The 264424-nt window shown below is 36.4% G+C and overlaps 4 protein-coding genes across 4 annotated transcripts; all 4 read left to right on the forward strand.

Moving 5' to 3' along the window:
* Positions 1-202: 202 nt before the first annotated feature.
* On the forward strand, positions 203-1339 carry LOC140166788 (thyrotropin-releasing hormone receptor-like). Its single transcript, XM_072190278.1, has one exon. It carries the CDS (start codon positions 203-205, stop codon positions 1337-1339), a length of 1137 nt encoding a protein of 378 aa, XP_072046379.1.
* Positions 1340-5068: 3729 nt separating this feature from the next.
* LOC140166789 (thyrotropin-releasing hormone receptor-like) lies at positions 5069-6205 on the forward strand. The gene has a single exon (XM_072190279.1). The coding sequence runs from the start codon at positions 5069-5071 to the stop codon at positions 6203-6205; it is 1137 nt and encodes a 378-aa protein (XP_072046380.1).
* A 15141-nt stretch (positions 6206-21346) lies between these two features.
* LOC140166147 (serine-threonine kinase receptor-associated protein-like) lies at positions 21347-94314 on the forward strand. The gene is made up of 7 exons (XM_072189536.1): positions 21347-21491; positions 40238-40373; positions 42372-42453; positions 43391-43563; positions 45904-46041; positions 82926-83062; positions 88789-94314. Exons 1-7 carry the CDS (start codon positions 21377-21379, stop codon positions 89007-89009), a joined length of 1002 nt encoding a protein of 333 aa, XP_072045637.1. The 5' UTR covers positions 21347-21376; the 3' UTR covers positions 89010-94314.
* A 2331-nt stretch (positions 94315-96645) lies between these two features.
* Positions 96646-171819, forward strand: LOC140166790 (uncharacterized). The gene is given in 22 exon segments (XM_072190281.1): positions 96646-96999; positions 104292-104567; positions 107767-107838; positions 108806-108887; positions 108890-108996; positions 110755-110950; positions 111088-111393; positions 112358-112423; positions 113812-113862; positions 114841-114963; positions 116337-116381; positions 119112-119144; positions 121233-121445; positions 122737-122931; positions 124450-124665; positions 133857-133970; positions 135869-136108; positions 137172-137242; positions 147471-147581; positions 161823-161917; positions 167954-168023; positions 170118-171819. Coding segments are annotated over 22 exon segments (3126 nt in total). The 5' UTR covers positions 96646-96786; the 3' UTR covers positions 170349-171819.
* The last annotated feature ends 92605 nt before the right edge of the window (positions 171820-264424 follow it).

Consider the following 264424-nt stretch of genomic DNA (forward strand, 5'->3'; position numbering starts at 1 on the left):
TTTCACGAATTTAATTGTAAGCAGGTGGGATGGGAACGCCTGATTAAATCTCCCATACGTTATAGGCTAAAGTATAATAGTTGAGTAATGTAGTCAGTATGCGATTGTTCGTGAGGAGGCAAACGTTCAAACTCTTTGAAGGATTCCGTAGGACTTCTGCAACGTACCACAATTTGACAACCTGTTTTCTTATTCTGTGAAGATGGCTGCAATAGGTGGAGAGTGGTCGGAATGCAATCCTTACATAACATTAAACCTATCTCATCCTTTAGCAGCGGCAACGTTTCTGTATTCGACGACTGAAAATTATTTCTTCATTATTGGGGTACCCATACTAATTGCAGTCGGAGTCCTCACCAACTCTGCTTTTATTTTTACTGTATATCGTGTCAGATCCATGCGCACCATTACAAATGCCTATCTGGTGAACGTCGCTGCTGTAGATCTTATGTTTGTTGCTTTCGGAGCGGGGCTTTATCTTTCGAACTACTACTCCTCCCCTGTACGATTTGATTCCCCTTATAAAACATGGATTGGATGTGCTGGATCTTTTGGATTCGTGTATGTCACCTATAGTACGTCTCTGGTTTTAATAACATTAGTAGCCATAGAGAGATACTGTGCCATTTGCAGACCGCTTCAACTTCGAGCTATCAGCGGCAAAGGCCGCACCACAAAACTCATCATCGCATCTTGGTTGTTAGGAGTGCTTCTCGCGGCCTGTGTCGTTCCACGCTACAGTGGAAATGATATCTACTGCGCTATTTGGCCAAACAATCCAACATTTGCGTCTTTTCCACGCGTAATCAAGTTTTGTGTCGCAGCTCATCCTGATATTTACATCTTTTCTGAAGCGTTGAATGTGATTCCGTTTGCTTTATCAATGATTGGGAATCTCTTCATGTATACCCACATCATAATCACGCTTGGAAGACGTCCTTCATTGAAACAGAGCGATGGCAAATTTGACGCATCTGCTCAACAGATGAACCGCGTACGAAACCAGGTGGCACGTCTTCTAATCATCAACGGTCTGATGTTCTTCGCGACACAAGCTCCTTTTCGTGTCACCTCAATCCACAATATGCTGGCACATAACACAGGGACAGGTCTTTTTACGAAAGAAGAATACGGGATATTGCTCTTGATTACTCGTTGTTTAGTAATCATTAACTCATGTGTCAATCCAATTGTATTTTTCCTGACCAGTTCCTTATATCGTCATGCCTTCTATAAAGCATTTGGGTTTGCTTCGAGGGATACTATTAAAGGGGGTGAAGATACCAAGATGAGCACAATATCCGGACGCACCTATTCCGTCCACGAGACAATAACCTGAGTGTTCCTGACTGAGCGAGCAGACTGAGTGCCTTGACGAGCAAAATCAGTTACATACATATTTTATGACATATTCGTGTTCATTCTATGGGCTATATAGAACAACGACAATTCTACAAACGGACGAATAGTTCATACGATAACGTTCTGAAAACATTAGCATATTATGAACAATTTATGCTATTTTATTCTTGGGCCATAATACGTTTTTAGCGCCAATTTGATACCTTTGTTTGTTGCATAAAGATAACTTTACTATGCAGTCAAGTTAGCTCAATCGATAAGGCGTTCGACTATGGTGCGAGAGGTTGCGGGTTCGAACCCTGGCGGTGCCTAGTTCGCTCTCGTGTAAAAATTGAGTTAGCTTGAAATTCCCTGGACAAGGAACTTACTGCTTATTTGTCTCGTTGTAACCCGTACGAAACTCGGGGAGCTGATCCTGGTTGCGAAGGTTATTTGTGGAATGTCTAGGGTGTGCGCTCTTGAAGCAGCAAAGTCCCTGAATTGTTGTATAATGGTTTATGGAATGATGTGGGGCCGTAGTGGTCAGCGACAACCTGTAAAGTGTGCTGAGGCTTGTGGATCAACGTCTAGGCGTTGTGCCTGTGCGTAGCGCACTATAAATCACTGCGCTTTTTTAATTTTTTTTTAAGCATAAGGTGCATATAGCCGAATATTCAATGAAGTGCGTCTGTACTTGACTATGATAACGTATTGTATAATAATTTATATTCTTAAACAATTCACAATGTATCAAAGGTGATGATAATATTATGTAATTGCATTCAGGTAATTTAACAAGGCGAACAGAAATAAATATAAAGATACCAGGAGAAAGAGGGCGTCAAAATAAGTGGTTAATTTAATGTTACCTATTGGAAGATTAGATTATTCAATTTAGGGAAAGTATTGTAATTTGCTGTTAGTATATCTAAAAGACCTTCCCTGTGCAACATATCAAAAAAGGAGAAAAAAGGAAGTTTGGAAACATTGCTAATGTGTGCATAAATCAAAAATGGGTCGCTATGCAGGATCTAATTGTCAAAGTTGAATCTGGGTAAAAAACCATACCAATGCGTTCCTCTCATTATACGGATTCAGAAAAAGTATAGTTCTACCTGTCTCCAATGAACAGTTCTTGAGTTGTAGGCAAAAAAGGTCAAATGTCAAATACATCTGATTTTAATAATAAATGAAGAAGAAGAAGAAACTAAAAGAAAAGGGGTGAAAGATAAGTGGGTGAGGAAAATCTACATAGGAAATGTACACCATCTTGCACACATTTATGCGGCTGAATACGCCACTGTAGTTGGGTAATTATAGGAAACGCCGATCTCAAAAGTTATATTCAGCATATTTAAGGGGTAGGGTATGAACGTTTGGACAGTATTTATTGTGGGACATTAGAGCACATCAGACATATCGAATTGCATTCTGAATACGAAGAATGTCCTTCTGATTTTGTGAAATTCGCAATGTAATACACATTTAACGGCAAATGATTAAAAATTGATATTTTAAAGTAAACTTTATAAATCTGATAATTTATACTTAAAGTGTATGTAGGTCGGATGAAAAGCCGACGATCAATTGAAATTTTGACCTTTCGTATTAAAGATATGGATTTTTTTCCCAAAACACAATCTTCAATATGAAAGGTCAAAATTTTCAATTGATCGTCGGCTTTTCCTCCCAGCTACATACACTTTCTGGATTCCTTGCCCCTATAACTATAAATTGTGCTGTGAACTTGCTCGTTGATTAAGAACTTGTATAAATAGTGTATAACTAAACAAAAACCTGCAAATTTTACCTCATCAGTTTGCAGTTCATCATTTCTAGTCGTGTGCCTGGACTTCTTGTCCAGTGAGCATTATTCTGGCCAGATTAGGCTGGCATATATGCGCGCGCAGCGCGAGAAAATTTGAAAGATGATACACATTGGATTCATTTCGGGTCGGAATCGCGCAAAATGTGCAATTTGACACTATTTCATACCCAAATTAAGGTGTTAACCGAATGTGTTCGTATTTAAACAGAACTAAGAACAAGGAATTGTTTTCTTTGAATGGGGGGGGGGGGGAATCAAAGAAAGAACTTCGAAGGGCATACCAGGGGTAAGACATCAGCAGGGTAGGAAAAGCTTTTTACCAGTCAAGTTTACGGGGACAACTGCGCGTATTTGGAGTTTGGAATTAAATCAAAATACTGGACTTACTATTTTTTCGCAAAGCTACGTTGCGTGTGATACCATCACACTTCATCAGGCAACTGACCCGCTGGACTGGTCATGTAACAGACGGCTAGGGATCGGCTTGATGGCTCTGTCCCATGCGTGAGAAAGGTTGTATCGCAGGCCTCCCCTTTTATTGAGTGGTGGTGATTCTACTCTCTCCCAAATAGCTTCTTTAATGCCTCGGCGATGCCATTGTTCATCCCTGTCTAAAATGGTTGCATCCTCGTTGTTTATGGAATTAGGAATGACCACTTTCTTTGAGATGTAAATAAACAGCGGAGTTTTGCGCTTCTTTGGTGCTCGGCCGCCTATGTTGATTTACTCTGGATTTTAGGGCTTGTTTGGTTTCACCCACATAGGATTCAATGCAGTCTTTGCCAGCACACACAAGTCCATACACAAGATTAGAGGATTTCTCTTTGAGTTGTTTGTCCTTGACATGAACAAGTTTACCACGGAGGGTATTTCCTGGTTTAAACGAGGCTGCAATCCCGTACGCTTTCAGATGTTTCGTGACGCGTTCCGAGGTTCCCGAGATGAACGGTAGCGCAGCCCGCGCTTTAGTAGGTCTACCACCTCGTGCCGTTGGTTTGTTGGTTATCCTGGCTTTTCTTCTTGTTGGCTTTCAAGAATGCCCAGTTCGGGTAGCCACAGTTTTTAGCCACGATCCCTAGCCGTTTGTCACATGACCAGTCCAGCGGGTCAGTTGCCTGATGAAGTGTGATGGTACCACACGCAACGTAGCTTTGCTAAAAAATAGTCCAGTATTTTGATTTAATTCCAAACTTCATATACTACAACTGGATGACTGAAAACATTCATCAACTGCGCGTATTGTTCACGCAATCTTTAGTCCCCAATCAAGATGAATTTAAATGTATAGAGGATGAAGTGCTATTTTAGCCAAAAATCAAGGTATAATACCGAATATTACCTGTATTTTTTTTATAGTAAGCCTACTAAGACCAGGTACGTATTTGCCGAAACGTGGGGAGGAGGGGGGGCATTTGATCTTGTGTCGCACATCCCAAAATGTGGAAGGACATGTCCCCCTGTCCCCGGATTGACGCTCATGCTTGCCATTAATAATACCACAAATAAATCGGTTTAAACTTCACGATCAAGGACGTTCATCACTTGGCCAGCAATTTCATACTAACAATAAACTTCCAACAGCAACCGTCCTAGTTCAATTATTTCAATCAAAATTTCACTCCCATCCTAATGATGACAAATATCATAACTACACCTTTATCTTGAGAGTTCCTCATTTGCTCGTCCTATTCCTTTTACAGGAATTTTTATTATACACATTGTGTTCGAAGCAACATCGATCAAATCTCCCCCATTAGCCCGGTACGTTATATATATTAGCTGTCATGCCAATTTTATATTCAATATTCAATTGCTCGCTAGGAGGCAAACATTCAAACTCTTGTAAGGGACTTCTCTCACTTTACAGGAATTTGACAATCTCTTTCATATTCTGCGAAGATGGCTGCAATAGGTGGAGAGTGGCCGGAATGTAATCCTTACATAACATTAAACCTATCTCATCCGCAAGCAGCGGCAACTTTTCTGTATTCGACGACTGAAAATTATTTCTTCATTATTGGGGTACCCATACTCATTGCAGTCGGAGTCCTCACCAACTCTGCTTTTATTTTTACTGTATATCGTGTCAGATCCATGCGCACCATTACAAATGCCTATCTGGTGAACGTCGCTGCTGTAGATCTTATGTTTGTTGCTTTCGGAGCGGGGCTTTATCTTTCGAACTACTACTCTTCCCCTGTACGATTTGATATCATTTATAAAACATGGATTGGCTGTGTTGGATCTTTTGGATTCGTGTACGTAACCTATAGCACATCTCTTGTTTTAATAACATTAGTAGCCGTAGAGAGATACTGTGCCATTTGCAGACCGCTGCAACTTCGAGCTGTCAGCGGTAAAGGCCGTACCACAAAACTCATCATCGCATCTTGGTTGTTAGGAGTGCTTCTCGCGGCCTGTGTCGTTCCACGCTACAGTGGAAATGATATCTACTGCGCTATTTGGCCGAACAATCCAACATTTGCGTCTTTTCCACGCGTTATCAAGTTCTGTGTCGCAGGTCATCCTGATATTTACATCTTTTCTGAAGCGTTGAATGTGATTCCGTTTGCTTTATCAATGATTGGGAATCTCTTCATGTATACCCATATCATAATCACGCTTGGAAGGCGTCCTTCATTGAAACAGAGCGATGGCAAATTCGACGCATCAGCTCAACAGATGAACCGCGTACGAAACCAGGTGGCACGTCTCCTAATCATCAACGGTCTGATGTTCTTCACGACACAAGCTCCTTTTCGTGTTACCTCAATCCACAATATGCTGGCACATAACACAGGGACAGGTCTTTTTACGAAAGAAGCATACGGGATATTGCTCTTGATTACTCGTTGTTTAGTAATCATTAACTCGTGTGTCAATCCAATTGTATATTTCCTGACCAGTTCCTTATATCGTCATGCCTTCTATAAAGCATTTGGGTTTGCCTCGAGGGATACTATTAAAGGGGTGGAAGATACCAAGATACGCACAGTATCAAGACGCACCTATTCCGTCAACGAGACAATAACCTGAGTGTTTCTGACTGAGCGAGCAGACTGAGTGCCTTGACGAGCAAAATCAGTTTTATTTGCCATATTTTCTTGTTCATTCTATGGGCTAGAACAATGGTAATTTTACAAATTGACAAACAGTGGATGCGATAAGTTCACGAATACAAGTCGTTTGATCATAACACGTTTTTAGCGGATACTTTTGTTTGTTTGAACATGTCATAAAGATAACTTAACTTGAAGCATAAAGTACGTTAGTTAAAGTGTGCAGTCAAGTTAGCTCAATCGTTAAGGCGTTCGACTCTGGTGCGAGAGGTTGCGGATTCGAACCCCGGCGGTGCCAATATGCTCTCGTGGAAAAATTGAGTTAGCTTGAAATTCCCCTGGACAAGGAACTTGCTGCTAAGTGTCTCGTTGTAACCCGTACGAAACTCGGGGAGCTGATCCTGGTTGCGATGGTTAATTGTGGAATGTCTAGGGTGTGCGCTCTTGTAGCAGCAAAGTCCCTGATTTGTTGTTAAAATGGTTTATGGAATGATGTGGGCCGTAGTGGTCAGCGACAACCTGTAACGTGTCCTGAGGCTTGTGGATCAACGACTAGGCGTTGTGCCTGTGCGTAGCGCAATATAAATCACTGCGCGTTTGTTTTCGGGTATTCTATGAAGTGTGTCTGGACTTGACTATAATAAAGTATTGTTATATAATAAATACTATTCTTAAACAACTCTAGATGCGTATTTCTAAAATTGGTTATGGCAGACCATTGTTGACAAAATTAGTATTGAAGTTGGTGGTTGACATGTGAGAAAAATATAACATGTTAATTTGATAAATGACGCAGCTATTGTTGAAACATTATACTTGTGTTATAAACTGTCAAATTGAGTATTGGATGAAACTACACTGGCTTTATGTATCAACTCAAAAATGATTTCCATTTATAAAGGCAATGTTGACTACTCGTGGACTTTGAAGTCAATAGTGGCCCCTATGTGTTTCCTAATACAAAAAGATTGTCTTTCAAGTGAAATCTGCGCAGTGGTGCAGAATTGTTAATGTGGTTCCCATCATCAACTCCCGAAGGTTTAGGAGTTGCAGATTAGGTGAGTTGTGAGGGAGCTTTAGTGGAAACAAGTTTAGGGAAGAGAGAACAGTAGTACTGTATACAAATTGAGTTCAAGAGTAAGGCAAAAAGCAATTGTTTTGAGGTTGGACATTCTAACCAGTTCAGATAGGTGCATAAAGTGGAGAGTGCAGTGACCTTTGTTATGGTGTATACATAAAAATGTGCTTTGATGAATCTAAAAAAGCACCATGTATTGTAACTTGTCATTGTGTAAGATACTTTGATGAACCTTATAAAAGGTATTCTTTGCAATTTGTGTAAGGTAATCTGTAAAACTTTATGTAAAATTATGCATGTGTTGAGATATGTGTTAAAACCAAACGAAGTATGGCAAACCATTTGTGTCATAACATAGCATATAAAACCACACTGTTGGTAATTGTTTAATTAAATAGCTAGCTGTGCATTGCGAAATTCAATAATTTATTGGGCCAGATATGGTGTAAGCCCTTCGTGACATAAATTATGTTGTTCATGTAGTAGGTCAAGACGCATTTTGTAGAGTAAGAACTTTCAATAAAACTTTTTGTCAAATAACAATAAATTGTTTATAATGTTTGTAAGCCTGACCGGGATTTCCCTTAAGAATACCGCGGTGTGTCCTGCCACACCAACTTACCCTGATGGTGGCAGTATTGCTAGCTATTGTTGTTCGAAAAATCTGGGCTTTTTAGAGATCTGCCTTCGCTACATTTACCATTGACTTATGGGTGGCGCTAGCTCCAAATATCCGCTCGGCCATAGCGCTATCCCGCTCCTTTCACATGTTTATTTCAATAAAATCGGTAGTCTACAAGCGAAGATATAGTCAGTTGTGTAAAGTAGTCCTAAACCAGCTTGGGCCACTTTCGTGTATTTGTGTAGCAAAAGTGACTGAATTGCGTTAAATCATGAATCATCTGGTCGGTGCTTTAAATTAAGTAAAATCGGGCATAGCGCTTGAACCTGAACTAAGAAAGAAACCAAGTAAAGTTTTTCTAATATGGAATATTCTTTTGCAAAATTCCAAGACTGGTCTGGAAGGGGTCTGCATAAACCGTACGGGCTAAATAGTAATTGGGGTGTGTCGGGAGATGTATAAAATAGTTGTTCAACAGAAAATGTGCTTTCCATTTGTTTAAATTATGGCGATCTTTCTTTTTTCTGATGTTATCAAATTCATTGAGGTTTGAGGCGATATTTACCGAACCTAAATACCAATAACTGTTCGTCAGAACTGAAATGCACTTGCAATCTACCAGTTTTGAAAGTGGGAGGTGCTTTAAAAATATGGCTCTTAAAAGTAGTATGCACTCGGAAAGTTTGAATGGTTCCCTGGGGCCAAATTGTATAAACGTGTACAAAAAGAAACAGAGTGAGATCATTGAATAACCAGGAATCCGCGCAGTTATATTTTTACCGTATTTAAGTTTATAACATTTGACCCTAGTTGGCCATTCAAACCTTCTGAGTACGTACAACTTTTAAGAGCCCTATTTTTAAGCTCCTCCCTTGAAAAAAAAATTGTTACATTACAAGTGTATTTCAGTTATGATGAATGCCAAGTTTCAGAAATATCACCTCAAACCCCTATGAATTTGATAATAGCAGCACAATGTTGCATAAGGTCCGAAATTGTGTCCCCCACAAAGCTAAAATGCAGCCTCCCTAAATCCGCCATTTTAGGCAAATTCGCTACATTAAGAGCACCTTAATTTTAAACTTATGGAAAGCACATTTTCTATCAAACCACTATTTTACACCATCTCCGACACATCCAATTAATATGTAGCCCGTGCGGTTTATGCAGACTCCGTTCAGACTAGTCTTGGAATTTTGCGAAAAATTATTCCATATTAACTGTCAAGTTTGTATTTACGCTATGGTCCCTTTTATTTTTTTTCTGAAAAGTAAAAATGCAATTGCTAGTGACGAAAGTCAATTTTACGCGACGCAAGCTTGATATGCGCGAAAATGTCCAAAGCGACCCAATTCGTTTTCTGGACGATTTGGTTAATTGAGCATAGCATTTGAGCCCGAAAGAAACAAAGTAAAGTTTTTATGTTAGCCAAGATGTTACTGATTCCACTGTATATAATATTGTTACCATAATCTCTCTCTCTCTTTTTTTGTATAAAAGCGAAATAGCAATCACTTTTATTGTTACAGTCTGTATATTGGTGGGAAACGGTCTCATTCTTCCTTTTCTTTTCCTTTGCCTTCTCGATTTTCTCTTTCATTTTTTTGTCGGGGTCTCTTTTCTCTTTTATTTTTTGTCAGATTTTGTCTATAGCTCTTCCCCCGTCCAACTGACTACGCTACTGGATTGCCGGGTCTATGTCCTATTAATGTTCGTAAAGAATTGTAAATATGAAATGTATGAAAATGTGTACGTGAAGTTTCTTCTTTAAAACCGATTTGATTTGTATAAATATTAAATACGTAAGCTTGATTTCCAAAGATGGATGAATTTCTTGTAATAATGTCACGTTAATGTCATGTTAACAAGGGTCCTAATAATTCACATTAAGGTCCAACCTGTAAATTTCTTCAATCAGTCAACAATGTATTACGCACAAAATGTTTGTTTTCACCATTTCAGCATAGCAACATTTATTATATTCATGTTTTTGCATCTGTTATTGGATTGTTATGTAATCGAAATTGACCATTAGTAAAAATAATAATGCTTTCGTCAGTTAAACAGTCATGAAAACACAAGATGAAAGATCCTTTTTTCTTCACTGTTAGTACAGGTCAGGTCACCATAAAATCACCTGCAAAATGTACCTCACACCTTGAATGGAAACAGGGATTTTCCCCCAGACCCCACCAAGCGCACTCAAGCAGATCCCTGCTGGGGACTAATAAAGGGGTCATGTTTGATGACGCATGATGCAATCATGTCTACAGTAGAATTCACCACGACCTTTGCAGGCAGGACTTAAACCCCATTAAAAGCTATTAAACCAAGATAACACTCATTGAAAACAGCTCAACTGATTAAATCAGATCTTCTCTTGTTAAATCCACACTACACATGTTTCTGTTTTACCTGTGCAATGAGCAATGAGCTGGTATTATAGTTTCAGTTGGGTGAACGATTATAAAGCGAACGCAAGGTAACAATACTGGATGGGCTTTTGTTTACGAAATGAGACAATAGTGTGCATATTGTTAACCAGCGTTCTTGAAAATGAGAAGCTTGATGGTTTGCAGACTTAACACGGTTTGGAAATAATTTCTTCATATTTTTGGTGTTATCTGTCGTTTACATATCCTTCCTAAAACACAAAAGTGCGAATATTTCCAAACATCTACATTAACTAAAAATTTTGGACATGTTACAAAACTATATTTTCTAGAATTTCAGAGAATACTTTAAATATTGGCCGGTTATTTTTCACACAGTGACGTTAACTAGGCAATGTCCTATTGCCTATAACATACACTAAAACACCAAAGTGCAAATATTTCCAAACACCTAAATTAGCTCAAAATTTAGGACATGTTACAAAACTATATTTTCTAGAATTTCAGAGAATACTTTAAATATTGGCCGGTTATTTTTCACACAGTAACGTTAACTAGGCAATTGCCTGTACTTCTAACATACACTACTTGTAGAGGTCACGCGTCAATTGTGAGAGCTCTGTGTATTGTGTATAGGAAAACGGACAGTAACTGCAGTATGGGCAAAAAGGAACCTTTGGTTTAAGATATACGTTATAATTGCGAGGTTAGATGGATAAGAAATTGACCATTAGCAAAAATAATAATGTTATAGTCAATTAAAACATGACAACATAAGATGAAAGATACCGCCTTCCCCTTACTCATTACCTATGTTTTGATATATCTAAAAGAGCACTCAGATGAAAACATCGTACTTCTTGATCTTTCTACTAAATAACTAACTGAGCTCTCCACTAAAGGTGACCATATAAATTCGCCCAGTAATTTCCTCCCATTTTATTAAAAATGTCTATTTACTGAACAAACGGTACCTCGACTCTTATATTTTTATAGTGATTCCAACTTGTTTTCGGTTTGATAAGCAACATCGATCAAATCTCCCCCATTAGCCCGGTACGTTATATATACAAACTGCAATGCCAGTTTTATATTCAATTATTGTTCGCGAGGAGGCAAACGTTCAACTCTTGTTATAAGGGACTTCTCTCACTTCACAGGAATTTAACAATCTCTTTCTTATTCTGTGAATGAAGATGGCTGCAATAGGTGGAGAGTGGCCGGAATGTAATCCTTACATAACATTAAACCTATCTCATCCGCAAGCAGCGGCAACTTTTCTGTATTCGACGACTGAAAATTATTTCTTCATTATTGGGGTACCCATACTAATTGCAGTCGGAGTGCTAACGAATTTTGCTTTTATTTTTACTGTATATCGTGTCAGATCAATGCGCACCATTACAAATGCCTATCTAGTGAACGTCGCCGCTGTGGATCTCATGTTTGTTGTTTTCGGGGCGGGACTCTATCTTGCGACCTACCATGCGTCACCTGTTCGATTTGATATCTTTTATAAAACATGGATTGGCTGTGTTGGATCTTTTGGATTCATGTACGTCACCTATAGCACATCTCTTGTTTTAATAACATTAGTAGCAATAGAGAGATACTGTGCCATTTGCAGACCGCTTCAACTTCGAGCTATCAGCGGCAAAGGCCGTACCACAAAACTCATCATCGCATCTTGGTTGTTCGGAGTGCTTCTTGCAGCATGTGTTGTTCCACGCTACAGTGGTCATGATATTTACTGCGCTATTTGGCCAAAAAATCCAACATTTGCGTCTTTTCCGCGCGTGATCAAGTTCTGTGTCGCAGCTCATCCTGATATTTACATCTTTTCTGAAGCGTGGAATGTGATTCCGTTTGCTTTATCAATGATTGGGAATCTCTTTATGTACACCCATATCATAATCACGCTTGGAAGACGTCCTTCATTGAAACAGAGCGATGGCAAATTCGACGCATCAGCTCAACAGATGAACCGCGTACGAAACCAGGTGGCACGTCTCCTAATCATCAACGGTCTGATGTTCTTCGCGACACAAGCTCCTTTTCGTGTTACTTCCATCCACAATATGCTGGCACATAACACAGGGACAGGTCTTTTTACGAAAGAAGAATACGGATATTGCTCTTGATTACTCGTTGTTTAGTTTTCGTTAACTCATGTGTCAATCCAATTATATTTTTCCTGACCAGTTCCTTATATCGTCAGGCCTTCTATAAAGCATTTGGGTTTGCCTCGAGAGATACTATTAAAGGGGTGGAAGATACCAAGATAAGCACAGTATCAAGACGCACCTATTCCGTCAACGAGACAATAACCTGAGTGATTGATCGAGCAGGCCGAGTGCCTTGACGAGCAAAATCAGTTAAATACATATTTTACTTGACATAATTGTTCATTATAAGTTAGAACAATGACAATTCTACAAAATGAACAAACAGTTCATGCGATAAGTTTCTGAAAACATTTGGTCATAACACATTTATTTTGTTTTATCTGTTCAGTAATAAAGATAAATTTAGGTATTTGAAACATAAGGTGCGTAAATTGGATACTGCGTCGGGAATTGTCTATAATAACGTATTGTTAATTATATTCTTAACAACTCTAGAAGTATCGTGAAGTGATAATAATCATAATACACACAGAAAAGAGAGGCGTTGAAGTGATCTTTTAATAGAGTCTACGTTTGTCCTAGTGAGACGACTCACAATTTGAATCAACCTGACACTAATGAAAGAGTCACCCACTTCACTCATTCATGAGTCCAATATAGGGAACTCTCTTTTGGAGTTATCTCAAGGACAAACTCCTGACACCTAAGAAAGCATTTACATGACTCCGTATTAGATTCCACTTAAGCCCAATGAGATAAAAAGCAAAAATAGTAATTAGTACTGTATTATAGACCTACTGTGCTTACATTAAGTCTTCTATTACCCTGGCAATTACACTTTTTTTTTGTAGATTTGTATGGCGCTTTCAACTACTATGGTTATTTGCGCCAGTACTCACTCCTTTGTCAAATTGCACCTGTATATCTTCATTCAGTCACAAAACGTAATTATCTGCTTCACTGCATCTTAGTTATTTTCTATCTTCTTCATGCCTCGTTGTATATATCTTGCTGTATGTGCTCGTACGATGAATCCAAATTTATTTCTTTGTAGACGTGGTAAAAAAACAAACGGTATCTCTTCAGAGCCAACCCAGGCTGAGTCAGCCAAGGAAGGGCTAGAACGTGGTCAAAACTTTACATGAACCTCCGCTAGCTTGACTTCCTCGCATCCAAGCCTGGTCCCCATTGCCCAAGTTTGCGTTACCCATCCGACACCACGTGGAGGTTTGGGTTGAGTTGCCCGCGAGCAAATACTATGCCAGCTCTGCGGGCCTTGCCGGACTGGCAATTACACGGTGTTCAGTTAGCAACATTGATCAAATCTCACCCATTAGCCTGGTACGTTGTAAAGATGCACACTGTATAATACAAACTGTAACAATAAAAACCATACAAATGAAATTTCGATTCTAAGAAAAAAAAAATTATGGCAACAATGTTATATGCAATGGAAGCAATAACGTCTTGGCTATTAAACAGAAACAAGAGACAACAATTTGAGCCGCTTTTAACATTTTCGCGAATATCAAGCTTTATACATTGCGTAAAATCGCCTTATATGATTAACAAATTGCATTTTTGCTTTTCAGAAAAAAATTAAAGGGGTCATGGCGTAAATGTGATATGCAGTAGAATTAATAATAATAATATCTTGGCGACCTGAAAAACTTGACTTGATGTCTTCCCTAGTTTAGGTTCTAACGCTTTGCCCGATTTTACTTAATCGCCCGAGTTGGGCCACCTTTTGCCAATTTCGCACATGAAGTTTGTACCGCGTAAAATGAACTCTCATGCTTATCGTGAAAGATTTTAGAACAAAAACAAAGGTTTTTCATGTGTTTCATTCACTTAATTGACATTAGTAAAGGAGCAGTACAGACCCTTTTAACCAGGGCGGGATTTACCATATTTGTCATGTTTGGTTCTCTACATTGATGTTGATTGATGGTACAATATTGTTGGGAAGGGCTAAATGGGGGAAAATGAAAGCTTTGATTGCTAGGAATATTAACTTTTAAGTGTCTTTTGGCATTTTTATAGGAAAAAAACATCATTTTCTTTATTTTTTTTTATATCATTGTAAATAAATAAATAAAAAAGTTTTTGATGTTTTTTCGTCGTGTCTGGGCAAACAAACACTTTTTTGGCCTTATGTGGACTATATCACGCATTGATAGTTAACAGGTGGTGCCAATTGTGTCCCACCACGGTTTTCGTTGCCGTTTGGAATGATGTTATTTAGTACACATTTATCTAAAAAAAAATGATAATAAATAAAAAAAAATAGAACAGAATCCCAATATTCATTCCAAAACATGGGGACAAAAGCATTATTTATTGACACTCCTTCATGATAAAAGAGGTTCTGTAATCAAGATTCGAACCACTGCCCTTTATCATTCATAGCGCACGCTCTGACGACTGAGCTAACGGGTAAGAAAGAACAACAGTGTGATATCGAACAGAAGAATATTCACAAAATATGAAAAAAATAATAATGGCAGAAATAATTATAGTGGTATTACGTCGAGGCTGCACACTTTTGACTAGACGTATCCTTAATGCTATTAGGATTTTACAACATGAATTTGGGCTATTTGAATGCGAGCGATGTCCAAAAAACATGCTGTTATTGGGGTTAAAAGAAAGGTGCATAGGCCCGGATGCATAGGGCAATTTTGGGGGCCCTGGACCCGGGCCTATTTGGCCAAAAAAATGGTAATGATCCGGCCCTGCTTTTACATATCCATTATTAACCCTTATTTAATTTTCGTCCTTCCTGTTCTCCCGCTTGCTAAGCCCCTGCATCATACGCACTCCCGATGGGAAAGGAACAGTTCTTAATATCCGTATTGGTCAATCGATCACAATTAGTTTTTCATTGCAGTTGTAGTTCAACTTTCCATTTAATATCTAAGAATACTGCAGGTTGACCTTGATTCGCGCCATAAGCATTACTTTTATAATAGGAATTCGATAATTTTATATGGAAAGCTATTTAATTCCCAGTGTTCTTTATTTTTCACGAACGTAATTGTAAGCACGCGGGAAAGCGTATTACTTACACATTATAGTGGTCGGTTAAATAAGCAACTTTGATCAAAACCCCGTACGTTTATATAGGCTAAAGTACATTTGTTATTTAGTATGCTTATTATCTTTCATTTAAAAACAAATAATTTGGTTTCTATCATGTTACGTTATGTACCTGGACTCTTTTGAAATCCGACACCAACAAATCGGTAAATGTCCAAATTTGGGAATTTTTTCATTTTCGCTTCTTTTTTTTTCAACCCAAATGTCTTGATGCCATATGTGAAGTGTCTAGCATGTTTAATAAATAAAAAGTGTTTTTGGTTGAAACCTTTCCTTAAGGATACGATACATGATTTACCGACAAGTGACTCATTTCGGAATGCGATCATGAATTTTGAAGAAAAAAAAGTTTCCACAGGCTTCGTTGGGACTCGAACCAGCGATTCTAAACTTCCTTCGATTATGCGTCTAGCGCTTTACCGCTCGACCACCGTGACAGTTGAGCGGATGAGTGTAATGATAAAAGATAAATCTCATAATGCCATCTTTAGCCTTTTGTTTACTAAAAAAAGACGCGTTTTGTAAAGATAGATTAGCCGTTTTATGCATAAATAGCACGAACGTTTGGGAAAGGTTTCAAACAAATAATAAAGACACTGATGTGATGATGAAATTGCGTAAGTCGGGAATTATCTGCGTCGCAATGTTTTGTTTTGGTTTTAGGAATTTGACCTTAAAATTTACGACTTCATGACATTATCATTCGAAATCAACAAAAGATATTTCAACACTAGGCCTATATGTCCTCATTCTTTCTCTAGAATGTTTTGTACATGTATGTGAAATAGCTTCAACAATGGTTCGCTGCATAATGGTAAAAATAGCCTTGACCTAAAAAAAGGGCGAGAGGTACCATATTTACGGATTCAGGCTAAATTTAAAATTGATATAAAACGTTTGTTTTTGATCGATTACAAAAATTAATTTTTGTCGTATAAAGAAATTGTATCTGGCGTGAATTACACTACAGTTTTTATTCCTAGGGCTCTTTGACTTCTTCAAATAATTTTTTTAATAAATAGAGTGAATCCCCTGGCCCTCTATAATTACGCACAAAAGATCGAGTCCCCTTAATGAACTATTTTCAACTTTTGCGATCATAGCATCCAGCGAATGGTCTTTGGCAAAAATTACATTGAACCGTAGCGATCGTGTAGACAGATTGAAACATCACAGATATATATATTCATACGTAGCGGTAAATGAAAATTAAAATAGAAAGCAAAATCTCTCTCAAATTACTCACCTGAGCGTTTTCACCGGGTCGACCGGTGCCCCCCCCCCCCCACACACACATTTCAAGCCGGATTGGCGCTAGAAGTTTCACTGAATGGCCCTACAATGAGAGTCAGTATAAAGGGTGTCCCAGAAAAAAATTACCGGGCGAATGAATTTGGATATAGTACCAGTAGGCCTAATTCGATTCGAAAATATGTATCTCGCACAGGGGACAATGAAAACACAGGCCTGCATTTTATTTCAGCTATATTTCAACAGACAAACACGACAACCAACGAGCATTTAAATTTGAGCTATCTGCAGTTGATAGCAAAATCACACGAATCCGACAAACACCAAAATGACATAAAACAGATAGGGAAATGTAAAAGCTTTATTTCAAAGTTTGTTTCAGCGTCATACGGTATTCGGTTCTTGAGATAATATTTCAATTTTAATATTACCACGGTAAATCAATGCAGGAGCTCTATAGACACCGGCACCAGAATCGAGCAAATTACGACATGTCTCGCCACATTTTCTTTTAGTATAAAAATCGGCACTAGGCCGAATGCAAAGCTAGTAAAGAAATGTTAAAATGACGAAGCTGACCAAAATTGCTATCTTCAGAAGATAGCAAGCAAAACAATAGTAATAAAAAAAAAAAGCGTTGCCTAGCACGCGTTGTAGATGATGATTCAGTACGGCACGAAACGGCAAAACTGCATTGAACGGGGTTGATCGCTCAGAGAAAAATTGGCATTAGACCGACTGCAGAGCTATAAAGAAATGTAAAAATGACGAAGCTGACCAAAATTTAAAACGGCACTTATAAAGAAGAGATTATCATATGCCTGTTTCTCTATTTTTACCTCCTCCCCCCCCCCCTTTTTTTTTTTTTTTTTAATAGCGCGGCATATAGGCCGAATGCCGATTTTCTTTAATTCGGGCAGAGTAACCGCGCGCGCATTTTTGGATTTTTTCGCTATATCTACTGAAGATAGCATTTAGAATCTCATCCCGATTCATTGCATCTTTCTACTCTAGAAGTAATGTTTTACATTATTTTCTCTAAAATTTTACTTCATCATTATGCGGCGAGTTTTTTCTTTATAATACATCAGTCCCGATCAGAAAGTGTAAAGCGATATTACAGACTCATCACTTTCCGCATCTGCCTGTTTCTCTATTTTTACCTCTCCCCCCCCCCTTTTTTTTGTTTTTTGTTTTTTAAATAGGGCGGCATATAGGCCGAATGCCGATTTTTTTATTTGTGCAGAGTAACCGTGCGCGTTTTATTTTTTTTTTTCGCTATATCTACTGAAGATAGGCCTAGCATTTAGAATCTCATATAGTCCCAAATTAACGCCTATAGTCCCAAATTAAACCAAAACAAAATGTCGCAACATTTGAAATTTTAATTTGATTCTCAGTAGATATAGTACCAGTAGGCCTAATTCGATTCGAAAATATATATCTCGCGCAGGGGACAATGAAAACATAGGCCTGCATTTAATTTCAGCTATATACTAGTATTCAGTAGAACAAAAAACCACATGCAGTTAAAATTATAAACCAAAGCAAAATGTACCAACATTTGAAATTTTAATTTGATCTTCAGAAGATAGCACACCAGTAACATGATTCTATAAAATATCGCTTTCGGGTGCATATACCACTATAAATCCGCCTGTGAAGCGGTTTCCGGTAAAAGTTTATCACGCCTATAGTCCCAAACTTTGCATAAAAATTCTAGATAATCGGTACAATGATTAACAATTTTAGTGTTGAAAATCGTGTTTTACTAGAACTTGTGAATGTGATCTCTACAAGTTTGAAAAGAAAATGCGAAAAATTGAGTGATTATGTGCGAATGAACAAACGAGGTCTGAACGCGGTTAGCAGTCGGATGTAAACACGGGAAACTGTGGCCTTTCTGTATGGAACTAATTTAGCACTAATTTTCTCAAAAATTAGTCGGACCTAAATGTGTAGTCATTTTCAGAAATGTTATGCAGAATCTTGTTCTAGTTATAGATATTATCAAATATATATTCAAAGTTGGACGTGACTCAACTTATGGCCAAAACGCGACCCCTATTTAGCACGTAAAGTCTATGGAAAGCTTTTTTGTGGTATGTACCCTTTATCTAGTTCAGCAGACAAAAACGACAACCAACGGGCATTTAAATTTGAGCTAGCTATCTGCAGTTGATAGCAAAATCACACGAATCCGACAAACAACAAAATGACATAAAACAGATAGGGAAATGTAAAAGCTTCATTTCAAAGTTTGTTTCAGCGTCATACGGTATTCGGTTCTATTTCAATAATATTACCCATGTAAATCAATGCAGGAGCTCTATAGACACCGGCACCAGAATCGAGCAAATTACGGCATGTCTCGCCACATTTTCTTTTCGTATAAAAATCGGCACTAGGCCGAATGCAAAGCTATATAAAGAAATGTTAAAATGACGAACCTGACCACAATTGCTATCTTCAGAAGATAGCAAGCAAAAAAAAAAAAAAAAAATTTAAAAAAAACAGAAAAAAAAACACCATTGCCTAGCACGCGTTGTAGATGATGATTCAGTACGGCGCGAAACGGCAAAACTGCATTGAACGGGGTTGCGCGCTCAGAGAAAAATCGGCATTAGACCGACTGCAGAGCTATAAAGAAATATAAAAATGACGAAGCTGAACAAAATTTAAAACGGCACTTATAAAGCAGAGATTATCATATGCCTGTTTCTCTATTTTTACCTCCTCCCGCCCCCCCTTTTTTTTTAATAGCGCGGCATATAGGCCGAATGCCGATTTTTTGAACAAACGAACGCGGTTAGCATGCAGTCGGGCCTTTTATCATGTTTATATGGTACTAAGTTTCTCAAAAATTAGTCGGACCTAAATGTGTATAGTCATTTTCAGAAATGTTATGCAGAATTTTGTTCTAGTTAACATGGTTAAGAACTGAAAACTGAAACTGAAAGTCTATGGAAAGCCTTTTTGTAGTATGTAGGCCTACCCTTTATCTCGTTCAGCAGACAAAAACGACAACCAACGGGCATCTAAATTTGAGCTATCTGCAGTTGATAGCAAAATCACACGAATCCGACAAACACTGTGACCAAAATGACATAAAACAGATAGAGAAATGTAAAAGCTGTATTTCAAAGTTTTTTTCAGCGTCATACGGTATTCGGTTCTTGAGATAATTCAATTTTAATGTAAATCAATGCAGGAGCTATATAGACACCGGCACCAGAATAGAGCAAATTATGGCATGTCACGCCACATTTATGTCACACCACATTTTCTTTTTGAAATCGGCACTAGGCCGCCGATGCAAAGCTATAAAGAAATGTTAAAATGACGAAGTTGACCAAAATTGCTATCTTCAGAAGATAGCAAGCAAAAAAAAAAAAAAAAAAAAAAAAAAAAAATAATAATAATAATAATAATAATAATAATAATAATAATAATAATAATAATAATAATAATAATAATAATAATAATAATAATAATAATAATAATAATAATAATAATAATAATAATAAATAAAAAAATACTGGAAAAAAACCATAGCCTATCACTTGGGAAGCTAACAAACAGAGGGAGTACAGTGACTGAAAATATCAGATGTGAAAATCTATCAATTGCACACACATTAATACAAATCAGCGTTATATGCTTAAATGTAATAGCCTGAGTAGACCTATGCAAAATGGGCAAGTGGACTACGGAGAAGTCTAATAAATGGTCGGAATGGCCCTGAATGCTACGATTGAGGTGACTTAAAAAAAACCCCAACATTTTGTTTCTTCAATAGTTTTAGACCTAATTTGTGTTCATGTCATAGTCTCATACAGATCATCCAACAATGTATTTTTGAATCATTAATAATTCAAATAATAATATAAGGCCATAATAATATTATAGACTAGGCCTATGACATGAACACCAATAATAGCTTAAGGCCGAGCAAAATAAAAACATGTTTCTCGTCCGGGTTTAAAAAAAAAGAGCAAGAAGGTTTTTTTATTTTCTATTTTTTATTGAAAAATAAGTGTAAATACCCATATAAACACCCGTATTAGCGTATAGAAATAAAATAATGCCTGAAAAAGGAGAAGGCCCTTTTTATTTTATTGTTCTGGTACTACACCCCCTCTATTGATCACAGAATCAAAAAATGTTTCTTGCATATTAGCAACTATAGAAAACATTTCAACTTCCAAGACATCTTTCTTCAAAAGTTGTAACTGAATTTAAAAAAAATTTGAAGCGGCTTCAAAAAAGGAAGCGGGATGGGATGAGAAACATGTTTTATTTTGTATTCGGCCTAACTTTGCATATTGAAGACATAAATGTTTTTTTGAGGTTTTTTTAAATTATTATTTTCAACAATGAATGATCCTAACATTTAGCTCTAGCTAGGTCCAGAGATATTCCAAATCCGGCATTTTTTCCCAAAAAAAAAAAAAAAATATGGCCAGGCCTAAGACAAACAACTTTTTTTTTGGTCTGTAAACTTTGATTACCATGATTACGGAGGTGCTCCTACACAAGAGGAGGAAATTGCTAAAGAAAGAAAGAAAGAAAGAAAGAAATGGCGACTTTACGGCAGACTCCGCTGAGTTGCAGTGGCCATACAAGACCTGTTGTTCATCTGGACTTCAGCGGCATTACTCCACACGGGTACTTCTTGATCAGTGCATGTAAAGGTAAGGTACATTTTAAACCCCAGTGTTTTCAGATTCCATCAGTCCATCCAGTTTTAGAGGCCTTTATTGGTTGTGAAAGTGATGTAAAGTATTCCGAATTCTGCTCCTTTGCATGTTTTCGTACATTCTCTATTGGGTGTCAGGACGTTTCGCCCCACACCAGTACATACCACTACCAGTTCGCCCCAATACACGTACATACCACTACCAGTTCGCCCCAATACACGTACATACCGCGACAAGTTCGCCCCAATACACGTACATACCACGACAAGTTCGCCCCAATTGACTCACTGTGTAAACTGTAAAGTGCCGTGAATGCAGTGCATGCGGTCATATGGCCAATCAATACAACTTCCAATTGTTTGCATTTATATTCATGTATTATGGAATAATCAATACGACCTATTCATATCATAATAATTAATACGGTATTATAGTAAAAATTATAGTATTATTATTATTATTTTCTTATGATAACAATAAAAAATAACTATCATTTAATATTATTAATAGTACTAGTATATATTAATCATATCTTAATTATTATTATATTATTGAATCACTTTACATTGTGTTGTTTAATTTGTTTATTTACTGTAGGCCTATGTCTTTGTAAACAAATTTGACGGTGTTCTATGAATTTTATGCCATTAAAATGTATTTTTGTATTTTATGAATTTGTCATGTTTTTACAATCCATTGTTCGTAACTAATACAATTTTTATTTTCAGTAGACAGTATGCAGTGCTGTTTTTAAATAAATGTTGAGTATTTGTAACAATTTGGCTGGTGATATATATAAACGTGTAATGCTATGAATTTGTTTAGAAACCCGTGTGATTCAGCCCCGACATTCAGTTGAGCTGACTATGTTTATGTTATGAAAACATTTTATTTTTGATCATGTACTTTTCCATCCATATGGGTTTTTGTTACTTATCTATATATTTTATCGAGTATGTTTTTACGACCCCGAGAATTACGGGCCGTGTTTTGAAATTGTGACGTAGGCCTATATTTGGAGGCACCCGAAGAAGAAAAAGTTGGGATTTTGTTTGCAAAACTGATTAAAGCCCAGTAGGCCTATTAATACGATTTCGGTCAAATTTTAATTTGGTTATCCTTTGGCAAAATATTATTAGTAACGAGCTCCTTTACCCACATCCAAAGACCCGTCCTTCTTTTTTTCACGCAAAAGGCAAATGTTTGCTCCCAAAACCATTTTGTGGGAAAAGTCCTATATGTTCAGATCTGCAGGCAGCCAAAAGATTTAATGGTGTCTTGCAGTGCATGCAGCATGCGCGTTTGAACGATACATACATTATTATATATCATCATGCATGGTACTGTATACTTTTAATGTAGGAGTGGGATTTTTGACGCTCTAGGCATATAACGTTTAACAATAACACCCCTCCACACCCTGCCCCGCCACATACTGAAGCTCACCTTCATTCAGCAGTATAAACACACTGAAATACTAGAAGAATTGAGCTTGAAATGGAAAATGTCACTTTTAGCACATAAATCTGAATTTGAGTTTTCTTTCTCCAATAATTCAAAATGGAAAATCTTTCCCAAATAATTTTGTTTCTTTGCTTGGTTAGCTATTCTCTATACATTTTTTGTACAACCACACCCGGTATACCCCCCCCCCCCCCCACACACACACACAACACACATCGTCATGATCGGTCACCCATATACTCAAACTTGAAATTTGGCGCAGAAATGGAAAATCACTTTGACACTTTGACAAATGTTATTGAAATCTAAAACCAAAGAAAACAACAAGATATTTATTTTAATTTAAGACCAGAGGAAAAAGCTGAACTTCTGGTATGGAAGAATGGAGTTTCCAACATTAGGCCTACTCATGATATTAAATGGTGTCTTTCATGCATGCAGCATGTATTATAGACATTATTATATCTTCATGCATGGTAATGTATTCGGTAATGTATAGGCTACTTTTCATGCAAGAATGGGATTTCTGACGTTGTAGGCATACTAAACCTTTTAAAAACAACTATTTTTATACACCCCTCCACCCCAAGTTACACAACGCACACCTTCATGAACAGTATTGAACAGAATAAAAGAATTGAGCTGAATTGGAAAATGTTACTTTTGCGCGCATAAACCGAATGTGTTTTCTTTCGCTATAATTGAAATGGAAAATATTTCCCATTTCATTCTTTTACAACATAATATAGGCTAAAGCAACGATTTCTCCGTGTTAAGAAATTAAAATTCCGTGTTACAAATTGGACGATTTCCGTGATTTTCCGTTTTCCAATAATTATAAAGCACTGAAAATTGAAAACAAACATGTTTTATAAGTGTATTTTGTATTACCTTATGACTGTAGTAGGCCTAGAATTAATGCTAAAATGGGTTGTTTAATGGTTGATTACTGCCAAATAATCACTTTTCTTTGTTTTATTTTGCAAATCAACACAACAGTTAGACATTTTACACAGTTTTTTACAATTTTGTGGCATTTTCAAATGTCCGTGGGCAAACCCCGATTTCCGTGAATTTTTCCGTTTTTCCGTATCACGGAGAAATCGTGGCTTTAATATAGGCCTAATACAATATTTCACACAAGAGATATTCAATTTATTTATTCTCTGAGAACAAACTTTTTCTTCTTCAATTTTGTTTTTACTTTAAAAATGTAAAAAAAAAGGGCGATAGCCTATTTAATGTTTAAAAATGTCAAAGCTTACATTGAACTCTGCCAAATTAATTATGTTTTTTAAGATATTGGAGCTACCATGGGTAAAAATCCAATTAATGGAACAATTTTGTGTAACGTGTTTAGGGCTGTGCAATAATTATGAGCCCCGGGTAAAATTTCCAAACGGCTCACCAAAATTCGCTTGCCCCCCCCCTCTCGCCCGCCAAAAATCGCTTGCCCCCCCCTCTCGGCTCGCCAAAAATTCTTTACCCCCCTTGAACATGTCTAGATGTATGTTGCAGCCCAGCGATCAGGAAAATTTGCATTTTTAAGCGTTTCGTACTGTTTTCCTAAGCCTTTTAGAGCGTTTTTATTAAAAGGCGCCCCAAGAATTCGTGCCAAAAATTGCTTGCCCCCTCTCAGCTTGCCAAAATTGCTTGCCCCCTCTCAGCTTGCCAAAATTGCTTCCCCCTTTCGCTCGGCAAAATTTCTTGCCCCCCCATTTTACCCTCCCCCAGGGCTCATAATTATTGCACAGCCCCTTATTGATAGGGGCTTTGATAAAATTAATTTGAAACATTATTTTCCCTGTTCACGCGCACGTGCAAGTATAGGTCTTCCCTATATCAAACACCCAGATTTGGAAGATACAGGTTATTCGGGTTTATGCATGATATCATTTTAAACTTCATATAACTCATTATTTTTCCTGTTCACACGCGCACCGTCTACATGGTCTACTATAGTCTATATATCTACCTCGTCGAGTCACCGGCACTAGCTTCGAAGTTTAGCATGTTTTGCATTATAATTCCAACAGTTTCTCCCCTCTACTGTTGATCTTACCAATACCATACTTGACCATTGCGGGGGTCCAAGCTTTACTGTCAGAGCCTATTGGCGTTGAAATCCCCCATCAAGATAAGTTTCTCCTTCTTATTGACTTTCTGAAGGTGATGTTGTAGCCCATCATAAAATTCATCACTCTCTGATTTGCATATAATTGACAGTTAATATTTCATCATGCCGATAGATTATGCTACTGTGCAGCAGTGCGCTGCAATGCGCCGGTGCTCCTTTGTTAAAAGGGAAATCCCTGATTGGACACAGTCAAAGAGCAATCCAATTTTATCATTATTATGTTTTGGATCCAATATTTTCACACATCAAGCACCCAGATTTGGAAGTTATACCTGAGACCATAATTAGGTATTATGGTCTCAGGTTATACGAAGTGGTCCTTTGTTACCAAAAATAAATAGATGTTTGAATTGGTGAATTGGCGCAATGGTACCTTCGTTGCATATTTTAGTATGAATTCAATAAAATAAATACCGTAACCACTTTCGATGAACAATTAAGACAGGTATACTCGACTGACAAATTACATTGATTAACATTTTGAGCAAGTTTGAATGGGGTGAAACTGAGTTCGTCTTACTTTCAGAAAATCTAGAAAATTAAATTAGAGGAATTAATTATTTGCGGTCATGGGTATTTGGGGCAAAATTGTGATATAAAATTGGATCGATTGAGCCCATTGGTCGAGCATGGTACCAAGATTTTCAAACGCCATGGCGTTTACTCAGAACAACAATTTTTGCGTATTCGCACTCTGTCGTGTTCATAACGATATAATCATGATATTCGGGAATAATTATGCCAGCTTATGTATTAGCGTATGATATAAATCAATAAAATAAGGCCGACATTTGTATTAACATCATCGAGTTAAAACATCCCGCCTTAAAATTGTTGGCATATTGAGAGGATTAGGACACATCGTACAATGTAAGATGTCCCGTGGTGTTTAAATCAATCATAATTAGTCTGTGATTGACAGGCAAGTTGCAGAAATTAAGAACAAAATGAATCATGATAACTGTCAATTACAATGTACAATATATCTGAAACATTATAAAATTATGATTATATAATTAAAATAATAGCATTTCAATTAAAGATATATATAATAATAAGTTATTGTAAAGAGTTGTAACGCGCATATCAAGCTATATGAGGATGAATATATAATTATCTGAGACTAATATTTAAAAATTGTTATATCTTTGATTATTTTAGAACATCACAGTTTAGAATGACCAGAAAACTTTCCTGACAGTTGTTACTATAATAATATTTGGCAAAGAATACTACCAAATTAAAATTTGACAGAAATCGTATTAATACTGGACTTTAACCAGTTTTGCAAACAAAATCATTGCATTTTTCTTCTTTGTGGCACTACCTCCGGGTCTTAATCAAATTGAGAGCATACTAGGCCTACATGTCAAGCAATCGATCGTAGTGTGTAAGGCACACGGCCGCGGGCCCGGGGACTTGTCAAGCAAGGTACGCCGTCGGTGTGTTCTGGCACTTTTGCGTGCTTTGGTCACGGTACCATTGATTGAACCAGGATTGAACACATATCACACCGGGCGTTTTCGGCGGAAGTGGCAGCAAATATCCGCCGCTTACACGCGGTGCAAAAAGCGGGCAAAAGTCAGTGCACCGCCCGGGTGCACCGCACGGAACCCACAAAAGATCGCAAAGCTGCTGCTGGCGTTTGTTTTGCTAGTTGTACATAAAATTGCCAAATATATTTTTTTCAGTCCTTTTAATAGTTTCATTATGTCAAAGAAGATCTTCTCTGATTTAATATGTTTATAGGACTGCAAGTTTTGAAAGTTTTGAACATCTCAAACTTATTTTAACTGAGTTTGAGTCGGTAAAATAAAAATACACAAAACTCGCAAGAGTAAGAGTTTTTTGTTGTTTTTATTTTCTTTTATATAATGTTTTGTTTTGCCATAGATTATATAAATTATTACACTGGCGATTTATAAGTAATTTACATCATGTTTAACACTACTAGTACTATGCACGCTACGGCAACGTTATACACGGTGAGTCAATTGGGGCGAACTGGTGGTGGTATGTACGGGTATTGGGGCGAACTGGTCGTGGTATGTAATGTGTATTGGGTGAACTTTTTGGGGCGAATAGGTTTCGGGGTGAGACGTCTCGCATTCCTCTATTGACATTATATCCAGGCTGGACACATCACACTACCGTGTGATGTGTCTTGTCTTGTCTTGTCTTGTAGGTGTACTGTCCCACGCCCCAAAGTCGGAGCTAAGTGGACAGGATCGGTGGTAGCGCGATGTAATTTCTGTGTTTACTTGAGGTAGTGCTTGGTGATTGTTGCCTTGAATAACTTGTTGCTGGTAATATTTGTTGTTTCTTCCGGTAGTTGGTTCCAGTTTCTAATAGTGAGTGGGATAAATGAGTTCTTGTAGCAGTCTTTGCTGGTTTGAATGGGGATATAGCAGTTCTTATGAGAATGACGAGATATACGCTTGACCGGGTGCAGCAGGTTTTGTATCGGGATTGCTAGGAGACCCTCCCGTGCCTTATGGAAGTTTGTGAGTCTGATGATTTTCCTACGAGTAGCGAGGGGTTCGATACCCAGTTCAGACATCATGTCTGTCACGCTACTGTAACGACCGTGAAGTCGCTCATGATGAATCTAACAGATCTTCTTTGAACAGCTTCCAATTTGTCAATGAGAATTTGTGTATAAGGATCCCATACGGCTGCACTGTACTCTAATGGGTCTTATAAGAGTTATGTACGCAAGCATTTTGATGCGCCTACTACATGATTTTAGATTTCGACGAACAAAGCCAAGTGTACGGTTTGCCTTAGCAGTAACTCTTGAAATATGCTGGTTCCATTTCAGGTCGTTGGAGATTTCAACGCCTAAGTAACTGTGGCAAGATGTTTCCTGAAGTTGGGATCCATTCAATGAATAATTGTACTGAAGTGGAGATCTGCCATGGGTAATTCTCATCACAAAGCATTTTTTCTCATTAAACCTCATTTGCCATTTATTCTGCCATTCAGTGAGCTTGTTGAGATCCTGTTGTAATTGATCTGCATCAGAAGAATCTGTGATTGTGCGATATAGAATGCAATCATCAGCGAATAGGCGGATGTTAGATCTGATGTCATGTGGTAAATCGTTGATGAAAATAAGAAACCATAGGGGCCTGTCACTGTGCCTTGTGGAACACTTGAGGTAACACTGGCCACTCAGAACATTCACCATTCACAAGTACTCGCTGCTGTCTCTCAGTGAGGAAAGTTTTGATCCATTCATACAGCTTTCCTCTGATTCCATAATCGTAGATTTTGGCGAGAGAGACGTTTATGTGGAACCTTATCAAAAGCTTTCATAAAATCCATGATTATCATGTCAGTCTGTTTGTTGGTGTTCGCTGTTGATGTAAGATCCTGAATGGTGGAGATCAACTGAGATTCGCAGGAGTGACCTTTTCTGAACCCGTGTTGTTCTTTACATAGAATGTTGTTAAGGTCAAGATGATTCATGACGTTTGAATGCACGATGTGTTCCATTATTTTGCTGCAAACTGAAGTCAAACTGACCGGCCGGTAGTTCAGAGGTAGAGTGCGGTCACCTTTTTTGTGAATCGGGCTGATGTTTGCTTGCAGCCAATCTCTGGGTAGTCTACCTGTGTCCAGTGAAGATTTGAAGATAGTGGTTAAGGCTGGGGCTATTTCCTCGGCGGTTGTCTTCAGGACCCAAGGAGTAATTCCATCCGGACCCGCCGCTTTGTTCGGATTAGTCTCTTCCAGCAGTTTCGGACGCCTTCTTCTTTGATGTCAAAGTCTGGAATACTAGTGATGTGACGACCAAGAGATGTTGGTATGGGAATGTTGTCTGTGTCCTCCTGCGTAAAGACGGACTTGAATTGAGAATTAAGGAGGTGAGCTTTCTGCTTGTTGTCTGAAATCATCTGGTCACCATCCTTCAGGACTTGGATGCCACTGTTGTCTGCTTTCATGGACTTAATATAGCTGTAGAATTGTTTGGTGGATTCCAGGGTTGTGTCGTGAATATAGCGTCTCTTTACGCCGAGAATTATATTTAATTTCCTTCCTAGTTCTTTGTATCTTTGCTCTGATTCCGGAGTAGGATTGCGTTTCATGCTGTTGAAGGCACGTTGTTTCTGTTTGTATTTCCTTTTCAATTCCTGATTAATCCATGGTGGAGGTTTGTTGCCCGAGACCATCTTGGTAGGAATGTTAGTATTCACTGCTGATTGGACTCGTTCGGAAAACTCCGTCCACAGGCATTCAGTAGAGTCAACACTGATGTCTTTGGTTTTGAAATCCTCACTTATTTGTTGGATCTCATTTTTTAAACCATCTACATTTGCCTTGCTATAGAGGAAGATTTTATGGGGTTTTCTTTTACATTTCTTGGGTTTGGTGTTGATAGAGATAACTGGGATAGTATCATGATCACTCATGCCTGGTATGTACTTGACATTATCAACGAGAGATGGGTTTGTGGTCATAAACAGGTCCAAGATATTTTCAGCTCTAGTTGGTCTATCGACCATCTGTTCAAATCCGAAATCACTAACAAAGTCAAGCAACGATTGACATATGCTGGGGAATCTGCCGCCCGCATTGACGCTTAGGTCAGTCCAGTTAACATCGGACAGGTTGAAGTCTCCCCCAACCAGCGTTGCTGTGACTAGGGATGTTGAGTTTATTGAAAGAGACTCTAAGCTGTTCAAAGTATGCAGCATTGTTATCTGGTGGTCTATAAAAGGCCCCAATAACAAGCGATTTGCAGCCTATCATGTCTATTTGTAACCACACTATTTCACACTCGCTATCTAGATCACATCTGTGTGTGGCAATTAAATCATCTTTAAAACAATCATGACACCACCATAACTAGTGCCTCTCCTGGTATCAATTGGCCTATCCTTCCTCACAACATGATAACCTTTAGGGAGGATTTCACAATCATTAACCGAGTCATCAAGCCAGGTTTCAGTGGCTATGATTATGTCAGGTTGGTCGACTTCGATGCTCACAGCAAGCTCAGAGGTTTTATTTTTCACACTCTGAAAATTAATTATCATTATTTTCATCTGAGGCTTGATAATTGGTGTGGCATCATTTTTGTTGTTAATTTTGTTTGGAGAGGAAGAGGCTAGTGGAGATTCGAATGAATCATCAGAATCTACTGAGCCAGTTCTGGTGGTGTTAGTGCTAGAGTTGATTCCACTATAGCTAAAATAATAATTTCTCGATCATGAGAGTATGAATGTACTGCGTGCACTGCGTAATGTCGCAAGTTTAGTGGAATGACACGATAAGCGCGACTCGATTGTGCACGACAGGAAATGCAGCGCAACCCAAAAGCGTGTGTGGTAGGCGCTGTACGCTGACGCAATTGTCATTGCGTGCCTATTGAGCTCTCATGATCGAGAAACTATTATTTTAGCTATAGTGCTTGAATCTGAGAATCTAATGGCTGTGTCGAATAAAGAGGAAGCGAAGTTCCCCACGCCGCACTGGCAGCAGTACCATGATTCTCTGCTGTTTAAGGCATCATAGATAAATGATCCCATATCAATACAATTTGTGTGGTACCATTCATTGCATTGGTCATAAGCAACAGCCTTCTGACCCCATCTGCAGGCTTTGTTACAAATGTAACAAGGGAATTTAGGTGGTCCCGGATTAGGGTGGCAATCTCCTGCTTGCAAAATATTGATCATGCATAAGTAAGTGAGACATAAGTAAGCTTTCCTACCCGTTTGAGGAACAATATACCTCCTTCTATCCAGAAGAGCAAGGTAGTACTTGTGCTCAGGTTTAGAGAACATGCTCACTTTAGACATAATGGTCAAGGCATACCTGGTATCACAAAAATTATCAGAAGTATCAAGAGTATAGGTCATGTCACACTCTTTATACAACGAGAATACTTGATATGTGAGAGCGTTATCCAATGGTGATGAAATGTCCAAAGGGGACGCGTGGTACATAGAAATGCCTACAATGGCGTCAAAAACACAATCCATGCTATCTAATGGGGATATACTGTTATCCAATGGGGATACAACATGTGTGTACGTAAATATGATGGTGTCAATATCACAAGTCACATTTTCCGATGGGGGTACTAAGTGAACAGGAATGGTAGTATAGAAAACACAAATCATGTTGTTCAATGGGGAAACATGCTTATACCTGGAAGTACTATCCATTCGGGGTATGCTGGTCTCCAATGAGGAAACAAAGTGCATAGAAATGATGGTATTAAAAGCGCAAGTCTTGTTGTCCAAAGGGGAACATGGTTGTACCGGAAAATGCTACCCAATGGGGATATACTGGTATCCAATGAGGGTGCTATGTACACAGGAATGGTGGTGTCAAGAATATAAGTCATGTTGTCCATTGGGGAAACATGGTTATACCTGGGAGTACTATCCAATCGGAATATGCTGTTCTCCAATGGGGAAGCGAGGTGCGCTGAAATGATGGTATTAAAAGCGTAGGTCATGTTGTCCAATGGGTAAACATTGTTGTACCTGAAAATACTATCTGAAGGGGATATAATGTTATCCAATGGGGGTACCTGGTACCCAGAAATGGTGGTATCAAGAACACAAGTCATTGTGTCCAGTGGGGAAACATTTTTATTCCCGTCAAAACTATCAGATGGGGTTTTACTATTTTCCAATGGGGGTACTAGGTATGTAGAAATGGTGGTATCAAAAATACAAGTCATGTTGTCCAATGGGGATACATGTTGACTAGAAGTACTATCCAATGGTGGTGTACTGATATCCACTGGGGATACATGGTACATAGAAAAAGTACCAGTATCAGAAACACAAGACATGTTATCCAATGGGGAAACATGGTAATTGGAAGCACTATCCAATGGGGATGTACTGGTATCCAATGGGGATACATGGTACATAGAAATAGTAATGTCATAATCAAAATCACAAGTCATGTTATCCAATGGGGATACATGGTAATTAGAAGTACAGTCCAATGGGGATGTACTGATATCCAATGGGGATACACGGTACATAGAAATAGTAATGTCATAATCAAAATCACAAGTCATGTTATCCAATGGGGATACATGGTAATTAGAAGTACTATCCAATGGGGATGTACTGATATCCACTAGGGATACTTGGTACATAGAAATAGTGATATCAAATTCAAGAACACAAGTCATGTTATCCAATGGGGATACATGGTTAGAAGTACTATCCAATGGGGATGTACTGTTATATCTGGATTCACTGTTCATTGTAATAACATCAAAAACACAAGTCATGTTATCCGATGGGGATACATGGGGATTTGTGGTACTATCCAATGGGAATACATCATACATGGTGTCAAAAGCACGAGCTGTATCCAATGAGGATACATGGTGATTAGAAGTATTGTCCAGTGGGGATGTACTGTTATCCAATGAGGATTCATGGTTCAAAGCAATGGTATCAAAAACATAAGTCATGTTGTACAGTGACATGGTATCAATATCACAAGTACTATACAATGGCGGTACATTGTACCTGATATCAAAAACACAAGACATGTTATCCAATGAGGAAACATGGTGATTTGACGTATTGTCCACTAGGGATATACTGCCGTCAAATGGGAATATATGGTGCATAGTTATCATGGTATCAAAAATACAAGTTACATTATCCACTAGGGATACATGGTTCATATGACTATGGGTAATAGTATCAAAAACATAGGTCATGTCATCCCATAGGGATACATGGTGGTACATTGAATTGTGGGTACTACTATCCGCAGGGGATATCATGTTATCCAGTAGGCCTAAGGATACATGGTACATATTATCATCAAAAGTAACACAAGTCGTGTTTTCCAAGTGATATACTTGAAATATATATTTCTGGTGAGATACTTGAAATATGTGAGTAGCAATATGGGGCTTACAAGTAGATAAGCCTTGATACTCATGGTCATAAAGATGATAATCCTGATCATGAGGATAATATTGATACTCCTGATCATGAAGATGATCAAGGTATCTATTCAAGTATTTGTCATATTCATTATTTACAATTACATTTGTATGCATTAGAAAAGAACAAAATATCATCAATGAAATATGGCTCACAATAATTTTGGACTCCATAATTGTAAATGGAGATCACTTCCATAGGGCAAAAGGAACTTTGGGCAGGTCCCTTCGCTCCCCCGATACTATTCCCCACTACAACCCGGCCGCTCGCGTTTTACTCAGACATTGTTGCTATTCCCGCCGCCATTTTTAAAAATCAATAATACAGGTGCACACAAAATGGCGACTATCACTGCTTAGATCATGCGATAAAAATTGAACATCAAAATACAACTCAAATCACGAAGAAAACTGAAAAGTCACCGGTTACAGTTTGTCACTGGTGTTTTACAAACCACTAGATTCCATTTGTAGCCGACAAAGTTCCTTCAAAAGGTGAAAAACTCAGGCGAAATTGCAGACGATGTTGAGCTGCGAGCACTACCTCACACAGGGTGTCCAGTTCTTCGCCGAACTTGCATATAAGATGGAGAGTTTAGCATAACGGCCTGCCTATTTACGCTTCCTGAAAACACTCTTGCACATAACATACAAAACCACAAATTCACTAGACTGCCTAACTGGCCTGTATCTCGTTTCGGCCAAAGAACGTCTGTAATACATACCTGTTTTTAATGACTTTGCAACAATGTTTCTATTGCTCAATAACAGCTTGCATTCACACTTTTGAGTTTATATGGTGAATTTTCGTACACATCATAAATAAGTGAAATCAGAATATCCTGAAAGGAATTTAGGTAACAAATTCAACGACACTGACCTCGCAACAGCTAATGTTTTCATGTAAACATGGCGTCATTAGACATTTTTAGCCTACGTTTCGTATCCTACTATCGGATCGTTGAAACAACGAAACCTCATCCCCGGCCTCATTCACGAATTCACTCACCTTCCTACACCACCAGTTGAAATAAAACTTGAAACATCCCGTGTTATTCCTCAAAACTACATGCACCTTCATTAATAAAAAATTGAAATCCTAGTAGAAATCCGTTATCGAAAATTGTTTGATATAAAACGTCACCAAAAGTAATTTTTCTGAAGAGTAGATACCAGCGTGTCAAAATGGCGGCCGCAGTCGCATCCCCGCAGCTTTATCGTGTACCCAGGTCACGGTATGTCTCACGTGACTAACAGTCAAGGTCAGAGAACAGCGCAACCTGTCTGCTGTAATATAATGGCTCCGCCCAATGAGCGGCGCTGTCAATCATCCTTATTGCCTTTGTCGAACAGACTTTTACGCAGGTAAGAGCTCACGCTGTCCTCACTTTTAGGATCGACGAGCGTCAGGCCGACACAATCTGGTTGTGTAGGAGACTATCATAGTGATGCCCACGTTGGAACCATTGGATTACGGAAGAAATATTCATACCAGGACTGAAGCAAATGTGGCCATTTCTATGTTTGTACCGGGCAAGTACCGGACATTTTTCTTCATTTATCTAGTGGAAAATACTGCAAATTCGTCCAAGGTAAGCAAAGGGTTGGGGATCGATTTTTAACTTTGACTAAACTGTTTCGGAGTTAAGGCACGCTAAAAGTAGACCATTTCGGGGCTGTATTTGGTGTACATGTGACGTTTTGAAAAGAGTAAAAAACGACCACTTATTAGCTATTGCTGAAGTATACCGCCGAATCATGTACCAATACACAAGGTATTGGTACATGAGATCAGGTATACAAATTCACTAACTTCAACTTGCACTACCGACACCATGAAAAATATTTTAATTATTACCGATCCTTCAGAATACTTGCAAATATTGGCAGTTTCATAAAATCCTGCTGCTGAAAATCGTAAATTCCACAATCTTCTGTCAGATCCAGGTCAGTAATCACAGATGGGCGAATCTACCACTCCAGCGTGACAAGACCAGAGATAATAAAGGATGAGAGGCCACGCCGTACAAATAGCTAGCCTGATTGGCAAGCGTCGTCGCTGGCCAGATCTTCTACGGTCGTGTATGATGAGTAGAGACCATAGAGCCCTATATAGGGCTCTGTGGAAGAAACGGTTCCTAATTTTGAAGCCATGGAATGATGGATAATATATTCATTTATACGAGAACCATATTTTTGTACCAATCACAGAACAGAATTTCACCTACTCACAGCTGTCAATCATTCTTGTGAAACGTAAGCTCCGCCTAGTATCAAGGTCTTCTTCTGCGCATTGGTTGTGCGCATTAACTAGCCTCCAGCACAAATCCTGTGCACACGATCAGGTTGGATGGGCGGTTTACGCCTGGTTTACACAATAGGAACTGCGATGCATCCTAAACTGGATCGTTTCCGTGTATTCGCATTGCATGGTGGGTAATCGCCTGCCAGTTTGAGTAGCTCCACGTTCACAACAGTTTAAAATCAACACAGGTAAATCCATATAAAAATTAACATGGACACAAAATTGACATAGCTTATGTAATTCAAATAATGAAATAATAAAATGTAATATTATCATGATAGATGCACGTTTTATTAAAACTTGAAAAGATTATTAAGTCCAATAATTTGTTTGTGTTAGCTTGCACGAGTCACAAAATGGCGACCCATCACGCATTTTCTGCATGTGCCGACATTAGTAACTCATAGTGACTGTCCTCAAACTAGCGCCAGTGTGTCTCAGGCCTGATAACGACCCCAGGTAATTTTATGCAGAAAGTTTTCTTGCGAACAGCTGCAGGTGACGATTAAACAATGAACACGGCTTGTTTATGTACATGCGTGGGGAGGCTTGTACGTCAGCTGGCGTGTTTTGGACATGTTCGGCGTAAAAAGTGTCGTTTTTTCATGAAAAATACCAGCGATGACCAGTTTTTTGTGGGCTATTTGATTTACAGGTATGTCGGTTCGTCATAGGGTAGAAATGATAGCTGTACAATTTGTATAACATACAGTTTAACATAGGCCTTTAACATTAAATGGGCACAACTCGACCTTCCGTATTATGCACAAGTATGTGGAAGTGGCAGGCATATATTGACATCTCAATGTGGTTTCGTCGGTAACGGTGAGCTGCTGCAACACATCTAAACCAACGTTGACCTTTCACGCGATCGCATGGAGGACGCAAATTAATTTTGACTCCTATTTCCTAATTCCTGTGATATGGTATGCTCCATAAACATTACTACTCTTGAAAATTCCTAAACTGGCTGAGTTGACAGATGCGGGCAAACTATTCCACATCTTGGTAGTGGCTGGATATACGTCTTTATGTCTAATCTGCATGTGATTCAACATGTCATGATTGTATTGGGTACTCTGCCATGTTTGGCTTAGTAACGGTACATGAACACCAGCGCTCGAAATAAGGCATGTCCTTGCGTCAAATACCCGTGAAAGTAGGCGCGGACCCGCAAATTTCTTACGGTACGGGTCCGTGTGACCCGTAAAAATTGAACCATGCAAAGAGCAGGAAATCCTAGTTTTAATGTTTCACTGGAAAATCTGGTTCACATAATAGGTCCAGCTCCCTGAGTACACTTTCATTTTAGTTTCCCATCAAGTTTTCAACCCGGGTTTTCAATTTTCTACAAGCTACATACCGTGATTCCCGTAGTTAATTCTCTCTTGAAATTTCAAAGGCATGGGTCCGGGGTCGGACCCTTGAAAATTGACGAGGACCCTTGAAATTTCAACGGCAAGGGTCCAGAGGACCCTTGGATTTTTCAACTTATTTCGAGGCCTGATGAACACAGCCTTTTGTGCCTAAAATAAATTAGTCAATAAGCTGAGTTTATATTCATGGGTTACTCGGCTAGACTAGACTCGCTTGCCAGTCTCATACATGTATGTATGCCGTTCCTGTGTACATCAGACTGGCTTTAATACGTGCCATTTTGTGTGAATGTTATTTACACGCTTACAATGTAGTTGCGGTGCTTCGGCATTTCAGCAAATTTGTATATAAAACTGGTACTCACATCTCACATCATGTACAATCTTAGTTACGGTACCTAATTTTTGAAATGCAGAAAAATGCAAAGTTTCTGGGAATAAAGGTGATTTGAGAGCCAGCCACTCTCCCCATGTCAGACAAAAATGATCACAACTGAAACACAACAAATGTTACTGCGAAAGTGCGAATACAAGTTCTCTAAAATTCAAGACCGAATTAAAAAGACTAGTTTGCATATGACATCCTGTCAACTAGACCGAAAATGCAGTACTGCGCAGGTCGACAACCAATCACATTGCGCCTTTGCCCTGACGTTAGATGCAAATTAGTCTTTTTAATTTGTGTGATTTTGAGTTTTGAAGCAAGTGGCGATTGGCAGAGTAGTGCCCAGAGCATTGAGGCTTTTAAGTTTAAAAAATTTAATGAACAATGATACAGAACCATGAAGACAAACTATAAAAAAAAATGCAAAATCTATATTCACTGAATGGGAGTGAATGCATTCACTAATGAAAATACCTTGGAAAATGCCATAATGTTTTAAATTTGTAAATTAAAATAAGTTTCTACAAAAACTTCGAATGGATACAAAGAATATTTGACCAGCCATTCTAGCGCCAATTGTTATTGTGTACAAATGTGGTTCATTATCAGGCAACTGAGATTCTGTAGTTTGGATAGGAACAAGGTCATGTTTAAAATACACACCTTCTTGAGCTTCAATGCTCACTGTAAACTTTGATATAAGGACCCGATGTTGTCACTTTTACATTCCAAGGCATAACGCATGATCGTTCCCATTTCCCATAATGACCCCCTATTTTGCATGCTTTCAAGGACATTTTGTACCCTATTTCGCACGAAAACAGAAAAATTAGTCGTAACAAATATCCTGTATTGGGAATTTCAAGGACACTTTTACTGAAGCACCCCTTTTTAACATTTTGTAGGACACAATTGTAAACAAAATTTCACATTTCTAGAGCTCTGATGTCCTTTTAATAGACATAGATGAGTAAATAAAAGAACAGTATGTGGTATGTACCAGTATACGCCCCTATTTTTTTCAAACATTTATGCCCACTGACATACAGTACTTTTAAATAACCTTTTTTGATGAATTTGGGAGTGATCATGCATACGCAATATGTATTACACATCTAGTCCATGGTTAGTGACAACACCGGGTTTTAAAAAAACAAAAAAATTCCTGAAATGTCAACTTTGATTGTTGTTGACACTTATATTTTGTTGTTGTTGTTGTTGTTGTTGTTGTTGTTGTTGTTGTTGTTGTTGTTGTTGTTGTTGTTGTTGTTGTGTTGTTGTTGTTGTTGTTGTTTTTGCCATTCGTTTCTTGTCTTCAGAGTAAATAGTTAATTTTTCTTTTCAGTAGAAGTTTACCAAGTTTTTTTCCTACCATGTTTTTTTGTTACAGTCTGGTAATGCTACCAGTCATAAAATATTAAATTGCAAAAATGTGCATGTCTAGTCTAATAATATTGTAAATCTCTAAAACAATGAACATTGGAGCATTAATTAACATTATTATTTGTCAGCCAGGTCACAAGAAAAAGTGCTTGAACTGAACCAGTTTGGACATAAGAGTGACCATGATATTGAAGTCATATTTTACTGTTTATCGCAAATTACATGTTTGAACAACACATCTGTGCTTGGTTTTATTTGGCAAGTGATGGCTTGAGCAAGCCTTATAGCACACGACACGCCAAGACCAGGAGCCAAAAAGCGACTCCTGGTCCTCAGGATTTTTGGGGTGTCTATTCTTCCAGAAAATCTAAATTATTCCCTCACCCTACCGGAGTGTGTCACATCCTTCCCCAGATTCTTCCTCAACTGGAATCCCACAAAAATGGAACCAAAATAGAACATTTCATGCTGGTTGCTATCTACATGTAGGCCTACTTTTCTTTATTTTTCTTGTTCCCTCCCTTCCCTGACTGAATTCATAGACCATTTAAAAAGCCGAGTATTAGTCAGACCCAGTAACTTTTTTTATACAAATGTTTGGCTAATTGTGTGATCAAGTTCTTCTACGGTACAATCTGGAAACTGGAAGAATTTTTCTTCTTTTTTTTCCCCTATGCTATTTTTTTCTTTTTCTAAACACAAAATTCTTCCCCAAATGAGTAAAATTATTCCCTCCCCCTTTGGGGGCGAATAACGGAAGAATAGATGCCCCTGGCCAGGAGCCATTTTTGCAAACCCAGGAGCAATTTCAAGAAATGAAGAAATTAATTAGTTTACAGGTTTTATCCATTCCCAGAGCCTTATTTAATACAATGTGTCTACCAAAGTAAACAAAATTAAACCAACCAATTTTTAAAAATTTTTGTTAAAATTTTTCAAAAAATTTTACATAGTAGACCAAGCTTAAATCATTCCATTTTGAAAAGGCTAGTATTGGCAAATGCTTTCATTTTTCGGTAAGACATTGTGCGTTTATGTGGACTTGAAATGGAAACACTTCTTGATTTTAATCAAAATACGCATTTAGTGAATAACAAATATTGAAAATGTATAGTAAAATCTGAATTGAGACCAGATCTGCCTAATCTGTTAACTTTGCCAATCTTGGACATAATTGACCATGACTACTCTACATTTACCAACTTCATGTGCTAATTAGAGAATAAATGATAGATTTTGTCTTTTGCCTATCAATATCGTGTCATAATGGATGGGCTGGCCAATATTTTGAGTAGTGGATGCGGCGCAGCGTATCCACTACGATAAAAATATTGGCCAGCCCATCCATTATGACACGATATTGATAGGCAAAAGACAAAATCCTATCTTTTATTCTCATTCTTATTCAGTTTTAATGTAATTTTTGCGAGAAAAACTGCCTTTTTCAGAAAAAAATAAAGTTACTTTTGTGAGGACAGTCCCGTTGTTTTAAATGAAGCGAAACCATCACGAACATCTAAGCCGCCGAATCGCGTTCTTGGTTCTCAGACGTGTATTACGCTTGAACGCATTATCGCTGCGATCATTGAGGAGCAACAAGCGTGCCGCGCCGTTGCGTGGCGGCCGCCCTGACAAATATCACTATCAACTATTGTGAGATATTATACACCGAAAACCAATCAAATTACGTGAATTCTTTACAAGCGCACCCATTGAATAAGAATTTTTGTTATTGTTTCTTTGCTACATAGATGGCAAACCCATGTTACGTCAGGGTGAGACAGGGGACTGGGTAGGAACATTTGAAGGACATAAAGGAGCTGTGTGGGGAGCAGCACTTAACTGTGACGCTACAAGAGCCGCAACAGGAGCCGCCGACTTCACAGCGTAAGGACAATTTGTTTTGTTAATAATGAGCTTATTTTCAGCATATTATTTAGCACTCTGTTACCTCAAAGATGGGTGCCCTGATTGACAGCCTCATTGCCTTACTTTACTCATAAAAATATAGATTTTAGTATCAGAAGAAAGCTTGAAACAAAACCCATTAGACACTAAATGTAAATAGCAAAATAAAGTAGTCGATAATTGGAGCATTTTATGCCGTGTACTTTTATAGCTTATTCAGCACAATGCAATTTTATTCCACGTAATTATATTTAGGGCTGCTGGGAATACATAATTTTGAAGACAAAAACAACGCTCCTAAACACAAAGCGATTTACTGCTTTGGGCAATGTGGTGGAGTGGCCCCTGGTTCATCCAAAGTGGCCCCTGGCTCACTCCAAATCTTGGTGAACTAGGGGCAGTTTTTTGGCAAAGTGGCCCCTGGTGCAAGCTCTCTTATTTTTACCCTTGGGTGGAGTGATTGGTATTATCAGCTTGTCGCTGGTGTCAGCCCTCGAATTAACCCACAGCACCCATGGCAATTTGCCGTGGGTGCCCAATAGGCCTGGCATTTTCGGGTAATTTTGTACCCGGGTACCCGCCATAATTTTGGGCGGGTAACGGAATACCAAATGGAAAAAAAAATAAGTTTTTATTTTTTCGGTTTGTAGTGTCTCTGGACCTAGACCTAAATGCCAGGATCATTCATGGTTGACCTAAAAAAAAAAAAAAATTTCAAGATATTTTGTTATTTTTTATATGAAAATTGATAATTTGTATTCATGTCATAGTCTATTAATGATTTCAAAATGTATTGAATTTGAATGCATTTTGAAATCATTAATAGACTATGACATGAATACAAATTATCAATTTTCATATTAAAATACAAAACATCTTGAATTTTTTTAATATTTTTTTTAGGTCAACCATGAATGATCCTAGCATTTAGGTCTAGGTCCAGGGACACTACAAACCGAAAAAAATAATTTTTTTTTTTTTTTTTTTTTGAATTTGGTACCCGGGAGGTATTTCCTACCGGGTAATGTAATCTCGGCGGGTACCCGTTTACCCGACCGAAAATGCCAGCCTTAGTGCCCAACCCCACCCCTTGCTGTGCCCTCTAATGAAGTTGCCGTTGGTACCCCAGCCCTGACCCTTCATTATAAAATCATCTATCTATGTTTGTGTGTGTTTTTTTCACTTTTGAGAATTTGCCTTGGTGCCCTTCTCAAATTTTCAACAGTTGCCATGATGCCCTCTTGAAATATTACAAACTGCTGTGCTGCCTTGCCTTTTCAGTGAAAATCCAAGGCAATTATCCATTTGCCCTAAAAAAGTTAGCTGTGCCCCTTCAGATCCTTAATGACATGTATGAAACCACAGGGTTTTCACGGTCCTTGAGAGTCCTTGAATTTGAAAACACCTTTTCAAGGCCTGGAAATTTGCACATGGTCCTTGAAAGTCCTTGAAAATTGGAATTTTACTAAACTTAATTTTGACAAAATTTGGGGAGTAGAGAGGAGTTGTCACTTTCGTTAATATGTGCCGCATAAAGAGCCGCATCATGATTTTTGTGTTGTGGTAATTCCTTGAAAATCATGCTTTTGGACCTTGAAAGTCCTTGAAAAGTCCTTGAATTTTAAAGGCTTCAAGGTGCGGGAACCCTGATTACTAGAAAACGCATTAAAGTTCACCACTGCACCTGCTTAAGGGTGCTTGATTACCTTGCGCATGCATATAGAGGCCGCTAGCGTGACGTCATATGCCGCCATCTTGTGGGTACATGCTGCGATGGTCGTTCGATCTCCATGCGTAATGATGCGTGACAACAACTGCGTGGCAAGCTGCGCCCTGCGCGTAGTGTCAGACGCATGAACATGCGTATCATTTGTACCCACAAGTTGGCGAAAGGCTGACAGCCTCTATAGATCACATGCATGTATGATTTTATGCAGGATATAAATAACCTTTCTCTTAATTCTGTTCTATTTGCAGGAAAGTGTGGGATTCGGTAAAAGGAGAAGAGCTGCATAGCTTCACACATAAGCACATTGTTAAGACAGTAGACTTTTCACAGGTATGGCAATTTGAACAGAAGCACATCAGGGGTTGAGAACCAGAAAGCCTTAACTCACAAAATGAGGATAAAGTAGCCAGGACACTATTGAAGATACAGTCCATTAAACATGACAAAGTTCAATAGAACACATTGAAATTCTGGAGGAAATATTGATTTTTGAAGACCAAAGCAAGGAGCCATCCTATTGGGTATGATTTGAAAGGGCATCAAATAAGGATTTCAAATCGGGAATATCTCAGTTTATGAGAGCTGGTCATTGTGAGTTACGGCTTTCTGGTTCTCAACCCTTGTTATGAGTGATCAACATTGCTGGCAAGTTGCTACCTTATAGCAAAATTGTAGTTGGAGACAACTTGACTTCTCAACATTATGCAGCAAATTGTTGACTTGCCATGATATCGCAACATTTTGCAGCAGCATGACAACTTTGAGTGTTTCAGGCAACTTTACTTAAATATTAAGTTGTTTAATCGAAAACCTGCAAACCTCTCATTTTGCTGCACTATGTTTATGTTGAGTTGTCTAGAAAATCTTCATCATCACTTTATTGTAAAATAGAGAGCTGACCAGTTATTTTCAACTCAAGTTCAAGTCCAAAAGCAGGACTGGAATTCATTGAATTAAAAATTTCCTGTGATAAGTGTTTATTTTTTTTCACAATACTGTTACTACAAAAATTAAAGAAAAAAAATAGCAAAGTGCTTTTTTTTTAATGCTGGATTAAGTTGTCTGTTTTAATTACATTTGTTTCTATTGAACAGCCAGGGACACATTGAATTAGTATGCATTGTTAGCTGTTCAATAGAAGCAAAAGAAATTAAAACATTTGAGCAAAACGCAATGCATTGAAAGTCTTTGTGAAGTGACCCTAGAAGTCTGAACAACATCTTCCAAAACTTAAACATTTATTGTGGTATGTATTTCCTATATACAGGACAGTAAACACCTACTGACAGGAAGCAATGAAAAAGTGATACGGATATACGACTTGGAGAAGGTAGACGCAGAACCAGTTACCTTCACCGGCCACACGGGGGCGCTGCGTTATGTCAGGTGGTGTGTAGGAGAAAAGCAAATTATTAGTGCAGCCGACGATAAGACTATCAGGTAAAGGACCAGTACTAAAAAGAGGGCAGTTCTCCATGTCATATTTATAATTTGGTTTACATCAAGTTTGACTTTGGTAGTGACGTCAATGCTTTTTTGCGGTTGCGCTGCAAGTGTGCCGACAAACCGCCCCTGTATGTGTGTGTGTTTAACTTTACGTGCGCGATTTGATACTGCGGTGATCTAAATACATACATACGGCACTACCGAACTTGAGGTGAACCACAATATATGCAGAGTGTCTACATTGATTGAATGACCTTAACCTATTATTATTTGGTTTACCTCAAGTGCGGTAGTGACATTAATGCTTTTTCACGCTCGCATTGCAAGCGTGACATCAAAGCGTCCTTATATGCGTACATGTACACTCTGTGCGATTAACATTATGCACACAAATAGATATGCTGTGGTCAGCAAAATACACACTTACGTCACTACCGATCTTGAGGCGAACCAATGTTTAACTTTTCACCAGTGGGATATCTTGCAGTTTTGACATTAACATTATATGCATTGAGAATGATGGATAAAAGTATAATAATGTTAGTTATGGGCTGAGCACATAGTAACAAAACACATTTCAGGTTTCCAATTGGAGCATTTAGTCCTTAATATTCAAAAGCATAAAGATTTGAGCCAGGTATACCAACTTGATGTGGGGAACAAGACAAAGACAAAAACTAATGCAATATGTAAACCATAGAGGTGTACACTAGCAATGCATTAGTAAAAATCCAATACCACATGGAGAATAGACAACATTTTGTCAATGTCTTTCTGTTTTTATATATTCTAGTTATCTTCTTGTATCATTCTTTGATCGTTGGTGTGTTTTGTACATGGTCCGTTACTTTATCCAAAAGCATGTTATAACTAAAACTAGCAACTCTTTTTAAGTAGCAGTTCTTGATGCAAAGCATTACCCGCAGTAGCTCCACCTCGATCAAAGAAATTAAAGCCTTAATGTATTTTTTTTCAGAATATACCTTTATTTTTTTCAAAACCGATTTTTTGGCATATTTGTAATACTTACACATGTTCTAACTTAAATCTGTGAGCAAACTGTCAAATTCGCCCTATTTGTAGTAAAAGGGGATTATTTTCTGTTGGTCCGACATATTATCATAATTTTTAGATTATGATATAATGTCGGAATGCCTCGCAAATCGTAGTCTCCTACGAAACCAGTTTGGTTACGCTCCCTACGCGCTGTCCTAATCCAAATAGTGCGAGATATTTCGAGTGATAGAGGTGAAGCTTATGATGTTGTTTCTTTACAAATTCCCAATGTTTTTGTGTCCAAATGTATTGGGAACTTTCATAATGATTGCATATTATCATTTTTGGAAGAAAAAAAAGAAAAATCTAAAAATTTAAAAAGATCGTACATTAAGGCTTTAAAAATTAAACAAAGAAAAAGAAAGAAAATTAGGTGTGATTATTAAAGGAAGTGTCCAGTAATCACAACATTAAGCCTTATATGTTAGAAAAATAATTATCAAGCACAAATCACATGGTTTTATTTGAATCAAACTCATATTAACCATAAAAACGAATAAAAACAGCCGTCTCTCAACACGCGATTTTCAAAATTCCCGCGCCGAAATGTTCTAGAGCAGTGACGTCATGGTTATTTGTGCTCATTTGTCGACAGGCTTCATTGAACTATTGGGACGTCACTGCTCTAGACAATTTCGGCGGCGGGAATTTTGAATATCGCGTGTTGAGAGATGGCTGTTTTTATTCGTTTTTATGGTTAATATGAGTTTGTTTGAAATAAAACCATGTGATTCGTGCTTGATAATTATTTTTCTATCATATAAGACCTAATGTTGTGATTGCCGGACACTTCCTTTAAAGAGAGAGTCACAATAGAGTTGTGTTGTATGGTGAGTAAGAGAGTGGTGTTACCTTCAAAAATTTCATCAGTTGATGATTTTACTAATGTTTACTATATTACTGTTCGCCTATGGCGCTATGGACTCCCTTGACGTAAGTGAAATTTTAGGCACAACCTAAAAGTGCCCTCTCGTGAAATTCCCACCAGCAAATACGGGCACAAAACCTTAACTCTTGTTGGGATTTCAGAGGAGGAAGCCGTCTATTTGCACATTAAATTTTCCCCAGCCAAATGAGCCCAAATGCGCCATTAGGCGATTCGTTACAGTATTATATTTTTATTTGGACTGCATTGAACAAATAGCAGGTTGATTATATTTAGGCCATTTGCGGATGCAGTCTGGAGGGTTTCTTAAGCTATATTTGAAGTTCTCACTTTATCTTGTTTGGACGAATCAGTGATCATAACTTTGAATTTATATTGGATTTATTTCCCAGGGTTTGGGATGTAAGGTCACAGCTTGAAGTAAAGAAGATAGAATCTGATAGTTCTTCACTCAGTATGGACCTATCTCAAGATGGATCCGTTCTAGTTGTCACACATAATAAAGCAACAAGTTTCTATGACACAAGCAGGTAAGAAGAATTGACATGAATGTCTTGCATGGTTCTGCCCAGGGGTAGCTCTAGGCTGCATTTTGGGGTCCCGGACCCACCAAAATAGAGTTCGGACCTACTGTTTTTAAATTTTCTGCAAGTTCAGGGTCCCTGCAGACCCCCAGTTTTTCAATCTAGCGCTAACGCAGACATACTATTTATGCTGCATTTGTGCAACTCAGGACTCGCCAAACTCTACTTCGGACCCCCTACTTTTTTATTTTCTGCAAGTTCACTGTGGACACTGGAGTGTTTAGTTCTAGCGCTACCCCTGGTTCTGCCATTTGCTGGAAGGAGATTCTTGATTTCATGCCACCTTGAAAGCAAGGCTTTAGCTAGAGAGATGTCCGGCCGTCATTTGGACACCCTGTCACGAGAATGGACGCCCTACAAAATGCTAAAATTGTCCGCGAGGCCGTCCAAAAACAAAGTCTTTTATACAATCAGGTTGAATGTTACAATCCACTGTAATAGGAGCCTCTAAATGTCTATAAAAAGGTTACAAACCACTGTTGGGAGCCTCTAACAGTCTATAAAAAAAGCACTTTATGATGCGTTTTCACCAATTGCAAACTTCAATGGGCGCCATTTTGTTTAAGTTGCTTTACTTCCGGGTTTGGTAATAGCGCCATCTCTTGAAAACTTGTGTTTGCATGTATTCATTTTGGCTGATGGTGGCGCTCTTCCAGAATCCCAGACTGGGATGGACACTCTACTATCAAATCCTGGCTAATGCCCTGCTTGAAAGAAAGTATAGACCTTTTCCAATCAAAGTTTTCCAAAGAGGCGAAGACAACTGTTTGTGTATAATGATGACCACATGTGTATTGGGTGCAGCACTTCCGCTAGTTGCGCTTTGCATCTCTGATCACTAGGGTGGGAAGACAAACACTTTTTTTCTTGCATTGTCTTGGAACTCCTGGAAATATCAGTAAGACCCGTGCATGTTTCACCCTGGCAATAGATTTTCATAGAATCCCTGCTTATTTGCTATTTCTTATTGTATAGAGAAATCAGTAGTAGGGACAACCTGGGAAAAGTAGTCACTCAAATGACATCATAGCCAATGTAAACACATTTTGTTTGGACCCTCTAGAATATCGCAAGGGAAGAAAAAGACTCAAATTGTTATTTTTTCCAAAGAAACAGCGAAACATTAATGGTATATATTAAGTAGTAGGGACCTGCAACTAAGAAGCACTCACCCTAGGCATACCACAATAAACTCTCACAGCCAGGATCAAGTAAAGTAATTCCAGGACAATCAGCAGTATGTTCTTTGTCCAAGAGAAATTAATTTAAAGCAGGGGTTCAAATTCGCAATTGATTACGGGAACCTGTTTAGGTTCTTGCAAAGGGCTTTTGCGAGAACCTTCGGTAACTTTGAAACTCCCAATTAAATCATATTTCCGTTGTAGAAAGGTAAAACAAAAATAACACAACATGCGATCTGAGACTGGAAGCTTAGGAGAACCAATTTTGGTTCTCCTATTGGTTCTCCTAGTTGTAATCCAGTCGATTCTCCTCAAATTTGAATCCCTGTAAAGTAGCTCAGTTTGTTTTCAACTGGTAAAACAGAGTTTTCAAAGTTTCTGTTGAGTCTACTCCATTTTACAGGTAAAACTAGTTGCCATCAAATAGCGGCGAAAGATGGATAAATGTCAGTTTCTGTTAGCGGCGTCAATCGACATGAAATGCCGCATAAGTTAAAAGTCATTTGCTGTTGGGTTGGTGTCAACAGGGACATAGTTAGGGTATCCTCAGTGGCGGTGCTACAGGGGGGGGGTTCTTGCCCATCCAGTTTGCCCCACCACTTTTGAGGCAAAAACCCCAAAATTACGTAAATATCCACTTTTTGTGGCAATTTTGGGCCAAATTTGTTGAATTTGCCCCCCGGAAAAAAATTCCTGGTGCCGCCACTGGGTATCATGTGAGCCGTGTTGGAGGGGACTCAGAATTGACTGATTTATGTATGGCTATTAATTCTCGCTATTGCATAATAAGGCGCCGCCATATTTTGCGATGTAATAATCGTGATGTATCATGGGAAAAGTGTTACATCCAAGTCCATACTCAATACGAATATTACCATGCTATTACATAGGAACACGTGACAATATTTTTTAGTTTGTCAAAATAAAAGGTGTTGTCACGCGAATCGATACTCAATAATGGTAATAATGTGATTTGCGTGTAATGACGTTATATTGACAAACTAAAAATGATACATCACATTTCCCATGATACATCACGATAACATCGCAAACCGCTGGCGGCGCCCTTATTGCGAATAGCGAGAATTGGTGTACTCAACACCACCATCAATCAGTTTGAAGCCCGCTAGTATTAGTAAGACTTCTTCAGTTATTCACTTACATTTCAACAACAACATAAATAGTTATGAGACTGTTTAAGGCAAAAAGTAACCTTGGTTACGACCAAATTAGTAATATTTGTGCAAATTTTCGTACACTCCATGCTCAATTTGTTCCCAAAGAGTCATTATAGGAACAGCTGGCTGTTTTCCCCCTTCAAAAAGGGGTGTCATTCCATATTATACCCTTGCCCCGAGCACCACAAACCACAATGCAAATACAGGGAGTAAGTTTTCAGGCTTTTTTGTAGACAAAATTTACACAATTTCTTTTATTTTCTGCCCGATTTAGGGCCATTCTGGTCATTTTCACACTGTTGCAGGCTTTTTGTCAATAGTGGACTTTCAACCCTGTAAATACCAACTGTCACGGCATAGTTTGTTTTCCTATTTAGAGCACAAATGCAGAATTTATGCCAGTGGCGTAAATAGCGGGGTGCCAAATTGACCAATGAAGCATCGATTCTGCGCCCCTCCAAGCGATCAATTGAAAGAACATTTTAAGACCGATATTCAACTTCTAGTAACCAAAATTAATTAGTGGTAGGCCTTATTTGTCCAAAATTTTGCGCGCTTCAATTGTTTCAAGAATGGTGGGGGCATTATGTATCCTTAGCCCTGGGTGCCACAACCCCTAGCTACGCCACTGCCCGCATCTAAGATATTCTCGGGTGGGGGGGTAGGGAGCCAATTTTGTTTCTTGCCCGGGCGCTACCAACCCTAGTTATGCCAGGTGATATCATTTCAGTATCTCATTGGGAGAACAAGCAAGGTTTGCATTCATTTGATATCCATCTTGTCCAGGTGGTATGCGGCACAAATTTACTAAATTCAGGAATTTTCTTTTGTCAGCTGTGTAACACACCGACATCGCCTGGCTAATAATTACTTGGTACACCAGAGATACTAAAATCAATACCCGGGATCGATACACGTGAATGTGCTATGCACGATTTTGATATTCAGATGAAAATCTTTGGATACCGGGGTAGAAAATGGTGAATATCTCCCGTAAATGATTTCGTCTAAAGAAACCAGATGTGGTTCCTTGCACTTGAATATATGTGTTGAACAGATATGATAGTCGTTAGCTTGCGTCTTGAGAAAGAAGCTTGCGTCTTGAACTCAAAACTGACAATAATTCTGATTCTATATGTGCCGAATTATATAGCGCAGTGTATAGGCCAATCGTGGGTAGTCTAAAAGCATATGACCTATGGCGTACCATGCTCGACTCACACACAGCGAGGTCAGTCACCGGGCAATTGTCAGTAGCCTTAGTCAGATGTCCTTCGGCCCATTATGCGTGTCAAAACTATTAAACAGGTCGGAACAAAATGGCCATGCGTGGTGGTGGATTCAACCTACCATGGCGATTTCTGCCATGAAGATATCGGGGTGATGACATGGGATTATTTTGAAATTTTACAATGCTTACAATATCACAAACCAAACAAGTATGTTAATAAATGATATTAATACAAGCTAAAACTGTTTGAGTTTGATAATGAGCCTTCAAACTAACCTTCAAGTTAATTAAATACAGTACAAATTTGATCATTCAGTGTGCATAATGAATGGCGCATACCAGTGATCACGGCAGCTGTGAAATTTGCTTCCGTGTTCCGAGTGTATGGAAAGTGCCATACAGCTGAGTGGTTTTGCTGTCTCTGTCTATCATGCCGCTCACCCCCTGATCTTGTCTGTGAAAGAATACACTGCCCTCTAGATTGCAGATGCACCAAATGCTCAATCAATGTTCAAATGCAACAGAAACTTGACAAGTTGTCTCCACAAAGTAAATGTTTTGCTAGGAATTTTAATGTTACTGAATTGTCCTTTGTCCATATTTATGGTGATATTATCAGTCAATCATCTGGCTTATCAGCAGTTAACATCAGCTGCACATGCATTGTCACTTATTAACAGCATTGTTACTTCAACAACAGCATTGCCACTCCAGTTGTAGTGTGCTATGCACCGGCATTAAACCCACAAGCCTCAGTCAGCAAACTTTACAGGAATTTGCTGATCACTGTAGCCCAAGACTCACCATATAAACCATTTAGCAACAATCAGAGAGTTGCAGCTAAGAAGTACACACCATGTGTTCCAGAGCTGCAACATTGGGATTTTAGAATCAGGGAGATTTATTTCAGGGCTGTGATAGGCGAAGCGTAGGGAGTGCAGCGAGCGAAGCTCTCACCCCTAACGGCTGGGGGTCCATTAAGCAGGCCCCTGGTGGGGGTCGAGGGGGCGAAGCCCCCCTGAAGCCAGAGGGTTTCTACACATTTTACACTACAGGAGAGACCATTTCTGAGGGGAAAATTACATTCAAATGGATTAAAAAATAAGGTTATTTTGAGAAAACAAGCCTAGATAACAGTCAAGTGGCTTATTTTCTCAAAATTATACCGTAAAATATGCAAATTAGGTACCTAAGCCCAGGTGATTTTAGCAGATTTAACACCCCTAGAGACTTTTTTGAAAAAATGCTTCCTTCATCCTAAATAAAAATTCCTTTAAAAAGGAATGTGGCGCCTAATGTGAACTTGGGACGTGATATGGTGAATTGCATGGTGTGTAGATTTGGTATTATAATGATTTTTCTAGGGAAGAGTAGAAGATGATCAAATGCAAGAGAAATGTGTTTGATTGGGAAGGTGTTCTGACAATCCAAATATAAACTTAGTCCACCTCAAATGACCTGTAACAATTTGTGATTGACATTACTTAATTCACCTCAGATGACTTTGATCTGACATTCAACATTTTCGCGCTTACACCAATCATATCCATAACAATTTAACTCTTACAACTTCCTGTCAACTCTCTAATTTAAAACTCTAAATTTCTGTCTGTTTGCCTTTTCTGTCTTGTACCATTTAGTACACTACAGTTTGTTACAATTATTAAGATAAGCAAACATTGCTGGGTAGATAACAGGATTTAGTTATTTACTTAATCCAATTATGGAGGTAGTAGTACTACCTCCATGATCCAATCATGGCATTAACGTCAATTTTGGTCTTCAGTGTTTTAAAATACAACAATGTAGAACATGTATAATTAATATGCCGTGTTGTTTGCATACAGTTTGCCGCCCAATTGTGCCACCATATTGCAACTTTGGCAATAACCGCTATATAGATTCTATGGTAATTAGCAAACAAAAGCCATCAGTTTAAGAGGCCTTGTTAATTGATCTTATCACTATGGACTACAAGAGTCTCATCCCAATGGCATAGTCTAATAACCTCAATTACATAATCATAGTGCAAAATTTGACTTCAAGTTGCAGAGTATGAGTTTGTGTACCCAAATTTTCAAAGGATGAATGTACAAATGTATTAGGGTTTAAGGTGGTATTGGATGCATTTTCTAGAAATAAGGAAATGCTTTGAGCATGTTTTAACCAGATTAATTGAGTAGGGTAAAGTACACTGATCAATATGCCTTTTGTTTGAAGCAAATCGGACATACGGTTTCTATAATTCTATACTACATCAAATTATATTTTCTTTGTATCTAATTGTTTTTATCAATAATCAATATAGTTAATGAGCTAAAAGGACTGTAAAGGCTCATTAATATGTAATTTTTTTTAATTTTTTGCTAAAAATCAATGCATAAATGTTCATGGTACTTTTATTTTGCATACTTTTGCCCTGAAACTTGGTCAAAGTGTTTCTAATATGTTCTAATGTATTATATAGTGAAGCCGCCCCCTCATTTGCATATTTGCATAATTAATGAGCTAATTTGCATAAATGCTAATTAATTATGCAAATTAGGGCGGCTAGCTCATTAATTATGCATAAATTATCTGGAAGTCATTAGGAACACTTTGACCAAGTTTGAAACCAATATTCTGATAAATAAAAATGTTACGAACATTTATGCATTGGATTTGAAAAAATATTGGCAAAATTACATATTAATGAGCACTTTCAAGTCATATTAGCTCATTAACTGTATTGATTATTGATAAAAACAATACAATACAAAGACATTTAAAATGTATGTATTATGAAAACCGTATGTCCGATTAGCTTCAAACAAAAGGCATATGGATCAGTGTTCTCTGCCCTACTCAATTAATATGTTTAAAACATAAATAGAGCACTTCCAAAATGGGTCCAGAACCACCTTAAGAACTGTTCCCATGATAGATGAGCATGTTGTGGATCCTAGTGTATGGTCAAATGTCACCGTCTATCGGGTTCTAAGGCACACGGTAAACCGGTTGAACGCATACAAAGGTCAGGATTTATTTGGTGTTTTTATAAATCCTAATTTTGTATTTTAAACAAAGAATACACGCTCACCATTTTATCCCGTGCATATCAGAAAACAATAATAAAATAAAATCCAAGCAAATTGTGGTTTTATTTCTGAGCTGGGCATAATTTTAGCAAAACAATTGCGAAGTCAATCTAGCAAGAGTGAAATTAGAAGCTTTTCACAAAGTCATGCCTATATTGTGGCGCCTCCGTAGAAGGCGCCACAAAAAGGGGTTTTAAATATTCAGTTTCCTATACTTTTGTACATGATAGACATCAAAGTTTTATTTTGGCCTAATAACATGGCCTACAAGACTGAAACTGATATATGTAATGCGCAATATAAAAACAATGATTCATCAAATTTTTGCACCCCCCCTTCAGGTATGTGGGAGGGGGCCCACATGGGGGGGGGGGGTACTAATGTGCCTAAAGAATACATTGTAATATGATAAGAGTAATTTATAAAATTTGGTATGTTAAACATACAGAGTGATGTCACTACAAATTAATAATAGGCCTATCACAAGGGAAATACATATACATAACCCCCACCCAACCTCCCCACTCAACCCCCCCCAAGGCCACCCCGACTGACGGCCACACAAAGCCAAAGGATACAGCTAAAAGGTTCATATCAAACCTTTGACCCAAGTTTGCTTCCATTTAGACTTAAACATGACTTCATATTATTAGAGTATATAGGTCTATACGGCAACAGTTCAGCATCATCTCAAACGTCATCGTTCATTAATACACATTACATACTTCTTACTAAGGTAATATTCATTGAGGAAAAAGAGATGAGTTTTTGAACGCAAAACCCGACACAATCAGTAATTCCAACACTGAACATGCTGGTCTGTTATTGGACCAAAATTCATAAATTTTGGCATGAAAAGGTGTTCTTTAATAATACGAAAGATCTAGCCGAGTCATCCAGTCAGGCTTCTAAGAAATTTTCATTTTAAAATTGGAAATATAGTTCCAGAAAGAATCATCATCTTTTGATTAAGTTCCGACTTTTTTTTTTTTTTCTGTAGTAAAATCGGGAAAATCAGAACGTTCCGCTTTTTGTTTGTTTGTTTACCCAGGTTGGTCCGTGAGGAACACATGCTAATCCATGGAAAACCATGGACCGTTCCAAGCTCATACAAATGCACAAGCCTGGATAGCCAGTGTAGGCTAATATATGCATGCTGGCCTAGATAGCTTTGATAAACAAAGCAAGAAATGGAAGAAAATAGCTAGGAAAAAGAGAAAGAGAGAAGGCCACTCCCAAACACAATTGTACAATTTTACTCTTAGCCCTTACTTCGTGAGAAAGGAAACTGGAATTCCAATCTCAGGCCCCGATGCAAAGGCTTTAACCAACTTTGAGGTTTAAAAATAGGTACAGTTCTGCCCAAATCGGAATGGTTGGCAGATATGATAGGCTAATTTGTTTGTATTTTATTGAACATTACGCTTGGTAATTATTGCAGTAAGTTCAGACACACAGACATGTTGGAGGATACAGGACTTGGGCTTTTATTTATTTTTCATCAGAGGGCTGGGGATACGGGAGATTTTGACCAGCATGCGGGATAGCGGGAGATTGTGTTCAAATCCGGGAGTCTCCCGCAGAATCCGGGAGAGTTGGCAGCTCTGGTGTTCCACAATATACCATCGCATCCAGGATCAGCTCCCTGATGGACCCTGCGCCACTTGTAGGCTGCAAACGTGGTTCCGACATATTCTAATGACGGCGGAATAAATGTAAAGCGCTTTGAGGCTGTTTACGGCATAAAGCGCTATATAAATATCTACATTTATTTAAGCTACAGGAGCATTTTCATTAAATTCTGACAACTTTTTATATCAGATTTTTGCATTTACATGTATTTTCGACACATTTCTGGAGTCCCACTTCATATTTTGAATGTCTTATGAATGATTTCTTAGGAATATAAATAAGCCTCCTTTGTAGCTATTGCTTTGGTAACAAAGTATGAAGCATACACAATGCAATGCAAGTTATTTGGCATAAATTGGTCCAGTATTGCGAAAATTATGACCATTTTGTAATTATGTAGATTCTCGTTAAACAAAAAAAAGCGATGTCCTCTCCAAAACAAGTACTATCAAAATTGAAACTAAATTGGAAGTTCCTGCCAAAACTTGCATCTGTAGAATCTTCAGGGTGTTCCGCAATCATAAAACAGGACAATTAGTTCTGAGGATATTTGTATAAAATATCACAACCTGCCAGTTTTGGTGTCTTGATTCCGCGTTAAAAGTGTGTCCTCTCCAGAACAGGGGTAAATCGGCAATTGACACAAAATCAAGGGTAAATGTTTCACTTTATTTTAACAAAATTAACCTTTTCCTTCCCTCTAACAAGACAAGGCATTAGTTTTTAATCACAATACTCAAAGTAGCCAATATCTGATGATATCACGTTGTTAAACAGAATGTCCTCTCCAGAACAACCAAAAACTGTGGTCCGTAACAGCTCACAAAAAGCATGTACTTTTATTTCAAGTGAATGTTTCATCTAGATATTGACAACACATCTAAAGTGAACATTTGTAGTCAGAAACATCTATTTTCAAGATATGTTTTGATGGTGAAAGTGTGGATTTCATGCCTCACCAAATAGCTGTGACCTGTGTCTGGATTTACAGGAGCCATCATTAAAAGTAAAATACAAGAGATGGTATGCTTTTCTAGCAGTATTTGTGTGTAATAACATCTGATGAAAACTTTTAGACTGATAAAGATAAGTATGCTGCTTGAATATCAGTGAAAAAAAGTGCAAAACTGATTGTTAAACAAAATGTCCTCTCCAGACACCCATACGTTGGAAAGCTCAGAAAACACAAGTTCTACTGAAAAATATGGGAACTTGACAATATTTAATTAAAACACATCAGAACTAACATTTATGATAAGAAAAATGATACACAAGAGGATATATCTACTATACTAAAATAATAAGCGGTCTCTGTCTGTCCGGCTATGCGTTCCGCCGTGCTGCGACGCATCGATCCGATATTTGGGACATGGGTAGGTGCCGGGAAAAGCATGTTGACCGTGTGGTTTTGAAGGTCATCGGAGGTCAAGGTCAAAGGTCAAATTTTCAAACTTTGTCCGATCGAGCCCAAATTTGGTGGGTGGGACCCTTGATACGAGGGGAATATAGGGGCGAAATAAAATCGAGGTCAACCGAGGTCAAAGGTCATTACGGAGGAGTCAAATTTCAAACTTTGTCCGATCGGGCTCAAACTTGGTAGGTGGAATCCTTTGTATGAGGGGAGCATGAAAAACATTATATGGAGGTCATCCGAGGTCAAAGGTCAAAGGTCATGGATTTCAAACTTTGTCCTATCGGGCTCAAACTTGGTGGGTGGCATCCTCGTCTGAGGGAATATATATGCATAAACAAAATTGAGGTCAGCCAGTGCTCTCACAGCATCAGGGCTCTCACAGCTGCAGGTGCACTAGTCTATACTAATAAAATAATAAGCGGTCTCTGTCTATCTGTCTGTCCGGCTATGCGTTTCGCCGCGCTTCGACGCATCGCGCTGAAATTTCGGATATAGATAGGTATCGGGAAAAGCATGTTGGCCATGTGGTTTTCAAGGTCATCATAGGTCAAGGTCAAAGGTCAAATGGGGAAAATACCCCACGTGAATACAAAGCAGCAAGTGGATAAAAAGAATCCAGTAGACAATCTACAACAAGTTTCAAGCTGCCCAAGTGGGTTTCATTCAGCTTTTGGCTATCTGCCCAATTTGAAATGCACTGTAATGTCTACCCAGAATGCATTGCTGCAAATGATTTGTACATTTCAAACTTTGTCCGATCGGGCCTAAACTTGCTGGCAATGAATTCTATAAGCGCCCATACGCCAATAAGTGCCCACACCCCAATAAGTGCCCATACCCCAATAAGCGCCCATACCCCAATAAGTGCTCTCACAGCATCAGGGCTCTCACATCCGCAGGTGCACTAGTCTATACTATAATAATCATAAGCGTTATCTGTCCGTCTGTCTGTCTGTCTGTCCGGCTATGCGTTCCGCCGTGCTTTGACGCATCGTTCCGATATTTCACACATAGATGGGTATCGGGCGTGCGCTGTTTACCGGGTAGTTTGAAGGTCATCGGAGGTCAAGGTCAAAGGTCAAAATTTCAAACTTTGTCGATCGGGCCCAAACTTGGTGGGTGGAATCCTTGATAGGAAGGGAATATAATGCGCTAAATAAAATTGAGGTCAACCGAGGTCAAAGGTCATTACGGAGGGGTCAAATTTCAAACTTTGTCCGATCGGGCTCAAACTTGGTGGGTGAAACCTTCGTATGAGGGGAGCATGAAAAACATTATATGGAGGTCATCCGAGGTCAAAGGTCAAAGGTCATGGATTTCAAACTTTGTCCTATCGGGCTCAAACTTGGTGGGTGGAATCCTTGATACGAGGGAATATATGCGCATAAAACAAAATTGAGGTCAACCGAGGTCAAAGGTCATGTAGGGGCCAAATTTAAACTTTGCCCTATTGGGCTTAATCTTGATAGGTGGAATCCTTCGTATGAGGGGAGCATGAAAAAAATTACACCAAGGTCATCCGAGGTCAAAGGTCATCTGGGGTCAAACAGTATCGCTATCATGCCAGTGCTCTCACAGCATCAGGGCTCTCACAGCTGCAGGTGCACTAGTTGTTATAATAAAGTAAGAGTTTCATGTTTTTTCAACAATCGTTTAACTTGCTTCTGGATTTGCAGAAGCCCGCACTTTAATTTTTAAACAAAAAATGTCATGTAGAATGATTAAAAATGTGTATTATCATCTGATGAACAATGTAAACAAATGCAAATAATTTTGACCCATACATTATTTGAACTACACATAGCACTGAAGTGGTTAATGTTGTTTTGTTAAACAAAATGTCCTCTCCAGGCGCCATGCATTTTCCCATTGAAACTTTAGTGATGAATTTAACAATGTTATTGATGATCCCACGCTCTGATATTTTGGAATTGAATTTGGTACATCATGAAGTTCTAAAAATCATAGAATTTTTATGAATTTAAGGACTTCTAATTTTGACCCTCTGTGGGACTGTAAGTGCACGCTTAACGTGAAATAGCCCTTATGAGAATGTCAGGTTAGCTCAATTATTTCACAAGAGCAAATAGGGACTGCACTGGGGCTTGACCTTGCATCAGTAATAAAAAAAAAGTGCAGTGATTTATAGTTCGCTATGCACCACAGGCACAATGCCTAGTCGATGTTGATCCACAAGCCTCGGCACACTTTACAGGTTGTCGCTGACCACTACTCAACCATAATAATGTACACACGCATGACCAATTGTTTCCAAAATATCCCGTAAACAAATTTTTACCCCTAAGCAAGGATTTGTGCACCAAATTTGACCCCCTAAACAAGTTTGAACCAAAATATGACTCTCTAAAATGGGTTTACGCATTTAACTAGCTTGGGAGGAAAAAAACCACCTGTTTCTTGAAAATCGATGTCCTCTAAAAGTGGAATGTGCATTGTGTTATATTTGTGTATTCTTTCACAAAAAAGAAAACATGACTTTTCATACATGTTTTAGTCTACACCAATATAGCTGAATGGCCCGTGGGATAGAGACCTAATAAAGTGCCAGTATCCTCCATTAATAATCATCCCCTGTGTATGGTTCTTTATGTTAATAACTGATTGTGATTCTTAGTCAGTGGGAGTGGTCTAGTTCATAGACACATTTTCTGATTGGACAATCGCATGATTTCGGGTGTCGTCTATCAGGCCGTAGACGACCCCACGTCATCATGCGTGTTGATAACTCGTAACACGCTTGTAGAGATGCGCGTATGCATCGCGTTGTATGCGTAGACTAGTGCGGAACACACGCACGCGCTAGCAGTACGCGTAACAAGGGATGTGAAGTTGTAAACAAGTTTCGTTCATTTTAGAAAAAGGGGAGTTTTTATGACGGTAACTGAATTTTTGCTTTAAAAAGTAGTTTACAGTTATCAAAATAATAGTTAACTGACTAAGAATGAGAATAAACGATAGGAATTTTTATTTTGACTATCCTCTACCTATGATAGACGACAGGCAGGTCCAATATTTTTATCGTAGTTACTCAAAATATTGGACCTGCCTGTCGTCTATCACACGGTAGAGGATAGTCAAAATAAAAATTCCTATCATTTATTCTCTAATTGAAAGTAGTTTGAATTGTGGTTTGGTGATGAAATAGAAGAGGCATAATCATCACAAAAATTATTCAAATGGGTGTGCGTAGGAACATAGTACCTTGGCTTTGTGACTTTCTTCAGCATCGACAGCAATGTGTACAATACAACAACATGCTTTCAGACTTTGTGCAACTCACAGCTGGTGTACCGCAGGGCACCAAGCTTGGCCCAATTGGTTTTCAAATCCTCATCAATGATGCCGCCGATGATGCACATGCAGAAGTCTGGAAGTATGTTGATGATCTCACATTTGCTGAAAATTCTACTAGTGATAGCAATAGTCATATCCAGGAAGATCTGAATAAGTTCTCAGACTGGGCAGCAACTAATGGCCTTAATCTTAATGCCAAGAAATGCCAGGCACTTGAGGTTAATTTCAGTAAAACCAAACCACATCATGCAGACTTGAGCATTGGATCTGACAAGCTTGATTATGTTGACAAAGCCAAAATCCTGGGTATCTGTATTCAAAGTGACCTGAAATGGCAATCTCAGGTTGATATTATGATCAAGAAAGCAAACACTCGTCTTTTCATGCTTAGATCCCTGAAAAGATTTGGCTTTGACCAGGATGAACCTACGGTCGTTTACAAAAGCTATGTCAGACCAGTGCTCGAGTATGCTGATGTGGTTTGGCATTCGGGGCTCACATGTAAACAAGCTAGTGATCTTGAGCCCATACAAAGAAGGGCAATTAGAACCATACTTGGTTATAAATACATCTCATATTCAAAGTCAATACAACAATGCAATATTAAAAAGCTAGAAGACAGAAGGGTTGAGCATTGCCGAACTTTTGCCAATGGACTGAGAGACAGTCTAAGAACCAGTCATTTATTACCCCCAACCAGAATCTCGGTCCATGGCAGAAGTTTGCGCAATGCTCAAGATCATACACAACTCAGGGCCAACACGAAACGTTTCAAACAGAGCCCCATCCCCTTTTATGTCACACTTTTAAACATGCATTAAATGCCCCACTTGCTTTTATCTAAATTCAATTTGTGTGCATCCATGTCAGAGGGATGCGCTTGTCGGCTGCTACATGTGTCTCATTTCGCATGGTAGCTGGGAGTAGATACCGGACTTGTCTCGGGTGGATGTCGCTTTGGGTCATCCCTGGGTCACATGGTTTGGGAGTACAGAGAACATTCCTTGGCCATGTGACTTGCGGATGATTTGGAGTGGCCTCCGCTTGGGATGGGTCTGGTGTTTGTTCCTTGCTGTTGTGCGGGGTGGGGCGCATGTGGCGTCCGACGGGTGCATCATTTTGTTATGGATGTACACATTTTTTCATAAAGATTTTATCCTGCTGGCAGGTTAAATTTTGATTTTAGTGCTTTTTAATCAAATCTTTTGGTGATATTTTACATTGTAATTGGCCTATTTTATTTGTGCAAATTTCATATCTTTATGTCCTTGTAATAATATATTTTCCATGTGTCATGCTTATTTATACTACCATGTGCAATACTTGTGTATTTATAAATGTTTTAAATTTGTGTGTTCTAAGTATCTTTAATTATAATTATTTGTAATATTTCTCTGTAATTTGGCCCATGGCCACGATTGTGAAATAAATATATATGGTCATTTTCACGGTAAAGGGTGTAACTTTGGATTTTTAACATTTTAATCCGTAGTGTTCTAATAAAGCCACAGAATTCCATGATTTTTGGCCACATAAGTCATCTAGTTAGCAGCTACCTTGGGTAGCATAATCAGCTTTGGGAGTTACTGCGTTCAGTTTTAGCAGGCTTACAAAATGTAAATGTAATTAATATTGCCATTTTGAAAAACTATAAAAAACAGTAACATTTTTGTAAAACCCTGTGTTTTCTTCAGTTAGTTCATGGATAATTTTTCTTATCCTGAAAGTACAATCATATGTTCAGTAAACACTGCCACATTAGATTTAATTGTGAACAGCCATGTATTTTTGAGAACCGGACTTCGATAATTGTCGTTTCGGAGGCTTCATTTTCCGTTAACAATTGTTAACAAACTTTGTGGGTGTAGCTTTGGTTCATAATTCTTGGTTATTTCTTCACTTCTTCTTGATTCATAACAGTTGTTATCTTAACTTGAAATGGGTAACAAAAATTAGTCGATTTGCAAGCTTTTAAATTTTTTATAAAATCTTGACTTCAAAGAGCCGTTTTTCCGTTAACTTTTTTGAAGCCTCCGAAACAAACTGTTCAGCAAGCTTGTGCAAATATAAATAAAAGAGCTCATCAAATCTATTTATCAAAATGTAGCAAAGTAGATCCTCAAGTCACATGTTTTTAAATCGTGGAGATATATATCACCGTTTGAAAATGGGACCCAATACAAACTTTCTGTTAACAATTGAAGCCTCCGAAACAAATGAAGCCTCCGAAACAACAATAAGATTAATTATCATCTATGTATATCTAAATTGGTGTGTTTCATACTGATATCTGCATTGCAATTATTACTTGATATGTGCAGAATGTCATAAATTTAAAAAAAATTTGACATTATGGTTAATGTTTGAAAAATATACTGATATCCAAACAAGCCTGTTTCGGAGGCTTCACATGCAAAAAACACCATACTTAACAAATGGGTGAAAAAATTAACATGTGATAAATCTACAATATCTGCCGCATAGAATCATTGATTCAATATACACAAGAAAATAACAGCTTAGATGATCCCAACACTGTTGTTTTCAAAAAACTACTTCTGCAATGTTTAACAATTGTTAACATGAATCCTCCGAAACAAAAAAATTACTTGCTGTGATAATTTAATTTTTGTCACAACTGAAATTCAATACTTAGAAGCAAAGCATGAAAATTTGTAATTGTGATATTTTTTACCTATTTTTTTATGTCAACTTGTAGTGGTTAGCCAAATATTTTACTTTTATGATCACCTGTGTTGTTAACTGAAGCCTCCGAAACACAAATCGCTTGAATTGCCAATTCTAAAAAATAACTCCAATTTCTGTGAAACTTGGCTGGGAGGTTCCTTTCATCAAGTAGTATTTGTACATGAAGTTAGACATTCAAATTATTTTAGGAACCCAATTAAAACTTAAAAATATGTTTAAGGTTTGGAAATTTCCATTGTAAATGACACTTGATGTTAAAAAATTTCAAAACTGCAATTACAAACATAGCAAAACATGGTATAAAATTTAACTTATATCTGTTGACTTACTTTGGAATGGGATTTCACATGTATTCCAGCTTTCATGTCATAATTTTCTGAGGTTATGTAAAATAAATTTTTTCTTAGATTTTAACCAAAATGTTCTGGAAATGTCAAATTTTTATTAGAAATCAAAAGGTTTAAGCCTTGAAACATTATTTTACTGGAATTTAAGTTGCTTCTATGCATGATTTCAGTAAACAGAAACATATTTAAGTGGTTTGAAATTTTGACCCAAAAAATCAAAAGTTACACCCTTTACTGTGAAAATGACCATATGAAATAATGTACCTACATTTATGTCAGTGTTTTACATTATAAAAGCAATAAACCATAGAGAGGAGAGTACACAGTGACTTAATTAACGGTTATACTTTGATCATCTTGTTATCAGCGGGAATTGATATTATCAGGCCCGCCAATTACGAACTGATCAAACTGTAGGGCATCAATCATAAAGTTTTGGGTTCAAGACCTTCAGAGCCAATATGTTATGCTGTGGGGCAAGAAATGTTATCTTACTTGTCCTACTCCACCCATGTGTACAATAGGGAGCTGTTAACTGTAGTCATTGGTGCTATTGTTGTTGGCAGCCATGGGGTGATGTATCTGTGTACATTGAACAAATTCAAAAGAGGCTATACAAATTCCAACCATCATTTCAGTATGTCAGTATCTTCAAACTGATTCCTGTTCTTGATTTTGTGATTAATTAAATTTGACACTGTCATCACAGTCTGTGATCCCTGCTAAAACCAGGTGGTGGTCGCATTGCATTCTCTAAATTCAGTAAATTTTCATCGTCAACCGTGTAATTGAATGGGATTATTTTGAAATTTTAAAACGCTTGAAATATCAAAAACAAATAGGCCTATGTTAATAATATAAATACATGCTAAAACCGTTGGGGTTCGATAATGAACCCCACAAAACTAACCAAGTATATGGAAAATGCCATACGGCCGGGCGGTTTCACAAGTTGCCGGCTCTATCATGCCATTCGCCGCCTGGCTAAAACATAAAAATATATGAAAATTGGAGGACTTATGTAAACGGTAAAGGACAAGTCTATAACATTTTGAAGTATTTTTGGTATGAAGAATTGACAAAAGGATGTCAGTGTGGACAGAAACCTGACATTGATGGAAATGTCAATCCTATTCTTTTCAAAAGCCATAATGTGCGATTTGCTCACAGTGATGACCTCCACTTTTCTTGAATTTCTGCTCTTTGCACAATTGTAACACCCAATGATTGATGTACTTTTAAGTACATGGTATTTAAAAATACCATGTGAAAGATAGATATCCTAAAATGCTTCAATTACAGTAGAATTTAGAGCTTTTGTAATAAAACTGGAATCCTAGTTCATCAACGAATTGATACACAGAGAGGATGATACCGGGGGATGATATAGGCGCTGGAATGAAATAGTAATTTTCTCTGTTTTACCTCATTTGTTCAGCCTGAAATTAAAAGAGGACATATTGCAAACCAACAATATAATCTATTTTGAATGCAAATTGCATAGTATTGCTTTTAGGTGAGTACACGTACACCTATATTGTTTACACAAAATAATGCAAAAATCATAGTCTGATTTATGATGATTTTTTTATAGATTTTCTAATAGGAATTCTTATTCAGCGAGTGTGGCTTGTAAAGAATTCATGTAATTTGATTAGTTTTCGGGTGTATAATATCACACAATAGTGGATAGTCATATAAGATAGTCCGCGCGCCACCGCGCAACAGTGGCACGCTTGTTGATCTGCAATGATTGTGCGATAATGCGTTGGTGTATGCAACTTAGATGTTCATAACGGTTTGTTCATTTTAAACAATGGGGATGTCCTCACAAAAATAACTTTGTTTTTTTCTGTAAAAAAGCAGTGTTTCTTACAAATATTATACTTAAACTGAATAAGAATGAGAGTAAATGCACTGGCATCCACTACTCAAAATATTGGCCAGCCCATCCATTATGACACGATATTGGATAGGTAAAAGAAAAAAATCCTATCTTTTATTCTCTAAATTCTCTGTTAGTTTCTATAATGAATAAAATTGGAACTTATTTCATGATATAAATCAATAATGCATTTTTGCAAATATGGAGACTATAAATATCTTGGTGTAGATTAGTCATCCAGTAAATAACATATGTGACCCCTCGGCACAACTGAGCCCGGATGTCGCCAGTGCCACTATTGAGATATGCTCCATCGAACTTAACAATAAACAATAGGAAACAAAGGATTTATTGACTGTTTTATTGATTTTTCACTACTTAAATGTCAAGTACTATAGACATGATATACATCATTTTAAAGCTAATTTCAAGCAAAATATTTTGGTTGAAGATCTCAAAAATGATGATTGGCGACTTCAGGGCTCAGTTGTGCCGAGGGGTCACATATAAGGTAAAGGTTAAATCAAATTCTGGAAATAAAATTAGACTGTAAGAAAAAATAAAAAAAAAGATTTGTCTCAAAACTCTCAAACTTTTTTTTTTACCAAAAGATTTTTTTCAAATGTGAAAAAACCTCAAAGTCCTATTCTACTCATGAAGTGTTGTATTCAAGAGCAGGGGTCTAAAATTGTAAAAACCACATTTCGATCATATATTTTACACTCTTTCTGAAAAAATAAAATAAAAAGAAGAAAAAACATTTTTTTTATACTAATGCGGGCAAATAAAGCACTGCGCTCCAGAGCTTTGAGACAAACCTTTTTTTAATTTGGCCTAAATGTTATACCAATTTTATTTTGACAGTATGTGAACTCTGAAAAAATATGTGAACAGTGTGTAATGTTATGTACTGGCATTTATTGAATTCGGATTTAGTTTTGCCGTTGGCTCTGGTGATTTCTTAATTACTAATCAGGGAAAATTAACAGGTCGGTTGAACTTCATTAAAAAATCAATGCAGAATGCAAAAGGTCACTTGCTCTAGATTCATTAATTTGAGGTTCTCTGCCCTTAAGGTGGTGCTACCCCCCTTGATAAATATTTTTGCATTTTTCTCAAAAAATATTAACACACTGGTAACAAAATTTATGTATATTATAGGGACAAGAAATCCAGTTACTACACTGGAATTTCAGTGACGCAGGGCAAGCGGTATGTTATTTATGATAAGAAAAGAGGTACCGCTAGATGTGCCTCATTTCTTTAAACATAATGAACCACTTGTCTTAAATCACTGAAATTTCAGTGAAGTAATTGGATTCGTTTCCCCTATAATAATGTACATAACTTTTGTTACCAGTGTGTAGGTATTTTTTGAGAAAAATGCGTACCACCTTAAATTATTATCTTTGCTTTTAAAAGATGTGTCTAGCAAAAGTCAAAAGTATAGTACTCAGAAAGTATTGGGAAATAAATAAATACAAAATAAATAGGTAATTGGCATTGAACTTTTTTGAGTGCTGAAGAGCTGGTTTGTAGAGTATATGATTTGATTAAAAGAAGCACTTGGAGCTAAAATCAATTGTTGAGGTGAGGTCGGTAAATTTGTGTGGACTTTGCTGGTTGTGAGGTAGGACGTCCAAAATACACATAGTGGGGGAATGGCAAACAATGGGGAATGGCAAACACCATGATTTCTGAAGATAAGAGGCAGTGGCGTGCGCCAAAGGGGGGGGGCAGGGGCACATGCCCCCTACTTTTATTGGTCATTCCCCACTGCAGCACGGCCAAAGGGGGCAATTTTTGGCAGACCATTTTAAGAATTCACCACCCTGTGAGCACACATAGTTATTACACAACCCCTAGAAAGTGACATCACATTGCAAAGAATTTAACACTGGTTAATATTGTGTGTTTTCTTTGGCCTTTTTTAAATATATAAATGATATCACTAAAACCCTTTTAGCTACATTGTTAATATTATTAACTCTTGTGAGATGAAATGCTTTTTTCGCACTAATTTGTGGGAAATAAGACAGTCAACTGGCAACACGTGACAATTGTACATAGAGAGTGAGCGTACTGAGTGAGAAGTGAATAAATGAAGTGTAGTTGAGATAGACACCTAGGATAGTTTTCAGTTTTTGTTTACACACCAGAGACGGCAGCAACATGCATAAGTATCAGTTGTTTGAAATAGGCTATGCTGCTAACAGGCCGGGTGATGTGACCTATATCAAGCAGAAGAGAATTGGAGCAGTACGATTAATAGATTTGTGGCACTAGAGAGAGGGTGGGAGGAGAGAGGGTGGGAGGAGAGAGGGTGGGAGGAGGGAGGAGAGGGTAAGCGGCACTAGTATGCGTAAGTATCAGTTGTTTGAAATATGCTATGCTGCTAACAGGCCAGGGTGATGTGATGACCTATATCAAGCAGAAGAGAATTAGAGCAGTACGATTAATAGATTTGTGTCGCTGGAGAGAGGGTGGGAGGAGGGAGGGAGAGGGTAGGTGGCACTTGTATGCATATGTATCAGTAGTGTGAAATAGGCTAGGGTGATGTGATGACCTATATCAAGTATAAGAGAATTGGATCACTAGGATTGACCCCACTCTCGAAAAAAATTCCTGGCGCTGCCACTGGGGTGGAGGTAGGGAGAGAGGGTATGTAATAGGCAGCACTATAATAGTCTGTATATCTACCTCAAGTCACCGGCACTAGCTTTGAAGTTCAGGGTGTTCTGCGTTAGCTTAGCGTTACTGCATATGTATACGCAAGAAACTACGCTAAGCTAACACAGCACATGCTGAACTTCAAAGCTAGTGCCGGTGACTCGAAGTAGATATAGGCTATAATATGCATGTTAAAGTATCATTTGTTTGAAATAGGCTATGTTGCTGACAGGCCAATGTGATGAGGTGACCTATATCAAGCAGAAGAGAATTGGATCATTATGATTAACATTTGTTTGGAAAGAGAGAGGGAGTGATTACGTAAGAGGCGGACCAACATGTATATGTATTAGTTGTTTGAAATAGGCTATGTTGCTATTAGACTGGCCAGGTGATAAGGTGACCTAGTACTATAAAGCTATTTAATTTCGCTAGTACTTTATTTTGCTAATTGCTACCATTTTCATCTTATTTAATTTCGCTAATCAAGCAATTAATATTTACAATTCAATGTAAAGCTGTCAAATTTGTGTTATTTAATTTTGCGAATTATAAAGCTTCTAGTGAAATTAAATCCCTAGCGAAATTAGTAATTAAAGTATTTCAAGCAAAAAAGAGTGGGATGATAGTGATTAACAGATTTGTGGCATTGCCTTGCTGCAAATTTAAACACGCTGAATCTGTTAATTGGGATGGATGGAGGAAAGAAAGGGATTGGAGGAAGGGAGAGGAGAGATGAAAGAGAGGGTGCAAAAGATGTCATACTCAGTTAAGATGGAGTTGCTTGTGTATATCAAACATAAAAGAATTAAATTCCTGAATTCCCCATTTTTTCCAGGCCTGTAACTCGTATTGACAAGTGATATATAATTTTTCTAAAAAGTTCCTAAAAATTTTTCATTATCTGACCTGCTTTGAAACTGATAAAATAAAATGTAACATTTTCATTTTGCATCTTGGTTTTTTGGCACAAATACAGAAAACAAACATGATATGTAGCCTAAGGTGACAGACCCAGAAATGTTCAAACTGTGTGCAAAAATTTCAATATTTTCTCACATTTTCAAGCTTTCTGTGTTATAGGGTCATTTAGCCTGTTCCAAAATTTTTTTTTTTAAATCGTCTCCTAAATTTATATTTTTTTTACCAACATGTCTAACTCCACTTTGTTATTGTATAGTATCGTTTTTTAAATGTTCCGATTAATTTGATACCCGGTGAAATCTGTTGTGAACTAGTTCATTTGTGATCAATTTACAGCCGAAGAATAACCGATTACTGATACAAGTATATCGAGATACCCGACTAGCCATTCAATTCCTCTTACGTGTTCAAACACCACTTGGACAAAATACTAATTAAATTATGTAACATTACCCTTGTAAACGTCCATGCAATTGAATGGAAGTCCACCGTAGCGCTTCTAAGCTTACAATTATCGCACTGATAGCGGTGCCTTGGCCTGTCCTCGAAGATTTTTGAACTGTATTTAGAGGTGACTATGTGACCTACTTTAGCCATAGAGCAAATAAGGAATAAGAATAAGGTAGAAAACAAGGTTTTTTTTGACTCCGTGTCCTAGATATGCCAGATGAAAGATGGGTTTTTATGTAGAGTGAGGTGCTTGATGGATGGTAGCAAGGGAATTGTTGCAGTTCATTTATCAAGACAAGTCCATTTTTGGAGGTTTGTAGGGTTTTTGATGAGCATCAAATTGCTTGTCTTATTGACTACCTGATGCTGGGAGGGTCATGTGAGGTGTTGTGTTAGATATAGCGATTACTGTTTTGTATTTCTTTAAGCTGGTTATTTTTCAATAAGCCAGTAATAGTATCAAGCCTGTAGCCAGGAATTATTTCCCGTATATTTTTTTACAGAGTGGACCTTCTTTGTGCAAGTTTTAGAACAAGTTCGACTTTTTTGGGGTGCCACAAAAAATTGGGTAGATTCTGGTCTGGGGAATTTTGGAGAACTTTAGGGGATCTTGGGCTTATTTAGGGCAGAATTTATGGGATCTTGGGCTTATTTTAGTTGTTTAGGGCAGAATTTGAGGGATTTGGGCTGGGTTTGATGGACATTTTGGAACTTGGTGGATTGGGAGAGTGCAGCCACTCATTCACCCCTCCTCTGTTTGGTATATTTTGTTTGGCCATATGTGACACGATCAAGGGAAATGAGTAGGATGACGCTAATATTGATTATGAGATAATGGCAATGAAAGTGTTAAAATTCTTTTGTTTTATAAATTTATATTGTTTTCAGAAATTGATAAATTGATGTAACTTTGCGAAGAAAAGTCATATCTACATGTTATATTGTTTTCAGCAATTGATAAATTGATGTAACTTTGCAAAGAAAAGTCATATCTACATGGGGTTTTCAGTTCCTGAAAGCTCTAAATGTCCTCTTTAGAAACATAATATGTAAAACTCATTTTCGACCAGGGTCGACATGTGACACATTCCCCTTGATCATGTCACAAATCTTGAGAATTGTTGGACATTAACCCTAACCCAACCCAGGGTATTTTTTTGCTATCGGAAGGGACAGAGGAAACAAAAGAGGAGAGAAGATGAACAAAGAAGTCACTTGGTACCCCCTGGGATTCCAACCTTGGACCCCTCACATGCCACACAGAAGATCAATGAACTGTAGCCACAGGGATTCCGCTGGCCCAGCGATTCCTTGGGTATATATGACTTGGACTGCTTGCATCATCACATCACATGGAATGCATGCACACGCAGTGGTTTTCATAGTGAGCTTTAGTAAGTTTCAGTCGGGTTAGGGTTAAAGTGAGTCGATTTGGCATATGTTTATGACACCAACAGTGGATGTAAAATGCTTACTAGCCGAATTGCAAGTTCTTGCGCTGTATAGTGCCCATTGATTGACTTACTGTATGGAGAATCCCAACCAGCACCGATTTTCTGACCCAAATTACATGCTGTATTATCATCAAAGTGATGCATAGGTATCGGGTGCATGCCCAGAGGGGGAGGTAGCTTGGGGTCACAGTAGTTGGTTTTTATGCCAAATATCTACAAAATCAGCCTATTTTGGGCTTATTTTAACCACTCAGCTACCAGCCCCCCCCCCCACTCCAGCCTGAGGGTGAAGGATTCTTGGTACACTCCTGTAGTGAAATATGTGCCTTTTTATTATCCAATCGAGACCATACTTTACAACCGCAAACAAGACATATGACATCGTTCAAGCTTTGACTTACGTTTGGCGGACAGAATGGTGGGAACTTAAAGTGAAAGATATCCTACTTAAAGGAACATTTTCCGGGGTGAAATTTTGTGTAGAAACTGAATCTGACATAAAAAATGCATAATTGTCAACTTGAAAATTTTCCCCATAGCACTGTACAGGCATATTTCTGCCCGAAGTCCTCAAATTTGAGCAAAAATTGGCGCAAAAAAAAAAGTCCTTCAAAACTGGGACTCTCAGGGCTAAACAAATATAAACTTGCTCTAGAGGGAGGTCTTGGCTATAGCAAGTTTATATTTGTTTAGCCTTAAACCTCACAGTATTGAAGGACTTATTTTTTTTTTGCGAAGGCCTTTATTTTTTTCACACCCGCCAAAATGTTAGGGATAGGGGTAACATATTACCAATTTAATTTTTGTCAGTACATTTAACCGAGTCAAGTTTTCTACCACTATTTAGCTAGTGAAATACTGAACAAAAAGACACAAAAAGCATCTCAATAGCTCATACCATTGAGGAGTTATGGCTTTTTCAAGCTCAAAATTAGGCGAAAAGTGCATTTTTTCCCAAATCAATTGTCACCCTGACCCCCAACTTTCTAACCCTGTTACAAAAATAAAGAAACAGATTTATCCCATTTAATGATTTGAATATCACAAATGTACCTTTGTCACATAATTAGCATAAAAAATTAGGCACTACTCAGTAGTTTTCATGTTCATACACTCACAGGAAATTAGCAAGTCAAAATTTTTGTCACGTCACCCCAAAACGGCCATTTCCGCCAAAATTGGACCAAAAATGAATTTTCTCAAAATCAGTGAAAAATAAAGGGTTTTAAGTGCCAAAATCTGAAAATATGTGACATTTTACCCTAGAAACATTCAAACAATCAAGAATTTTGACTGTTTTCACCCCTAAATATTTTTTTCACACGCGTGTCCGCCAAATGTAAGTCAAAGCTTGAATGCTGTCATATGCATTTGTTGTAATATGCTGGTAGTAGAGGGAAATGTTGACATCCATTCTGCATATGATTTAATACTATCTAACTGAGGACACACACACCCGATGTCAATCGACCCACCATGGACCTACCCCACACACCAGACCACTTCCTATCCAACCGTGGCCTGAACCCCCTAAATATGGACCTGTTTTAAATGCATTTTTACATTATTTGTGATGTCCTGGTTAAAAACATGCAACCGAGGACATTCACTGTTGGAGGTGTATCCTCTTTTCTGATGTGTGTATCCATATATGTAGGTCTTGTTTGCAAGTAATTCAAAATGCCCAGTTGCCCACCCACACACCCCCACCCACCACACACAAAACATTTGTGAAGGTATCTCCTAAAATAGCTAACAAAGGTTTCAGCTTGAATCATAGTTAGCAGAAAACAACCAATCCTCAAGAAAACCAAAATGACAAATCAGTTCACCAAACCATTCTAATGCTTTTTATTTACAGGAAAAATTGTAATTACTCAACAATTGTATTCCTGGGTATCTGTAACAAGTGGTTCAATCCCATTATCCAGTCAGGGGTGTTTTCATCATGATATTCACCTATTTATATTGGCTTTCATCTTAGAAACCCCCTGCGTGCTATTTACCTCATAGGCTGAAAGTAAACACAACTGCCAGGCATATTTGTATTTGATGGACTCAACCATTTAGGTTCAATTAAGAGGTTAAAATCCCCTAATATAAGAATGAATGATGCCAAAGTATTGTGGTTCCCAATTGTTGTACTGGACTAGCCCATTTTGTTAATAGGAGTCAGCAAAGTGACCTTATTTGCTAACTTGGAGCTATTTTCAGACACAGAGCACTCGAGCAAATTTAAATATCCTTCAATGAGCTTGGAAGAGCTACATTTCTATTCTCACAGATGGATATTGTGATTGTAAACTGACGCCACGACAAGTCGGTCAGTGTGCGGCTACGAAAATAGATAACTAGTACTGCAGAATGGAAGCTTAAAGTTAACTTGTGGTAAACGGTCTGGAGTCGTTAGAGTGGATTGTGCAGTGATATTTGTCCATACAGCGTGGTTAGCATTGGTTAATGAGCGGTACTGATAGATTTGCTGCATTTTGACTGAGATAAAATGGTCTGATGATAGGCATTTTCATTATGGATTAATTAAATTGAATTACCTGGTCGAGATGTGGTACTGGGATTTTAAAGAAATGTTGTTGTAATGATGTGGATTCACAGCAAGTTAGGTGTCGTTTTTTTGTGCAACAAACCTACCAAACTAATGGTAAAATGGCTTATACAATGAAGACGTTTCTGTCAGGCTTTAATTGTGGTCAGAGATTAGGTGAAAATGCTCTGTTAGAGAAGTGTGTCGGTGTGCTGTCTCCAAAATAGAACAAGCTTAGTTGTGAAGGAAGGATGCCATTCACTATTAGAGAGAACTACTTGGTTGGTTATTGATTATGTCTTAGAAACGAGTCTGGAATTAAAAAAGAAAAGAAAAGAGGAACTGTAAACCAGGTTTTCGTCTACAGTAGATAGCAGGTCTGTAGCCAGGAATTTGGGAGTTTTGGGAGGAGAAATTCCCTTAATTTGAAAATATGCATTTCTTTTGAACATTTGCATACAATATAGCCCTTTGAGATCCTGCCTCTATAATATGGACCTTTTGTGGCACATCTTAACATTTATAATAAAGAAAAAAAAGAGTTGCTTTAAGGGTAATTTGTTTTATGCCCAAATTTGTGTCTTAAAAATTAGTATCACATATTTTAAATGTTGCCCCATCTTTACATGTGCACCCCCACCCCTACACACACACCCCCACCCCCACAAGCAAAATTCATACTTTGTTTCATTTAATATCTTACTTGCATTAATTAGCCGGAACTATATTCACAATTATTTGCTCTGCAGAATAGAGGATTATTTTTCGGTTCACAGAAATATCATGCTGCAAAAATACTGCATAAACAACATCAATAATTTATAAGCATTAACCCTTAGTAGATGTATCCCAACACTTGCCCTTTAACGATCTTATTGTTATTATTTTCATTAATTTCTTCAGTTATCCACCATACTCACTCTGCTCTAATTCTTAAGGTCACTAGTATTAATGACATTTTCTCAGTCATCTGAGCAAGTGACTGACCTTATTTTTGTTAAAAGCTAGTGTAAATAGTGCCAGTACAATTTCCCCAGTGTAAGTCCTACTTGTGTAATCTAATTGGGTTGCTATGGACCTCATCTTAATGAGATGATGTTCATTTTATGATTAATTTACTTCCATTTTATTGGGGGAAAAGTATGCTAATATAATAATTTATTATCATCCAAAGATGATGTATCATCCAGTGATGATGATAATGATGATGTTGATGACGACCGACATTTGCAACTTAATAACAATAAGCAGTGCAGTGCATTGATTCTAGCAAAGGTTCTCTGAAAATATGGAAGAAAGAGAACATTAGAAAGAAACATAAAGAAGAAAAAGGAGCTAGGAAGGAATGAATGAAAGAAGAAAGAGAAGGAAGAAAGTGGGGAAAGAAAAGGAAGACGAAAGAAGAATACAATAAACATGATAAATAAGTAAAGCAAGGAGACATCGCTTTGCTTTTTGAATTTAGGGTCACACTGATTTGCTTATAATGCAAATTTGTGTAATAAAAAGAATAACACTGGCCAACAAAATTTAACTTTTTTTCTGGTGACTTGGATTTAAGAGTTGTTTTTAACTAATTTGGGGTCGCTGATTTCAAATATGGCATCAGTTTTTCCCTATCAGGTCAAGTTTTTTTCTATGACAAATGGTGAAATTTCATGAATTACTATTTAGAACACATATGTTTAATAAGCAAGGACAGGATGAGTTATACTTTTTGCCTTTGTCATGTTTGTCTTAAAATATTGTACATGATACATGATGACTGATAAATACAGCTTTTAAACTTTTAAAATAGCAGACAATCATACCTTCCCATGATGCTTTGCACCACATAATGGAGCTCTGAAACACATGGAATCTTGTATATTTCTACATGATTTATAGTCATAGAGTGAAAATTTGACGTGATATGCAAAAACTAATGCTATATTTGAAATCGGCGACCCAAAATTACCTAAAAACAACTCTCAAACCAAAGTCACCAAAAACTGTGTTGGGCAGTGTAATCAGTGTTATTTTGTATTTAGATTGGTCATGGTAAATACTGATTTGAATTTGATTTGAATATAGTAACATATGCCATGGGGGTTGTTTGGGTAATCAAACAGCCTCATGACTTTATTTATCAATTCTATAAGAATGAATTATGCTACTTATCTCTAGTGTGTGACCTAATTCCAAGATTAATAAGCACCATAATATATTAAAAATCACACAGAAAAGTATTACAAGTAGTTGCAGAATAACAATAATGCTATACCCCTGTTTGAAAGTAGAACAGTCCAGCTCAAGGCATCTACAGTTAAGCATAAGTTAATCTAGTGGAGTGTTCCAAATCTTAAAGCAGGGGTGAAAGGAATGAAATGATCAATATTGGAAACTGCCCCAGACTTGGTTGGGTTTTATCTAGGGCAAGCGATTCAAAAGGTCGGTACTGATTATTCTCTCTTGAGGCTACGGCAATCAGAAGTGAGAACCGTGACCAGCTTGTAAGCGTGACACAATTGCGTGAAATGTCGCTCCTCAGTGAAATTAACCCTACAATGGCAAGCAATATATTGGGCACCACTTGTTTGCTATATGCGGTAACACTGGCCTACCTTTACACTGCCACTTTGTTTTAAAAAAAAGAGAGAAAAAACATCGGTGCCCCAAATATCACATTCCTTGCTCCAGTCAGCATATAAGTCCGATCTTATGTTGTCAGTAACAGAACACGGCACTCGGCCTCCTTTTTTTTTTTTTTCATTTACAGCTCCTGGAAGTACTTGCACTATCATTGCACAGCAAATGTAGGTCATATGCAGCGTTTGTGGGCCATTTGCCTTGTCTGCCTGTGGTAATGAGGTCAATATAGTAAAGACGAGGTCAGAAACCGGGTCAGTATGCCATAATAGGTCAACATGGCCTAAACTAGATCACCTGGCGGGCTTAAACCTGATTCAGTATACACAACAGGCCGTGCCGCCGCAGACTTAATGAATATTCATAGGACAAGTCTGGTTTAGATGGGGATAGTGGCACTGTTAAGTGTTTTAAGAGATTTTTTTTATTTTCGAGGAAGGAAGTGGCTTTTTGGTTGAATGAAATTGCTAGATGCATAGATCATTGCTGGCTGGGGATTGTTGGAGTGTAGCTGTGCCTGTTGATATATACTTGGCGCTTGCACCTTATGCATTTGTACGCTATTGCATATCTTCTGTAATTCTGAAATATTGCAACGCTTGCCTGGAACTGAGTGTTAAAAGGAGAAGGTTAAAAATCGAAAGGTGCAGTGGCGCTGCCAGGATTGTTCATGGGGGAAGCGAATTTCAGGGGGGAAGTCAACATATTTTGCGCAAAATTACCGCAAAAAATTGGAAAATTTTGCAATTTTGCATTTTTATTGGGGGACATTTGCCCCATGTGGTGCCACCATTGGAGAGGTGGATTTCAAAAATAATAGTACATATGTCTTGCATACAGAACATGCATCTGATATGTTGCGGCATTCTTGTTGATTTTTGGCATTCTAGTTATATACTTAGGCATTTAATATTGAGGACCAACAGTCTCTATAGGTCAGGGATAACACCAGCCTTAATATAAAGCACTATATTATAAAATAAAATGTAAGGAAATCAAAGTGCAAAAGTGTGAATGATATCAATGATACTTTTTTATGTCTTTGCACACCCACCGCATCAAAATTTAGAGCCAATCAAAATGTTTAGAGTCATGGATGATGGAATGAACAAGAAATTGGTATGGCTTAGGGGTGTCAGTGTTTAAGCGTTTCATGTTTAACCAACCCGCAAATACACTATCCGTTTAGAAATAACACTAAATAAATTGTGTAAACTTAAAATTGTTTTTAATTTTTTTTACCAGCATTTGTTATCAACCATTGTTGACTTGTTTTGGAACTACAATAGTTTGGGGTTTTTTTTGACCAAAAAAATATAAAAAAATATGTTTACACGGCTAACTGAACGGATTGTGGTCCACTTAAACGGATAGACAAATAACCGTTAATTTACACCCCTAGACTAGGGTTACATAAATAACTAATTGAATCTTCAAGAGGTGGAATATAAGTTTGAATTTTTTGATAGACGATTAGCAATACCAGGAAACAATACTTGGTCCATTTTTTTTTCAAATGTGAAATTGAGATTCACCATTTGAAGTAGACTTGTCGGCTTTGAAGGGCATTTCTTTTTCTTTGTTTTAAGAAATTCACCGTGTCTGATGCATTTGATTGTTGTTGTTGTTTTCTGATGGTTTTAGCTTGCGACGCAAATTGTGTTATTTTGAACCATTTTCATGTGACAATTATTTTGGAAGGTGTAAAAGAATTTATTGGGTCCCTGGATCATTTCTTTGCAGTTACACCTTTTGCCATTATAATGAAAATCAGTAAATGGGTAGATGATATAGGTTGCCAGGCGGGGACATCTTCGCTGGCACAAAGCTCACTTGACATAGATATACCATGTCTTTAATACATACCTAATGGATAAACATGATAAGGATAGAAAGTGGGTCACTAGAATACAAACAGTCCTAGATTTTAAGGAGGCAATTGAAGTCTGGTAGATAGTCTATGCCAGAGGGCATGATCAGTATGTAGAAGGAAGGCTCCATCTGGTAGTCTTTGTTTAAGTCTTGATTGTCACCTGAAGTCCGTAAGAGGGAGGATTTCACAATGATCAAAGAAAGAAACCTAAAATGGGACAAGCCTGTAGTGTTAGCGGAACCATCAGCCGCAAAAAAATGGGAAACTCTTACAGGATTAGTTCTTACCTAAACCACGCTTTGGAAGTTTAAAAGTAAGATGAGTAAACGTGAAGGAAAAGCTTATGTGCACTAGAATTGTGCCAATAGGCCTACATAATTTAATGACAAGTGATTCATTTTGAATTACAATAAGGCTCTCACCAATTCCCGGGTACCCGAGTTCCCACCAGTCCTTGGCCTACCCGGTTCAAAATTCACGGGTCAAAGTACCCGGAAAAAAATCTTTACAAAGTTTTAGGCCCTAAATTACTTGTTATTCAAGGTTGGAAACCAGAGAAATACTGCTACTTAAATTTCTTTTAAAAATTTGTGAATATTTTTGCATTTTTCTCAAAAAATAATAACTCACTGGTAACAAAAGTTATGTGTATTATAGGGGCAAGGAATCCAGTTACTACACTGGAATTTCAGTGACTCAAGGCAAGCGTTATGTTATTTATGGTAAGAAAATAGGTACATTCTAGTGGTACCTCTTTTCTTATCATAAATAACGTACCGTGTGTTATTATTTTTGAGAAAAATGCAAAAATAGTCACAAATTTATCAAGGGGTGTAGTACCCCCTTAAACATGTTAAAAGGAGCTGGTTGTCTTTGGTGGAATGCACACTCATTTAGAAAATCATGGCCTCACCTTTCAAATTGACCTGATTCCTTGTATTCAACAACACTTGCCGAGCTTATACATGTTGTAAGTTATTAAGGACTTGGTTGCATTCATGTATATCTTCCAGGTACTTTTTATACATGATTCATGTTTGAGAGAGCTGGCTTATTTTCAGAGGTTCTTCTTTTTTGCTTTTATTTTGCTCGACGAAATCACTAACAGGCGGCGCGTGCGGCATTCTGACCTACTTATTCAGCAGTTTTAAAAATATGGGCTGCAGGGGAAAGTGATCTCAATATGTTCTTCTTGCGATGTGTACGAAGAGGTTTGTTGTTACGGTTCGCTTTAATAACAGGGTTATTGATAAAAGGTGGTTCCTGATGGGAATCTATAAGAAATTCCATAAGATCAAAGTGATATTCTTGAAAGGGAAACAAAAAAGCCAAAAGGGTGACTGATTTGTCAGGAACGGTTGGACGTAAATACACTTGCATTTGAGTTGACAAAAATGGAGTATGAACTCATTTATATCAATCTGTGGTGCAGTAACAAAGTTGCAAACTAGCAATTTGGCATGATCTAAATAACTTCCATGATGTGTGATTTGATTGTATGAACAGTAGTTGATTAAGAGCAGGGGTCTGGTGGTTATTATCTTTGTACCAGAGATGTAAGTTTTTGGGAAATCTCCTGGGTTTGTTTTGGCTTGGTTCTATCTCGGGCATATTCATGCTTTTCACAGGAGTTTTTTCGTGGCTTATATCTTTGTAATGTGTAAAAAAAAATAAAAAAGTTTTACTTGAGGACTATTAAATGTCAAAATATCAATTTTTAATAATTTTTCATAAAATTTGTATTATATGGCAAATTTCCAAAAATCAAAAATACTTGAGGACATTCCTCATGTTCAGAATGCAATTTGGTGTGTCAGATGTGTCTCAGGTCCCACAAACAATTACTATGCAAACGTCTCTATCCGATCCGTTAACCCTAACCGCATCCGTATACTACAAAATACTACTTGATATATGCGCTGTTCGTGCATGCATCCCACGTGGTGTGATGACTAATCGCCCTAAGTGATATATAGGCGGTTTCAGCTGGCCAGCGAAGCCCAAGACCCGTGGCAAGGTGTCACCGACCGTGTGCTTGGCATGCGAGGGGTCTCGGGTTCGAATCCCACCCAGAGCAAACAACTTCTTTCCTTCTTTTCTCTCTTTATTCCTTCCTTCTTTCCCTTCCCGTCGCCGAAAAGCCCCTAGGCGGTTAGGGTTAAGGTATGTAAGATTTCCATGCAGTAGGAATAAAATGAGGTTGTATTTAATCCTCTTTTGATTTTGCATGATTTTGCCATAGAAATCTATTAAATGTATCAGGTGAAATGAACATTGATGAATAGTTTGTGTTTGTATTTAGTTTCCCATGATATCTCTTAAAAAACTATGGATTTCAGGCAAATCTTCAATAAAGACTCTTGACCTGATTTAGATGTATTTTGCTCATCAAAATGACTCATTTTCTTGTTGGCACCATTATAGTCAGAGATAGCTCTGAGGGTACGTGCATCATCATTAAAAGCATTCAGGTGACTGGCTTAGATACTTGGTTACCTAATCCAACACCTTCAGGATGAAGATTGTGCCCCATGGCTTGACATGGCTCCAGTCGCTGGGAGCAAGGACCCACCCAATTGCTCGTTGGGATTCATTCCATTTCTACAAGTGTTCTAGTAGTACCGCTATCAGGTAACCTGAAATGGTAAGAAATACCTGGAAGGTGTTAGTTGGACTGTGTTGCCAGAATATTGGCAGCATCTAAGGATGCTAAGTAGCCCAAAATTACCTTAGATGTATAAGTTGCCATCTTATTCTTGATATCTTAAGATACTTAAGGAGTGCTGATGGCGATGATACATGTGCTAATATCCATCATGTCCGTTAGTACATGTACGTACATATTGCCCAAATGTAAGGTATCATATGTACAAAAATGAGCCCAATTGGGCTCCTTAATCGTAGCATTGGCAATACCATACTGAATTTGTAAGAAATACCTGGAAGGTGTTGGCTAAGCAGGTCATGTGTCTTTGATTGTATGCGTACCAGGGCTACCAGTCAAATCCATAATACCAGCCAGGGGTGTTCTAGTTATTCACACGCTAGGTAGCCAATGATTAGTACCATGTGAAAATAGATAGATTTCCCCCCTCTTAGATAATTGGAATGGCTGTTTACCTTATTTAACCTGGATAAATAGCGAAGTGGTGTTTTTGGGAGGATCATGTTGTAAGGTCTGTCCTTAGGTTTCCGTGGTCAATTTAGATTTGGAGCCGGAAGCCTAGTTGCATCGCCCACTGCTAAACAAGAGGTTTTTTGTTTCGTACCATTAGCATTTGGTAATTTCAAACCTCATTAAACTGGTTCCATAAATCACTGCTGATTGCCTTTTAGCATGGAGTTGGCCCAAATACATATTTATTTTATTATTTTTATTTTTATTATCTTTACCCAGGGTATACCCGAATCAGCTTAAAGCTGTTCTAACCGGGGCCCTGCAATATACAATTAAGTTACAACAATATTAAAAGACACTCTTATAAAATATAGTAATTATACATAAAAACACATGATTTAGATATATATACAAACAATTATGGCACGTAATTTCATATAATCATAGGTATATACAACTTTAAAAACACATCAAATCAGCGAATATGCAATCTACTTCAGATGGCTACTTTTATACATTGTCTTAAACGACTGAACATTGACGGCATTTCTAGTAGGCGGGTCAATATTATTCCACAACTTAACGCCACTATAGCTGAACGAAAATTTAAAAGACTCGATGTCAGTACCATGAACAATGGGTGGAAGAGCTAGCAAATCAGCTGCAGCTTGCCTCAGAATACGATCGTGATTGTCACGCACATAATTAAACATATTATTTAAATACTGTGGAGCGAGACCATTAAGACATTTATAAATCATTAGAGCTTTGAAATAATCATTACGATCTGATAGCCGTGACCACCTTAGCTCTTGAAACATATAATTAGATGGAGTGTAGTAATTAACACCTAAGATCACTTTCGCAAGCACATCGCTTTTGTATTACATCAAGTCTATGACAATCTTCTTTAAAACGACCATACCATGCTAAGCTACAATAATCAAAGTGAGGTTGAACCATACTTTTATAAAGAACATTTAAAGTATCAACATTAAGATATGGTTTAACACGACGTAACAAAGCAAGTTTACAAAAAACATTTCGAACAACATTATTAACTTGCTTATGCCATTTTAATTGATTATCAATTACAACACCCAAGCATTTAAAATTATCAACACATTCAAGATCATTACCATCAATTCTAACAGAAAAATCATTTTCATGCACATTATTAAGTCTAGCACTAGTACCAACTAGCATGATTTTTGTCTTATCAGAGTTAAGGAACATCTTATTAAATGACGATCCAAATCATAAGCTTTTCAAGATCACACCTTAATTTACTTGCAATATCACGAGCATCATCTCCACTAACAGACAGTGTGGTATCATCAGCATACATTGAAATATAACCATGCTCAATTACTTTACACATGCTATTAATAAAATGATGAATAATAGTGGCCCAAGTATGCTACCTTGAGGAACACCTGAATTTACAGGAAGTTCATTTGATAAAGCTCCCTTAAAAGACACTCGTTGTGTTCTATCATGTAAATAAGAACGAAACCATTTAACTGTGTGGTCAGTTGCGCCCATTTCATGTAATTTATTCAACAACATATCATGATTGACTGTATCAAACGCCCACGCAAATCAACAAAGGCTACGCCAGTCATTTTACCTGAATTCATATTGCTCAACCAGTAATCTGTCATTTCAGTTAGCGCCGTCTCTGTTGAATGAAATGGACGAAAACCTGACTGATGTTGGTTAATCAAATTGTGGTTACTGAGAAATGTATAAACATGTTTATGAACAGCCTTTTCGATGATCTTACTTACACAGGAAAGAATGGAAATTGGCCTATAATTATTAGTGCTGTTTAAATCGCCACCTTTGTGAAGGGGAACAACTCTAGCTACTTTCCATCCGTTTGGAAAAACACCTGTATACAAAGACATATTCATAATATATGTTAAACTATCAACAATGACAGGTCTAGCAATTTTGAGGAGCTTACAACTTATATCATCAAGACCAGTAGCTTTCATAATTAAATTGATGTTTACGGTTTGTATGCGTCTCATTGTTTCAAACTAGAAATTGCGCAGTTCCTGTAAAGTCGCAATGCCTTTACCATGATGCGAGTTATCTTATAGGGGAAAAAATGGGAAATTAAACAAACAAAAAATAAAAATCATTAAAAATTTTTTAAATTAAATATCAACAAAGGTAAACCAAAAAATTGGATAGTGACTCGATACTACCTTCAAAAATTTCATCATGGAAAAATTATTTGTAAAGAAAAAACAAAAGAGATATATATTGTTTTTTCTGTGTGTGAATTGGTGAGAACCATGGCACCCATAATGACATTGATGTTAGCATGAGATGAATAATGACATGGAATTGTTGAGATTTAATAGCCTAGTCACTTCATATCACACTCAATTATAAATGACTTGCCCTATTTATTCATATATGCAGCAATCAACATTATACAGTTTTAATAGATTTGTGACATAATCTGGTCCACGGGGCCAAAGGAGGCATTTTTGAAAATTGAGCTACTATAATTATTACCTTCCACAAACATTAAGCTATCATACACTGAAAACACCAAAGGTCTAGCATACTTGGTTCTTAAGTTATAAAGTTTTGTGATGCCTATTTTCTTATGTATTTTATTGTTTTTAACCCAATATTTTTGCCTTTATCTGAATTTCAAATTTGCCGCCTTTGGCCCCCATGGACCAGGTCGTGTCACATTTATGGTGCCATGCCTCTTAGATGGAGGGCCTGAGTGAGTGAGTTATTGAGTGAATAAGTGAGGGATATTAAGGGGAGTTATTGAGGGGAGGAGTGTGTGAGTGAGTGACTGAATGTATGAGTTATTGAGGGGTGAATGAGTGGTGTATGAGCGAGTGAGTGGGGAAGGGAGAGAAGGAGGCCATGGAAGAGTAAAGGCAGGGAAGGAGGGAGGTTGAGTTATTTCAGTACAATGTATCTGTTCAACGATGTTCCCATAAACACATTTCAATACAATTTGAGACTGAAAAATCTTAACAAAGTGGCAGTAAGTAGGAAAATATATGCAGTTACCTAGAAATGCTTCAGGTAGCCCAATTTAGACTTGGTGTGATGCAGTATTCTGAGTGGTCAGCGGTGTTAAAATTAAATTATATATGACATTCTGTTAAATTTATGACATTCTGTAATCGTTTGAATTTGTTTCCTATATTTTCTTTTTCAGTTTTGAGAAGATCAAGACGTTCACATCGCCAAATCAGTTTTTCTCAGCATCTCTACATCCATCCAAGAATTGCTTTGTGGCCGGGGGTGAAGATCTGAAGCTATATAAATATGATTATGAAGATGGAAAAGAAATAGGTAAATAGTCAAGAAATTAAGACTCATTTCACTTATGAAATGCAATCGTAGAAAATGTGTGTTCAAACACTAGTCTAATTCCCATTTATTTCTCACCATAGTGTACATACCGGCACATAATAGTCAGAGTTTCTTCAAAATTTCTTAGGAAATACATCAAGTTGAAATGTCAAATTTCAGGATGGTAATGACAAAAATATGATTGATTATATGATACTTAAAAACTCAGCAACAATGAGAAAAATCAGGGGGGGGGGGGAAATAAGGCTGTAGATCGGATTACGGACCTTTAACTACAAGAAAGAAACCTCTTTACAACAGATTTAGAAAACAAATTTTTAGTAGTGGATGCATGCTTTAAAAATATTCTATCCTACTGATTTATATGTAACGGGGAAGATTTTTAGGGTGATTTTCTTTTTGTTCAACTTTGGATCCAGGGGCTTACTCGGGCGATATCAAATGGAGAATCCCGTTACACAAAATAAATAGACACGTGGATGGAAGACTTGTAGATATACGCTGTTGTTATACTCCGGCTTTAATATAATATAATATGATGATACGCAGAAACAATATTCTTGAAGAAGATGGATGCAATTAATAATAGTAATAATATGATATGAAGATTAAGTTGTTGATGTTGACCAGTTGGAAGCTAAGATGGAAGATTTGATGTTGATCAGTTGAATGCTCGGATGGAAGTGAAGTAAAATGATCTAAGAAACAAGTTCATATGGGAAAACACTTGAAAACCAACTTAAGTACCATCTCTGCAACAGCATAAATAATAACCCTAACTAAGCATTTACTTAATACAAATCTTAACAATACATAACCTGATAAAGAGATAAAACTTTCTCATGAATTATTCATAAGTCGATCACCTACAATCTTGAGCCAAAAGATAAGTGGCAATAATTTACACCACACTTAAGTTTTTAGGATAACAATACACACTCATATAAAAGGAATCACTTGCTAAAGTGCTCTTAAAACTTCTATGAATGGAGGACAATAAACAATGAAGACATAAACATTTTAAATACTCATAAACTTGAGAATCAAAGGATGCCTACATTTTCATGATCAATGCATGAGGTAAATGACCTTTTCAAATTAAAGATAAACCATGATCTATTAAAATGATTTCAAAGACAATAATGATTACGATGGAAAATAAGTTTACTTGATGATGATAATGATCGATTAATTACAGTCATACAACAGATAGAAATATAATTTGATATGAAACCAAAAACCTACATTAATTAAGAATGACACAATCAAAATAAACAAAATAATAAACATGGTAAAGAATAATAAACCTTAAGTCCTAACATTTCAACCCCTACCCTTATTATTAAAACCAACCATTCTAGTGCCGGTTACATTCACCCCTGCTGCAAAGAAAATGACGTCCGCGGCATTTTACATGAAATTTGGAATATGATACTTTGAATGTTACAAATTTCAACAAAAATATAATAATGAAATACATGTACATACTTAAGTGATGTAACTATCTCTTTACAATTTAAAGTGCATTATGACCTGCTAATTTGGTATGAAATCCAAAAGGTACACTTTGTTGTAATACAAAACAATACAAAAGAATCAATAACCACACTTCACTTCTATGACTTTCATGACCACATCCAAATCTGACTTACAAATCAAAAGAAACTTTTCATGAAGAAATAAAACTTCACAATGTTATGAATGCAGCGACTCGTTTTAAATTAAGCATGATAAACAGATAAACAAGACTATTTTTGGAAGAAAATAAAGGCCTACATCGATGTAGAATACATTTTGATATTCTACTTTTAATTTAGTCATGTGAAAATGACACAGATCAAAAATAAACAAGTGAATAACTTTGCATGAATACAATGGAAAACAAACAAGTCATAAGATGACAAGATAATTATAAACTTAATGAACTTAAGATGGAGGATACATAATTAACTAATCATTAATATTCCTGACAATTAAATCAAGAACAACATAGAAAACAATGATTGGTGCTTCTACAAATAACTCTTTCATGTAGATGGCATATCAATAAAATCAATATCATGATGATGAATGAGACATGATATCATAAAAATAATAAAACATTGGTGAGTAGCTATTTGGAAAAATGTGATGACATGTTGCATTTGCAAATTAAGATCATCTTTTCCTGTGATCTTCATCATGCCAAAAACATAATAAAATATAGGTTCAGTTTATAAAACCTACACTACTCAAACAAAATAGTGAACCAAACAAACAATCTTAGCAAACCATAATCTTTATGATATGATTCTGAACAAAATAATAGAACACAATGTTAAGGTTCATAACTTAGGTCATATCAAATGACATGTTTAAAGAAAAATAAATTATGAGACAAAGTGGTTGGCAAATTACTCAAGATGGTATCATGCTGGAAATAAAAATGCTTTTTTTTAAATAACTGATGCCAAACAAATATTCAGATGATTTGATGATAATTTTGGATTGACAATTGCATGCAAATTGGATCACTTTTGGTAATGATCTAAAATATGCCAAAACACAAAATACCACAACAATAGGTTTAATTTGGAAACCTGTTCAAATCAATTAATAAAACATCAGTTTGCATAATGAAAATCAATACACATGTAAAACAACAGGAGAATATCAAAAACTCTGTTTTAAAGAGAAATTGGATGCGAGCAATTATGATGCTCAACTTTTAAACTCCTTTGGCCTACATAAAACATGGAGTGAAATAAAATAGTGAAGTAAACAATGGCTTTAAACTCAAAGCAATAACATGATTAATAAAATGCCATGACATACTCAGATTTTTATGAGCAAAACATAATAGAATCGCAAAAGAGGACCGCAACTCTTAATTTGAAAGAGGAACTAAGTTTGAATAAGTGCACGTCTTCAAACTTACTCTGCATGAAACTATATAAACATGATACACACCTCTAAAATAATGATTTAAGAATTTAAGTTGTACACAAAGAAGACAACAAGCTTAATCATGATCATAAAATGAAGCATTATAACATTATTTGACAAACATAATATGAAGTTACTCAGATGGGGTGACATGACAGCTACTTTCAACTCTACTGCGAGGAAATGGCGTCCTCGACATTTAGACGTGTATAATTATGACACTTTAAAATATGATGAAAATATTGTTTGATTTGGATTTTAGCAACATACACTTCATATGATATTTTGATAGAGTCAGTATTTGAGAGATATTGTCCAGATGACAAAAATATGTTGATTGCACAATAATTTGAAATTTAAATGTTGTATGATAATTTCATTTGAAGTATTTTTCAAAAGTCAGTTTACTTTTGTTGTTCTGCTGCTCGCTGGTAATATATCTTCCATCTTCGATAACAGTTGTATAACGTAGTGGCGATGAGTTCCTGTTCCTTACTAATGTAAAATAGGTGACATAATTTATCCAGCAAATGTCCGTATTGTTCCAAATTAGTATGTTGATGATTGCAGAAGATTTTACTTGCGTTGGCACTTGTTGCCTGAGCGATTTCAGAGTTTGTGAGAGTTGGTTCAGATGGGTTATATAAAGTGCGATGCGAGAGGTGGGTGTTTATAACATTATATCCAGATGGGCTTAAAAGAATAATATTTCCTAAGTACAGTCACAAATGGTGGTATAATATCAGTAAGATGTCCATGGTGGTCAATGTCTAGAAGGTGTTGGCATAAACATAATAATACTTTCAAGATATCTTGGGATGGAACACGACGTGAAATGTCCTCAAGTTGACACAAGATCAGAAAATTAAACTTTCTGTCCAGTAACTGGTCACAACAATTATCAGTTTGTAAATTACTCAATTTCTCCCAAGCTTGAGACATACAATGTTTTTCATGTTCGCTAACCAGGTGATTATCAAGAGTTTGTGCATGGTTGATAGCTGTTGGTGTGGAAATTAGTTCAGACTCAGAGTCACAACATGTATCAGATTCAGATGGTTCAGATGATGGATCTTCAGGAGGAATGTCATCATGGATAGAGTGTTCAGATGTTTGATCACTAGTGTCACATGGGAAATCGTCAGAATTGTATTCAAACATATCATCATGACTATCAGCAAGATCAGGTTCAGAGTCAGAGTTACTATCTTCACATTCAGGCTCAATTGCATGACTTTCATCAGTTGGATCAGTTTGCATAATACATGTAGATTGATGCTGGGCACTATGGTTGAAGCATGGTCTATCCATGGCATAACTACTTCCAAGAACACATACGCCTCCAGGGCCGGTGACGTGAATGGCTTCAGGAGTGCGTCCTGGAACAAGCACAAGGTCGAATACAACTGCTTCACCGTCGCCTACACTCGCTTGAACTTTTGCTGGATTGTTCCTGGTGATTCCACGCCAATGCACGAACACATCTTCTCTGGTGTCATCGCGGGTGATGAAGCCATATCCATTTTTAACATTGAACCACTTAACATGTCCGGATATTTGATGTGCAAGATATGATGGAGTTGAACGCTGTCTAATGTGATGGAGATGACGAAGATGATTCACTTCAGCTTCCAGGGCTTCCAGCCGCGAGATAATATCAGTTATCATGATGTAGTCCAAGGGTCGTGGGTGCCCTGATCCAATTTGTTGAAAGTTATCGCCAATTTTAGCCCCACGTTGAAGACGCCAATGTAACAGTGAAGATCACTTTGGATCCAGGGGCTTACTCGGGCGATATCAAATGGAGAATCCCGTTACACAAAATAAATAGACACGTGGATGGAAGACTTGTAGATATACGCTGTTGTTATACTCCGGCTTTAATATAATATAATATGATGATACGCAGAAACAATATTCTTGAAGAAGATGGATGCAATTAATAATAGTAATAATATGATATGAAGATTAAGTTGTTGATGTTGACCAGTTGGAAGCTAAGATGGAAGATTTGATGTTGATCAGTTGAATGCTCGGATGGAAGTGAAGTAAAAATGATCTAAGAAACAAGTTCATATGGGAAAACACTTGAAAACCAACTTAAGTACCATCTCTGCAACAGCATAAATAATAACCCTAACTAAGCATTTACTTAATACAAATCTTAACAATACATAACCTGATAAAGAGATAAAACTTTCTCATGAATTATTCATAAGTCGATCACCTACAATCTTGAGCCAAAAGATAAGTGGCAATAATTTACACCACACTTAAGTTTTTAGGATAACAATACACACTCATATAAAAGGAATCACTTGCTAAAGTGCTCTTAAAACTTCTATGAATGGAGGACAATAAACAATGAAGACATAAACATTTTAAATACTCATAAACTTGAGAATCAAAGGATGCCTACATTTTCATGATCAATGCATGAGGTAAATGACCTTTTCAAATTAAAGATAAACCATGATCTATTAAAATGATTTCAAAGACAATAATGATTACGATGGAAAATAAGTTTACTTGATGATGATAATGATCGATTAATTACAGTCATACAACAGATAGAAATATAATTTGATATGAAACCAAAAACCTACATTAATTAAGAATGACACAATCAAAATAAACAAAATAATAAACATGGTAAAGAATAATAAACCTTAAGTCCTAACATTTCAACCCCTACCCTTATTATTAAAACCAACCATTCTAGTGCCGGTTACATATATAATTTGTTTGTTTTCTTGTTCGTAAATCATTTCACTCTACAGAATCTTACAAAGGACACTTTGGACCTGTGCACTGTGTACGTTTCTCACCCGATGGAGAGCTGTATGCCAGCGGTTCTGAAGACGGGACACTCAGACTATGGCAGACCACAATAGGCAAGACATACGGCTTATGGAAATGTATAGAGCCAGGAGATCCAATAGCGCAAGAAGACGGTGAATCTATTCCTAACAGTGCAACGGCTGTCAAGCCAGAAGTATAATATTAATTTTGTTATTTAATGTGTTGTGTAGTGTACTACTGTGTTCAAAGTTTCAGGGTCAGACAAGGAAATTGTAAGGGTCCATGCCTAAATACCAGCGTAGCTTTCCTCAGCTTGACTGGGGAATCTCTCATCAATGGGAGCTTAATCATTGTGGCTGCATCAAGCTGCAGCTTGGCTGGGGAAGGCTTCGAATTGGTAAATAGCAGACCTGCCAACCTACCAAAGTCAGAATGAGGGACATTGAGACCAAAACCTTGTACATGTACACAAACCAGGTACCGACAAATTCAAAGACTTGAGGTGTGCAATACTTTCAGAATTCAGAAGGTTTTGCAGGTCTGAATTCATCACAATAGACTAGAAGAGAATGCTATAGCAAATTTTTAAGTGACATTTTCATCATTTTCTGCTGTTCTTACATTTAAATTTGCCATCACTGAAATTTCATTTGCCATCACTGAAATTGTCCCTCATTTTCACTTTGGTAAACCCCAAATGAGGGACAGTCCCTCAAAATGAGGGACAGTTGGCAGGTCTGAAATAGGTATGGGGCCCAAAGTAAGAAAAGAGGGCTTCATTTAACCCCTTGCATTGTGGAATTAGAAAGCTGCCATATTGGACTGTGCTGTATGTGGTACTTTAAAAAGAATGCAAATCAGACATTTTTGTGCATTTAGTATGATTTAGTATCTGATGCAGTAAAAATCACAGACAGCAACATAATTTCAAGCAACAACCAGGTTTCAACGCCACTGATCAGATTAAAAAGATGATAACTTTGACAGCAATTTGACAGCACACGCATTGAAACCTTGTTGCTTGTATCATACTTTTTAACATAATTTCACTTTGGTAAAGGAAAATACACAAAGAATACCAAAGAACACAATGCACCACTTCAGTTTTTTTTTTATTCCCTGTATTTGGGACTGGTTGGGGGAAAAAGACACACTACAGAAATGCAAGCCACAAAAAACTCCTGTGAAAAGCATGAAAATGCCCAAGAAAGAACCAAGCCAAAACAAACCCAGGAGATTTCCTGAAAACTTGCATTTCTGGTACAAAGATAATAACCACCAGCCCCCTGCTCTTAATCAACGTCTGTCTGTACACACAATCGAATCACACATCATGGAAGTTATTTAAAATTAAAATACATGGAGATGATCTGTGTCCAGTAGAACGAGAATGCACAAGGCAAGCTTTAATCCTTGGTTTGTGATTTGTGAAGCAATCTGGTGCAATATTTTCACCTTGGTTTATAACATGAAAAACATGTCAAAGTGAAAACTTGTAGGCATGATTAAGATATCAAGATGAATGCTCTACACTTGCGGGCAGAGAAGAACGGCACCTGTTTACATTTATAGAGCGTAAAAACACGGGAGGTGGGGTTCTGATTGGCTAATGTAATTGTCTGAGAATCGTAACAACAGACCGGTAATCTGATGGCAGATTATGAGTCAAAGAAGCGATCGGTGCAGAGTGGCACGCATCAAAGCCTGGCGTATGTTGCTCATTAACAGGGGCATGCAGGTCAATCAGAGCAAGAGAATGCTGTACTTCTCTGGAAGCGAGTGTAAATCTAATAATATTCTGAATGTCCTCTTCTGCTCCTAGGAGTATTAGTGTTTATAGTACAGGGGCTATAATTCTGCAGCATGATATTGAAATCAGAGATGCCAACCCTCCCTGATTCTCAGGGAGGCACCATGAAATTAATGAATTTTTTGTACATTCCTACAAACAAATTTGATAACATCACTGATTCAGGTAGGTTTTGTACCCATTACATTAGGTTGCATGTAATTCTGAAAACATCCCTGATTTCTGTGTGAAACGACCCTGATTACTGAATGTAAATGTCGGCATCTCTGTGAAATTCAAAGTTGCATTCTCATACATGGTTTAAAGGGCCTAATTGGGAGCCCTAACCACACTTCCCTTATCGAAATGGAGAAATTGGTGCCAGTGGACACCTGTAATTTCCTCAGTAGTGATAATACTACATTTTGTTTGGATTTAGAATACAAAATGGGCTCAAATTTGGCAGAGTGGATTCATCCAGTGTATTGTTACATAATTGAACTTTTCAGTAAATCCAATAACTCTTTACAGTTAGACCTGCCTGAGATGTTGTCACGCCGATGCGCATATCATTAATGCGCACAACGCGGCTTTCAAATGCGCAGTAACAATGTTAGCTAAATGATGTGCACATGTGCACATTGGTGTGACATCAAATGACAACACCAATTATGGGATTTACCAAAATGTTCAATTGTAAAATTTTGTCTCTCAAATTGAAATGCTATCATGAAACTGCACAGTTGAGGAGTAAGGGTTATGGGCTCATGGCTATTTAACAACAATTACAATGAAGTTGGATCATCCTCACCTTAATCAAAGAAAAAGAATAATGTTGATGTTAATCACACAATATGGGACCTTTCACTTTTTACAAAATGCTCAAGGCATCCCATCTTTCCATACATGACTTTTTTAGGTTTACATAATGTTGTACTATTTTTGAGCACAGTAGTATAATGCAGAAACTTGCCATAAACCAGGGCCACAATATACAATCATCCCTTGTCAGTTGAGAGGTTTAACTGCATGGGACAGATTGTAAACAATAGTTACTTGGCCAGATATTTAAGAAGGATTTTGAGAATGCATATAAATAGTATATCAGGGTCCATTAATATTTCTGCTGGTGTCAAAAGGTGCAAGTTTTTATCTGTGTTATCTTTGTTCATTTGATTACTTATATTTTTTACATTTTAAGTTGTAATGTAAAAAAAACTTTGAACTGGATAGGCTAAATAAAAGGCTAAAATTTGAAACACTTCAATGAAAAACAAACAAACCACAAATTAGATGAAATAGTGTGTGTCTAACACAAATCGTCGGTCGCAACACATAGTGGCGTACGTGAAGGACAAAATATGTTTCCAATCAAAACATTTTTGAAGGATATGCTACTAGCAACGGAGTTGATACTCCTCCACTGTTATCTCTCAGTGGCCCGATTCCATTTGTAATTTAAGTTTAAGGTTCAAACTATTAAACTGTATCTTTAAAAGTTAACAAGGAATAATTATTATAGGATAATAGCTAGCTCTAAACCTATATGCCACTATGTGAAACGGAAAATTTTGAAAATCACTCACGCCACTATGTGTTGCGACCGACGAAATGTTACCCAACGCTATGGACCACAATGGCCTCACCCCAATGGCACAGTTCAATAACCTCAATGAAACAATCATAGTGCAAAATTTGACCTTAAGTTGCATGGTATGAGTTTTTGTACCCAAATTTTCAGAGGTCATTCAATAAATGTACAAATGTACTGGTATTAAAGAACTGTGCCCCTAATAGATGAGCATATTGTGGATCCTAGTGAACACATCCAAAGGTCAATCTTTGAGTGTAGCAACATAGAACCTGTGTCCAAGAGATTGTCATGTTTGAGATCATAGTGTGAAGAGTAAGGGACATTCTTAGTCAATGGGAGTGGTCTAGTTCGTAGACACATAATCTGATTGGACAATCGCATGATTTCGGGTGTCATCTATCAGGCCGTAGATGACCCCATGTCCTCATGAGTGTTGATAACACGTAACACACTTGTAGAGGTGTGGATTGTGGATTGCGGATGGACGGGAGAATGTAACTTTCTGTATCTGTCACCACTGGGGGACACTTTTTTTTAAAAGTAATGTAACTTTTGGTGGCTACTTTCAAGCATTTTGGTGCTAAAAAGTAAAAACCCATATTCGCCATTTATTTTGAGCACCAAGCCTCAAAATATATATTAGATGCTTTGTATTAAAAATTTCCCATGTTCTGTAATTTAATTTTTGAGGGCTTTTTGGAATATTACTAAAGTCAAAGTAGCAAGCAAATAACAAGTGTAAACTGAGTATTTGAAATTAATGAGATGTGCTGAAAACATTTTATTTTATGATGTCAACAGGTGTTATAGCTAGCATATTGTTATCCAAAAATTACCTTTTGTTTTATTTTATATCATTATAAGATCAAAAACATTTCAGTTTTGTTTGTAAGAATTATTTTGTATGTTTTACTATGTAAATGCAGTACTGTGTAAACAAAGACAACATTGCTACAATAGGCCTGTGTAAAGATATATTTTAATTACTGCAAGATTCCTATTGTGGCCACCTGCACAGGTACATCGTCAACGGGGTACTGGGCTGGTACACACAGATATCTACACAGACCAATGCTGCTACTGCACAGGACCAGTGTTGAAATATGCCTCAAAAGTTACAGGCCAGCCGGGCTTGACCTTAAAAAGTTACCGGCCAGCCAGGCCGGCAGCTAGATGCCAGTCAGAAAAGTTACCGGCCAGACCAAAAAGTTACAGGCCAATGGCCTGCTGACCGGCCCTATTTCGAACGCTGCACAGGACCCACCAGCAGTGGTACTGCACTGGTATTACACTGTTACTCTCCTGGTACTCTCCTGGTACTGCACAGTGTGAGAAGTGTACCTGTGCAGGCAGCCCCAATCGGAATCTGGCAGTGTACATCGTCTTTGCAGTATAGACGAATCCAACGAGCCAAGTGATGGTCAGAATTTATTCGGACATTACTGGGTGTTGTGACTGCCCAATTGGGCGGATTAAAGCCGCTTAAAAATCAATGTTGTATTGTGTTGTAGACTTTTATCATTCTTTTGTCTACGTGTAACACGGTGATGGAATGCAGTTTAAATTTCCCACCAAGGACGCATAATTTCACATTTCTGGTGGAATAGATTCAGCGGGGACCCAGTTATGGCTGCCATTGAGGTGTAGGAATGCGTGAAATTGGATTCGTCTATAATGTTAGCCTAGTTCATCTAGTGTATTGTTTATGAAATGCATTAAAATAAGGCAAGTAGTAAGCAGGAGATGAAAGGGAGATTTATAGCTGAGAAGATATCAGATTCAGAGTTAACTGCTTTTACACACAGCATTGGAATTAGTGGCTTGGTGTAGCAAAATGCTACTCAATTTTATAAATTTGCTACATAATTTTGGAATTGAATAGTATTTTTGTGTCATAGACTAACACACTAAAATGTGTGAAATATACCAAGAGATATTTTGACAGCAGATTATGCTATTAAAAAAATTCTTAACCAAACGCTGTTTACACATGGCAAGTTGTGTATTATGTAACCATATCTGGTTTTATTAATGTTGTATATTGTTATGTCTTGTCTCAGCAGCATCAGATGATCAGCAATGAAATAATAAACTGGGCATTGCATTTATGCAGCACTAATATTCTTTCTCTAAATGTTTGCTTTATTTCTGGCTGCCTAGTACTCTACAATATGAACATCAGTATGGAATCCTATCTGATCTTGAATTTCTGATTTCCACCCAGTTATTCTTAAACACCTCTCCAATATTTGTATTATATCAGTGAACATCAGCGAAGTATAGCATGAATGCAGTGGCTTGCGCAAAGGTTGTTGGTCATTCGGGAAATCAGTCATTCTGCTTACAGTGCGGGCTACGTTCGCACCTTGCACTCCTAATCAGACTCCATTCGGGGGAACTGAATAACCTGGACCCACTTTCAATGTGCTGCACACGCCACTGCATGAATGGATCTCAAAGCCATAGTCTGCAATTTGGTCACAGTGACCGTGAGTGATGCCCTCATTTTTCTGAAATTTCTACTTTTTGCAACATTGTAAGTGTGATACCCAAGAGTGTATTTAAATGCCCCATTAAAGGCTAAACATGTCCTCTATTTACTGTAACATGAGTTTTAGATCCCCAAGGTTTATTTGCTAACTATTGGAATACAATATTTGTAAATAAACGTGTTGAACTCAGTCAAACAAATTATATAATACCCAATTTATTTAGTTGCATTAAACAATACATTGATACTGGTGGCATCCATTACTGCTTGTAGACAGGAAGTCTGGAAAGGTGATCTCCATGTTGTGGGTGGGCTTCCTGTACATTTGAATGGGACAGCAGTAAGTGTGACCAATTTTTAGACAAAAAATTGTGATTTTTTTCAAAGTTTGTGAGAACATAAGACTTTCCCATTGATGGATTTTTATTTCTGTCTATAAATATTTGTTTAATTAAGTTTTTCATAATGTATTTAAAGTTCTGATAAATAATTCTGTATAATAAAATAGCTAGGGAATGAGATAAAAACTGGACCGGCGGTTGACCACTGCCAGCCGTTCCGCCCGGTTCTGCCCGGTTGCCATTGTTTAGAACAATAGCAATATAACTACCATAGCAATTGATGAATACAATTTTTGAATAGATTGCCCTGCACTACAAGCAGGTTGCACTCATCACCTGTGTATGTCTGCAATCATAGATTGAATACAGTACCGCTCTTTTCAAAGGTACTAATCTTACATGTGCGAGTGATTAACATTTCTTTGACATCAATGCATAGGTACTGCGTAAACATTGTAGTGCAGGGCGATCTATTCAAAAATTGTATTCATCTATTGCTATGGCAGCCTTACGCCACTTCTACAGCGAATAATGGGCCATTTACACTCGGACTAGTCTTGTAACATATCTAAATTGCGAACACTATTGAAATAGTATAAAATCCATCAAAAAATGCAGTTGGGGTTTACAGATCTGTACATACATTTCAAGAAGCTCAATTCCTTGAAAGATCTATAATACACAGCCAAAAGGACATCTGATTGTGAAAACTAACATTTTGAGGGCAAAAAATAAAAATCCATTTTGAATGCCAATCCCATATTATTGCTTAGTATTAATTGGGAATAAAACAAAATTAAAAATGAGTAGACTGCTTTAATGCACAATTTCCATCAAATTTTAATTTTGGTATTCTTGGCTCAAAATGCTGAAATAACATGTTCAGGAATAGGGTTAGGGTTATGCTTGTGTGCAGGATATAACAGAATTATTCCAATTTGCCAAAAAGGGACTCAAAGATATATTTTTCAGTTCTGGACTTTGAAATTATTCCTATTCGAAATGGAGGCAAGTTGTCAAATTCTGCAAAATATTAAATTTTGCTAAAAAAATTTAGGAAGAAGTTTTGAAAAAGCATCCTATTCTCTAAACTAGTTTGTGACCCAAATAAAATAAAATAATACAATGTCGCACATTTCTGCCTAGTACTTTTTTCACAACCCCCCAGGTCCGCCAAGTTCATCCTGAAACATAATTAGGTCCAGAGTGCTCCCTTTTAAAGGAATTTTTAATATGACCCGTCTGACACCTGTTTGCATAACTTGCAACAAAGTATTGACTGGACTCCTCCACTTTATAATTGAAATAGGAATTAGTGTACACTTCATGCTACATTACACAACACAATTACCGGTATTTTGCTATCATTTTGCAATTTACTTGTTGAAAAGCATTATCTAAAATGTAATTATTAGAAATACATTTGAGATTAATGTTTTGTCATCAAAATACTTCATTAATAACCTAAAAATATTTATCCATCTTGGAAAATTATTGATTCACCCCTCAAAAATAATGGAAGAGTTCCTTGGATCCCATTTTTGTGTACATTGATGTCAATGATGTGTACCTGTCACGAAATCGAAGCGATCGATATGTGCGAAAGGAGCTGCTAGGAGCATGATCTTTCGAACTGAAACTAAAATAATTTGTGATAAAACCTGCTTTATTCATCGTTTACTATCATTTAAAAGAAACGATGTAAATAAGAGGTAGTCCGGGCTTATAGTGGCCAGGACGTTTGTCATCAATCGTCCAAAAATGAGCCAATATCCATCACTCTGTATGGTTAATTATGATCATGAACCTCAGACACGGGAAGTACCGATACCGAAGCGGTCGTCTAGGTCGCCGAGGCGGGTAGGTTCTGCGGGACCAACTTCAAGACGTGACCGCTCAGACACGACATTGAATTATGGTTATTTGTCGGTAAGAGAGGACATCAAGGTCGTAACTGAAGATTATACAACTCCGGTAAGCATACTAACGACCTGTTTATTTATTCAATCATGCAATATCCCTGGGAAATATCTGTTAAATATTTGAATATTGTACATTTTTTGTCATGATCTCAAATATATAAACAGATGTAACAAAATTTGGGCCGAGTAATTAAGACAAAATAGGGTATTTTTTTCGCACGGAATTTTGACGGTTAATTTAGATAACGAATTAAAGGAACTGTATGAGTGTGACTGCAGTATGATTTTTAAAGAGGACTAGCCTGTGTTTAGGGAGAAGTATGCTCCGCCAATCATTAAACTTGGTCATTTTCTGTGTGGTCTGCCTGAAAAATCTTTATGATCTCTTCCCGCAAAATTAATAGGGCTGCTAAAGGACATGTCTTGAGCTTGCCAAATTTTCTTGTTTATTTATCTTTTCGCATGGTGTCAAATCCATCATTTCTGCAATCGTGTAAAACCCTGCATTGTTAACGATCAGCTGTTTCTTGATCTGTATTATTTTTATGTTATTATAGTGTTATGTGCCCTGAAAAGTTTTTGGTAGTATGCGCCCTTACTGTAAATTCGTAAGGTCATCAACTTTGGTCACTAATTAATATTATTTTGTTTGGCTGAAAGGTTTATGATTGTTTTTGGTTGAGGATCATTAAAATATTGATCTAATTGTGTACACAACCAATTTATTTAATTAATAGCAATCAGCAGAATTTGATTATGCATTGTTTTGTTTTGATATTTTGAAAGTTTAGTAGTTTTGTTGTTTGGATATGTAATTTTGAAAGACATGATTATGGTAGGACTTAAAAATGTTCTACAAAGTGACAACATTTCTAAATTTAGAAACTTTTATTAAGGTCATCACCTGATCTTAGTTTATCTATTATTTTGTGTTTTTACTTCCTCATAAATGTGTTGGAAGTGACAAATGTTGTTTTCATTTTGGAAGTTTACTTGTATTGCAAATTATTTGTGTTTCTTTCCTCAAAAATGCATGAGTTGTTCCAAGTTCAGTCAAGGTTTGTTTACATCAATTTGACCCCAGTCATGCTTTAGGACATGTGCCATCCTATAATATTTTTCTGCACGGTAACTGATTATGTAATGTGAGTTGACCTTTCCACTTTCCAGTTTCATGTTGCTTTTATTTGCATAGGTCACCCATCTCTTTAACAAGGTCAATGCCACTCAGTGCCTATGGTTATTATATGTTTTGGTGATTATAAAATTTGTAGTAGAGATTTAATAATTAGCATAATGCTCCCTTTGTTTTTGACCTGGGATGTTAGTCAGTCTAGCTCTGGTCTCCAACATGCCAGTTCCTTGCTAGACCACCTCCACCATTTTGCTGTAGGACTTTTCATATGAAATAAATATATTGTTGTCAACAAATAGCTCTGTGTCATCTGTATTATTCTTCATTTTATCACCAAGTGTATCGTTTTATAGCACCATCAGTTTTTACAATGGAGACTTTATTAAAGAGATTGCAGCAACTGGAAAGCAAAGTTAAAGAACTGGAAAATAAACTTGTGCATCAGCAGCCTTGCAAATGCAAGAATCCAAAGACAGTGAATGTTTCTTCGACTTCAAATGTTTCTACCTCACCTGATAATACCCCGGGATAATACACCTGTACCAATAATTGCAACAAATGTTGAGGGAACTGTGAAATGGTTTAACGTGACTAAAGGGTATGGATTTGTTACCAGAACAGACAATGCAGAAGACATTTTTATTCATAAATCAGGAATTGCTAAAGCGAACCCTAGACACAAGCGTGCCAGTGTTGGACAAGGTGAAATTATTGTCTTTGACATTATCAGTGTTTCAGGAAGGACTTCAGAAGCAATAAATATAACTGGACGTGATGGCAATTGTGTCACTGGTAGTAAATTACCCACTAAACATGCCAAAACAATTCCTCCAAATGGATCATCAGTGTGCAAAAATATACAACTCTCAATATCAAGTTCACCAGTTGAAGTTCTACACATGTAAGCACTTCACCCACCCCCGCTGTAGACAAGAGTACAGGTAGGCCTATGGATTCATCACAACAACTGAATTTGGACATATCAACTCCGCCATCTGGGATGCCCATCTGCTCTCGTACTCCGTGCAATTATATTTCTTCTAAGGCAAATGACTATCATCGTGAACCTGAACCACAACGTGTATCATCAGAATCTAAAAACTCTATTCCGGTCTGGAGGACATTTGTTTCACGATTTTCATCTTCGCCACTATAAATATATGCCAGAGAACAATTAATAACATGCTAACTAAATACTGAACTATATTTTTATACTGACTTTGACTGAGAAATCGGACTATAAATTGCTTTTATTTGTGATATGAACTTGGGATATATACTTTCGTTTTGTTTGTGGGAAGAAAAGGTTTGTTTTGTTTGTTTATCTTAATGTCTGTTCAAAAATAGGTTTGCAGCTTTGAAGTGATCCAAAATTTTACTTCAGATATGACACTGTTTGCATTTTTGGATTTATCTTTGTTTATTTGTCTATGTGCACGAAAATGTTTTGGTGTAAAACCACGCTAAAACTAGCCAATTTATAGAGTGCGAATATTTGCACTGTTGATTTATTTTTATTAATATCCAGAGGGACTTAAAAATCCCGGCCCACGCCTCCTCCTTTTTCGGAACGCTGATTCTTTTACAAAATGGTGTCAGAAGTGGGATGAGGTTTTTTGGATAGTATTGTTTTGTTGTGTGGGATGGGTTGGCAAAATGTGTAAAGTGACATTGTTTTCATCGTTTTTATACCTTTGGTTATATGTAGAAATTTATATGCTCATTTATTATTGTGTACTGGTTGGTGCTGTTATCATTATTATTATGTCATTACACTGATCGTTAACTCTTGTTTTGTTTAACCCATTTTTTTAAAGTTACGTGATGTGTAGCAGCCCAAATTTTGTCTCTTTTTGTAGGTGTCAGCGTTTTATGCCGGGGCGGCATCGTCTTCGGTGGGGGCTCTGTAACAAAATTTGGGCCGAGTAATTAAGACAAAATAGGGTATTTTTTTCGCACGGAATTTTGACGGTTAATTTAGATAACGAATTAAAGGAACTGTATGAGTGTGACTGCAGTATGATTTTTAAAGAGGACTAGCCTGTGTTTAGGGAGAAGTATGCTCCGCCAATCATTAAACTTGGTCATTTTCTGTGTGGTCTGCCTGAAAATCTTTATGATCTCTTCCATAAAATTAATAGGGCTGCTAAAGGACATGTCTTGAGCTTGCCAAATTTTCTTGTTTATTTATCTTTTCGCATGGTGTCAAATCCATCATTTCTGCAATCGTGTAAAACCCTGCATTGTTAACGATCAGCTGTTTCTTGATCTGTATTATTTTTATGTTATTATAGTGTTATGTGCCCTGAAAAGTTTTTTGGTAGTATGCGCCCTTACTGTAAATTCGTAAGGTCATCAACTTTGGTCACTAATTAATATTATTTTGTTTGGCTGAAAGGTTTATGATTGTTTTTGGTTGAGGATCATTAAAAATATTGATCTAATTGTGTACACAACCAATTTATTTAATTAATAGCAATCAGCAGAATTTGATTATGCATTGTTTTGTTTTGATATTTTGAAAGTTTAGTAGTTTTGTTGTTTGGATATGTCATTTTGAAAGACATGATTATGGTAGGACTTAAAAATGTTCTACAAAGTGACAACATTTCTAAATTTAGAAACTTTTATTAAGGTCATCACCTGATCTTAGTTTATCTATTATTTTGTGTTTTTTTCTTCCTCATAAATGTGTTGGAAGTGACAAATGTTGTTTTCATTTTGGAAGTTTACTTGTATTGCAAATTATTTGTGTTTCTTTCCTCAAAAATGCATGAGTTGTTCCAAGTTCAGTCAAGGTTTGTTTACATCAATTTGACCCCAGTCATGCTTTAGGACATGTGCCATCCTATAATATTTTTCTGCACGGTAACTGATTATGTAATGTGAGTTGACCTTTCCACTTTCCAGTTTCATGTTGCTTTTATTTGCATAGGTCACCCATCTCTTTAACAAGGTCAATGCCACTCAGTGCCTATGGTTATTATATGTTTTGGTGATTATAAAATTTGTAGTAGAGATTTAATAATTAGCATAATGCTCCCTTTGTTTTTGACCTGGGATGTTAGTCAGTCTAGCTCTGGTCTCCAACATGCCAGTTCCTTGCTAGACCACCTCCACCATTTTGCTGTAGGACTTTTCATATGAAATAAATATATTGTTGTCAACAAATAGCTCTGTGTCATCTGTATTATTCTTCATTTTATCACCAAGTGTATCGTTTTATAGCACCATCAGTTTTTACAATGGAGACTTTATTAAAGAGATTGCAGCAACTGGAAAGCAAAGTTAAAGAACTGGAAAATAAACTTGTGCATCAGCAGCCTTGCAAATGCAAGAATCCAAAGACAGTGAATGTTTCTTCGACTTCAAATGTTTCTACCTCACCTGATAATACCCCGGATAATACACCTGTACCAATAATTGCAACAAATGTTGAGGGAACTGTGAAATGGTTTAACGTGACTAAAGGGTATGGATTTGTTACCAGAACAGACAATGCAGAAGACATTTTTATTCATAAATCAGGAATTGCTAAAGCGAACCCTAGACACAAGCGTGCCAGTGTTGGACAAGGTGAAATTATTGTCTTTGACATTATCAGTGTTTCAGGAAGGACTTCAGAAGCAATAAATATAACTGGACGTGATGGCAATTGTGTCACTGGTAGTAAATTACCCACTAAACATGCCAAAACAATTCCTCCAAATGGATCATCAGTGTGCAAAAATATACAACTCTCAATATCAAGTTCACCAGTTGAAGTTCTACACATGTAAGCACTTCACCCACCCCCGCTGTAGACAAGAGTACAGTAGGCCTATGGATTCATCACAACAACTGAATTTGGACATATCAACTCCGCCATCTGGGATGCCCATCTCCTCTCGTACTCCGTGCAATTATATTTCTTCTAAGGCAAATGACTATCATCGTGAACCTGAACCACAACGTGTATCATCAGAATCTAAAAACTCTATTCCGGTCTGGAGGACATTTGTTTCACGATTTTCATCTTCGCCACTATAAATATATGCCAGAGAACAATTAATAACATGCTAACTAAATACTGAACTATATTTTTATACTGACTTTGACTGAGAAATCGGACTATAAATTGCTTTTATTTGTGATATGAACTTGGGATATATACTTTCGTTTTGTTTGTGGGAAGAAAAGGTTTGTTTTGTTTGTTTATCTTAATGTCTGTTCAAAAATAGGTTTGCAGCTTTGAAGTGATCCAAAATTTTACTTCAGATATGACACTGTTTGCATTTTTGGATTTATCTTTGTTTATTTGTCTATGTGCACGAAAATGTTTTGGTGTAAAACCACGCTAAAACTAGCCAATTTATAGAGTGCTAATATTTGCACTGTTGATTTATTTTTATTAATATCCAGAGGGACTTAAAAATCCCGGCCCACGCCTCCTCCTTTTTCGGAACGCTGATTCTTTTACACAGAGAAAGAGGCTTACGCATCATACACTGGAACATGGAAACATTCAAACATTACAAACTAGTACACAAGATCAATTTAATGATGCTTAATTGTTATTCTTAATATATCAATATACAGGGGAAAGAAGAATTACGCATTGCACACTAGCACATTTAATATATGAATTTACAAATTGGAAACATAACATGCATGTCCAGAGTGAAATCTTCAGTACCTGAAGTCTACACTTTTAAGAAGAAGAAGAAGAAGAGTTTTTACTCTGGTATATCTGCCTATGCATGTTGTTTCCATTTGTAAATTCATATTTAAATGTGCTAGTGTGCGATGCGTAATTCTTCTTTCCTCAAATATATACATGATATATGCAGATTTTTCCTCTCTTATTTAGGGTCTGTTCAATAAGTATGAGCCCCCCTGGGGTAAAATTTCCAAATGGCATGCCAAAAAATGCTTACCCCCTCTTTCCTCGGCCTGCCAAAAATTGCTTTCCCCCCACAGTCTGCCAAAAAAACCTTGCCCCCCCCCTTTTGACAGGTATGCCAAATTTTTTTGATCCATATTTGCAAACCTTAAATGGTCTGGATCACAGCAGCTGAAGGGAGTATCCCATCATGCATTGCAGTATATCTGCATGCCCCATAGCAAATGTATGCAAAATATAAACAAGAGCCGCTTAGATATTAAGAGCCATGGATAGTTTCACAATACTTTAGGGGTCATATTTTTGCAAACAAAAGTCTAAGCTTCCTTGATTTAAGCAAGTTATTTAAAGTTGAAGTGAGGGATTTTGTGTACATTTTCTATGGCACATTCAGTTCTATTATGGTACCACAAAGCCTAATGGGATACTCCCTTCAGCTGCTGTGGGTCTGGATATTAAATAGATATGTTGCATCAAAGCTCATTAAGCAAGTCTAAATTGTTTTCCTATTACTTTAATATATTTTTAGAGCATTTTATTTAAAAGGCGCCCCAAGGCATGAAAGTGTGTCAAAAATTGCTTGCTCCCTCTCTTCTCGATCTCGGATGGCCAACAATTGCTTGCCCCCCAGCTGGCCAAAAAATTCTTGCCCCCCTAATTTTCCCGCCCCCAGGGCTCATAATTATTGCACAGTTCCCAATAATATTATTTGTATGTAAATCTTGAAATAGATTTAGGGACTGTGATATAATTTGGCATTGGGGAACTTGGGGAATTGGGGCAAGACATTTGACAAGTAAATTTTGACCAGCTGTAAGGGGCATGTGACCGGGTCATGTATTTTTGGCACACATTTATGGGGCACCTTCTAAATCTAAAAAAGGCATGCTTAGACCAGGGGGTAGGCCTACTTTTTTGGTCTGGGTGATCCACTTGATGCTAACTTTGCTCGAATTTTCATACGAAAAAAATTGCTCTATAATATGGTAATATGGGGGCAAAACGATCTGCTCACAGGGAAAATTGGAGATGGCAAAAAGATCTGCTCTCAGTTAGCACAGGCTCTGTGCAGTGTACCCTGTGCTGTACTCTGATACCTATGATGATCCAAGATATTGCCAGTGGTGGCACCAGGTTTTTTTTGGGGGGGGGCATTGGGGAGCAAAGTGAATGTCAGGGGGAAAATCAACAAATTTTGGGCAATTTGCTACAAAAAGTGTAAATTTTCGTAATTTTGAGATTTTACTGGAGGGTAAGGGGGGGGGGACAAAATTTTTAGCCAGTCTTTTCAAGATAATGTATTCTTGAATTTGTTTCTTTTTTCAAGCATCGGGTAAGCTTTAGTCCTAAAACAAACCAAGCTGATCCAGCAAGACGTCACACCTCACAACTCACGCAGAGTCTGACATCTCCACGCTATGACTTACCATACCGAGCACAGTTTGAGGGCGCTGCACACCACAAGCGATCACACAGTGATGACTTCAGGTTACCAGTCTTAAGATGTGGTGGGGCAGGGGAAACCAGTTTAACTGTCAATGCTGAAATGCTGCAGGATCCAAAGTGGAATGAGTACCTCAGTGCATGGGTGTCTGGCAAAAAGGTAAACTGGAAGGGTGTGTGTATGGGGGTGGGGGGCTTTATTTAGCATTACGTTTCACTACCTGGAGAGAATTGATCAAAAATTGAATTCCCTCCTGAGGTTGGTACATGTCAATGAGTTGACCAGATCACAAGGATATCATATAGCTATTGGCAGTATATATAACACAAATGGTCAATGAGTTACATACAAATGACCTTGTGTGGTATTTAGTTCCCAGGAAGTGAGTTTTACCTGAGGCAATTTGTGGTTAAATCTTGATCCCTCACTACAAGAGTTATTACCGTCGATTTGGTTAAAAAAGGAGGTGAGAAATGATCAAACCTCTCCAGGTAACAAAACATAATGGAAAATTGATTTAGAAAATAAAATATATGTGCACAACTTTTTCCTCAAAATGGGCTGATATAACACACAATTTTGCATGCACAAGCAAAATTCTACATTCAAAGTGCCAAAGTTGTACAAATGATGACTGTACGGGTATGCTGCCCCGGAAAGACCCCTGTTTTTGGACTGCGTAACACTGACGCCAGAATTTGACCAAAACAGAGTACTGAAAGACCTTTTGTTGGCAGAATGCAACACTATCGTAAGTGCAGTAGAATGCAATAGCTGCCTTTTGTAAAACCCCTATTGTTTTCAGCACTCCCCTCATCATGCTCATTATATAAAGTGTTGAATCTGTTGATGTTCTGTATACTTTCCTGATGGCCACTAAGCTAAACCCAAGATATCACCTTTACATGTAGTTGGGTGTTTTTTCTAGTGTTAAACTGTTATTGGTTAAAAGTAAGTACATTTATTGAAATGTTGCAAATGGCAGCTATTGCATTCTACTGTACTTACGATAGTGTTGCACTCTGCTGACGCTTTGATTTTGATCATTTCAGCTCTAAATGACTCCTAAATTGCCCATTCCTCACATATCTTGGGTTTTAGGCGATTTTCAACCTGCAAATCAAAAAAGACCCTTGATTTTAACTGTTGGCAGCTCCAAAAACTTCACCCTTTTTACCTATTGGCAACTCCAAAAGATCCCTTTTACCAGTACACCGTCAGTTCCCAAAGACCCACCACCTCAAAATTCCGGGGGAGCAATTGCAATTCTAATATGCACATATTTAATGTTTACCCAAGTTACTCTAACAAGTATGGAAAGCTCTTTAATGTGTTAGAGCCTGGTTAATTTTTATTCCACAATGCTCGCAAATATTGACATGGTATATTTACCCATGCAGCAGTATACTCACAGTGCTATTCTAAACATTAGTGTTCACTCTGAGGCTGTATTTCATAGTTTGGTTGCTTTTCTATTCGCCGGGGAAGTGACATAATAATCAGATTAACTACCATAGCAATAGATGAAAACAATTTTTGAATAGATCGCCCTGCACTACAACGTTCATGTGGTACCTAGATGCATTGAATCATAGATGTCACAGAAATGCTGATTACTCGCATCATAAAGATTAATATCTTTGTATTCAATCTGCGCTTGCAGAGATACACAGGTGATGAGTGCAACCTACTTGTAGTGCAGGGCGATTTGTTCAAAAATTGTATTAATCTATTGCTTTGGTAGTTAATCCGATTATTATGTCACTTCGACAGGGAATTAAACAGCCAGGAACACATTGAATGAGCTTGCTGTTCAATAGATTTTTTTTTTTTGTTGCAATTTCCACAATGATTAAATTCAACAACTTTATATAGTTAGGTCCTACTCCCTATTCCAGAAATATACACTCACTACTTTTTGTGGATTAAAAAATATTATCCTGTATTGCCAAATGAAACATAGCTAATTCCCAATAATCCTTTATTTAGTTCTTACTGGCAATATTTTAATAGTCAAATGTTTAAATTTGGTTAATTTTGGGAAATAAAGGCTAAAACTCAAAGGTCGCAGATAGGGTAAACTATTATACCTTTTTGGATTCCTTATGACCAGGCGAGTAATTTGGTATACTTTTTAAAAGAATTGGGATAATTAATCATTTTGACCCCCTGTTTGACCTTGACCCCTACCAAAAATTCCTGACACTTTGAAGAGGGCAGTCCAAGCCAAATTTGTTCAGCTCCTTCAGGCATGCCAAAAACACTTTCAAACCTTTGTTACAAAGATTTGGTCACCAGACATTAGGTCTTTTCCTCTACTACCATCCATATACTAAAATTGGCCTAGTAGCAAAAGGGGTATTTGATACAATATATACCAAGAGGCTGAAAATGCTACCCATGTTTGTGGCACATTCTTGTGTGGTAATTTGTACCCAGTACCCCCTCCAGGATCTCATCTCTCCATCTCTTGTAATTGTCTTCCGCAGTTCCTGCTGCCTACCATAAGGCTCAAATACAGTAATTGCTGTTGTCCATCATTTAGTAAGCTCATACAAATGGGAAAAGATGTGTTACTTTTACAAGTAATTCTTCAAAATGAACTTGAAAGCGATATAAACCTGTTCATGCTGCATTAGGTGCAATCACTGAATATTTACACAAATACCATTCATACTCATTTAAATAAATACAAAAGGTCCCTATGAGTTGATTAAATATTCATTGTATACAATTGGATGTCTAGATGTGGGTTAGTGGCACATTCAGTATGGTGTCTAAATTGATACAATCAATACTGAAATATATTGATGAATATGACAATGTTTGCATCAACATGGGACGAAATGAATGTTAAGTCGGACATTACCAGTGCATTGATTATGGCAACTTAATAAAAGAATCAATGACGCCTGTGGCATCCGGAAGACCACTGTGATCAATATTTGATCAAAAAGACAAATAACTCAATAAATAGTGCAGGTTTCGATAATCTTTATTGCTTTTTCCATGGTTATGTATTGAATGTTTTGTATCAATTCAAAAGATTACTTTTGTCATTATAATTTTGTGGTTATTTTGCGATATTTGTAATTTCCTATACCGGTATACTATATTTTTAAACGCCCTGGGGTGTGACATTTTTGAAATAGGGGTGTTTATTAGGATGGAAATTTCAGCAATGTACAATATGGCCGACATTGATCTATTTTGACAGGAAAATTGATGAGGGTTCGGTAGATACTGAGACGATAATGTCCATGATTTATGGAAGGTTAAAGTCCCCCCCATTGGTTACACCACTGATTCAATTGTTTAACAGTATATCCTGGTATTTTTTGTTTCATTCAATTTTCAGGATGGTTGTCGAGCATATCTCAATATCGCCAGGACGATGTCACTCATCGACAGAGGACTCATGCATTACCTGGTATGTATAAAGGGACAAGAAAAAACATCTTTGCTATATTTTCTTGCATTTTCAGTTGGATTGAAAATTAAATTTTTAAATTTTCATACAATTTTTAAGGGGATCTATATTGTTAAAACAAGGGGCAGGGCAGGTAAGCCACATCCTGGCCAAAACATTGACTGCAATACTGAGCTAATAAGCTGTGTGTTGGTTCCTAAATCTACACATTAAAATGAAATAAGTGTTATACAGGTGTACATTTCCCCCATGGAGAGAAGTAGTTACACTTGATTCAGGTATTGTGACCAAGTGATCTTGTTTTGGTATTTAATGTCTACGATTACAGTATATATTACTGTAAATTACTGTATAAGCAACAATGCTACATTGTTTAGGTCATGGACTAAAGAGATACAGACAAACTTCAAACAGTCAAAGTTTCAGCATCACCCGATAATAATGAGGGCTGATTCATTGTTCCATGAAATGCGATAGGCAAAACTGCTATGCACATACCACATAATTTTATGGTCCATCTTGTAAATGCAAAAACATGCAAAGCTCTACACAACACTGGCATGATTGTTAGACATGGCACGATTGAATGTTCGGCCCTCATGAATATGCGAGAATTCACAGCATTGGTATTTTGTCTGGGTTGGAAAATTAGCCTTGTGAAATGGGCTATTCTAGTTGAAATCAATGGAAGACATGACCTTGATCTCACACATAAGGGTTGTGGATTTCAAATAAACACACCCATCCAGGGAACTCCATTTATACTTAATATGTGGAAGATTAAGGTTGTGTCTTCCGTAGGGGTGTATAGATGTCAACTGGATGTGCAAAAAGTTGAATACACTTTTTGATACAGACCATTGAGTGCCATGCACTTTTTAGATTATAATCAAATATATATAAAGTATAATATAATTCATATATTATAGTCTTCATCTCTAACACAATTTTTTGTTGCCAAATTTAGCCTGATTTTGAGGGTCTTCCCCACATTCCGTGCCCTCGATTCTGGCAACACATGCACAAAGAGAAGCTACCGGAACCACAGGTAGAGAAACCAGCAAAGAAAAAGTCATCAAGAAACCAGAATTCTGGTCTTGGAAAGAACGGACGGCTCGAAAATACCAAGCTTGGCACCACCAGAAGAAAAAAAGCCAGGTATGAGAATGATGTGAGATATTTGAAAGATTTAATCTATCTGGCAAGATCATGATATACCATAGAATTCCTCTACAAGCATATGCCTCTAATATTATGTTAAAGGTATTTTGATGAAAGAGACGAAGGGCAGACACCCTCCACAAAACATTACAATATATTGGTAATACAATAATGCATGTTTGTACAGACACCTGTATCAGGTATTTAGTTCCTCAAACTCCAAATAATGTTTTTTTGGAAAGTTTCTTGCAAGGTCTTGAGGGTTGCCCGTCATTTGAATTAAATTGCCTGACCTAATTTGACCTCTAAAACATTTACCACACATGTATAGCCCATTGGGGGTTCAAAGAGTTCAAATATGTGCTGATATGGCCTTGTTCTACAAATTGGATCTACTAAAAAGGTCACTTAGCTTATCAAAACATACAATTTATAATATAGCATCTATCAAAGGCATTAATTTTGCCCGTCCCAGGAGCAAACTGGCCATCTAAAATGACGGCCAGACGTGTGGCTAGCTAAGACCCTGTTGTAGATGGAGTTCTGCTGTAATTGAATTCACTCGAAGATATACATAGCCCCCGAACACATTCCCACAATACAATTCTTGGTCAGCTTGCAGATAGTTTGGTTAAAAAAGAAATATTTTCTCATGAAAGACTAAGTTTGTTGTAGACCTGGTAGAGAAAAATGCCACAAAGTGAGTGGATATTCATACATTGCATATTATGTTAAACAGTTCAATCCTGAGGTTCTTTGATACATGTAGATGCCTTAGGGGCCTTTTCTTCGGAAGGTGTGGGGTCATTTTTGGAAAGAAAAATAGGGGGTAATAAAATTTTTGATGACCACAGATAGTGTGTTTATTTTATTCAAAAAGATTGATTTCAATACAATTTTAGCCTGTTTAGGGGATAAGGTGTATCTGTGGTGGGGGAGGGGAGAAGTCAAACTTTTTGTTGCCGAAATAGGGGGTCGCAATTTTATTGATGCAGACTTTTGTAAATTTGGGACCCCCTTGTGAAGAAAATGCTAGCCCCCTTAAGTGTGATATGTAGATTAGTCCTCTACCTGATACATGTGTATAGCCATATCAAAAGGGTGAATTTGTTGGCAGAATATCTTTTTCCAAGACAAATGCCAGCCAATCAGAAAAGGTGATGGTGTCAAGAAATCCTTTTGATATATGATGGCTATTATAGTTGTCACCCATTCTAGCTTAGGGATTAATCACCTTTCATGATTAGTGATATGTGAACTCACTTGTAAGTTAATGTAATACACAACCAGATTCCTATTGCTGCTGCCCCATGTACATACTGCCCAGCTACTTCATCGGCACTCTAGATTACCTGTGTAGGTACTCCAGAGTACACACATTGGAATCGTGCTTACATTATACACACTGGTACTGCACTGGTACTTAAGTAGCCACTAAGTACCTCGGCAGCTGTGTACTATTGGGGTTGGCAACAATTGGTATAGGCAAAATATTAAATTCTCGATCATGCGAGCCAACTTGGGTACGCACAGAATATTGCTTCAAGCGTACTACGCAAAGCCACATGCTTACAGCGCAAGCATATCTTTCGAGAATTGACCAATCATGGTCTGTGGTTGCGCGATTGTGTTGTTCCAACAGTATGTGGAATGTACATCCTCTCATGATCGAGAATTAGATATTTTGCCTATAGTGTATGTAGTATATGCTGTGTTTCTCAATCTCTTCTACATCTCTATCTATATACACTGTAGCTCACTGTTGTCGTTACTGCAATGCACTGTGGCGTGACGTTAGCACCTTTCAATCTATCAGAGATGATGTTCTTTCCACTATCGAAGAAGAAACTCTTTCAGCTCTTGCAAGAGAAGATCTGTCTAGTAGAGGAAGCATCATTAGTGAGGAATTGGCTCTTACTAATCAACAATCAAGTCTTTCCAATCCAGGATTGATTATTATCAATGGAAAACCATATCTTTCTAACGATAGGCCGTTTCTTTCGGACAAAAAGTTGCATCTTTCTAATAATAAACCAAAACTTTTGGTGCATCTTTTGAATAACAAACCAAAACTTTCATCTTTAAAAGTACCTTTAAATGATCCTAATCTGCTGCCCTCTAGTGATTATACATTGCAAGGCTTGCCAGTTTTGCATACATCGGCTGTGAATGATGCTGGCAAAGTTTTATCGTCTGATGATGAAAATGATGAAACATTGCAAAGACTGTCGATCTCGCATACATCCACTGTGTATGATGCTCGCAGAGTGTTATCGTCTGATGATGATAATGATGCTGGCAAAGTGTCATCGTCTGATGTTGATAATGATGATGGCAGCAGACGGTTCCTCACTAGCCTTCCTCATATATATTTACCTACTTATGAGTCTGATGGTAAGTTGCTGACAAATAATAGTTCATCACTGCATGTTTTAACCCCATGAGAACTACCTGCCGATTGGCCAAAATGAATATTGTGTCCAATTTTAACCAATCAAGGAGGGTATTAATAAGATCATCTGCAAATGCAAGTTTGACCATAAATAGTTTAAAGCCTAGTCATAATTGGCAATTGAAATGAATATTTCAAGTTATCAACCAATCAGAAATGCTGTAAGATGACCAGTAGTGTCCAGGGGGTTAATCTTTAAATAGACTGAAATACTTTTAATTTTTGACCACATCAAGAATACAAGGACAAAACAAAGGGAATTCAATTTTGAAAATGTGGCACTACATTTTATGTGCAGCAGTTTGATATGACTCGAGATGGCCAAGTAGAACTACAAAATGATGGTATAAAAATAATAAAAAGAAGGACTTGAAAGTTAAATTAGTTCATTATAATTCATTGTCCTCATTTTATGATATTTTAGAAGGAGTATCAAACAGCAGACAGCCTTCTACTTATATAGATGATGCAGAAAATAGGAAAGTTTGGAATTAAATCTCCTACTGGAACTTACTTTTTGCAAACTTCAGCAGGTTAGTTGCCAGCTGATGCAGTCTGTAGGCTCCAGGCACAACATTGCGAGTTTGCAATAAGTAAATTCCAGTAAGAGATTCAATTCCAGTTCTTTCTGTTTACAACTACTGTATGACTGAGAACATTCACTCATGATGTTGCAAAGTTTTTAAACAAAAATGTCAGTAAAAAATGTTCATGTGTCAGCTAGTGGACAGTGCATTCTATTAACAAATCACCTCATTGATCAGTTTCACACTATCTATATATCAATCATTTTCATCTGCATTTTTCTCTTCCTGTTTATCTTTTGCACAGTGCACACTTAATTCATTTTCAACCATTTATCATCTAGTGACAGTATCATCATCATATTGTTGTTCTATGTAACAGTGAATCAACCTCCAGTGGAAACAGTAAAACAAGAACCTGAAAAGGGTGAGATAGCTATGTTAAAGAGTGAGATGTGTGGAGTGAATGGATTTTCTAATTTATTTAAAACAAATAGCTTTTTGCCTAACCATTTAATTGATAATTAATAGCATCTCATAGGCTTTTACGTAGCTATGTTTTTCGTTTAATATGTTTAATTTTTTCCTTATTGAAAAAGTTTGTGTCCAATTTCGCTTAACCATACTGTAATGCTGTAAATCCTTTAATGATGTTAATTCTATTGGAATAGCAGACTATATTGGACATTGATTTCATCTTTTTTTTTACATTGATTTAAACTTTTTTTTATTTATCTTTTTTAATTTTGTCTGAAGTTCTCTCTTGTGTGCTTAATTCTAACTACTGATAATTTAATCTGAACTGTTTGATTGAAGTACCAATTAATACAGTAATAGTTTAAAGCAGCTCATAGCTATTAAAACACAGAAGTTTTCAGAAGAAAGAAATAGTAAAATAAGAACCTGAAAAGGGTGAGATATTAAGATCAAAACAAGCAAACTTTTTGACCATTAACCACCATCATGCACTTTCACCAGATGCTCTAGTATACCTCATTATCATTAGCCCAGGGGATAGGAACTTTTCTTGGATCTTACATGTTTTGAATTCTCATGCTCCAAAAGTAAATGTAAATATGAGACTGATACTCTCCAGTACACCTCATTATTATCATCAGCCCAGTGGTGGGGAGGGACGTTATTTTGGTGTTAAAATTTGTTTGAGTTCACATACATGTACTCCAACAAAAGTGAAGGTAATATTATGGGAAAATGATACCTATGCAGGATGTTAGGATGGCAAAAAAGGGACCTAATTGGCTAATCCAGTTTAAAATCCATAAACATTACTTTAATCTCCCATACAGGGAGTGTAGATTTCAAATGAAGTTGCCTATTCTGGCAACCCCATTTGAAATTCACACTCCCTGTGTGGGAGATTAAGGTAATGTCTTCCATAGGAGGTGTATGGATTTCAACAAGAATAGCCCAAGTTTTGATTTGGATACTTTTCCAGGTCTTTTACATGATTTTGTGTATTTCTTTACAATTTACAGGAAATTTGATACCTTAAACCTGCAAATTATTGGCAAATTACCTGCTGATTGGTTACATAAAGACTGTCATGATTTATTGAGCCAATCAGCAGCATGGTATCAATGGTGGTAGGGGTGAAGAGGCTTAACCCCATGAGTGCTACCTGCTGATTGGTTACATAAAGACTATCATGATTTATTGAGCCAATCAGCAGCATGGTATCAATGGTGGTAGGGCTGAAGAGGATTGAGCAAATATTTCGAGCTTAATTATGAATTATAAGCCAAAATTCAATTGGTGTAGAAATTTCATTTCTTATCATTACTTATTTTGTTCCAATTCAATTTTTTTTCCTGACAGCCCTTCCTGAAATTGATGAAGAACCAAGTGACTATGGCTCTATACAATCAGGTGAGTCAAAGGGTGTGTCAAAACTAAAGATATTATACCCAAAGAGAACCAACTCCGCCAAGTTTGCGTGCCGCTCATATAGGGCAAAATAGCGTACTTCTGGATTATTTTACTATGCGTCCATATAAGTTCAATTTAAAGTGTGTTCTTATTTGCGTTCTGCATAACACGCACTAATTCAGCGCTCCATGTGAAACCTTTGTATATTTCCAATAGCTTTACAGACAGGGCAATTCCAAGTCGATACTCTTTGGGTGTAATCTCTTTGGAAGGTGAATACTGAATAAGTTTTTGTTTACATCATTTAAAACGAAACATATCTTGGGCGTTTAATTTCACTGGGGAAATGAGAAAAATATGAGCTTTCTTCTGATACCAAAATCTCAGTTTTGATCAATAAATGTGGGGGGAATGAGGCTGTTGATTGGGTCACGGACCTTTAAAGCCATCATGTACGATCTTTTATTAAAATGAAAGTCAAGTTTTTGTCAAACCTGATGTTTTGGCATATTTTGTATTGTTTATTCACATCAGTGCCAGAAATGGGTAAGTGCAATAGCTACCTTGTGAACATTTGGCAATTTACACACACTCATCTACATATGGCAGCTATTGCTCTTGCCCACTTCTGGCACTGAGCAGTCTACATATCCTTCATTTATTTATCACTGTGTTGAAGACAATTCTGTAAACATTTTACTTTATTCAAAATTAAGTGTATACATGGGTTATTCCAGTTGAAATCATACATCCCAATGGAAGACATGACCATTATCTTCCACATCGGGAGGGTGAATTTCAATGGGGTTACCTGTAATCCTATGGCTGACTTAATTTGAAATTCACACTCCCTAATGTGGGAGGGAGTGTACAGATTTCAACTGGAAGAAGCCCATGTAGTATAGAAATCATTCAAAGGTTTTTTTTAATAGTCCATCAATATTGTAACCATTGCACTTTTCATTCATATTCTTGTAGACTCTTCCACATACACTAAGCAATCATTTTCACCCCATTTATCACATGCTTCATGGGAATTAGACTTCACTGCGACAGAGATACACAAGTCATTTGTGTCGGCATCATCCACAACCCTCAGTGGTAAGCTTACCTCACTCTCTGTGTTACGTATGGTTCTATTTTTGTTCAAACTGTCAACTGTGGTTACCGTATTTCATCAAATAAATTACATTTTCCCAAGGGGGGGGGGCGTTTATTCAAGGTCAATTTTAGAACGATAATTCTCATTAAAATCATTAGGTAAACTTAAAACTCACGCTAAAATGGCTAACTATGAACTAGAAACACTGACTTCTGGTCTAGTTCATTTTCGGGTTTCAAATCCAGATTTTCGCCAATTATTGACGCTATTAGCGACCATGTGGGCAAATTGGTAAGCTCACTACACAAGATAGCATGGAAATATCAGCGTTTTTTAAACATCTTGGTTGAAAAAGTGGTGGGGGGCATTTATTTGAGGGGGGGGGCGACTATTTGACGAAATACGGTAAGTCTTTTCTGTTTGCATTCAGGGAAATGTCCTGAATTTTATATCAAGTTTGAAGTGTAAATTTGAGGAAAATTTGCGAGTTATAATTTGTTACAGGCAAATTAGCATTTTGATGTACATACTGATGCACCATCTTTGCAAAGATTTCACTTTCATGCTCAGTGATTTTTTTTCACATTGGCACATCTCCAAGTTCAATATTGGATATCATTATTCACCACAAAATCCATTTCCCCATCTTTTGATTATATCTGGAGTAGGGTATCATTTTCACTTTTGCACAAATTGGGATACATGTATTCCAGTTTAAATCCATACACCCCCTGTGGAAGACACGATCTTATTCTCCCATGCAGGGAGTGTGAATTTCAAATGGGTTAACCTGAATGGGTGATTCCATTTGAAATTCACACTCCCTGTGTGGGAGAGGTCATGTCTTCCACTAGGGGTGTATGGATTTAAACTGGAATAGCCCATTTACTTCACAGCCACAATATATGTAACATGATCTGGTCCATGGGGGCCAAAGGAGGCATTTTTGAAAATTGAGTTACATTATACTTACAATAGGCTATCATATACTGAAAACACCAAAGGTCTAGCATACTCGGTTCTAAAGTTATGAACTTTTTTGATCCCTATTTTCTTATATATTTTATTGTTTTTTACTCTATATTTTACCTTTATCTCAATTTCAAATTTGCTGCCTTTGGCCCCCGATCGGACCAGATCGTGTCACATATGCTATGGGTTTACACTCTCCAGTCACATACAGTATTTTTTCAGCAGTTCATTATGTTTATTAGAACACAGTGGACATTAGGGCAGACAAGTATCAATCTTTTTTCACTGTGTGATCTGTAGCAAAGTGTGCCAAAGCCTTTTGATATTTGCATATGTATTACATTCTATCTCATCACCATCATTCACTGTGTTTTCATCGCACTCATTTATCACTTCCTAGGTTTGAGCACTCCCATTGATGATGACAGCACATTTGATTTAAGTGGTAAGAATGTCAATTGCAGTACTGTGCAACTGTAAACTGTTTCTAAAGACAGTGATCACTCTTTTTTTTGTTTTGTTTTGTTGTAATTTGTGCACTATTTGAGTACTTCCACCCCTACAGTCTGACCACTTTGAAGTACAAAGTAACAACGCGCATGTATACAGCGCGTAGACCAGGGGTTCTCAATTAGAAATGTTCAAGGGCCATTGACGGGCAAAACATACTTCAAAGTTGCTTGCTTGAGGGCCAAATGCACTTGAATTTCTTATGTTTTCCTTTATATTTTAGACCAATTCAAGGGCCAAACACAATTGTCTGGTGGGCCGGATTTGGCCCGTGGGCCGCCTATTGAGAACCCCTGGCGTAGACAGTGCGCAGTGCTGCGTCTCTGCTGCAGGTATGCGTGCCTTTAAAGTCGGCACAATGTGTGCGTCCCGAGTAGACAGACTGTATCTGGGGAAATGTGAGGCACTGGGGGATTGTAAGCTGGGATTATAGGGATTAACCAGTTGGTGTGCTCTTGGGGTAGGGGCATGCATCATTTTGACACATTATGTAATCTCCCAACCCTTCAACCGGTGGGAATTGGATGTAGAAACAACAGCATAGGGGTCGGAGAATGTACTTAAATGTGATAAGTTACCATCATTGCCCCACATTTCCTGGGGAAGGAGGGGGTGTTCGAAGTGCTTAAATACAGTAGTGCATCACAATGATAAGAATAATGTACAATGGCCTTAAATGTGATACCATGAAATTTTTCATCATTCATGAATGATTTAGGTTCATTCATATATTTTCATGACTAAACGGTTGTTTATGCCCGAGGGCCGCTATGCCTGAGGGCATAAACAACCGCTTAGTCATGAAAATATATGAATGAACCCCGTTCATACATACCAGAACATTTTGTGATTCATATTTCATCAAAATATTAACAAAAAATAACAAGAAACATCATTAAAAACCATGAATTTCGTTCGTTCTCCCTACCACTGCAATCGCACATCTGGGCCACCGGGCATAAACGCTGTTTATGCCCGGCTCTCGACCAATCACGCGCGCCATTATATAGCGCGTATGTATGAAGATAGGTTCATGTTACACATATCACATTTTACTTATGTCATACTATTGTAACATGATTGAAATCGATGGAGAAAAAATTGTGACCTGCTCCCAGAAAATGAGCATAAAGTCGCAAAATGTCCAAGATGGCTGCCATCGCCCATGTGCAACTGGCAATACTGTGATTGAGACTTGTCATAGCGGGAGAGTGATTTCACACAACTGGCAACATTGCGAGTTTCACATGGTTAAGACCTGCTTGATAACCATGTCTATACCATTTTTCAACCTGATGTGGCAGTGACGTCAACATGTTTTAGCAGCTGTTTGGCTTGTGCATCTATGCAGGGTCTTTAAGCATGTGCATGTGTACACCACGCTTGAGCGAATGCTAGCGATTTAAAATGTGCACTGTCACATCAGGGTGAAAGGTAGAGTTGCAAATCAGGGTGGCTCAAAAATCCCTTGCACGTATATGTCATTATATGTTTCAGTTGTATGCCAATATCCCTTGTATGTTACATGATCAATGTTGATATGTGGTGTAAGCAAGCAAAATCAGTCTGAAGTCGAGCATATTCAATTTTCAGTTTTTTACATGATTGTATAAGCATTTGCAAAGCTACATTTTGAGGAAACCCCATTGAAATTAAACATTTAGTTCCAAAGATATGAACATATAAAAGTATTTCCAAAACATTATGCAACAAAAGAAATTATTGTCTTTGTTTGGCTATATCTGAAAATCAATACATCCTACTTTCAACTGATTTTGCTTGATCATATCATATATATCTTGTCAGAGTATGAGTTCACTGGTATATATGACACAGTAGGATCACTCAACTTTGTCAGCATGCAGAAGAATCTCCCTTCATTTATCTGTTACAAATGTATCACCATAGCATTAAGTCAGATGTCAGGCATGAGAATTTTCAGTTTAAAAACTGAATTCAGTTTTTTTTTATAGTCAAAATTTCCATAACTTTATTTAATTTCAGCCTGTTTTTGGTACTTTTGCCCAATTTCACGCAAGCATTTTCAGTTTTTTCAGTTTTTTAGGAAAGTGCAGTCTCATGCCTGAGATGTATAATCTACTTCGCGAGGGCGATATTGCAGGCCGCGAGAAAAATTGAGCTGTAATTTTACGACTTCCGCGAAGGAATTTAATTTCCTTCGCGGAGCAGGTTTCTTCGCTTTGCGGAGAATTGGATTTGGTTCAACTTTGGGGAGTAGGCCAGCGAAGTTTCTATAAGAAAGCACAGGGTGGGCAACAATTCTTTGTGATACTTGCCGATATTTGATGAAGTATGCATGAATGCCTTCGTGCGAAGCTGCAAATTGATTTTTTCATCACAGCTTCTCGCGAAGTGGAGTATACATCGAACTTGAGTAAGATAAGTCTATTCAATTCATGCAAAGTGCCATATCCTTTTCTTGACCAAGTAATTAATTTCCGGACTTTTCATCAGAGTCGCACCTGTTTAATCAAGAGCCTGGTTCAGGATATCCATGTACTTTCCTTATATACAGTATGCCTCTGGGAAGTAATGAATTGCCATTCAGTGTAGCAATTGTATAGTTTCATACATGCATAGGGTAATAATTTGACAGTAACTCACTTGTTTGTGTTTCTGTTTGTTGGTGCTGACATCTGTAAAGGACAAACACCTAACTGCGTTTGGAATGAGCCTTGTAAGTTTTATAATTGTTTTGTTTGCAGAATTGATCTAACATAATAATTGCTTGAATGATTGTTAGATTAATATTTGTTCTCCCAACAGATCATGTATCTATGCAGCTTACAGAATAATAAACAGACCAACCACCAACAGGTCCCAGCATCAGGGGTGTCTATTCTTAAAAATTATTCCCTCACCCTACCGCGCCGTGGTCACATGCTTCCCCAGATTCAACCTGAAGCCCACAGAAATGGATCCAAAAGGGAAAATTGTATGCTGGTTGCCATCTACATGTAGTTGATCTTTGTGTGCATTACCTAGTATGATCATTGCCCAGGCAGGGAAGAATTATGGACCCCGGCTCTTCCCTGTATTATGCTGAAGCATTCACTGGTTTCCCTCAAAATCATTATTTTTGGATGGAAAGAGTAAAAGCCAAGGGACTGCTACAGATATGCTAATGATATTTAACCATCATAATTCTTCCCTAAATGATACTGACACTTGATAAATAATTTCACCCACCCTGTAGAGCAGTCACTGCCTGCCATCTATTTCATTCCATAAATAGCCCCATTTCCACATTAAAATAATAATACATGTACATGCTCCAGTTATAGATTTGTTGTTTCCTAAATTAGTTTTTTTTCCAAAATACAAAAGTCTTCCCCAAAGGGGTAAAATTATTCCCTCCCCTTTGGGGGCGAATAACGGAAAAATAGATACCCCTGCCCAGCATCACCCTACATTGAGGGCCAAGAGAGGGCGAAAGGCAAAGCTGCTACGTATACAAACTGCATATTTTTATGGTCTTATGCATAAAGGCGAAGGGACACAATGCTCTATCACATAAATGCGAAGGCATGATTTGTTACACACAGCCAGTCGAATGATCAGCCCTCATAAATATGCGAGAATTCATAGCATACAAAGCATGAGGACTTTGCCTGTTGGTGGATAGTCTGTATATTTTCTTGTCTGTGGTCAGAAGGCTTGCAACTTTGGGCTTCAAATATATCACATACTAATTATTGGATTGATAGTGATAAGACCGACCAGTAGTCCTGAGTAGAAAACTTTGTGTTCCATGCAGCTTAACTCTTCGCAGGCCTCCACATTGTGTGGCTAGAGAGTAATTAACATTTAACAGATTAATAGTGTGATGTGCTGCATTGCTTTATCAAAAAAATGCTTTTGTTTGTTTGCCATGTATGTCATATGGTCATACTAATATATACAAGTGTATTTGTTTTGTGGAGACAAAAATAAATAAAATAAGTAATGATGTGTTGTGTGCAGCTGTGATTAGATCATTTTGCATTGGGGGCATTAAACGTCAGTGGTGGCACTAGGGGGGGGGGGTGCATGGGAACTCTTGCATGCCCCTCCCCAGTAAAATTGCAAAATTTGTTGATTATGCCCCCCTTTAAAAAAACAGTTTTCCTCCCTCAATGCTTGGGAGTGGGGACATGGGTAGAAATTCCCCCAGTCCAGTCAGAACTCTTTCCCCATGCTCCCATTGTAAACCTAAAATTATGAAAATGACCACTTTTTTGCAGCAAAATTTGTTGATTTTTGCCTCCCCTGCCTGCCACTGTTAAACATATTCTGTTGTTAGGTTGTAAATGGCCATAAGATACTTTGATTGATATTCCCAGCATTTATTTTGTGTACATCATAAAATGTGTACATCCATATCCATTGTCGGCTGCTACATGTGTCTCATTTTACATAATAGCTAGGAATAAATACCAGACTTATCTCAAGTGGAGGTCACCTCAAATCATACCAAAATCACTTGATTTAGGACTAGAGAAAGCTAAAGAACATATACCTAAACGTACTAATGACTTGGGGCAGCCGACAGGTGCATCGTTTTGATATGGGTGTACACAAATAATATACATGCTATGCATTCCTTTTATTGGTATAATTGTTACAAGGAAAAAACATAGCTTTCATTTTATGCATTTCTTGGTTTTCATATTTTGAGTAAGACAGCAACATTTCATGTGATGGTACACATACATGTATGGGTATAGTTACATACATCATAACCAATTTCACCTCACAATCATATTATCATGTTATCCTCTTCCAGTACCAATCAAGACTCCACCCACCTTATTCCGTTTAACCACGCCTCCCAAGACCGCATCTTCAATGACATGGGAGGAGCATAGCTTTTTGAGTGATAGTGCAATAGACAGCTGGGCTGACAGGGAGCCAATGAGCCCACTGGATCCATTAGATGTCGATATGAATCTGTTTCTTACTAGTGAATATATAGAAGTCTTGGAACCTGTAGAATGGGGTAAGGTGTAATCATCTAATCAATCAATCAATCAATCAATCAATCAATCAATCAATCAATCAATCAATCAATCAATCAATTCAATCAATTCATTAATCACAATCATTTATTAAGTCTCTAGTGAATATAGGTCTTGGATGTCGATATGAATCTGTTTCTTACTAGTGCATATATAGAAGTCTTGGAACCTCTAGAATGGGGTAAGGTTTAATCATGTAATGAATCAAGCAACTAATCGGTCATAATCATTCAGTAAGTCTAGTGAATATATTTAACCTGCACAATGGGGTATGGTGTAATCATCCATCCAATCGATCAATCAATCATAATAATTCAGTAAGTTCCAATCATTAGCTAAATCAGTAAATCGATTGATTAATCAGGCACAAATATTGTGACCAGGGGACGATTTCCCTAATAGTTGCGATGAGTTGTAAGTGTTTTACCTATTTGTAAGTCGTAAGTCTAACATACAAATCCTATGGAATAGCTACTGTGGATTTTGGACTTATGATGGGTTTCCAGTGGTTGTATGTGTCTTAAAGCCATAATGTGTGATTTGCTTCACAGCGACGCCCTCAATTTTACTCGAATTTTTACTTTTTGCATACTTATAATGCCCAGTGGTATACTAAAATACCACGTAAAACACTAAGCCTGAAGTGCTTTAATAACAGTAAAATTTAACTTTTTGTATTAAAACCGGGTCGACCCGGTTTTATTCAGAGTTCAGCGATCGAGTACTTGCTAACATATACCGTGGATGTCAGCTTATTTATGTGTACACACGTCGAGCGCGATGCTCCTTGCAGTTACAAGTAATACGATCGGTGAGAGTAGTACACACATTGTAGGTGTTGGAATGAATGACAATTTTCTTCGTTATACTTCATTTGTTTGGATTGAAATTAAAAGGGGATAATGTAATCAGTGAAAACAAACATTTAAATAACAATCTTTATGCAAATCACACATTATTGCTTTAACTGTTAGTGAAATTGACCACTGATTATTCAATCAATCATATTATTTACTAAAAATGTGTGAGATCAATCAATCAATCTCACACAGTGAGTAAGTTTGTCATCTTTTCATCCAATTTGTCACCCAAACATTGTGTTGAACATGCTAGTTTATCAACTTATAATTATGTCAATGTTTTTTAAAGGGCATATTTAATTAGAATTCATTAAGTATCTGTTACCAAATGAGTTGTTATTGTCTAAACATTATCTTTGTCACAGTTTAATTGTTAAAACATGATCTAACATATCTACTATTGTTATATCAGGTTGTGCAGAAATTAGAGATCCAGAACATGACATCAAACTGAAAGAAATGATCACCAATCCTGGTCTAGAGATCACCGTAGTACCACCATTACCATTGGAAGATGAGCCATTCAAACCAGATCTCATAGAAGATGTAGATAGAGTTACCATACTAGATACAATACCAGAAATACCTAAACCACCACCACCAAAAGGTTTGTTACTAGGGATGGAAATCTTCAGGAAATTTCCTGAATTCAGGAAATTTTGCTTGGATCTTCCCTGTACAAAGTATAGGGAAATACACAGTTTCAGGAAATGTTAAAGCAGCTTCAGGAAATTATGTCAGTGCTTGTTTTCATCCCTGTGTTACACACTGGGGAAGGTAGGCATGTTGCCTATGGGGGTTGATGATAAGTGAGGGGTGTGTTAGCGAACTCAATGATAGCGCAAATGGCGCGAGCGTACACAAAAGAGAGTTTGCACGTAAGCGCTGACAAGTTGAGCGTTCCGTACACATAAAGTAACGGAAAATGAAATAGAATATTGACAAGTTTATTCTTGTATTCTATTACCCCCACGACCCATTATTCAAAATCGCGCACTGTGATTTGTTGAAACGCGTCACGTGAAAGACCATTAATTAGCAATAAAGTGACCAGGGCAACAAACTTTATGTTCTTCTCGCATCACAGCGCACAGCAAAGCGCGATGCTGTATATTAGCGTTGTTACGCATTCTACGCAAAGCATTACGCTTGGTTACGCATTCTGCAATACTCGCTATCACTTACGCTTTGGCTACGCGTAGGCGCTCCACCTTGAGGTAAACAACTTGAAATATTTGGGCAAAAAATGTGATATTTTCTCTTTAAATCGCACTATTTTGTGGTAATAGAATAGAAATAAAGGGTGCAGCATTATCCTTTACACGAAAATAATGTGTCCGAGGCAGTAAAAACGTTTAAATAACTGCGCCTCACCCATTATTTACGTTTTTACTGCCTCGGACACATTATTTTCGTGTAAAGGATAATGCATTTATTTACCCTTTATTTCTTAAATATACATCTTTGAACATGATTACATAATATGTGCAAAATCAGAGACTTGAACTTTGAGTTGAACCCAAAGACTTTTGATTAATATGTTTTAGAATTGAATTATTGGGCTGCCCTGACATGAAATGTACATAAATCAGAATTGGAATTGCATTTATTATTTATTTTTCATTTTAACAAACTCAACAAAAGCAAAAAAATCCAGATATAAAGAAACTAGTGTGCATCTGACGATCCTGTCAGTCAAACTCTTGATGACCCATGATTGGTTACCTTTGTACTGCACTAGATACGTGTTAACTGATCACATGTTGCGCTTGAGTTAAATTGACAGAATCATCAGGCGCAAACTAGTTTTTTCAGTTCCGACTTTTATCCCCAGTTGAAAAAAAACCAGATAAAAATAGTTCAACTGTGCCAGTAAATACCAGTAAAATACTAGATGAAATACTAGTGATTAACTGGTTGCAACTGTTTCTTTTCAACCAAGTTGGACAACCAGTTGTTGTAGTTGAACTACATGGAAAACCAGTTATAACATAGTAAAATTCTTGTTGAAATACTGGTAATTCAACTGGTTTCAACTATTTTTTCCACTGGGGATTAAAGATGTGGTTTAATTTATTTCAACCCCTATTGCATATTTATTTTGTCACAATTATCCCTTTTACAGAACCCACACCACCACCAAAGTTACCCACACCACCTACCACACCAATTAGAAAACGAAAACCCATCGTCAAGAAGACCAGGAAACAGCCAATAAAAAAGCCACTCACCCCAGTACTTGAGCCAGAAGTACCAGAACCAGAACCCCACCGCCTCCCAAAGCTAAGGCGACCTCTACCTCCTACACCAGTGAAAGTACCAACACCTAAACCTACACCTGGTAAGTGCATGTGTAAATATAAGACAAGATATTATACCATTTTTCACCCCGATGTGGCAGTAACTTCAACTCGTTGAGGTAGCGGTTTCCCCGCGCGTATCTATGTGGCATCTTTAAGGATGTCCCAGCGGGCACAGGTTGATGTGTCAACGTTGATTCAACGTTGACATACCAACCTGTGCCCGCTGGGGTGTATGTTTATGCCAGCGCTTTGAGTGAACGCTAGCCATTTGAAGCTGCGCCACTGACGTCACTGCCACATTAGGGTGGATCATGGTATAGACAGCACTTAGGTGATCGAGCATGAACATGTGATGCCAATTTGGTGCCGTTCAAGAGTACGGATTGGTTATAACGTCATCATGTGACATCGCACATTACATTATGTACCGCGTTCATGTTCATTCACCTAGCACTGTCTACTGTCTAAAAATATAAACTAACATGGAGGTCCTGGTATTGATGAAGATCTGTATATCAATTTTGATCTTGTTCTCATGGCATACAAATTCCATTTCATGTGGAAAAAGGGAAAGAGTTGTGACAATTCACAAAGTTGGTAACAGACAATTAGGCCTAATTTACCTCCTGGACAGCATAGAAATGACTAGTTTGCATCTGAAATCCCTGACAATGAAACTCCCCACTGCCCATGATTGGTTAGCATATAGCATAGGTAAATTAAGTAATTCTTGACCAAGCTTGAACATACACAATTTAAGGTGAGTGCATGCTTTCTTCTCTACTGCGCTATGTGCATTGTGTTTATCACGGAGTCACTAGCATTCCTAGCGTTCCAACTTGGCCAAGAATTGCCTAATTTAGCTGTAGAGAAGGCACCAGCCACCCTGGTCAAATAATGCTCTAATCATTGGTCATGGGGAGTGTGATTGACAGGGATGTCTACACTAATTAGTTTAAAAAAATTTCTGTCCAGGAGTATAGCTTGTATCATGGTAAACTTGCAAGATATGATGTACTTATACACATCACCTGCTTTCTTGGGCTTGGTTTTAAAATGTGTTTGAAATTTATGTGATATCCAGGGATGTGTATCTTCTGGAAATTATCGGAATTCCAGAAATTTTGCCAATTTTTTTTTGTATTGGATGATGATAATTATAATTGGTCATAAAAAGAGCAGAATAAACTTTTTTAGGAGGGAGATGATACACTGAAGCCTATTCCCTGGACAAACACCCTAAACAGTCAAATCTGCCTCTGTGGCTGTCTTCTGAGCCCAGGCATGTGGCTGTTTGCATGTATATATGTATTAATATTTCTTTTATACATTTTTGCATCAGTTCCATTAAAAACAAACATTTACTATAGAGGTGAGATAACAACTTTTTGTATATTTGAGTTTTCTGTATTCGATATCAGCATAGCTTTGGTTTTGCAGTTTAGTACCATTTTAGAAATTCAGTAAGTCATACCAGCAGTTTTTCATTAGATTATTCTGCCATGTTCATTGTGTAGCCTTTAGTTTGACAAATGAGCCAAGTTTGTTTGGTGAGGCAAGCTAGACTAATGTAGTAATTTGTAATAAATGTAGTTAAATCAATGATGATTGGTGAGCTAGATGATAGATAATATTAGAGAGTTATTTCATCTTGTAGTCTGTAGAGTACCACTCAAAATTGTTCCCAGTCCATGGATACATATATTATAGATGATAAAGCAGCCATGGAGCTGCTGCAAAGACCATGAACCAATGCCTGGATTACTGTCTTTATGGTTGTCAGTATCGTGGGTGGGTTGGTTCCCCTATCCTGCATCATAGGATAAAGGAATTGAAGTGTTGTTAAGTTTGAACCACAAATATAACATGTACTGATATACTGTGTAACTGAATAATGTTTTCTCATGGTTGAACACAACAACAGAGCACTTATAATTGAAGACCGAATTAAAGACTAGTTTGCATCTGATGTCAGGGCAAAGGCATGATGTGATTGGTTGCTGACCTGCGCAGTACAGCATTTTTGGTCTGGTTGACAGGACGTCACAGGTGGTGGCCGCATTGCATTTTCTAAATTCAGTAAATTTTCATCGTCAACCGTGTAATTGAATGGGATTATTTTGAAATTTTAAAACGCTTGAAATATCACAAACAAATAGGCCTATGTTGATAAATAATATAAATACAAGCTAAAACCGTTGGGGTTCGATAATGAACCCCACAAAACTAACCGACTATATTGGAAAATACCATACGGCCGGGCGGTTTCACAAGTTGCCGGCTCGATCATGTCATCCGCCGCCTGGGACGTCATATGCAAACTAGTCTTTTTAATTCTGTCTACAATTATAATAACGCTACCAGATTCTTATTCCTGCTGCCCCAGATGTGCACTGCTGCACAGCTTCATCATTGGTACTCTAGAGTAACTGTGTGGGTACTCTAGAGTACATGTACACGCATCGGAATCACATGTACAGTACACATAGTGGTACTGGATTAGAACTGCACTGGTACTCTGGAGTATATCCACAAAGTAGCTGGGCAGTGGTGTAGGCCTATCTCTGGGGTCGGCAACAATATGAATTCTTAGATGTGTGGATTGTGTGATATGACATGATATAATATGGTTCAACGTGTGCGATTTGATGCAATACTCGTACACGCTATTCGAACCAATCGGAGGTGCACAACGGGACTGACCGATTCCAAGCCCTAAGTAATTTGTTGTAAAATGTAGGATTTAATTGATTAAAATTTGGTATACTTATTATTAATAATTCTATAAATAAGTGTTTAAGAATGAGAATAAAGGTATTGTTTTTAGACGCAGTCTTGCATCTATCGTCTCATATAACACCGGCGATATCATTTGTTTTGGCGTTTTTTCGCCTCATTGTTTTACTTAAAATAATGATGTTGCTCATGTTATATGAGATGATAGATGCACGACAGCGGCTAAAAATAATAACCTTATTCTCTAATAATTATACATGTGCAAAACTTGATTATGCTTAAAGATGTCAAAGACATTTGGTTTAGGGCCTCTGCAGATAAATGCTGAAATGCACTATTTTGTTCCCCATACCTGACAATCTGATATGGTGAATTACTAATAGCATTAAACACAGGGCTCTACAGCATTTCAACTCAATGGTACTATCTAGATTTACATTGACATGCTGGTACTTATATTATATTTGGTCAAATAGCATGGAAAAGGTAAATAGATTATTTGGCTACCAGTAATGGCCATGTATCAGTTACAAATTGTTATATAACATTGTATTTGTTCATATTTTCCAATCCATATTTTCATAAGTCTCCTTAAAAAGTAAGTGAATCACTGTTTTATACCTAATTTTACTCTTACCGTATTTACTCAATTAAAACACCCCAGGGGCGTTACATTTTCAAAAAGGTTAGCATTTATTAGAAATGAATTTTCAACGGAAAAACAACATGCCAGCACCCATACAGGGACCACATATTATCCAAAAATACTATGAAGTTTGATCATATGTAGCACTTGTCACAATTAAGGCAAGGTATTTCATACAACAGCGCCAGTTTTAAGCATATATACTTACGACGCTTGCAATGGCATGGTAATGTCTGGATTTAGATCACCTTTTCTGTGAGAAAAAAAAGGGTGATGCATTTAATAGAGTAAATACGGTTTATAGGCAGAACTGGTTACCTTGTGAAATGTGAATTGATATAGAATCAAAGAGATTACATGGGAGAATGTGGATTCTGCCATGTGTGTGTTCCTCTCTTGAAAGGGGTAGGACATTTTTGGCTATAGGCCTACATGTAGCAAACGTCTGATTCCTATAATGCGTGCATGTGCAGATATAAAAATCTCACAAAAGTAACTCGGCCATTATAAATACACATTAGCTTCAGAGCCACTGGGCAGAGCCATCAATTGTATTCACAATATTTTAACATACAGAGAAACATTGTTTATTTATGCCCAGTTTGATACCCCATTTTTACAGATTTTTAAACAAATGAAAAAGTTGCATTGTGGTATGTAAAAGTGGCATGTAAAACCTGTCATTCAAATCAATACTATTTACTGCACAAATGAAAGGAGGTGTCAAAATTACAGTATTTTTTTTTCTCCCGGTATTTTCAAACACACAATTAATAAGTTGTAGTCATGACTGCTGAGTTACTTTTTGTCAGATCTTTATGTACATGTATAATATAGTGTTATTTCCCATGTACGACGATGCAATGTACCTGGTTTCCTGTAGAACACATGGCAACATGGAGTCTCAATTCTCCCTGTTTAACCTCTCTCTAGCAGTGGCGTAGCCAGGATTTTGGAACCGGGGGGTTGGGGTGGCGTGGGCACAACTTGTAAATGTACCGACAGAAATATATTTGCTGATGGAAGTTGTGAATGGTTGCCCCAATTTGTTTTGTATGGTTTGAAAAAGTGGAGAGAAAAAAAAGGATGTCAGGCGCTAATCAACCGAAAAACAACTAATTTTATGTATAATTAAATTGGTTTCTCAATTTTTAAACATTTTTATACAATTTTCCATTTATTCTTTCACCAACGTGCATAAGCAAAGTAAAATATTAGACCGTTGATCAAAAAAATTTTTTTCCATCAACACCTTCCGTCTACCGATGGCCTCACATAAACCGACGGCCATCATGAGCAGGAAGGGGTGGGTCGGGGCTACGCCATGGGGGGTCGGGGCTATGCCACTGCTCTCTAGTAATTTAGTATCTACCAAAAAAGCGTTGACAACGTAAAGAAATCAGCAAGTTTAAAAAACCCACCTCGCTCACTTTTTGAAACTTGGTCCCATTTGTAAAAGGTACTGATTTAAACTTTATCATATTTATATAAATTTAAAACATTTCCAGAAGTGTTATGTATCTTTAATGTGCAGATGCGATATTAATTTGTAAGCTTTCTGGAGCGACCTGAAAGGTTATTATCTTGTTCTTGCACGGTAAACCAATATCCTATTGTGTTTTGTTTTATAATAATCATGATTAATGATTAACAAATAACACGTAGGCTTGTAATCTTGTTGGAAACGCTGTGTTCTGTTGAAATAAAATAAAAACACTGACTTGCTGTAGGTGTTTAAAATGGGACCAAGTTTCAAAAAGTGAGCCGAGGTGGGTTTTTTAAACTTGCTGATTTCTTTACGTTGTCAACGTTTTTTTGGTAGATTTCTTTTCTTTTTATGAATGTAGCCAAGCAGCTCCAAGCTTGGAAAGTCATCAGGTTAGGATGTGCTCCATAAAACAAATAAAACGAAAAATAGATGTTTGAAGTTGCAATTCTGGATTCATGACAATAAATAATAAAACAAAAGCGTTAAGAGGCGTACACAATGATCAATATACATTTTAATATACTTTAATTATTCAAGGCAACGTAAATATGTAAAGAAAATTTAAATATGAACAACACACACCCAATGTTGACAATGCCAGAGAGACACAGAGAGTAAGTCCGATTTAGGCCTACTTCAAGTCGGAACTGGTAAATGCGCATTATATTTAAGCCTATACTACGGAAGCGTCAAAATGCCCCGAGTAGGCAATATAATCGTGTTTTAATGTATGTGGTTCTTTGTAGCCCTTGGGCAACCTAGTTCGATATTCCTATTAAGCGGCGGTTGTCGGCGATCTTTCGTGGTCTGTGGTTTTCATCAAGCCCTGCCCTCTATCGGGAGCTAATTTATAGTTTAAGCTTGTTGGATATCCATATTTCGTGGTTTCTGGTTCTTTGTAGCCATGTGGGGCAATCTAGTTGCATATCCAAATTTCGCTGTTTTTGGTTCTTTATAGCCCTGCGGGGCAATCTAGTTGGATATCAATATTGAGCTGCAGTTGTTGTTGATCATTCGCGGTTTGTGGTCTTAATTTGTTGGATATCCATATTTCGCGGTTTGTGGTTCTTTATAATCTGGCTTGTTGGATATCCATATTTCGTGGCTTGTGGTTCTTTGAAGCCCGGTGGGGCAATAGTTGCATATCGAAATTCGCGGTTTGTGGTTCTTTATAGCCCTGCGGAATCAATCTAGTTGGATATCAATATTGAGCGGCAGTTGTTGTTGATCTTTCGCGGTTTGTGGTCTTAATTTGTTGGATATCCATATTTCATGGATTGTGGTTCTTTATAATCGATAGGCCTGTGGGAAATCTGGTTGGATATCCAAATTGCGCGGCAGTTTGTGGTTCTTTTGTAGCCCTGCGGGTAATCTAGTTGGATATCCTATTAGCGGCGGTTTGTCGGCGATCTTTCATGGTTTGTGATTTTAATTTCCTTATCAAGCCCTGCCCTCTATCGGGAGCTAATTTATAGTTTAAGCTTGTTGGATATCCATATTTCGTGGTGTGTGATTCTTTATAGCCCTGCAGGGCAATCTAGTATATATCCAAATTTTCGCGGTTTGTGGTTCTTTATAGCCCTGTGGGGAAATCTAGTTGGATAACAATATTCAGCGGCAGTTGTTGGCGATCTTTCGCTGTTTGTGATTTTAATTTGTGACAATTTATAATATTTATTCCAAATATAATTTCAGTCTGAGCTGTGAACAGAGCCACTGATAAATGTGATTTAAATGACGAAGATATCATGATAGTCAGGCATGGTGAAAGCATCTGGATTGTGAAAGTAGGCCTAGGCCTAGGCCTAAATGTGAATAAAAAATCAAACACGTTTGTTTGATGAAAAAAATATAATATCACAATAGCAATGGATGTTCGAAATGGTGTTATTCTTGATTTATGACACAATAAATTGGTTAATAAAACATTAAATAAAAGGCGGCGGGAAGTTTCGAACTTGGGCAAAACTTCATAAGTGGATTAGAAGTCCATGGCCTTAACCACTTCGCCACGGGGCGCCCCGATATAACGCCGTGTGAAAGTGGAGTATTTATTAATATGAATGTATGCTGTGGTCCGGAAAGAATAAAAGAATTGTGAAAAACTTGATTTTTTGGCGAATGGGATCCAGAATTTGTATGTATGGTATCCAGGAAAATGCTAGAGTATATTTTGAAAGTGAATCTCAAAAAGTAGTGCGACAGTGACAGCCATGTATGGCTGTAGCAGTGACGAAAGATTCTGGATATCAGTATGATTAGCTATGATTTTACACTAATTTTGGCTATGAAATACCGCGTGAAATATTACAAGAATGTTTGTTTGTTATCAAACAATTGGATTGACTGTAAGATTGGTGTAACTTTTTGAATTAATGAGTTATTAAAATATTACACTTTGGACAGTAAATAAGATTTAGCATGGTTTTAGATATATTTTTTACCCAGCGAAAAATATCACAGAACAATAGCGTTTTGTTTCGTGTAAATATAGTCCGCGGTGCATCTGTTTATTCTTCTTTATCAGTCGTTTTTTTTAAAACTTGCTGGTCATGCTACCGCTTGACTCTAATTCTCAGATATTTCATTTGATTTCAGTTTACTTATGTAGCAGAGTGCAGTTGGTTGATTTTAGTGTAGCATAGTATAGTTGTTTTCAACAGTACTTCAGTACGATACAAGAAGTGAAAGTCAATTTAGCAAGATGCTGCGTAAATTATAAGTAATTAAACCAACTTACAAATGTTTAATTAATTAATATTGAAGTGTAAATAGTTCAAAATTCTTCTAAACAGATCCAAAATGTGATGTTACATACCTTGATCAATGACAATTTCGTGCTAACACATTAGCACTTTCTCAAATTGAATGACCAATCCCTGCACCTTGACAGCGGCTTCCTGTTGAAGCTGACGCTGATGGTGCTGTTTGATTTAGGACTTGGTCACAAATAAGTGGAAGATAGTTAGTTCCCCTAGTCTCTTTTGAGTGTTTTGGTCCCTTCTTATCTCTTCTATCTGTTCTGTTCTCTGTCTTTGATTTCTGATTTCTCCCATCCAATAACATGGTTTTCCTCAGAAACATGATCAGTTATTGTCGATTTGGTATCCTCCCCTGTAATGGAGGCCTGCCTGTGATTGGATGAAGGCTTTCTTTGGAGCCTTTTCGGTTTTGGTTTGATATTCTTTCAGTCTGGTGCTGAAAAGTCTAGATGTATTGCATATGTAGGGCTTGTCACAATTAAGACAAGGTATTTCATACAACAGCGCCATCAACATCAGCTCCGTCAGGAAGCAGCTGTCGAGGTGCAGGAATTGGTCATTTAATTTGAGAAAGTGTTAGCACAAAACTGACATTAAACGAGGTATGTAACATCAAATTTTTGGATTTGTTTAGAAGAATTTGTTTCATTGATAGGTCGTTAGGACTGTTTGCAGATATAGAAGTTTAACTCTAGAAAATGTGAATATGATGTGTATACTTTGATCAGCTCAAAATCGGCGAGAATTGTTAGGCTTTTACCACTACGCCGAAAAGTTGACCCATGTTAAGAGTGATATAGTTGAACTGTTTGGTCTATATTGTGTGTGTTAAATAAAGAAGATGAAGTGTAGGACCTGAATTGGTCATTTGTAGTGACGTGTGTCAAGACAATTCTCAAAATAAAATATATTGATATTAACACACACAATTGGGCTACTTGGCAATCACTTGCCGCTACTCAAAATACTGTGCCACTACTTGCCTAAAATTGAGCAGGTTGCTTCAGTAGTTTGATGTATTATCCTTTCAATTTAGCCGATTTACAAAGTTTTTGAGTCTCTGAAGCTCCAAATTTCAATTACAAAGGGTTTTGTGACCATTTATTGATCAGTCCGTAACTTCACATTAACTATCGGAAGTTTTTAAGTCAAGTATTTTTGGGTGATTTGTGTTCTTAATTCGGGTAAATCCACCCAAATATCCAGTATTGGGTGCTTTTTTAAGCATAAAACTTGGGCTACCTGAGACTCTTTTATCGCGGCCTGGTGAGCCAAAGTTTTGGCAACACAGACTATAACAAATCACACTAGCAGTAACATGTTCAATGAACATGTGGCATTTGCTTACTTGATGCAGAGTATTGAATGCTGTGTTCATACACTGCATGGTCGAATATGGGTTCAAATTGGTAGTTTGAATATGTTTTCATGGTCACACATGGTCAGTGTTTTTTGTGAAATTCCTGAAAAGGGAAACATCCAGTTCGCTTTGCAATGTACAGCTAAGGTTCAGAGTTCAATTCCTGCATGAATAGAGACTCAGCAGCAGCTGATAAATAACTGAATAATATTTGTGTCTGAATGCTTTTTCATCAGATCCTCGACCACCTAAAACAGCACCACCACCAACACCACCAAAGCAACCTACCCCAAAGCCTCCCAGAGAACCCACACCTGAACCAGCGGCTATTGAGCCATCACCACAGCCTGGTAAGTAAACACATAATTTTAAGCATTGTTCTGAAATAATGCCTACATTTCTGCACACACTTTGATAACAGAGAGAAATCAAGGGAGTAAAGCAAAAACAGGGTACAGATTACACTGTGCCTTGGTGTATTATAGGTTTTTGAGGACTGATATATTGGTCTTTGGTAGCTGAGCCATGTTTGTGGCTTGAACAGTTTGTGACTCTTTGTGTTAATACCTGCCAAATGTCCAGATTTAAAAGGGACATCTCTGTGTTTGCTTTCTCTAAGCGAAATTCAGTGATTGCCCAGATTTTGGGAAATTTGAACAACATTGAAATGTCTTCAGCATACAATCAAAATTTGGCAAATCATTAAGTCGATTTATTGTAATTCTTAACATCATATGTCTTTAAAAATAATCATTGCTGAGGTGATGTCTTTTGAATGTACTTGGTATGGTGTCCAGACCTGGCCACCCCCAACTAAATACAAAAGTTGTGTAACCATTAGAGTTTCCAAATAGTGCGGAAAAGAGGTAACTTTTTTTACCAGTAGCGATTACCGTGAAATTTGGCAAAATAGGGGGTATTTCATTTGCACTGTCCTCGAAATTTGGATAAAATGGGTACTTGGGAAAATTCAGTAAGTTTATGTCAATATTTAGTGTCACTGAAAATGGGTGTTTGAAATTCTAGTCATTGAAGTCATTGAAAACCACAAAAAAGAGGTTGTTTTTGGCCACATTTTGTCCTCGATATTGCATGAAAAAAAGGGGGGGGGGAGTAAATTTGATGAAAAATCATTGCAAAGGAGGTCTTTGAGAAAGATTTGGTAACTCTCATGGTTGCCAAACCTTTTTTGTTGAGTTGGGGGTCGGGTGTCCAGATTATTGCCCTACAGGGCATCCTGAAAATTTGAAATACCCTGGCCAGAATTGAACCGATCCCGACTGACAGCGGATCGGATTTTTAAAAATTCAAAATTTACCGTTCGTGGAATAGGTCTATGGGTTGGACCAGATCATTGCAAGTTCAATCCAAGTTGAAACTGGATCGGGGTTCTTTCTTCTGGTCCGGGTCGAGATCAGCAAAAAAAGCAATATATTAGTATCATATATACCATATTAAAATGATGAAATATGAACTAGAAACACTGACTTCTGGCTCACTTCCGGGTTTCCAATCAAGATTTTCGCCAATTATTGACGCTATTATCGACCATGTGGGGAACTTGGTAAACTTACCACACAAGATGGCATGGAAATATCGGCATTTTTTAAACATCTTGGTTGAAAAAAAGTGGTGGGGGGGGCGTTTATTTGAGGGGGGCGACTTTTTGACGAAATACGGTAATCTAAACAATACAAAAGTACAGATGTTTCCATCCACAATGTGAGCACTGAATGAGAATACTATGATTATTAAGTAATTAAAACACTATACACACAAAGTACATTGATGGCGCACTGTACAAGTGTGCGTTATGCATGCATGGTTGTCATTCTTCAGTGGCGTACCGTGGCCGCCCCAACCCCGGGGGGCTGAAGAAGAAAAAATTTTGCCGCCCCTTCCTTAACAGCCCGAAAAGGTTGACCCAATTTTTTTCACGGTCGTTTGAAAAAGTGAAGAGCAAAAAAAAAGGATGAGGCTAGCAGAAGTTTGAATCGGCTGGTCCGGTGTGCAAAAAAGAATAGGTAGTCCCGGTCCAAGTCAGGCCAAATCATACCAAATTGTTCGGGTCGGGTTGGTATCATTCGGTGGAATGCCAGGATTGGGGTGCACAAAATGTTGCCCCGCAGGGCACTAGATTTCTGACTTTACAATCTTAGCAGGTATGTTGGACTATGGCAAGGTTATAAGATTTCATGACACATACTTAGTTATTTTCATTGTATCTTATCATTATTATTTTAAACAGAAAAGTCACCAACTCCAGAACCAGCTGAACCAGACCCTGAAGAGGATCCATCACTGACAGCTACCACAGAAAAGGCTCCCCTACCACCGCCTCAGAAAGATCTGGACTTCTTGGCTGAGTTAGAAAGAGAAAAATTGGCAGACGAAAGACAACACAAAGCTAGAAATATATTTAATAAAATCAGGAGGAGAGTTTCGTTTCCAAAAATAAAGATGGATGAAGTTGTTCCCATACAGGAATGTGAGTTGCTATTATCACATTGTTTGCATCCTGTTTCTTATTCCGGGGGCATGGTGGCGCAGTGGTCTAAAACTTTATGACTCTTATAATCATGAGGTAGCTTTAGGTCATGGTTCAAATTCTTGCATTTTCAACGTATTGTTCACTCAGGCAATGCTCTTCATCTATATTCATCTGTAAAGGAGCAAGTTGTATCATACAGATTGATTTCTATGTTTCTTTTCCTTTACTACATTGTTAATTTCAGATCAAATTCAATTTGGACACTGGCAAAATGTATGTTTGGGTGATAAGTGCAGAGATTTTGAATCATGTAACTCATTAAAATCCCTGCTTATTCTTTCTGGCAAATTTAGAAAGGTGGGGGTCGGCATGAAAGTATATGTGATGTGATCAAGCAAAATAAGTCTGATGATGGGAATATTGATTTTGAAATATAGCGAATAATAGTATTCAATGTAACTTCCTTTGTATTTTATTGTTCTGAGCAACACTAAAATGGCCATATCTTAGGAATCACTTGTTAAGTCTAATGATGACAGGGTTTTCAGCGAAATGATTTTGATAAATATCAGACTCATTTAGCTTTATCACATCACATATATAAGTTTTCAAAGTTCTGACATGAACTCATTTCCTTTTTTTTTTTTTTCACTCTGGCTCCCAATATGGTAGAGCACCCTCTATCATCTTCCACACAATGCATTTGAAATAGAGACATGTTAACAGTAGCTTTTGATTCTAGAACTTCACAGTTACAAAGTTGCTAGTTGAGGGGGGCGGGGGCTTCAGTGATCATTTTATGTTCTGCATTTATCATATGATAAGAATGTTTTAATGTGATGAGCAAAATATAACAAACTCATAATCATATGCTCCAAAACGGGAAATTTTCCCTAGGTTTTTATTTTCATGCTTTTTGCAGTCAACTCAAAACCGCAAATTTAAATGCCTGCAAAAATAATTGTGACCCATGACTGATGTGTGTCCTTTTGAACCCATGAATACAAGAAATCACAAAATTACGAAAAATTAATACCGCTTTTTATTTTCCTTGATACAGTTGGCTGGCTACCTCAGTTTTGTATAGTTAAAGAAGAATACAAGCGCATGTACAAAGTGATATTTGATACAGTAAGTATATATCTACTACTACTACATACTACTACAAAGCTTTTATGATGCACTGTATACAAAATGAACACAGCCAGTGGCAGCACCAGGAATTTTTTCCGGGTGGGGGGGTGGGAAGAGAATTTGGAGGGGCAAAAATCAGGGAAATTTTCATAAAAATTGTTAATTTTTGGCCAAAACGGGTTATTACTACTACATACTATTAGTACTACTACTACAAAGCTTTTATGATGCACTGTATACAAATGAACACAGCCAGTGGCGGCACGAGGAATTTTTTGGGGGTGGGAAAAGTGAAAAATCAGGGACATTTTCATAAAAATTGTTAATTTTCGGCCAAAACAGGTTATTTTTGCCCAAAATAGGGTGATTTTTGCCACAAAAGACCAAAATATATGGCTATTTTTGTCCAAAATATGTCCATTTTCTGTGATTCCTTTAATGGGGAGGGGAGGGGGCAAGAATAAATATGGGGGGAAATGACCCTCTGTGGCACAAAAGCAAATATAATTGAAACCCCTGTTTACATGGAAAATGTCCACATTGACTTCGAGCTGAATTTATACTCACTCGACAAGCAATTGTGATGCACCGCTTTTGAAAAGCAATGGGTTATCGCCGGATCTTGATAGATATAATACGGTATATTTTTTTCCCACAAGATTTTGATTTCAAGGTCTATTACAGTTGTGTCATAGTGGAACTAATTATTGGTAAACAAATGCAGGAGATATTCAGACTGGCAACAACCTTTGGATACTTGAACCTCCTAGTGTACTCCCTATTCCAGAAAAGTACAGCGCTAATTTTTTAGGATAAAAAAAATAATATCAAGTTTTGCCAAATGAAACGTAGCTTAATCCTAATCATTCATTTGGTCCTGACTGGAGATAAAAGAAAAAGTTCACTATTTTACTAATTTCTTGAAATAAGAGCCAAAAACATGAATTTTCGGCATGTTTTCTGACAATGGAGCCACAAAAATCATAGACTTGGAACAAGTCTAAGCATTGAAAATCTTGAGTATATGCCGAAAGTTTGCTCTAATTTTCACTTTTTTGTGTTACTTATGGTTGGTTATAAGAATAAAACATGTCTTTTCCAAAATTTCACAAGATGCTTTCAACAGCTGAAACCCCAATCAAATTTCATACTGAAATTGAAAATTGACCAGTTTTAGCAAATACAACTATTTTGAAATCAACTTGCATGTAAAAGGTGGACTTCAAAACCCCTCAAGTGGTCTTTTGGGTTTTTGTGAATTTTTCTTCCCAATAGAGGCTGCCAGCCTTTTTGGATTATACCAAAGTGTTTTAGGGGGGGGCTTACTTTTTTGGAACCGTTTAGTATGTTAAATATCCTTATTCTATATAGCTCAGTGATCTTTTGTGGATTCAAAGAAATGTAGAAACACTTCTTACTCAAATACAAAGGAAAACTGTTTTGAAATACTATCAATAAAAACTGTATTGAGTACAGGTATGTCCATACTAAATGTTGAAAAGAGGTTTCTAAACCTGGAAGGTATTAGTCAGAGGTGCAGGCACAGCAAGCTTTACACTCCCAAGTGCACTTTGAAGTTCAGTACATCTCATCTGCCTTAATCCCATTTATCATTCAGAGTACACTCAAATAATAATGTGCAAATGCATTATGATATTGGCGCATATAAAGATTTCAAGTTCAAGGGATCTGATAACAACATTTTTTGCGCAGTATTTTTTGTGGGACATGAGAACGCATCAGACATATGGAATTGCATTCTGATATCAAGTAATTTTTAATTATTAAAAATTGATATTTTCTTAAAAAAATAGGTCTTTTTTCGGAAAAAATGTGTATCTTCAATACATAAAGTCAAATTTTTCAAATGATCATTGGCTTTTCCTCCCAGCTACATACACTTTTAAGTACATATCAGTAGATTTATAAATTTTACTTCGAGGACTGTTAAATAAGAATTCAAAAAATTATTTAAAAAAATCTAATAATTTGCCATAAAATTTGTATTATATCATGAATTAAAAAAAAATGATTTGATATCAGAAGGACATTCTTCGTATTCAGAATGCAATTCGATATGTCTGATGTGCTCTCATGTCCCACAAAGAATACTGTGCAAAGGTGGGTAACAGCCCTTATTTAAGGCATATTTTCCAGAAAAGCTGGATTTCATTGCTATGTCAAAACTCTTGAAACATCGCCCTCTCTCTGCTTTGTCAAATGGTGTTTTTGCAAGTTATTTCTTTACCATATCAGATCAGTATATCCCCAGAGTCTGATCATGAAAACTGAGATTTTGGTATCAGAAGAAACATAATATTTTCTTCATATTCCCAGTAAAATTTGGGTTATTCCTTCATGTAATTTGACACGAAATTAGGGTTAGTTTAGGATTAGGTTTAGGGTTAGGATTAGGGTTAGGGCTAGGATTAGCTTACACGAAATAATTACATGAAGGATTGACCAAAATTTGAACGCCCAAGATATGTTTTGTTTAGATGTTGTGAACAAAAACATGGGAATTGTGCCGGTAACAACAACTGAAAGTATGTACTATCCCATCTGGTATTGTTATACACATTTTTGCTTCTCATATCAAAACCGTTGGAGCAGTACAACTCAAAATTTGGAAACATTGTTTTAAGGATAGGCCTCAATGTAAGATATAAAACAGAACATGAACAATTGGACCATACCCCTTTCAAAATAAAAAACAATTATAAATAAATAAATAATTCCATTTTGTTTGTTGGTTTCCAGCTAGGCCACCTACAGAAAACAAACTTGGTATTTTTAGATATAGTCAGGTGGTTCAGGGCAAGAAGGTCCTATCTGCGATAGCTGCCAAATGTCATATTGTGAAATTTTGCACAGTATAGAATGCAGAAAGTGTCAAATGTCTATAGGGCAGCTATTGCTGGCACAAATCCCTTATAGGAATTGTTGTTGGTTCCGCTGTCTTGCCTTGGTATATGTGTTACAGTGACACCTATGGTTATTCATCTGTAAATGCTCTGTGCCATGATATGGTCCAAAGAATTAAATGACATGATGACAAGTTTAGATGCAAAACAGTATATACCCAAAAGCTGCCTCTTGTATTTTTTTTGTATAAATATTGATATTTTAAAATTGCAGTGGATCGTTAGGAAGGTACAATACATCCCAGCAAACACACAAATTTTTGTTTTATTCAAAATGTTTTAATAACATTTAACATTTAAACATTGTATCATATAAAGATCATGAATACGTTTTTAAAAAGTTATTGTTAAATATTTTCGGCCAAAATTTTTGAAAAATGTTTTGTCAACAGTTAATAACATTGTTTTGCATCAAATTTTTAAAGATATTTTATGAATGTTATTAAAACATTTGTATACCCTTTACATAACACAACGTTTAAACCTTTTTTGTAAAATGTGTGTTTGCTGGGATGTTATCAATAGCTGTTGTCCCATTCAAAAAAGAAATATTTCTTGATTTTGAATTGGATAGGGATGTGAGTTAGGGATTCAGGAAACAAATCACAAATTAAATTTGACAAAAAAGTGACCTAAAAATAAACTAATTTTCTATTTTTTCTGTTCAAAATTGTGGCAACTTGATTTGCCCAAACATGGAAAATGTTCACAAATTTTGCTAACAAACAATGAAAATGATTTTTGAGAAAATACCCCACTTTTAACCAGTTTTCTGAATATTTGTGACCCAAGATGTACCAAAAGGCCTGAAAATGTACCCCAACAATTCTGTACTTGCCTCCCCCTGGCAATATATCCACCTTTTTCAGAATTGACCACTTCGCTGCTGTTGGTGATTGGCTGTGCTAACTCCAATTATGCGGAGTTAGCTAAGCGGAAAAACTGAAAGAGAGGCCAAAGATGTAAATTACATCCTCCCAATTATGCAAAGTTAATTTGCCAAGTAACTATAAGGACTATCTAGCTGAGACTTGGTACATATGTAGTACAATAGAAGTATATTTCATATAGCATTTTGCTAATTTTAATCTGCATAAAAAATAGAGGCTATTAGAGTTCATTTTAATTTGTCAAGAAATTAACCCTTATTAATTATGCAGATTAAAATTAGCAAAATGCTAAACACTATATACTTTTATTGGTCAATTACAAAAAAAGGTGGATATATTCAAATAAATAAAACTATCTTGAATATCAATATTCAATTTATTCATATAATTAATACAAGGCAGCGCATAGCGTGTATCATATTTTGCATGGCACTCTTCACATTAACAGTGTCATGTAAGTATGCAAAACAATTAACCCCCGTGGGAATTTCATGAACTGCCAATGACCACCTTTATCGTAAGAACTTGATATCAAGATCTAGAAATTTAATGTTACTTCAAAACTTTTCATTAGTATTGTCACATATTTGCAGAGTATTCTTGAATATGTCAATTATACTTCCATTTTACCACAATCAAAATATGGATTTATTGTCACTATTTATACAGAGCTGTAACTGTTTTGGATTTATGTGGAGATTTAGATCTTGAGCCATAAATGAAAGCAAATTTGGATATGTTTTTGGAAATAAAAAATATTTTCCAACATTTTAGCATAAAAGAAAAAAAAAGCTCCATGGATGTTCAATGCTGCATACAAGCGTTCAACAATTGTCAGGATTTGGACAAGTACCTGTGTTAGCTTTGATTATAGACCTTTATTTTACATGTAACCAATCAATCGATATTGAGTCCAGCATTCCAGTCATGTGCACTCAAACGCAAATACTTTTGCGTGGCGCTCAACACCCTGTGCGATTTTCCCAGCTCACAGCATGCATCTTGTTTGGCAGGCCAAAAGACCTGGGAAAAAGAGTAAACAGATCATAAAAACAAAACAAAGATTGATTTTCAAAAAGCATTGCATTGTTTTGTGTTTCTTTTGTATTTTGTAGTATCAAAGCAAGCTGACGTTATGTAAGCTATGTAATTCCCTGACCCATTTCCTTTCCCAATATGTATAGTTTTATATACTTTGGACATAAACTTCAGAAATAATGATGTTAGAAAAGACCGGACCCAGGCCCTCTCCCATTACGCTGTCCTTAAGTTTTGTCTCATTATTGTTGAAGCTTTTGCAGAAAATCTTAATGATTTTTGCCTCTTCTGGGGATATTTCTGACTATCACTTTACAGGTAGGTGACCTAATTGCTATTGACAGCTTCATCGTTCCACTTAACCTAATATTTTCACATTATAGCACCTATAGAAATACATAAACATACAATTGATATCAATGTCGAATATACAGAATGATATAAAAAATTGCAAAAATGACCTATTAAATTTACACATAATACAATCCAATATTAATCCAATATTACAACAATGCAAAAGTGTTTTGAAATAACATTCAAAGAAAGTTACTCTTTGGTGAAAAGGTGAGATTTGAACACTTAAGCTAGTAGCCTGATGGATCTTAAAATAAAGCTTATTCCAAAGCTTGGGTAGATATATCATATAGAAGTCCCAAATATTTAAATGAGGTTTAATAAAAGCAACCACATGAATAGAGTGCCCTCTCAAGGATGTCTACTCTCTGTATAACCCACAGAATTAGAGAAGGAGAACCGGGACTCCCTATACCGCCACGTACAATCGCGCCGTCAGCTATGGGAAGAAAATTGGGGGTATTCGGGTCCTTGCTGACTGTGCGCGGAGACGAACGAAAACAATTCTGCGTCTCATCTGAAGCATCTTGGTACTCGCGTGCAGGTCGCATCAAGTGCGTCTCTCAAATGCACCCATCATCAATGTCGCGCTTGCATGGCTACGAATGCCTCGAGCGCATTCCGAGGGAAACCGAATATCCCCAATTTTTGCTCCATGCCTGTATCAAGATGGCGGTCGAGTCCTGGTTCTCTGGTTTTAATTCTGTGGTATAACCTCATACATCTACCAATACCTGAGGCCAAGAACACAGAAAGCACCATCACTTATGATGTGTTTAATAGATGGGACTTCAAGGCGCAAGGTTTTCCAGAGATGTACACATGCAGTAGGAGCTTCTCTTGAGTCTTGAGTTGATTCACTCCTTCAGTAAGCTAGGCTTGTCCTCTGCTGGACTGGCAACCAATGAAGCTTGTACAGTAATGGTGAAGTGCTCTTGCTTGTGCGCTTATCAACACAGAAATTCAAGCATGCAACACAATTTTTAAGCTATTGGAACGTAAAAATGAGTTACCATAATCCAGTCAAGAGAACTAGAGATAATACTCAGTGGTGTGTACAGCACATTGAATGTGGGGGGCCAGGTTGTTCAGTTCCCCCGAATGGATTATGAGCAAATTTTGTTGTTTTTAACGTTTTTCCCCCGAATGACCAACCCCTCTTTGCGCACGCCACTGATAATACTGCATCAGTTAAGGGATGGGGTTTTGGACAGTATTTATTATGGGATATAGAGCACATCAGACATATCGAATTGCATTTTGAATACTAAGAATGTCCTTCTGATATCAAATAATTTTGATTTTTTGAAATTCACAATGTAATACACATTTTATGGCCAATGATTAAAAATTGATATTTTTGTTATTTAACAGTACTCGAGGTAAACTTTATAAATCTGATGATTTATACTTAGAGTGTATGTATAGGTGGGATGTAAAGCCGGCGATCAATTGAAAATTTTGACCTTTCGTATTGAAGATATGTATTTGTTTTCCCAAAACACACAAAAAAATTAGGTCTTTTGGGGAAAAAAATCCATATCTTCAATATGAAAGGTCAAAATTTTCAATTGATCGTCAGCTTTTCCTCCCAGCTACATACACTTTAAGAATATGTCATTAGATTTATAAAATTTACCGAGGACTGTTATATATCAAAAATGTGAAAAATATCAAATTTTAATAATTTGTCATAAAATTTGTATTATATCGTGAATTTCAAAAAATGAAAATTATTTGATATCAGAAAGACATTCTTCGTATTCAGAATGCAATTCGATATGTCTGATGTGTTCTCATGTCCCACAAAAATACTGTCGAAATGCTCAAATCCCTCATTCCAGATCTAGTATCTAAATTAGCTACATGTCTTTGATTGGGGCTTCAACATCGTCAGTACTGCTGTTTTTTTCGTTTTGTGCCAAATTTGTCATTTCAAAAATACCAAATGACAATTTGAATGACTTACCCTTCATTTCTTAAGCAGTTTATAAACAATTTTAATTTTTTTACACTTGCGCTGGGATCACTGAATGGGTCTTTAAAAGCCCATTCAATGATCCCAGTGTAAGTGTAACAAAATTTAAATTGTTTATAAATTGCCTAAAAGTGAAGGATATGCCATTAACATAATTGTATTTTTGAAATGACAAATTAACAAAGAAAGCAGTAGTAATGGCAAAGTTGAATCCACATGCACTCGATCAATGGGAATGCCGGAATAGAATGCAATTAACCCATTATTATGTATTGGCTTGCTAAATTGTGCTAATTATTCACATTTATGCTGAAAATGTTTCCTCGCATAGAAGCATAGGCCTAAAGGGGATGATATTTGAAACTAAGTTTGAAGACAATCCATACCCTAAACCAATAGGGTTAACCCCCTTTAATATGCGGCTTTCAGCTTAACCACTAGCATGTTACATTAGCACATCTTGTCGGCAGAGTGCAACACTATTGTAAGTGCAGTAGAATGCAATAGCTGCCATTTGCAACATTTCAATAGATGTACTTAATTACTTTTAACCAATAACACTAGAAAAACACCCAACTACATGTAAAGGTGATATCTTTGGGTTAGCTTAGTGGCCATCAGGAAAGTATACAGAACATCAACACAACAGTGACCATAATGAGTGGATTGTGCTGCAGTTAACAGTAGGTGTTTTACAAAAGGCAGCTATTACATTCTACTGCACTTACGATAGTGTTGCACTCTGTCAGTGATCTGTGATAGTAACAGATGTACCAGAACCTGGATTTTGATGATTTTTACAATCCTTCCTATGAGCAAATCACTGAATGGGCCTTTAAGTCCCAGTAAAAGTTTGCAATAAATTAGATAGTATGAACAAGAGAGAGCAGGCTTGGCACAGCATTAAGGCATCAACTCATAATCGCAGGGTAGCTCAAGGCATGGGTTCGAATCCATGAAGTGACAATGTGTTGTGAATTGGTGCTTTACCTTATTTTATTTGCCTCACTCCAACCAAGTGTAATAGGGAAATTATCACCAAATATGGTTGAAAATGCTAAATTTTACTGATTTTTGGTGAAGTTGATCAAAATTAAAAAAATTCCTGGATATATACCTTGTTTTTGCTGTTGGAACACAAAATGTTTTAGAGATGGACCTCCATTCAAAGTAGAAAACATCAATTAAGACCACACACCTTCAAGAGTCATGCAGGGTCACTCTAATTGGGAAAATTGTAGACATTGTTAATGTATTGTATCTTTAAGGTTACGAAGAAACATATAAAAAGCGTATAAAAGGCGTATAAAGTTGTTCTCTAAAACCGCGTTTTCTCAGCAATCAAATATCGCAGTGAGTCAAATGTTGGTGCATGGATGTATCTTAACATTATTTTTGTGTGTTTATACAAATTTTTAGAATCCGTTTGAAAATCCTTCGTTTAAATCATTTTTACGCACCATGTTCACAAGATCAAAAACACGTTCCATGCAGTTTTTTTCAAATATTCGCTCCGTATAAAACCACGCCGAGTGATTGTTTTCTCCTTTTTTGTATTGTACTACAAATCGACCAACGAAATAATGTTGCCATGGGGAAGAACCAAATACAGTACCGATTAAATTTTATTAGCCCGTTTTTGGGAACAATTTTCGAGAATCTTGTACCACAAAACACTGTTATGTTACATTATCGATATCTGGATTGTGGAGCGTTAATTTTGATTTCTAACTGCCTACATTATTTCTCAAAAGTATGTCGATTCCTTTACCATTTGAATTTCATTCCAAATTTAAGCTACTTTTGCAAAAATCGAGGTTTTTCGCCATCGATACCTCCGACATTTACAGCGGTGATGAGATTGTTTACCATAAGAGCCTGGTATGCACTATTCCATAATAGTCAGTTTGAGATCAATCGATTTAACGGATCACTCAGTAGCTGAATGGGTTAGCGCGCTGGGGTCGCGTTCGACTATATAATACTATAGTTTTGAGCTGGAAAACTTTGAGTGCGTGTTCGAGTCCCTATGTGGTCCATTCCATCTATTTTATTTTATTTTTCTCTCACTTTTTTCTTTTTTTTCTTGTTCGTTTCTTTCTTTCTGACTGCAGCGATTGATTGTTTTTGCTTTTTTTTTTTTTCCATTATATAATTCAGGAATTTTTAGGCTATACTAGTCTAATAGGCGCGGCCTATTAATATATTTTTACAAATTAGATTAACAAAATATTGGTTGTTGGTTTTGTTACTGTTGTTGTAGTTATTGTTGTAGGCCTATATATTGCATAATCAGGGTATAAATAGGCATACTGGGCCTATTATAGCCTATATATAGAAGCATTGATTTATTTCACGACAGATATCATCCAGGATAATTTAAAAAAAGTAAAATTGCCGAAAACGGCTGCCCACAATCCCCACCCCCATCAGCCCATATGGTCCATCATGGTCGCCCCTTCCCCTCGCCCTTCCCTATCCCTGCAACATATAGGATGACTCACGAGCCGCGGTTTGTCCGTGGCCCAAGTTCAGATTGATACACTATTATGCAGCGTGAGTTCATTCTTTTCTGCATGGCTGTTTCCATTATTAACTTACGCCCCTCTGGAATCAAGCCTTGAAAATCAGTTGTATTTAACCTTAAAAGTAATAATGATAAGTAAAAGTATGCATTTTGAGAAAGGAAATGATGCGTGGAATCCAACTAGCATTGCAGATTTCTGAAAAAAATTGTGCAATTTTTAAAACCACCAGATTTGATTTTCCATTCCAATTTTTTTGTTCGTCCACCATAACAACTTCCTTAAATCACAAAATCAATGAAAACTGCATATTTATGTTCTTAAGACACAAAACTAGAAACAATTTTCTCAAATTTTATAATTTTTTATTCATTTAAAAATATGGACTGTCAAAAGGATCAGAAGTTAAATTTTTTCTTTTTTTTTTCAATTTTGACCCAACTTTTGGTTATTGTATTGTATAAAAATAGTGTAAGGTTGTAGTTTAAAAATGTTCAATATTATATTTTTACTAAGGTTGATGATGACAAAGATGGCTATCTCAACTGCTTTGAGACTCTGCTTGCACTAAAAGGTATCATTGGCTTACAAAATATGTCGGAGAAGGAAGAGGAGTATGTATACCGGGTAAGTGTTTTAACCCCCTGAGTACTTCCTGCCGATCTAACATTGCCTCTGATTGGTCAATTACATGATATCTTCACTTTAATCACCAATCAGTTTGGAGTTTTGCAAATAATTCACCCCAATTTTTTTGTGTGGTGATATTATTCTAACAATGTTGCTGATTGGTCCAATTGATAATGATACTTCTTTACAGCCAATCGGCAGGTAGTTCTCATGGGTTTAACAAAGTTTGATTTGTAACCCAACTACAATATAAAGACTTCACAAAAAGTAACACAACCATTACAAATATGCATATAGCTTCAGAACTATTTCTTATTCACAATATTTTAACATTTAAAGAAAGGTTATGTATTTAGGCGCATGTTGATACCCTGTCACCATTGGTCACCCAATTCCGCCCAGGGGGGTCACTCCCATTATGGCCTGTACACCATCCGCGATAATCAACTTTTGAAAAGCACCCTAAACAAGGATTTTTAAAACCCTTGGCTAAAACAATACCCTAAACAGGTAACACGTGCCTGTTGCCCGTTTTCACACCCTAAACAGGGATTTTATTCCTTGCATCAAATTCCATACCCTAAATTTCATTTCTGCATTTTAGCAATTGCAATTTTGCTACCCTTTTTTCCAATTTGTCATGTTTTGACACCCTAAACATGATACGCTGTATTGTGCCTACCCACGAAAAACTACCCTTTTTACACATTTTTATTATTGCGGATGGTGTACAGGCCTCAATGGAAATGACCCCAGGGAATTTCGTTTATTATTAACAACACAGCAGGATTTTCAAATAAAAAACCTAAATTTAAAAGTTCCAGTAAATTGTATTTTTTTTTAAATTCAGGGCAAGGAGGATTTTACATGCCACATTGCTTGCGTTTAATTACCATCTATCACTGTAAGTGCAAATTAATAGTTCTGAAGCTATAGGTGTATCTGTAATAGCCGTATTTTCAAAGAAAAAAACACACATTTAAAAAGTTACAGTAAATTTATTTGAATTCGGGGCAAAGAAAATTGCGTTCAATTACCATTGATTGCTTTACCGTACTGTAAGTGCAAATGAATTGTTCCGAAGCTATAGGTGTATGTATTGGCTATATTTTCAAAGAAAAAAAGTTACATTGAATCGGTTTGAATTCAGGGCAAGGATAATGGTAGTCACTATAAATGCAATTTAATAGTTCTGAAGCTATAAGATCCAGTGTCATATACTGGGGCACCCAAAAAGGTGGCTTTGTTACATTTTGATGTGCAGCTTGGATTTCAAAACACTGTCTCTTGAGTATTCCGTCACTTCAATTAGATTCAATTAGGTCTTAAATTGAGGCTAATTTATTCTAGATTACTCATGTTTTTATCCTGTTTTATGACGTTTGGCATGAAATGTGCCAAGGGTGGCTGAGGATTAGGGGAGGAGTATTAGGGGAGGGATTCAGTATCGTAAATTTGATTTAAAAACCCCATTAAAAATTTGAATCTAGTAAAAAAATGTCTAAATGGACTCCCAGACATCTAAACCAAGTAAATAAATACATAAGTTCATTTAAAAGACCAATACTTGCTCAGAATGATTATAAATGTGGAAAAAAGAGGTGGGGTCACATCCTCCCTGTTTTTGCCCGCACTCTCTTATTTTTTAACCGATTTCCATAAAAAAGGTGTCAAAATGCACAGGAGGATGAACCACTTCAAATGAGATGTGTAGGTAAAATGTTTGAACCATTTCATTTTTTTACTAAGTAACGCAAAGGTACCCCAGGTTGTGACACAGGACCATAAGTGTATTTGTAATGCCTGTTTTACCTGTTGCGAAGTCTTTATTAGCTGGAGTTAAAAGTTGCCATGTAGGAGAATGGATGGTCATCATTGTCGGTGGTGCTATGGTCAACAAACCCGTTTTTGCCTGGTTTAAAAGGGCATTTAGTGATCCACAGCCTCATACCCCCACTTTTCTCAAAACAAAGTTGAGATTTTTATACCACTGGAAACCTCTGGCTACATAATGTTTATATACCAGAATTTTCTTGCAGATTAATTTGTTTAACAAAAATATCGTCAAATTTGAATATCGTTCTGGTATACCAGAACGAAATTACAACAGTGGCCTATGGAGTATGGAGCAGTGTAATACACATAATCATGCATAACTCGCAAATGCAAAATCGGAATCAACTGAAATTTTGGGAGTAAGCTTTTTCATGGATATCTACTGAAATATGTCATAAAAAGAGTATGCTAGGATCACAAAATCCTCCTTTAAAATGGCAAAAACTCATATAAAGTCAGTCAAATATTAAAATGTAACACAGAAAGCTCATAAATAGTAACACATGACTTTTAATGAATCATTCAACATGCTTCACTTCACTTAATTCGAGTGGTGTCCTTGAACTGTGATGGCTTTCCAGAACTTTCTGTCCTCTATTGCTGTCCTGAAGTTTACTGCCTCCAGTCCAGTGTCATCTTTCAGAATGTCTATGTAGGTCAGAGCAGGTCTTCCAGGTTTCCGCCTCCCATGCTTGGGTATCCAATGAACTATTTTTGATGGGGGCTCCTCACTTCTGGAACAGTGGCCAGCAAACCGGATTCTTCTTTCCCTGATCTTTTGGCTTTAGGTTTCCGTTTGTCGTATCTCCAATGTACATTCAGAACAGTTATAAGCATGCGGGTATAACAGCCGTCCATTCAACATATCTTTGTCTCATCAAGTCCTTAAAAAAAAACGTTTTGAATATGATAGACATTTTTCAGTTAAGTGCACCAGTGGGCAATGAAAACCCATGCCTTTAATTTCTTTAATATGTTACTTGTAATTATAAAATTTGGCCTTATTACACTCAGAAAATTATTATTGTTACTTAATAATTTGTTTTGAGATGGAATAAGTGAAATATGGATCACTTTTTTAGTTTTTGCAATTTTTGTTGGCAAAAACTGTTTTTGCCAAGTGCCACCTTTTTTTTTGTGCCTATTGTATGTTGCTCCATCAACACATAAAGAAAACATACTTTCAAACAATATCCAAAATTTGGCAATGCACGAAAAATTAATTGTGTGAACATTTCCACTTTTACAGAACATTAACACATGAATGGTATTTTTGATAGGCCTACAGACATGGCCATACCATGGTATTATGGATGCACACCAGTAAATAGCCCCCATGGCCCCATTGACTTTCTGTACAAACAGGGTCTGGGAAAACATCATTTTCTTGACTCCAGAGCGACTCAGTTCTTCAAAATTACACTTTCTGCAAGTTGAAGGTCAGATAACGACATTCAGTGTAGAGGAAAATATACAGAGTCTGGTGATTTTTCCAGAAAAATGCCGCCTAGATCACCCTATAGCCCTCACAAATAGCTTGGTGTTTCTGAAATGTAACACATTTTGTAAGTTTAGCCAAATCGTCACAAAAAATCGGATCCTGCTCATTTTTCACAGACAATCTATTTCCCAGGCCTAAATGAGGATTAGGCCTAAATATGAAACGGGCCTAATAGTTGGGTTTTAAGCCTTTTCTAATGGCACTTTGTCACTTTTCGTCCCAGGGTGTAAGAGACTTGTATTTACTGGTGTGCACTCTTTATTAAGATGTTCTGAATACTTGTAGCGAAGCATCTATTGTCCGTCCAACCAATCCAAGGATCATTTGCTTGAATGGATAGGTGGTTTTGATATTGAGGGGGATGTGTAAAATGTGACCAGCTCCAACAAAAACCGGAACAAGTCGCCAAGCATGTTTTTGAGCCTTTAAGGATACGATACATGATTTACCGACAAGTAACTCATTTCGGAATGCGATCATGAATTTTGAAAAAAAAAAAGTTTCCACAGGCTTCGTTGGGACTCGAACCAGCGATTCTAAACTTCCTTCGATTATGCGTCTAGCGCTTTACCGCTCGTCCACCGTGGCAGTTGAGCGAATGAGTGTAATGATAAAAGATAAATCTCATAATGCCATCTTTAGCCTTTTGTTTACTAAAAAAAGACGCGTTTTGTAAAGATAGATTAGCCGTTTTATGCATAAATAGCACATACGTTTGGGAAAGGTTTCAAACAAATAATAACGACACTGATGTGATTATGAAATTGCGTAAGTCGGGAATTATCTGCGTCGCAATGTTTTGTTTTGGTTTTAGGAATTTGACCTTAAAATTTACGACTTCATGACATTATCATTCGAAATCAACAAAAGATATTTCAACACTATATGTCTTCATTCTTTCTCTATAATGTTTTGTACATGTATGTGAAATAGCTTCAACAATGGTTCGCTGCATAATGATAAAAATAGCCTTGACCTAAAAAAGGGCGAGAGGTACCATATTTACGGATTCAGGCTAAATTTAAAATTGATATAAAACGTTTGCTTTTTGATCGATTTCAAAAATTAATTTTTGTCGTATAAAGAAATTGTATCTGGAGTGAATTACACCACAGTGTTTATTCCTAGGGCTCTTTGACGACTTCAAATAATTTTTTTAATGATAGAGTGAATCCCCTGGCCCTCTATAATTACGCACAAAAGATCGAGTCCCCTTAAAGATGACATTCCCATAAAAAGATTCAAATTTTGGAATTCTTAATTTCATAGTATACTTTTCAAATCCTTGAAAGTACTTATTTTAAAGAAGTTTATTAAATCAATAATTGACAGTTGAACTGTGATAATCCCTATTCAATCCTGTGTAAAGCAGGAAACTAATTAGCCCATAACTAGAATATCAATTTGACAAAAATATCAAGGCATCTGTTACAAAAGTATCCATATCTTGCAAAGTATTGATGCTATGTGTATAATTTTGGTATCATTTTAAAGCTTATTGTCCTGTGCTTACATTTGTATTCAAATCACGAAATGTCAAAAATGGGACTTATTCCTGGTTCTGTCAGAACGGGTCACAAATGAAGTTTTGCCTATTATCGAGACCTACGGGTTATCTGTTACTCTTCCATACTACGGTTATTGTAGCTATATTAACATATTATAATGGGTCAAAAGTCCAAAATATCCGCTGACAAGTACAAATTGATTTCTTTTTGAAGCATCACCTGTGATTTCGGCATCTGTAAAGATACGCAAAGGCTATTTAAAATTGATCTGGTTGAATTTGATATCTCTATTAAAGACAGAAGAAAGTACAACTATCTTATGAAAGGAATTTTGATTCACTGGTTTTATAACCCCCCTATTAATGTTCAAGAAAGTATTTTTGATAAGACTGTTGAAAGCTTATTTAAAAATGGCAAAATTATTCATACACTATTTTGAAACACAGGATGGACCTGCCAAAACTGAGAGCTTTTGGATTGATGCGTTAAATATGGATCAGGATACGGATTGGAATGAAGTGCATGATAATAACTTTTCTTGCAGTATTGAAACTCAACTTAGGGCTTTTTACGTTAAAGTGTTTCACAGAGCAATGTGCACAAACAAGTTCCTTCATAAAATTGGTAGAATTGATTCCCCACTTTGTGGTTTTTGTAATAATTCTGATGAATCCTTGGTGCATTTATTTTGTGATTGTGATAAAATTAAATGCTTGTGGAACAGTCTGACCCGATTTATTGAAAACAAAACTGGTGATAATATTACAATTTCTAACTACCACAAGCCTAAAAATGTGATATATGTATATTTAGATGATTAAAAAAAGTATCAATAAACTAAACATTAGCAACTTTAGTTGAATATCTAATGTGTAAAAGGGGTAATGATGACAAGAAAAAGTTGACAAACTGAATTTGATTTACCAGCGATGAGCCATTGAAGTTTTTGTCAATGAACTGAAATGATAGTACTTATACGTTCTTAAACACTTGAGAAGGTTCCTGCAATCTTATTGGTTCTTACCCAGCTTTACCTGTGTGATATGACACGATATCACACGGGACAGCGTAGTGTGTCAACGCGACACGCTACTATTTCGCTATTTGGGCCAATCGGGAGGCGCACGGCAACAACAGGACTGATCGATTTTAAGCCCTAGGTAATTCCTTGCAAAATGTAGGATTTAATTTGATTAAAATTTGTATGATATTTTTATTTGAATTGAAGTGTTTAAGGTTATTAATTATTTTAAACTGTTGTGATTTGGTAGTTCACAGCATCTTACGAATGGTAATGAGCTTTGGCAAAAACTGCATTGCTCAATTCATAGCGAGCGTGTAGAAGAATTAAAATATCACAGATATACTTTTATAGGTGCTGTGGTTCTTGAGTTATGTTGTAAAGAGGGCTGAAACAACAACACTTTTGTAAAACGTACATAACTCATTAAACAACAATAAATTAAGCAAGTTTGCAAAGTATATGATTTGTAGAATGAACTTTTGCAAAACATCAAGGTGTTAATTTTCAATAATATATTGATCTAGATAATGAAAATCGATTTTTAGGTTGCTTCGACCAACAATACCTCATCTACCCTTAAGAATGAGAATAAAGGTATTGTTTTTAGCCGCTGTCGTGCATCTATCGTTTCATATAACACGACATCATTATTTTTGTTTTACTGAAAATAAGATGCACTCCAGCGGCTAAAAACAATACCTTTATTCTATAAATAAAAAACGATTAATTTATTAGTCAAATTGCAAGTGGTCATCGTTAGCGACTTGATTATGAAGAAGTTTTACAGTAAACCCTCTCCGAGATAGTGGAATCGTCGAGTGATGTAATTGGATGTCTTGCTCTGGCACGGATACAGTATAACTTAGTATATTATGTGTTCCAAGTAAAACAGCATTGTCTGAAGGAAACCGCGTGATTCTCCTAGAAATAGTGCACTCATTGCAAACTACTAATTTTGATCAAGACAAAAAGAACAATAGTAAGATATCTGAGTTCTAGTAGTGATCAATCGTATATTTTAATAAAATGTGTATTCCAAGTAAAACGGCATTGTCTGAAAGTATTTTGTTACCTGGGTGACATCGCAAAATAGATTAAGATTAACATAATTCAATGGGCTTTGAATTTGTCTCCCTGTTACCCAGGTAACAAAACACCCCAGATTGCAAATTATCCTTTAGTTGATAAGAATTCTGCAATCTCATTGGTCAACCACCACTTAGATAAAAAATCTGTATTCCGTAACCACTCGGGTATAAGCCCACCCCCTAGATGGCAGATTTCACTTCAAAAATGGGGGTGGGCTTATATCCAGGGAGGGGCTAGTACTTGAATTTAGAAATAAGAAAAATCATCCCCATTTGTATATGCCAAATGTACCAGGTTAGATTTAAACTGTCATTCAACACAACATATATTGAGATAGTTACCTCAATATTTCGATGTATGTACCAGTAATTTCTATCATCTTTGTCAATTTCTTAAAATTCTAAGTGTGGAATGTTAATTATCAACTGATATTTTTTTTATTTGTTCTTAAATGTGAGAGAAAAACATTGATTTGAATTAAGGGGACTAAATCTTTTGTGCATAATTATAGAGGGCCAGAGGATTCAGCCTATCATTAAAAAAAATATTTGAAGAAGTCAAAGAGCCCTAGGAATAAAAACTGTAGTGTAATTCACGCCAGATACAATTCCTTTATACAACAAAATTACTTTTTGTAATCGATCAAAAAACAAACGTTTTATATCAATTTTAAATTTAGCCTGAATCCGTAAATATGGTACCTCTCGCCCTTTTTTAGGTCAAGGCTATTTTTATCATTATGCAGCGAACCATTGTTGAAGCTATTTCACATACATGTACAAAACATTCTAGAGAAAGAATGGGGACATATAGTAGGGTGCATCAAACGCCCCTTATGTCATGCAGATTTTTTCTACCTAGTCTTAAAATGTTCCATTGGGCTAGAAAACACCCTGTTTAAAATTTTTAAAAAAATGAAGGTGGTCTAGGGTGGCCTCGGTGGCGTTGAAGTTGCGAGGGATTGAAATTGCCTTCTAACATACGGCAGCTATTTAGAAACACCTTTGTTACCACAGGATAAAATAGCTGCCATTTGTTTTAATGCCTACAGTGATACTGAGTGATCACAATGGATATCAAAAAGTTCCAAAATAAAAACAATAATCATGCATTAGCTTTAGAATCCTCACTTATCAACTTACAAAGGAATAGCTGCCATGTGTGCTATTTTCCAATAATGACTGTACATGTTGTTTATCCTCCTAGTTCCGTAATATATGTTGGTTTCTTGACAATGCTACAGGTTTTAATGATATTTGTTTCTACAAAAACACAAAAATAAAGTATTCCTATTGCTAAGAACCATTCATTTCTAACATAATAACACCAATGCCTATCATTCATAGAAGTTGGGAATGATGCAGATTTCAACATCTGAGAAATTTTGAGCTGTAATTACGTTCAAACGACCTGGGGCACTGCATAAGTCTAGATGGATGGCAAAAGTCTTGTATAATCTGTCTCCTAGAAGAATCCATTAAGCAACTTCCTGCACGATCGATCACCAAGAAGCAGCAGTTATCAAAGTTGCAAGACTTTGTGACTTTCGTAACACTAATCTCTAGCCTTGCCCCTTGGTGGAGTACTTGATGTTGATGCTCTTTGGAATGATCTGCAGCTCTTTCACAGTCTAACTGTATTTCTATGCTATGAACCCAGATGTCTCCAACGGCGCTGTCAAAGCCTTTAAGCAATACCTCTGCTGGTACTTAACACCTGAAATGGTACCACTCTCCTCTTTAGCAGCAAGATACCTGAGGATCAGAAACAACGGATGGCTGATAGACTCCTTAAGCTTCAACCAAGTGAAGAAATATATAAGCACCAAGAGACAAATTAGGCACAGGGTTTGGGAAACCAAAGTTCCCAGAAGATATCAATGAGTCCACTACAGTAAGTTATTATTTAGTGTCACAAGACTTCTGGTTTACAATTCAGCATCTCCACATCTACTCCACTTGGGCCACTTGTTAACAGTTTTTGTGAAAAATTATTCCAGGTTGTTAACTGCCGCTTCTTGGTGGTTGTTCCTGCAGAAAGTTGCTTTAAATGGATTCTTCTAGGAGACAGATCCTTATAATACAAGAAATTTGTCATCCATCCAGACTTATGCAGTGCCCCAAGTCGTTTGAACTTAATTATCTAGTTCAAAATTTCCCAGATGTTAAAATCTGCAGCATTCACAACTTCTATGATTGATAGGCATTGGTGTTGTACTATGTTATTATCTATTCCAAATTTGATGACATCTCTGTCACTTTCAAAGAGGTATTAGCATGATTAGAGGAATTTGACGAGACAGGTGCCCTGTTCAATTCTAAGCAAACTAATGCTGTTATGTATTGATTTCAGATTTATTTGCTCTATTACATCACAGATATACTTAAATTTAAGTATCTGTAATTGCATTCACGAACATCCTCTTACAGTGAATGGAATTTATCCAGCGTGACGTCACCAGGTGTCACCATTATGTGACCATAGCTGGAACGTATAATATAAAATGAATGGTTCTTAGCAATAGGAATAACCTTATTTATGTATTTTTGTAGAAACAAATATCATTTAAACCTGTAGCATTGTCAAGAAACCAACAAATATTACGAAACTAGGAGGATAAACAACATGTATAGTCATTATTAGAAAATAGCACATATGGCAGCTATTCCTTTGTAAGTTGATAAGTGAGGATTCTACATGTAAAGCTTATGCATGATTATTGTTTTCATTTTGGAACTTTTTGATCCATTATGATCTCTCAGTATCACTGTAAGCAATAAAACAAATAGCAGCTTTTTTATCCTGTGGTAACAAAGGCGTTTCTAAATAGCTGCCATATGTAAGAAGGCAATTTCAATACCTCGCAACTTCAACGCCACCGAGGCCACCCTAGACCACCTTCAATTTTTTCCAAATTTTACACAGGGTGTTTTCTAGCCCAATGGAACATTTTAAGACTAGGTAGAAAAAATTTGCATGACATGAGGGGCGTTTGATGCACCCTAACATATAGTGTTGAAATATCTTTTGTTGATTTCGAATGATAATGTCATGAAGTCGTAAATTTTAAGGTCAGATTCCTAAAACCAAAACAAAACATTGCGACACAGATAATTCCCGACTTACGCAATTTCATCATCACATCAGTGTCTTTAATATTTGTTTGAAACCTTTCCCAAACGTTGGTGCTATTTATGCATAAAACGGCTAATCTATCTTTACAAAACACATCTTTTTTTAGTAAACAAAAGGCTAAAGACGGTATTATGAGATTTATCTTTTATCATTACACTCATCCACTCAACTGCCACGGTGGCCGAGCGTTAAAGCGCTAGATGCGTAATCGAAGGAAGTTTAGAATCGCTGGTTCGAGTCCCAACAAAGCCTGTGGAATTTTTTTTTCAAAATTCATGATCGCATTCCGAAATGAGTCACTTGTCGGTAAATCATGTATCGTATCCTTGAGAACTTGGCCAAAATTTAGTACTGGGCTTATAGCCGAGTGCACCCTTGTTCCCATAATGTTTTGAAAAATGTGGGCTTATACCTGAAGGTGGGCTTATACCCGGGTGGTTACGGTACCTGCGTACTCCTCATACAGGCAGGTAATATTTCCACTGTCATCATTTTTCCCCCTGTGCCCTTTTTTTCCCTTCTTGGAAATGTTGTTCAGGAGGGTGTTTAGAGTCACTAGCAAGCAAAAACATTGGTGTTCCACTTTTGTCTAGGTGCGCCCATATTGGTATTGACTCATCTATATGAACAATCATATAAATTAGAAAAATTGTTGAGAAACTTGCTACCTTGGATGTGGCCGCATTTTAAAGTTATGGCCAAATTGGAGGAGCAAAATTGTTCAAAAATAGGGATTTTTCAACTGCACAATAAAGGAATCAAATCAATGTACCAGCAACACATGGCATGTGAAGTTGAATAGTGTCTATTTAAAGGGCATAATTATACTATTGCAAAAACAAGTTTAACTCCATTCAAAGAAAATAATTATTACATTACAATTTGACAATTGTTGCAAATTTTTTATTCATATTTCTCAGAAGAGTTATACTAGGTCTAAAGTTAGACCTGCTGTAACTGGAATTTAGTTCCATCAGGAATGGTCCTTTACTCTTATTTCCATCCTAGAGTAGCTAGCAAATTCTAAAGATTTTAATTCAATGTTCATAAATAATACAAAATAACTTCAGCAAATGTAAAGGAAAATGTCCTTTCACCTGGGACTAAATTCCACTTAGACCAGGTCTAACTCTTTTGTGCATACGGACCTTTGTGTTTTCAGTATATGATAACCTAATGTTTGTATATGGTAATAACAGTGGCATAGATTTCTTTTTGATATTGAGGGGATGGGGTTGGAAAAAATGTCTTGAAATATAGTGAATCCAGCACCTTTTGGCAACACAATAAGTTTTTGGTACAAATGTGTGCCAAGTGTGGGAAAAACTTTGCCATTTTGAAGCTAAACTGATGAAATATTGTGCAAAAGTGGAATAAATTCGCACGTAGCGTAACAAAAAATGGGCTTTGGGGGCTAAAATGGCCAAATATGAGGTTAATTTGGTCACAAACCCACATACAGGCGTCAACCATTTGCAAAAATGGCTCCATTGACCAGATCGTGTCACATACTCGTATAGTACATTTACTTGTTTGGTGAGTACGGTACAATGTCAGGTTGGTCCATATTTTGTGACACATGTTCAGATATGACATATCATTATTATCAACTAGGCGGTTACCTGTATTTCGCGGTTCTCGGCTGTCATAGTTATTGGCTTTTGCAGATCTCAAACCAGGGCTTCCTTGGCCACAGTTACACCCACCGACCAAGTTTGAGCTCCATGAGCAATTTGAAATCTTTGTTTTTTGACCTATGACCTCTCAACCGTGGGTCTGACAAAAAGGTCACAATGGAACTTTTGTTTGTTAGTCCAATTTCCACCTACCCACCAAGTATGAGCTCCAAAGGCAATGTGAAATTTTTACCTTTTTGACCTTTGACCTCTTAACCATAGGTCTGAAGAAAAGATCACTGTGGAAACTTTTCGGGAAACTTTTGTTTGTTAGTCCAAGGTCAACCCACCCACCAAGTTTGAGCGCCATAGGAGCAATTTGAAATTGTTACCTTTCTTGACCTATGACCTCCTAAACGTAGGTAAGATGAAAAGGGCACCGTGGACACTTTTGTTTGTTAGTCCAAGGTCCACCCACCCACCAAGTTTGAGCGCCAAAGGAGCAATTTGAAATTGTTACCTTTCTTGACCTATGACCTCTTAACCGTGGGTATGTGAAAAAGGTCACCGTGGAAACTTTTTGTTTGTTAGTCCAAGGTCCACCCACCCACCAAGTTTGAGTTCCAGAGGGGCAATTTGAAATTTTGACCTTTCTTGACCTATGACCTCTTAACCGTAGGTCTGACGAAAAGGTCACCGTGGAAACTTTTGTTTGTTAGTCCAAGGTCCACCCACCCACCAAGTTTGAGCTCCATAGGAGCAATTTGAAATTGTTACCTTTCTTGACCTATGACCTCTTAACCGTAGGTATGATGAAAAGGTCACCGTGGAAACTTTTGTTTGTTAGTCCAAGGTCCACCCACCCACCAAGTTTGAGCTCCATAGGGGCAAGTTGAAATGTCTACTTTTTTACCTATGACCTCTTAACCGTAGGTCTGACAAAAAAAAGGTCACCGTGGAAACTTTTATTTGTTATTCCAAGTTCCATCCACCCACCAAGTTTGAGCTTCATAGGGGCAGTTTGAAATTTTTACCTTTCTTGACCTTTGACCTCTTAACCGTTGGTCTGACAAAAAGGTCACCGTGGAAACTTTTGTTTGATAGTCCAAGGTCAACACAATGGCATGGCTGGATTTGCCATTTAAAGTATTTGAAATTAGACTTCAATTGAACTTGACCCCATCCTTGACCTTTGACCTTAAAAAAATATAAACTCGTTCTTCCTCATACCAAGCTGCACCCACCCACCAAGTTTGAGCCCGCATCGACCCACGGTGGCCTCACATTAGCAGTCACAGACAGACAAACAGATCTACAGACAGATCCACAGACAGAGAATAGCGTATTATTATATAGATATGCAATAAGGTATAAGTGGAAAGTTTTGCGATTTGCCAATTTTGAATTGTTGTTCCAATTGCTTTTAAATTCATGTTTCTAAGCATCCTTACGTAGAGAATAAAATTGTACATTGCTATTTTTCGTGGTAGCTGCTTAACAAGTGCATGGAGGATATTGTTAAAAATTTGAAATTATTAAAATTCATTAACATAATTTGAAATCAAAATGAAAAATGCTTCATGGATCAATATACATGGTAAAAAAGATCCACATATCACACACTTGCCCAATGCCCCAAATAGATGTAAATTGGGATATTTCTCTACTGTATCACTTCATTCATGGTTTTAAACAGTTATGAAGAAACTTGTTTGAAAAACTCACAAAAATAGCACATTTTACATGAAACTGCTAGTATATCTACTAAGTAGAGAAATTAGCTACATGTATTTGAATGGGGCTTCAACTTCCTCAATACTGCTTTTTTCCTTTCCCTGTTGTTTTCGTATAAATTGCCAAATTTTCATTTCAAAAATACCCAATGACATTAACAACCTAATAAAATAAACCCTATTATTCACTTTTAAGCAATTTATACGCAATTTTATTTCTTTTTACACTTTTGCTGGGATCACTGCATGGCCTTTAACTGAATGACTGTGCACATTTGTGTTCATTGTTAATTCAATGAGTAACACACCACTCACCGTGATCACTCTGGGTTATTCCATGTAAAATCCACACTACCCCTGTGGAAGATTTCTGAAATTTCTTCCACAGGGGGAGTATGAATTTTAAAAGGTATTAACACATTAGCTGCTCCATTTGAAACTCGCTCTCCCTCTGTGGAAGATTCGGGTTGAATCTTTCTCAGAGGGTGTATGAATTTCAAATGGAGCTGCTAATGTGTTCATTCCATTTGAAATTGATACTTCCTCTATGGAAGATATTTCCAAAATCTTCCACAGGGGTAGTGTGGATTTTAAATGGAATAGCCCAGTAAGTTAATTGTGTCATGTTTGTCTACGTTCTGCGAAGGAATGTCATTGACAGTGTCAACATCAAACCTGCCTGTTTATCCGTCTCGATACGATTTTATGTTTCCTCGACCCAAGACTTTATATGATGTTACATGTTACATAAACACATGATTGATAAAAGTGATGTATTTCTTCCTTTTCTTGCCAGGTTTTGGAAATTGCTGATTACAATATCGCATTTGGTACTGATTTCCAGTTGTTTGCTGTTGTTGCCGCTCTTGCTCAGAAAATAGCTTCTATTGAGTAAGTCTGTTCAAAATAGGTTCAAGTGCACAGGTTTGAGTGTTTTACGGGTAGAGTATTATAATGGAAGAGAAGGACATGGACCTTTTCCAGTTTTATTATTTCTTAAGTTTACATCTAAAGTATATAAGACTAGGTTTTGAAATTTCACAAACTACACTTTTTTACCCTAAAGTTTTTGTGGCAACATACTCAAAAATCAGTTTGGAGTAGAATTTTTTGAGTTTAGCTTCATAAAGTAGAGACATGAAATTTTTTTTTTTTGGAATTCATCACATTGTTCAAAATATTGAAAACAAATTGTTTAAAAAAATTTTTTTTTTAAAATGTCATCATATTCAGCAAACAAATGCACAAAATGGTGTATATTTTTGTTTTAAAAACAGATTTTGAAAAAATGAGAAAATCTTCCCTAGACTTTGATGTGCTCTAAATGATAGTGCAAACAGTTAAACCTGTTGCTTGCATATTTTTTAGTTCTCTTGTCACGAGGCAATATGTTTGGGCGAAGTTTTCATGATTTCATCAGGTTTGATTTGATTTTAATTATTCTCCTCTCTCTCTCTCTCTCTCCTCTCCTCTCCTCTCCTCTCCTCTCCTCTCCTCTTTTCTCCCCTCCCCTTCCTTCCCCTTTCCATCCCTTTTTCATATAGAGGCCGTCAGCGTGACATCATATGCTGCCATCTTGTGGGTACACACTGCAATGGTAGTTCGATCTCCATGCGTGAACAGCAAAATCACTGCGTCGATGCGTGAAAACAGCTGTGTGGCAAGCTGCGCCCTGCGTGTAGTGTTTGGCGCATGAACACACATATCATTTGTACCCACAAGATGGCGAAAGGCTGACGGCCTCTATTCTTCTTATTTGCAAACAATCGGGGCGCCTGGTTGCCCCATTTTCGATGCGCCTGTGAGGTCATGCATTTGACCTTTAGAATTATATACGAGATTTTCCCCGCAACAATATGCTGAAAACACCATTATAATGGGCATTAAGATACTAGGTTTATGAGAAATAAGATTATATTCATAATACTGAAAAGAATGAAAATATTAATTTTAGCCATTTCTCAGTATTTTTAGTGGGGAAATTCCCTCATTTTGCTTGTACCTAGTATTACTTTCTCACAAATCAATTTTGGCAGACAAGTTACTATATATTTCATTACTTTTGATAAGCCCACCAGATCCACATTGATTTTAGTGGGGAATGTCCCTCATTTTGCTTGTACCTGGAGCACAAAAAAACCAAGTTACTAGTCCTGTCCACATGGAGGGCTATTTGCTCTAGCACCGTGTTGCTCGAGCACAGACTCGGGTGAAATCTGCCATCTGAACGCTTTCGAGGATTACAGTCCTCAAGTTTTCCCCAAATTTATCTCTTTAGAACAATGTAGAAATTTAGGGATTTCACAGGTTCCCCGAGTGGTGCTCGAGCTTTACTGCCGTGTGAACGCTACATTTTGCGATTCTCAAGCACTGAGCTTGACCTCAGGCTTGACCTGTGCATGGTGGTGGAGTTCCATTGCTCTATGGTACATTAAATATTGCAGTTGTCGCTCATTCTGCTTCTTCTTTCTCAACAACTCTCTTCTCCCAATCATATGTCGAAAATTCAACGGTATCGATGCCAAATCTGGAACATCATCACCACTTTCCATCATGAATTTAAGTACAAACATCGTGACATCGCAATTGCGGAAATTGGTGCCTTTTGATTTGGTGGTATGGTTTGTTTACGTTCTGCCGAGTTCAATTTCGCGCGATACTGCAGATGTTACATCCAGCTTTCGGTTGTAATTCTCGAACTGACGTCATCAGGCATTGCGAAACTCAAGGATTACAGGCCACGACGGAGTCGTGTGGACACGCACTCGGGGATTGACATGGGGATCGTAATCCTCAAGCATGCCGATCCTCAAGGATCCTATGACCGTATGAACACGGCTAAGATCTATTTCATTATTTTTGACCAGATCCCCTGTAGTGAGACAGACATTTTTATATCAAATTCCATATATCAAGTGACAAAGTATGATTAACAGCAGTATCGCCATTATATCACTATAAGCTCAACAAGCCCATCAACAGGTAGGTAAAGGCTACCTCTTGTCACAAATGAAAAAACAAGATTGTGTTAACTGTTAAGTGAAGGATAGCGCACTCAATATTTGAAGATTTCAGAAAAGCGTTATATCCATTATTCTAGATTTGTGTTATAGGCAGGGCCGCTGACAAGAGGGGTTAAGGGAGTGTGTTACCCCCGGATCCTGAGTCCTAGGGGGCCGGTAAAACTAAAGAAAACATATCTTAATGGGCCCATTAAAGCAAAGGAAGAGACCTCAGTGTGCCCGTAAAAAGGGGCCCTGTGGGCGTCTATTTTACCCTTGGACCCGTAATGGCTCTTGGCGGCACTGGTTATAGGCAATTCTAATTCACTTGGTGTGTCTTGTCAAGAATACACACCATTTATTGGTTTTCACCTGTACATTATTACATGATAGTGGATATAGTCATATAGCTAAGAATGAGAATAAAAGATAGGATTTTTGTCTTTTGTCTATCCAATATCGTGTCATAATGGATGGGTTGGCCAATATTTTTATTGTAGTGGATACCGACTGTAAGGATTACATGTACATGGGAATACAAAAAAAAAATCATTAAGAATTTTACTGCTTTAGGCATAACAAAGCTGGATCCTTGGATTTGATCCGGACTTTGCAGTTCGTAAAAGCGTTAAAACAAATTAAGACAAAAATCCAAAAGTAAAAAAAATATTATCAAATGCCCCTGTAAGAACAAAGCCGGAGTCGGTGATGGAGTAAGTAACTGGAATTCCCCTTTTAATTAAAAAGGTTGGTGAATGCCCCTTTAAGACCAACACATGAACTAGTGATGCAGTAAGTAACCATAAAATGTCCTTTCAATTAAACAAATATCAGGGAATGCCCTTTTAAAAAAAAAAAAAAAATTAGGATGTGTAGCCTACATATTTGTTAGCAAAAAAATCGGAGAATGCCCCTTTAAGACCAACGGAGTAAGTATCCCTAGTACAATCAAAGGTTACCTTTTGTAACAAAATTACCCCACTATAACAAAATATACTGCACCAATAAAGTATCCTTACAGTTAGAAAAATAATCACAATTCCCATACTGAACAATATTTGGGGTAAATTTGTTTTTTCTGCACTAGCTAATCCTGCACATTATGACACCACATTGAATCCAATGTGACTTCAAGAAGCAAAGTTACAAGCATTTGATTAGACAAAGTTCCAGTTTTGAAAGTGACAAACTGGCCTATTCAAAACTCCACAGACTAGACATCTGGTTTGAGAGTGGTGAATGACTAATTTATGCGTTTGGCTTTAATTTAAAACAAAAGGAACAAAAGAAAACTGAAACAAAAGAAACAAAAGAACTGACAAATAAAATGAAAGTTATGAAAAGTACAGAGAAGTAAAAACAGAAATAAAAACTGCTTCAAATAACGCTTCATTGAAGAAACGGTGTTGTCTCTTTGTTTCGCTTGTTGGAATCTTTTTGCGCCTTGTATAGGCCAGTTTGTCACTTTTAAAACTGGACCTTCATCTATTCAATTGCTTGTAACTTTACTTCTTGAGGTCAAATTGGATTCAATGTGGTGTCATAATGTGCAGGATTAGATAGTGCATCTATTGAAAAAACAAATTTAACCCAATATTGTCCAGTCTTGAAATTGTGATTATTTTTCCAAGTGTAAGGATACTTCATTGGCGCAGTATATATGAGATATGTCATTGCACAGAGTGAATGATTCTTTATAATCCTGTGATTTTCAACACCTGTCTATTAGCCCAATTGTGTGTCATTTTTTGTGGGGGAGGGGTAAATTGCATATTTATAGATAAATCATCATATGACCTAGTTTGGTCTATATCATCATCATCAGTGGGTAGCACTTGACCTTTTTAGCAGAATAGACTGATCACAGAGAAGATATTTTACCCATCCCAGAATCCTTTGCAACATGATACATCACCTTGTTTCATCAAATGACGCTTCCATTAATTACTTTGTACAGGTTCCTTTTGTTTTCATTTTAAGAATAGACTGGTTAAACATGGGATAGCAGAAATAAACATATTATGACAGGTATGGATGGGATCTGTTCCTTGAGGTACATTTTACATATACATACATACATACATACAACGGCATTTATATAGCGCAATTTCAAAGACATGATCATTGCACTTTACAGAAAAACTTACCCTACTACTAAAGACTACAAGTAAACAAAAATATGCAAAAGAAACAACATAAAATTAGCAATGGATAAAAAGATGGGTTTTCAAGCTACGTTTGAAAGTAGTAACTGTGGGAGATGACCTAATGGATGAAGGAAGATTGTTCCAGATTCTGGGTCCAAAGACACTGAACGATCCATCGCCTATCAGTCTGTTTGTCTTAGGAATTATAAGGCGCGTAAGATCTTGATTTGAACGAAGACCTTCCCTAGTTGGAACACGGATGGTCAGACAATCAGAGAGGTAGGGTGGTGCCAGATCGACCCACTATAGCAAATCAGTATACACAAAATTGAAATGGGAGAAATGCATTATGGGAAGTGTAAGTTATCTTCTCTGGACAAATCATATTATGGGTCAATGGGCTATTCCAGAAAATAGATGCACACCCCCTATAGAGGAGTTTGGATTTCCGATCTTTTTGTCCATTCGTGTCTGTTGGAAAAACTTTTAAAGTGCCCTCATTTTGGATATTTCCGTGTTTTTTCCTTCATTTAAAGGAGTATTTTGTGATCCTAGCATCCTCTTTTTATGACATTTTCAGTAGATATCCACGAAAAAAGCTTATTCCCAAAATTTCAGTTGATTCCGATTTTGCATTTTGCGAGTTATGCATGATTATGTGTATTACACTGCTCCATAGACAACGTGTTGTAATTTTGTTCTGGTATACCAGAACGAAATTCAAATTTCACGATATCATGCTATTAAAACGAATTAATCTGCAAGAAATTTTTTGTACATAAACATTATGTAGCCAGAGGTTTCCAGTGATATAAAATCTCAACTTTTTTTGAGAAAAGTGGGGGGGGGGTGATGCTGTGGATCACGAAATGCCCTTTTAATTGAATATCCAAGCTTTTTCAAGTAACATTGGCAACTGGAATTCCAGTCGTTTTCAGAAAGCAGACTTGGAAATCCGGACATTTCTTTGATTGAAAAGTTACTCCCTATAGGGGAATGCACTTATTTTCTGGAATAGCCCTATATGTTAGATGTACAGCAATAGAAACATTTATAGTGATGTGGTGACAGGTATGAGAGGCTTGGATTTGGCTAAGTGTCTTTGAGAAAAGCACCCACACACATAGGATATCAAAATCAAAATCATAATGTTTTTTCACTAAAAGTCATGAATAGAATATCAATTTTACTTTGAATTTGAATAATCTCATAAATAATTAAAGGGGGTTAAGTGTAACCCTATTGGTTTAGGATATGGAGTGTCTTCAAATTTACTTACAATTTCAAATATCGTCCCCTTTATGCATCTAATTAGCACAATTAGCAAGCCAGTACGTTGGTACGCATGAATATAGCATTCCGGAAGTACATTTCACATTTTTCTGTTCTGATTTTTTTTATGAAAAAAAATTATTTTCTTTATTTAATTTTTAATTAATTCTTTAGTGGAGGAGGCTCTCTTATATTTTTTTCATGATGTTCCTCATATCACACTCGACAAGATAAAGTCATGAGTTTTATTTATTTCACCCCTTATGTATTTTTATATTTTTGTTTAAATTTGTTTTATATTGTCATTTGTAGAGCTGCCAGCAGCAAAAAACAATGTATTGGTGTACTTAGCATGTAAACCAGGTTTGATGTGGTTGTGGTTTTAACCAAAGTTTACTTTCTATCTGGTCAAGTACTGTGACTTTGACAAGTGCATTAAATTTCTATCACTTAAATCAATTTCTAATACTTAACACTATATGTTGTTGTTTTTTCTTTCTTCCCAGTGATTGGGTGAAAAATCTCATCAAAAAATTTGATTTAGAAATGCTTGACTGGAAGATGTATAGAGCCAAGGTAGGTATAATAAAAAAAAAATTATGATTTTAAAGAAAAAAAAACAGGCCACAGGCGTAATGTATAATTGGCAAGATCAGATGCAAAATGCAATACCATATTGTTTGTAATAAAAGCCCCAGGGACGTTGCATGTTTCCAAAAGGAGGGCGTTTATTAGAAGTAGATTGTCAGTCACTCTACCATAATTAGGCAATGAACTGGATGGAAGTTTGAGTCATAATAGGTTTTGTCCATGCAATTTAGTGATCGTCACTGACATGACTGATGCATGTTTTAAGCTTACTGGCACGATATTGCATGGACATTTTTGAATTTTTTTCCATTTTTCAATGAAAAAATGGCAGGGGCGTTTATTAGAGAGGGGGCTTTTAATGCAAACAATACGGTATATGTGATTGCAGCATTGTCTTACCTTTGTATACATCCATATCAAAGAGTAAGGTATTTGCCTTTGGTGCAAGAGGTTCCGGGTTCAAATCTCTGCATGAACAAAAAAAATCAAATCCGCTCTCCCAGTGGCATAGATTTCTTTTTGACATTGGGGGGGATGGGGTTGGAAAAAATTTCTTGAAATATAGTGAATCCTGCACCTTTTGGGGAAAGAATAAATTTATGGTAACTACAAATGCACGCATAGCATGCGAAAAATGTTGCCATTTTGAAGCTAAACTGATGAAATATGGTGCAAAAGTGGAATAAATTCGCGCGTAGCATGAAAAAATGTGGGCTTTGGGGGCTAAAGTTGCCAAATATGAGGTTAATTTGGTCAGGCATACAGGCGTCAACATTCATTTTTTGGGGGATGATTTTATGGACCATCCCCCTGGCAAAATATTTGGGGGGATTTATCCCCCTGGGATCCACGCCTATGTATAGCCCTCATTGGGCTATTCCAGAAAATAGATGCACACCCCTATAGAGGAGTTCGGATATCCGGACTTTTGTTCAGTCGTGACTGTTGGAAATCCAGACTTTTAAAGTGCTCAAAGGTACAAAAATCCGGCAGAAAAATAGTTTAAAATCAGAAATCCTCAATTTGAGAGCTCATTTTCAACATTTGATTGGATTTCCAAGCTTTTTCCAGTAACATTGGCAACTGGAAATCCAGTCGTTTTCAGAAAGCAGACCTGAAAATCCGGACATTTCTTTGATTGAAAATTTACTCCTCTATAGGGGGTGTGCACCTATTTTCTGGAATAGCCCATTGTAACCAATCAAAATAGTTTTTAGTGTTTGATATATTTTTTTGCATTGTTGTTTCAATGCACCATGGGTATTATGCTTTGATGGAAGCTGCACCAGCACCACAAATGTTTCAGATGGACATTTTATTGTTGAAAAGAATGTTTATTTATATAATCCTGGCGATCATGCCACTGTTTTCCAGACCATAAAATACCAATGACATACCATACATAGAGAATATTTTTTGTATAGACCCCTCCAGAAACTAATACATTGCATATGTACTTAGCATTTTGTGCACATTTTATTACATACTTCAATGGGGTTCTTTTATAATGGACCTTTTCATTTTGCATGTAAAATCTATGGAGGTGAAGATTAGAGAAGGCTGGAAAGGGTAAAATAGCCTTAGTTTAAGTCAGTTTAGGCACTTTAAAAGCTCCTAAAACAGAACCCCATATAATTGTGTAACAAAATTTGCATCAAATGCTACTTGAGCATGTAAGAATATAATTAAATACTTCTGAAGTACCGTAAAATTCCGTCTACAAGCATATATGCCTCTAAACGAGACTTTTTTGACACAAGAGACAAGAGGCAGACACTCTCAACAAAAACGTTATTTGGAGTTTGAACAACTATATTACTGATAAAGGCAGCTGTACAAACATGTATATTTGTAAGACCAATCTATTGTTTTTGAGAAGGGTATTGGCCTTCATATCTTTCGTTAAAAAAACCCTTGTTTAGAGGCATATATGCTTCTAGACGGAATTCTACGGTATATATATATAGGGGATATAGCCAAAACAAAGCATGCCCTAATACCTAAGTGGTGTGTGCCACTGCATAAAAATATCCATCTTCATGATCATCATTGTAATATCTGTATTTGTTAATTTTGCAGGAGTTATTTAAGTGGTGCTTAGATGAGGATACTAATCAACTCTCAGTAAGGAAACTAATGATAGAACTCAAAGCAGGAGGAGTGAGTCAAGAGCATCAGGATGAAGTCATGGACAAGTTTGGCGGACAGGGCACCATCGATTTATTAACATTCCTCACTTATCTACCTCTGTTTATTATGACGCATGCTTCTGTGGTGGACAATCCTTTAGATATGTCAAGAGATAAGTGATGATGAGTAATGTCATCCCTATGGCTTCATCACATTGAGCGGAAAACATTGAAGCTTTCATAACATAATAGAGGAATTCCTATGATACTACCTGTTCACATTAAAGACGTATAGAGTGATTTGCTGAACTTACAAAATTGATAAGGAGAACCGGGATTCCCTATACTGCCATGTACAGCTATGGGGAAAAAATGAGGTATTCGGGTCTTTGTATGCAGAAACGAACGAAAACAATTCTATGTGATATATACACATTGTATCGCACCTTTGACGCAATCCGTTGCATCGCGTCATGATGAATCTGTCTTATATCAATGAGATTTCCAATAATTATTGTGCTTCCAAGTTCTAAATCAGTAAGGACCCTTGGTATATCATATCATTTGAATGTGAATAAAACTAAAGAAATTTTGAGGCAGTAACCTGGAAGTGGGTATTCAGATCCCGAGGGGGTACTCAGTACAAATGACCATACGGGGACGTGTCGCAAACATGGGTAGCATTTTTGACCTTGTGGTATATCAATGACCCCTTTTTCTAAGCCAATTTTGGTATATGGATGGGTCCTTTTTCGGAATGTTCTCAATTTTTCGGAAAACCTACCAATTTTGCCACAATCTAGCCAAAATTTTTGAAATTTCGCCAACATTTGGGGGGAAATTTGCAAAAACTAAGACAATTTGGGTTAGATTCAATTGAAAATTTGGACTTTTAGTATAACGATGGGTCCAAATTTCTTGAAAAATTGGTATATTGATGGGTCCACATTCAAATTCTCAGCAGCACACCCCTACCAAAACCAAACTTGAGTACCCCCCACCCGATCCAGATTTTTATTTTGACAGAAATGTGTGAACTGATTTTGAAAACAAGGGTCCTTTTTAGAACAAACTGCAGTGTTCAGAAATTTAATGACGAGGGTGGTCTCAGTGGCGTAGGGATTGTGACCCCCAGGGGAAAGGATACAGAATGGTACACCCCCAGTAAAACGCTGAATAATTCTTGATATGGGATAAAGTGAAAATTTTCAAAATGAGTTATGATATTTAGGAACTTTCCTGTTATAGATCATTCTGGGATGCCCTGTATTATGCTGCAGTGAAGAGCTCAATGACTGTTACCTATTTAATGGTTAAAAGGCCGCTTTACCTAAGTACCAAATTTATTTGGAACTTAATCCTACTAGTTGTGTGGGAGGGTATATTAGTGTATGGAAAAGTGCAAGAATTTATCTTATGTAAATACATGTTAAAGAGATATATATTTTTAATCAGTAAATATTTGTCCATATTTGCACAACAGATTTCTCCACATAGTGTACTGATTTGAATTGAACTTAAATTAGGGTTTTAAAACCCCACGCTTATTATGTATAAGTCACAGAAATAGCACTGATCCACACTGCATTTTGGCATCTACTCCCAATTCCAGAAAAATACAGCACCAAGTTTCTTGGGATTAGAAAAAAATATTTTGAGAACTGGCAATAAAAGTCTAATTTTAATTTTTTTTTAAACACATGTTTTAATGGGTATTTTTATGAACATGTATGCTGTAACAATCCCAAGGACTTGTACAAAGCTAATTTCGGCTTATGCATTCTAATTTTTGGACAACATATGTTCAAATCTCTATTGTAATCCATTACCAAAATTAATATAAGATATTAAAATTACCAGCAAACTCTTATACCCTGTTTACATTGGGCGAAAGTCGTAATCGAATTCACTAAAGTCGTAATCGACTTAATTCGTATACGTGTAAACACACTGGTAAACAGGTACAGTCGTAATTAATCGTAATTCAAAAGTCGTAATTCCAATGATGACTTGTATCATCATTTATTTCAAGGGAATTTGAATAAGTCATCATTAATTACGACTTTTCGTTTGTTGAATTCGTATTTACCTGTCGTAACCATTGGTAACAAATGAATTGGATATTCGTGAATGCGAATTGGGAATCGAATTCAGCCGATGTAGTGTAAACACCCACCAAACGAATTAATCTGCTGTCGTAATTCAAAATACAGCTTAAGTTGATTACAACTTTTGCCCAATGTAAACGGGGTATAGGCCTATTGTCATGATTTTGAGTGCTTAGACTTGTTCCAAGTCTTTGAATTTTGTAACTGCAATATTGTAAGAAAACATGCAAAATTGCATGTTTTGGCCCATTTTCCCTCAAATTGTAAACATATTAAAATTTGACTTTTATTGCAAGTTAGTACTAACTGAAGGATTAGGATTTATCTTGTTTTTTCTAGAATCAGGAGTAGACCTAACACCAGTACAAATATTTTGATTCAAACTTGGATAGTTTAGGCCAAAAAAGTAACAAGTTTGTTTCCTGTAAGCTAGCAGATACGTTTTTGACGGCTTTTTTTAGCATTTAGATTTTTTTTTTTTTTTTTTAAAAAAAAAAAAAAAAAACCGGAAAAAAATCAAAAAAATAATATAAAACACTACTACTAAACATTTACACATCACACAACAAACGAGCTTAGTGAAAAACTGAGAAAACATCACACATTTTTTAATACTTTTTTAATCTGCAGGTTGAAAGGGGATCATAAATATTCTTGAATATGAAGAAATGTGATTTTTTTTTTTTTGATTTCCGATCCCAATTTGCAGCAAAAAGGTGTTTTTTTTTTCCATTTGAAGACATGGATTATAAAAAAAATAAAAATAAAAAAACGCATTTCGCATTTGACTTTTTTGACCTGCTACAGGAAACAAACATGGTTTTTTTTTTGGCCTTACTTGCCTTCTTTTGCAAATGCACTAATGGCACAAGCTGAAATGGGATATTCCAGTTAAAATCCACACATCCCCTGTGGAAGATGATACTGCTATAATTCAACTCATATTTGGGAAATATGGTTTGGAATTTCAAAATCTTCCATGCTCTTTCCTCTGTTTTTTGGAAGAAAGAGTTGGATCTGAAAAGTGTTGGAACTGAAAAGTGTTGGATCTGAAAAGTGTTGGATCTGGAAAGTGTTGGATCTGGAAAGTGTTGGATCTGGAAAGAGATCAAACTGTTGATTTTGTTTGCAATGCCAAATTCTTTCTCAAAGGGTGTTGTTTTCAAATGGAATAGCCCAATGGCAATATACTTATACTTTGATGAGCTCGTAATCGGCGGGCCTTATAACATCGTGGATTAATATCAAAATATTTTATTTTGAGAATTGTCTTGTGACATCTCATCAGAAGCATCACAAATTATTAATTCAAGTCCTATACTTTGCTTACTTTCTTCTTCTTCTTCAAAAAAAGACTAAACTAATAGCACTTTTAACGTGGGTCTACTTTTCCGCGTAGTAGTAAAAGCCTAACATTTCCCGCCTATTACGAGCTGATCGAATTTCCAAATTGGAGTACCATCGGCGAAACTAACACCTCGCAATTTATATACTGCGCCAATAAAGTATCCTTACAGTTGGAAAATTAATCACAATTTCGAACTGAACAATATTAGGGTAAATTTGTTTTTAAATAGATGCACTAGCTAATCCTGCACATTATGACACCACATTGAATCCAATGTGACTTCAAGAAGCAAAGTTACAAGCATTTGATTTGACGAAGATCCAGTTTTAAAAGTGACAAACTATAGCCTATTCAAAACTCCACAGACTAGACATCTGCTTTGAGAGTGGTGAATGGCTAATTTATGCGTTTGGCTTTAATTTAAAACAAAAGGAACAAAAGAAAATTGAAACAAAAGAACTGACAAATAAAATGAAAGCTTTGAAAAGTACAGAGAAGTAAAAACTGAAATAAAATCTGCTTTAAATAACGCTTCATTGGAGAAAGTGTGTTGTCTCTTTGTTTCGCTTGTTGGAATCTTTTTGCGCCTTGTATAGGCCAGTTTGTCACTTTTAAAACTGGACTTTCGTCTATTCAAATGCTTGTAACTTTACTTCTTGAGGTCACATTGGATTCAATGTGGTGTCATAATGTGCATCTATTAAAAAAACAAATTTACCCCGATATTGTTCAGTTTTAAAATTGTGATTATTTTTCCAACTGTAAGGATACTTTATTGGCGCAGTATATAATGTATTGCAAGTATAGGGCAAGACTAGGCAATCGTGAAAATATTAAACAATCGCAAAAATGTCTCTTGCACTCCAATTGTACAGTACGCAAAAATGACCACTTATACAGGATTCACCAACAGTCAATGCCGGCCAATCGACCTTTTCGGTAAATCCCATAAGCCTTTGCGAGTACACCTGAGAACTCGCCATTTGACATCATGCCGATCTGCGCTGATGCACACATCGTGTATCAAACATCATTACTGTGCATTGAAAGTCGGCATGAAGTCAAATGACGAGCTCTCAGGTGTAATCGCGAAAGCTTATGGGATTTACCAAAAAGGTCAATCATTTGATCGTACATGTCTAACAATTACGCCAGCTTTGCGTGCCTTAGCGTATACTCGATAGAACATTGCCAAAGACCGTAAAAATATGTGGTATGTGCATAGCAGTTTTGTGGAACGGTCGGTTTGGCACTCATTATCAAGTGCTGCTGGGACTTTGGCTGTTTGTTGTTAGTCTGTCTCTCTGTAGTCCATGAGCAATACGCACAAAATATGCATATTTTGTAGTTCATTCACTACAAGTCATCTTATAGGCTTGGTTTGAAGATTCAATGATTACAGGTAGAATATAAGTAGAATAATCATTTAAAAAGATCTTGTAGAATTATTAATAGAATTGAATAGATTTGCTACAATTTTATATTATGTATATTTAAGTTAAATAGAACATTTAGTACCATTGTAAAATAATAGTGATAAAAAGATTTGGTAGCAGTATGAATAAGCTGAAGTAATAATGTGTGATTTCCCACAAAATGTCAGATATGTCCCCTAATAATTTCGAGCCGAACAAATTCGTCGATCACATCACATACGGTTCTATATGAAAATGGACAAAAGTGTTTTACATACAGAGCTATACAATACTGGTTTTAGATTTAGCCTCAAACTTGCTTATTGCTAAATTAATTTTTATGAAGGAGACACTTGAAAGTTTTAATTTTGGTGAATTATACATGCTGATTTTTTTTAATAACATTGTAAAACATGGTATGAAAGTTATAGCTCTGTATGAGAAATGATTTGGCTTAAAATGGTATTAAACTTATAGGACTGTATGTGATGTAACCGAGGTTAATGAGGTAAAACAAAGAAAAACATTTTCATTCCAGCGCCTATTGTTAGTGAGCAGAGATTCAATCATACAGTAATTAGAAATTCTAAGAACAAATGAGGGCGTCGCTGTGAGCAAATCATGCATTATTGCTTTTAAAAGATGATGTAGCAATACAATATGACAATATGAGAGAGGTGACCAAACCGGGAGAACTTAGATGGACTTTTACATGTTTGTGTGGCCATCAGGGGGCACCACCCAATATCTGTGGGGGAACGATGGCACAGCAGTATGGGCTGTGACTCGTAATTGGATAGTTGTAGGTTCGAAACTCAGTGGTGGTGCTCAGGGTTGTAGCTAGCCTGATTTTAGTGGTGGCTCTAAATCGCTAAATTCCATGATTGGCTTGGGACACAATCTTTTAAGTGAATGTCAGTGATCGGGGAATAAGCTCTGGGGTACCATCCTCCTAAAAAAATTGTTTTTGCTCCTTTTATGGTGAAAAAATTATTTAAAATAAAAATAAATAATTTTTTTTTGCTGGGCGGCCAGTGTCAGTGATGATGCCCACCGTAGCTACAACCCTGGTGGTGCTATTGTGCTGTGCACATAAAGGCAAACCTCTATTGTCTCTCTCTCCACCCTGGTATGATATATACGGGCATAATATAGTACTGGGAAGGTGCTTGTTATGTAATAAAGTGCGCAAATGCCTAAAAAAATAGTTTGATTGGCGTAACCCGACCTACCCTAAACTTACTACCAACCATGAATATTTTTTAGTTATTTTCATGGAGGAAAATTAAAAAAGGTCTTTTTATTTTGATTATGGATAATAACTACTCTGAAATATTCTGATACATTCTCGTGTGTATCACTGTCTTTTAGTATTTGAAAACTGGTAAGATTTAGTAATAAATTAATGTTAAAAAATCACTACCTTCCCAACCCGAATTTTATTGTATGTTACGTCAATCAAGCAATTTTTTAGGCTAGAGCATATACTGTTTGGTTTCTGTTGCTTCCAGCCCTTTGGGCTGTCCTCTCCCAAAGTATAAGTCTGTGAGAGCCAGGGACTGCATTTGAGATGCATATTATATGTGACCCGTTCTGACAAAACCAGGCACAAGTCGCATTTTTGATATTTCATGATTTGAATAACAATGTAAGCACGGGCGGGACATTAAGCTTCAAAATGTTACCAAAATTATATATATAGCATCAATACTTTTCAAGATATAGATAATTTTGTAAATGATACCTTGATATTTTTCTGTGTAAATAGGCTCATTAGTTTCCTGCTTTACACAGGATTAAATAGGGATTATCATAGTTCAACTGTCAATTATTGATTAAATAAACCTCTTTTTAATAAGTACTTTCAAGGATTTAAAAGTCCACTCAGTCCCAAGGTCAAATACCATGAAATTAAGAATTCCAAAACTTGATTTTTTTTTATGGGAATGTCATCTTTAAAGGCCTATAACTCAAAAACATGCCTGGCGACTTGTTCCGGGTTTTGTTGGAGCTGGTCACATATGTACCTTTGCTGACAGATGCTGGAGTAAAACTGTTTTGGGTACCATGAATACCAATCCAATATGGCGTTATGAATGGGGCTATAGTTCTCTGGGTTTATTTTGTTCAAAACATACAACGTATATACTGGTCTATTCCTGTGATGCTCATTTTGAAGTCTTCCAAAGTTACCATTTGACTACTCCTAATTTCAAAATAAAATGGTGCTCTATTTTCCTTTTCTGTAATTTTGAGTAGGGGTGGGTTGACAAACAAATACCATACATGTAGTAAAGTGGAAGTTCAAGTGAGAGGGTGTTTCCAGGATAAAGTACTTGATGGGTTAAAAAATTCATTTTTATATGTATGGTTGTTACTTTGCAGACATGTTTAAAATTTTTGTTATTATTATTTGAAAAAGTGTGTGATATAATTGTCCTATACTGCAGGTTGTATTTATAGAGCATGTTTCTGGTCGGGGTGTGTATGGGGTGTGGGGTTGGTAAGTGAGTAGTGTGGGACCAATTCGCTACTTGCACGGTTCCGCCATTATGCATTATTATGTTTTGATGGATCCAAGTTGTGATAATATTGGATCCAAAACATAATAATGATAAAATTGGATGCGTTACGCCCAATATTTATTGGTCTCGCTATGAGTTGTAAAATATTGGACTCGACTACGTCTCGTCAATATTTTAAAACTCATAGCTCGACTCAATAAATATGGGCTCAACGATCAATTTTATATCACTATGTCTTGAGGAGAGCCTCGAACTGGCAGCATACATGAATGGGAATTGAACTAGTCATAACGTTCTGTGTAAGGTTACATAATTCTTCCTTTCATGTATGCTGCCAGTTCGAGGCTCTCCCGCACATAGTGCATAATGGCGGAACCGTGCAAGTAGCGAATACTCTGCGAGGATTACGTAATTAATCGGATTAACTACCATAGCAATAGGTCAAAACAATTTTGAACATATCGCGCTGCACTACAAGCAGGTTGAACTAATCGCCTGTGTATGTCTGCAATCATAGATTGAATACAATACTGGTCTTTTCAAATATACTAATCTTACAGGTGCAAGTGATCAGCGTGATATGGTTCAATGTAGAGGTACCTCGTGAACGTACCAGTGCAGCGCGGTATATTCAAAAATTGTTTTGACCTATTGCTATGGTAGTTAATCCGATTATTACGTAACTTCGCCAGCGTATATTTCAACAGTTTTTCATTCCAAATGTGTGTATTTTTCCCTGACATGCTGTTAAAATTATAATGTTCACTGTGAAGAATAAAATTGCAACTTAAACTACAATAGAAAACACTTTACTTGTTTATTTGTTTCAATTTATTTAATTTGGATTCATACACTCCTAGATAGTTAGAACCAATCAGAGCAAACATTAGTAAAATACAAGCTGTGCATAAATATTTTATAAGTGCACAGGTGCGCACTCTGTGTAGTATGTGCACTAAATTACGCAGTGCTTTCGGATGGGTTCATTTTTAGAAAATCACAATGCTGTTTTGGTTAGAAAATCACAATGCCATTTTACATATACTTGTATATTATACTCAATGAGATCAATTGCTACTAGTATTCAGGATATCTTAATATAGTACCTTTTGTTTTGATTAAAATTAATAGTTTGCAATGCTGTATGGGAGACCAAATGGTTCAAAAAGGTCTCAAAAACATGCATGGTTAGAAAATCAAAAGGTTTCCTTCAAGGAAAAGGGCTTTACATGTAGTACTTTTATTCACCAAGTTTTTCATTTACATTTAAAGCCTTAATGTACGATTTCTATCAAATTTTAATTTTTGTATTCTTCATTCAACATGTTGAAATATTATTAGTAATAACTGCCGGGAAGGGTTGCTGTCCATTTTAAGTTGAAATAACAAGGTAAAGTGAAAGAAACCCCACTGGTTATTTTGGCCATTTGGCATGCAATTCTATGGGAGGACATATTATCATAATTTTTAAATTATGATAATATGTCGAACTTTGCTCTGTTGACCTACAAAGACAACAAATTTGGCCGATTCCATTTAGGTGCAAGTTGGGACATGTGTAAACATTACAAATATGCAAAAGAAAATCAGGTTTGAAAAAAATTAACCAATTTCATATTATAAGATTGTACATTATGGCTTTAAGACTGCGGTTACATAAAACACAGGTCTCACCAAAAAAGTATTACTAAAAAACCTCAGACGTTAAAAATGATGCAACAAATTGGGCAAGTTTTGAGTTGTGCAAAAATAATATAACATTTGGTACTCTATGCATTTACATACAATGTACATGTAGCTGTTAAATTTGGCAACAATCAATCAGAACATAAGATATTGTAACAAATGAAAGATTTGGTCGATCCTTCATGTAATTATTTTGTGTAAGCTAATCCTAACTCTAACCCTAATCCTAACCCTAAACTAACCCTAACCTTAACCCTAACCTTAACCCTAACCCTAATTTCGTGTAAAATTACATGAAGGAATAACCGGAAGTTTGAATCTTGTACAAATTATGAAATTTGAGAATTGAAGTCTACAAACACTTATTTTACCTATTTTTGATAAGTAAAATAAAATTTGGTAAATCACCAGGTTACCAATGTAAAATACCGGTAATTTATTAATTTAGAACACGGTAAAATACACTGTACACCAGGCACAAAAAGAAACTTGTCAGTTATTATAGTCATCCTTGCTGTTCAACAACCTGATAATTTTGGATTATTCTGAAATATACATTTTGTTAATTGGACTTTGCTTTCTCATTTGACACCCTGTTCGTAAAAATGGAGCAAGAAGTGACCAAGATATGCGCCTCCAAACCCTCAAACCCCAAAATGAAAAGTTGCAATTTTAACTATTCAATTGTGCCTGTTACATTGTGTGCTTTATTGATTTGCCCATGGTGCTTGTGTGCAATACAACGGTGCGTTCTCATTGAAAATCGTTGAAATTGCAACTTTTGATTTTAGGATTTGAGGCTTTGAAGGCGTATATCTTGGTCAATTCTTATTTGATTTTCACAAACAGGGTGTCAAATGAGAAAGCAAAGTCTAATTAACAAAATGTATATTTCAGAGTAAACCAAATATAAGGTTGTTGAACAGCAAGGATGACTATAACTGACGAGTTTCTTTTTGTGCCTGGTGTATATTGAGGTTTAAACGGATTGACTAATAAGTGTTTCAGTTTGCCAATCTACAATAGTCCGTATACCTTCCTCGAGTCAGTAACGTAAATTAGATTTTGAGATTTTCTCAAAAACTGTCAATTTTTGCAGGAATCTGTTATTAGTGGATTCCTTGCATCATTTCCTTTCTAAAATGTATACATTTATATACTTCTCATTATTTCATTTAGAGATACAATAAAAAAAACTATATCTAGATTACTGACTTATTTAAGGAAGGTATACATACTATATACAAGAAAAGTGTTTAAATTGTAGACACTGTTTATGCAGTGTGAATAACAAATGGAGGCAGGAATTGGTCAATTGAATGAAACATTCTTAAATGCAGGATCACTCTAAATGGTAAATTTTAGACATTGTTTTGTATTGTATCTTTGAAAGAAATAATGATAAGTACATAAAAGTATAGGCTACATTTTCATAAAGGAAATGATACAAGGAATCCAATTAGCGCGGCAGATTTATGAAAAAATGCCAAATTTGATTCCCAATGCCATTGGTTTTTTTGCCCACCATAACATGATAACAACTTACCGTAAAATTCCATATCAATGAAAACTGTATGTTTATATTATACAGACTCTACAAAACTAATAACAATTTTCTCAAATTTTATAATGTTTTCTTAGTGTTAAAATATGGGTCTGTCCAATTTTGACCATTATAATATTATGTTTTGTGTGAAAATAATGGATCCAAAACATAATATGTCCCGTCCAATATTTAAAAACTCATAGCTCGACCAATAAATATGGGCTCAACCGATCCAATTTTATATCAAAATTTGGGATATTTTAAGGTATAAAAGCAGTAGAAGGTCCTAATTTTAGAAAACTATTTCTAATATGCAATTTTCATCAATTTGGAAAATTGGCATGGAAAATCAAATTTGGTGCTCTTCTCAATTAGTGCATATTTTTACATAAATCTGCTGTGCTAGTTCGATTCTTGTATCATTTTCTTTCTGAAAACTTATCATCATTACTTTACACTAGGCGGTTACCTGTATTTGGCGGTTCTCGGCTGTCGCGATTACCTGGCTGATGGTGACTGTACCCACCAAGTTTCATGCCCATACGACAGTTTTTACTAATTTGACCTCAGATGACTCCTGGTGACCCCGAAATGACATTCACAAAATTTGGCTGTAAATGGTGACTATACCCACCAAGTTTCATACCCATACAACAGTTTTTACTAATTTGACCTCAGATGAACCTCGGTGACCCAAAATGACCTTCCAAAAATTTGGCTCTAAATGTTGACTGTACCCACCAAGTTTCATGCCCATACAACAGTTTTTACTAATTTGACCTCAGATGAACCCCAGTGACCCAAAATGACCTTCCAAAAATTTGGCTCTAAATGTTGACTGTACCCACCAAGTTGCATGCACATATTATAGTTTTTACTAATTTGACCTCAAATGACCCCTAGATGACCTCTGGTGATCTTGACCCACTAACCAACACAGACTTGTTCTGTCTCGGGTCAAGACGCACCCACCCGTCAAGTTTGAGGAACGTGCGACCCCCAGTCTCCGAGAAAAACAGTTTTTACTAATTTGACCTCAGATGACCCCTGGGTGACCATGACCCGCTAACCAATACAAACTTGTTGCGTCTTAGGTCAAGATGCACCCACCCACCAAGTTGCATGCCCATATGACAGTTTTTATTAATTTGACCTCAAATGACCCCTAGATGTTCTCTGGTGACCTTGACCCGCTAACCAATACAAACTTGTTCTGGCTAGAGTCAACATGCACCCACCCACCAAGTTTGAGGAACGTGCGAACCCCAGTCTCCAAGAAAAACAGTTTTTGCTAATTTGACCTCCAATGACCCCTAGATGACCTTGGGTGACCTTGACCCGCTAACCAATACAAACTTGTTCTGGCTAGAGTCAACATGCACCCACCCACCAAGTTTGAGGAACGTGCACGAACCCTAGTCTCCGAGAAAAACAGTTTTTGCTAATTTGACCTCGAATGACCCCTAGATAACCTTGGGTGACCTTGACCCACTAACCAATACAAACTGGTTCTGGCTAGAGTCAAGATGCACCCACCCACCAAGTTTGAGGAACGTGCGACCCCTAGTCTCCGAGAAAATAGGCGGACAGACAGACACACAGATAGACGATGCGTATTATTATATACCGTAAACGTTCGCCTAATGGCGCTTTTGGATTCTTAGAAATGTGAGAGCGCCATCCTTGTAAAATCTCAACAGCATTAAGGATACGTGTATGTTAAATTGAGCAACCTGGACATAATGCCTCAGAAAAAAATATCGTGACATGACCCAATACTTTAGGTCACTAGGTTAGTTGTTAGAGCAGCAGATGTTTTGGGGTTTCTTCAGGTATTCTTTCTCAAAGTGCCATTTGACTTAATTTGTAAATCGATTCATACGTTATACCTAACTCATTTTGGTAAATCTTTTTTATATCATTGTAATTTCTTCATATTTTTTAAATATTTTTCAGTTGAAAATTACACCCTGCTATTGTCTGACCCGTTAGCTCAGTCGGTAGAGGGTGCGCCTTGAATGGTGAATGGTACGTGTTCGAATCTTGATTTCTGCTTCCACTTTTATGTGAAGAAGGGTTTTGTCCCCATTTTACGAATGAATATTGTGAATTTTTTTTAATTTAATTTTAATTTTCTTATTTTTTTAGATAAATAGGCACTGCGAACAAACGGCAACAAAAACCGCTGACAAAATTTGCTCCACCTACTACCTATCAATGCGTGATATATTCCACTACATTTAACAGTTAAATGACCTTTGAAAAATAGAACGTCCTCAATGTTTCAAATTGTGTAACTACATTACTTTATTCATTTATGCATTATAAATGATCAGCTATTTTTCTTTTATTAAAAGGATCGAACCCAAGTAGATCAGACCATTGATCATATAACTATCAGACCACGAAGTAGTTACGTAACTCCGTGATGGTATCGGAACCAAGCACTGTTTGTATGGCGATCATTACCAACGCTCTGCAGGGTCTATTGTTCTATTGTTTCCGATTAGAACGCTGACATATTGGAAAATGTTGCCAATCAATATTCATGAGAGTATACATTCAACGTCCAGTTTTCGAAATTGGGTGACTTGTGTTTGGCAGGTGTGAAATACATCTGACTGTGCGTTTTAATTACGTAATGAATAAAGGCATTGACATCATCGCATGGCTGCCCAGTGCTGTTATGTGTTTAGTTATTATATAGGCCTAATAATTATTATTAAAGTTATTCATCATTCCTTTCTTTTCCCTTCTCTGTACTTATTCTTTCCTGGGCCTACACTTTATCACTCCCTCGCTCTCCTTGTCCCCTCTCACCCTCCCTCTCTCATTCCCATCATTTTCCTTATATTTCTATTTATCTACTTGTCTTTATTGTATCTTTTCATTTCTCCCTTCCTCCAGCCCTCTCTCATTTTCCATATCCCCTCCTCCTCTCTTCCTCCCTCCTCCCCTCCTAAGACTTCTCACAGGGGTGAATCTGCTCCTCTCCAACCCCCTCCCCTCATTGGGTACGCCACTATTTCTATACCAATCTCCTTCTTAAAATAAAATTAAATGGAACATTTCTTAAAAACAACCTTTATAGGCCTATACTTATACTTACATGTATACGTATAGCGATTACCATTATAGTGTAATATAAATATGTGACACGGCAGCCTTCATACATTCTAATGTGTAATCGATCAGCAAAAGCATTCAATTTATTTAAATGAGAGCGCCTAAATTCAGGTAGGTGGTAAAGATGATTGAATCGACAGCTAAAGCCTCCTCCATAGACCTCAGACCCACACAAGCACCCATTTGGGACACGTCAGGACAATGGTACCACTTTACACATGACTACCCTTACACATGACTGTATTGTGGTCACTTACTGATACTCGCCTGTCGTGTAGAGCGTTAATATGATGCCGGCTCAGTGACCAATTTAATGGCGGAACCCCTTTATTCGAAACAATGGTACCACTTTTATGAATAGCCTGTCGCAACTTCTAATCGGCATCAAACGAACAAAAGATTATATAATCTATTGCGACTCTATTTCTATTAAAAGCTCTTTGATCATTACGATCACGCTATTTTGGTATGCCTTTTTGTGTACTGATTGACATAGTAACATTACGTAACTTCGATACCGGGCTTCGATACTGAATAGTTGTTGAGTGCACATAATATGGAAAGCCATTGGGGTATTGTGTGCCTTCCAAAGCGCCTTATAACATGTTCTCATTGTGTTGTGGAATCCAGTGGAAAGCCAGTATTCAATGATAGCTAATAGAGGCCTTGCGTTTATCGATTGGCTCCAAACAAAGGATTTTAACCGGTTTCTTCCCCGTAATCATGGCGCAGTGCAGTCCATTCAAATGTTGTCATCAACCTATTTGATCGTAGTGCATTTTGTTATGTGTGTGAGACCAGAGAAGATGTAATAAAGAGGAGGGTCAACGGAATTATATCCTTGAGATAATCCCGTAGGTAATCCTGTCGCATCTATTCATAGTCCTTTATTCTCAAGTAGTTAGACATCCACTTGAAATATCCTATGATGTTATGTATGTGACCGCCCATGGTTGACCAATTTTCACGTCAGAATTGAAAATATTTCCAATGTTTCTATAGAGAATTTGTTAAAAAGTATGAAACGCGTGTGTTAAGGACCTGCTGCTTGGATGGGATACCACATTATGTGGATAATACAAGAAAGAAATCGAGTGCTGTAAAATTTCCCCCCAAATCTACCGTTTTTTGTAAATATATAAATTTCTAAAGAAGAAATTTTAGGATTTTTAAGAAAGGTGATGATTGTTGATCATTTCTATTTTATTATTTTATGTATTTTCCTGTCATTTCCTGCCAACCTAATAAAGATATTCTGATAATTGATAACATTCTTTATCATAAATAATAGAGTCTGAAAGTGGCAACAAGTAGCAAAAATTATAATTTGCCATGGAACTTCAGTCATATTTTATCTGAAATCTGACAAGATGGCAGGGTCTGCATGCATGGTGTGTATGGCATGATGACATGCACACACTGACCTATCCCTAAAAGCAGTTAGCTGCAACTTGTGTATCACACCCATCCCGGGTTCAAACCCTATTGTGGTATTCTATTGTAAAGCAGCTAAATAGGGTGATTCATCATTTACTTTGAGTGAGCGGTCTCACACATATTTTGTTTGAGGATAGCTTGATCAACCTCCTCTTTATTACATCTTCTCTGGTGAGACAAACTGTCGCGGTAGATGCAATCATGCTTTTGTTGAATGCATTTGAGTAGTCCGCCATATTTACGGGATGATACGTCATATGCACAGCCTCTATTCAGTTGGTCGTTGTATGATTTTGTTCGTTCACTCATTCAAATTTTATTTATATCATTTGAAGACTGAGCCTATTATGATACATCCTCCGTGGAACAGTTTCAAACAATAGCTAGGGATTATTGGGGCAGAGGTTATCTTTTGAATCCTCTTAGAGGGCTATCATTTTTTTTTCGGAAGGGGGTCCCAAATTTACAAAAAATCTGCGTCAATAAAATTGCGCACCCCCTATTTCGGCAACAAAAATTTTATGATCCCAAACCCCAAAATTGTCTTTTTGAATAAAATAACACACTTTCTGTCATAAAACATTTTATGACCCCCTCCTATTATTCTTTCCAAGACTTTATGACCCCCGTATATTTGGGACCCCCCCCCCCTTCGAATAAAATGATATACCTCTTATGACCACTGATGTATAGGCAAGGACACTCGCGCGAATTGAAAGACTTGTCGCACACGACAGTTCGTCTCACACACATAACAAATGCTTATACAATCAAATAGGTTCATTACAACATTTGATTAAAATGAAACGATAAAAACAAAGCATGAAAAAAGACACATACAAGATAAAATAATAAAATTATATAAACAATGTTAAAGATATAATAGAGAATAAAATTTCCTCAAATCAGAAAAAAAACATTGACAGACATCATAATCTGTCAGAAATTACTGCATGAGATTCGAACCATCAATCGTCTCTTTATCCTCGCACTATAGTCTAATGCTCTGCTCACTGGGCCACAACGCATCAGTTGAATGATTACCGCATTATCATGAACAAGTTTGTTCGATCTTGTTCATAATTGTATGTGTCGATAGGTTTCACCCTTTAACTACACGTACCCTTAATGATCAGTGATAATAGTCGGCTTTTACAGGGATGGCGCTCTCTCGTTTCCATGCACTCCATAGCGCCATTAGGCGAACGTTTACGGTAGACTAGGCGGTTACCCGTATTTGGCGGTTCTCGGCTGTCGCGATTACCTGGCTGATGGTGACTGTACTCACCAAGTTTTATGCCCATAGGACAGTTTTTACTAATTTGACCTCAGATGACCCCTTGTGACCTCGAAATGACCTTCCAAAATTTGGCTCTAAATGTTGACTGTACCCACCACGTTTCATGCCCATATGACAGTTGTTTAGTAATTTGACCTTGGATGACCCCAAAATGACCTTCCAAAAATTTGACTATAAAAGTTGACTGTACCCACCAAGTTTCATGCCCATACGATAGTTTTTACTAATTTGACCTCAAATGACCCCTGGATGACCTCGGGTGACCTTGACCCACTAATCAATACAAACTTGTTCTGTCTTAGGTCAAGATGCACCTACCCACCAAGTTTCATGCCCATATGACAGTTTTTACTAATTTGACCCCTAGATGACCTCTGGTGACATTGACCCACTAACCAATACAAACTTGTTCTGTCCCGGGTCAAGACGCACCAACCTGTCAAGTTTGAGGAACGTGCGACCCCCAGTCTCAGAGAAAAACAGTTTTACTAATTTGACCCCTGGATGACCTTGGGTGACCTTGACCCACTAACCAATATAAACTCGTTCTTCCTCATACCAAGCTGCACCCACCCACCAAGTTTGAGGAACGCGCGACCCCCAGTCGCCGAGAAAAGAGGCGGACAGACAAACAGACACACAAACACACAGATTCTGGTGAATTATAGTAAGATGCTACAATACAAAACAATGTCTAAAATTTCCCACTTTGATTGAGTGATCTGCGTCCCCCTTAAATCAGGGGTTGAGTTTAGAAATTCTACAGGCATTCTACAAATCGCACTTCTGGAAATGATAAGGCTGTCAGGTGTGCTATTAAATTGCACACTGTAAGAAGTTTAGGAATTAAGGTGGGCTATAAATCACACTCAGACAGGCAACGTTAATTAAGGTGTGCGATCGCACTCGCACACCTTAAAACTCAATCCTGAAATAAAACAATGTGAACAAAATTCATTCAATAGGTACATACGTATATGTTGCTGCACGTTTGAATAAATAAAATGTTTCGTATTCTTACAGTAATTACGATGTGTTATAATTTGGGGTTTTTTTTAACAGCATTTATGTATTATAATTGTGTTTAAAACTAGTTTAAAAGCACATTAACATGTAACGGCACATTTTACTAAGACCTATAATTATACTATCTATTCCATCCATGACATCCATCCATAAATCATAAGTCAAGAATATTGCGGCAAATATTCATTTTTTTCATATTCAAGTTTTTTTTCAACGTTCATATGCGCTGGCTGCTGTGGGGAAAGATTAAAATGTGTTCAATTTTAATTTTTGTTTGTTTTTATAGGGGGAGGGGAAATATCACTGACTGGAGCCCCCCACGTGCCAAGGTCAAACATTAAAAAACTATTTTCTCATAAAGTTTGTTCAGTCGGTACAGCTCTTTTACCCGGGGGGAGCACTTCAACTTTGGAGGTGACGCGTATGTAGGGCTGTTAAGACCCCCCCCTTTTCAGCGTCGCTGTCACCCAAAGACCCCATATTTTTTACGACCACATGCTCTGTCACCCGAAGACCCCCTATTTTTCCATTTGATTGGTCACGCAAAGACCCTTACAAGTTCAATTTGAACAGCAACTTTCATTTATCACTGGTCTTGTTACTTATTTTGAAAAAACAAAGAAATTTGAACCCATTAGAACTAGAAATTCGATTTTCAAGGTTTCTGTGGCGCTGTTTCGGCTCTCACCCAAAGATTCCATTTAAAAAAATTGGTCATATTCTCACCCAATGACCCCATATTTTTTACATTTTGCTCTCACCGAATGCCAAAAATCATGCTCTCACCCAATGACTCCATTTTTTTATATTTTGCTCTCACCGAATGCCCCTTAGTGCGAAAGTGCCAGCCCAGCACCTATATCCATTTCATATTGAAGTGCTCCCCCTGGATAGTAGAATGAAGAATATGCAACATGCACTCCTGAGTGAGCTGATTGGTCGAGACAAGAAAATCTGCTTGTCATCTGAATCAATGTAGGTCTATACCCAGAAAAATTGAGCAAACATAACACCCTAAAAATTCAATAGAATTTTGGGTACCAGTCTGTTTGTGGTCCGACAAGACTTGGCAACGTCTAAACAAAAGTACAAAACACCCTAAACCTGAGAGTGGAACCTTCATTTATCACTCGACTGCGGAGCAGGTAACTACAAAGTTTCTCCTTTGTGGCTGCTATGATATCTTTTATTCTTTCATTTCTACTTTCACCTTTGCCACAACCCAGCAAACACAAAACGTTTTCGACATCATTCGCAAAAGATAATAAAAGGTTGTCAGAATACGTTTAAATGTCGGGTTATATAAAGGGTACATTAATGGTATAAAACGTTTTCATAACATTAAATAACATTTGTTGGTAATTTACTGCACAGCAAACACAAATGTTTTACAGAAAACATTAAATATGTCGGGTTATTTATTATAAAGGGTATAAAAACGTTTTTATGGCATTCCAAAAACATTTTTGAAAATTTAGTACAAATCATTCTAAACAGAATGTTATTTTGGGGTTGAAAAATATTTTGCAAAAAATGTTTGCCCAAAATATTTACAATAACGTTTTTAAAATGTTTTCACGACCTTTATATAACCCGACATTTAAATATTATTAAAACGTTGTGTAAAAGGCATGTTAAGAATATTTCTGTGTTTGCTGGGTGCAAATAACATCATGTTATTTAAGAGTTGACAAAATATTTGGCCAAAAATGTTTGCAAAAATAGTTTACAATGACATTTCGAAAACATCTTCAAAATATTGTTGTTGTGTGTTTTTAAAACGATTTCATGACCTTTATATAACCCGACATTTTAGTGTTATAAAAATGTTTTTACCTAAACCAAAACCCAAAATATAACTTATTTAAAACGTTTTAAAAACGTTTTTGTGTTTGCTGGGAAGTCACCTTTGAAAACCTGTGTCAAATTGCAGTATCTGCGAGAAAAAGTCTCCCCCTTTTTGTTATCGTGAAAAGGAAAACATGGCTTATGCTAACGCCAGTGGCGTAACTAGACATTTTCATGGTGGGGGGGGGGGCAAGCGGGGACAAACAGAATAAATGGGGGGGCAGGCATTGTTCATGATGTTTGTGTTTTCCAGCACCTTTTGGCGACAAAAGAAGTTTATGGTACAAATGCGCGCGAAAAGATTTGGCATAAATTGAAGCTAAACTGGTGACATATATAAATGCGAGCGAAGCGCGCAAAAATTGGGTTTTTTTAGATTAAAATGACCAAATATGGGGATAACTCTAAGAAGTAGACATACTTTACCTTTTTCATGGGGGAGGGCAAGGGTTCAAATGGGGAGCTCCGCCCCCCCGCTAACACTCTCAGAAAAATTGAAACCCAATGGGGTTCTTTGTAGAACCAAAAAAAGTTCTGTAGCCAACAAACAGATTCTTTGTAGAACCTTAAGCTTGAAGAACCTTTAAGGAATCTTAAAGAAAGAACCCTCAAAAGGTTCTAAGTAGAACAGAAAAAAATGTTCTTTATCCAAGAAATGATTTTTTAGTACCAAAAAGGGTTAACACTATACGTTTTACTTTTCTTAACTTTTGATGAGTCCCAGAATGAATGGATTAGAATGTCCACACTCAGGCCTATTTAAATCTTTAAGGCTCTTTATAGAACTTTTTAAGGTTCTTTTCAGAACCTTATTACTGCTTAGGGTTCTGCATACAGGACAAAAAAAGGTTCTAAGTTGAACCTTTTTTTTCTGGGACGCCACTGGCTGACCCAATAACCAGTAAACCCAGCTGAGTTTGAGCTTCAAGGTAGCTATAATAAGCAACTTTTGTATAGCCCTACAAAAAACGAACCTGAAAACTTTTCAATCAACTTTCCCGGCGCAATTGATTTTTGAATTGATTGTTGGACCTATTAAGTCAGCTTTCAAAGTCATTGGAGAACCCTTGGCGGCATTTTTATCAAGTCAGGAATCAATACAGATCAGACTATATTTATATGGTTTGTTTGCTTGTTTATATTTTCGTGACATCATGCATGGAAATATATTGTTATTGAGGACATGAGGTCTTGCGTCTATAAAGTAATTGCCTAATTTCGTAATTTAGGGTACGCCCGTTCATGTAAGTGACATAGACACAGCATATACCAGGCGCGGGGAGAGGGAGGGAGGTGGGGAGAAATATGTGGCTAAAACAATTACTACCGTAGTAATCAAGATCGAACAAATTTATACTTGCAGACGCCTTCAATCCCGGGGTGCACTCGACTTTGGAAGTGACGGGGATCTGCGGACAGCAGTTCGAAACTAGGGGACTTTCGGTGAGAGCCGCGAGCCGAGACACCAAAAAATGGGGTCTTTCCATGAGAAGGCTCTCAAAAAGGGGTCTTTCAGTGAGAATGGGGACAATCTTACCCCAAAAAGGGGTCTTTCTTTGAGACTGTAAAATTTTTGGTCAGAAACAATTTTCAAAACGTCATCATATTTTAAATTTTTATGAAAATAGAAGAGAAATAATGAAAACACGGGGTCATTCGGTGAGAGATTATCAGACATTTGTCCAAAATTCTTGAATAAAAGTTGAGAAATGGGGGTCAATTTGGCCGCACATCCCTGTCAGCCATAGTGAGTGTCCTCCCCGGGCCTTGGTTTCATTATTGGTTAAGGTGTGATCAGAGGTGTGATAGAACTCGTAAAAATGAACCCTCTACATTGCTCGCATTTATCCACTGGCTTCTTCAACGAAACGACCCGCACCCCTCGTGGTAGAAATATGCAGGGCCCCTACTTCGGGAAGCATTCTCAGTGAAATTTGTCAACAACAACATCAAAAAATGTTAAAATATGTGATTTGCTTTGTGTTTTGACTTTGCTGTTTTATTTTGCTTTGTGTATTTTTCGGTATCACTTTGTATCTGTACCGGGATCACTTCTGGAAGCAGCGCGTTATGCGCTTAATGTAATAATGACACAAACACTATGAATGGAGATTTACTATCCAGTATAATACTATACATCTACAAGGAGCTTAGAAAATGAAAAAGTCAAGCCTTGTCTGGACTTAAAAAGTTCAAATCCGTGTATGAATCAGCTGATACACGTCTCAGACTTCCAAACCACACTATAATCTCTTCCAATAACCGCTAATATTATTAGATAATTTGACAAATTAAGTTTGCGGCCCGACCGAGTTCAATTTTGTCGGAAACTCACGTGGAATTTGCACTGTAAGGGTGTGTATTCTGCCTGTCAGAATGAGGAGCAAAAATGTTTCTGCAGATAGTGCGTTCGCATACATGACATATAAGATTATACTAACATCTTTCCTTTTTTATCACATTGCTAGTTATAGCTTCCGTGCTGTAGCGTTTCATCATCATCAGTCACCCTACTTAACTTGATGCTGCATGAAGATTCGCCACTATGATGTTAAGTTTCATTTTAAGGCGAGTCGGAGCCTTCAGGCTGTATTTTCCCAGTTTGGGTATAATTTGGCTTACATATTTCTGCATTATAATTGATCTTATAGGACATGACTCATCTTAATACAAAAATAAAGCAAACGAACAAACCTTATACAAATTGTTCATAATTATACACCTGTTAAGCGATTGAACTGGAAACCGATTTAGTTCGATGATAAAACTTGTAAACTTCGAACCACTTCGGTGGATTCGGAAGAGATTTGTTTAGTGAACTTGTTGTCATAAATGCTCTTTTTGAAACTTCTAAAATTAGCTCCCGTTATAAAGTTATTTGCACGTTAGGTGACGTTTTATGTTGTTGCAAACTTTAAAAAACATGCTCAAAATCTGTCGGCATGGTCTTAAAAACTTGGCAACCTTTCCCAAGTGTCTGTTCCAGCAGCATACTTTGATCACGTGGTACCAGTACCAGAAATTGAAATCATCCTGCACGCGATACTACTTTGTACTTTTTCCTCTCCACAAACAACTCCCCAGACTTACTCCCATTTAATTTCCTTTTCTTCCCTTTTTCAATAATGTTCCTTTCCTGTCCTTCCCTCCTGTCCTTCCTTTTTACATTGCTTTTATAAGCGTGTACAAATGATGTTCATTTCTGTGGCTGTCAAAAACGCCCATCACCTTGCTCGCACTCCCGTCCTTTTCCATGTTTTCATAAACACAATTTTACATGCATGCGTTGTATTTCCTGGTTACGATAGGCATATATGTGGTGGTAGTACACTGTCCATGACGACTCTACCAGGCTGATCCTGTCACCAAAATGCCACAAACAAACAAATTTTGGAAGTGTCTTTTCTACAAGTCATGCAAAATTACGTATTTTGAAATAATGGGGTAAGAAAAACACCCTCCCCCCGTTTTAACATTGTGATCGGTTTTTCACAAGCTGGATCCACCTGTATACGGGACGCGGTATTTTTTTCCGTAGTTAACATTTGCATCGCATGCATCATGTATACATGAGGTTTGATTCCACGGTGTTCAGTTGCAGAAGTAAAATGAAAAGTTTATTGCCATTATTATTTCCTCTAAACAAAAAGAAAAGAAATTTATTAGAAATAAATTCTACCAGGGCTCGAACCAACAACCTATGGATCCATAGTCCTGCAGCTATACCACTGTGCTACAAGTCATTATGCCAGAAAGGCGTTAATCATATTTACTGATTAATATTACTATACATATTAGCAATGAATACGTATAAGGCCAAAAAAATAAATAAATGTTTGTCTCAAGGCTCACGAGTGGTTTGAAAACAAATGCGTTTTGTTTTGTTGTTTGTTTTTTATTCCTGACTTTTTTATGGTATTTTGAGAAAAAAATCTGATTTTCACCACATTTTTCCGGAAAAACGTAAAACAAAATTCCGCGTTTTTTTTTTTTTTTCTTCAAATCTCGCGATTTTACAAATGCGGGCGCGAGCTTTGAGACAAACCTTTTTTTGGGCCTAAGTATCGTAACCCTAAAACCTAACCCTAATGGGCGGGACACCACGTATACAGTTGCTTAAGGGTAGACAGGTAGACGAGCCAAAAAATCGCTTTTCATTGTCTAAATCAATATATTATTTAAAAATAACGCTTTGATGTTTTGCAAAAGTTCATTCTACATTGTTGTTATTGTTGTTAATGAGTTGTGTACGTTTTATAAAAGTGTTGTTGTTTCAGTCCTCTTTACAACATAACTCAAGAACCACAGGACCTACAAAAGTATATCTGTGATATTTGAATTCTTCTACACACTCGCTAAGAAATGATTACTCCAATTTTTGCCAAAGATCACTACCATTCGCAAGATGCTGTTAACTACCAAATCGCAACAGTTTAAAATACTAGTAGTAGTAGTTGCTAACCTTAAGGGGGTACTACACCCATTGCATTTTTTTTTTTTGCATTTTGTAAAGAAATGAGGAAAAAGTTGGAAAAGTGGTATGTAAAACGAAGGGGCAAATCCCTGGGGCAATTTTTTTTTCGTTCTATTGGTGGCATCGGTATTAATGTAGGGGCTAGCTTGCATGCTTTTAAAGGTAGAAGCCAAAAAGTGGTACATCACTGATGCTCCATACGCTCCGTCCTCATATTCTATAGTGGGGGTGGCCCAATACCGATAAAAGCATGTTTTTCAGGTCAACCTGACTTGGTAGAAAAGTATATATATCGCATAATTAGGCAGATGGGAGGTTAAAATTAAGCGTGGGGGCGAGTTGTCTTGTCAAAAACACTATCAATTAAACTGTTTCTATATATGACAACGGTGTAAAACTACTTATTACTTTATTGTTTAAAGTAGGGCAGGTGGTCGTGATCTTAATAAAATGAAGAAAAATATTTGTTTGAATTGTTTCCTTAAGGGGTCGGTCACCCACCTTTGCTCTATTTTTTGTGGGGCCTGAGAGCACATCAGAAACACCAAATTGGATTCTGAATACGAGGAATGTCTTTCTGATATCAATTAATTTGATTTTTCTTTTTTAATTTGCGATATAATACAAATTTTATGTCAAATTATTTAAAATTGATATGTTTTATATTTTTGATATTTAACAGTCCTCGAGGTAAACTTTATAAATCTAATGATATGTACTTAAAGTCTATCTATGTAGCTGGGAGGAAAACCCGTCCATCATTTGAAAATGTTGACCTTTTGTATTGTTTGTATTTTTTTTCCAAAAAGACCTAAAAAAGTGTTTTGGGAAAAATTGTATATCTTCAATGGTCAAAATTTATGATATATCCCAGCAAACATAAAAACGTTTTAAAAACGTTTTAAGGTTGGTCTGAACCCTGGAATTATGGAAACTTTCGGGCCTCATAACTTCTAAATTGTTGGTCTAAAGTTATATAAAAGTATACATATTTAGAATGGCAAAGACTTGATAAGTTCATCTGTGAGGTCAAATTTGGGCCAAAATGGCACTTTTTTAAAATCCCAAAAATAATGGTTTTGGCCCACTTCTTTTTGTGCACCGTAACAAAAAAATTCTTGGGCCAGAATTTTTTTGAAACTAATTTTTAAAAACTAGATCAAAATATCTGGGACCCGTTTTTTCCTTTTTTTGAATTTCGACTAACTTTGAGAAATTTGCGCCAAAAATGGTCAAAAAATGCTGATTTTTCAAAAAAATCATAAACAAGTCCGATTTTGGCACAAATTTCAAATATTTTTGGTGAAATTGGTCAAAATTCAAAAAAATGAAAAAACGGGTCCTAGATATTTTGATCTAGTTTTTAAAAATTAGTTTCAAAAAAAAATTTTGGCTCAAGAATTTTTTGTTACGGTGCACAAAAGAAGTGGGCCAAAACTGTTATTTTTAGATTTGGGGCCAAAAGTGCCATTTTGGCCCAAATTTGACCTCACAGATGAACTTATCAAGTCTTTGCCATTCTAAATATGTATACTTTTATATACTTTAGACCAACAATTTAGAAGTTATGAGGCCCGAAAGTTTCCATAATTCCAGGGTTCAGACCAACCTTAAATAAGTTATATATTGGCTTTTGGTTTAGGTAAAAATGTTTTAATAACATTAAAATGTCGGGTTATATAAAGGTCATAAAAACGTTTTAAACCGTTTTGTATGAAAACACACTACATCAATATTTTTTAAATGTTTTAAAAATGCTATTGTAAACTATTTTTGCAAACATATTTTGCCTAATATTTTGTCAACACTTAAATAACATAATGTTAAAATATTTGCACCCAGCACACACAGAAATGTTCTTAAGATGTTATTTACAAAACGTTTTAATAACATTTAAATGTCGGGTTATATAACGGTCATGGAAACATTTGTAAAACGTTATTGCAAATATTTTGGTCAAACATTTTTCACAAAACATTTTTTCAACCCAAAATAACATTCTGTTTAGAATGTTTTGTATCAAGTTTTCAAAAATGTTTTTAGAATGTTATCAAAACGTTTTTATACCATTTATATAAGCCGACATTTAAACGTTTTCTGTAAAATATTTTGTGTTTGCTGGGCAGTAGATTATCATAAAATGTTTTTAATGTTTTGAAAACGTTCTATACTCTAAATATACCCTTTATATAACCCGACATTTAAACATTTTATGACAACCTTTTATAACCTTTTGCGAATGATGTCGAAAACGTTTTGTGTTTGCTGGGATATATATGATGGGCGGACATCCTCTCAGTACATATCATAATACAATTTTAATCCGAGGACCGTTAAATGTCAAAAATATCAATATTTAATACTTTGCCATAAAATGTGTATTATATTGATATCAGAAGGAGGCCACGCGTTTTGAACTCGCCACCCAAAAATGGTGGTTTTGTTACGCTTTTCCAAATCGAGACTCGTTCAAATTGTTATATCTCTGCTTAAACAAAAGGTATTGAAGTGTGTTTGGTGTCATTTTGTAGCTAAATGAGTGCCCTAACAGACCTCCAAAAGAGAATTGTTTATCAGCTAAGATAGTGGAGTTAGAGTTCAGAATGACCGAGGTGGTTGATGAGGCGGTGGCGGATGAGGCGGTAGCGGATGAGGCGGTGGCGGTATGTGCAAAGTCTATGGGAAATAAAGATTTTGTGTGTGCGCGTTGAATCAACTGATCAAATCTTTGCATCCATATATGGGCTACAGACATGGTTAAGAGCTCTTTTGAAAGATTATTAATTCTGCTAATTGTTTTAATCATTTTGAACTCTTTATGATTGGTTTAGTCTATAAAATGCAAACTTTTATGTACAAAACTACCCGTTTTCATATTAAACACTGTAGTAAGCAATGCGGATGTCTTCAAAATCTAAAAGTTGCTGTAAATTTTAATTACTTATCCTATCATAGTCACAGTTTACATTTTCTGAGAGGAAATTTGATGAGGAATCTAAATATGGACTTACTTTTTTTTTTTGTATGGGTTAGGGGTAAAATGTTTCAGTTCAAAATATGTTGAATTTTTAAAAAAATGGAACATATTTTGGGACACCCTGTATTCGAGATTACCAAACAGCTGTGATTTTTTTTCTTCCAAAGTCAGTAGGCTCCCCCTAACCGTGAAACCAAATCAATGTTGTTTACTTTCAGTTTATAACTGCAAGTTAGTAATAAGCAATGCATTAAATGACCTATTTTTTATTTGGATTTTTTTTATTCCACCCTGTGTAACTTCAAGGTCACCCTGTACAATGAGTTGAAATGTGTATATTTAAATTGCTTTTGCCTTTAGCTTTAGCCAAAAATTTATACTTTTGCTAGTTTAGGGTTGATAGTTGTGGAGATATTCTAATTTGAAACTTGATTGGTGTAAAAATTCATAATATTTGTGATGTAACGCTAAGGGTGGCGAGTTCAAAACACATGGCCAGGACATTCCTCGTATTCAAAATGCAATTTGGTGTGTCTGAAGTGCTCTCAATTGCAAATACACGTGAAAACGTCGCTATCCGAGCCCTTAACATATCTTTGGATCACCATGGGTCATATCAACGACATCCCAGTCCAGAAACAAATTATAACAATTAGCTTAACAATTTGCATGGCTTCAAATGCAGTCATTTTAATTCTACTAATCTATCATATAGATGACACTTGTTTTCCTATAATGGCCAATGAACAAGTTAAAAGGTTAGATTCTTTCATTTGGAAGGGCATGTTAATAATAAAGGTCTCGGTTGAACTTTTCCTTATCGTACCGGCTATGTAAGCAAGGTTGCCCTGAAAAGTTGAGAGTTACCGAAAAGTTGAGTGTTACCGTAGTTAGGGCGGTTTTCGGACTTGTTTTTTTTTTCTTTCTAAACATCCTCGTACGTATCATTCTTCCTTAATTTTTCTCGGTTTGTAACAAGGCGGTTCTCGAAAGCAATGGGGCAGCGCTATTTTGGGAGTATTGAAATTAGTGGAGCTCCGAAAAGTTGAGTGTTACCGTAGTTAGGGCGGTTTTCGGACGTCTTTCTAAACATCCTCGTACGTATATCATTCTTCCTTAAATTTTCTCGGTTTGTAACAAGGCGGTTCTCGAAAGCAATGGGGCAGCGCTATTTTGGGAGTATTGAAATTAGGGGAGCCCCGAAAAGTTGAGTGTTACCGTAGTTAGGGCGGTTTTCGGACTTGTTTTTTCTTTCTAAACATCCTCGTACGTATCATTCTTCCTTAAATTTTCTCGGTTTGTAACAAGTCAGTTCTCGAAAGCAATGGGGCAGCGCTATCGGTTTATATGAAAGTGGTTCTCGAAAGAAATGGCGCAGCGCGAGCCCCGAAAAGTTGAGTGTAACCGTAGTTAGGGCGGTTGTCGGAATTTTGTTGTTGTTATAAACATCCTCGTACGTATCATTCTTACTTAAATTTTCTTTCCACCAATTGCACAAATAGCGCTTACTGGAAGCAACTCAGATTATTGTCATCATTGCTTTTAAATTGCAATTACACCTTTGGCTATTTCTACAATTTGTAAAAATTTGTGGCTATTTATGCTATTTGTACAAATTGCACACTTTCTTGCAACTGTAGGCTATTCGTGCTATTGACTGACATAAATCACACAAATTGCAACACCTGTAGCTATTTATGCAATTTGTAAAAATTGCTTACATACGTGGCTATTTGTGCTATTTACAAATTGCACACTTTCTTGCAACTGTAGGCTACCGTATTTGTGCAATTGACTGGCATAAATCACACAAATTGCAACACCTGTGGCTATTTATACAATTTGTCCGACATAGATTACATCAATTGCAACTATCTGGGGCTTTTTATGCAATTTGTAAAAGTTGCTTAGGCACCTGGCTATATTTGAGCTATTTGTACAAATTGCACACTTTCTTGCAATTGTAGGCTATTGTGCAATGACCAATCCTGCGCCTTTATGGAGTTACGGCAACAACATCAAGTCCCGCCAGCGAGTTAGAGCGACACCATCAAGTCCCAGCGAGTTACAACAAAGCCATTTTAAGTTCCAATGGCGAGTTATGTATCTGTTTTATTTTGTTTAAACAAAATTAATTCGCTATAGTAGAATATAACCATTTGTATACGTGTTTGCTGTGTACAATAATTTGTATCGATGCCTATATTTTAATTATTTCCCTAATGTTGTATTGGCATAATTTATTAGCAGCAACAGCGGGCAGCATTGTCGATTATTATTATTTATTGAAAAACCAATCTTTCAATACGGCATATTTTATTAATGATTGTGTATAATCATTTTCTTTTCCACGACTTCACGTGCGTGACTTTTACATACGTTTTTGTATACACTATACTAAACACGTCACTTAATATTAATTCTATCATAATTATCACTAAAATCCAAAGCAGTATTTTTAATATGACAATTATGACCTATTTATCCTGCAAATTTGGTATTGTATAATAATAGGTGGGTGTTCGGCTACGAAAGACCGAACAAAGCCCTCAAAGTTGTTCTTTTTGATTGTTTTTGATTTTATGAAAGAGTTATGAACATGATAAACTGCTTTTCGGTATATCGTAGGAAGATTAAAAAAATCGGCACTTTCTTTAAAGTTTCAAATCATATAGAAGCCAATAATCTTTTGATTGTTGAAGTCATTTTCATATTTTGTTACTTGTATCAATATGGTTATTAATGTCCCGCATCCCTCATAATGGGTATACTTATAGCCTATAATGTATGAAAAAAACCAACATCGACTGCCCAGTGCCAGAAGTTGGTAAGTGCAATAGCTGCCATGTAGCTGCCATAGATGGGTAACATATACTGTGTGTAAATTTCCAAATGTTCACAGGGCAGCTATTGCACTTACCCACTTCTGGCACTGAGCAGTCGACATGTAATAAAGCAGGTTACTCAATTTTATTTATCTTCAATAAATCCCTGGAAATATAGGCAAACCTACACCATTCCATCCCTTGTACATCCACGTGTGGAGTATGAGTATCTGTTGTCCAGCATGAGGAAGTAAACCATCATGGACATCATCCAAAAGCTCTTTGAATTTCTTTGTATGTACATAATTTAGCTTAATTTATTGGAAGAATCAATGGTTTTAAAAGTAAACAGGATGGGCGTGCCCACCTTGTCGTCCTTTTTTTTTAAAACCAAACACTTTACGCTATACCAAGATGACCACACAGCCGCATCAATGTTGTCTTGCCTAACTGTCAAGTGCTTTGTTAGGGCTAACTTACATCAACATAAATGTTTACTCGATTTTATTTTTGGTTTCAAAGAACGTTTGAATTTCATTAATATTCCGAGGGAGTTGATGTAACCATAATTACTTGACATGATTACTTTACATAATGCACTGGTGGTTTAAAGAAAAAGCCAAAATATGCCTTGAAAATATTATTCCCGCTACAATAGAAACTAAATCGAACATCTACTTAAGGGTAGACGAGGTATTGTTGGTCGAAGCAACCTAAAAATTGATTTTCATTATCTAGATCAATATATTATCAAAAAACAACACCTTGATGTTTTGCAAAAGTTCATTCTACAAATCGTATACTTACAAACTTGCTTAATTTATTGTTGTAAATGAGTTATGTACGTTTTACAAAAGTGTTGTTGTTTCAGCCCTCTTTACAACGTAACTAAAGAACCGCAGCACCTATAAAAGTATATCTGTGATATTTTCATTCTTCTACACACTCGCTATGAATTGAGCAATGCACTTTTTGCCAAAGCTCACTACCATTCGTAAGATGCTGTGAACTACCAAATCACAACAGTTTAAAATAATTAATAACCTTAATCATGTTAATTAAAAAAACCAGAATATGTTTCTCAAAAATATTAAAACGAACAACTTTGCATTGCAATTTAAACCATTTACAAATTGAAATGGAACCCATGCTTACGTGCTAAGACCTTCTCTGAGGCAGAGCCAGAACAAAGCGCTGTAAGCCTGGCCGAACAGGCTTGAGTTGCGTAGACGGCTACAGAAGGCTGATTTCATTTCAAGAAATGCATTTTTTAGCGAGCCTGGTGCTAATCCTACAAGCCTGCCTCACACGGCTAACTAAGACTCGAGGATATGGTAGCCGTGCTTCGGGAAACATGTTTGCAGTTAAGCCTGGTCTTACGACCTAGTTAGCCTTGAGGTTAGGCTAACCAACTGCTAAGCCACCAGTCGAGAAACTCGCCCTTAAAACTCTTGAAAATAACCTATATAACAAGTTCTGCGTAGGAAGTTGTTAATTAATTCAGGAATTTTTATACAGAGAGTATGGAGAATTATTCTTATGCCAAGGAAAATGGAAGCTTTGGAAGAAAATGGAAACTTGATCCTCTATTCTATTCTATTCTATTCTATTCTATTCTATTCTATTCATTTATTCTTTTTTATCTAAACATGTTCTGACATAAATATTTTGACATGTAATTATACTATTAGGGTCACTCCATATGAAATCAAGGAGGTCCCCCACCTGACCCCCTCAGATTTGCTTTATATTTTAGTCATATGTTGTACCTGTAAAAATATTAAAAACCTGCAAATTTGAGGCCCGTACCTCTTACGGATTTTCTGTGGCAGCCATTTAAAGTTGGAGTAGGGGGCCTAAATTTAGACCCAAAAGTTGCCCTTTAAATAAATTTCATCTTTGGGAGTCTGTGCCTTCTTTATAAAAGGAGAGAAAGGTCTGAATTCTTGTATACACACTAACTGCATGCCCAATTTGTCAAAAAGTAAAAAAAAATAGTTTCTGTAATTGCGCATTGTGTCACGGGGTCATTAAATATGCAAGAAAAAATGTAATCTTTTGTAAACTGGCAAGTTTAGCCCCCCTAAATTCACATTATTTGTCAGTTTAATTATTTGTTGTTGTCACTGATGTTATATATAGGATAAATACAATGCATATCCAAAACATTGAGGTCACAACTCATTTACATTTCGAACAGCGCCCTCACAAAGATGAAATTTATTGCAAATTCAACATTTTCAGGGGGCCCAAAGTCGATGTGGTCCACCTTCAAAATTTATAAAACATCATTTTTATATGACTACTAGTCTTAAATTACAACTTTGCTAAGTCCCAGTAATTGTCTAGGTTGACTTCATATAAAACGACAAGCCCAAAGTTGACCATTTTCTTATGATTGCATGTACTGCAAATGTGCCGAATTCGGAAGGCTTAAAAGTCAAACTGGCCACAATATTGAAAATAAATGACTAGATGCGTAGTTATTGGCCCTATTTACTTTTATTTCCATTTTATTTTTAATATACAGATTTTCTATGGCAGCTATTTAAGGTTGCTTTTATCTGACTACTAGTCTTAAATTACAACTTTGCTCAATCCCAGTAATTTTATAGGTTGACTTCATATTAAACGACAAGCCCAAAGTTGACCATTTTCTTATGATTGCATGTACTGCAAATGTGCCGAATTCGGAAGGCTTAAAAGTCAAAATGGCCACAATATTGAAAATAAATGGATAGATGCGTAGTTATTGGCCCTATTTACTTTTATTGGATATGCATTGTATTTATCCTATATATAACATCAGTGACAACAAAAAATAATTAAACTGACAAATAATGTGAATTTAGGGGGGCTAAACTTGCCAGTTTACAAAGCATTACATTTTTTCTTGCATATTTAATGACCCCGTGACACAACACGCAATTACAGAAATTTTTTTTTTTTACTTTTTGACAAATTGGGCATGCAGTTAGTGTGTATACAAGAATTCAGACCTTTCTCTCTTTTTATAAAGAAAGCACAGACTCCCAAAGATGAAATTTATTTAAAGGGCAACTTTTGGGTATAAATTTAGGCCCCCCCCTACTCCAACTTTGTCATGTCAACAACCTCGCTTGATCCGCTATTTTATTCATTTATTCTTTTTTATTTTGACATGTTCTGACATAATTATTTTGAGAGAGTTTTATATATTTGTTTTTTATTTATTTAATATTTATAATATTCGGCAAATAACAGGCATAAGTGACAAACCCAATATTGTCTTAATAACAAAGTATTATTAAAAATGAAGTTCCGCTTTGTTCCTGTAATTTATTAATATTTGACATGGTTTAGAGAAGAAATATGAATGTTTCATAATTAATTTTTCATTTATTTATTTATAATATACGGCATATGCCAGATACAGTGTTAAACCAAACAAAGGGGACAGGAAGAGTCACCCAAAGTGGGACATTTTAAATATTGTTTTGCATTAATATCTGTAAAAAGTAATGATAAATGCATACAATATTAGGCCAGTCAAATTAAGAAAAATAAGGGGTTACGCCACCACTAAGGCGAAAAAATAATTGTTTGGTTGACCGACCAACCGAACTTCTTGTGCCGACCCAAAAATATTTTATTAATAATCGAAAATTCAGAGCCAATCACGAAAATTTCCTTCCGTGTTGATAAGTTTTGCAAATGAAATAACATCATCCCAAACGACGAAATCCCACATTAGATGCTGCCTAGAAGTCTCTTTGCTGCACATATCGTAACAGTTTGTTCTGTCAATGAGACGGTTAAATCTCTTTTCATATAACATACGAATTACGTTCAAGAATTGTAGTACTAGTACTACGTAAAAAATCTTAAACTAAAAATATGTTGTCATTTTGGTGACATCCCGCTATCTTTAAGGTTCGCTATCTCTAAGGTTCGCTATCACTAACGTGTAAAGTCTATGGAGATCAGAATCCCGCTATCTCTAATTGAGAAAAGAGTTCGCTATACCTAAAAATAGGTCCGCTACTTCTAAGGTTCGATATCACTAATTTAGAATAAAGTTCGCTAGTTCTATGGTTCGATATCACTAATTATAAATAAGGTTCGCTATCACTAATTTAAAATAAGGTTCGCTATCACTAATTTTGAATAAGGTCCGCTATCACTAATTTATTGAAGGTTCGCTATCTCTAAGGTTCGTTATCACTAATTCCAATAAAGATCCGCTATACCTAAGGTTCGCTATCACTAATTTTGTTTCAGGTTCGCTATCCCTAATTAATTAAGGTTCGCTATCTCTAAGGTTCGTTATCACTAATTTCGATTAAGGTTCGCTATACCTAAGGTTCGTTATCACTAACCTTAAATAAGGTCCACTATCACTAATTTTAAATAAGGTCCGCTATCTCTAATTTCAAATAAGGTCCGCTATCTCTAATTTTAAATAAGGACCGCTATAGCGAACCTTATTTGAAATTAGAGATAGCGAACCTTATTTAAAATTAGAGATAGCGAACCTTATTTAAAATTAGAGATAGCGAACCTTATTTAAAATTAGAGATAGCGAACCTTATTTGAAATTAGTGATAGCGAACCTTAGAGATAGCGAACCTTAGAGATAGCGAACCTTATAGATAGCGGACCTTATTTAAAATTAGAGATAGGGAACCTTAGGGATACCGGGATTGTTAAAATTAGAGATAGTGGACCTTATTTTAAATTAGTGATAGCGAACCTTAGAGATAGCGAACCTTCAATAAATTAGTGATAGCGGACCTTATTTAAAATTAGAGATAGCGAACCTTATTTAAAGTTAGTGATAGCGAACCTTAGAAATACCGAACCTTTTTCAAAATTAGTGATATCGAACCTTAGGTATAGCGAACCTTTTTCGTAATTAGTGATAACGAACCTTAGAGATAGCGAACCTTAGAGATGGCGAACCTTAGAGATAGCGAACCGTAACCGTGATTTTTTTTCAAGCAATAGAAACTCCTCAAAAAAGTTTGGAAACTTTCAAAAACAGCTGTATATCAGAAATTATTTTTGAAATCTATCTCATTATTGTTTCATATCAGTGAAAACATTCGGTCATTTCAAATATTGAGTTTTGCTTTTGGTCACGTTCCTGATTATCCTGCCTAAGCTCTTGAGTGACCTCATTATCGATAACAATAGAAACTCCTCAAAAAAGTTTGGAAACTTTCAAAACAGCTGTATATCAGAAATTATTTTTGAAATCTATCTCATTATTGTTTCATATCAGTGAAAACATTCGGTCATTTCAAATATTGAGTTTTGCTTTTGGTCACGTTCCTGATTATCCTGCCTAAGCTCTTGAGTGACCTCATTATCGATAGCTATCGATATCTTTGTCTGTGCCCTTTGTTAGAAACTTAAAATTTGTAGCAAGCCGTTTCGGTTTTTAATTCAGTTTATGTAGTCGGAAATCAGGTTTGAAGTTACCTTGATCAAATTTTACAAAAGAATTGTGGGATAGGCTTTTACGACGGGAATTCATAACAATTAGTAGGTTTTTAGCGGGTTCGCCGTCGGACAAGTTTAGAACTGTCAAGCTTTCGTCAGGAGTAGCTCTGACTTCTTCAGGACAAAGTACCTAAGAATGAGACATGTAGACCGCCCCTTGTCTACTGATGACTCTGAAAAGAGCCGTTTGCTGAAGACTGCCCCTTGTCAACAGAAACTAGCAGATCTCGCCTATCTGCTGATTTTGTAAGTTTTGGTGGCTCCGAAAAGAGCCGTTCAATGAAGACTGCCCCTTGTCTACATAGAACTAGCAGATCTCGCCTATCTGCTAATATAAAGGTTTTGGTGGCTCTGAAAAGAGCCGTTTGCTGAAGACTGCCCCTTGTCTACAGAAACAAGCAGATCTCGCCTATCTGCTGAATTTGTAAGTTTTGAACTAAAACACATTGAAAAAGCGTTGAACAAGAATGGCTATCCCTCAAACCTCATTCACAAGGCAATCAAGAAACAGACAGGAGAACGATCAGAAGAATTGGTGGACGATGAACACAAAGGCGTTACCTTCATGCCATATATCAAAGGTGTATCAGATAAAATCTGTCGGTTTCTAAACCGATCAGGGGTCAAAACATTCTACTCTAGGTCGGCCAAATTAAGAGACATCCTAAGCCACCTGAAAGATCCTCTGCCCAAGGATCGTGCACCATGTGTGTACTCTATACCTTGCAGTTGTGGTGAGCAATACATAGGCCAAACCAAACGACCACTAAAGGTCAGGATATCTGAACACCGAAGAGCCACAAGACAAAAGAAAGAAGAAGGCTCGGCATTAGCTGAACATGCTTGCAAAGAAGGCCATGAACCTCTGTGGGACGAAACAACAAAACTGGCACAAGTTTCTCACTTGGGGATGAGGTTGACCCGTGAAGCGTTGGAAATCAGAGTTAATGAAACTTCTACTATCAATAGAAATGACGGCAAAGACATCAGTCGTATGTGGCGCTCTCTATTTTCAAACAACCAATCACAGAGCCGCTAATCTTATCACATCGTATGTGGCGCTCTCTATTTTCAAACAACCAATCACAGAGCCGCTAATCTGTACCACGTCCGCAATTAAGTGATATAAACGCTCATCGTGCATACAATCAATCAATTGGTCCATGAGTGGCCAAACGGTTCCTGGTAAGCCGTATACTTCTATTACAGTATATGCAGTCTTCATGTTCTCTGTTGACAAGGGGCAGTCTTCATTGAACAGCTCTTCCTCAGAGCGAACAAACCTTTAATTTAGCAGATAGGCGAGGTCTGCTTGTTTTCTGTTGACAAGGGGCAGTCTTCAGTGAACGGCTCTTTCCAGAGCCACCAAAACTTACAAAATCAGCAGATAGGCGAGATCTGCTTGTTTCTGTTGACAAGGGGCAGTCTTCAGCAAACGGCTCTTTTCAGAGCCACCAAAACCTTTATATTAGCAGATAGGCGAGATCTTCTAGTTCTCTGTAGACGAGGGGCAGTCTTCATTGAACGGCTCTTTTCAGAGCCACCAAAACTTACAAAATCAGCAGATAGGCGAGATCTGCTAGTTTCTGTTGACAAGGGGCAGTCTTCAGCAAACGGCTCTTTTCAGAGTCATCAGTAGACAAGGGGCGGTCTACATGTCTCATTCTTAGGTACTTTGTCCTGAAGAAGTCAGAGCTACTCCTGACGAAAGCTTGACAGTTCTAAACTTGTCCGACGGCGAACCCGCTAAAACCTACTAATTGTTTACAAAAGAAGTTTTTAAATTTCGCAGTACAACAATCACGAGCAAAGAAGTCGCACAAGTCAATCTACAATTTAAAGCATGGTATTTAGTTTTGGAAATAGCTATGGCTTATTTTACTGTGAAAAAATATAGACCATCGAAATATCTCGGGAAATATCTCCACCGATATAACAAAATAATACCCTGAGAATAGATACTTGGGTGATATATACACTTCTCTATATTATATAGAAAGCATTATGACGTCCAATATCTAGGCTGATTTAAATTGACTTTAATTTATTACTCGAGATATTATAAAATGAGAAGAGGGAGAGAGAGATGGGGAAGAGGGTGTGCGGGGTTGTAAGGGGAGGGAGAAAGTCAGAAAGAGAAACAGATTTCAAAGATCATCAACTACCGCCCGCAGTGATAATAATTAGGCCACTATATACTTATGGTTATATACCCTATACTGTGTCCTCCATACTGTGTCCTCCCAGCACAATAGTGTTATGATTGCAGACCAGATCTGCTCTACTTTTTAATCCCTTGATTTTTGGTTTCTGAACAAAAGAGAAACCAAAACGTATAATTTGAAATGAGGGATTGTTGTTACCTGCCAACGATCACTCATTTCAAATCATCGCCCCTTTTGTAATGCCGAATGCAAATATATCGATGGTCTATCCTTTTTCACAGCTAAAATAGCCATAGCTTATTGGATTTTCTAAAGCACGTTTTTCAATGTAGACTGACATGCTCCATTTCTCTCCTCGTGAATATTGCACTGCGAAATTTAAACATTTCTTTTGTATACTTAGATCAGGTAACTTCAAACAAAGTGATTTTCTTCTTCACACCATTATATAAGAAACTGAAATGAAACCCGAATCTCCTTGATACACATTTTAACAAAAGTTAGAAACAAAGATATCAATAATCGTGTACGTCAAGAGGTTACCCAGCAAACACAAAAACGTTTTTAAAACGTTTTAAAGAAGTTATATTTTGGCTTTTGGTTTAGGTAAAAACGTTTTAATAACATTAAAATGTCGGATTATATAAAGGTCATGAAAACGTTTTAAAACGTTTTGTATGAAAACATACTACAACAATATTTATAAAATGTTTTCGAAATATCATTGTAAACTATTTTGGCAAATATTTTGTCAACACTTAAATAACATTTGCCCCCAGCAAACACAGAAATGTTCTTAAAATGTTTTCTTCAAAACGTTTTAATAACATTTAAATGTCGGGTTATATAAAGGTCATAAAAACGTATCTAAAACGTTATTGCAAATATTTTGGGCAAACATGTTTCGCAGAATATTTTTTCAACCCAAAAATAACATTCTGTTTAGAATGTTTTGTATCAGTTTTTCAAAAATGTTTTTGGAATGTTATTAAAACGTTTTTATACCCTTTATATAACCCGACATTTAAACGTTTTCTGTAAAACATTGTTTGTTTGCTGGGCAGTAGATTATCAAAAAATGTTTTTTAACTGTTTAATGTTATGAAAACCTTTTATACCCTTAATATACCCTTTATATAACCCGACATTTAAACGTTTTCTGACATCATATTATAACCTTTTGCGAATGATGTCGAAAACGTTTTGTGTTTGCTGGGTAGGCAGGATAATAGAAAACCACATGACCAAAACCAAAACTAAAGCTCAATATTTGAAGTGAGGCAATGACACCTCATTTGTGACGATAACTTATTCCACAGCTAAGTAACTTTCTTTGAAAGACAGAGATGTCTCAAAAATGTGCCAAACTGACCATTGCCTGCGCTCATCTCATTGATTTGAATGAATGAACGAATGAGTGGGTTAATGTATGAATAAAAGAATGAATGAAACGTTGTTTGCAGTATATCATTTTGAATGAAAAGTGCTAGGATGGGATTAACAGTTCTACAGGGGGATCGAAATGGATCAACGCAAATCAATCTCTCTTGCTGGTCACTTCTTCATAGTGGTCATTTGCAAGAAAGTTCTAATCAATCATGGTTCGATTATCAGATCTGGATAAGGCTCGAGCTATTGGTCAGCTCAAGGCTGGCATACGTCAGAATCAAGTTGCGGTAGTTTTTGGAGTTTCCCGCAATTTGATCTCCAAGCTAAAAGCCAAATTTCGGTAGACCGGAGATGTCAATGACAGATCCGGGGCCCAAGAAAAACAACGGCTGCAGATGACCGGTACATCAGGCTGGCAGCACTTCGAAACCGCAGACTAAGTGCCAAAACTTTGCAAGCAATGCACGCAAGACATTGCAAGACTTTGTGGCAATCGAGTATATGACTTCGCAATAGGCTTCATGAATCTGATCTTCGAGCTCGCAGATGGCAGATTTAGCACATTTTGTTTGAGACCTCCCTGTCTTTCAAAGACAGTTACTCAACCATGGAATAAGTTATGGTCACAAATTTGGTATCATTTTTGACAGGAAAGAACAACGTTTGTATTGATATGAAACAATATGGAAATAGATTTCAAATATTTCTGATATATAGCCGTTTTGGAAAGTTTCTAAACTTTGATATGCATCATTTTACATAATGCGAATTCCTCTCAAAGAGGACATCATTATTTTCATCTAAACGTGTGAGCATTAGAACACTATGTCCCTATACATAATGAATGCCACAGCTTTTACCTTCCACCAATGCAATTTTTGCCCTCTCGTATTCTCTTGTTCGAAAGGCCCTGTTTTCGATTATGTTGAGTTCTTCCAAGACTGCTGGAAAATCTTCAACTTCATCATCAATGTCAGGGGGGGGGGGGCTTCCTAAAAAAGGTTCTTGAAATGGCTGTACCAGTTAGTAACACTTTCCTTCTGGGCGTTGCCTTCCAGTTGTCCTTTCCTCTTGCTAATCTGCCTGTGATGTCATTTATGGGTCTCCAAACTCTGGCCATATTTACTTTTGGTACGGGCCGTTTCCACTTCTATTAACTTGGTGCTAAGATCTCCTTCTTGCACCTGGTTGCATGCATCTGCGAACTGCTTCTTTGCCTGTTTATATACAGACGTATTTTCCTGAAACACCTCGTACGCCTTCTTGGTTTTGTCTCTTGCTTCAGTCACTCTTGGATAACTTGAGAAGCGTACCCTATGTACTTTCTTTTTCACTGGAACAGTTTTGTCTGTAACTTCCGTGTGGGTTGATATTAACCTTTCATCTCTGTGGCTGTTTCACTTGTATTTTCCAATGGCTGAAATCGGTACGTACTTCTATGGTGTATCGCTTTTGAAGGTTGCTATATCAATACTTAGATGCTTCCAGTCATACTGCCTCCTCCTAGCAGCAGTCTGGCTTTTTCTAAGACCCCTGCGACTGTTCCACCATTTCTTTTGGACTGTTGGACAAAGATGTAGTCAAGTTGATATTTGTTTCCACCAGGAATACAAACGTCTATAGTTTGCCCGTCTTCTTTTGAAACATTGTGTTCGTGATGATGAAATTCTGGTGATGATGAAAAAAAGGTCCAAAAGAAATTTGCCATTCCTGTTTGTTGTTTTGTAAACCTAGCATCCTCTTCTCCAATTCTAACGTTGTAGTCTCATCATGGCCATCAAGAGATTGCGAGCAGGGACGGAGTCAATGGCTCGTCTTAAGTTGTCATAATGCCCCTCCGTGATGTCTTCATATGTTAAATTGGTAGGACAGTAAGTGATTATGATCGTTGTTGCTGGATTCCCTTGGAAGTTGACAATTAGTATTCGGTCAGTGTGTGAGCTAACTCTGGCTAGAGAGTTTTGAGTAGGTGTGTTGAGTAGCACTCCAACTCCGTCTATTGTTGTTCCAGCTCTGTTCCTTGTAGCTGATGATGTAATAAGTGTTTTGCTAAGAACTTTTCCATATCTAATTGACTCATCGTGTGTGATGCGGTGCTCTTGAATTGCCAAAATTTCTATGTCACATTTGATCAGATTGGATGCATCTTCTCTGCATCGCTGCTCACTGATGGTTCTTATATTCATAGTTGATAAATTTACTATTTTCCTGCACTCAACAAAAGCAGGCATCTCCATCAGACTTGTCCCTTCCATGAGGATTTTGAGGCAAGACTTCATTTGATTTTGGTAAATCGATGTCTGCACCAGGAGAACCAAAATCAGAATTAGGGACTCTAACCCTAGTGTTATTAAGTTGTGCCATGATATTTTTTCTATTGCTATTATAATATATAATACTGTGGTCGCAGCTCCTACAGTATGGTTTGGTATTGGAGTTTGCCTTCTCCCGTTTGTCCAGTGGCCGTTGAAAGATGAGCAGACTTTCTCTCATTCACGTCCGCCCTTTGCTATTGAGATTGAGATCTGTGACTCCAACCAAAGATGGCAATCTGCACAGGTCCCATGACTCCCTGTTTGTTTTCATTGGCCGTATATCAATGATGTACTCATCACGCCCTCTTTCAGATCCCAGTTCAACTATTTGATCCATAGCTGAGGCAAAGCTTGGTGTGTAACTAGGGCGTGTCCACGCGCCGTTGGGCCTGCGTATCACGCCATTGGGACCCTTTGCTGCTCCCAGATCCCCGATCCCAGATCCCCTGCATGTCTGCCTGGTATTGCAAGATACCAGATACCGGTAGTGACCAACGAGGAGGTCGTGCAGCAGTGGTGCACCGTGCAGGAGTCTTGACCCCGGGGTCTTGACTAAGGAGAGGCTATGTACTGGCAGGATAGGAGAAGACTTACTTTGCTCATTTCGCCTTCTGCAGCATAGGAGTGTTTCAAAGCAAGCAAGCAAGCAAGAAGCGAAGTTATGAGAAGTAGAAAAAAGGTAGAAAGTGTAGGAATGAAGGATAGGGAAACAACAGCTACAACTACATCTACAACTACATGCACTAGACGCATCACTTTATTAAAACCTGTGACATAATTATTTGTCACCCACCACCAAGCTGCAACCTTCACCTGTATGATATTATAACAACTGGGATTTCCAAGATCTAAAAATAGATATGATTGAATTTATTTTGCTGATCAAAACAGGATTTCTCTAAAATTCCATACACAAAGTTTTGCATGATTACTTGAAAAGGGGTTTCCATTTCTCATATCTGTCATGAAATAGTTTTAAATAATTGTAAACAAAGTTAGTTAATCAAATTAAATTACTCAGGATGTTCAGGGCACATCACACTAGATAGAGGAGACCCAAGATATATCATTGGTATCTATAAGAACAGCGTAGGGAATTCCAGAACATAAAGTGCGTAACCAGAAAAGGCAATTTGACAAATTAAAGAATGCTAACCAACATCATGCCATTCTACATCAAATCAGAGATATTAGTCTATTAGGACCTATTGCAATTCGACTTTTGATAAATGTATTATCAAATTCAAATGTGGCTTGATTCTTCTGGTTTCCCGTTGAATACACATGAACTTTCTAAAGAGGCTCATTAAGAGTATTTATTTGTCAGGCTTGGTCTGTTTAATCACAATTGTGGCTTTGAGTTCTACGCTGCGGTTTGTATAAAATTGAGCACCACATGGCTGTCGTGTGTATAAAAATTCCTCTTATTAGGTTCAAAAGGTGAAACTTTTTCTCTCGTCAATTTTGGTATACATATACAGGAAGTCCGAAAAAGTCTTATAAAGCAGTAAAAAAAGAAACAAAACAACAGCTTCAAAAGTATTTATTCGATTTCAATTAGAGCCAATCACGTGCAATCACCTTGTTTTGTCAAGGTCGTTATCATGGTTATGACACGTGATTGCACGATTGTTGTGTGTGTAAAAGGGGGCTGGCATTTTTACAATAAGTCAGCGTCAATAATACCACCACCGATACACCTTACCCCTTAAACAGGCTAAAATTGTATTGAAATCAGTCTTTTTGAAGAAAATAAACACACTATCTGTGGTCATCTTGTGACTTTCTACATTTTGGTCATCAAAAATGTTTCTTTCCAAAAATATATGACCACCCAGTATATTTGGGACCCCTTCCGAAGAAAATGCCAGCTCCCTAAGTTCAAAAGGTGAAACTTCTTCCCTCGAAAATTTGGTACCAGGGTCTTATATATAATAAAAATTCCTTTAAAAAAGGAATGTGGCGCCCAATGTGAGCTGGACGGGATATGGTGAATTCCATGGTGATTAGATTTGGTATTATAATGATTTTTTTAGGAAAGAGTAGAAGATGATCAAATACGAGAGAAATGCTTCATGGAATGAAGCTTTCGTGTCAATTTGCGATTATGTGGGGTGGAAGTTCTCTTTTGGGGGCCTATTGTAGTGAGGATATTGCTTTGGATATTGAATATTGTGGAATTTCGTTATGCAGGGCCGGGGTATATGATGGATAACTAGAAGACACAAATAAGTAAGCTTCCCCCTAGTCATCTATACGCTCATTCTTGTCACACGACGAATTTCGACAAAGTCATGTAAATGTAATTTCGTTTTTCAACCGACCTCCGTCCAGAAACAATCCTGAAATGTTGAAAACTTGGGGTCGGCGCACTCATGCCAGTTTATCCTAAGGTATACTCTGTGTCTTTTGTAGCCAACCATGTGGCTAAGAGAGGCCAGGAAATACTTAAACTAATACAAAACAATCATACCCTCCTTTCATATCAAACAATACCAAGAAATTGACAGGCCTGTTAAATCAAGGGTAAGATCGATCGTTATTCTTCATGAAACGGGCACAGCCCATTTTTATATTATTAATTCTGCTAAAAATTAATTAATAAATAACAAAATTACGTCATAATTATGACTTTAAGTCGGCCATAGAACTCTATTTTAAACAGACAAAATAGCCATTGGGGTTTCTTTCACTTTACCTTGCTATTGCACGAGTATCGCAAGCCATTGGTGTTATTACTGCTTTCATGAAACATTGAAAGCAACGCGTTGTTGCAATACGTAATCATGGTAATGACGCCAATGGTTTGCTATACAATCCTTGATTCGTTTGGCAAACATACATTATGGTACACAGTGTCATCGCCCCGATATCTTCATGGCAGAAATCGCCATGGTAGGTTGCATCCACAGCCACGCATGGCCATTTTGTTCCGACCTGTTTAATAGTTTTGAGATGCATAATGGGCTGAGGGACTTCCGACTAAGGCTATTGACAATAGCCTGGTGACTGACTCTCTGTGTGTGAGTGAGCATGATATGCGCCATTAGGTCATCCGCTTTTAGACTGTCTCCACGAGTGTCCTACACTACGCTATAGTTCGGCACATATAAAATCAAAATTGTTATCAGTTTTTGAGTTCAAGACGCACGATTGTTTATCATGACGCAAACTAACGACTATCATATCCGTTCAACACATATATTCAAGTGCAAGGGAATAAATATGGCTTCTTTAGAATAAAAAATTACGGGAGATATTCATCATTTTCTACTCCGGTATCCAAAGATTTATCGTCTGAATATCAAGTCGTGCATAGCACATTCACGTGTATTAATCCCGGGTATTGATTTTAGTATATCTGCTGTACCAAGTAATTTTTTAGCCAGGCGATATCGGTGTGTGGTATCAACGACACTTCAACGGTAGTCGGTCAATTTTGAAGTAGGTCTATATTTTGTTAGGCAAAATATGTACCGCATCGAGTACTAAGTACGTATAAATTAATAAAACATAGACTATTTCCGCTCTGTAATCGTTGACGAAATAAATTACAATTTGTCATTTACAAGTTGTGGTGTGTACTACTTACATCCATAATGTGAGCATTATATAATACATCACTATCACATACGTCCTCTTCATGTAAAAATAATTGTGACCTGTCATGTCAAAAGCAGACACTTTTGGGCAGGATCATAAATGGAGAAATAGCCCAAAATCTGCCAGGGGGTGATTTTTTCACAATTTGGGTTTTGTGCTAATTTGTGATGTTATTAATGTTAAAAATATCGTCTGATAGATTAAGACCGGGATATAACTGGCATATTGTCTTTTTGAGACATTTTTCAAGGTAATTCCTACTCCCAGCCAACATTGTCAAAAATATTTTAAAGACCAATATCTCAATTTCCAATTTTATAATACCATAACTTACGAACTCATTATCTTCGCTTAGGAATGTCCGATTTCATTGGGGAAAACGGCGTTGTGGAGCAAAATATCTCAATATTTAAGATATGTAAAAACCTCAAAATTGATAACCTGCCCAAAAGTGTCTGGTTTTGACATGACACGTCACAATTTATTGTTACATGTCAATTTCTTGCCTGGACCTGAAAAAGGTTGCGAGTTCGAACCCGCAGTGCAATGTTATAAATGGCTACCGGTAATCATGGCATAGCAAATATTCTAGGGATTTTAATTAGTTGACATTACAATACGTTCTCGTCATCTAAGGGTATACGATGTATTGTTGGTCGAAGCAGCAAAAAAATTTTTGTCAGTTTTAAATTACGGGAGATATTCATCATTTTCTACCCCGGTATCCAAAGATTTATCGTCTGAATATCAAATCGTACATAGCACATTCACGTGTATCGATGCCGGGTATCGATTTTAGTATCTCTGCTGTACCAAGTAATTATTGGCCAGGCGATGTCGGTGTGTGGTATCAACGACACTTCAACGATAGTCGGTCAATTGTGAAGTAGGTCTATAGGCCTATTTGTTAATGGGCTATTCCAGATATTATCCACCCTCCCCCCAAAGATGACATGGTTAAAAACAATTTTTAATGTGGGATTTCCCAGGGGTGAATTCACAAAACCATGTGGGATTTCCCAAGGCTCTCATATATAATAGTGGGATTTCCAAAGACCAAAGATGACAAAATCAAGATCAGTTTCCTTTTTCCATGGGAATTTACCACACTTGCTGCGATTACTCTGGGAAATCCCAAATACCCAAAGATGGCATCCGTCCATGAAAATCACTTTTTACATAGGAAATCCCGAAAACCCAAAGATATGTAACATTTTAAAACATTTGTTTACAAATATGTTTCACTTTCAAGATGGGAATTAGTAACTTCATTTGTTTTATTTTAATTTTAATATTGTATTGCCCAAGAAACAAATAAACAAACAAAATCAAAAAAGATGTATGTGTTTGTTGTGCAATTGATGGAACGCTAATGAAAAAGCATCAAGGCCCACAGTTACAGACCTTTACTCAGGGAAGTATATCGACCTGCGATTTATATTTTAGGCCTATTTATAAATATTATCATGCAAGACATGCACATTTGCAAATAAGAAACTCATCATTTTATGCATTATGTTCAACTTCAAATTGACATAACATTTCATTAAAAATTGTATTGTAAGCTATTTTATTTTATAAACATAGGCCTAATATGTCATTAGTGCTAGTATACTGAGTTATACCTAAAATAAAAGTAATAAAACTAAATAATAGATGAAGAACACAACCTTGACACAGATCTTCATGGCTAGAAAGCGAATGTGATTGATTTTGCCACTAAATTGTTGCATTTTTAGATGTATACTAGTCTTTTTTCATGTAAATAATTTGTAATACATTGAACACAGAGAAGGCATTATGTTTTAAACACCTGATTCACTCCTATTTATGTGGTTTTCAAAACAATAGAATGTGTTTAATAATTATTGATACTCTAAATATACCAGTGCACCTTTATTAGCAGTGCAAGAATTCTGCCAATGCCATTAACCTCTGCCCCTAGCTCGCCCTATTTGACCTTAGTAACTAAAAGTGGTAAGTTTGAACTCTCTTTAGCTCTAGTACTAGCTACTAGGCATAACTTGCTATTACTGTGACACAGTACATATTTACTATTTAGGAAATTTAAAATAAACTTAAACAAGAATACTATAGTGTCATAACAATTACACATATTTTATAAATTAAATAATTATCTGATGAAGTACTAGTAAATAAGTACATGTATCATGTGTACAAATCTACAAAGAACATAGTGATATTTGCTATGAATATATCCTAACCCCGGATCCTATCTGTAAACATAGAAATACATGTATATGTCTAAAAATCCCGAGAGTCAAAGTCATCATTAAAAAACAGTTGTGTACATTATTCAACATTTTAAAATTAATGTTTAGCAAATTACCACATGAAAGTATGAGTAATTGAGTATGATTTTGATGAAAATTGTTAATTTTAATTAAGTATTGTTGTTGTTGTTGCCGACTTCCTTCAAAGTGTCGTTGGCGTGTTTTCATGTTTTTGGCCGGGGTTTTTGGTATTTAAATCTTGGTATATGAGTAGGCCTACAGTGGCCTATAAACTTATTTGCAGGCATATATTCAAATTAGGTTTTAAATGCCTTTCAGACTCAATTTCATACAGCTGCAAACAGCATGTTTATTTTGGGCAGTTTTTAAATCAATATTTATCATCATCTCTTCAAAAGTATTAACAAAGAAACTATTGAAATTTAAATATGGAAGACAGAGATATATGCAATCAGATATTAAAAAGGAAAAATCATGTGTGTAGTGAATGTTATGAATAATTTTTCAAACCTAAAAAGGCCTGAATAGTCCTTGAAAATTTGGTTCATTTTCAAAAAAACCAAACAAAAATAACCATAATATTCTGAAGTTGAGTTTGGGCTTGTAAAAGTTGGTGAAGGCCAGGCAAATATGCAGGATTTTTTTTGGGGGGAGGGGGGGGGGGTCAGTATGTCCAAAAAGGCCAAAAAGTGGACCTTTTTAAATAAAACTATACTTGGGCAGATATGTGATTCCAAAACCATCTACAAATTGCCCTATTTGGACCTTTTGAATGTCTATCACCAAAAACCTGAGTGGCCTGATGTTTTTCTCCTACTTTTGGCCCTTTTTATTGGTAAAAGCAACAATAAGCAGACCTTGATCTGTGTGGATTTTTTTTTGGGGGAGGGGGGGTTAAGGGAGCGCTGCCCCAGATACATTGATTTAACAAACATTGTTTTCTGTTACCTGTAACCCATTCATAAAAGTTTTTGTTTCAAAATATACTGTTGATATACGTACGTCTGCAACAAGCAAAATGAAATTAATAACAAAAAAATGTATAGATTTATAATATTATTTTTAGCCTTTTTTTTTCAAAATTGCAATATCAATCAAAATTAACCCTCACACAAACACAAAATATTTTTAAATACTTATTTTGTAAACAAAATCTAACTTTGGTTCAGGCCACCAGCAAAAAAACAAATTAACTTGTTTGAATAAGTAGGCTATACTTTGAATGAAAACATATTTTAATGTAAGTCATGGCACATCCCATACCCCTATATCTTTGCACACACATAAACAAACAAACAAATAAATAAACAAACACCACCACTAACAAACCAACACGGACACCAAGAAACAAACAAGCTAAACAAACAATAAATAAATATTATATATAAATATATAGATAAATAAACTAAATAAATATTAAGAATAACAGACCAAGAATTATAAACAAATAAAATAAATTTGAAATAGGCAAAGGATGTTCTGTACATGTATTTCTAAGCTAGGTTTTTACTGTTCTGAACAACAATGTTTCAACACAATTTCCTCACAAATATTGCTAATTATTGTGCCCATTGCATTAAATGGATAGATTGATCTAAAATTCAACAAACAAATTTATGGTACCCGACAATCTGCAGCTTTTTTAAATTGATGGAAACAAACAAATTTGACGGTGTTTCTCTTCAGGTTATTTAAGTGGAAACAATAACCTGATGAAAAACATAGCCATAGCCAAAGTTGACGATGTCCTGTGATCAATGTTAAAAAGCTGTAGATTATCAGGTACCATGATTTTTTTTCTTTAATTTTAGATTAGAAGTATTTAATTCCCGATTTTTCAGATTAAGGCTATTATATTGTCACATTGTTAAATATTGAATAAAAGTAAACTTAATACATCATAATACTTTAGTTGGACTTAAAGTGGCAATAAAAGTCCAATTTTAATATTTGGCCAATATTTTTTTAATATTAGGGCCAAAAACTGTCCCTTCTGAAAAATTAAAAAAACAGCATATGCATTGTATTTTACAAGCAAAGGTTTATTTTAAAGTTTTTGCGTAAAGTGTAGAGGACTGGGGGATTCACTTTAAAATAATTTTTAAAAAAGTATTTAAAGAAAGATGTTTTGGAGTAAAAATTTAGTTTAAAACTGTAATTAATGACCGACATAACTTTAAACAATGAAAAAAAATTGTGATCCATCAAAAAACAAACCTTTTATATCAATTGTATACATTTAAACATGGTTCAAAAACTTGTACTATGGTCTTTTTTTCAAATGTGTGCCCTCAAAAAAAAACATGCTGAGTGATTGCTTTCTCCCTTATCCATATTACACTTAGTAATATGTTCATGATATTTACACTGTTACACATTAATCATATTTACCTTTAAAAGAAAACATAATATTTTATTTAACATATATATTTTGTGGCTAAACAAAAGAATAAGAACAATATATTTGTTTTCAAGTTTTTTTTTTTAATAATCATGGTAAAATAGTGCACTTTCTCTTGCTATATGGTCATTTTCACGGTAAAGGGTGTAACTTTGGATTTTTAACATTTTGATCCGTAGTGTTCTAATAAAGCCACAGAATACCATGATTTTTGGCCACATAAGTCATCTACTTAGCAGCTACCTTGGGTAGCATAATCATAATTATTTGGGAGTTACTGCATTCAGTTTTAGCAGGCCTAAATGTACTTAATATTGCCATTTTGAAAAACTATAAAAAACAGTAACATTTTTTGTAAAACCCTGTGTTTTCTTCAGTTAGTTCATGGATAATTTTTCTTATCCTGAAAGTATGGTCATATGTTCAGTAAACACTGCCACATTAGATTTAATTTTGAACAGCCCTGTATTTTTGAGAACCGGACTTCGATATTTGTCGTTTCGGAGGCTTAATTTTCCGTTAACAATTGTTAACAAACTTTGTGGGTATAGCTTTGGTTCATAATTCTTGGTTATTTCTTCACTTCTTCTTGATTCATAACTGTTGATATCTTAACTTGAAATGGGTAACAAGAATTAGTCGATTTGCAAGCTTTTAAAATTTTTATAAAATCTTGACTTCAAAGAGCCGTTTTTCCGTTAACTTTTTTGAAGCCTCCGAAACAAACTGTTCAGCAAGCTTGGGCAAATATAAATAAAAGAGCTCATCCAATCTATTTATCAAAATGTAGCAAAGTAGATCCTCAAGTCACTTGTTTTTAAATCGTGGAGATATATATCACCGTTTGAAAATGGGACCCAATACAAACTTTCCGTTAACAATTGAAGCCTCCGAAACAAATGAAGCCTCCGAAACAACAATAAGGTTAATTATCATCTATGCATATTTAAATTGGTGTGTTTCATACTGATATCTGCATTGTAATTGTTACTTGATATGTGCAGAATGTCATAAATAAAACAAGATATTCCTGAAAAAAAATTGGTGTCAGTTCCAATTTACAATGTAATTATTATTTGAATGTAATGTTAAAGATGGAATTGCATGAGAAGTTTTGCACTGCAGGACCGACAGGAACATTTAGTGGTAGTTCATTTATCATTAAATAATTATACACTTACATACATGTTTTGGCGCAGCGTCAGCCTTCTATTCTAGCTAAAGACGTTTTTTTAAATAAAAAATATGCAAATGAGGTAGCTAATTTGCATATTTTGCGACAAAAATCACATGGGATCTTAAGACTGCCCTTTACCATCACCCTACCAAGTTATCTCTATATACCCCCTACCAGTTCCGAAAAATGGGAAAAAGCGTTTTTAAAAATAGAAAAAAAAGGAAATGAGGTGGCTGATTTGCATATTTTGTGACAAAAATAGCATCTGATCTTAAGACTGCTCTTAACCATCACCCCACCAAATTACATTTCTATATGCCTCACCAGTTCCGAAAAATGGCCAAAAGCATTTCGACAAATAAAAAAATAGGCAAATGTGGAGACTAATTTGCATATCTTGCGACAAAAATTGCATCGGATCTTACGACTGCCGCTTACCACAACCTCATCAAGTTACATCCCTATACGCCTCACCAGTTCTTCGAAATGGCAAAAAAAGTGTAAGTTAAATATGCAAATTAGCTCCCTAATTTGCATATTTTGCGCCAAAAATTGCATCAAGTCTCAGGGCAGCCACTTACCACCACCCTTCCAAGTTACACCCCAATACACCTCACCAGCTCCGAGAAACTAACCTTGAAGCCAAAGGCATTTAAAAACAAAGTTCACACAATACAAATGTATAAGTCCCCATTATAGCATAAGGCAATTTATAAGTCATTTTAAATGATTTTAAAAGTGACGTATAAAATTTGTCTATAACACAGGGAGATATAAAATGTAGGGATTTGGGTACTTTTTGTTCAATTTTCACAGAAATTGAAGGATTTTGACCCATGTTTTTGTTTGTCTGTTTACCCCAGGGTTGCTGAAACAAAGAATTATATTAATTAAATCACCTAATTTATAATTAATAAAGGACAAAGAAAGATCATGAAGCAAAAGTATGCTTCATTTAGTTAAACAATAGTAACATCCCTGTTGTGTACAAAAAATAACTCTATACTCTAATGTTATGGAAATGTCAAATTTTTTATTAGAAATCAAAAGGTTTAAGCCTTGAAACATCATTTTACTGGAATTTAAGTTGCTTTTATGCATGGTTTCAGTAAACAGAAACATATTTGAGTGGTTTGAAATTTTGACCCAAAAAATCAAAAGTTACACCCTTTACTGTGAAAATGACCATATAACAAATATTGATTGTTTTCAGGTAAAAAAGGTTAATGGGACCTAATCTACCTTGAATTTATATTTATAATTTATTATTTAAACCAATTAACAACTTAAAAATATTATCATGTTATATATATTATTTAAAGTCAGTCAACTTTGTTCAATTCACCCCAAGTGGATCTGATATGCATATGGGGTAAATAAAACACCAAACTGATTAATTAGCTAATAAAATAATAATATGCATAATTTCATCATTAAAATCTACTATACCAATATTCATCAATACCCTTAAATTAGTATTGTTCACTCAATCCTAGCACTACTTTGTGGTTAGTGACAACCTTTAGCTTTTCTTCCGCTCGAATATCAAGTAAACCCATGAAACAAAACGCAAGGCATGGAAAGGGGGGGGGGGTAAATAGAACACTCGGTATAATGTTGCCCGATTTTGTTGATTGAGGAAATTCTTAGTATCCATATAATTCCATATACCCCACATCATGTTTTGCACTCTCTGTGTCCAAAAGCATCCCTGTCCCCATACATACTTAAGCTTTAAGGGCAAAAACTGTCAACAAAAGACATTATTAAAACATCACTTTATTGAACACCATTGCTACCCAGTAAACAAAAAACATTTTACAGAAAATGTGTAAACATTTTTGACAACTTAATGCAAAACATTCTAACATAATTTTATAAAGTGTTGACAGAATATTTTGCAAACATGTTGGCCAAATTTACAATAACATTTTGACAACACTGCATGTTATTGTGGTGTTTTTTTTTCATATAAAATGTTTTTCAAACACCGAAAACAAAATGCGTTTATAACATGTTTAAGGGTATACGAGGTATTGTTGGTCGAAGCAGCCAAAAAATAGATTTTCATTATCTGAATCAATATATTATTGAAAAATAACACTTTGGTGTTTTGCAAAAATTCATTCTACAAATCATATACTTTGAAAACCTGCTTAATTTATTGTTCTTAATGAGTTACGTACGTTTTACAAAAGTGTTGTTGTTTCAGCCCTCTTTACAACATAACTCAAGAACCGCAGGACCTACAAAAGTATATCTGTGATATTTGAATTCTTCTACACACTCGCTACGAATTGAGCAATGTAATTTTGCTAAAGCTCACTTACCATTCGCAAGATGCTGCGAACTACTTTTTGTTTTGGCTGCTTCGACCAACAATACATCGTATACCCTTAATAACGTTTTAAAGTTTTTGTGTTTGCTGGGAAAGCGATTTGGGAAAACAAATTTATACTATACACTTTAATCAGAGACTCGAGCATGATACAACTGTTTGCACCTTTGGTTAATCAGAGTTCTATTATCATGTTTAAATCTTGCGCGTATTTTACAACGGCTAGTATCGTAGAACTTGGAAAAGAGAAAGAATTTGGACATAAAAAGGTTACAATTGTCTATAGATAAGATAGAAAAGTTTTTCGTTTTCTATCGGGAAGCAAGATATAAATCTTACTCTAACCCAACCTTAACCTTAAACTATACTCTGATCATAAACTAACCCAAGTCATAATCCTAACCCTATATGTAATACACCATTTTACCCGTCAATTATAAAATCTCAAATTACCAAATTCGAATTTTTGATGCCAGATAAATGGGCATTTTCTATCAAATTTTGTTTAAATTTTTTTCTCAATAAGAAAATTAAATCCATATAATGGTTTTCTTGGAGAGTTTTTGATTCAAACAAACCATCAGAAACAAAAATTGCTACAATACGGCTATTTACAATACCTACTCATGATTTTCTGATTATGGTCTGCTTCTAAATGCTGATTGATATTAAGGGTCTTTTTACCTTTTCGGTTTATGATTTCATTGTCGTTTACACTTTCGGATGACATTGTTATTTTGAAGTGTTAAGGGCTGGGGTAAGGGCAAACTTACTGGTAACTGGAGAGAGGAAACTACGAGGAATCACAAATCACAGCGCCAGGTAATGACTGGGCCACCGCGTGCAACTGCAAATATTCATTTATTTTGGAAGGTTCATGTTTGTTTTAATTTGGGGGCGTTTTTTTCCGAAATTTGATATTTTGGTGATATTTCAAGAAAGCGACATGCCAAAGACAAATCTTTCGGCACATACTCTGTCATTGTTAATACAACTCTTTTCTGCATACCTACGTTACAATTGGTTTTGGTGATTTAGTAATTATTATAAATTTTGAGAGTGCATTTTGGCGTTTTCAATGCGTTTTAATCTTACCGTGGAATTAACGCTGATATCTGGTCCTGCTCCTTTAATAATTTCTGTCTGGTCGTCGGCTTTTGCAAATAATAGAATGCAGATTGGCTCGCCAGACACCGAGTGATGTAATGGTTGGGTGGCCGATCGGTCTAAGGCGTTGTAATTGATTTATTTGATGCTACTGGTTCGAAACCTTGTTATTTTTTCATCTTTTTTCTTATGAAACATAACAGTTTAATATTTTGCAACTTTTATTCTACAAATCATATACTTTGAAAACTTGCTTGATTTATTGTTGTTTTAGTTATGTGCGTTTTACAAAAGTGTTGTTGTTTCAGCCCTCTTTACAACATAATTCAAGAGTCACAGGACCTACAAAAGTATATCTGTGATATTTGAATTCTTCTTGAAAGAAATGATCAATGTAATTTTGCCAAAGCTCACTACCATTCGCAAGATGATGCGCACTACCAAATCGCATCAGTTGCTAACCTTAATCGTACAGATGTTACTCAAAAAGGGTAGCTAAATTCAGCACCAAGAAAAAAGTAAAATGTTGGGTAAAATTGAACTCAAAAACTCCTCAAAATGTGTTTTCAACACCCTCTCACCCAATGACCCCCTTTTTTGTTTTACTGAACTCTCACCCAATGACCCTTTTTTTGTTTTCCTGTCACCAAAAGATCCCTTTTTTCCCAAAATTTTGGGAAGTTCCTGATAATATCTCACTTATGATCTCACACCACCAAATCAGAGTCCCATAGAGATATGTGCTAAATTTGCCTTAAGAAAACGTCATTTTTTCTTCACAGGAGCGACTCAGTTTTAAGCGACAGCTATGATGGTTGAAATCAGCCCTTGCCTGATCCCTCTGGCTGGGAAAAAATATAGGTTGACCGTCATTATTTTTTACGACTGGCCCTCGAAGTCTACGATGTCTGGGAATTGCCTATTTTACAGGCAAAACCATGCCAGTGTTTCTGTAAAGAAAAGGCTGCTTAAAATCATTAAAAGTTATTTGATCTCGCCCATCTGTGGTACACTTGCAGGAAATAATATTACTAATCATGACCAATCCAAATTTGGCTAAAATTATGCAAATTTCTGCTCATTTTAATGCTTAAATTGAGAATACATGGGTTTTTCTAAGAAGTGAAATTAAGGGCGCACAACGATATAATTCTATTTGGTGGTGTGAAATCTGAATGATCCAACATGTTTCTGATTGTCCTTAATTTCAGACTATTTTAATCTAATTAACTTATTTTTAGCATAATTTGAGCAAGAAGCTGGTTAAAAAAAAATTTCAACCAGAATCATTGTGTCTCTGACACGTGCTATCTACTGAAGATAGCATTGTGATTACCAAGTTAAAAGTTCACCAAGACTTAGGCTTTCAGAAATTTACAGTCAAGAGGGACAAGAAGCCAGGCAGACACACAGAAACAAAGAAGAACATGTCCACAATGCCTGAATTATAAGTGTTGAATTATATGACCTATTAGTGAAATCTTAAGTCTACCCCCCCCATAAGCTTACCTGATCCATGGGCACATTTTATGAGCTCCAACCAGTGCCCTAGCCCACGTGCCACCATATACTGATGTCTTCTCCATCTGGTACTGAGTCACTGCATACCATCATGATTGTAAACATTACATGGGTTACCAGTAGTGGAATCATAAGCTTAGCCTACCCCCCCACAGACACACACACAAACCGTAAGCTTACCTGATCCAGGCGCCTATTTCATGAGTTCCGACCAGTACCCTAGCACCATACTGATGTCTTCTCTATCTGCCACTGTGTCATTACATGCCATTGATGATTTAAGCTTACCAAATATTATGATTGTAAACATTGCATGGGCCAAAGTCACTCTACGAAATGGAATCTTTCACTCAAACACACATTTCGGGTCAAAACTCACCTTAGCACTGGTATATTTGTAGCAAATGTTGCAGTTCTCTTCAATTTTAGCCTTTAATTACATAAATTCAGTCAATGCACTTCTTCGGTGGATGCAAACGCAAATTTGGAACAGGGCTAACTTGCTCAATCAAAAGTTGAGACTCACACACACAGCTCCATTCAGATCTCACACCACCAAATCAGAGTCCCATAGAGATATGTGCTAAATTTGCCTTAAGAAAACGTCATTTTTTCTTCACAGGAGCGACTCAGTTTTAAGCGACAGCTATGATGGTTGAAATCAGCCCTTGCCTGATCCCTCTGGCTGGGAAAAAATATAGGTTGACCGTCATTATTTTTTACGACTGGCCCTCGAAGTCTACGATGTCTGGGAATTGCCTATTTTACAGGCAAAACCATGCCAGTGTTTCTGTAAAGAAAAGGCTGCTTAAAATCATTAAAAGTTATTTGATCTCGCCCATCTGTGGTACACTTGCAGGAAATAATATTACTAATCATGACCAATCCAAATTTGGCTAAAATTATGCAAATTTCTGCTCATTTTAATGCTTAAATTGAGAATACATGGGTTTTTCTAAGAAGTGAAATTAAGGGCGCACAACGATATAATTCTATTTGGTGGTGTGAAATCTGAAGGCCCCATTTTTTCATGAATTTTCTTTAAATTTTTGTCATATTTTGATAAATTAAAAAAAAATTGTATCAACTTTTATATCATGACCCAAAATTATTCCCAGACTCACTGAATGATCCCTTTTTGGTCAGATTTTCCACAGTCTCACGGAAAGAACCCCCTTTTGGGACCTTCTCACTGAAAGACCCCCTTTTACAGTGTTTAGGCTCTCACCGAAAGACCCCTAGTTTTGAACTGCTGTCCGCACATCCTCGTCACTTCCAAAGTCAAATACTTGCTTAGGGTGAGAAAACAACCGCATAGTACTTGTTTTGGGTCCTTTTTACACTACTGAAAAATACTTGCTTTGGGTACTTTTTGAAAGTTCTTGTATGCGGGTGATATAGGCCCACATTTTGAAATACAAGTGGCTCACAGTCAACGGATCCGGACCTGGGCCCAATTCGTAAAATACTTTGCATGTAGAGCGCTATGAGCTTATTTTACGTTTGGTGCATTTATCATGAATCTGTTTATCATTATTATCATTATTATTAGTACTATTAATATTAGTATTATCATTATCATTACTATTATTATTAGTATTATTATTATTATTACTTTTTTGAAATTTTTCATTCCAAGCCTCCTACATTTTAGGGGTACTCACACAATTATCCTCTCCCAGTATAATATTGACAGGAAGGTGAGTGGGAAATCCCAGTGTCATCTTTGGGTGAGTGGGTACTGCATTTTAATGATGGGAACTCCAATTCAAAGAGGCATTTTTGTGATGGGAATTTCCATGCAAGAAGATGTGGGATACTACATTTTAATGCTGGGAGTCGCCCCTCAAGAGCCACTTTCATCATGGAATTCCCATGCATTATGCACCTTTCATGATGGGATTTCCCATGTAATATTGAGAAGAGAAGGAGTGGGAAATCCCAGTGTCATCTTTGGAGGGGGTGTGGATAATATCTGGAATAGCCCAATGTTAGGCAAAATATGTACCGCATCGAGTACTAAGTACGTATAAATGAATAAAACATAAGCTATTTCCGCTCTGTAATCGTTGACGAAATAAATTACAATTTGTAATTTACAAGTTGTGGTGTGTACTACTTACATCCATAATGTGAGCATTATATAATACATCACTATCACATACGTCCTCTTCATGTAAAAATAATTGTGACCTGTCATGTCAAAAGCAGACACTTTTGGGCAGGATCATAAATGGAGAAATAGCCCAAAATCTGCCAGGGGTGATTTTTTTCACAATTTGGGGTTTTTGCTAATTTGTGATGTTATTAATGTTAAAAATTATTGTCTGATAGATTCAGACCGGGATATAACTGGCATCTTGTATTTTTTGAGACATTTTCAAGGTAATTCCTACTCTCAACATTGTCAAAAATATTTTTAAAGACCAATATCTCAATGTCCAATTTTATAATACCATAACTTACGAACTCATTATCTTCGCTTAGGAATGTCCGATTTCATTGGGGAAAACGGCGTTGTGGAGCAAAATATCTCAATATTTAAGATATGTAAAAACCTCAAAATTGATAACCTGCCCAAAAGTGTCTGGTTTTGACATGACACGTCACAATTTATTGTTACATGTCAATTTCTTGCCTGGACCTGAAAAAGGTTGCGAGTTCGAACCAGCAGTGCAATGTTATAAATGGCTACCGGTAATCATGGCATAGCAAATATTCTAGGGATTTTAATTAGTTGACATTACAATACGTTCTCGTCATTTAAGGGTAAACGATGTATTGTTGGTCGAAGCAGCAAAAAAAATGTAGTTCACAGCATCTTGCGAATGGTAGAAAAAAAAAAAAAAAATTGCATTGCTCAATTCATAGCGAGCGTGTAGAAGAATTCAAATATCACAGATATATTTTTGTAGGTTCTGTGGTTCTTGAGTCATGTTGTAAAGAGGGCTGAAACCACAACACTTTTGTAAAACGTACATAACTCATTAACAACAATAAATTAAGCAAGTTTTCAAAGTATATGATCATCCCGGTGTAGAATGAACTTTTGCAAAACACCAAAGTGTTATTTTTCAATAATATATTGATTTAGATAATGATTTTTTTTTGGCTGCTCCGACCAACAATTTATTGTTTATTAATTTTTTTTAATTAATTTTTTTTATACCTCGTATAACCTTAAATGAAACTGCAGAGGTGTAGCGTACAACTATATGTCTATCAATTACTACGATATCTCTGATTGGCTAAAAGTTATACTATTACTAGTCTCCTTTTGCATGCTTTGCATTTCACCTTTCCAGTAAATCCCATAAGCCTTTGCGGGTAGTCCTCACTCAGATGCGAGCATCGTTACTTTTAAATGCGCATTATCGATATTCGCGTGACATCGGCGTGACGTCAAATGACGACATCTCAGGTCTACCCTCAAAGGCTTATAGGATTTACAGAAAAGGTGAATCGACATCTCTGTGATAGTATTTAAGTTAGGCGTGCAGCCTAACTTATTTCTTTCTTAAGTTAGGCGGGCAGCCTAACTTATTTCTTTCTTGCAATTTCTTTCTTCTTTCTTCTTTCTTTCTTTCTTTCTTCTCACAATTTGCTACTACTTCCACATCCTTGATCGGATTTCGACTAAACTCAGTCACAAGCAGTATTGGGTAGCTGGCTACAAAAGTTATGGGTTGTTTAATGTCGGAGGTCATCCAAGGGGTCACAGGGGTCAAAAAGGTCATGTTAACCGAAAATACTCCAATTGAGCTGAAATTTATATGCAATGATCCTTATGACATTCTAAACATGCTTAAAATATTTTAATATTCATTTAATGTCATTAAGGGTCATAAAGGGGTCAAAGGTCAAGTTTTTGAAAATGCTCCAATTGAGCTGGAATTTAAATGCTATGATCCTTATGACATTCTAAACAATTTAAACATATTTTTAATTCATTTAAGGTCATTAAGGGACAAAGGGGTCAAAGGTCAAGATTTTCAAAATGCTCCAATTGAGCTGAAATTTAAATGCAATGATCCTTATGACATTCTAAACATGTTTAAAATATTTTAAGATTCATTTAAGGTCATTAGGGGGGCAATAAAGGGGTCAAAGGTCAAGTTTTCAAAATGCTTCAATTGAGCTGAAATTTAAATGCAATGATCCTTATCTTATCCAGCACAGTATTGCTGCTTCATCAGATCATCACAATCATCCGCCTAACTTACCTCGTGCCCTTGCAAAGGGCACAGTTGCTCTAGTTGCCATTTCTTTCTTCCTCTTTCTTCTTTCTTCTCACAATTTGCTACTGCTTCCACATCGTTGATCGGATTTCGACCAAACTCAGTCACAAGCAGTATTGGGTAGCTGGCTACAAAAGTTATCGGTTGTTTAACGTCAGAGGTCATCCAAGGGGTCACAGGGGTCAAAAAAGGTCATCTTGACCGAAAATACTCCAATTGAGCTGAAATTTAAAATATTTTCAAATTTATTTAAGGTCATTAAGGGGGTCATAAAGGGGCTAAAGGTCAAGTTGTTCAAAATGCTTCAATTGAGCTGAAATTTAAATGCAATGATCCTTATGACATCCTAAACATTTTTAAAATATTTTAAAATTCATTTAAGGTCATTAAGAGTCATAAAGGGGGTCAAAGGTCAAGTTATTTAAAATGCTCCAATTGAGCTGAAATTTAAATGCAATAATCCTTATGACATTCTAAACATGTTTAAAATATTTCAAAATTCATTCAAGGTCATTACGGGGTCATAAATGGGTCAAAGGTCCAGTTTTTTAAAATGCTCCAATTGAGCTGAAATTTAAATGCAATGATCCTTATGACATTCTCAACATGTTTTAAATATTTTGAAATTCATTTAAGATCATTAAGGGGGTCATGCAGTGGTCAAAGGTCAATTTTTCAAAATGCCAGCTTTCCACGATCAAGGTAGGCTATATTAAAACGGCAATTAATGAAAATTTAGAAAAATTATTATTATTAAAATTAATCTTATCCAGCACACTAGTATTGCTGCTTGATCAGATCATCACAGTCATCCGCCTAACTTCCCTCGTGCCCTTGCAAAGGGCACAGTTGCTCTAGTTTAATATTAGTCTCCTGCTGCACTCGTATCACCAGACATATAAAAAAAAAACCATTATTTGTAAATACAAATTTAACCAAAATTATTTCCAAGGAAGGCGGACAAATATACAATCATTGGTATGGATCAGTGGGTGGGTGTTGCAAGTGTGTGACGTTGGTTAATACAGTAGATATTAAGACGCCAATATAAAGTCTGCACAAAAAGTAACGCAGCTCTTATAAATACTCATATAGCTTCAAAACACTAATAATTGTTTTCACAATATTTCAACATAAAACGAAAGATGATTTATTTACGCGCATTTTGATACCCAATTTGTCTAATTTTGTTCAATATTAACAATGCAGCAGTGTTTTGAAAAACAAATACCCGAATTTAAAAGTTGCAGCTATTTGTAATCATTTGAAGTTAGCGATAAGCTGGCATAATAACCATTGATCGCTGTCACTTTTAAATTCTGGTATTTATGCTGAACCATGTAATGGTATCAGCCTACATTAGTGTATCCAGGGATATGGTGTATCTTACTTACTTCCTTACAGACTGACTAACCATTTGGTCTAAAATGGGCATATCTGACCCTGTGAGTGGTGTCAAATGAAAGAAAAAAAAAAAGAATATAATTAAAATATTTTTCACCGGGGTGGCACTCATAATATGCTCTGGGTCAATATTCATATGGGTCCTTTTTATATCTCAAAATGCCAAGAGGGTATGTACCCCCGAGTGGTGTCAAATGAAAGAGAACAAAGTAAAGAATATAATAAAAATAATTTCCTCACCGGGAGTCACACTCCTCATAAGACCCGAGTCAATATTCTTATTTTGGGTCCTTTTCATATCTCGAAATGCCATGAAGGTGTGACCCCCTGAGTGGTGTCATGGTGTCAAATGAAAAGCAAGAAAGTAAAGAATATAATTAAAATAATTTTCCAATCGGGGGCAACACTCCTCAAAAGACTTTCAATATTCATAATTGTGGGTCCTTTTCATATCTTGAAATGCTGAGAAAGTATGACCCCTGAGTGGTGTCAAATGAAAGAGAAGACTTGGGTCAATATTCCTATTTTAGGTCCTTTATAACAAATGGGGTATTAAAATGCGCGTAAATAAATCATCCTTCTCTTTATGTTGAAATATTGTGAAAACAATTATTAGTTCTGAAGCTATAGTCGTATTTATAACAGTTGCGTTACTTTTTGTGCAGACTTTACATGCATACCGTGAAATATCTTGGACAAAAATAAAATACACATGTGATATAACAAATACCTAAAAAAAAAAAAATTTCCACAATACGGTCCAATTAAAAAAGTAAAAGTACGCAATTCGTCATTGAAAATAATCTTGTGGTTGAACTATACAATCCCTGAGGCTAAATGAATGATCATGACTTTGTTGTATTTACAAGTTGGATTTGGTATAGTCGTGGGTGTTCGCGTGCCTTTTGGTTTGCCATGCCAATGGTTTTGTTTGGATCGTGTATAACATTATTATTATTGGATATAATTTGATTAATTGAGTAATTTGATTATTATACATGTTGATTTTTTTCTAGCCACAGCCCGCTTGTATTGAGACACCAGGTGACACCTTTAGGTGAACTAGGGGGGCTCAGCTTTTGAAATGACGAGTAGGGCCTATGCATAAGGAAGCAATATTTTGGCATTATACTACTGTCTTAAATTTTTACCAAATTGCAATATATTAATTTATCTTGATACAATTTTTTGAAATTTTATGACAATTAGTGGAATACATCTACTAATAGCTTTATCATATCTGCATTAAAATTTCAGAGTTTAGAATAGAGTTTAATGACGATGGAATTACGACGGTAAGCGTACATAAACAATTATGTGTTGCCTTTTGTTGCATCTCAAGAAAACGCCTTACTCTCGATTATGGAAATATACAACACTAATTTACGGAATTAGTAATACTAGCGATTACCCGTCTTGCGCGGTCAGAGTCTTTCGCGGTTTGTAAATTTTGTTTTAATTATTTTTTAATTAATGTGATTAATGGTATGAGAGGAGATTATCATTTAGAAATATAATATTTAGTATCCTTTCCATATAAATCAATGGCTTGAAATTGCAATTAGATCTTGATCGAAATAAGTCTTCTTGCCACCATATCATATCCACCGTGAGTCTTGCCCCTGTTTGATGCTGGCCGCCCTGATATTTAAGATATTTATGCATTTACAGTACTTTTTAGCCCATTTTGGACAAATTTGTTGTACCTTTCGGCCATTTTTTACCATTTTCGTCCAAGTTTGTCCCCACCTTGAAATGTACTTTGCGACCCCCTGCAAGAGTCCTGGCTACATCACAGAGCAGATGAACACAAATTTATTCAATTCCCTCTTGGCCCCCTGTGGTATGCTAGTTGACCTGATATTTGAGATTTATATGCACATACCATTTTGGATAAATTTGTTGTACTTTTTACGTTTTAGCCCATTTGTGACAATGTCCCCCACCCCATGAAATTTGCCTTGGCCCCCCCCCCCCCCTCTCTCTCTCTCTGAAAAAGTCCTGGCTACACCACTGTGCAGATGAAACAATTTTATTCACATTACAACGTTATGATCATGCAATGCTGATAGCATGACCACAAAGAGCAGAGTAGGCCTATTCATGGTAAATACAATTCAGTGGTTTGAGAGGCAAATAGGCAATTGCACCATATTATAATTAGCACAATTAAACTATATACCCTCCTCACTTTGCTACACCAACAGCCCCTTACAGGTATGAGATGTTCATGATGGCAATCTTAACCTACAAAAAGGACATTATGAGATGTTGACAATCTTCCAAAAAGGACATTTCATCCTTTTGAGTTCATCCTTTTGAGTAAATGTTTACTTTATTGATGTGTGACTAATTAGGTGTTCATACAGTCCTATATACTATGTGATTGTATAATAGGTAATTCAATGACCATCCAGACTACAGGCATAGTATCTTCACGAAAATGCCAGGACAGAAGGCCAATTTCGGGCTATTCCGGGCTATGTCAACATTAGTCTATTGTGTTGGCGTGAAAATTTTTAGCATGCAAGTGCCCTGCTAGTGCCTTTGAAACTAATTAACATAATTTGACACCCTTAACGTAAACAAAAACAAAATTGGACGTTTTATTGGGGTGCGGACAACTTTACTCTACGCAACGCAAAAATCCGTTTTCCGAAATAATGTAAAACGTAGAAGTTTTTAGCCTTACCAACTCGAAAAACTCAGTAATTTATTATAGATTATCCTGTTTTGCGAAATGAAACATAATTCTGTAAATCCTAATACTTTCTAACTGGTGATAAAATTCAAATTTGACTTTTATTACCAGTTAGATTTAGCTATGTTTTATTTGGCAAAACAGATATATATTTTTAATCCAATTTTTAAGTTGTTTACAAAATGACTTACTTTTGTGGGCGAGTTGCAATATTTGAATACGTACTTTTTGATAGCAATTTGGTTGAAATGTCATGAAACGTCAACTAAGTTATCATTTTATATTTATGGTGTAAATACTCTTAAGATGAAAGAAAAATCGTGTTTTTTTACAACTTGATGGAAACAATTTGAGCTATGGATAGTATTTTTCAAAGAATTCTGCCACATCATCTACTTAGTAATCTCATTGCATCTTATACTACAATATAAATTACCCGTCCAAAATGGCATTACTCTTAACCAATAGATATTGATTAGATCATTTATATACATTATGAATGAAGAAATAGGCAAGGGAAAAATATAATATTTCCAAGATTTTCAACATATCATTCTCACTTAAAAGGTAATTGTTGTAAAATAGAGCTTTTAAAATGGTGCGCTACTGATCCAGCGTTGCGATGAAAACTGTCAAAACACCTACTTTCCTTTAGAATCGTGTAACTTCTGAACGGAATGTGCTATCTTAATGATCTAAAATTCTTAGAGAAGATAAAACTACTATACTTTCAAATATTAAAACAATTAACCCCAAACTGGTACACAAAATAGTAAAAAAAATCTGCAGAAATGAAAAATCGTCGGTACCAATCATTTTGATACACCCTGTATCTGCATTAAAATTTCATAGATCATGTAGATTAGAATATAGTTTTTATGACGATGGAATTACGATGGTAAGCGTACACAAGCAATTATGTGTTGCCTTTTGTTGCATCTCAAGAAAACGCCTTACTCTCGATTATGGAAATATACAACACTAATTTACGGAATTAAAATATATTATCCTGTTTTGCGAAATGAAACATAATTATGTAAATCCTAATACTTTCTAACTGGTGATAAAATTCAAAATTTAATTTGGCCAATGTTTGTAAACATGCACTAAGACTAATTTCATGTTTTTGGCCATTCCCCCTCAAAACTGTTCAAATTTGACTTTTATTACCAGTTAGATTTAGTTATGTTTTATTTGGCAAAACAGATATATATTTTTAATCCAATTTTTAAGTTGTTTACAAAATGACTTACTTTTGTGGGCGAGTTGCAATATTTGAATACGTACTTTTTGATAGCAATTTGGTTGAAATGTCATGAAACGTCAACTAAGTTATCATTTTATATTTATGGTGTAAATACTCTTAAGATGAAAGAAAAATCGTGTTTTTTTACAACTTGATGGAAACAATTTGAGCTATGGATAGTATTTTTCAAAGAATTCTGCCACATCATCTACTTAGTAATCTCATTGCATCTTATACTACAATATAAATTACCCGTCCAAAATGGCATTACTCTTAACCAATAGATATTGATTAGATCATTTATATACATTATGAATGAAGAAATAGGCAAGGAAAAATATAATATTTCCAAGATTTTCAACATATCATTCTCACTTAAAAGGTAATTGTTGTAAAATAGAGCTTTTAAAATGGTGCGCTACTGATCCAGCGTTGCGATGAAAACTGTCAAAACACCTACTTTCCTTTAGAATCGTGTAACTTCTGAACGGAATGTGCTATCTTAATGATCTAAAATTTTAGAGAAGATAAAACTACTATACTTTCAAATATTAAAACAATTAACCCCAAACTGGTACACAAAATAGTAAAAAAAATCTGCAGAAATGAAAAATCGTCGGTACCAATCATTTTGATACACCCTGTATCTGCATTAAAATTTCATAGATCATGTAGATTAGAATATAGTTTTTATGACGATGGAATTACGATGGTAAGCGTACACAAGCAATTATGTGTTGCCTTTTGTTGCATCTCAAGAAAACGCCTTACTCTCGATTATGGAAATATACAACACTAATTTACGGAATTAAAATATATTATCCTGTTTTGCGAAATGAAACATAATTATGTAAATCCTAATACTTTCTAACTGGTGATAAAATTCAAAATTTAATTTGGCCAATGTTTGTAAACATGCACTAAGACTAATTTCATGTTTTTGGCCATTCCCCCTCAAAACTGTTCAAATTTGACTTTTATTACCAGTTAGATTTAGTTATGTTTTATTTGGCAAAACAGATATATATTTTTAATCCAATTTTTAAGTTGTTTACAAAATGACTGTCACTTTTGTTGGCGAGTTGCAATATTTGAATACATACTTTTTGATAGCAATTTGGTTGAAATGTCATGAAACGTCAACAAAGTTATCATTTTATATTTATGGTGTAAATACTCTTAAGATGAAAGAAAAATCGTTTTTTTTACAACTTGATGGAAACAATTTGAGCTATGGATAGTATTTTTCAAAGAATTTTCAAATTTAGACTTTGGACACTTTTGTTGTTTTAAATAATGCAATTAACCCTGTCAAAAGTGAGATGGGAAAAAATATAAATATATAAATAAATAATAATTAATTAATATTAGTTAATTAATTAATTAATTAATTAATAATAATAATAATAATAATAATAATAATAATAATAATAATAATAATAATAATAATAATAATAATAATAATAATAATAATAATAATAATAATACTACTGCTACTGCTACTGCTACTGCTACTACTACTACTACTACTACTACTACTACTACTAATAATAATAATAATAATAGTATAAAAAATAGCTTTTGCTTCATAAGATTCTATTTTAATTTCGAAAGCGATATTATGTTTACACAGCTTTTTTGAGAGGTAAGAAAAGTATGTGATGTTTAAAGCAGGGACCGTGTTTAAAGATCACAAGACCGGAAGCTTTTCTTATTGAAGTAAGTAACTTTACATTCCTTAGTTTACCGTTGTTTAATTTGTTATTATATTGAGTCGCCGTCCTTTGTCCATCTTTGCACTTTCACCATCACGTGCCTCTCTTTTGTACCTCATTGTTTAATTTGTTTTAAAGAAAAAATACATTGCTTAAATACCCAATGTGATGGAATGTTCCAAGAATGCTCCTCCTTTTGATTCACTCCATGATGTATCAAAATATCATCCCGTGACGACATTCTTTCTATTTTTACCGTCTATTGTCCATTCGACCTTTGTAAACAATTCTTAGGGTCGGCGTAATTGTATTGTCCTAATAATGACCAATGACCAATAGTAATTAGACTGATTACTAATTGCAACGCAATTCTGTGCCAATTGAGCGTTAGTAATGCTAATACTATAGCAACCTGCCTGGTGGCAAAACTGTACAACAGAGTTTCGTAACTTCTGGAAATAGTACATACACGATAATAAAAATGCCTTTAAAAAGGGATGTGCTGGGACAAGTGGTTAACAATGAGTAATGTTATATTTCTGGTCAAAATAATAAGTGCATATATTAAGGTGGTTCAAAACAGCAACTCAATTTCTAATTAGGATGGAATAAGAAATAACCCGATGTTTCAGATGTAAAATAATTAATGCACTCATTATCATAACATTCCTTAATAATAATATTGTCTGCGTCATCAGACAATCTTTAATAATAAAATAATGAGCCCTGGCTGTCTGTCTGTCCAGCTATGCGTTTCGCGGCGCTTCGACGCATCGTTCCGATATTTCCGATATAGATAGATATCGGGCAATCCACGTTTATGGGGTGGTTTGAAAGGTCATCGGAGGTCAAGGTCAAAGGTCAAAATTTCAAACTTTGTCCGATCAGGCCCAAACTTGGTGGGTGGAATCCTTGGATTTTGGGGTTTGAGGGTTTGGAGGCGCATATCTTGGTCAATTCTTGTTCGATTTTCACGAACAGGATGTCAAGTGAGAAAGCAAAGTTCAATTAACAAAATGTATATTTCAGAATAATCCAAAATTATCAGGTTGTTGAACAGCAAGGATGACTATAACTGACGAATTATTTTTGTGCCTGGTGTACATGAATGGCGAGGTCAATATCATTTTCATCATTATGTAAATGTGGTAATGACCATTATAATAGGTTCATATTACTAAAGACTTACTAGGTATCGTACATTGTACATGTTCAATATGTGTGACAGGTCAATGTTTGTGACCATATTATGTAAATGAGATGTTCACAGTCTGTATCTCCAAAACGGACATTCGACCTTTTGAGTATCTCCAAAAAGGACATTCACCCTTTTGAGTACTTGTTGACATAGTTAGTTGATTACTTGCCAGGTTGACATATAATAAATAATTACCAGCATAGGTATGAATAGTTAATAGTGGATTCAGTGACCAGATATTAGACAAAAAGGTAGTCTGCGAGCGAATACCTTATTGGAGGTGAGTTAGGCCGCAGGGTACTTTCAGTGCTTTTGAAACTAATTAACTTAATTTGAAAAAAAAAAAAAAATGCAGGATTTTATTGGGCTGCGGACAACTTTATAATCTTCGCATCGCAAAAAAACTCGATTCCGAAATAATGCAGACCGCGCGTTAAAGTTTTTAGCCTTACCAATTCGCCAAACTGATTAGATATGTTGTTTTGTTTTCGACCAGAGTATCTATGACACTACAGTGTATGCTATATCCTGTAACTATAAGTAGCCAGATATCAAAATTATATTGTTTATAAGAATTTCCAGGTACGTATGTAGGTATTTATGTCTAACAATATTGTCATATTGATAATATTTGACACAATGATTGATAACAATGGTTTCCTGTGCACTTTATAACCTTGGATAATGGAAACTTTTAGACCTCATAGCTGCCAAATTGTTGGGTCTAAAACATATAAAGATATACATATTTAAAATGGCAAACACCTAACGAATCCACCTGTGACGACACATTTTGGCAAAATTCGCGCAGTTTTTGATCAAAATCTTGAATCCTATCTGAGATCAAGTACTGTGTAGACAGAGGACATGTTAAATACTAGTCTCAGTCATGCCAGTGGAATGGAAGGATGGCTCCATTGGCCATACAGAAATGATACATGCCATTTTAGTATAAACTAATCCAACGAGCCAAGTCATGATCAGGATTTGGTCGGCCATTACTGGGACCCGCAGCACCAAACTGGCGTTGTGACTGCCCAATTGGGTGGATTAAAGCCGCTTAAAATTCGATGTTATATTCTTTTGTGTTGTTGTGTTGTAAACTGTCATTATTCTTTTGTCTACGTGTAACACCGGTGCTAGAATTCAGTTTAATATACCCTCCAAGGCCGCATCATTTCACATTTTAGGTGAGATGGAGCCGACGGAGACCCAGCTATGGCTGCCATTGAGGTGTAGGAATGCGTGAAATTGGATTCGTCTATAGTAGCTACCTTATGATTCTGTTTCTGTTCAAATAGCCATGGTATTGATACTTATTCTATCTTTTATACTTCAATTTGTACCTACTAGGGCTATCATACCAAATATTGATAACAATTCAATAGTTTCATGTTTTCTGTTGTTATGAACATATTGAATTCATAGAGTTTTCTATTATTGTAAAATATTTCACCTCAAAAATCGATGGACCTCACACACTGGATATTTAAAAGGTATATCATGTAGGTACTACTAGTAGTCATGTTATCTGATGCGGATGTGGGGAGGGGTGGAGGGGGGTGTGTGAGGGTAGGGGTTGTTTGATGTGTGAGGGGTGTGTGTATGTTCGTCTGTGTTCAATGTTAAGAGGAAAATGCTCTAACATTTTAATGATATCACTCGACTATATATAATAACACTTAGAGACTATTCTTAATGGAAGATATCGTTTTACCCTGCCAATACTTTAATTTCAAATTCATGAATTCAATGAACTGCAACCATACAAGTTGCATAATTTAGGTATGGTGAACAACAACACACCCCAGTGTATAATTAATACCAATAAGTGTATAAACATGATAAGGGGTGGGGGTATGGTGGGGTGGAGCCTGTGTGTTGAGCTGAGGGAGCCTCTCACTCTATTTGTTCACTCCATACTGGATTTGAAAAACGTTGTTGCATAAGATATAGAAAAGAAGTTCAACAAAAGTAGCTTAGTGTCTAAATTAAAGTCAAATACTGATTTAACTCATGCTCCCTCAGGCTGTTTAACGTTTATATATAATCAGCAAACCATCTTTGTTTTTGGTAATACCAGATGTATGCTCACAAGCATACAGTAGTCAGTAGTATGGTTAACCAATGTTTGCTCATTTTCTTTATAAAAAGTTCGTGATTTTTCCTTCGAATTTTCAGTGACGTCAATTAAATACCAAAGTTGTTTACCGTTTAAATTTAATTATAGCATCATATAAATGATATTTGAAGTTTTTGTTTGACTATTAATTTTTCCTCTGCAGTTAAGTGGGCATATTGCACGTGGATTGTCGCTATTTGTGATCACAAATCAATCTGTGATATAGTCTTATACTATTATATTATACTTCATTAAATATTGAAGCATTGTATAGTGCTTAAAGAACCTTAAATGCACATGTACTTAAGAGAGGGTTAATATTGCCAATTGATTTACAGTAGAGAGGGTAAGAGAACAATAGTATACCATGTATACGAAGGAGGCAACGAGTTTACACGCGGTTGCTACCAAAACAATAACGTCATCAAAAAGGGCGCTTAGTTTGATTTTCAGAACACATTGCGAAAAGTTGTAGCTAATTATGCAATGATATTTTTGCAATTCTCTTCGGGCTAATTAAGTATTTACTGCATATACTTGAAACCAAAGCATGAACTTGACTGAAAAAATAACTTCAGTTAGATAGTTGGATAAACGGACAGGCTTGGTTAGTCAAGGGGTATCTCAGAGACCATACTGAACTTATGAAGCGTGCAGAACGCAGGAAAGAAAGCACCGTGTCAGTAGCGTGCACCACGAGATTCTGGAAACGACTGACAGACAGGCGGCAATACGGCGTGCAAGGATATCACTAACTGACCTAATATTCATTCACTGTTGCTGAACACAGAAGCATACATCATCAAGTTTAAAAAGTTTATCAGAAGTTATGTGCAACAAGTAACTTGGCAATGCAAATACACACGACTTGCATACTTTGTGGAATACCATACTGAGGAATGTATCGATACATTATTGGAAAAAGACGTGTGAAGTTTAATTTTCACAATGGTTTATATGGATAAATGTAATGACTTATCGCTGCGGAAAATTGTGGCAGATATCTCCAATACTTGCCGGGTCGTTCGTTCAAAGTGAGTGAACAACACATTTACTGGAATATAATTTATATAACTACCAGCACACGGGAATTGAGTTATAAACAACGGTGGTACTCTAATCATGACTTGGATCTTTACCGTCAATTGAGTACGAAAAGAAAAGAGCTCTTAACTGAGTCTGCTGCACTGGCAGTATCGCCAAAATCAGCATTGTCCAAACTATACTCATATTTATATATTTTTAACGACAGCCAGCCTCTTTTTGTGTTGGATTGGAATAAAAGCTATAATCAACCGTTAGTCGACCCCGCTACTGCAAAAAATAAAAAAAGGAAAAAATATATCGTGTTATGTCCAGGGTGTGTCGTTGAACTATTACTGTTGCCTCATATATTATGTGGTCTTTTGTTAGTGACACCCACATGCTGGATATATTGAAGTTGTTGAGGTAGCGAAAGTTTATAGTAAATTCTACTTTGCTTGGGAAGAGCTCGCTAATCTTTTCTCTCATAAGATTGGAAATTTTGATGCCAGCAATGTTGTCGACACGAATGAACTAGTTACAGCGGGCCTTAAAAGTGTGACTGAGGAACAACACCCATCAGGTATATATGCTGTTTTTGTCGTTGGCACCTCGGGGACTTGAAGCCCTATTTTCCAATTGGAATATATATATTTCGTGGTGTGGAGCCAGACACCACTTGTTCACTATCTACAAAAATATGCAGGTAAGCTTGAAAGCATAATATCTTTGTTATCAAAGTTTGTTGTTCTTGTATACTGTCATTTTTCTGCTTTATTAGATATGTTTACTAAAGGGAACTTAAGGATCGGACTCGCATACTTCCGGTTGGAATCTGGTCTCCGCCTGAGTAATCCGCCACTGTTGCCAAATCATTGCCGTGTCACCGCTCTTGGCAATGACATTCAATTATCTCTCCTGCACTGGGATGGGATTCATATTATAGCTAACGTGTGTAATGATATACACATGTTAGGTTTGGGTGCTGAGACAATTTAGCTCATCCTTTCCAGTCTCGTGTAAAAACGCAGTATATATCAGTAAATAACAAAACGGTTACTGCCCTTTTTTTACTTGTTATCTCTACATGTGCAAAGTAGCAGATCGTGATCATGGTGATTAACAAAACATATTATTAGAAAGAGAAGATGTAGCAAATGTGTTTTTCTTGTTAATACTATTAAATCGTAATGCAGGAGAAATTGTAGATTTACATTTTCTCTGGTAAGACAATAATCATGATATACTTTCAAAATTTGTTTCAAAAAGACAAACGTGAATGTTATATCGCATATTTTCATTTTGATCACATTAAAAGAAATATAAATTGGAGGAAACCTTTTGTATCACATATATTGGTCACATATAATCTTGAAACACGGATGGTCCAATATCTGTGGTTGTATGCTGAAGTAATTTCGCTCATGAACAGACAGCTGTGGAAAGATTTTGGCTTTCAATTATTGTTCAATTGTGTCACTATAACACTTCTGTCATATAGTGACATACTTGATTGAATTCTTCCCTCCTGATGACACTGATAAGATAGCTAAATGTATTATTTCAATAATTGTGAAAACGTGGTGCGATTGGCGGCTACGTTGGAAGCAGGAATACGCCTGTTTCCTTAATGTGTTTACGTGGTTTAAATATCATTTTGTGTTCTTATTCTTCAATACCTTGGATTTAACTTTCAAATAATTGTTATTTGGTGATCATGGTGACGGTAAAGATGTATTGTTAAAGGCTGTGTTAAAATTAGAATTGTCATTCCGCGATCAATGTCAATGCACACAAGGTAAAGGGCGAATGGGAGTCAACTCTGTATCTATGCCATTATGTCATTTATTGTGCCTTTGTTACGCTTAGGAATGCCACAAGCGAAAGGGGATTCCTCTCAATGGCGGTGAACTGGTTTACTTATGAATCATCACCCGCCCCAGCGTTGCGCACACCGTCATTCAAATGGATTTGAAATCAAACTTAGCCATAAAAATGTTAGCGAACTATCAGATATCTATCTATCACTTTATTTTGTTATTAATTCGCCCACGTGGCAAAGTTTGTTTTCTGGTTGAATTAATCTCGATTCTAAATGTTTTCTTTGGCAACCTTTCCACGTGGGAACATAGTAATAAATTGTAATAGTATGTATATAGAACATATGTACCTGCGTGGTAGCTTTGACATGATCTATCCCATAGTAGCCTGCAATGAACGATGAACTCGAAGTAGTGTACTCTACAGAAGCAGTATACCGGTGCCCCTGAGGTACTCCAGAGGTGCCCCAAGACGTATAAAACACCCATGACATTAGTTGGTCACCCGGCCCTGATCCAGCAATCTGATGAGAAATGGTTTGGCTGTGTATGTCACCTCTGACATTCATTTAGTCATAAGACATTTATAATGTATGTCGAAATGCACTTAATGATTAATAATCAATTTGTATAAGCAACTCGATTCTCTGTTTAGTGCAGAATTTGACAGCCATATGTACCTATAGCTGTCATTCAATCCATCATAATCATGTGATGACATTCATGCATCACCAAAGGGCCGAACATTAACTACTTCGGGAAAATATTAAAACTGAACCTTTCACAACCAATTGTCAGTTATAAAATGTGTAGTGTATCGTCGTATTTGACATGAGCTGAATTGTTCATTTCAATCTGTTGGTATGTATGGTTTCCGAATTTTATACCCCCATGTGGGCACGGTGGCGCAGCGGTACGGGCTCTGTCTTGTAATCGGTGGATTTCGAGTTCGAGCCCCGGCGGTGCCATCGTGTTGTGCACTTGGGCAAGGCGCTTTATTATCGGTATTTTATTTTTTTCACATATCGTGGCCAAACGGCCAAATTACATATAAAATTACAATTTGAACATGCATATAAACATTAAAAATATTAAACACTTTAAGAACTTTTAAAAGACATCAAAAATTGCATCGATAGAGAAAAAAGTATTAGATCAGAAAAGCACCCTATTCCCGACCCTATTGCACACAAATATTAATTTAACCAAAATACTATTGCACTATGAAAAACATCAAAATGTACTTAAATTCAAAGCTTTACCTTACTTACCTTTCTAAAACAGGGGTGAAATGGGGAGCTGTTATGAATTTGTCAATTGGGCGCCGTCAAATGACATCACAGATATATCTGTGATGACATATTCTAACGACAACAGAATAAAATTAATGTAAAGCGCTTTGGTATAATGTGCAATGTGAAAGGCTCTGTATAAAAACCAACATTTATTTTTTTATTATTCATGTATCTGCCATTTAATCATGCAAATAAAATGTCATTATAATAATATATACCATCCATTATTATTAAATACTTAAATGGTTAATTTGCATGGGTAGTCCATATCGCGTGCGCGCTGTCATTAAATACTTCCCTGGAGTGGTGTGGCACGAGCCACTTCAGGCCATGGCACAGCTTGACAAGTTAAGTCCCATAGGCGCGAGACTTAATGACAGGCCTATTTAGTAAAGAAACCTGCGATGTATCATTTTGTAGCATTTTCAGCATGTCATTGGATTTTCTTCTTTTAGTGATGATTATCTACATATTTTATAAGTTTTATCTGATTTTGTAAATGAACGGAAATCAAGTATCTTCTGCAGCAGGTTTGGATTTTTAATACGGGAACGTTTACACTTAAATTTACAACAACACTTTTAAGTGAAATCATTGTATACCTAAGGGGTTGTATGTGGCATTCAGAATAAGATTTGGTCAATTGGCTTACATGTATAATTTTTAGGATAATGCCGAGGCGTGTGAATGCAATTTTGAATGTTTCAGTCAGTCAGACACTTAAAGTGTGTAATCTCATAATTATAGTGATTTAAGGTAGTACTACACCCGTTGATAAATTTGTGACTATTTTTGCATTTAGTATCAAAAAATAATAACACACAGGTAACAAAAGCTATGTACATGTATATTATAGGGGCAAGGAATCCAGTCACTACACTGGAATTTCAGTGACTCAAGACAAGCGGTACGTTATATGATATTAAGAAAAGAGGTACCGCTAGAATGTACCTCATTTCTATATAATGAAATTCTTGTCTTGAATTACTGAAATTTTAGTGAAGTATTCGAATTCCTTGCTCCTATAATATACATAACTTTTGTTATCAGTGTGTAGTTATTTTTTGAGAAAAATGCAAAATTAGTCACAAAATTTATCAAGAGGTGTAGTACCACCTTAAGCGGTTCGTTTAACTAGTTTATGTTCAACATGTTCAAGGGAGTCGAACAAGCGTCCTATATGCAACACTATTCTGAGCCTGGAACATTTTTAAGTCAGTAGCTTGTATCTTAAGTCGAGTATTTGCCTTAAGACTATATCAAGGGCAAACTAGACACGTGTTGGATATGGGATCCATATTGGTCAATACATGTTTCATCTAATAGCTATGATTTTATAAGCTTATAATGGAACAAAATCTATATCTAAATCCCAAGAGCTCAATACAGGCCTCCTTAATTTGCTTTCAAGCAACAAATAGACTACAAATGTATTGTCATTATATAACACGTGCCAACCTGTAAGGTAAATCTTTAAATAGTATGTAGGACATTGAAATGTATTGTAAAATTAAATGTCATGATAATTGACTGGATTTCGATTCATACATGGACGAGGTTCTTTTAGGGAACAACAACAACAATCGACATTGAAAAATTCCAACAAAGCTAGTTCTAATGACTTAATAAAGGTGACTCTGGTATAGAGTCGAACATTATTATAGTTTTCTGGAGAACATGAAGAAAAGCTCTGAAATTAAGATCTGAAGTGAAGCAATAGCACCGTTACGAAAGAATCGGAGACTGCGGATACACTTGCAAAAACAAAGTCTTTAGATAAACTCAATATGGCATATTTATTGAGATAGAGTCATTATGTTGTTCGTTGTTGTTGTCGTTGGTGTTAATTTTTGCAGCTTTTGTTGTAGGCTCAGACTCTCAATTTATCTCATAAAGGTTAGCAACTATTTTAAACTGTTGCAAATTGGAAGTTCACATCATCTTGCGAATGGTAGTGAGCTTTGGCAAAAAATGCATTGATCATTTCATTGCCAGTGTGTAGAAGAATTAAAATATCACAGATATACTTTTGTAGGTCCTGTGGTTTTTGAGTTATGTTGTAAAGAGGGTTGAAACAACGACACTTTTGTAAAATGTACATAACTCATTCACAACAATAAATCAAGCAAGTTGTCAAAGTATATGATTTATAGAATGAAATTGTGCAAAACATCAAAGTGTTATTTTTCAACAATGTATTGATTTAGATAATGAAAATCGGTGAAACAGTGAAAAACAACAGTTTTTCTAAAGACCTTTTTGTAATCGAATAGGCCAGTTTAAGGTTACTAAAAATTATGATTATTGATAGATATTTGTTTGTTTGTTGTTGTTGTTGGTTGTTTTGTATTTGTGGCTTCTGTGTGAATTAATATAATTTACTTCGACCCTACTTCGACACAATTCACACGATAGATTAGTATACTTATGTCAGTTCCAATAATCATGATAATAGCTGGATATTTGCATGTACAATGGTATCGTTGGATGCCAACTTTTGTTTGTAACCATCTTGACGTTTACATAAAAGAAAAGTATGATATATGTCAGTTCACAATTGATTTATTACTTATCATGCATGCTTATGGATTTGATATGGCTTTGGTATTGAAGTTTTTGAATTACAAGAATGTGATTGAAACACTATAATATAATAGAGATAGTTTCAATAAATGGTGTCAAAATATTCAACAAGCATGGAATCACGTACGACCCAATTTAAATGGCACGTGTATGTGCAAAATATAGAACACTGTTTTATAAATTATGGAACTTTAAAACAAAAACACATACCGGTATATAGCCTACAAATCGCAATTAAATTAGAAAGTGTATTGGCCATATCTATTACATTTAACAAAATCAGAAATACGGGCGATATGGTATTAATTGTAATAATTATTTACATTTATATATTCGCCGTGAGATACGGATTTATGTCATAAAAATTATATTTTAGCAGTGGTAATCATGTTTGTCTTTAAATATTTGTCGCTATAAATAAATAGTTAGGCTATATAGGCCTACCGTATATTATTAACATGATAAAATATGCAATGTCGATATGAGATTCACGAACTTCTAAAAACTTTATGACTTTTCTCAATTTTCAATATTTCCACCCAACCATTTAGAACAAGCGTCCTATATGCAATGTGACATTTACTTAGTCTGGTGTCTTGCAGAACAACTATTTTCAACTGTTGCGATTTGGTCCTTCGCATCATCCTGCGAATGGTAGTGAACTTTGGCAAAAATTGCAATGATCATTTCATAGCGAGCGTGTAAAAGGATTCAAATATCACAGATATACTTTTGTAGGTCATGCATGTTCTTGAGTTATGTTGTAAAGAGGGCAGAAACAACAACACTTTTGTAAAACGTACATAACTCATTAACAACAATATATCAAGCAAGTTTTCAAAGTATATGATTTGTAGAATGAAGTTTCGCAAAACATCAAGGTGTTATTTTGCAATAATATATTAATTTAGATGAAAATCGATCTTTTTGACTGCCTCGACCAACAAAACTTAGTCAACCCTTAAGGTGGTACTACACCCTTAGTAAATTTGTGACTATTTTTGCATTTTTCTCAAAAATAATAACACACTGGTAAGTTATGTATATGATAGGGGCAAGGAATCCAGTTACTACACTGTAATTTCAGTGACTCAAGACAAGCGGTGCGTTATTTATGATAAGAAAAGAGGTATCGCTATAAATGTACCTCATTTCTTAACATATATAATGAACCACTTGTCTTGAATCACTGAAATTTCAGTGAAGTAATTGTTTTCCTTGCCCCTATAATATATATAACTTTTGTTATCAGTGTGTAGTTATTTTTGAGAAAAATGCAAAATTAGTAACAACATTTATCAGGGGTACCACCTTAAGTAAGTTATGTACCTAAAATAATTGCCCTCATGGTCAGTCATACAGTTAATTCCAAATTTATAGTTTCAATATTCGTTTCCAGTGCAGTGCTCGATTCTGGGCTCAAATAGAGACATGACACATAAATGATATTGGCACCGTAAGGATTCAGCGCGTCAAGTTCGAACACTTGTCACACACACATTTTACTATTGACAATGAAAGCCTTCAAGCTGACTGGGTTTCCCACAAAATACTACAGCAAAATTTCCGGAAAGGCTTAATTTTCCTATTATGTGCTCATGCTTATTGTACAAACATGTGTGTATTCAACTCATTTTTATATCCATATTTTTAACTTTTAAACATAGTACTTGGGGACCGTTCACAAACACTTGTTAGAGGGGGGCTGATGCAAAAAAATTTCATCGCGAAAATTTTTCGGGGGCCCCTTTTGAGATCTCAAAACTTTCAGGCCCCCCCTTTTTGACATGAACATTATGGGTCAACCCCATAGAACAATATAAACTCAATTTTCCCAGGAAAATTTGTGGTCATTTTGTTCAGCCCCCCCTTAGGAGGGTCAAAAATTTCAGGCCCCCTTTTGCATCAGGCCCCCTAACAAGTGTTTGTGAACGGTCCCTTATGTTGTTGTACATTTATTACTGTGATTCATATCTTTACTGCTTAAAGGGGCTTGGTCCAATTTTTTCATGTTCTGTTGTCTATGGTCTGTAGGCCTATACCTTTCTCGAGTCAGTAATTTAGATGTTGTTTTTTATTGTAGGCCTATCTCTAAATGTAATGATGAGAAGTATATAAAAGTATGCATTTTCAGAAAGGAAATGATGGAAGAAATCTAACTAGCAGAAAAGATTCCTGCAAAAATTAAACAGTTTTTGAGAAAATCTCACAATTTAATTTTACTTTACTGACTCGAGGAATGTGTACGGACTTACATTGAGACTTACCATTGAAACAATATTATTCCAAATTTCGAGTTGTATTGCTCCGGTGGTTTTGATGTGAAAAGCAAAAATGTGACAAATGCCGGATTATGATACTAGTATAGTACATACACTTCCGATCACCGTGTTTTTGTTCACACCATCTCAAACAAAACGTATCTAGAGCGGTAAATTCTAACTCGGGTAATGAGAAAAATATGATTATGAGCTTTAATTCTTTTGATACCAAAAATGGTATCAATCTTGTTTATAAATGCATCAAGCTATATACATAATATCACACAAAACTTCAAAGGTTTTTAAAAGTTGAGTTTTAAAGAGATTTATGTGGTCTGTCATAGACACTTCTGTGTTATTTTGCCTGCTTTGAAACAACAGAGGGCGGTCTGAATGTAAACATGTGACATCATAGGTCACCTCATCTATATAAATATTTTGTATTTTGAAACGTTACATTGAAACGACGTTTGAAATCTAAGACAACTTTTCCGACATTGTATCAGTATACATAAAATAAATGATATTGACGAGAGAGAAATGAGTTCTTCAATTCCAAAAAGAGGTGTATTTGGGGGCTGATTTTCTTTGGAAGGGGGTCGCAAATTTACAAAAAGTCAGTGTCAATAAAATTTTAATCAAAATTAAATAAAATTATTTGATATCAGAAGGACATTCTTTGTATTCAAATTGTAATTCATTATGTGCTCAGATCCCACAAAATAATACGTGAAAGCGTGGCTATCCGAACCCTTAATAAAGGAATACTATATTTACCTTCATAATGTTCTGCTGTTTTGTATTGTAAGGCAAGGGTGTAGGCTGGTAGCAGGTCTTCTTCGTTCTTTATATAGCAACCAAACTATGTGTCTACCACCAGCATTATCATTAAGATGGCTTCTTTATCTGTCTCATTTACACCTTTGTCTAGAACTTAATTATTTAATTTATCTACTGTTTCAATAATAACTTGGCATTGCATAGAGATAGCGGCTACCTCAAAGTCCGGTATGACAATCCTTTCTCTATCACGTGTAACGCGGCCCAAAGAATATTAATTTACTTCAAATATTAGTTTCATGCAGACAATTAATAATAATAATTTTACTTGAAAAAGAGCTGAAAATTTCACCCACGATTTTAACAACATTAAAAGGTTCCTTTCACCATAGACTATAGTGCTTTCACCAAGGCAAAATGTCACCTTTTTGCAAGATTAATTTCTTGCATATTTATACGACACATGCTATTTGTTCAGGTAATGTGGTACACGTGCGTCTTTATGTAAGCCTATAATTATATTCAATTGTTTTAAAACGGACAAAGGACCCCATACAACATCATAACTACCTCATCAGTTTGATAAATCATTCAAAGTTATGCTAAATGTATCTCCAAATCAAACAAAGCCACATTTGAACTGATTCCGATCCATTAGTAAGGTTATAAAGTCGTAACACATTGTGTTTATTCAACTACTTTCAACCTGCTTTATATAACAATGCCATTCGCAGACAAATTTATAATTATTATCATCACAAGCTTGGCATTCCACAATTCCTGTCAATTATTTTGATAAGCATGATTACGATGATAGCTACCTGAACTTTATGTTACTTTTTAAAGATTCAATCGTGCAAAGGTTATAAAACAACTACAATTTTATCACATTATTTGCTGTCAGGTTTGTTCCAGACATTCCATGCCGATTGTTTTGCAAAGAACGGCTCGTATAACAAAACAAAATAAGATAGTTACTAGTAGTTTGTGTCATACTTAGCACGGAAACTAAGCAAAGTCCTAAAACTGAAGGGTTCCGTTGTCCGGGCCAAAGTTATTAGAGGTATTTCCACGGATTTTCCCAATCTCATAAACTACTTCCCGTTTTGCCTTTTAGCTATTATATTAATTGGGAAATTCGGAATAAAATGGTCTTCAACTTATTGACGAACAATACTCTTGAGGATAGAGACTTATTTAAGTGCTGACTTAAACATTTTTATAGTTTCTAGCTAGTTTCAGCAACTCAAATACTTTTACAGTCCGGTCTGTTTCCGTATTCGAAGAAGGAAATTCCGAATAATTTTGTCTTAAATATTATTGTCGAAACAATTCCCTGAGGATCGGGCGTAAGAATTTTTCGTACTTAAATATTTTTACTTATTGTGCTGATGTTTCAGCAATTGTCGAACTAACTCTTTAAGCCTAATTGAACTCTCTGAGGAATCGGGTGTAACAAATTTTTAGAATTTAGAATGAGACATTTTTAATCCATTTTTTAAAGTTTTATGGAGTGGCTGACGTTTCAGCATTAACCAAATCACGTTTCAGCCATGTTTTTCTTTATTCAGAGATAGGAAACTCCGAATAAACATGTGTTAAAGTCATTGTTAAATAATGCTCCTGAGAATTGGAAGTTTTAAAGGAAATCCTATGTGAATTCACATGATATGAAACATTGCATAACATGAGATATGTTTCAGCCTTTCATTGCATGGTTGGCTATTTCAAAAACATAGGTTTTATACCATTATATGCAGGCTAGTGGTAATGTTTTAGCAGCATGGTTTTAGGAAGGAATTTACTGGAATTCCGAATTCCCTTTCCGCGAAAAACTAAGTATACCAAAGGAATTATATACCAAAAGTATACCAAAACATGATCATGGCCTTAAGACTCCGACTCGCCTTAAGACGGACAAGATATGATCCTCTATATAGGTCATCCTGGAATTAAAATGAAACGCAAACTTTAGGAAGAAATGACTTCAAAGTTCGTCATGCTCTTTCCGGAATAAAGCCGAATTACTCATGCTCATTTTGAAGAAGAACCACTCCTTTGTTTTTCATCGACTTTATTCATTTCAAAAAGTTGCGCATGGTGTTGATTATATGAAGGGAAGAAGTGTGATAACAGTCCCCCTTGGGAACTATACCCTCAGACTAATGCTTACAATATCCACAAAATATCTGTTTACAAACGTATAACCTCTTTTGAAACATGCTAATTTTTATTTCCCTATAAATGTGTCAAATTACATTCATTGACCGGAGAGAAATCGCATAACACATCAAAGTTGGCTGTCGAAGATGTTACAAATATCTTGCACGATATTGTGCTATGAAACTCGTAACAGGTTTTCAATGTGTAAAGAACAACTGCTCCGGAACGCCGATAGACAGGCCATTTATGAAGATCACATTACTTCTCATGATTTTCTTTGAATTGTAAGTAAAACTGTTTTGAATTTGGAACACGCAATGTGAAATATCTGTAGCTCAATTATTATTGTGGTAAACATGGTTATGGTAGACTGTATAATGGTTATTGACATATTAAAATCTGCCTCACTGTGCCCGGAGTTAGCCAGAATGAACAATAAAACTTACCCGTCCTTCGGAGGGGGAGTTTAGCCATAGGCACCATTTGTATAGTGTAACATCTGTGCATAAGCCTTTGATAATAGAGTATCTACGGAAAACGCCGACTGTCCTGTTCCAGTCATCGAATTGATGATGTTTGGTTGACGTCCTTTTGGTCCACGGAAGAAGTGACTGATTATCAAATGGTAATATGTAAAATAAATGACTAGACTGTACAGTGAAAGTCAAATGTACGAGATTCGAACACGGATCCTTTTTCTTTTGCTTATACTAGAACTTTGTGAATACATTAAGCTTGTTCTTACCCTGGATTTGTGGAAACCTTCGGGCCTCATCATAAATGCTAATTGTTGGTCTAAAGTATGTATATAAAAGTATAAGTAAAAGTAAAAGTAGATCGCCTTTGCGTGAAACACTGTGTTGTGAAATGTAATAATATCTGTGTTTATACTTTAAAATAGCTCTACCATTTATTGGTATCGAGCACTGTATAGCTGTCTGTGATACTTCTACTTATAAAAGTATACATATTTAGAATGGCACAGACTTGCCGAATCCATCTGTGAGGTCAAATTTGGGCAAAACTGCTCAATTTTGGTGAAAATCTTTTGGGCAACATAACAAAACAATTCTTAAGTAATGTTTTGTATAGATTAATATATATATATATATAAATATCTAGGAAGCCTTTTCGCGCATTCAAAATTCAAAATAGTTTTACTTACATTTCAAAGAAAATCATAATGGTAATGTGATCTTCATAAATGGCCTTCTAATCGGCGATCCGGAGCAGTTGTTCTTTACACATTGAAAACATGTTACGAGTTCCATAGCACAATATCGTGCAAGATATTTGTATCATCTTCGACAGCCAACTTTGATGTGTTATGCGATTTCTCTCCGGTCAATGAATGTAACTTGGCACGATTTTAAAATGCTTTAAAATCACAATGTGCATGGTACACACATTTTCATCATTCATCTCTAATATAAATCTCAAATGTTCCCTTTTCATGTTGAAAATGAAAGAAAGTAGCTATATATCATCAGCAAATATGATTGGGTGATTAAATCTCGATCTCGGACCCAATGTATGAGATTTATTTGAAAACCTCAGCATTTTGTCAACAATACAATACTTTACGACCTGTCTTAGCACTAATTAGTAATACAAAACTTTTAATTAGTCTTTGCAAAATCGCAAGTAGTAATTGACTGTTAAACATGTTAAAACTTAGTTTACACATGTCTAATTAGTCATTCAGATTGAAAAGTAAGTCATTTAGTGACTGACTAATCTTTTATGGGTGTATTACTAATTTTTAGTGTTGTATGACTAACTAAATTTTAACAGTGCAGCCAGGTGTTACGTGATGGGAACTGGCTGCGAGATGGTTTGTCATTCACAGCATCTGCCCCACAATTCAAATGCAATAATGGAGAGAGTATTTATAATTGAATATGAATTTGGCCTCGGCACCGGGGATCGGATCGGGAATCTCCTGCACCAGAGTCAAAGACTTTATAACAACTTAGACCAATCCTCGTGCATCAAAGTACATTTTAGAAGTTTGAAGAAAAAATTGAGGGTCTGCCCTGTGGGTCTCCTCTCGAGTAAATCTTACAATATCATGAATATTGCCTGCAGCAAATGGGCTATTCCAGAAAATAGATGCACACCCTCTATAGAGGAGTTCGGATTTCCGGACTTTTTGTCCAGTCGTGATTGTTGGAAATCCAGACCTTTAAAGTGTTCAAAGGCGAACAAATCCAGCAGAAAAATAGTCAGAAATCCTCAATTTGAGAGCTCATTTTGGACATTTCCGTGATTTTCCAATTCCCTTCATTTTATTGGATTTCCAAGCTTTTTCAAGTGACATTGGCAACTACATGAAATTTCAGTCGTTTTTAGAAAGTAGACTTGGATATCCAGACATTTCTTTGATTGAAAAGTTACTCCTCTATAGGGGGTGTGCACTTATTTTCTGGAAAAGCCTCTTTATTTGCCCTGTCTGTCTGCCGTTTGCAAACCACACCCATCTATACCGCTCATCCCTATTTCCCGGTTCTCTTGTTTCCATTTTGTTACATATGACGATGTCACCCGTTGTTAACAATCTAATCTTTAAATGCTGTTAAATCTTTTCAACAACTGCATTTTGGAATGACAAAAGATATGTCCTGGGGACCTACATTTTCCTGGAATTATAATATAGGACAATTGTTACAAATGTATTTGGATGTGGCAATCATATGTATTTGTGTATATTTTTTTAATATAAATGCACTATACATGTAGCATATTATTTTAATTGCTCGTTGAATTATGTTATTAATCCCAATGCAAATACACTAATTTTCATATAACCCGTAATAAATAATTATAATCTTTAAAAATATACATGGTACAAAACAAGCTTCTTCCCTTGTTTGTTTGTCCATCTGTTGTAAATATCAAGAATACAACCTCTATCAGTCTATTCCCATAGGTCAAACTGAAATATCAGAATTGAGCTACATTTTCTTCATCTAGCAAAAACAGAAATAATAGTTTGACAAACGATTTACATGATTTAGTTCTGTATTTTTTATTACATCGGGAGTATTTTCAAGTATATTAAAGTTACTTAGAAATAAATAAATAAAAAAAGAAACGAATCCGTAGTACCACAGACTTAATACTGGTAATGGTAAGTGTCGTCTTGCGTGTAACCATAATGAGTCTAATGACTCCTTCGATTTCTCTCAAATGCCACAAAATGTGTCTGTTTGTTCTAGACTAATATGATCCTGTACCTAAGCCAATGCGGGGACTCCCAGGAAACATAGCAGCTTAACTTGTTATTCCCAATAGTAAATAGACACAATTTCCAATTCTTATATGCAAAAGTGAAAAATCAAAAGTGCGAAAATCTAATTCGAAGCGAGCATTCATTTGGTGACGTAAGAATTCCACAGACTTATTAGAGATTAGATATAAGCATGGTAAGTCGTACAAAAACAATAACAATCTAATGAAAAGAAAGGCTTTCAAAGTTCATTAGCTTCTATTTTTATTTCCGGGGTGACCTCGTTTATATAGAAGCTTAAGGGTATACGAGATATTGTTGGTCGAAGCAGCCACAAAAAAAAATCGATTTTCATAATCTGAATCAATATATTATTGAAAAATAACACTTTGGTGTTTTGCAAAAGTTCATTCTACAAATCATATACTTTGAAAACTTGCTTAATTTATTGTTGTTAATGAGTTATGTATACGTTTTACAAAAGTGTTGTTGTTTCAGCCCTCTTTACAACATAACTCAAGAACCACAGGACCTACAAAAGTATATCTGTGATATTTGAATTCTTCTACACGCTCGCTATGAATTGAGCGATGCAATTTTTGTTAAAGCTCACTACCATTCGCAAGATGCTGTGAACTACATTTTTTTCTGCTGCTTCGACCAACAATACATCGTATTCCCTTAAAGACCCAAATCTGTATAGATAAAAAATCAGGAAATATCACAAAAATTCAGCAGCCAAGAAAGACAGCGATATGAGGCGTATTAATCAAAGCATGTCTACCTTGAGGAAAGTGAAGATTAAGTTTGTTTGGATTGTCAATTCCCGTGTTTCTGTAAGTGACTCGGTGTCTTTAAGTTATGCATTCACTATTCAGCGTCTATTACTTTTTATAAAGTACAAACTATAAGTTTTCTGCATAAATAGGCCTTAGTGATTTAGAATAAAAAATTTCAAAATCAAAGTGGACTGACATTGAACAAAAAACTTTCCCATGTGACTTATACTTAAGGAATAATGCATGCATTACATCTGATGCGTATCTTTATGATTTGTACTGAAGAAGTTATGGTGAAACGTTAAGAGTTTATACTTGACTGATGGTCAACCTGTTAAAACCGGTCATGTGTGATTTGCTCCACACCGACGCCCTCAATTTTCTAGAGTTTCTACTTTTTGATTGTAATGCTCAATGGTGTACTAAAATACAATGTGAAAGACTATAGCCTAAAGTGCGTTAATTGTTGCGAGTGGCCTTCTTTTCCTTGTTCTTGTCTTCAAATCTGTTTCTCACTTCTCTTTCCATACACAGGCCAGCATGCTTATAAAAGCTTTTAGCCTGGCTTGAGCATTTTGTTTGAGCCTGGTCACATCAGGACCCAAGCGTGTATCCACACGGAGCGACCGTTTAAACAAACAAACAAACAAACAAAGTAACAAACAGACAATTAGGACCTACAGTAAAATTTAAGCTCTTTGTCTCAGAAATAATTTGTAACCAGGCACCAGGGCGGTATAACTTAAACTTGTCTAACGATTTTCCCAAACTAAAACATTTCAAGCAAGAATGTTGTTGAAACGTTTGCTTGTTGTCTAATGTCTGTTATATGTTATAGCTACCTCAAAGTCAGTTGCCGCGCCATAGGCTTCCTGGATGTTACGCTCAATATATTCTATGTTCACGGTTACTTAATGAAAATTCTATTCTAAGATCTCACAGAATACACCCGTGATCTGTCAGGCGGACTCAGGCCCTGTTTTTGAAGGAGATAAGTCATTTTTGGCATCCCTTGAAATTTTTGACTTGGTTTAATGCTTCTTACTATTAATCTCTGTTAAGGAGGACTGGTATCATTGACTGATACCTGGCAGACGCTGGAGTAACGAGCAGTTTGGGATCATTGACAGTCATGATCAACATGAAGATGTCATAGTTTGTTTACGTTCCACATGAATGAACACACTTGACCTTTAGCCTTGTTGTTTGGGAAGTCCCCGGATGCAAAATCAACTTCCATATAAATTACCGGGTGTGTTCCGAACATACCTGGCTAATTAACAAAGTACGTCAAACAACATCATATCTGAAGTCATAATGTTGTATCGTGTCATAATAATTCTGTATTTTTGTTCACAATGGCCTGGCCCAAAAGCTATATGGTGCGATAACAAGTGCATAGGCTACAGTCCATCTCCATCAAGCTTTGCTCATGCGCTTGCTAAAACCTCATGCCATAGGTTTCAGGTACCGTTATGTTGACGACACATTTTTCACAATCTTGGGTATATGTAGTAGATTTAAATAGGTTTGACTTATATAGTAATAGACTAAAATATCGGCCATGATGTAAAAGAGGGAGTGAGGAAATGATAGCCTGAACTAATTGCATATATAATGTTCTTTTATCATATTTATTTATTTACTATTTACTTTGTTGTCGCAATTTCCAGGGCCCAACAATTTTAGTATTGTGGAATCCCACACTACCATGTGAATGTTGTCTATATTACCCCCTCATTTGAGTTTGTTCGTAGAATTCAACCATTTCCCGTGCGCGCGTTAACGAATCAACCTTTTTCATGCCAAATTTTGGCTATTAAAAATGTAGGTCCATAGTGTGGTCTACTTAATTTTTGTTATACTATAAAGATGAAACCGAAATATCAACCCTGGTACTAGGCCTAGGCTATTAGGGATGCCCACTCTCAATACAGTTTCCACTAGAACGATTTTTCATTTACTGTGTGCGTGCACTCACACACGTATTGTCTATGGAGAAACTGATCGATACAAGAAATCCCAGGCATGTTAAATGGCGTACATACTTGTTTTGATCCAAATGTAGACCTATATCAGGGTGTTTCAAGAAATTCCTGATTCCACCAGAAAACATTCACCAAACTTTTTCCTGTTTGGTCAGTAAATAGAGAGGACCTTTCTGCATGAAGAGATCAACTTTTTTTAATGAAAAATTTAATGAGATGAGAACTACAACAGGTTGAAGTGACACCATTCCGTGCATCAGGTGTTCAAACGCAATTATCTCCGAATTTAAAATGAGTCAGAAAAGCAAACTTACATACTCATAAAATTGAACTATTTATGAAGACAAAATGTGTAGGATGTTAAGAAATTTAAGAATGTTTAAGCCTACCGCGGCCCATCTTAAATCATGCACTTCCCCGTGCACTTCTCACTACCATGTCCATTTTATAGGGAGTATAAAAACCGGGGACCATCATGGCTTCCATGCACACAGTGTATTACTCAATGTAGTAAAGATAACCTTTGAGTTGGAGCAAATTTCTCAAAATTGGTAGTGATTAATGTTACCAAACTTATGCCATGATGAAATATAATAATTTTTGAAGATAAAATGTGCTGACCTTAAAAGATTGAACAATGTTTAAGACTACCGCTTTTCATTTGAAATAATGCACTTATTGTTCATCTCCTCTATGGAGATATTTTCCATGGCGGCCATCTATGATCATGCTTGAGGTTTCAACAAACAAACCATGGGTTTTGAGGTCTTATAGTTTTTGTTGTATGTCAACAAAATCGATTAAATTTTCAGGATGATCTTATTTTCATGTTGTTATAAGCAAATATAATGTTCCAGATAAGATAGTTAATAAATACATTAAAAAAGTACCTTAAAGTTGCACTTTCTGTTAGTATTCCTTTTTGGACTTTAACTTTTTAACATGTTCTAGCAGCCCTATATAAAACCGTGACACTCGAAAGGCCATATCTCTGGAATGAAACGTCCGATTAAGATTATTTAAACGCCAAAATGTTTCTTTCATCAATTCCCATCCAATAAGTTAGGTCTGAATCAATTTAAAAGTACTTCAATTTTTAGTGGACATGCCTATAAGGTCGTCCTTGTTCAAGCCCAATATAGCATTCCCATGAAAATCCATTATTTTTTATATCGATTAAAGTATGTTTAAATGTCCCTGATTCCTTCAAACTATTAGTCCTCGTGCAATGTCCACTTGATTCGTGCGGAATTTGCTACTTTCCTTCTCACAATCCCGCTGTAATTTTGTATGTATGTCAATCCCAGCAATTGGTCAGTCCACAAACAATAAATAGGTAAATTTTCACGGGAAAATTTTCTGGACACGTGACACACATGGGCGCGGCGCAGACATATTAGCATTATGGAATGTGACCCCGAGCACAGCAGGTGGTCTACCAATGTATTTGAATAGGAAGAATTCCTCCTTTGATGCAAATAAGTAAGTCGCAAGTTAATAATATTATGGTAAGAGTTTCCGTAGATAAGGTAGATATTTTTGAAATTACGTTTTGATGATATTGTGTAGAAATTAAGATTGCATGATATTCAATAAATTTGCAATACACGAATTTCTATCAAAATTGCAGCCAAGAATACTACCGTAGAAACCCGTCTATAAGGAATAGAAGCGACTGTGATGATAGCATATTTCACGCTAGCGCCCTCCACAATATTATATCATTATGGAATTTGAGCAAATCATTTACCGACACAAGCAGGTATACAATGTATTATTTTATCTTTATTTCGCATCTCACGAGCATAGCTCACTTGGCAAGGCATAAGACTTTGGTTCATTAGATCGGAAGATGGTGAGTTCGAGCCTCATCACGGTCACACAAACTTTTATAAACGAAATATTGTTCAAACTTTTCATTTATATTTTCTTGCATTTTCTAAAGACTCATATTTAGTTTAATTTATTCTATTGTTTTTCTTTTATTGTTTCTTTTCTTTGTCTTTTTTTCTTGTTTAATTTTATTTTTTCTTTATTTTTCTTTGATTCATATAATATTGGCAGGATAAGGAGAGGAGGAACTAAAGACCCATTCAGTGATTTGCTCATCCGGACGATCGTAAAAATCATCAAAATTCACCTTTGTCATTGTCATAGATGTGGTAACATAGCCTGCTAGTGGTTCAGCAGAAAACCGTGTGACACATAATATACATTTGGCTTCATTTTATTATACGATAAATACGAATTTATTAAACATGGTAACAAATATTCTCTAGCAGATCGGTTATACGATGGAACTGGTAGGCATAGGCCTATTATAAATTCGGGATATTAAATATCTTCCTGACGAGACAGATCTGCGCATGTGGTCAAAGACGATTCCTTACTAGCCACAGACCGTCCGCTGGAATTAGTTGAATCGCTATGGCTGTTGGTCGGACCTCTCATCTCTCCACATCGATTGTGACCTATCCCCGACATTGCCCTTATGAACTCACATCCTCCTGTTTTATTCCAATACGCTGGCGAAGTTACGTAATAATCGGATTAACTACCATAGCAATAGGTGAAAACAATTTTTGAATATACCGCGTTATACACTGATACGTTCAGGCGGTACCTCTTCATTGAACCATATCATGCTGCACTTGTAAGATCTTTGAAAAGACCAGTATTGTATTCAATCTATGATTGCAGACATACACAGTACATGTGCAGGTGATGAGTGTAACCTGCTTGTAGCGCAGCGCGATATGTTCAAAATTGTTTTCACCTATTGCTATGGTAATTAATCCGATTAATTACGCAACTTCACCAGCGTATAATGGCCGAATAAATTCTGACCATCACTTGGCTTGTTGGATTCGTCTATACTACAATTCGCTGTCGAAGTGACGTAATAATCGCAATAACTACCATCAAGCAGATTGCACTAATCACCCGCGTATGTCACCAAACATAGATTGAATACCACTCTTTTCATAAATACTAATCTTACATGGCGAGTGATTAGCATTTCTTTGACAACTATGGTTTAATGCATAGGTGCCACGTGAACGATGAAGTGCAGGGCTATATATTCGAAATTGTATTCATCAATTGCTATGGTAGTTAATCCGATTAATTACGTCACATCGACAGCGAATAGCCTATAGTATGTCCATTGCTAGCTATGGTAATTAATCATGTTAGTGTTTACATCACTACTTCGGTGAAGACAAGAGAAGTGTGCCTTCTCTACCAACGCCTGTGATATAACAGGTGCAAGCGAAACAAAATTGAATGACCAGAATAGTTTCCTTTGTCAGATGAATTGATTGAAGTTTTTGAAGACACTCTATTCTTGATGGGACAATAGATTCAAATATGGAATAATTATTATTCCTCATCTATTTTTTTTTTATTGAAAAAACTGCAATTGTGGCAACAGAACAATATTTATTTTGATTTCATTTCAAGTAGAAACAAAATCGTGCTTAAGCCAAAAACGCACCCTACCTCAAGAATTGGGATGGCACAAAGGTGCAACATAGGTTTTTATTGCAAAGACGAGGACAGACAAGTAGTTACAACACATCTGTCTAACCGTGGGTTTCGCTATTATTTAGAATAAATGCTTTTACTAGTTTCTATAAAACCACAAAATTACTAAAAAAACTATAAAAAAACTAAAAAAAAAAAAAAAAAAAAAAACGCACCTAAAATTAAAAGTAGAAAGGTAGATTTGAAGAAAGATAAAAAAAGAACATGTCAAAAAGTTAAAATTAAACGAGAATGAAAAAACGGAACCGGTGCCCGGACCATGCTCTCTTCAGCATGTCTTCAGTTCCAAAGTCTGACGCTCTATCAATTGAGCTATACGATCCTGATATACGAAACAGTCGTTATTATGTCAATACAATTGATTGGTATTACAACATACTTAGATGGAATGCATAGCCACCCAGTGCCAGTATATATTTGCTCAAACTCCAAATACAACAAGCAACCAATTTTATTGAGGGCGTTTCTTAGGTATATCCTTGTAGACGGGGTTTTACGGTATTCCAATTCAAAATTACTAAAACTTGAATAGCAGGGTACCGCCGGGGGTCAGAGACCCGGGGTCAGAGATCAGGCTCGAGGTCATGTCACACTCACATTGGTCACGTGTCCAGAAAAATTTCCCGTGAAAATATACCCATTAATATTGAATGTGAGACCATGTTACGGACAGTCGATGCACGACTGACCATTGATCACTGATCAGTGATATGTGTACGTGGATCCTCCTCTTCTTCTTCTTCTTCTTCTTCTTCTTCCTATACGTGCATACCTCAAATTGAGTATTGTCGCACGGGCTTAACGTGCCAGATATAACCGTTTTTGTTTCGTTTTTGTTAAAAAAGCATACCAATTTCGTATTAAAAAAGTACATAATATGAGTTGGTCATCGTATAATAGTGTATGAAAGAAGTAATGTACTGTGTTTTGTTGTATGTTATCTATGTTAATTTTTGAATCGAATTTGACAGAAAGGCGAGTAAATTGTAAGGTCACCTGCTAAAACATGTTGTGTAATTTCTGACTTCCGAATGGGAACATGTTTCATCAATAGTTTTGTCAAATGTTCAGTATACAATCTTGGACGGTCATAATGAGCTGTCATTCTAAAGCAATAATGTGCGAGTTGCATAAAACGTTGATTCCTATTTTAATATTAGCTTTCACTGATAGCTACTGATCGCATTGCCCCTTTTAATTTCGAGCCAAACAAAATGTGAGGTAAAACGAAGAAAATTGGTACATTCTAGCGCCTACAAAGCGTGTATTTTGCTCGCCGATCATGATTATCGGGAGCTTCACGCAGCGCGCAGCTGATGGGATTCAAACAAGATGTATAATACGAATGCGTCAAGTTAACGTACAGCGCCTACAATGCGTATATTATATCTCGCCAATCGTACAATTTATCATGATTAATGGCGGTAGCAGCTGCACGGGATGTACAAACAAGACGTAGGCCTACTACGAATAGCGATATAGGAGCTGTGAAGCTTCTAGCTAAAAAACCCTCAAGTATTCCCTTCATCCTATCAAACGAAAGCTAACACTTCCCCCTAATAAAAATTCCTTTAAAAGGAATAGGGTGGGCAAATGAAAAATTGTCAAGAGAAATGAAAGAATGAGCAAGTCAAGTTCACAATTAAAAACAGGGAAAATATGACACAACATCGATTTCCAATAGGGGAATAACACAAAACGTATAAACAAAGTTAAAAGAGTTTTTAACTTTATACGTTTATACGTTTGTTATTCCCCATTGGAGGTTGTGTCATATTTTCCTGATTTTAATCTGATCTATTGCTTATCCTTTGTTCTCTGCTGGTCAGTTGGAACAGATTTTCCCTGTTTTTATATTAACCCTTCACATCATAACACAAGACGTTTTATGTTAACATTTTATATAAAACATGGTTATAAAACGTTTGTAGATAATAGTTATTTAAAACATTTTCGTAATCATACCTAGAGTGTTTTTTTATCATCAGATAGAAAGACTTCTGCTCATCTTCTCTGGTGAGACAACAGGGCTGGGGTATCTTTCCATATCAAAGTTTAAAAATGTTGTATTGCAACTTATGAGGGGAAATGTTTGATTTTACAATATTTCGATATTATTTTTTAACTTTGTAACTTTATTATGATTAACATAACTGTATTTCAAAGCGTCAAACTATATCATTATTTTGTCCCAACAAAAATAATCCAGGGAATAAAATATTCATTCATATGTTTATTTATTTTATTCAACCTGGGCCATTTCTACTGGTGCACATGCATTCTCATAATTTGTCTATAATACCTTATACAAGCATCATCAAGCACTATTTGTCACAAGATTTGAAAAGTAAATAGCCTATGTACACACTGAACACAATGCACATACAAGCTGTATTTAAGTACATGCCGAAGCTGTCAGTATAAAATGATATATATGACCTTCACGATGCTATTAATTTAGCCCAAAGATTAGGAAAACTAGCAAAACTGGTGAACTGGTACTGTTCAAATAAAAACATCTGCAAATCTTGCTGCAATTTCCAAATAGTATTTCTATTACTTAAATAATTATTTTTGTTATTTCTTTTAATACAAACACATTACTGCCTATGACGACTTTATCGTAATACTTACATATCAAAATCAAGTAATAATTACAAAACTCGCCATAATCTATCACCTCTGTGGGTGTTTGGGATATAACCGGCACGAATATTTTCTCAACACTGCGGCATGTGAAAAAGTAGGTCAATAGTCAGAGAATACAGGG

This window comes from Amphiura filiformis, chromosome 12 (genome assembly GCF_039555335.1).
Source record: "Amphiura filiformis chromosome 12, Afil_fr2py, whole genome shotgun sequence".
NCBI classification, from domain to species: domain Eukaryota; kingdom Metazoa; phylum Echinodermata; class Ophiuroidea; order Amphilepidida; family Amphiuridae; genus Amphiura; species Amphiura filiformis.

What these genes read in the sequence shown, in the direction of transcription:
- LOC140166147 (XM_072189536.1), top strand. Translation starts at nt 21,377, where the DNA reads ATGGCGACTTTACGGCAGACTCCGCTGAGTTGCAGTGGCCATACAAGA. An exon ending in GCCGACGATAAGACTATCAG is followed by an intron (nt 43,564 to 45,903) that starts GTAAAGGACCAG and finishes TTTATTTCCCAG; the next exon opens with GGTTTGGGATGTAAGGTCAC. An exon ending in TGAAGATGGAAAAGAAATAG is followed by an intron (nt 83,063 to 88,788) that starts GTAAATAGTCAA and finishes TTCACTCTACAG; the next exon opens with AATCTTACAAAGGACACTTT.
- LOC140166789 (XM_072190279.1), top strand. Translation starts at nt 5,069, where the DNA reads ATGGCTGCAATAGGTGGAGAGTGGCCGGAATGTAATCCTTACATAACA.
- LOC140166788 (XM_072190278.1), top strand. Translation starts at nt 203, where the DNA reads ATGGCTGCAATAGGTGGAGAGTGGTCGGAATGCAATCCTTACATAACA.